Below are 286,494 nucleotides of genomic sequence, written 5' to 3'. Positions count from 1 at the left end.
TGGGCTTGTTCATGATGAGGTGGTCTTGAGTATTACTAAGGAAGGGACAGTGAGGAAGGAATCCCAGTATGGGAAATGTCTCCAGAGAGTTGTGGGAATACACTACTTTTATTTGGACTGAGCAAAGTGTTTGAGTGGGAAGGCAACAAAAACGTGTAGTTTGGTGGAGAAGCTAGAAGAGAAAAGAAGGCAGCTCTTGGTGCTGAGGGACGCTGCCTTGAGTAAACACCTGAGGAAGAGCCAGCAGGGCTCCCCGGTCCCTGTTGCTTCGTCTTCACCACACCAATCTCCTGAGTCCCCAGTCTTGGTCTCCAACCGGAGATGCAGCACTTTATTTTTCTATCTTTTTAGGAATTAAATTCTAAGAAGATGGCATTAAAATTGCATTTTCAAAAAAGCATTTCATAAACAGAACTGTAAGTAAAATGGGAAAATTAAAAGGAACATTTTTTATATTATTCAAAGGGAAGAAAATGTGAGCCCTGCCTGAGGTGCAGAGTGGGGCTGCAAGCAGCTGGTGGGGCAAGCACCTGGTGGAGCTGCAGATTCCCAGGGACCGCGCCCAGGTGAGGGCGTCAGACGTCATGACACCTGCCGGCCCACGTGTTCTGGCCACAGCCGCCCACATACAGCGCCAACCCCAACCCTGTGCGGAGGCCGGCAGGCTGACCACGCTGCCCAGGCCGAGCCTCCGTTTCCTCTTCCGGTTTCCTCTCCACTCCTATTCCGGTTCCGGCTCCTCAGGTCTCGTGTTTTACAAGCTGCAGGGAGAGCTGCCCGCGCAGAGAATCCAAGCAGGCAGTGAGTGTTTGGGAGATGAACACCGTACAGGTATCAGCGAAGTGCTCTCGGTTACAACCAGGCACAGCCTCAGGATGCACGTGGGCCTGAGGGAGCTTCCTCTTCTGCAGTCACATCGCGTCCAACTCCACGTGTTTACTTTATGTTGACTCATAAAGGCGTTTGAGCTAAAGCTCACTGTTTATTTCATGTGTGTTTATTTCTGTGCGTTCTCTGTGATCAGCCGGCTGAGTTTACCAGAACAAAGCACTGATGACAACTCAGCTTTTCCTGTCATCGCCAAGGCGGTCTCCCTGCGGGCGGTGAACTCTGGAGGCCGGGGCAAGTCTCTGGTCCTCAAAGGTCCAGCACTGCCCCCCACACCCTGGATGTTGACTGGTGACTAACTGTGTTGGACCGCTGAACATGTGGTTTAAAACAGTTCTTTATTTTGTTTTACTTTAAACTTGTTCATTTTCTTCTCTTCTCCCTAAAAGAAAATAATAATAATAACGGGAACAAGACATTGAAAAGGCAGCACCTCTTTCAGAGCCTCTGCGTGTGGTGTCTGTCCATGCCACTGGTCAGGGCTGCCTTGTGAAAGAAACACCAGATGGGACCCTTCTCAAAACCGGCAATGGGGCTCAGCAGATACTGTCCCTCCACCCTGGGCCCTCCACATCAGTCCCCCATCCCTGCCCCATGCTCCACCAGGGGGTTCAGGCCCAGCCCCAGCCCCTAGGCCTCTGCATCTCTGTCCTCTGGCTCACTCCATTCTCCCCCCCCCCCGCTTCTCCTCCTCTCTGGACCGGTCACCCCCTCAGTGTCCTCTGGGCACCCCAGCCTGCCTCCCCCACCAGCCAGCTCTGAGGGAAGGACCCTGGTCTTGCAAGAATTGGGTGCATGACAACTGCAAGGCTGGGTCTACTTTGGAGGAGGACCTGAGGGAGCAAGGAGCATCCTACCCCACCTCCCTCCTTCCCCACTGCCCCTCCTCCCCAGGCCCACCGCAGGGCACGCTCTGCCCAGGCTTTTCTCAAAGATGAAGGATCTGAGTTACCAGTTTGTGTTAAACGTGCATGATTTAACACCTGTCACCTGCACCCCAAAGCTGGGGCCTGGTTTAGAAGACCAGCTTGTCCTGCTGAGAGCTGCTGGCTTTCTTTCTGCTGGTTCCGCCTGGCCTGGAGAGGGAGCCCTAGCCCCCGGGCTGCTCTCCCCGGGGCCTCCTCAAGCCCAGCTCCTGGCTCTGTTGGGTGAGAACCCCTGCCTGGCCTGGCACTAAACTCTGCTTAGATGGGTGGAGGGGCTCCATGTTTCCCTCGGCAAGGAAAACAAGATGCTTCCCGAGGTGGGCTGAAGGTGAGAGTGTCCAGCCTGGGCTTGTAGAACCTCAAGCTGTCCAGTTGGGAGCGACAGCAAGTTTTGCTCACTGCAGACTCAGGCAAGTGGTGAGAGAAGGGATAGGAGGGGTCAGATCACCTGTGGCCTCAAGTGTAGGGTGACCATGGAATAGTTCCAAACCAGGACAGTTCTGAGAATGCAAGTGAAAGTGAAAGTTGCTCAGTCGTGTCTGACTCTTTGCCACCCCATGGACTATACAGTCCATGGAATTCTCCAGAATACTGGAGTGGGTATCCTTTCCCTTCTCCAGGAGATCTACCCAACCCAGGGATCAAACTCAGGTCTCCCACATTGCAGGCGGGTTCTTTACCAGCTGAGCCACCAGGAAAGCCCAAGAATACTGGAGTGGGTAGCCCATCCCTTCTCCAGGGAATCTTCCCGACCCAGGAATGGAACTGGGGTCACCTGCATTGCAGGTGGAATGCAAGGGGCATTGGTGATAGCCATGCTGGGGTGGTGGGTGAAGCAGATGGCGGACTCAGTGTGATGCTGAAAGGCGTATAAATGGCAGCTATAGGAGGGCTCTGGGCAGAGAGGTGTCATAGTCACTGCGTTTTAAAAGTGGGTTTGGTGGTTGTTCAGCAGAACCTGTATCTGTGACATCCCCCGACCCTCCACCTCTGTCACTGCAAGGAACTCATCATCAGGGCTGTCCTTGAGCTCTGTGGGGACTTTGGGCTCATCCCACACTCCTGTTCATGCCCCTGACCACTGGTGTACCCTGCATGATGCCTTCATCAGGCCACAGCGTCAGTCCCCTACATCTCACAATGGTGTCCGGGAAAATCCTCATGTGACTAGATCTCACCTTTCTAAGCTGATTGTGAGGTTGCACCTAAGGCTGTGCCTCTCCAGTGGCTTTGTTGAGAGGTCTGGAGGGCAGATCTTTATGGTGAGGAACAGCTGCCTACATCTCGGGATGCTGTGCAGCTGGCCTCACTGATGCTCACAAGCCCCTTCCCCTGCTCCACAAACCCCGGGAGGGCTGGCTCCACCTGAGACAGCTGGTGGTCTGGGGCCTGTTTCACGCCCCCCACACTCAGTCAGTTGGTGATGGAGGCAGCCAGTAGGAAGCAGAGTCTGCCTCCCAGGGTGAACCCTTGAGCTGGAGGTGTCCGGGAAGGGTAGGTGTGCAGGAGAAGCTCCACCTGTAAGGACATCAGCATCCCAAAGGCTGGTCCTGCCCCCTGGACCCAGCATCCTGAGCAGAAGCAGCCCTGAATCCTGGCTGGCTGCTTTTGTACCTGTGTGTGTGTGTGTGTGTGTGTGTGTGTGTGTGTGTGCGCGCGCGCGCGTGCTCAGTCACAGAAACAGAAATACCTGTGACTTGGGCATCAAAAACACTCGGTGTTACTGGTGAGGTTTTTGAAAGAAAAGCTGAGGAGATTCTAGCTCAGTGGGGAAGCAGCTGCGTTGTGTGGCCAGGACCTGGGAGGCAGGAGCAGGAAAGGCCTTCTGAGCTCCCAGGCTCCTGCTCGAGGCTCCCCAGCCTGATGTCAGCTCAGGCCATGCAGGCGTCTGCAGGGGGCAGTCACAGCACCCACCGTGCAGGGATGGTTTCAAAGAGGCAAGTAGAGCATGTCAGATTGCAGAGCACAGGTCGGGGAGCCAACAGAGTTAGGTGTGTTGGAAGGTTTGCTCTGTTCTCCCCCTTCCCCTCTTTTGGGAATGAGGATTCAACCCATTCCATCAAGGTCATTACACTCTCCAGGCTGATAATCTCCAGCTTTTTGCTTCGAGTATATCAACTCTGGAAAGTCAGCCTGCCACGTGAAACATTAAAGCTACAACTACAAGGCTTTCCTGATCTTCAAAAAGTACAGAAAATCCTGTTTTATCACTTATCTGCTGATCGGTTAATCATTTGATCTGTTTTCCCTGGACTTTACCAAACGTTGAGTAAATGTTGGCGTCTATCTGATTTATACTCTGACAAGTCCTTTAAAAAGTAATCCAGTATATTTACAGAAGTATCATGTTATTCTACCCCACCCCTGACTTCCCTTAGGCATCCAGTTACTAATTCAGGACATGGGGAGCTTGGAAGCCATCAGTCTTGTCTTCACAGCAAGAAAAAGCTGAACAACCTGGAGATCAAAAACTCACTTAGACATATCAGAAAATTGAGCTCAGAGGGCAAACCATTGCCCCCAAACTGGAGAGACAGACAATTGTTGCAGAGAACCACAGCTTTCCAGACAAAAGACCAGGAGCCGAGACCATTTTGGGAACCAGGCCTAGGGCTAAAAAACCTAATTTGTAATTATTAATTGATGGAGGGTCATTGTGGACAAATTCAAGAGTTAAAAACTCCAAGGGGGACCCAGAGGTCTTCATATTTTCATGACTTTTACCTCCAGTAGTGACCAGGTTCTCATAGTGAAAATCCCTTTGTACTTCCAGCAGGGGTGGAGAGAAAAAAATCATTTTTAAATACTCCAGAGTGCTCTGTTCCTATTAAGGCCTGCCTCTGGGGGATCTGATTAACAGTCGCCTGACCTACTGGGGGCAGGGAAATACTCAACTCCAGCACCCCCAGCCATCCGTCTGCTTAAGGGGAAGAAGAAACTGGGAAGCACTTGGAAAGTTCAGTCCAAGGACACAGGCCTCAAGGCTGAGGCCTCTTACAGCTTATAAAACCCCCTCCCCTCACCCCCTCTGCCACATCAGTAGGGCTCTTGGACACAACAGGAAAATAAACTGAAAGGCCTGCACACCTCAAAGCTTTAAAGAAGAAAAGAGGTCATCTCTAGAGAAAACCAGAGACAATAGAGGAGGGAAAACCAAGAACATGAGAAATTTTAGCTTCCAATATCCAAGGCTTTCTCAGACAAGTAAAACTGGGGGCATTTGTTGCAAATAGTTCTGCCTTGCCAGAAATGTTAAAATAAATTCTTCAGAAAAGAGAAATATGCATAGGTTAGAAATTTGAATCTCTATAAAGAAAAGTGTTAAAGAAGGTATAACTGAAGGTAAAATAAAGTTTTTTATTTTTATTTCTAACTGATCTAACACATGACACTTTGTTCAAAATAGTAAAAGAAATGGTACATTTTTTATAGCTGATGGATGAATAAATTGAATGGCATAAAGAACATTAGGATTTATTTAGGGTACTCTGTTATAAGGTACTTGTGTTACTAGTCGTTTAGTGTTGGTTTTGTTATTTTTTTTTAACTTTGCAAAATAAAACTTACTCAGAAGGACACTTTTATACTTCAACATATTCCCCTAAAGACTTGTTAAAATTTCAGTGTTAGAAAAAGAGTCAGGCTTGAGAGACTGTCTCAGCCAGCTTTCCCATTTTACAGATTAAGATGCCAAGGCCTGAGCAGAAGGGACCCGAATGCCAGTCTTCCATTTGGATGCAAGCCCAGAGCTCTTGACTTCATTGCTTTCTTTTTCCTTGTGTCCTGCCTGTCTTGTGGTTACATCTATGCAGGGAGGTGTCCTTTGAAAGTGGACATGAATTGGTCTTAAATGTATATTACAAACTCAAGGGCTACCACTAAAAAAAGTCATTTTAAATAAGTACAATTAATATGCTTAGAGATGATAAAATTAATCACATAAAAAGATAAACTAAAACCAGAGAAAAAAGACGAGCTTGGAAGATGAAAAATCAAACAAATAAGAAAAAAATACCCATAAAGGGCAATGAATAGAAAACAGTAACAAAAATTGTAAACTAATCCAATTATATCAGTAACCACTTTAAATATCAATGATCTTAATATACACCAGGTATAAGCCGAAGACTGTCAGAGTTGATCAGGAACGAGGCCTAGCTATATGATGTCTACAAGAAACTCACCTTATAAAGACACGGCTAGATTAAAGGTGAAGGAAAGAAGAAAGATATGTCATGCTAACAGGAATCAAGAGAAATTTTGAGTACTTAGTTTAATTTCAGACAATGCAGACTTTATAACATGGAAAATTATCAAGAATAAAGAGGTGCACTGCATAATCATTAAATGGTACATTCTCAAAACTATATAACAGTCATGACTATGTATGTGCATAGCAGCAATGCCCCAAAATGCATCAGGCAAAAGCTGACAGAACTGCGAGGAGAAATAGCCTGAATCTGCTATTTCTGTTGGACTTCAGCACTCCTCAATGAGCAGTTGGCAGATCTACCAGGCAGGTAATTAGCAGAGACACCTGAGCTGAATAGCACCATCCATCAACTGGATCTAATTGACATTTATAGACTGTGCCATTCAACAACAGCAGAATACACATCCTTCTCAGGTTTACCAGGAACATTCACCAAGACAGATCACATTCTGGGTCATGAAGCACACTCTAACAGATTTAAAATAATGGAAATCATACATAGTGTGCTCTCAACTCACAGGGAGAGCAAACTAGAGATCTGTAACAAGAAGGTAGTTGGAAAACCCCCAAATCCTGGGAGACTAAACAACATGATTCTAAATAACGTGTGGGTCTAACAGAAGTCTTGTGAGAAATGTAAAAATATTTTTACCTAAATCAACATAAAATCCAACTAAACAAATTTTCAAGATACAGGGAAAATGGTACTTAAGTGAAATTTATAGCATTGAATGCATACATTAGAAAAGAAGAAAAATCTGAAACCAGTCATCCAAGCTTCCACTTAGGAAACTGGAAAAAGAAGAGCAGATTAAATCCAAAATAAGACCAAGAAAAAAATATAAAAATTAGAGCAAAAATCTTCTGTGTACAGTTCTTTTGTCTCCTTAGGTAAGTTTATTCCTAGATATTTAATTCTTTTTGTTGCAATGGTGAATGGGATTGATTCCTTAATTTCTCTTTCTGATTTTTCATTGTTAGTATGTAGAAATGCAAGTGATTTCTGTGTATTGATTTTGTATCCTGCAACTTTGCTAAATTCACTGATTAGCTCTAGTAATTTTCTGATACTATCTTTAGGATTTTCTGTGTACAGTATCTTGTCATCTGCAAACAGTGAGAACTTTACTTCTTCTTTTCTGATCTGGATTCCTTTTATTTCTTTTTCTTCTCTGATTGCTGTAGCTAGGACTTCCAGAACTATGTTGACTAATAAGAGTGAAAGTGGACACCCTTGTCTTGTTCCTGATCTTAGGGGGAATGCTTTCAGGTTTTTGCCATTGAGAACAATGTTTGCTGAAGGCTTATCATATAAGGTCTTTACTATGTTGAGGCAGGTTCCTTCTATGCTCATTTTTTTGAAGAGTTTTAATCATAAATGGGTGTTGAATTTTGTCAATGGTTTTTCTGCTTCTATTATTATATGGTTTTTATCTTTCAATGTGTTAATATAGTGTATCATATTGATTGATTTGTGTACATTGAAGAATCCTTGCATCCCTGGAATAAACCCAGTGTGATCATGGTGTGTGAGCTTTTTGATGTGTTGCTGAATTCTGTTTGCTAAAATTTTGTTGAGGATTTTTGCATCTATGTTCATCAGTGATATTGGCCTGTAGCTTTCTTTTTTGTGTGTTTTCTCTGTCTGGTTTTGATATCAGGGTGATGGTGGCCTTGTAGAATGAATTTGGAAGTGTTCCTTCCTCTGCAATTTTTTGGAAGAGTTTTAGAAGGATAGGCATTAGCTCTCCTCTAAATGTTTGATAGAATTCTCCTGTGAAGCCATCTGGTCCTGGGCTTTTGTTTTTGGGGGGAGATTTTTCTTATCACAGCTTCCATTTCAGTGCTTGTAATTGGGTTGTTCATAATTTCTATTTCTTCCTGGTTCAGTCTTGGAAGATTGAGCTTTTCTAAAAATCTGTCCATTTCTTCCAGGTTATCTATTTGATTGCCATATAGCTGTTCATGATAGTCTCTTATAATCCTTTGTATTTCTGCATTGTCTGTGGTAATCTGTCCTTTTTCATTTCTAATTTTGTTGATTTGATTCTTCTCTCTTTTTCTCTTGATGAGTCTGGCTAAAGCTTTGTCAATTTTGTTTATCTTCTCAAAGAACCAACTTTTAGTTTTATTAATCTTTACTATTGTTTCTTTCATTTCTTTTTCATTAATTTCTGCTTGGATCATTATGATTTCTTTCCTTCTACTAATTTGCGGGGGGGGGGGGTTGTTCTTTATCCAGTTGTGTTAGGTGCAAAGTTAGGTTGTCTATTCAATGTTTTTATTGTTTTTTGAGGTAGGATTGTATTGCTATAAACTTCCCTCTTAGAACTGCTTTTGCTGCATCCCATAGGTTTTGAGTTGTCATGTGTTCATTTTCATTTGTTTCTAGAAATTTTTCGATTTTCCTTTTGATTTTTTCAGTAACCTGTTGGTTATTTAGAAACAGCTTGTTTGTTTGGTCTCCATGTGTTTGTGTTTCTTACAGTTTTTTCCTTGTAATTGATACCTAGTCTCATAGCATTGTGATCAGAGAAGATGCTTGATATGATTTCAATTTTCTTAAATTTTCTGAGGTTTGATTTGTGACCCAAGATGTGGTCTATCCTGGAGAATGTTCCTTGTGCATTTGAGAAGAAGGTGTATTCTTCTGCATTTGGATGGAATGTCCTGAAGATATCAATGAGATCCATCTCATCTAAGGTATCATTTAAGACATGTGTTTCCTTACTAAGTTTCCATCTTGATGGTCTGTCCATTGGTGTGAGTGGGGTGTTAAAGTCTCCTACTATTATTGTGTTACTATCAATTTCTCCTTATATGTCTGCTGTGAAAGAAGTCAAAACATAAACAGATGGAGAGATATTCCATATTCCTGGGTAGGAAGAATCAATACTGTGAAAATGACTATACTACCAAGTGCAATCTACAGATTTAATGTGATCCCTATCAAATTACCAATGGCATTTTTCACAAACTAGAACAATAAATTTCACAATTCATATGAAAACACAAAAGACCCCAAATAGTCAAAGCTATGAGAAAAGAAGAATGGAGCTGGAGGAATCAACCTTCCTGACTTTAGGTTATACCACAAAGCTACAGTCACCAAGACAGTATGGTACCGGCACAAAATCAGAAATATAGACCAATGGAACAAGATAGAAAGCCCAGAAATAAACCCATGCACCTATGGCTATCTTATTTTTGACAAAGGAGGCAAAAATATACAATGGGGCAAAGACAGCCTCTTCAATAAATGGTGCTAGGAAAACTGGATAGCTACATGTAAAAGAATGAAATTAGAACACTTTCTAACACCATTCACAAAGATAAATTCAAAGTGGTTTAAAGACCTAAATGTAAGACCAGAAACTATAAAACTCTTAAAGGAAAACATAGGCAGAACACTTGATGACATAAATCAAAGCAAGATCCTCTATAATCCACCTCCTAGAGTAATGAAAATAAGAACAAAAGTAAACAAGTGGGACTTGATTAAACTTAAAAGCTTTTGCACAGCAAAGGAAACTATAAGCAAGGTGTAAAGACAACCCTCAGAATGGGAGAAAATAACAGCAAATGAAACAACTGACAAAGGATTAATTTCCAAAATATACAAGCAACTCATACAACTCAATACCAGAAAAACAAACAACCCAATCAGAAAGTGGGGGAAAGACCTAAACAGACATTTCTCCAAAGAAGACATACATTAAAAAGAATACATTTGAATCAGTTCTAATGAGATGGATAAAACTGGAGCCCATTATACAGAGTGAAGTAAGCCAGAAAGATAAACACCAATACAGTATACTAACACATATATATGAAATTTAGAAAGATGGTAATGATAACCCTATATGCAAGACAGAAAAAGAGACACATAGGTATAGAACAGACTTTTGGACTCTATAGGAGAAGGTGAGGGTGGGATGAGCTGAGAGAATAGCATCAAAAAATGTATATTATAAAGTGTGGAACAGATCACCAGTACAGGTTGGATGCATGAGATAAGTGCCCAGGGCTGGTGCACTAGGATGACCCAGAGGGATGGGATGGGGAGGGAGGTGGGAGGGGGATTCAGGATGGGAGACACATGTAAATCCATGGCTGATTAATGTCAATGTATGGCAAAAACCACTACAATATTATAAAGTAGTTAGCCTCCAACTAATAAAAATAAATTTAAAAAAAAACAAAGAAGACATACAGATGGCTAACAAACACATGAAAAGATGCTCAACATCACTCATTATTAGAGAAATTCAAATCAAAACTATAATGAGATATCACTTCACACCAGTCAGAATGGCCCCCATCAAAAAGTCTACAAATAATAAACGCTGGAGAGGGTATGGAGAAAAGGGAACACTCTTGCGCTGTTGGTGGGAATGTAAATTGATACAGCCACTATGGAAGACAGTATGGAGATTCCTTTAAAAACTAGGAATAAAACCAACATATGACCCAGCAATCCCACTCCTAGACATATACCCTGAGGAAACCAAATTTGAAAGAGACACATGGATCCCATCGTTCATTGCAGCATTATTTACAATGGCTAGAACATGGAAGCAACCTAGATGTCCATCAACAGATGAATGGATAAAGAAGTGGTGGTACATATACACAATGGAATATTACTCAGCCACAAAAAGGAACACATTTGAGTCAGTTCTAATGAGGTGGATGAACCTAGAACCTATTCTGCAGAGTGAAGTGAGTCAGAAAGAGAAAGATAAATCCTGTATTCTAATGCATATATACAGAATCTAGAAAAATGGTACTGAAGAATTTATTTCCAGGGCAACAATGAAGAAACAGACATAGAGAATAGACTTATGGAAATAGGGAGAGGGGAGGAGAGGGTGAGATGTCTGGAAAGAATACCATGGAAACTTACATTACTGTATGTAAAATAGATAGCTAATGGGAATTTGTCATGTGGCTCAGGAAACTAAAACAGGGGCTCTGTATCAGCTGAGGGGGTGGGATGGGAGGGAGACGAAAGGGAGGTTCAGAAGGGAGGGGACGTATGTATACCTAAATGGCTGATTCACGTTGAGGTGTGACAGAAAACAGCAAAATTCTGTAAAGCAATTATCCTTCAATAAAAATTAATTTTTAAAAATCAGAGCAAAAATCAATGAAATGGAAAACAAAAAATTAATAAAAAAAAGAAAAATCAAAGAACCCCCAAAGCTGGTTTTTTTTTTTGCAAAAGTCAATAAAATTGATAAACTTCAGGGCAAGTTAACTCTCAGACTTAACTAAAGAGAAAAAACACAAATTACTAATATCAGAAGTGAAAGAGGGGACATCACTATTAATTTCATGGACATTAAAAGGATAACAAATATGAGGAGTAATTCTGTGCCCACAAGTCTGATAGTTTAGATGAGATGAACCAATTTCTTGAAACACACAATCTATCAAAACTCACATAAAGGGAAACATATAATCTAAATAGGCCTATATCTGTTAAATAAACTGAATCAATAATTAATACTCTTCTAATACAAAAAAGTGCCAGGTCCAAATGGGTTGCCCAGTAAATTCTATCATTTAAGAAAGAAAGTGTACAAATTCTCTACAATCTCTTCCAGAAAATAGAAGTAAATATTCCTAACTCATTTATTTCCTTAATACCAAAACTAGATAAAGACACTGTAAGTAAAGAAAATTAGACTAAGATCACTCATGAACACAGATGTAGAAATATTCAACAAAATATTAGCAAATGAAAGTCAACAGTATATAAAAAGATTATGCACTTCAAAAAAGTGAGATTTATTCCAGGTATACAAAGCTTGTTCAACATTTGAAAATCAGTTAATATAACTTATCACATCAAGGGGCTTCCCCGGTGACTCAGCGGCAAAAGTCCACCTGTTGTGCAGGAGACGTGGGTTCAGCCCCTGGATTGGGAAGATCCCCTGGAGAAGGAAATGGCAACCCACTCTAGTACTCTTGCCTGGGAAACCCTATGGGTGGAGGAGCCTGGCAGCCTACAGCCCACGGAGTCACAAAAGATTTGGACACAACTTAGCAACTAAACAATAACAACAAATCACATCAACAGGCTGAAGAAGAAAAATTACATTCTCACATAGAGTAGATGCAGAAAAAGTATTTAATAAAACCCAACTCCCATTCATGATAAAAACTCTCAACAAAGTAGGAATGCAGGAGACCTTCCTAATTTAATAAAGAAAACCTAGGGGGGAAGAAACCTACAGCCAGTATTACACTTAATGGTCAGAAACTAGATGCTCTCCTGCTAAGATCAGAAACAAGGTAAGGATGCCAGCTCCCACCACTCCTATCTAACATCATACTGGAAGTCCTAGCTAATGCAACAAGATGAGGAACGAAAAGGAACACAGACTCAGAATGAAAAAATGAAGCTTTTTCACAAATGACGTCATTGCCTATGTAGAAAACCCCAAAGAATCAACAACAACGAAAGATCTCTTGAAAGCAATAAGCGATTATAACAAAGTTACAGGAAGCAAGCTTAGTATACAAAACTCAATTGTTTTTTTATACACCAGTAACAAACAATTGAGACTGAAAAATGAAAACACAAAATACCACTAACATTAGCACAAAAAAACCATGAACTACTAGATGTAAATCTATAAATCAAAACAAAATATGTACAAGATCTGTATGAGGAAAGCTACTGAATTCCGATGAATGAAACCAAAGGAGAACTAAATAAATGGAGAGATCTCCTATGTCCATGGATAGGAAAACTTGATAAAGTCAAGATGTCAGTTCTTTCCCAATTAATCTATGGATTCACTGCAATCCCAATTTAAATCCCAGCAAGTTATTATCTGGATGTGGACAAATTGATTCTAAGATCTATATATGGAGAAACAAAAGACTCAGAATAGCCAACACAATATTGAAAGAGAAGAACCAGATTAGAGAACTAATACCACCAGACTTCACAACTTACTAGAGATCTATAGTAATCAAGACCACATAATATTGGCAAAGAAACAGACTAATAGATCAGTGAAACAAAATAGAGAACGCAGAAATAAACTCTTATATAGTCAACTGATCTTTGACAGTTGAGGAGCAAAAGCAAATCATATTAGTCTTTTCAACAAATGTTGCTGAGACAACTGAATATCCACAGGCAAAAAAGTGAGTCTGGACACTAATCTTACACCTTTCACAAAAATTAACTCAAAATGGATCATAGACGTAAATGAAAAATGCAAAACTATAAAACTCCTAAGAAATAAATAGGAGAAAATCTTGGTAACCTTCAGTTTAGACATAACACCAAAAGCATAAGTCAAGAAAGGAAAATTTTGATAAGTGAGTCTTTATTAAAATTAAAAACTTCTGCTCTGAGAAAGACACTGTTAAGAAAATGAGAAGATAGGAAAATGAGAAGACTGGGAGACAATATTTGCAAACCACTTATCTGATAAAAGACTAGAATCTGAAATTTACAAAAGATTCTTAAAGTTCACCATAAGAAAACAAATGAAGCAATTTTTAAAAAGCAATAAAAGGTCAGAATAAGCATGTCAGCAAGTTTAATTAGACAGATAACAAATAAGCATGTGAAAAAATATTTCACCTCTTATGTCATCAGGGAAATGCAAATTAAAAGAACAAGATTATTGCTGTTCAGTCTCTAAGTCATGTCAGACCTTTTGTGACCCCATGGATTGCAGTACACCAGGCTCCCCTGTCCTCCACTATCTCCCAGAGTTTGCTCAGATTCATGTCCATTGAGTTAGTAATGCTATGTCACCATCTCATACTCTCCTACCCCTTTCTCCTCCTGCCCTCAAACTTTCCCAGTATCAAGGTCTTTCCCAATAAGTCATCTCTTCACACCAGGTGGCCAAAGTATTGGAGCTTCAGCTTCAGCATCAGTCCTTCCAATGAATATTCAGGGTTGATTTTCTGTAGGATTGACTGGTTTGATCTCCTTGCAGTCCAAGGGACTCTCAAGAGTCTTATCCAGCACCACAATTTGAAAGTATCAATTATTCGGTACTCAGCTTTCTTTATGGTCCAACTCTCATATCCATAGCTCAAACCACAGCTTTGACGATATGGACCTTTGTCAGCAAAGTGATGTCCCTGCTTTTTAATGCACTGTCTAGGTTTGTCATAGCTTTTCTTCCAGGAGCAAGCGTCTTTTAATTTTGTGGCTGCAGTCACCACCTGCAGTGATTTTGAAGCCCAAGAAGATAAAATCTGCCACTGTTTCCACTTTTTCTCCTTCCTTTTGCCAGGAAGTGATGGGACCAGATGTCATGATCTTAGTTTTTTTTAAAGTTGAGTTTCAAGCCAATTTTTTCATTCTCCTTTTTCACCCTGATTTAACCAAGAGGCTCTTTAGTTCCTCTTCACTTTCTGCCATTAGAGTCATATCATCTGCATATCTGAAGCTGTTGATAGTTCTCCTGGCAATCTTGATTCCTGCTTGTGATTCATCCAGCCCAGCATGTCACATGGTGTACCCTGTATAGAAGTTAAATAAGCAGGGTGACAATATACAGCTTTGTTTTATTTCTTTCCCAATTTTGAACCAGTCAGTTGTTCCATGTTCTAATTGTTGCTTCTTGACCTGCATATAGATTTCTCAGGAGGCAGGTAACGTGGTCTGGTATTTGCATCTCTTTGAGAATTTTCCACAGTTTGTTGTGATCTACACAGTCAAAGGCTTTAGCACAGTCAATGAAGCAGAAGTAGATGTTTCCCTGGAATTACCTTGCTTTCTCTATGATCCACGAATGTTGGCAATTTGATATCTGGTTCTTCTTCTGCCTTTTTAAATCCAATTTGTACATCTGGAAGTTCTCAGTTCACATACTGCTAAAACCTAGCTTGATGGATTTTGAGCATAACCTTATGAGCATGTGAAATGAGTGCAATCATATGGTAGTTTCAACATTCTTTAATATTGCTCTTCTTTGGGACTGGAATGAAAACTGACCTTTTCCTGTCCTGTGGCCACTGCTGAGCTTTCCAAATTTGCTGGCATGTTGAGTGCAGCACTTCAACAGCACCATCTTTTAGGATTTTAAATAGCTCAGCTGAAAATCCATCACCTCCACTAGCTTTGTTCATTTTAAAAAAATGAGATACTACTATATAAACATTGTTATTGTTTAATCACTGTGTCTGACTCTAGTGACCTGATAGACTGTAGCCCACCACACTCCTCTGTCCACAGGGTTTTTTTTTTTTTTTCCATTTATTTTTATTTGTTGGAGGCTAATTACTTTACAATATTGTAGTGGTTTTTGCCATACATTGACATGAATCAGCCATGGATTTACATGTGTTCCCCATCCCGATCCCCGCTCCTGCCTCCCTCCCCATCCCATCCCTCTGGGTCTTCCCAGTGCACCAGCCCTGAGCACCCATCTCATGCATCCAACCTGGGTTGGTGATCTGTTTCACCCTTGATAGTATACTTGTTTCAATGCTGTTCTCTCTGAACATCCCACCCTCGCCTTCTCCCACAGAGTCTAAAAGTCTGTTCTGTACATCTGTGTCTCTTTTTTGTCCACAGGGTTTTCCAGGCAAGAATACTGGAGTGGGTAGCCATTTCCTTCTCCAGGGGATCTTCCCAACCCAGGCATCAAACCTACATCTTCTGCATAAGCAGGCAGATTCTTTACCTCTGAGCCATTTGGGAAGCCCATTCAAATGTTCAAATGTCCAATATCCAGAGCACTGGCCTCACTGAATGTTGGCGAGGACGTGAAGCAGCGGAAACTCTGGTTCACTGATGGCAAGAATGCAGCGTGGTGCAGCCACTTCTTATAGAAGCAAATATAGAGTTACCATACAATTCAGCAGCCACCCCTCTCAGAAGTTATCCAAATCAGGGGAAAACTTATGTCCACATAAAAACATGCTCAGCAACGTTTTTAGCAGTTTTACTCTATTTTTTATTGCAGTATAGTTAATTACATTGTTGTATTAGTTTCTGGTGTTCAGCAAAATGATTCAGTTATACATACATATATATATCCTTCTTCATATCTTTCTCGTTATAATTTATTACAAGATATTGATTATAGTTTCCTGTGCTACACAGTAGGACTGTGTTGTTTTAGCAGCTTTATTCACCATGGGAAGAAACTTGGATGTCCTTCAGTAGGTAAGTGGAGAAATAAACTGTGGTACATACAGATGCTGGGAAATTATTCAGCTCTAAAAATAAATGAGTTGTCAAGCCTCCAAAAGACAGGGAGGAACCTTAGGTGCCTGTTTTTAAGTGAAAGTAGCCAATCTGAAGAGGCTGAAAACTATTTGAGTCAACTTCATGCCATTCTGGGAAAGGCGAAACTATGGTGACAGTGAGGCATGAAGCTCAGCGAGTAATAACATTGGCTCATCGGTGTTAACAATGTGCCCCTGGGGAACAAGATGTTAATACAGGGAAGTGTGTGTGGAGGGGTGATGGATAGGGCAACTCTGTATGTCCCACTCAGCTTTCCTATGAACACGCACTGCTCTGAAAAATAAAGTCTGTTTACAAGACCACAACCTTGCAGGGGGTCCTGCACAGCGCGCCTCCCTTCCTCTCCCCTTGGGAAGCCCTGAGGGCAGGTCTCTCCCCAGACGTTTCTGAAGGCCCCCTGGCGGCAGGACTGAGAGCGATGTCAGACAACGGAGGCAGCTCAGCTCATCGTGTCAGTGTCTGAGCCCAAAGGCCAACACAGCTGTGATCAAGTCCCCTTGTTTAAATTGAGGGGCTGGACCATCCACAGAGTGTGTGACCCCGGGGCCCCTAAGTCCCAGCTCCGGGCCCACCTGCGGGCTGAGCCGCAGTAGGGCCCGAGGGAGGCATTCTCAGGGGCGAGGGGCCCGGGTCTCCGCACTCACTTCTCCAGGACGGAGCGGGGAGCGCTTCCGCACCGCAAACCCAGTGGAGCTCAGCCCGCGTCCTCCGCAGGGGCAGGCCGGCTCTGAGTCTGGCCGCCCGCCCGCCCGCAGAGTCCCGGGAGGACGCTGTCCTGGCAGCCGCTGCTTCCCCGTTTGGCAAAGCGCAGGATGGGCTTGTGTCCTCATTAGCCTGAGGAGGACCATCTGAGAGTCTCCTCCCCGAGAGGACCGTCTGGGGAGGGAGGCTGATCCCATCCAAAGGACCGCCTCTGGGAGCAGCAGGAGTCCTGAGAGGCTCCCTCCGTGCCCGCGCCGAGGGGGGCGCCGGTCAGGAGGGGCTTCAGCTCTGCCAGGAAGTGGGACTGCCTGACCCTCCTCCCGCCCTCTGAGCCTGGGGGACCCCCAAGCCTCGAAAAGGGCAGAGGTGAAGCCGGAAAGGAAAGACGCCCCGGCCCCACCCGCTGCTGCCCAGCGCTCTGTCTGCAGTCGGGCCCTCCTCGGACTCATCCTCCCTGCCGCCCGACCTCAGGCTCAGAGCTGCCGGAGAGACCTTTGAACCTGAGGGAAGTGGGGCGCTTTGCCATCCGAGTGCTGGGCTTCTTCATGGCTGGAAAGGAGAGCATCACCAGCAGAAGGCCCAGGACTGCTGGCCGCGTGCAGGGCTGCAGTTAAGGGAGCTTTGCCCTAATTCATCCCCCTCATGGGGCAGGTCACTTATGGTTGAAAATAGGAGAGGCTGGAAACCACCCGGGGCAAATGAGCAGGTCAAGCAGGTCCCTGACCTGTCCTGAGGCCCAAGCGCAGACTGCCCACGTTGGCCTGGGCGGCACAGAGCCCAGAGTGGGGTCGCAGGGGCACTCCCCCAAGGCAGCACGTCTCGTCTGTATACTTGAAAAATGTCTGTGAAGGCTTTCCAGGGCTGGTATTTGGTTTTATCTTCACCATCATTTTCAGAAGTAGGCTGAGCACATCTTAGGAATTCCACCACAAAGTCTGGGAATCTAACTCAATCTGACGTTAGAAGCACTTGTGGGGCACCCACTCTGTGCCGCAGGGCAGCCAGGGTGCTATGGCACCCAGGGGCCAGGATGCTCTGCGCCTACAGGAACCTGCTTCCAGGAAACCAGGAGGCATGCGCCAGGGTCCAAGCTTCGGAGGGTGCTCCCTGCCACCTCAATCCCCCAGTCACAGAGACTTCCAGTGACAGCATCTTTGACTCCCCCGGCTTTTTTAGCAGGAGGAAGAAGTAAACTTTTTACTGAAGTCTAGTCTCCCAGCTTTCAAAGGACGCAAAAAGAGGGACACAGGTGACCGCTACATTTCTTTGTAGGTTCGAGTTAAACGTGCACCTGGGGGTGGGGGCATGTCCCCTCCCCCCATGCAGATCTAGAGGGAACAGAAGGACCGGGCGGCCTCAGAGTCACGTGGTTGCGAAGCTTCTATCCCCCTTTGAACAAAGTGTAAGGTAACAGCATGGCATGTATTTCTGAAGCAATTTCACTTGCTCCTGATTGCAAAGGCCTGCAGCTTCCCTCACTGAATAAATAGGTTTCCAGGCTTCCGGCATGCGGGGCCAGTACACCAGGAGCCAGCCAGCTTCCACCAACGGACAAAGCTCAGCCTGGACACCCAGGGATGCAGCAGAGTGGGAGTGGTGACAGGCAGGGAGGCAGGAGGGCAGGGAAGGCAACTGAAAAGTGTCTCACCAGCTCGGCTCCTCCTGGGGCCTCGGAACTCAGGTGAGCAGGTGCCAGGGCCCACGTGGTCCCGGTCAGGAGAAGCCCAGGAGCGGGAGGCATGGGTTAGGTCCTGGAGACCAGGGCTGGAGCAGGGACCCAGGCTTCTGCAGGCATCAACACAACTGTGCCAGGGGGCTGCCACGCCTCGGGGCGCCAGTGCCAGGGCTCTAGAGCCGGGACCACCCGCCCCACCGCATCAGACACCCACAGAGGAGCCCCTCTCCCCACCAGCCGCGAGGACACACAGATCCTCCCTGCAAGGGGAAGTGGAAAAATTCCTGAAAGAAGGGACATTCACCCAGAAGAAACAGAGTAACCTTCAACTGACACATATAAGTACCACCCATCCCAACATCAATTTTGAATAACAGCCAGTCAGAATATAAAGAAACTTGTGCTGTGCATTCGCAATGTGTTAACATTTTCAGTCCTGTATGAATCAGGAGTGAAGACTGTTCTTCAGGCCCTCAGGCCTCCCACGGTGACCCTCTTCCTTACACAACCCTGGCCCTCAGGCTTCTGCCCAGGCGCTCCAGTGGAGATGCCTGCCCCACCATCCTGTCTCTCACTCTCTTTCATTTACACATTCACTTCTCTGGGCCCCTCCTCCTCCCATTTGTCTGCATCTTGTGCTTATCACAGCTTTTCTCCACATCACATTCCCCCGTCTCTGGACCACAAACTCCTACAGAGGGAGACACTGTCTTGCCTGCACCTGAGGCAGCTAATGTTTACAGCATGGTATTTACATTCGGATAAATGGTCTACATTCTCGGCAACCCTCCAGGTGAGGGGCTGGTGTCAGCTTTCTCATTTACAAGGGCACTTGGCCCAAAGTTCACGGCTTGTCCAGCTTCAAATAGTGAGTAAAAGAAATGTCTGTCAAATTGGATCCAGAATGGTTAAGTTTCCAGATCCCAAGCTGCATACCCCGAGTCCAGAGCCTGTCTCTACTACTGATCCCCCCAGACAGAAGAACAGATGGTAGGTGATAATGACCAACAGACGACAGACTGAGAGATCCATAGATGATAGGCCGAGGACAGAAATACAGATGAAAATTCCCGACTTCATTTTTCATTTCTAGCGCTTTTCCATTTGCTGAGTAACAACCAGCTCTTAGTCTCGGCTGCTCCTTGCAAAGTTCTGAGGCAGGTGCGGGGTCTCAGGCCCAGGCAGCCCCTGCCCAGCGCCCAGCTCTGCTGCCCGGAGCAGCTGCGCGGTGTGGGGGGAGACAATGACCTGCCCAGCTTGACGCGGGTCTGCCCCCATCGGGATGCCCTCCAAGTGCCTTCGGATTTTTCAGTTGCCCCAACCGACCCACTTGCCCTTTCTGCCAATTTCTCGGGGGTCTTTAGTTTAACACGGAGGACACAGTAGGTGCAAAGGCCGGGAGCCCGGGTCTCCGATAAGGTGGGTCGCTCCAGAGTCGCTCTCCCCTGGCGTTCCCGCTGGCAGCTGGGCCGCGCAGGGAGCCCACTTGTGCGCACCCGTCACCCGCGGCTTGAAGGCGGGGGAGGGAGCGAAGGATGGGGGTCGCCAGGGAGGGACCAGGGGCGCGGGGAAGGGGGTACAAGCGGCTGGAGGCGGACCGCCGAAGGGAGTGATGGTGGCGGGGGGCAGTTGCGGGACGTGGGGCGGAGACCCAGGCGGCGAAGCCAGCGCGAGGGGAGGGAAGAGACGGAGAGGCGGGGGCGGGGGGCGCGGGGTGGGGACGGAGTCGGGGGAGGGCGCGGGGGCGGAGCCGGGGCGCAGTGCTCAACCTCCGCCGACCGCCGACCCGGAGACGGCTGCCGGGCTCCGCGCACCGACCTCGGAGCTGGGAGCCGACCCCGGGGCCGCGTCGCTGCGCACGGGCGGCCCGGCCCATGTCCGCGCAGCGGAGCCGGGATGAGGGCGCCCGCGCTGCTGCCGCCCGCGCTGCTGACCTGCTGCGGCTGGCTGCTCGCCCCGGTGAGTGCGCTCGGACCCGCGCCCTCACGACCTGCGGCGCCGACCCTCCCTGGAGGGAGCGCCCCGGGCTCCCGGCTTGACTGAGCCTCCGGGTCCCGCGCGGGGCTGGGCCGAGGCGCGGGGATCTGGGCTGGTCCCGGGGCGCGGGGATCGGGGCTGGTCCCGGGGCTCCACCCGCCCTCCGAGCTCGCTGGACGGAGCAGGCCTGCCGGGGACTCTGGACTCACCCGCAGAGCGCGAAGAACCGAAGCCCCACCCCGGCCCGGTGTAAGACCCGGCCGGGAAGGTGCGTTCGCTCGGTCTGCCCCGCCGTCCCGGGTTTGCTGGGAACAGAACCCAGTGCCTTGCTCGACGTCCTTCCTGGCGGAGCAGGCACGGGGCCGTGGCGCCCCCTCTGGAGTTGGGGACTGGGCTGCGGTCACCTGCGCAGGCTTCTCCCTTCAGAGGGAAATTGGAGTTTGCCTTATTAAATACTTCCCTTTCCACCTGCTAGTTCCGGTTACGTTTTTTGTTTGTTTTAGTGTGTGTCAGGGAGACGTGATGTGGCTAAACAAAGTTTCCTTTTGGAAATAGCCTGCTTTGATTTTGTTACCATTATTTAAGCGCACCGGAGGAGGTCATATGCTGAGTGGAAGTTTGTTGAATGAATGCATTTATAGATTATTTAACTCTCGACAATTCTTCCTCTTATGTGAAGACCCTTAAACCGTAAGCCCGGTTTCCTGCTTCCCTCCCGCAGCCTGGAGCCAGTTTGGGTGTGCGCCCTTACGCACTTTACACCGCGGCCAGATCACCGTCTCTATTGACTCATAGCCCCTCTTAAGGTTGCGAAGCCAGGGATGGAGCTATTTAGGGAAAGTCGTCCGTGCTGAGGGTGTTTCCCCTATGCACCTAGCCCACACCTCAGCGGCGCCAACCCCTCCTCAGAGTGAAGGCGAACTGTGCTTTCCTCCCTCAGAGGAATGCTGTGGGGGTGAGAGCCTGCCTGCTAATTTCAGTGCGTGAAAGACCTACAGGAATTGTTAAGCTTAATGCTGCTTTAACTTATAGGGTATCCCAAAATAAGGCATCACTGTGCATATTCCAAGAATGTCTGGTATTATGATGTCTTTTAGTACTTTATCAAAAATCCATTTTTTAAGTCAATACAATTTTCCTAATTCTGACATTTAAGTTATTGACTTGTTAATGTATGAAAAATACAACCTGGTTGAAACCAGGAGCTTGTACAGTGGTGGTTGCCCTGTGATGAGCCATGGGAGAAAAAAAAAAAAAGACCAAACTTCACATCTTTTTTTTTTAATGAGGGTAAATGTGGCAAAAGCATTCAGCATTAAGTTTCTGCTCTTAACACTGTTGTGTACATGCTCAGCTGTGTCCCACTCTTTGTGGCTCTGTGGACTGTAGACCACCAGGCTCCTCTGTCCCTGGGGTTTCCCAGGCATTCTTGGAAACCTGGGATGGGAGTGGGTTGCCGCTTCCTCCTTCAGGGGATCTTCCAAACCCAGGGATGGAACCCGAGTCTCCTGCATCTCCTGCCTTGGCAGGCAGATTCTTTGCCACTGAGCCACCTGGGAAGCCCCTTAACTCTGTTGGGAAATGTTATTTCTGGTTAGAATTCTATTGACTTATTTCAGTGGTAGGATAACTAAACATGTGAGCATGTATGCTAAGTCGTTCAGTCATGTCTGACTCTGCAGCCCTATGGACTGCAGCCCGCCAGGCTCCTCTGTCCATGGGGATTCTCCAGGCAAGAATACTGGAGTGGGTTGCCATACCCTCCTCCAGAGGATCTTCCCGACCCAGAGACCAAACCTGTCTCCTGCATTGCAGGCAGAGTCTTTACTCCTCAGCCACCAGGGAAGCCCAATTAAATATAGATGGCCATAATATATGCAAGAGCATGATTCTTTTCAGTAAAAACAAAGTTTTGTTCAGACATGAGAGTGGGGGACACAGCTCCAGCCTACCATGTGAGTACTTATCAGGGGTTGGAGATGGTAATAAAGAAAAGAGAATGCTCGGCCTTTGTGAAAATATAGACCAGAGAATATTACCTTCCAAGACTCAAGCGTATTCAGCTTTGTCTTTTGCACACATTGACAGACAGTGTTAATCATATCTTCGTTTCCATCATCAAGCCTGACACGAAGTCCCCGCTGCCTCGGGGCTGTGACTGCCCCAGGCCTCTCCCTGCTCACCACTCGTCTTTTTGAAAAGTTCGTTCATACCAGATTCCAAAGTTCAGTTTTAAATGTGACCTGCAGCCTCTAAAAATAAAGTTATTTTATTAGGGCTTTCCAGTGAATGCGGAGGCTGGCCTTAGATGAAGCACGCTGGCGTCTGGGGTTGTGTGCAGCCATTAAGAATGGGCTGATGAGTAAACATGTATTTACTTTGATTAAATCAAGGGCTATGAAATGGAGGACTCGAATATTGAAAGATTATTGGATTAAAGAGCTTTATTGCCGCCAAATTAGTACTGACAACATATGATGTATTGTGTTAGTCAGTTTGCTTTCCTGCCCAGAAAAAAAATTATATCAAGTTTCTTATTTGTTTATTAATTCCTTTACAAAGTAAATAGTGAAGCTTTTAAAAAAAAATAACCATGCCAAAATATGAAGGCTATTGCTTTTAAATAAGTGTTAGTTTGGAAGCAGTTTAGAACTGTGAGGTTTAGGGGCTTTTATGTAGAGTTTTTGCTTGCCTTTCCTATTACAGTGGAATTTTCCCTTTCTTTTAACCATGACCAGGTGAGCAGTATTCACCCAGAATGCCGATTTCATCTGGAAATTCAGGAGGAAGAAATGAGATGTGCAGAGCTTGTAAGGACTCAAACAGAAAAACACAAAGGTAAGGCAGATAGATGCTTGGTGACACTCTCCCTGGGATGGACAGGCGGACTTGCAAGCAGCTTGCACCTCGCTCAGAAAACTGCTGTTTACAGTCACTTGTGTCTTTTTTTTTTTTTTTTAAGTCTGCTTCCACTGTTTTTCAGTGAATTGCTGGCAAAACTCCTATAGCATTGTGCATGATGGGCAGTGGGGTATGTGCGTTGGGAAGGGCAGAGGGGAAGGGGTCCTTCACATAAACCTTTTACCATAATAGTTTCCATGATTTGAGACAATAGCAACAGTTATAAAATAGTTTATGACGGTTGTTACGCTTTGCAAAGGCAACTCCTTTTCCTGTGGAATGACTATCTGATTTCTTGCATTTTAAATCCTTAGTTACATCACAGATGATTTAGATCCAGTTAAGAATGGTGGGAATTTATCAGAAATCGAACAGGGAATTGAAACTTTTGCTTTCTTGAAGAACAGACCAGTTATGAGTACAGTGAGCTTACTGACTTTATTTCTCCCAGAAGCAAAGCTGGGATGATGCACTCCGGCCCTGGGTACCGTCTCCTATTTGTAAACTCTGCAGGTTCTGGGATAACACCCAGATCATAAACAGTGGCAAAAACCTCTTGTCCTTCAGCTTTCTTTTTCTTTGATCTGTGTCATCATTTTATTCTCTTCAAGAAAGAAGTTAAAATCAAAGTACAGCCATGTGTTAAGAGTCTGGTGTCTTGCAGAGGACCACCAGTGGGAAGTCCCAGGTGTGGGTGTTATTCTAGACCAGTACTGCCCAGCAGAAGCAGGATGCAAGCCTTATGGGCAGCTTGAGTTTTCTAGTGGCCATGTTAAAATAAGTGACAAGAAACTTAGGACTTTGACAATGGTTTTATTTATCCAAATATATCCAAATCATTATTTTTCCAACTTGTAATCAATATAAAATATTGATGAGAGATTCTGCTCTTTTTGTATATTGTCTTGGAAACCCAATATGCATTTCTCACTTAAGAGTATATCACAATTTGGACCATACATTTCAGGTATTCACAGGTGGTCTGCACCCAGAGGGGTTCTAAACCGGTTCTAAAATAGCTCTCCGGGGCCCCTTCCTGTCTCCCTGGACCCTGCCCTTCCTCAGCTGAAAAAACGAGGACTCTGGCCCAAGGGCTCCTTCCAGCCTTTGAGATCTGTGGCTGTGTAGTGCACACAGCATCCTGAAAGCCATTCTTAGGTCTGGTTGTACTGTCCAGAGGAAGGCAAAACCGGTGGCTCAAACACGGACTCAGGAGCTGTCCTGTAAAAGCCTCGTGTGATCACTAGCCAGCTACCAGAATCCGTGAAGCTGGGTCTTGCCAGTCAGGTCAGCTTCAGGACAAGACAGCTGCCACAGCCACTGGGGTCTGTTCTTTCGGTGAAAATTAAGAGACTCAGGGGAGCTAAACACTGAGAGGAGACATGCCGAAACCCTAGAAGCATCTAGTCAGGGCGGGGAGCAGGTCTGGTCAGCGCAGCACACGGTCCAGGCCTCCCTCGTGGAGAGCGTGGGTGGGTTCCGTCCACCGCATCTGCAGGGGTGACCCTCGGCCTCTGCCCCCTCACGCCGTCATCACTGGACTGTCAGGTTGCTGGACTCCGAGGCTGCTCACATCTGGCGTCCACCCCCTGGCATTGACTGGGGGCAGCTGTGAACAGAACCCCTTCTTCTCATGGGGCATCGGCCAGCATTCAGAGGGCAGGCCGAATGCCTCCAGGTCCCACAGCCCTCACCGTTTCGCTGCCAGGCCCCGACCACAGGCTCTCAATGTGGTCACCAGCAGGTGCTCCCGGCGCGGGAACCGGGGGGGACGCGACCCCTGACTCAGGGGCAGACTGAATTGGAGCCGGTTTATCACCGCAGATAAACCCTCGGCCCCTCCCGCCTCGCAGTCACCAGGGCGGCCCCCCTTCCCGCCCCTCGCCGTCCGCTCTGTTTGGGGGTGGCTCCTGAAACACCGGCTAGTGTTTCCTCCTAAACACTCCTCATCTCCCACACTCACCAAGAGCATGCTGCTAACTAGACGGAGCTGGCCCAGCAGGAGGCAGGGAGCATTCACTCCTGGGAGACGGGCTTTGGCCATGGCTTTCCCTCATGGAGACCCCGCCCAGCTGGCCAGGGTTATTGGGCGTCGGGAGGGATGCCTGCAGGCCTGTGCCCACGACTCACCCTGCCGGACGCGGGCCCAGGAGAGCAGGGTGAGGCAGGAGGCGTGGTCCTCAGCCAGCTCTCTTTCATAAAAAGACTTCACCTCTGGTTGGCCCAGGTGGATGGAGCGTGGCCTTAAGCAGTGCGAAGCCTTGTCCTTTAGCGCTTCTCGTTCCAAAGGCTCGAGCCTGTCCCTGGTCCCTGGCCGACAGCTCACGAGTGTGAGCCGGGGCTGTGCAGCTGAGTGGGGTAACATTTGGCCACGGGGCCTTGGGAATGTCCCTCACCCCCTGCTTGTTGCTGTGAAGAAACACGGGCACCAAACCTCAGAAATGCAAACTTGAGGTCCCTGTCGTTCAGTCACTCAGTGGTGTCCGACTCTTTGAGACCCCATGGACTGCAGCGCACCAGGCCTCCCTGTCCTTCACCATCTCCCGGAATTTGCTCAAACTCACATCCATTGAGTCGGTGAAAATATTCCAATTCTTAAAAGTTTGCAACGAGTGCTTTTTAAAACATTCTGTGGGAGCAGGCGGACCTGCTGTGCGGATGCTGCCTGAGCTGCCAGGCTGCTCTGCAGGGACCACGGGCCAGGCCGGCCCTGCTCGGAGAGCTGCTCATGGTGCGGAGATGGGCCAGGGTGTTTAACGCACTCCTCGGGGCTCAGCCCTCGCAGGCTCTGCTGTCTGGCTCCGCATTCCTCAGAGGGACCTCACAGGGCCCACTGGACGTGCTGCTGGGAACGTGGACGGCTCGGCCTGTGCAGACTTGGTGTCGGCTCGAGCAGAGAGGACGTGGGCGAGTTAGAGGAGGGCCCTCCCGTTTGGCGTCGGGGGAAGGTGTCACTCGGTCTTTCTGCAATGACAAGCGTTAGTCCTTCTGTGTTTTCTTTATCGAAGGCTCTCATTTCACTGTTAGCTCGAGAGCAAAAACACCTGCCAGAGCGCTCTCACCCTGACTCACGGGAAGAGCCTGCGGGCGGCGCTCTGCCCCCAGAGGAGGGAGGCCGGCCAGGTAGCCTGCCTGGCACCCCCGCTTTCTGCAGAGAGAGGCAGCTTGTGTTCTGAATTCCCATCTTTTCCTTGTTGCTCTTTGAAATGTGTGTGGCTCGAATACCAAGGATATAAATAGTAATGAGTTACCAGAATAAAGATACTACAGACGAGGTAAACCGGGAGCTGAGCGAAGGCCTCCTCTCCGAGTGGGATGAGACGGACTCCAGTATCCACAGTGAACGTCATAGCAGACACAGGGTCTGTAGAAGCTGCGAGAAAGTGGAGTGAGACAGCACCCGGAATGGCAAAAAAAAAAAAAAAAACTAGTTTTCAATTCTGGTGAGGTAATTTGTTTAAGTCTAAGAAGGAATCCCTTTTATTACATGTTGGATCTAAAACAAACACAAACAAACCAACACAGAAATGTAGACAAAAACCAATTTCAGTTCTAAACCTCTTTAACGGATTCACTTTGTAAAAAAGAAAAGTTTAGGAGGTATTTAGAGCTTTGTGACTTAATACTGATTCAGCATGAAGACTGACCTAGTCCTGCCCGTGAGGCTCAGGCCACAGACGCCTGGAAAAAGGCTCACAGCCGCTCTGTCCCCGCCCGCACCGCCATCCATGGGGGGCGGCCCTGAGTCAACACTCCTCTCTGCCCGCATCCCCGCCTGTGCCCGCGTCTCCTGGGACCTTCCCTGTGACTTTGCATCATTTTTGCCCTCATTTTGGGAGGGGGGACGGGGCAACTCCACGGTCTGAGCCGTCTCTTGAAGGTTCATGGCTGTGGAGGCTTTGAGGACTGGCAGTAGCTTAAACCAGGGCCCCAGGAGGGGCTGGACTAGCAAACTTCCTGCTTTTGACTTCTCTAAACAAAGGATACTGGGCTGATTTTGATTCACTCGTTGAGAGCCATGGCGGGTTTGGGTTTGCGCCCCTTTGAGCTCACGGGCGGTCCTGGCCCATCCTGGGCACCTGCAGAGGGCGCAGGCCCTGGCAGGTTGGCTGTCGGAGGCGGCTGCTCCAGGCAGAGTGGGCTGTGGGTGACACGCTCTCACTCCCATGGGTGCCCTGTATCCTGAGCCCCACGAGCTGCAGAGGAAGGCCCGGGGCGGTGTGTCCTGCCTGAGGAGCGTGAGCTGGGGGACCCCGGGGTCACAAGAGATGCGGGTGAGCCCGCCCGTCCTCCGCCCCACAGAAGACGCCCTCTGGTTACGGCGATCAGCCCCAGGGCCCCGCACCGTCTGCCAAGCCCGCTGCCCCGCACTCATCCTCAGGGAGGGTCTGGAGCAAGGCTGTCCGCGCCCCTCCCGAGGTGCATCCACGCTGTGTGCCCAGCTCAGGGGCGAGTCCCTGCAGGGTGGCCGTCCGCGGCCTCGGGCAGCGGCTCCCGCGTGTGCTGCTGGCCCCTCTGCCGCGCGGTCCGCTGTCCCTGCGGCCACAGGTCCTGCCCGGCACGTGGTGTTGCCGCCCTCCTGGGGATGGCCAGGCGCGCCCTGTGGTGTTCCAGGCCGGGCCCCCTCTGCGCTCGCCAGCCTCCCAGCACCAAGGCGCCTGCCACGGGGCTGTCCCATCTGCTGACCCAGAAGCAGTTGTGCAGACCCCAGCTGGTGGGCAGACAGAAGGCCCTAAGAGTCCTCTCTCTGGACAAGGGAGGGAGACATCCACCCAGCAGGCACAGGGCGTCCCGGTCTTGATGCTTGCAGGGGCCCTCAGCCACCTCCCTGAAGTGGGGACATAGGAGAGGACCCCCAGTCTCTCGCCCAAGCTGGCAGCAGAGCCCGGCTCCCTGGACCCTGAGCCCAGCGCTATGTAAAAGTGTACTTGGCACCTCAGTGAGAGAGGTGTGCTTCAGACCAGGGTTTTCTTCCCTCCCAAGCCTGCTTCAAAGCTGACGGGCCTTCCCCTGAACCCCCACAGCTGCCTCTGTTCATCTATTATCTGCACCTCTGTTCAGGTGCCCCCTTGGGATGAGGACCCTCCCTGGCCACTCACGGTGACGTCTCCCTGCTGGGGTTTGGGGGCAGCGTGTGGCTTTGGTGAGTCCTTCCTGGCTGGCTGTCCTCACTGCGCGCCCGGTTCTCTGCGTGTCCACAGGGGCCATCGGAGGCCGCTGGGGTTCAGCTGCAGGCAGAGACCCACAGTGCAGCCACTGAACCGGGGCCCAGAGCGCCCCAGACACCTGCCCCTGGACGCCACCCTGGCTGTGAACTGTGAGGGGCTCCCGCAGCCCGAGAACTGACCCTGACAAGTCGCCTCTTCTCCACCCCAGGGAAGGACTGCTCCCACTTCTCAAGTCATCTGTGGCTTCTCAGAGCTCCTTCCTTCCCTTCGAGGAAAGGACTGAGGCTGCTCTGAGCAGACGCAGAGGGTGAGGCCAGGCTGCCCGGGCCTGCTGCCCCGGTGACAAGGACAGCACGCGCCCCCTGCTGTCCCTCTGCTCATGACCCACCCTGCGCAAAGCACCAAAGGTCGCCGGGCAGGTGGCGGGCAGGTGGGGGGGAGGGGTGTCAGGCTTGTTCCCGAGCTTGGAGAGCTGGGCATGCCACAGAAGAGGCCACTTGGCTGGGGACACGGCTGGCCGTGGAGCAAGTGGAGTGAGCGGGTGGAGGGGGGAGGGCAGAGGCGCCCCAAGGCCTGAAGCTGCAGACAGGCGGGGTGAGAGTATCCAGTCCCTCCCTGGGGGGCAGTGGGGACCCCGGAGGCCGGGCAGAGCGAGAGGAAGGGCCGGGAGGAAGGCAGGAGGCCGCCTGCCAGGTGGGGCCGTGCGGGGCCGTGGGCCCCGGAGGCTGGAGGAGTGACCGAGGGCCGGCCCGAAGGGTGTGGCCCAGAGGAGGAGGGCAGGGAGAGGAGGGTCCTGGGCTGCGAGGTCAACAGGATGTGTCCCTGGGCAGCGGCCTGCGGATGTGCGCGAGGCGCCCCCGGCCCCGGCCACGCCCGCAGCCATGCCCGCCTCCCGGGAGGGCGGCCCCCCGGGAGGCTGGTCTGAGCAGCCCGGCGTCCAGCCCCGGGGGCGCGCTCGGCTGAGCGGCTGCCGGCCGTGTGAGGATGTCTTGTCATAACACTGCGAGATGGATGTCCCGGGACCATCCCGGGATGGCGCCCAAGTGCTGCTCGTAAATCCACGGAAGATCGCCCTGGGAGTAACATGGCAGGACTCCCCACGCTCCAGCCGCAGCCCATCAGCTGAGACCGGCCTCCCGTGGGACGCGGCTTGGCTCTGCCCACCCGGGAGCTTGTGCGGCACCAATAACACCCCAAGGGCTCAGACATCGGAGGGAAGGTTGTTGAGGATTTGTACAGAGGACGTCGGGTGAAGGTGCGGCGTCTGCACAAGCTTAGCTCTCTACCAGTTCTCCTGGGCTGACCTGCTGCGGGGCCTCGCCGGTCTCCTGATGGTCCGGTCCTGGTGCTGTGGAAGGAGACGCCGGCTCAGGCGGATTTCCACTCAGCCCTCAGGCAGGCAGACCTGCCGGGACACCCACCACAAGCACCACATTTGCTCAGCTCAGCGTGGGGGACATTCTGATGTTTGGGGTTGATTAGATTCAGCATATTTGTTAAATAGCTTCAAAGTGGACTCCTGTACATTTCTTTTAAAAAAAAATCCTTTTGTTCAGTTAACAGCTTTGGTTAGTTCTGCATTTAGAGTCTTTGTTTAGCATTAGTTCAGGTCCCAGAATATGACTCCCAACTGTGGAATTCACCTGAACTGAAATGAAACTTTGCCACTTCCATATTTGAAATTCCAAAGTGATGCGATCAAGACACCGTCTGGTGGCATTGTCCCCCAAAATGGCATTTCCCAGACCTTGGTTCACAGACCTTGCCTCCAACTTACCAAGGTCATTGTAGCACCCTAATTAGACTGAATATTGGGATATCCAGGAGGTGTCTGAAGAATTAGGTCCCCGTAAAACATTCCTTGTAGCCCTCCAAACGCATTTAGAGCTGGAGCATTGTTGTGGAGCCTGGCTTCGCTCCTGTATAAAGTCCAGGCTTCTGCACAGGTGTCCTAGGAAGCAGTGTGGCTCTGGATCGTGGTCCACACCCACCGGGTTGTCATCTCACCTCGCCCTGAGCCTGTTCTGTGAGTGCCTACCAAGTCCTGATTGGAGCAGCCCGCTCCCAGCACGTGGCTGATTTCACCTGCACTGACATCTCTAGAAGTGCACCTCCCGACATGGGCTGTTATTAGTTCTGGGGGGCTGTCCCCTCAGAAGTCTCCTTTCCTCTCTGCTTCTGCCCTTGGCAAGTGCTATTGTCATCGCCGATCACAGCATTTCTAAAAAGACATTTGGCTCCATGTCCAGCTGAGGGAATGCCTGGAAATAGCGCTCCTTACACCACTGCAAGTATTTGATAACAAAGGGTGTAAATATGTATCCTTAGAACAGCAGAAGGAGGCCTCCACCTGGGAGAGTTAGATCATCATTGTTAGTGTTCAGGTTAACTGGGTTCTCTGCAGGACGTTGGGAAACAGGGCATTTGTAGTTGGACACCTGGACAGGCCACACCGAAGATGCCCAAGGGCGAATCCAAATCTGAAGGAGGGGCTGGCAGGCTGGTGTCTCAGAGTCTCCAGGTCCAGTGCAGGGGTCCCCGGGGATCGCGTCACCATCTGCGGGGCTGGGGGTCTGAACCCACTCAGCATCACATCCACTCCCTTGGTTCACGCTAAGACCGCCAGGCGCAGGGGCTGAAACGTGGGGCATTCTGGGCTGCTTCTCCAGGGGTACCTTCTGCGTCTCAGCCTTGCAAACCCCGGGGTGGGAGGCAGACTCTGGGATCCTTCCTGTGCTGTGTGGCCTGAGAGTCCAGGGTGGGAGCGTTCTGAGAGGTGGTCTCAGCAGCAGTCAAGGTGAGGTGGCAGTGAGGATGTGGGGAAGTTTCCGCTGACCATGAGCACAGCCGCCCGGTGAAGGGGCCGGGCTCGATGGGGCTGAGGATGGAGCCTCCGCGGAGCCCCGCTTTGGCCGCAGGCACACAGCAAGTTTGACCGGAGACAGAGGCCCTGCAGATGGCCACTTCTGGCCGCACTGTTCTCCGCACCATGGGAGAGGTGGGAGGGTCTGGGCCGCCCCAGCTGCCTCTGTGGCCTCTTTTGAATCCCAGGTGCCTGTTGGCCTGGGGAAGCCTTTTGGGCAGAGTTGTCCCAACCCCGGGGGTCTCAAAGGCTGGCCTGGATTTACCTGCAGAAAGTAGCAAATCACGTGCTCACCGTGCACCCGGAGCGGGGCCCTCGGGTGGCAGGCAGGTGGGAAGCGGCCTGTTCGGTGAATCCGGTCAGAACAGGTGAGCAGGTTCACAGAGAAGCACAAACCCTTTTACTTGGGTTGACCAAGAGTTTCGTTCGAGTTAAAGCTGGCGGTGGGGGCAGGGGGCGGGCAGCCGAATGAACTTTTTGGCCAACCCAATTTAAAAAGGCTTTTTCCCAACTTCAGTTGGTGAGACAGTCCATCAACTTTCAGTTATTTACATTGATAGTAGATGGGGGTCACTGGGAGCCCGAAGCAGATCAGTGGCTCTGAGGGCTAAAATGAAGATAACTCCTTTCTTTAAAACTGTTCAATCAGAGTTTCAGAGCATGGAGGACCCCCGGCAAACCTCCTGGGTCGGCACAGCCCCCTGCATGGGGGGCTGCCAAGCTGCGTCTGCACAGGGCGGCTGGGGTCCTCCTGTAATGAGGGTGGTTTCACCGTCGGCCCAGCCGGCGGTGACCGTATCTGTGCTGCCGCCCCAGCAGTGTTCATTTGGCAGTTTCTCTTTTCCTGCGGGAATGCAGAGTCCTCACCTTCAAGGAATAAAAATAAGTAAGCTACACAAGAGCGGGCCGCACTTTCAGGCTCTGAGACGGGTCCCGTGAGAGCAGCCCGAGGCCTCTCCTGGCGTACAGCTTCCTCTGCCCCTGTGCACTCTGCTCGTGGGCTCAGCGGCAGGTGCACGAGGCCTGGGGCATGGCCTCGCCCCCCGGGGACCCTGGCCGCCTCTCCCCAGCTGGGGCCCAGGATCCCACATTGCCCCGGCTACTCCAGAGCCAGAGCGGGCTCTGCAGGCCAAGGGACTGTGACTTTCCCTACTGTCTTCGTGAGCAGTTTTCCAGCAGCGAGGCTGCCCCTTCTGTGTGACTGAACACCCGTGTAGTCGGGTGTTGCAAAGGAGGCGTTAGGTGGCCAGCACGTGTCAGCACTTCTGCACTTGCTGCGCCGGCTTGTAAAGGACACGTTCCGTGGACGTGTCCACAGAGCCACGGGCCCTGACCCTGGGGCCCTTCTGCCTGCGCCCCCAGACATGAAGCAGCAGATCAGTCTGCTCACAGCGTCCCACATTCCGGTGCGTTTCAGTGCTTCCTTCCAACCCCTGTCTCCTTACAGCAGCTTGGACATGAAGGCTTGAGGAGACTCAGATCAGACCCTCTGGGAAGAGCGGATGCATGTGACGTGTGTGCTCGTGGGGTCCCCACACTGGTGACCGATATGTCCCTCAGTATCCCATTACGCTGTCTAGCCACTTGGGTTTAAGTGGCTTCCAGATCTTGAATGCCAAGTTCTTTTTCCCTGCAGTTGGCTGGTGGTCTTTGGAGCTGCTCATCTTTCCCAGCCTTTCCCCCATCCTGTTCCTGATTCACACTTGAACCAGTCTGTCTCAGGGTCCAAAATGTCAGCTTTTAATGTTCTAAACAATCTTTGCACATATCAATTAGCATTCTCTGTAAAGAAGAGCTTCTCCTCATCATTCGGGAAAGAAGTGCAGTTCCTTCTAGAAGAACAGGAAACAAGTCCAATCACCTGGGGGGCACCTACTAAGGACTTAGTAACTAGAGCTAATCAGACAGTTATGTCATCACTCCTTGTTTGTATCACAAGTAAGTGGATGTTGGAATATTAGGTAGCCATTATAAGTGTGGCACACTGCAGAAAATACAGGAAAAATATGAGACGTATATTGTTGAGAAAGCAAAGAACACAGCACACAGGACATCCTGTTCTTCTGAAAGGAAAGCACATCACGTCTCTGTGTCCATGGCCCACAGAGTATAGGACGATGTGTAGGGTGTTGTAGACGGTGTTTTATAGGGTGTTGTATAGAATGCGATATAAGATGTTGTGTAAGATGTATAGGGTGTTGTATAGGATCTATAGGATGTTGTATAGGACGTTGTAGATGTTGTATAGGACGTTGTATAGGATGATGTGTAGGGTGTTGTATACGATGTTTTATAGGATGTTGTATAGGATATTGTGTAGGATATTGTGTAGGACGATGTATAGGATGTTCTCAGGCCCTGAAGAGAGCAGGAACCAGGTGCCCATGAGCAGCCAGGAAGAGGCCACTCAGAGGGGTGTTTCCCCAACACTCACAGCATGGAAGCAAAGGCGCAGCACCGTTTGGGGAGCAGGTGTCTTTGGGGAGAGTCCGTGGAATACCCTGTGATTTCTGCCCCCCTGTGGAGGGAAGGGAGGCCCCCCCTCCCCGTCCCAGGGGATGCAGGGATGAGAGGTGGCTGGCAGGGAGGTCTGCTGGGTCTGTAACTGTCCTTCGTCTGGGAGGATGGCCACCAGAGCAGGGCCCGGGAGGGTCAGGGCCAATGCTTGGGGTGAGGAGCCCCTGGGCCATGGGAAGTGGAGGTGCCAGATTCTGTGAGGAGCCTAGAAGACCACCACCAGCAGAGCAGCCCCAGTCTGCCCTCGGCTCCCCACCAGCCTGAAATAAACCGGGGTCAGGGAGGCGCGTTCACTAGGAACCAGGCTGCACCTTGGAGCAGGGGCCATGGGGGCCCACTGCACCCGCGGCATGATGTGCTGTCAGACAGGACTAAACGGAGCAGGCACGGGCTCCCAGCGCCACGCATATCTCCCCACATCTGGACTAACATCCGTGCAAACACACACCCAGGGTGTGTATAGCGTTCGTAGTTTAAGATCTCACACCTGGAAGGTTTTGTAGGATTGTAAGGGCATCTCCACGAAGGGCTGAGACATTCTGAGTGGACAGAGGCTGGTGTCGCAGGAAGTGGCCTGCATCCCAGGGGCCTTAAGGCTCCTGAGGCTCTCTAGGTGTGGACCCCCGTGTATGAGGCAGAGTGCCTCGAGGGGTCAGCGGGTCCTCCCGGCTCTGACATTCTCCGGTCCTTTTAGTGAGCCCCACCTGGCCCTGCCCCACAGTCCTTGTTCTCCAGCCAGAGCCCTGGCACTTGTTTTCAAAGGCTCACGAGGAGAAGGACAGACACAGCGAGGAAACGTGACCATCATTCTTAACGTGCTCTGTGCCCACTGGGGGGGAGATGTCTAGTAACTAGTGTGGTCTGAATCACCCCAGACCGGAACTCAGGGGACGAGAGTGGCCCCGGCATCAGAGCTGTCCCGCAGTTCCAACCAGCCAGCGGGTATCCCATCCTCGGCCCAGAGGTGGGCTTGCGGCCCTCACAGGGGTGGCCCCGCAGGAATGCCAGGGTCGGGGGCCCTGGGGGCCACTCACCACCCAGGAGGCCCAGGTGGGTCAGCAACACTCCATCTGGCCCAGGCCAAGTCTACCAGCCTCACGCTGCCACTGGTAGCCAGGGCAAAAGCAGCCTTGCCGGGCTGGGCACCCGCTGGGTGTCTACCCTGCCCCGCCCCAGACAGGTCATGCAGAGGCGCTGCAGGCGGGGCCGGGGGGGCTCCAGCAGTGCGGGCCCCGCCATGTCACTCACTCAGTCCAGTCACTCAGTCGTGTCCAAATCTCTGCACCTATGGACCGCAGCACGCCAGGCCTCCCTGTCCATCACCAACTCCCAGATCTTACTCAAACCCATGTCCATTGAGTCGGTGATGCCATCCAACCATCTCATCCTCTGTCGTCCCCTTCTCCTCCTGCCCTCAATCTTTCCCAGCATCAGCGTCTTTTCAGTTGAGTCAGCTCTTCACATCAGGTGGCCAAAGTATTGGAGTTTCAGCTTTAACATCAGTCCTTCCAATGAACACCCAGGACTGATCTCCTTTAGGATGGACTGGTTGGATCTCCTTGCAGTCCAAGGGACTCCCAAGAGTCTTCTCCAACACCACAGTTCAAAAGCATCAATTCTTTGATGCTCAGCTTTTTTTATAGTCCAATTCTCATATCCATACATGATTACTGGGAAAACCAAACTTTTGATTAGACGGACCTTTGTTGGCAAAGTAATGCCTCTGCTTTTTAATATGCTGTCTAGATTGGTCATAACTTTTCTTCCAAGGAGCAAACGTCTTTTAATTTTGTGGCTGCAATCACCATCCACAGTGATTCTGGAGCCCTGCAGGGTAACAATATACAGCCTTGATGTACTCCTTTCCTGATTTGGAACCAGTCTGTTGTTCCATGTTCAGTTCTAACTGTTGCTTCCTGACCTGCATACAAGTTTCTCAGGAGGCAGGTGAGGTATTTCCATCTTTTGAAGAATTTTCCACAATTTGTTGTGATCCACACAGTCAAAGGCTTTGGCATAGTCAGTAAAGTAGAAGTACATGTTTTTCTGGAATTCTCTCACTTTTTCGATGATCCAGCAGATGTTGGCCTCCACATACACATCCATGAGCTGAGACTGGGGAGCCACCCCCACCCAGCTCCCTGGGTCTGCGGATGAGATGAGCTTCTGAGGGCAGAGCCGGCCCCCGGGCATGGCATGCTGCCTCCTGTTGCTCTCAGAACTCCTCCTGGGCAGCCCTTTCCCCAGCGGGCTCTCATGATGGGGTGGTCATCGGGCACAGCCCCCAGGTCTGCGGAGGTGTTGGGAGTCCGTGTGGCTATCACACCAGGAGGTGCCCCATGGCCACTCTGGGCTCCCTGGGCCACGCGGACCCTGGTACCTGCCACATAGGCCTCTGGCGCTCCCCCAACCCCCATTTACAGGGCAAACCAGGCTTGCTGAGCTGCAGGAGTTCCACGCCCACCTCCCTTCCTGTGCTGGGCGGGGGTGGGGCTGCATCAGCCCCTGAACTGCTCAGCACCATCTCGGGGCTGTGGGGCCACCCTGGGTCTCTGGCTTGGTGCCTGGGATGGGACCCAGGAACTTTCTGGCAAGTTCCCAGGGGCAGCAGTCCCGGGACCCTCGTCAGCACCTGCACTCGTGAACTCAAGGTCCCTTCTGGCGCCTGCCCTGCAAGACAGTGGGTCTGAGCCCTGGGTGCACGTGATAACCTCCAGGAACCTTAAAAATTGAGCCGCGCCAGAGGGAGAATCAAAGCAGGACTCTGGGTGTGGGCATTAACAGCGGGTCCCGGGGTGGGGGGTGGGAAGGGCCTGGCACGCTGTCCACTGCCCCTTGGCCGCCCCACCACCAGCCTGGACTGAGGGGAGACCTGCCCTCTGATGGTGTCATCCACGGGCAGACGCAGGGCAGTCCCAGAGCTCCAGCCTCCTCCCTGGTCAGTCAGGCCAGCCTTAGAGGCCTTGTCATTCTGACCACAGTACATTCCACGCAAGGCGTGTGTACATTCCACGCAAGGTCTGCCCAGAGAGCAAGAAGTGCTGTTTCTCTGGCTTCTCCTGAGCAAGACCAGCCCATCGAGGGGAGCCCCGGGCCTCATGGGCCCTGCCATCCGTGGGCTGGGTTCAGTTCAGTTCGTCTCAGAGCCCAGGGGCACTTCTAGCACGTGCTTGCAGCGTCTGATTCCGGCCGCTGGTGACTTCAACTTTAAACTAAACCTACGAATGGAGGGTGGTACTGGTGGCCCTAGCTGCTGCCAGACCTCGCACCTTAGTGCTGGAAGCAGGCGTATTCCGTTTTCCTTTCCCACATCCCTGGTGCTGCAGCCCCTTCCCCACACCCCGTCTGGAGCGAGGTGACCGGGGATGCTGGTCCCTCTGCCCCCTGCGGGTCTGCCAGGCTGTGGAGTGGAGTCCCTCCCTGGCTCTCCTGGTGGGGGTGGGACCCTCCTCCATCACCCCGTGCCCGCTGGGCACCTCCCTGCTGCATAGGTACCTCCAGTCTGCCGGGGTCCCTGGGTACCCGCGGTCCCGCTGCTGTGCTGTCTCTCTCTGCCTTGGTGTTGGCTGGGGACTGGATTCCTCTCCCAGTGACAAGGATGGAGCAGAGCCCGGCCTCTGCTGGGGAGGCCCCAGGAGCCTCACCCACAGAGGGTAGGCAGCCGTGTCCATGCAGTCAGAGCCTGCCTTAGACTTCAGCCCTCAGCCCCCCGGGTCAGTGTCCAGTGCAGTCCTCTGTCCACACACACTCACCCGGGCTCAGACGCGCCTCTGGCTCTGTGTCCAGGGCCCCCACCCCAAACCACCAGTGGGAACGTGGCCTTCAGGGGTCAGGGCGGTGGTGGTCAGACGGGGTTCTGGCCCTGACCTCCCTGTGTGCACCCGGGAGCAGGAAACACAGTGCCTGTGAAAGCTCTGCTGAGAGAAACTGCGAGACCTGAGTAGTGACACTCACATGGTTTTCTGGAAAGTGATGTTTATGTCATTGAAATAATGAGAAGATAAATCCAGGACTCAAAACAACACAGATACCCTCATCTGTGGTAGTGTGACTTGCCCACAGAGAGCCTGGGAGAAAGTTGGTTTTGGGGAACAAGGGGATTAGGGTTCTCTCCATGATGGTGGGTCCCCCTGCTTAAGATTCTTGTCTGGCGGGTGAATTGCCACTGTCCCCTTGGAGCTCCGGCATAATTATAGGCACGTGTTCTGACCGCAGCCATTCCAATGCGATTCATCACTGTCTCACGTATTTTCTGTATGAGATGCTGTGAAGTTTCGGGGATGTCTGGATGCTGCACCCTGCATAAGGTCAGTTTTCCTGAACCGCTTGGTCATAGAAGGTTGTTTTCAGGGCACTAAGCTGCCCTCCCAAGAGGAGCTTAGGAAGCCCCCAGCACCAGGGTCTGCTAGGCTCCTGTGCTTTCTTTTCCAGTGACCCTGGCGGGAGGCTCTTTGTTCACAACTCCCCGCCACCTCCTCCCTGCAACCACTGGGACCACTTTGCCGAGCTTACAATGTATCGTCACCACCCACATCTGCTACTCAACCAAGTGCTTAGTTAAACAGTATGTAAGCTGACAGATACCAAAAGGCACTTGTTTCTGGGAAAACCAATTCATGTGCTTTGGAAAAACTAGGAAAGTGAGTTGCTAAGCAGCCGCAGAGTTAGAGGTGAGAATGACGGCTGGGAATGTCTGGAAATCTGGCTTTGCCAGGCTCCTCTGTCCATGGGGTTCTCCAGGCAAGAATACTGCAGGGGGTTGCCATGGCCTTCTCCAGGGGATCTTCCCAACCCAGGGTGCAAACCCGCATCTCTTACGTCTCCTGTGTCTCCTGCATCGGCAGGCGGGCTCTTTACCACTAGCGCCACCTGGGAAGCCCTATATCTCTCAACAATTAGCATCAGACTTTGCACCAGAACAAGAGAAGCTTCTCTTAGGACAAGCTAACACCGGGTGGTCCCCAACTGCAGTTCTCAGAGCGACTCCACCCGTCTCAGGTGGCCTGGTTGCCTGGGGCCTCCCCTGGGCGCTGCTCCAGCAGGTGGCCTAAGCAGCGCTTCCAGAAACACTTGGCAGGCTGCGGGAGGCTGGGCTCCCAGAGTTCAGAATTCACACTCAATGTGATTCTTCCAAATTTAGTCCGCCGAGCCCCGGGTCCTGGGGCCCAGGGCCCTTCAAGGGCACTGCCCACTTTCCTCCTCCTGCGGGCTCTTCTGCGCCCCCTTGGCTCTGCCTGAGTCTTTAAGACACACGTGCTGTCTGTCTTCAAAGTTTTATGGGCTCTAGGAACTGCCCTTTCTGATCTCTCGACTGTCGTTTTCATGAGGTTTGGAAGGTGGAGAGAGCGGCGCGTATGTTCCCCGTTATCTGTCACCTGTGCTCAGACTCACTGCCAGGTAAACCCCCACCACTGTCCCCTGCTCACCCACACTGCCCCAGGCCCGCAGGCCGCACTGTCCACCCAGCTGGGCGAGGGCTTCTACTGACATCTTTGTCCTTGATGACTTGTTCTAAGTAATTTTTCAGAAAGCAACATTTTCTTTAAACATGTAAGCTACTGTAGTATGAATTTATGTACTCAATCTTTGGTGTGTACTTCAGTTTGTAGGATGAGTGTGTTTTCATTTTGTGGCTTCCCTGGTGGCTCAGATGGTAAAGAATCGTCTGCAATGCAGGAGACCCGGGGTCAATCCCAGGGTCAAGAAGATCCCCTGGGGAAGGAAATGGCGACCCACTCCAGTATTCTTGCCTGGAGAATCTCACAAATAGAGGAGCCTGGTGAGCTACAGTCCATCAGGTTGCAAAGAATCGGACAAGACTGAGTGACTAAGCACACACATTTTCATTTTATTTGTAAAAACCTTTAGAAGGATATTTTCAACTTTTTTGCAAAACTTGGTTTGCAGCCAACTTTTCATTATCTGTTTTCATAGAAGTAAAACATTCTTGTGGTCAAACCAAAACTACATCACAGTTATCGTACAGGTATGGATGGCATGTCAGAGAGCAGAACTGTTATTTCTTTGTTTGAACTGAAGTCGGCACACTGCTCCTTCAATACTGAAGTTTAACTAAAATGTAAAATTTTAGAGGTCACAAAATATAGTAGAAATACCTTCAACTTGTAGTAAAAAATCCCTGGGTTGAGGGATTCATTTTCTGTTTGTTTGACATTGAGAGGTCCTTACAGTGTTTGAACCTCAGTGCTGTTTGTTGGTGAGATGATTAATGCAATGTTTGTATGAATTACCCTCATGGGGTGGTTATTACGCAAAATAAGAGATCTGAAAAATGTTTTAGGCTTTAACATTGTGCTAATTAAGTTATTAGATAACTCCATGAAGGTAGCCTAAAATTTCATCACCAATACATCATCTTGACTGCTGCAATCAACTAAATATTATCAAATATTTACATTTGCAAATTGTCCTTGAAGTCAGAGTCCATAAAAGCACAAGTGTGTGTGCCTCGGGGGACCCTCACCTCCGAGACTTACACAGATGCCGGGTGGTGCCCACTTGTCACAGGAACGAGCACATCATCGGGAAAAAGTGCCGATTCTGCTGAAATTCAAAAGTGCACGGCACACGCCGGGTGCCTCAGATTCTTCCCTTCACACTCACTCACGTCTGCAAAGCTGATCACAGTGAACCCGTGCCAAGCGTGTTCTCAATAACATCGTGGTGCGAGTTTGTTTCACAGGAGAATGACTTGCAGTACAATTATCTAATTGATAGGCTTTCTATTTGCAAAGCTTCAGGGCAGATCTGGCCCCACCGCTCAGGGGCGCATGCGGCCCGAGGGAGCTGCCCGAGGTGGGCAGCGGGCCTCGCTCACCCCTGTCTCCCCTCCAGCCTGCAGCGGCGTCTGGGACAACATTACTTGCTGGCGCCCCGCGGATGTTGGCGAGACCGTCACGGTGCCCTGTCCAAAACTGTTCAGCAATATTTACAGCAAACCAGGTACTGTCCGTGCTGCCATCTTTGAGCTTTTTGGGGGGTTTGATCGCAGGGACCGACTTCTCCATGGAGGCACAAGAAGCAGGGCGTTGGTGTCCATGACCCAGTGGGTCAGGAAGCAGCTGTGCTGACCTTGCCTTATAGCTTGGGAGGACAGAATGCCTGCCACCAGGCCGTCCACCCACAGCACACGCAGAGGGCTCAGACAGGAGACCCCGAGCAGGAGCCCGACACACGGGTGCCCAGGGCAGATGAGGGGCCACGGGCAGCAGGCAGGAGAAAAGGAACACCTGTCTTACCTGGGGACCTGTGGCCCTCAGAGCGTGTCCTCCAGGGTGTCCCTTGCTGGCCTGGAACACACTCTCTCTCTCACAGGAAGCATCTCCCTTCCTGGACCGACTCTGGGTTCTCAGCCCCTGAACACCTGCAGGAGGTGCTCATGGGGCTGGGGGCTGCCTCCTCCCGGGGCTTGCTCTGCACACAGACCCTGAAAACCCAGATGTTTGAGAAATACACCTGTTTTTTATTTTAAAAAACAAGTTGTAGGTGGGAAATTGGGGGGTCTCTCCAGACATTGGTGCACGTTGTCATGGCAAGCAGCACATTGCTGGCTGTCCCCAAGCCAGTGGGCCCTGGGGCCCGTGGGAGGTCCCCCCAAGCAGGGCTAGGATGGGGGTGGGAATGGGCCACGAGAGACTCTGCCTCCAGGCGGGGAGCCGGGCTGTGTGTCGCTCCAAGGCAGGTCTTTGAAAGGGGCGGTGTCAAACCTCCAGGTGCAGGAGGGCCAGGTTCAAGGACTCTGAGATCTGTTCTGATGAATGGACGAAGGCCCTCGGGGGTCTCCCCGTGGGGGGAAGGTGCTTCGCTGTGCGTCCAGCAGCAAGAGGGCCCAGCCCTGCGTTCTGCCTACTTCTCTCTAGAAGCTGCGGGGCTGGTCCTCAGAGGGCTGCAGGGCTCTGACCTGCCCCTGACTCCAAGCCTGAACAGGACCGGGGTTGGGAGCTCTTCCCAGGGGCTGGTGCCTCATGGAGCCCGCCACCGTTCCAGCCTAAGCCCTGAGCCAGGACCCTCCAGAGCAGGGTCTGAGCCCAGCTGTCAGTGCTCAGGACCAGACGCTGTCACCACAGCCCCTACGGGACGGTCATGCTCAACCCTGCACCCAGCGGCAAGGAGAAGTGTGGGGAAAGTGCTAGCCGCTCGGTCATGTCTGACTCCTTGAGACCCTAAGGACTGTACTGACCCCCAGGCTCCCCTGTCCACGGGATTCTCCAGGCAAGAATGCTGGAGCGGGCTGCCATGCCCTCCTCCCGAGGATCATCCTGACCCAGGGACCGAACCCGTGTCTCTTGCACAGCAGGCGGACTCTTTGCCCTCTGAGCCATGAAGGGTGTGCAGTCAGCTTTGCGGGGGCTGAGTGGGGGTACCTGTCACCACTGTGTTGAGACCGCCATGAACCGCAACTCAGCACGACCAGAGTAGGGAGCAGCCTAGAGATATGGGGCCTCGCAGCGGTGGGAGGTCCCACAGCGAATGAGGCCCCCGGAGAGCAAGGTTCTCATAGACCCCCGTGGGGAGACGCTCTAACTGTGCGCCCGCTTCGCTTCACCCAGCCCCGCCCCTCCACTCACGGCCCCGCCCCCACTCACGGCCCCGCCCCCAGTCGTTGCCCCGCCCCCCTCACTGCCCCGCCCTCCCCTCAATGCCCCGCCCTCCCCTCAATGCCCCGCCCTCCCCTCACTGCCCCGCCCCTCCTCACTGCCCCGCCCTCCCCTCACTGCCCCGCCCCTCCTCACTGCCCCGCCCTCCCCTCACTGCCCCGCCCCCCGGCCGTCCAGAGCTCAGGGTACGGTCCCAAGGGCGTGTGGGCCACAAGCGTGCTGTGCACTTGAGGAGGTGACTGCCCAGGCCTGAAAAGGGTCGCTTGCTGTCGGCTGTGGAGCTTTGGGCCAGTGGGCCACCTTCGTTAAGCGTCAGGTTTCTCGTCCACAATGGGGGATCGTCGCAGAGCCTCCTCATGAGACATCAGGGTTGCAGGAGTTACAAAGGGCCCCACGCCCTGCTCTGCCAACGCTCTTCTCTGTTCCCGACTCCAGCCAGCAGGACGGGGTGGTCGAGGTCTGGAGAGCAGGACAGGGTGATCGGGGTCTGGCTGCAGACACTTCTCACTCGACAGGATGCAAGCCATTTACTTCCACTCTGCTCTGTGGCCATCAGAGCACACTGTTAACTTCATCCCACGGGAACGCCATCACGTGCCCGTGCTTTGTCAGAGAGCCTGCTCCCTCCAGCCAGTGAGGCCCCCGAACTGCAGGACCACTGCCCGGGTTCCAGGGCTCAGGAGGCCCTGAGCAGCGGGCGCCCTGGTCCAGGCCCCGACCCTCACCGGCCTGAGGCAGAGAGAGGCCCCGAGGCGCAGGTGCAGGCCCTGGACACGCAAATCAGACCCGTGGCGTTCACTTTCCAGGAAACATAAGCAAGAACTGCACCAGTGACGGGTGGTCAGAGACATTCCCGGATTTCATGGACGCCTGTGGCTACAGCGACCCTGAGGATGAGAGCAAGGTAAGCGCCCGGCCTCCCCTCCTGCTGGCTCCCCGCGGGCAGCTTGTTCACGTCTCCTTCCACTTCCTGTCAAATCCAGCCAGGCCCCTATTTCAGCTCAGCTGCCTGGGCTTAGGAATCGTGATGGTTCTGTAAGGTTGGGGTGGGGAGGCCTCGCCAGCCTGCTGTGTCTGGAAGGTGAACCCAGAGTGGCGGTGCCTGCTGAGCCCAGCTGTAACGCGTGTCCTTTCTGCCGCGAGGGTTTCTTGTTCCCTTGGAGATGTCGCCACAATACAGGCTCTCGAGAAGCTGTGAGGAGGTTTTCTAAGCCTTGAGCCAACAGCAGGGATGAGACCAAGCTTGGAGCATCTCTGCAGACGTAGAGCCGGTGTGCCTGGCTGGGGCTGCCCCGGCTCAGCACCTGCTGTGATGCTCTCAGGCCAGGTCCAGACTTGGCCCGGGGAAGGCGAGGGGCGAGAAGAGCCCCTCCTTCAGGAACGACTGCAGCTCCGCTAAAGCCTGCCCTGGGCCTTCTGTGAACTCCCCAGCGCCGGCAAGCTCACCCGGCTGTGGCCCATGATGGGGGGATATTTTCTTTACCACCAGAAAACCAGCCCACTGTTTCCCCTTGGGCCCCATCACTAGTGCTATGACCTTGTGTGGATAGGGAAGAGCCTTGGGAGCCCCAGGTAGGGGCTGGTTCAGACATGTGCTTCCTGCCAGCTTCGGGTATTCTGTTCAAATCAGTCACTCAGTCGTGTACGACTCTTTGTGACCCCATGGACCGCAGCATGCCAGGCCTCCCTGTCCATCACCAACTCCCAGAGTTTACACAAACTCATGTCCGTCGGATCAGTGATGCCATCCAACCATCTCATCCTCTGTTATCTCCTTCTCCTCTCGCCTTCAATCTTTCCCAGCATCAGGATCTTCTCCAGTGAGGCAGTTCTTTGCATCAGGTGGCCAAAGGATTGGAGTTTCAGCTTCAGCATCAGTCCTTCCAATGAACACCCAGGACTGGTCTCCTTTAGGATGGACTGGTTGGATCTCCTTGCAGTCCAAGGGACTCTCAAGAGTCTTGTCCAACACCACAGTTTAAAAGCATCAATTCTTCAGTGCTCAGCTTTCTTTATAGTCCAACTCTCAGATCCATACATGACTACTGGAAAAACCATACCCTTGACTAGAGGGACCTTTGTTAGTAAAGTAATGTCTCTGCTTTTTAATATGCTGTCTAGGTTGGTCATAGGTTTTCTTCCAAAGAGCAAATGTCTTTTAATTTCATGGCTGCAGTCACCATCTGGAGTGATTTTGGAGCCCCAAAAAATAAAGTCTGACACTGTTTCCACTGTTTCCCCATCTATTTGCCATGAAGTGATGGGACCAGATGCCATGATCTTAGTTTTCTGAATGTTGAGCTTTAAGCCAACTTTTCCACTCTCCTCTTTCACTTTCATCAAGAGGCTCTTTAGTTCCTCTTCACTTTCTGCCATAAGGGTGGTGTCATCTGCATATCTGAGGTTACTGATATTTCTCCCAGTAATCTTGATTCCAGCTTGTGCTTCATCCAGGCCAGCATTTCTCATGATGTTCTCTGCACATAAGTTAAATAAGCAGGGTGACAATATACAGCCTTGACATACTCCTTTCCCAGTTTGGAACCAGTCTGTTGTTCCATGTCCAGTTCTAACTGTTGCTTCTTGACCTGCATACAGAGTTCTCAGGAGGCAGGTCAGGTGGTCTGGTATCCCCATCTCTTGAAGAATTTTCCACAGTTTGTTGTGATCCACACAGTCCATGCGTTGGCTGTGGGGCTCATTTAAAGAGCTTGGGGGCTGTCTGCCGCCCAAGCAGGAGCCCAGAGAACCTTGGCAGAAGCCTGTCTGTGGGGCTGAGGCCCACCTCCCGCCAGCCGCCCCTCAGCCCGCAGCCCCCCATGTCAGTCTCACCCCTGCTGCCCCTCAAGTGAGACCCACAGGGACCTTGCTGCCCGTCACTTTCCTGAATGGCCGAGGGGCTTCCTTTGCGCGCCTCACCAAGATCTGTAATCTGAAGCCGGTTCCTCTCCTGTGGGATCAGGGAACCTGGAAAAGAAGCACCTTGTACTTTCCTGTGTACCCCTCTAACTGGGAGGTCAGCCTGGTGAGCCGTGACTGGCAGCTGGGGAGGGTGACTGGGGTGCGGCTGGGCGCCCATGCCGTGAGCGCCTCGCTGACATATGTGAGGTTCTCCTGTTTGCGCCGGGCGCGGGGGCTCAGCAGCCCCTCACAGGCTCCATCCGCCTTGGGGAGGCCCCGAGCCTACCCCTCTGACCACTGCAGGTTTGTGCTCAGTGACCCCTTGCCCACCCCTCACCTCATTTACCAGGGGATGGCCCACTTTATAGACGGAGAAACTGAGGTTTGGAGGAACGATGTGGTGTGGCCAGGGCCCCCAGCATTCTGACGAGAGTCAGTCCATCTGAGCCCTCCTCAGGGGCAGTTCCCAAGCCCCCCGCTCCCCGCATGGAGGGCAGCCGCCCAGATGCGCTGGGACCCACCTGGGCAGCCAGGCCAGGGCTGCTGACCCGTCCACAGACCCCACCTGGACCTGCGCCCTGGGGCGCTCTGCAGGGACCCCACAGAGAAGGGGCGGCCGGGAGGCCCCCCGCAGCCCCCATGGCTGCAGCACAGAGAAGGTGGGGCCCCGGTGCTGAGCCTGAGGCTTGAGTGGTGTTCACCACCTCCACCGTCGGCCCCATCCCCCAGGACAGGCTGAGTGCCATGGCCCGCGGGCTCGCTGGTGGCCTGGCCCCCCGGCAGGTCAGAGACCGCAGATGGAATCGGAGCCAGCCACATCTCACGGGCCTGTGAACCGTCTCAGGTTCCAAACTGCTGTTCCACGATATAAGGGTGTCCAAACCGGGAATCATCCCGTCGGCGTTCTACGAGTGAGCCTTAAACTGTGTAGCATTAACCCCAGTTTGAGGACTGTCCCTGTAGAGACGAGTGTCCCAGCCCTGTTCTGATGACCCTGTTCTGACCAGGAGCAAGGACAGCCCCATGACAGCCCGGCCCCTGTCACCTCACACGTCCTCCCAGACGGGCCCGGGGCACAGCGAGAGAGCGCCTGGCCTCCTGGGCGTGGAGGGCAGGTGGGGCTCCGACACCCACCTACCATTGCCCACAGCTCCTGCCCGCTGTCGCAGCCAGCCCAGCATGTGGACCTCCCAGGCCTCGACACCCCGTCGGGGGGAGCAGAGTGTCCAAGGGCCCCCATGCTCACGTCACACGTGAACGTCCCGGGAAGCCCGGCGTTCCCCTCTGTCTTCAGTCAACAAAGCACCGACACGGCTGTAAAAGACACCCTGTGGGAACCGTGTCTGCTCAGACCCCTTGAGGATGGAGCGCCTGTGACTTCCCGATGCTTTTCTATCCAGCGAGAAGAGCTATTTTTGTTCTCAGTTAAACATTTCAGAGACTCTGCAAGTATCACGAGTGCATATCTCCTGCTAATGGATTAGAAACTCAAAATATTTTAATATGAGAAAGGGAAGGAAATAATGGCACGAAGCCAAGATGAGTAACTCTGCCTGGTTGCAGCTCCCACGCTCGCATGCTTTGGATGCCTGCTTGTGTAGGGAGTCCGGGTCGATGAGAGCCTCAGGGCGTGGGGCTGCCTGAGCCAGGCCAGGACGTGCCCTCCCGGGTGGAGAGCGAGAGCCTCAGCCCACCGACCCTCCGGGGGCTCCTGCCAATGCATCACTCCGCGTCTCATCAGCCCATCTTTCTCCCCAGTTCTACAATTATAATTGGATTTCCTGCTGTCACGCAGCCAAACTCCACCCCGGGTGCCGTGCGTGCAACCTTTGTTGGTTTCAAAGTTAATTAAATTCAAGGGGAAAAACAGCCTCCACATAAGCCACATATGGTGAGGGAATCAGGAGGTAAAGTAACAGGGAGCGGGAGCCCTGAGAAGGAGACACGGGCTTGAAGACCCCAGAGGACCCCTCGGATGACGGCGGGAGCTGTGACTGTGAAGCTGCGAGGGGCTGGGGGCACTCAGTGGTCTAAGCCTGCATTCCTGGTGCCGTGAAACCCTGACCCAGCCCCGCTCAGCTTGGGATGCCCTATCACTGCACCCCAGCTTCCACAGACAAGGTCTCCTCCGTCTGTGTTCCTCTCCCAGCAAAAGCTGCCTCTGGCCTGCCTATCTTCATCTTAAGCCTCTTCTCTTTTAACCCTTGGATAAAGGGCTTAATACCACTAAGAAGGTTTAAGGAGTTCGGTTCAGTTCAGTCGCTCAGTCGTGTCCAACTCTTTGCGACCCCATGAATCACAGCACGCCAGGCCTCCCTGTCCATCACCAACTTCCGGAGCTTACTCAAACCCATGTCCATCGAGTCGGTGATGCCATCAGCCATCTCATCCTCTGTCGTCCCCTTCTCCTCTGGCCCCTAATCCCTCCCAGCATCAGGGTCTTTTCCAATGAGTCAGCTCTTCACATCAGGTGGCCAAAGTATTGGAGTTTCAGCTTCAGCATCAGTCCTTCCAATGAACACCCAGGACTGATCTCTTTTAGGATGGACTGGTTGGATCTCCTTGCAGTCCAAGGGACTCTCAAGAGTTTGTCCAACACCACAGTTTAAAAAGCATCAATTCTTCGGCGTTCAGCTTTCTTCACAGCAGTCCAACTCTCACATCCATATATGACCACTGGAAAAACCATAGCCTTGACCAGACGGACCCTTTGTGGGCAAAGTAATGTCTCTGCTTTTAATATGCTATCTAGGTTGGTCATAACTTTCCTTCCAAGGAGTAAGCATCTTTTAATTTCATGGCTGCAGTCACCATCTGCAGTGAATTTGGAGCCCCCAAAAATAGTCTGACACTGTTTCCACTGTTTCCCCATCTATTTCCCATGAAGTGATGGGACCAGATGCCATGATCTTAGTTTTCTGAATGTTGAGCTTTAAGCCAACTTTTTCACTCTCCTCTTTCACTTTCATCAAGAGGCTTTTTAGTTCCTCTTCACTTTCTGCCATAAGGGTGGTGTCATCTGCATATCTGAGGTTATTGATATTTCTCCCGGCAATCTTGATTCCAGCTTGTGCTTCTTCCAGCCCAGTGTTTCTCATGATGTACTCTGCATATAAGTTAAATAATCAGGGTGACAATGTACAGCCTTGACGTAGTCCTTTTCCTACTTGGAACCAGTCTGTTGTTCCATGTCCAGTCCTAACTGTTGCTTCCTGACATGCATACAGGTTTCTCAAGAGGCAGGTCAGGTGGTCTCATATTCCCATCTCTTTCAGAATTTTCCACAGTTTATTGTGATCCACACAGTAAAAGGCTTTGGCGTAGTCAATAAAGCAGAAATAGATGTTTTTCTGGAACTCTCTTGCTTTTTCAATGAGCCAGCGGATGTTTAAGGAAGCCCCACCCTTATCATGGGAGCCCAGGGTTTCTCCGCTGAGAGCTGAGGGTCTCCAGAGTCAAGGAGCTCGTCCTGCATGACGGCCTCAGCCTCAGGTGGAATCAGCCAGGAACAGGTGCTCCACCCCATGTCATCTGCCTGCCAACCCACCCCCCAGGCCCCCGACCCGTCCTGTCCCAGGCCCGGGGGTTCTCCTGGCCCAGGGGCTCCCCCACAGCACGTCAGGCAGACCCTGTCCTCCTGACTTCCCTCCTCCGCCGACGGCCATCTGGAGGCTCCTGGTCAGAGTGTCCTGGCCAGCCTCCCTGCCTCCAGTTCTCACCTCCTGCCCAGCGGCCCCAGCCAAGAGCTGGCAAAACATCCAACAGCTCGAAGTCAGCAGCTGTGATGAGTCTCTGTGGGCCCAGGAGGTCTCCTTTCCCCTGTTATCGAGAGCCGCCCAGGTGAAGGACCCCAGGACTGTACCCCGCTTGGCCACCAGGCGTGACTCAGTCACTGCCCATGGCTCCACGCCTGGCCCACAGCCCCTCCCAAGGACAGCGGTCCCAGCGACAGGCTGGCGTCCTGCGCTGGGTGGACACGCCAGGCCAGGCACTCCATACATCTCCCACATTGTATATTTGCTAACATAGGTCTTAAATAAAGAGTACTTCTGCTAAATTTAGCCAAGAGAATTGTTTGGCATTTCAACCTTCCCATGCTTCAAGCAGACACATTTCTTCCATGTTATGCCATATTCCTAAAAATATTTCTGCAGCCTCCTCTCAGCTTTCAGACCACTGCAGGAACTCTCACACTGACCGCTAGTGCCGCCTCCCCCAGGGTCCCCGTCCCTAATGTGTGCGGTCCTTCTGCGTCAGATGCCTTCCACCTCTCACCCCCAGGTCCCGCAGGACCACGATGTCCCCGAGTCGGGTTGGGGCTGGGGGTTCCACAGGGATGGCCCGCGGCCGGCGGAGGCCAGGATTGGAGCCCCAAGGGTGCAGGAGGGCCCACACTCAGCTCTGTTACAGTGGCCGGCCCCATTCTGCCTCCAAACAAGCACCAAGGGCGGTGTCTTTGCCTCACTTTGCATCAAGTGGCGGGAGGAAGCGTCCTGGGGTTTCTTCAGGGCACGCGAGGGCACGCTCAGAGCGTGGACTGCTCATCAGGTGACAGGGCGGCACTGCGTCCGGGAGGTGAGGCAGGCGGGGTAACACCTGGGGGTTCAGGACGGGGAGCCCTGCCAGCAGAGCTGGGTGCCAACCAGCCCCAGCCACACCCCCCAGGCCGTCAGGAAGGGAGGCGCTGCTCCAGGGTAGGATGGGGGCAACCAGGATATTCGCTGGATAATCCTGTCCGTTTCTCCGCGTGACATGCACATTTCAGGACTGAAAGTCTGTAGTCCAAAGAGATAACTGAAGAAAATATGGAAATTAGCAATGTTTGTTTTACTGGGTGTTTGCGATCTGTTACAGACCTAGAAAGAGAGGACAGGCTTTGGGAGAGGCTCCCCTCCCCACTGTTAGGGTGGTACCACCCGTCACGGGGGTGGGAGGTGGGCATTTCGGGGCCGGACAAGGACAGTGAGAGACTGCACGCCTGGAAACATGCAGATGAAGGACAGGAAACAGTGAAGCTTCATGTTCCCTTTAGTGGTTTGGTTATACTTTCTACTTCAAAAGTCAGCAAATACATTATTTCTATATTCAAATAGTTTAAGTCCCCCCAGAACAAATTTCTGCTGTTTGATAAATCATCTCTCAGGGACATTTGCGTCCACCCAGACTCTGTCAGGACAACGGAGAGACTCAACCGTCAAATGTCCTGCTCTCGAGCATTTCCTGAAGCCTGTTTGGAAGCGACTTTCACACATACACACACACACACGCCGCCTCGGGTGTGAGCAGCCCTGGTGTAACCCAGCTCCGGACGTCTTGCGAAGCTGCTCTCTGACTGCTGTCTGGGCCCCTGCCCAGGGCGCGTCCCTCCGAGGAGCCAGGGCGGCTCTGGTGGAGTGGCCCAGCCTCTCCCGCCCCCAGCCTTTCTCTGTCCTTCCCTCGCCCCAAAGCCCGGCTCCCTGTGGGCTTTGCCTGGTGTTTCCAGGATCAGGATGCTCGGTGGCAAAGCACAGGCTCCGACCTCTTTTTCTGTCGCCTTTTCTTTATCATAAACCCTGTGCTCGAAATAGGTCTCAGTGGGAGAAAACATTCCAAAATATCTGCTGCTTTCTTTTTATCTCAGAAATGTCACCTTTGGGTTTTAAAAGAAAATCCATTTTCCTCTAACCCGTCCATACCAACAAATGGCGCAGTCCCTGCGGTGACTGAAAACAGGGGGCCGTGCAGACTGGGGCGGGGCCCCTGGACCCCAGGACCCCCGCCTCTGGAGGGTCGCCCGCGGCTTGCAGCCAGGCTGCCCGCCACTCAGGGGTGCAGTCTCCACGGGGAGTCAGCCTGTGCTGAGGGGGCGTCAGTCGTGGGGACTGTCTGGACCCCCGTCTCCTGTTCCTTCTTGAAGCCTCAGCTCGTCCTCGGGAGGACAGTGACCTCGGGGTCCCGTGAGTGACGTCCCCAGGTGACACCGACTTGCCGCGCGGGGGCCTGGTCACCTCCCCCCGGGACAGTGCTGTCCGGGCGCCCAGCTGGGCTCAGGTTCAGTTCCTCAGAGGCCCCGAAGGCTGCAGCAGAGACCGCAGGGGCCCAGCGCAAAGCCTGCGTTTCCCCTTCGGCTCCGGGGCACCTCTGAGCCCCCCAGTTGGGAGGAGGAGCTGTGGTCAGCAGGAGCGCGCCCGTCACCCCGTCCCCCCAGCACGATGCTGGCGGCCGTGCGGGAGGCGGGACCACGCTGCCCATGGGGAGGCGGCGGCTGAGACTCGAGGCGCTCGGTGAAGCAGAGCGAGCGCAGACGGAGCCTGACCGAGGAGGACTCGGGGCGCAGATTAACAACCTCGAGGACCTCTTTCTTCATAAAAACGATCTTCATTATAAAATCAAACCAAGCGCCATAAATCATGCCTCGGGCATTTACTGAGAGTGTTTACAGCTCTCGCATGGATTGGCTCATTGAATCCCCCGACAAGCCCACGAGGGAGAGCTCTGCCTTTAATCACCGCTTCACAGCGAAGGGATGCTCACCCCCGGGGTCCCCAGTGAGTGCAGGGTCCGCACGCGCTTGCTCGCCGTGGACGCTGCTCTCGGGGCGTCTGTCCGCCCGGACGCCCTGACCTGTGCTTTCTGGGGGCATCTTGTCATTTGCCTGTTTGCCACCTGGATCCCTTCTTTGGAGAGGCACCTGTTAAGGTCTCTGTCCCATTTTTTATTGGGTTGTGTGTTTTCTCACTATTGAGTATTAAGACTTCTTTATATGTCTTGAATAACAATCCTTATCAGATGCTTTTGCAAATATTTTCTCCCTGTCTGTGGCCGGTCTTCTCATTCTCTGAAATTCTTTCACAGGGTAGAATTTTTAAATTTTATTTAAGTCCAGCATATCAATGATTTCTTTCATGAAGGGTGCCTTTGGCATTGTATTTATTTTATTTTTTATTGAAAGATAATTGCTTTACAGAATTTTGTTGTTTTCTGTCAAACCTCAACATGAATCAGCCATAGGTATACATATAGGCATTGTATTTTAAAAAGCATCACAACCCAAGGTGATCTAGGTTTTCTCCTATGTTATTTTCTAACAGTTATAGTTCTGCACTTTACATCTATAGGAGCGTCCCTGATAGCTCAGATAGTAAAGAATCTGTCTGCAATGCAGTAGACCCGGGTTTGATCCCTGGGTCAGGAAGATCCCCTGGAGGAGGAAATGGCAACCCTCTCCAGTATTCTTACCTGGAGAATTCCATGGACAGAGGAGCCAGGTGGACTATGGCCCATGGGGTCACAAAGACTCAGACACGACTGAGCAACTTCCTACTTTCTTTAGAGCTATAGCCCGTTTTGAGTTAATTTTTGTGAAAGTATAAGGGTGTGTCTAGGTTCATTTTTTTGCATGTAGATGTCCAGCTGTCCCAGCAACATTTGTTGGAAAGGCTGTCTTTGCCCCACTGTATTGCCTGTAGTTTTTTGTCAAAGATGAGTTACTATCACGTGGGTCTGTTTCTAGACTGTTTTGTCCTGCTGGCTGACATCCTTTTCTGTCCTTTACGCTGCACCAGTGTCTGATTCCTGCAGCTTAACGGGCAGTCTCGCGGTTCTGTTCGGGGAAGCCCCAGCTCCTGCCGCTGCCTGGTCTCCCCAGTCTTGGGACAGCTGTCTGTCCTATGTCCTCCTTTCTCTTGTGGACCAAGGAGAGCTGTTAACTTCCAATGTACTCTGTTCGGATAGAGTGGTGACGTCCACGTCCTCATTTGCAGAACTGACCAATTCCTCTTAAAGGAAAAAGCTGAAACAGATGGGTAACTTGCCCTCAGGGAGGGGCCTCTGGAAGGAGAAGACACTAGGGTCTGGGTGGAGTCTCAACCCTGCACCTCGGTGGCCCCGCGTTTTAGGACTGTTCCCCGGACTCAGGTCCCATCTGTATAAGAGAAGTGTGGCAAGAATATGTCTGCTCCTTCATAGGCCACTGGAAGAAGAAAATGAATTAACTTTTGTGTTACATTCTGTAAATTGCAAAGCACCATCAAGATTAGGTCATAGTTAGAATCTTCCAATCAGAATGGGTGGGTCTTAAAAAATACTTGCCAACGATCTTCAGGAAGAAAAACTCAACGGTAAGACTGTTACCAGCGTGACAGTGAGCCTCACCGCGAAACTGAGCCTGGCCCAGAGGCCCTGAAGACGGGCGGGGCTGTCGTTTCTGGCGGCCCCTAAAATGAAGAGGCCCCCAACTTCCATCTTTGAGGTGAGAACAGGAGCCTCCTTGCACGGGAGGCAGAGGCTGCCTCCTGGCCCTGCTGCTGGTCCATAGGCTCCAAGATTGTGCCCCATGCCAAAGCTGCCACGAGGAAAGGCCCCGGGCTGGCCAGCCCACTCGGCGTCCTGCCGTGGGCAGCAAACCATGCCCGCTGCACCCTCCGCCTGCCGCCCCACAGGACAGCGTGCGTGGGTCCCTGCGGTGCCTTCTCGGAGTAGCTGGGAGACCCAGCAGGACCGGTGGAGCCGGGACGGCCCCGCCCCCCGCCCAGAGACATCCCGGTGTCCCCAGCGCCCCCACGCGCCCCCCAGTCCCCCACCCATCCTTGCCACCACCAGCCACGGGCTCTGAGTTTGCAGCTAGAAGCGCAGGTCAGCGCTTACTCGTCCATTTTTCAGAGTTTGTGTTAGTCTTGTTCACCCAACAGGACGTTGTATGTGCCCCAGAGACAGGGGCCTGCCTTTTAATCAAGTGGTTCCCATCGGAGAGAGACACTGCGTATCAACGGTGGTTTCCTTTGCATTCCCAGGGCCCCAGGTACTCAGGTTAATCATTACCAAAAGGTCTGGGAGAATGAATTAGCTTTTGTGTTACAAAGCATGGGGCTTCCGCGGGTTCAAAAGAGAATAAGTCAGGGTGTTTGTGCCTCAGCTGCGGGGTGAGGCGATGGGCCGGGCCAGGCTGTAATCAGAGGTTTCCCGGATCAAGTCTCTGGTCCAGCCAAGGGGCTTTCAACTCCTGATTGAAACCCACAGTTAGAAATGCGTTTCACAGTGTGAGCCAACACAAACACTTCATAAAGCCACATTTTCCGTGCTACCTTCTTTTAAGTGTTGGTTGTCACCTTCGGAATTGATTGCATAACCCACTACTGGGTTATAAATAGGGTGGCTGTAAGAAATACCGGCCAAACCTGGCCTCTCCGGAGAGAACGGGAGCTATTAATAGTCCCGGGGAAGGCAGACGCGCAGGAGGCCTGGCAGGCCGCGCCGAGGCTCCGTCGCTTAGTTATGACTCGGCGTTCGCACACACAGGCCAGGCCGCGGGGCGCCTTGGGGAGGCTCTGCCGGCAGCTCCGGGCGGCGGAGGCGCGTGGACGGCTGGGTCTGCGGGGGACGCGCTCGCCGCGGGGCCCCACACACTTGGCGAGCAGGGGCGGGGGGAGGGCAGGCGTCTCCTCCCGGCAGCCTCAGCGGCTCAGTGCACGGGGTCCCATGCCGGCGTCCACCGCCGCGCCCCGCCCCCAGGCTCCGAAGCTTCGAGAAGGGGAAGCTCCGCGGCGTGTTTCCCCGCTGCCTGATCACGCGATGACGGGGACAACCTGTAGAGCGTTTTCCCAAGTAAATCGAAGTCTCAAACCCGTGACGGTGACACGTGACCGTCACATCCTCTCCCCTGGTGGAGTCGTGCAGTGACGTGTGTATTGCTGGGCGGCTCCTGCTGAGGCCCTGGAAACGGGCCCCACCCCCGCCCTTGGGTGTCCCATTGGGGGGCACCTCGGCCACACCTGGACACCCTTCTGTCCCCTGATAGTCACCATTGCAGCGTCAGCCGCTCAAGAGCAGGCGCCCCCAGCAAAGTTCCCCCGCCCCCACCCCCAGGAATCATCCTGTAGGCCTCAAGCTTAGAGAATCTGAGGACTCTCTGGGAGAGCAAGAATACAGCATTGAATATGAATGGGATATGTTGAGGCCTCGCAGACGTCTGTGCACTCGGAGATGGAGACGCAAGGACCGGGACCCTGCCTTGCGAGGGGCCCTGGCTCTGACCCAGCAGGGACCCGCCTGCCCTGCTGGGCTCCCTGGGCTGAGTCACGTCGCTGGCGGAGACGCCGGGGTACCCGGCCCCTGGCGCCCGCTCTGTGCCAGGCGAGGTCGCTTTGTTCCGGGACGGTACTGGCAGCCAGAACTCCGGCCTCCCCTTGTTTCAGAAGAGCACGTGCGCGCCATCCATTCAGCGTCGGGAAAGCAAAGCGGAGCGGCCGCTTGACCCAGGGCTGCGGCTGAATGAGCCGCCTGACTGGGTTTTTAGTTTGCGCCCTTGTTTCGGAAGGAAGGGTTTTTAACAGTTCAGAGTAAAGTGGCCTCTGACCCACATGCTGGCCGACAGCAGTCCCGCCTCGCTCGGGGGCCCCGCGCTGGACACCGTCAGTAGCAGAACCACAGCCAGGCCAGCCCGACCCCTCACCGGCCCCGGAGAGACGCCCAGGGGCAGTGCAGACGTCTACCCACAGGGGGGAACAGAGCGGTCGCTTCAGAGGACGGCTCAGGCCATGGCTCTTATGTGCGAGGCTCCTCTGCTGTTTTTAATCAGTTTTCTCCATTCACCCCAATGTAATCTTCTGACACCCCTCGGTGAAGCCTCAGGGAAAGTCCCAGAGGTCACCTTCCACCCTAAGATGCCCCGGTCAGGATTTGGGGGTGTGATGTCAAGTCTGAAACCCAATTACATAAACCTGAGACCACACCATTGCAGGGCACACGTAAAGGTTTTCTGGTAAATGACAGTGAAAAACTTAACTGGGACTGCCGGGAAAACAGCAAAATCTGCAACAGATATCCTCTGTAACTTTTTTGCCCATGACACCACAGGGGTCCAAACATGTGCAGCACACAAGTTAGGGTGATGGACAATTCCGAACACTTGCAAGGGTCTGCAAAGGCCGTGTGTGCAGACAGAGGCTGGCAGAGACTGTCAGGGTCTGCAAAGGCCGTGTGTGCAGACAGAGGCTGGCAGAGACTGTCAGGCTCATCAACAGTGTAGCCAGACACAGCCTATCTGACTCCAAACTCCATGCAATCAAACATCAGCTAAGTAGTGTATTCTCTGACCTAACTTTTCACAGACCACAGCTTAGTGGGTGCCCAAAGGGCTTACAAAGAAAGGAGTTAAGAACTGCAGAGTATCCTACATGTTCTCTGATCACCTTTCGCTGGCTTCAGGAAAACAAGTCCTTACTGACAATATATTTTAAAATATTAAAAACATCCTTTTCATACGTCACTAGACTAGATGTCTAGTTCTAAGACTTCTATACATTCGTAAGTTCATAAGAATGAGTTTGGGGATGTCATCCTATTATCCTGACTGGGTCACAAATGAATATTAAATTCAGCCAGTCATGTGGAATGAATCTTTTGTGTATCAAGAAATTATTACAAAGGAGCGTTTAGGTAAATCCATCACCCTGAAGGGGAGCAATGCCTTCTAATTTCAGAGGAGTTAGAAGGGGGGTGAGCACTGGACTCGTTGCATTTCCCGGAAGTATTTGCGCCTTCAGCTCTGTTTCGTGAGGTTTGTGGTGCAGATTATGGGTGTTACAGATGACAGAAAATGGGTGTTTTCTCCCTTAGGAACTTAACAGTAGCTTTGCTGGGAACTGACGACTGAAGGGCCATCACCGACGTCTGTGCAGCCTGTTCTTGCGTGGTTTCTGGGTAACCGGTTCCTATTTCTGCTCCTCTGACTACACGTGCAGCAGTGTGATCAGGGTGGGGCCCTCCAGGAGGAAGGCGTGGGCAGTACCCACCTGGTCCCTCCCCTGCGCTCATGTGTTTACTTCAAACCATTGTTCGTAATGTACACCCTGCTTCTTCTGTTTTACAAAGTATCATATATCATGAACATTTTCTGAAGTCAGTCAACATCCTTCAAAAACAGCATTGTTAAGGGAGTGTGATGTTCTGTTCATAAATGTGCTGAGTTCACTCAGCCGTTCATAGCTTAGGTTGTTTCTAATATCTTCTTATTTTAACCAAACAAATCTGTGTGCCAATCTCGGATTCCTGGTTAAAGGACATGAAGCATGAAGAGGGTGTTTTTAGTGTTCTTAATTCTGTTGTCAAGCAGCTTTCCCTGAAATGTGCTGACATGTATTTTCACTAGGAACGGATGTGATTTAGTTAACACCCCAGCAGTTTCGTATTCTTTCAATTATCACCAATTTTGTAAACAAAAAACGTTATGGTATTATTTTCACTGTACTTGGTCGATCCCAGTGGACTCGGGCTACCCATAGGATTCCTTTGCCAGCTTCCCTGCTGGGCTGTCCTCCTTCCCGGCCGCCTCTTCCCCGGGATCTGTCACTCCAGCCGTGTCTTCCTGCGAATCGGTTTCTTGTTATGCTGCTCACTACGGAGACTCTGAGCTGAGACATGCAGGCAGAGCACTCTTGACTGGGCAGCACTGGAGGGGCCTGGCAGATGCAAACACAGGTTCTCCCGGAAGGAAATCCTTGCCCAGGCCTCCCAAATTCCCGTAAACCAACCCCAAAGGTGAGCTCAGGCCTAAATGTACAAACCACGCAAAGAACCCACCTGCCAATGCAGGAGACAAGAGACGCAGGTCCGATCCCTGGATTGGCAAGATCCCCTTGAAGAGAGCATGACAGCCCACCCCCATATTCTCGCCGGGGAAGCCCCATGGACAGAGGAGTTGGCAGCTACAGTCCATAGGGTTGCACAGAGGCGGACACAGCTGGGTGACTTAGCACGCACACAAGAAAGCACTGTGAACCAGTCAGCAGATCACAGACAGTGAAACCATATCCCCACAACTGGAGACAATGGACTCATCAAGCACAGAATACAAATAAGTGCATTTAAAATGTTTTTTTTAAAGGAGGAAATTGAAAATAACCAAAGACAAGATATTCCAAAAAGGACCTGCTCTGAGGGGGAAAAAATAGACCTAAAATAATGAAAAGCAAAATATACAGATCTGTTGCATTTCTTTATGCTAACAATGAAATATTGATATCAGAAAGAGAAATTTTTTAAATGATCTCTTTAAAAATTGAATCAAAAAAACAAAATATTGAGGAATAAGACTGACCAGCAGTATGTAAACTGCTTCCAGATGTACTAACTGGATTTAGAAAAGGCAGAGGAACCAAAGATCAAATTGCGAACATATGCTGGATCATAGAAAAAGCAAGGGAATTCTTTTTAAAAATCTGCTTCATTGACTACACTAAAGCCTTTGACTCTGAGGATCACAGCAAACTGTGGAGTATTCTTAAAGAGATGGGAATACCAGACCACGTTACCTACCTCTTGAGAAACCTGTATGCAGGTCAAGAAGCAACAGTTAGAACTGGACATGGAATGACTGACTGGTTCAAAATTGGGAAAGGAGTATGTCCAAGGTTGTGTATTGTCACCCTGATTATTTAACTTCTCTGCAGAGTACATCATGCAAAATGCTGTGCTGGATAAATCACAAGCTGGAATCAAGATTTCCAGGAGAAATATCAGCAACTCAGGTATGCAGATGACACCACTCTAACATCAGAAAGTGAAGAGGAACTAAAGAGCCTCCTGAGGAGGGTAAAAGAGGAGAGTGAGGAAGCTGGCTTAAAGCTCAGCATTAAAACTCAGACCATGGCGTCCGGTCCCATCGCGTCATCGCAAACAGACGGGAAACAATGGAAACAGTGACAGATTTTCTTTTCTTGGGCTCCAGAATCACTGCAGGAATTGACTGCGGCCATGAAATGAAAAGACGCTTGCTCCTTGGAAGAAAAGCTATGGCAAACCTACACAGTGCATTAAAGGCCCATACGGTCAAAGCCATGGTTTTTCCAGTAGTTGTGTAAGAATGTGAGAGTTGGACTACAAAGAAGGTGGAACACGAAAGAATTGATGCTTTCAAACTGTGGTGTTGGAGAAGACTCTTGAGAATCCCTTGGACTGCAAGGAGTTAAAACCATCAATACTAAAGGAAATCAACCCTGAATATTCACTGGAAGGACTGGTTGTAAAGCTGAAGCTCCAGTACTTTGGCCACCTGATACAAAGAGCTGACTCATTGGAAAAGGCCCTGATGCTGGGAAAGATGGAAGGCAGTAGGAGAAGGGGATGACAGAAGATGAGATGGTTGGATGGCATCACTGACTTAGTGGACATGACTTTGAACAAACTCTGGGAGATGGTGAAGGACAGGGAGGCCTGGCGAGCTGCGGCCCATGGGGTGGCAGAGAGTCATTCATGACTTAAAGCCTGAACAACAACCGCAAAAACTGACCAAGAAGGTGAAAGACTTATATGCCGAAAACTATAAGATACTAATAAAGGAAACTGAAAACTATTTTAAAAATGGAAAGAAACCACATGCTCTTGGACTGGAAAAATTATCATTAAGCGACCATACTGCCCAAAGCAATATACAGATTCAATGCAATCCGTATTAAATTACCCATGACATTTTCCACAGAACTAGAACAAATAACCCTAATAACTATGTAGAACCGTGAGTTGGCCAGAATTGCCAAAGCAATACGGAAGAAAAAGAACAAAGCTTGAGGCATAACAATCCCAGACTTCAGACAATACCACAAAGTTACAGTAATCAAAACAGCATGGTATTGGCACAAAAACAGAACTATGGATCAATGAAACAGAGCAGAGAGTTTAAAAATAAACCCACACATCTATGACCAATTAATCTTCAACAAAGAAGACAAGAATATACAATAGAGAAAAAACAGTCTCTTCAGCAAGTGGTATTGGGAAAATTGGACAGCTGCATATAAATCAATTAAGTTAGAACACTGCCTCACACTATATACAAGAATAAACTCAAAATGACTTAAAGACTTAAATATGAGGCAGGATGCTATGAAACTCCTAGAAGTGAACATAGGCAAAACATTCTGACATAAATCATTGCAGTGTTTTCTTAGATCAGTCTTCCAAGGCAATAGAAGTAAAAGCAAAAATAAACAAGTGGGACTTAAGCTTATAAGCTTTTGCACAGTGAATGAAAGCATAAATAAAATGAAAAGACAACCTACGGACTGGGAGAAAATATTTGCAAATGATGAGAATGACATAGGCTTACTTTTCAAAATATACAAATACTTCATGCAACCCCAAAACAGTAAGACAAACAACCCAATAAAAAAATGAGCAGGAGACCTAGACATTTCTGCAAAGAAGACATACAGATGGTCAACAAGCACGTGAAAACACACTCAACATCACTAATTAGTAAGGAAATGGAAATCAAAAGTACAAAGAGGTATCACTTCACCCTGCTGAGAATGGCCATCATTAAAAAGTCTACAAATAGTAAGTGCTGGAGAGAGTGTGGAGAAAAATGAGCCCTCCCGCCCTGTTGGTGGGAGTGTTAAGTTGGTGCAGCCATGGTGGAGAACAGAATGGAGCTCCCATAGGATCCAGCAACCCCACCCCAGGCATGTATCTGGAGAAAATTCTGATTAGGAAAGAAACATTCATCCCAATGTCCATCACAGCACTGTTTGCAGTAACCAGGGCATGGAAACAGGGTTTGTCCATCACTAGGTGAACGGATAAAGAGGTGGAGCATTCATACAATAGAATGCCACTCAGCCTTAGAAAGAGTGAAATAATGCCATTTGTAGCAACATCGATGCACCTAGAGATTATCATACTAAGTGAACTAAGAAAAGACAAATGTCATATGGTATTAATTGTATGTGAAATGTAAAATATGATATAGATGAAGTTATTTACAAAACAGAAACAGACTTATAGACACAGAAGACAAACTTATGGTTAAAAAAAGCAGATGGGGGAAGGTATAAATTAGGAGTTTGGAACTAAGATCCACACGCTACTATCTGTAAAACAGATAAACAACAAGGGGAAGTATGCCCCATATTTTGTAATAACCTATAAAGGAAACGAATATGTGTGTGTAACTGAATCACTGTGCTGTCCATCTGAAACTAACACAACATAGTGAATCAATTACACTTCGCTTTTAAAATGAAAGTCAAGTAGATTCATCAAAAAGCAAAATCAGATACAGATGAAAAGAAATTTCTGGAAAGGGGAAGATAAGTCCAAAGAAACTGCCGGGACGGCAGAGGGGTGAGGGGGCAGGCCGTGGAGGGTCCCCGGGATGAGGGGGCGGTGTCACTGTGAGCACAGCCCCGGCAGGAGGGTCAGACCCCGGCCGCCCAGACACCGTGAACAGAGGGCCAGCCCCAGCCAGGCAGCTGCGGTGAGCCCAGAAAGCACCCAGCCGCTGAGAGTCTGAGACAGGCTGCCCCCCGCAGACCGCACGGACGCGGGCTCCTCCCCTGCCTGGGACTCTCAGGATCCAGCACAGAGTGCGCTCAGAAACACAGGGGGAAGAGGCGGTCCAGAAAACAAGCCTGATGGGTCCACGGCCGCAGACCCATCAGACGAGCCTGAGGAGTGTGCTTCCGAGGGATGCAGAAAGCAGAGGGGGCCCTGAGAATCAGGAAACGTGAGGAAAAAGGTCAAGAAGGGAAAACGCAGCAGACCGTTTGAACAATAATAAAGGAGGCGGGTAACTACAAACAGGTGACGGGCACCGGAGGGCGAGCAGCACAGCCGGCAGGCAGGCAGTTTCAGGAGAGGAGACCACCCACGGCCCTGCCAAGACCCGGGAGCGGACCCGTGTGTTAAAGGTGCACCGCGGGCATCAGGCCTGGGCAGGGTCCGCAGGCATCAGGCCTGGGCAGGGTCCCCAGGCGCCCCCCGTTTACTCAGCTGTGGCTTCGCTCCTGGGGTCTGTTTGCAGGCGTGTGTGCTCATCACATCGTTTCCTGTGCTTTCCGTGGGTGTGAAATACGTCATTTCCCAACTGTCCAACCTGAACTCTACTGCGGGTGCCACGGTGGCAGCTGCTCCAAACATGCCCGTCCTGCCTGTGACCCCGCATCAGGGCGACAATGCGGGACAGACCCTCCAATCCGGGTTTCCAAGGATGCTGCCGAGCCCCAGTGCGTCCCTGCTTCCTCCCTCGCAGGCTCGAGGCCACAGAAAGCGACACGTCCCACACATGCTGACCTGGTGAGCCTCGGGGTCACCGGAGGCAGGATCTGCTGTTTCTTCAGTCTTAGCTCTGCCGTCTCCATACACTTAAGACCCCGATCACGCCAGGGGTCCGCAGAGGGAGCCGGGAGCCACGTGCCACGGAAGGCAGGATCCTGCCTCAGCCTGGTCTTCCCGGGTCAGATCTGCATGGTTCTGCTTGAAAGTGGCCATTTCCGTGGGCAGGGTGACCTGAGGGAAGACCACGAGCTGGGCCCAGCACCCACCTGGGTGCGCTTCTCCCCCAGAGGCAAGGATGAGCTGCAGAGATGGGTCCCTGCGTCTGGAGGGCTGACTGCATCCGGTCCCCCGGTTCTGGGCAGGCCTGGAGGCCCCTCCAAAGGTGCCACCCACTGTCCTGGCTTCCTGAGGTTCCCCAACTCACACCCTCCAGACAGGTTTGCCTTATGGAGACCAGGCCAAGTCATTCACGGTGCCTTGGAAGGGAGCAGGTGGGCATTGAGGGTTGTTTCTGGCTCAGGGCAGAGATGGAACTCCAGGACCCAGCAACAGCAGCAGCCCCCCAGCCCACCCCGAGGAGGAGGGCCCCGCTGTGGCTCACAGACGTGTCCCCTTCTCTTTCAGATCACGTTCTACATTCGGGTGAAGGCCATTTACACCCTGGGCTACAGCGTCTCTCTGATCTCCCTTACAACAGGAAGCATAATTCTTTGCCTCTTCAGGTAAGTAGCAGAAATGAGTGATTCTGCCAAAAACAGGAGATGGGAAATCACCCATTTAAGCTGTCTCAGCCCATGAGGGGGCAGAGACCACTCCCCGGCCCTCCTCTGTGCCGACCCAGCCAGACTCCCTCAGAAGGTACAGTACAATGCCGACGCTGAAGTTTGCATGTCTCATTTGAGGAGACAATGCTGACGGGGGATAAGAATGCAGTTCAAGTGCTGGAATTTTCCAGGCAAGAAAATCAGAGTGGGTAACCATGCCCTTCTCCAGGGCAATGTTCCTGACCCAGAGGTGGAAGCTGGGTCACCTGCATTGCAGGCAGAATTTTTTACCAGCTGAGCCGCCAGGGAAGCCCCATAGTGATGTCATGCTTTGAAAACACGGACGCAGCCTGGCCCTCCCCTCCCCGCTCAGAAACGCCCCGGTGGAAGCCTCCCAACGGCGCTCTGCTGAGAGACGGTGCCCCATGTTCAGGAGCACGAGAACAGGCTCAAATCCGGGGCTGTCTCGTAGTGGCTGTGTGCCGCGGAGCAGACTGCCTTCTCTCTGTGCGTCTGTGAAGCGCACCGGTGGCCGGGGCCACGTGTAGGAGGCGCTCCATCAACACAGCCTGCTCCTCACCGGCGCCCGGACCCTCGCTGCCTCTGGAGCTAACACCAGACGCTTTACGGCTGGTGGTGGGGTCTGAAGGGGGTATAGATGCTTCCACCTGAGGAAAGCTTTTACTTTTAGGTTAAATCCATGTCTTATGCATCACTAGCCTTAGTAAAATGGGTGATATCCAGCTTATTTTAATGGGTTTTGATCACCTGTCAAAAAATAATCTGTAGACAACAGAGAGCTTTATTTGGGGGTCTTAGGAATTGCAACTTGGGAGACACAGATTCGGGTAAAACTGAGAGGGTTCCAGGGAAGAGAAGCAGTCAGAGGCTAGTAAAGGCACAAGCCACAGGTTGTTAAAGACATCTGGCAGGAATTGGGACTGGCCCTGATGCAGAGGGAAATATTGTCCTCAAGGCGCAGACTATGACGAGTAGTTCAGGGTTGGGGTCCTACATGTACCTGAGTTTCAGGGACACTGTGCAGACCGTCTGGGCACCTTTGTCAGGACAGCAGGTGGTCAGAGCTGATTCCATCGGCTGAGACGCGGGCAGCCCACCTTCTCCAGGCCTCCAGTCCCGCGTGGGGGGCGGGCACTCTCTTGGCAAGAGTCCCTCCATTTCCTTTTCCTCCAGGCACTACATATCCTCTTTCTCTTTGCTAAAATGTAGTTTGCATGTTGGTCAGTGTTCAGATAACATCAGTGACATAGCAAATGGAGTGTTTTAAAACATTAGGAGAGCCATTCTTGGAAGAAAAATGAGTGAGTAAAGGCAATGGAATGTGTAGACGAGATCCTAGCAGCTGTTAGGATGTGCTTCTCTTGGTTCAGGCATGTCAGATGTGACAGGCGGCTGATAATTCTCAGGAAGAATGAGGCAGTGCCTTTAATCTAGAACTGCACTTTGAAAAATGTAGGAGAGACCTGTCATTTTATATGATTAAAAAACTCTTTTAAAAACTGATATAATATTATTACTATTTGCTCTGCATCTTCTATATTTTACTGTACATTTTAAAATCTTGAAATTGTTAATACAGGAAAAAAAACAATTTAAGGAGGTAAGCTGGCACAGGGTAATTTGAATGAGAAAACACTCACCTTGTTTTTGAAGAGCTCCTATCTCAAACAGTCCATATAGTTGACATCAGTGTAGGGCTTCCCCGGTAGCTCAGCTGGTAAAAAATTCTGCCTGCAATGCAGGCGACCCAGGTTCGATCCCTGGGTCAGGAACATTGCCCTGGAGAAGGGCATGGTTACCCACTCTTATTCTCTTGCCTGGAGAATTCCATGGACAGAGGAGCCTGGCAGTCTACAGTCCATGGGGTCGCAAAGAGTCCGACACAACTGAGCAACCAACATTGACAACAATTTCCCTCCGACTTGTACTTCATGGCCTATTTAACTATTGCAAGTACGGTCGTGGCCCACGAGGAGACTCTCAGGGGTTTTATGCGTATCAAACACTGTCACCGTTCGTCCCCTGAAGGTGACACTTCTTGGTCACGGGCAGCACACACCTGCAGTGGCGGTCACTGCACCGCTGGCTCTGCGTGTAACGGCTGCAGGCTGGGCTCCACCTTCCGCCTGCTCACGCCACCCCCGGAGAGCTGTGAGACTGAGCTGATTCTAAAATCCACGTTATAAAAACAACACGCCCCATTGTCTTGGTCATTACACCCAAGAAACAGACTTCTTTGCAGTCACCAAACATTTATTCTCCGAAACAGCCCAGAGGCTAAGAAAGGACCGAGCCACCACGACCTTACTTTACAGACAGAGAGGGAGCATCTCGTTTCGTCCAAGGGTGTGCAGACTTGGGTGCCGGCGCAGGGCCTAGCTCTGCGCCCCGTAGTGGGCGGTCAGTCGCTGTGCTCCGGACCGCGTCCCGGGGTTCAGGCATGTGCTCACAGGCCCAGGAGTAGCTGCAGTGATTGCTTCAGCCTGTGCTGTGCATTTTGTCGGGGTCATTATTAAGAATTTGGTCCTTAGAACACCTCCACCAGGAGAGCACTCTTGGTCCCAGTTGTAGCAACTCAAAAAGGAGGCCCTGCTGCTGAACGAGGGACGGCAAGGTCTGATCCACAAGCACACTCACCCCATTCACCTTCAGGAATCCGTTCACGCAGTCATGGGGCGTGTTAAACACACGGAACAAACTTTGTGACTGAGGCCCTGCGGGCCTGTTACACACGGAACCCACTTCACTACTGAGACCCTGCGGGCGTGTTACACAAACGGAACAGACTTCATTACTGAGGCCCTGCGGGCGTGTTACACACACGGAACACACTTCACTGCTGAGGCCCTGTGGGCGTGTTACACACGGAACAGACTTCACTGCTGAGGCCCTGCGGGTGTGTTACACACGGAACAGACTTCACTGCTGAGGCCCTGCGGGCGTGTTACACACACAGAACACACTTCACTGCTGAGGCCCTGCGGGCGTGTTACACAAACGAAACAGACTTCACTGCTGAGGCCCTGCAGGCGTGTTACACACACGGAACAGACTTCACTACTGAGGCCCTGCTGGTGTGTTACACATGTGGAACAGACTTCACTTCTGAGGCCCCGCGGGCGTGTTACACATGTGGAACAGACTTCACTGCTGAGACCCTGCGGGCGTGTTACACACAGAACAGACTTCACTGCTGAGGCCCTGCGGGCGTGTTACACACAGAACAGACTTCACTGCTGAGGCCCTGCGGGCGTGTTACACACAGAACAGACTTCACTGCTGAGGCCCCGTGGGCGTGTTACACACAGAACAGACTTCACTGCTGAGGCCCCGTGGGCGTGTTACATACAGAACAGACTTCACTGCTGAGGCCCTGCGGGCGTGTTACACACAGAACAGACTTCACTGCTGAGGCCCTGCGGGCGTGTTACACACAGAACAGACTTCACTGCTGAGAACAGACTTCACTGCTGGGCGTGTTACACACAGAACAGACTTCACTGCTGAGGCCCTGCGGGCGTGTTACACACAGAACAGACTTCACTGCTGAGGCCCTGCGGGCGTGTTACACATGTGGAACAGACTTCACTGCTGAGGCCTTGTGGGTGTGTTACACTCATGAAACAGACTTCACGACTGAGGCCCCGTGGGTCTGTTGCACACGCGGAGCGCATCTCACTGCTGAGGCCCTGTGGTCTGTTACAGAGAACGGCCTTCCCTGAGTGAAGCCTCCAGCAGGGGCCTGGGTAGGGCTCCCCGCACTGAGATCCGTCTCCCCGTGAGCACAGCGCCCAGGCCGCGGTCCAGCAGGGGCAGCGCCAGGAGCCGGGCTCGGGACATGCACAGCCATCAGCTCCCACTTCCCAGCAGGTGACTGCTAGTCAGAGCTCTGACTGCACATGCTGATTTTGCCTCTTTTAGCACTTAGGGAAGGAATGCCCAGTCTCTGGGCTCCTCACTCAGCGTTTGCAGGGAGCTTGGCCCACGTCGTTGCTATAGTTGTCCTGTGTGAAGATAACACAGCTGACTTATTCATTCAGTGTCCGTGGAGCCGGGGTAACTGTTTGACACTAGCTGCTGTGAGCATTCGTGTGTCATCTCCCGCACACGTGTACACACTTCTTCAGATGTGTGTGTGTGCACGCCTCCCCTGGTATTCCCATCTCTTTTATAGTTATACATCTTTCCTGATCATAGCCATGCACACACTGTGTCTCTCTGGGTGCTGCACACTCATACCTGCTGCGTGAAGATTCCTTCTACTCCATCTCCCACCACCATTTGTTATCCCAGTTTTAAAAGATGTTGCCATGTAGTTGGGTCTGTATAATATAGAATTGTGTTTTTAATTTGCATTTCCTTGGTGGATCATGATATAATATGTTTGGAAACTTTTCTTTTTTTTTTTTTTTTTTGCAGTACCATTTCAAGTGTCTGCTCATTTTTCTGTTCAGCTGTCTCTCTTTTTTTTAAAGTTAATTTTTAGGGGTTCTGAAGTGCAGCCTTTTGTCAGCTCTGGGGATTACAGATTTTATCTCCAGCACTGTGGTTCAACTTTATACTACCCTGATGAGGTTTTTGATCAGTGAAAGTTCTTCATTTTAATGAAGTCTGTTGACTGTTTGTCTTTACGGTCAGAGCTTCCTGAGCCTGTTACAATGTAGAAATTTTATTATTTTAACTTCTTGTGTTTGGGTTTATGATCCATGGGAGGTTTATTTTTGTGGATGGTGTGAGATAGGGGTTGAGATCCATGTGTTTTCTCCGTGCGTGTATTCAGTTTCTCCAAGACCATTAGCTGGAAAGCCAGCCTGTGCCCGCGCACCGCAGAGGCGTCTTTAGGACTGTGCACTGAGGGGCTGGGTTCTCTCTTGTGTCCCGTCTGCCCCTTCATCTGTCACCTGCCATTTTTGCGTTGTTGTAGCCTCTGTGCCTTTGTAATAAGTCCTGATTTCCAGCAATGTAAGCCTGTCAACTCTTCTTTCTCCTTACGAAGAGATTGGTCATCTGCATGTTCATGTGAATCTTAATCAGTTTGTCAGTAGCCATTAAAAACAAAAGAACTGATGGGATTGCATTTTGGATCATATTGAATGTGTAGATCAGCTTGGATAGACTGGACATCTTCACCATTTGAAATCACCCAACCAGTGATTTTAGTAGCTCCTTCCATTGGTTTGGACTTTCTTTATTTCTTTCAATACTGTTCTGTGGTCTTAAGAGTAAATATCTTGGACATCTTTTGATAGTCATGCCAAAGTCCTTGTTTATGCTATTGTATATATTTGTGTATTAACTTTCTAGAAAATGAATTGATTTCTGTATATTAATCTTGCTTCAGCAGCCTTGCTTAATTTATAAATTTTATAATTATTCTGTAAATTCACCTGGATTCTTCTATGTGCAACTCATGTTTTGGTGAAGTACAGTGACTAGAAGTGATGGTAGCAGACCACCTTTCCTTATTTCTGAGCTCAGAGTGGAGGTTTTAGATATTTCACTGTAAAGCATGAAACTCACTCCAGATATATTTGATGATACTCTTTATCAGATTAAGAACACTCCTTTCAATTTCCAGTTTTCTGAGTTTTTAATCATGAATAGGTCATGAATTTTGTGATAATTTTTCTGCATATAAGGACATAAGTAGGTGATTTTTCTCATAAGTTCATTTAATATGAAAAATTATATAGGGAGATTTTCTGATATTAAATCTCCCTTTCATTCCTAAAATAAACCCTATCTGGTTGTTCTATGTACTATCCTTTTACTATGTAGCTGGGTTTAATTTACTAATATCTTAAGATTTTTATGTCTACATTCATGAATTTATCTATAATTTCCTTTTTTATAAAATCAGGCTTTGCTATGACAGTTATGCTGGTCCACAAGTGAATGAGCAAGTGGCCCTATTTCCTATTCTGTGAAATACTGAAGGTTGAATAAGGCCCTGTTTCCTCTGTAGTGTTTGTGGAATTCACCAGGAAAGCCATCTGGGTGGAGAATTGTCATGTGGGAAGGTTTTATTTTTAGGTTCAAGTTTTTAAAAACAGACACAGGATAATTCAAATTCTGTTTCTCTTTATGTTAATTATAAGCTGTATTTTTCAAGGAATCTGTTCATTTCATCTATATCTTTATATCTCTTATCATATTTTCATGTGTGTAAGAGCTATACTTATATCTCCTTTTTCATTCCTGGTATTGGTCATCTTAGTTTGTAGTAATGCTTCCCAAGGCCCACTCGATTTTATACTCCAGGATGTCTGGCTGTAGGTGAGTAACCGCACCATCATGGTTATCTGGGTCATTAAGACCTTTTTGTATAGTTCTGTGTGTTCTTGCCATCTCTTCTTAATCCCGTCTGCTTCTGTTAGCTCCTTGCCGTTTCTGTCCTATATTGTGCCCATCTTTGCATGAAATGTTCCCTTGGTATCTCCAGTTTTCTTGAAGAGATCTCTAGTCCTTCCAATTCTATTGTTTTCCTCTATTTCTTTGCATTGCTCACTTAAGAAGGCTTTAACTCTGCATTCAGTTGGGTATTTCATTCCCTTTCTCCCTTGCCTTTCACTTCTCTTATTCTTTCAGCTATTTGTAAGGCCTCGTCAGATGACCATTTTGCCTTCTTGCATTTCTGTTTCTTAGGGATGGTTTTGATCACCCCCTCCTGTACAGTGTCACAAACCTCCATCCATAGTTCTTCAGGCACTCTCTCTACCAGATCTAATCCCTTGAATCTATTTGTCACCTCCACTGTATAATCATAAGGGATTTGATTTAGGTCATACCTGAATGGCCTAGTGGTTTTCCCTACTTTCTTCAATTTAAGCATGAATTTTGCAATAAAGAGCTCATGATCTGAGCCAGAGTCAACTCCAGGTCTTGTTTTTGCTGACTGTATAGAGCTTTTCCATCTTCAGCTGCAAAGATTATAATCAATCTGATTTTGGTATTGACAATCTGATGATGTCCATGTGTAGAGTCGTTTCCTGGAATGTGAAGTCGAGTGAGCCATGGGAGGCAATACTACAAACAAAGCTAGTGGAGGTGATGGAATTCCAGTGGAACTATTTAAAATCATAAAAGATGATACTTTTAAAGTGCTGCAATCAACATGCCAGCAAATTTGGAAAATTCAGTAATGGCCATAAGATTGGAAAAGATCAGTTTTCATTCCAATCCCAAAGAATGTTCAAACTACTGCACAATTGTGCTCATTTCACATGCTAGCAAGGTAATGTTCAAAATCCTTCAAATGAGGCTTCAACAGTACATGAACCAAGAACTTTCAGATGTATAAGCTGGATTTAGAAAAGGCAGAGGAACTAGAGATCAAATTGCCAACATCTGTTGGATCATAGAAAAAGCAAGAGAATTCCAGAAAAACATCTGCTTCATTGACTATGATAAAGCTTTTGACTATGTGGACCACAACAAACTGTGCAATATTCTTAAAGAGACAGGAATACCAGACCACCTTACCTGCCTCCTGAGAAACCTGTATGCAGGTCAAGAAGCAACAGTTAAAACTGCACATGGAATGACAGGCTGGTTCAAAATTGGGAAAGGAGTACATCAAGGCTGTATATTGTCACCCTGCTTATTTAACTTATATGCAGAGTACATCATGCAAAATGCTGGGCTGAATGAATCACAAGCTGGAATCAAGATTGCCAGGAGAAGTATCAACAACCTTAGATATGCAGATGAAACCACTCTAATGGCAGAAAGTGAAGAGAAACTAAAGAGCCTCTTGATGAAGGTGAAAGAGGAAAGTGAAAAAGCTGGCTTAAAACTCAACATTCAAAAAACTAAGATCATGGCATCTGGTCCCATCACTTCATGGCAAATAGATGGGGAAATAATGGAAATAGTGACAGGTTCTCTTTTCTTGGACTCCAGAATCACTGTGGTCAGTGACTGCAAATCATGAAATTAAAAGACGTTTGCTGCTTGAAAGAAAAGCTATTACAAACCTAAACAGCACATTAAAAAGCAGAGACGTTATTTTGCTGACAAAGGTCTGTATAGTCAAAGCTAGGGTTTTTCCAGTAGTCATGTATGGATACGAGAGTTGGACTATAGAGAAAGCTGAGCACCAAAGAATTGATGCTTTTGAGCTGTGGTGTTGGACAAGACTCTTGAGAGTCCCTTGGACTGCAAGGAGATCAAACCAGTCAACCCTAAAGGAAATAACACTGAATATTCTTTGGAAGGACTGATGCTGAAGCTGATGCTCCAATACTTTGGCCACTTGATGAGAACAGCTGACTCATTATAAAACACCCTAATGCTCAGAAAGATTGAGGGCAGGAGGAGAAGAGGTGAAGAGGATGAGATGGTTGGATGGCATCATCGACTCAACAGACATGAGTTTGAGCAAACTCCAGGAGATAGTGAAGAACAGGGCAGCATGGTGTTCTGCAGTTCATGGGGTCGCAAAGAGTCAGACATCACTTAGCAACTGAACAACATCGGTCATTTTTATTTTCCTTCTTTGTATCTTGATGAATCATACTGTATAAAGTTTTATCAGTTTTATCAGTATTTTCCAAGAACCAGCTTTTGACTTTTTTCTCTTGTATGCTTATCTATTAAGTTACTGACATGCCTTCTTACCTTTATTATTTCCTTCCTTTTGTGTTCTCTGGTTTCGATTTGGTATTCTTTTTCTAGCTTGTTAAGTTAGATGTTCAGCCTTCCTTTGTTTAAACTGCTTTTATTTATATCTACAAATTTCCCTCTCAGACCTGCTTCATTCCCATCTTTCAAGTTTAAAGATGTGTTTTTCATTATCATTTAGTCCTAGTTTTTCTAAACTCTTCTTTTTTGATTATCTTTTAACTATAAAAGTTTATAGTTTAATTTCCAATCTGTTATTAGTTTTCTATTCAGCTTGCTAATGATTTCTGGCTTAACTCGTAATCAGAGAGCGTACCACATGAATTAAATCCTCTGAAATTAGTCAAAGTTTCATTTTCATTTTAAGACAATGCAAATTCTACAGTTATTGGTTTGTGTGCTACATATATCATTTACATCATTTATCAATCATGTTATTTAAATATTCTAAATTTTACTATTTTGCATAACTACTTCCCCTGTGGCTATGGGTCCATGGAGTCACAAAGTGTCTGACACAACTGAACAACTAACACTTTCACTTGTTCTACCAGTTACTGAGAGACGTGTATTAAAATCTTCAACTATAATTGTGGACTTAACTATATCTCCATCTATTTATTTCACTATTTGCTTTATATATTTCAAGGTTATGTTATTAGGGGCACACCCATTTCATATTTTATCTTCCTATAAGCTGTCTGTGTTTAGTAATGTGCCTTGCCTTAAAAATAAATCTACTTTTATATTAGTGTAGTTATGTCCGCTTTCTTTTATTTGATATCTGCAAGATATATCCCTGTTTTACATTTGAGTGTTCTATAAGCTCCATGTAACTGAGACTTGCTGTTTAATTCCGTCTGTTTTTAGTCGCACACACAGCATCTTACACTCACATTCCAACCACTTGCCGACAAGCTGGAGTTTCCGTCTGCTTCCATCTCTTCGCTGTTGTCTCGGCTGTTTCGTGGCCCCTGTACTCTGTTCGTGTTTGTTTTTAAGTTGTCAGGTATTTTTATTATTCCAGTGTTTCCCTTTTGGATTGTTAGTCGTATATTCAGTGATTCTACCTCTGATTTTCACCTCATGTTAACAAAGTGCATCCGTGTCTCACGGGCACTAGCCTCCAGTTACTATTTCCATCTCTTCCCAGCAGCTCAAGCCTTCCCTTTGCCCTCATGACTTCTGTGCCATTGTTATGTATTCTAATTGGGCACATATTTTAAATGCCACATGCATGATCACTATTTTTGTTATTTTCAAAGGCAGAATTTGTTTAGAATTGCCCATCTGTCTGTCTTTCCTTCCTGCATCTTCATGTTTCCATCTAGGTCATCTTCCTCCTCCCTGAAGATCTCCTTTTAGGAGACCAGGCCTCCCAGCAATGAATTCTCATGGTTGTTGATTGCCTGAAATCATCTTAATTTTGCCTTCACTTTTGAGGATATTTTTGAGAGTACTGAATTCTTTGTTGGCAGTTACTTTCTTTCATCACATTAAAGATGTACATCATTATTTCTTTTGAAAAAGTCAGCTGCCAGTCCCACCATAATGCTGCTGAAGGATGAGTCTTTTTCTCTGGGTCCTTCGAAGATTTTTTTCTTTGTCTTTGGTTTTTAGCAGTTTTGCTGTCATGGGCTTTAGTGTGGTTTTCTTTGTAATCCTCCTTCTTGGGGTTAGTGGAATTCCTTTAATCTGTTATTATACTTTATCAGTTTCAAAAATTCTTGGCCAGCAGCTCTTCAAATATTTCTTCTACCTTGTTCTCTCTCTCTTTTCCTTCTGAAACACCATTTTCACATGATAAATATTTTCAACATTTCCTGTACATTTCCTCTTGTTTCTTTATATTTTCCATTAATTTGTTTCTCTCTACTTTAGACATGGGTTTCCCAGGTGGCTCAGTGGTAAAGAATCCTGTCGGTGCAGGAGACACAAGAAACACAGGTTTGATCCCTGGGTTGGAAAGATCTGTTGGTGGAGGAAATGGCAACCTGCTCAGTATTCCTACCTGGAAAATCCCATCGACAGACGAGCGTGGCAAGCTGCAGTCCATAGGGTTGCAAAGAGTCAGACACGATTGAGCACAAGTGCATACAGGACTTGAGACATAGTCTACCAATCTGTTTTCCAACTTATAATAATATTCTATTATTTTACTGTGTCTAATATAGTATTTAAACCCAGCTATTTAATTCTTAATTTCATGGGTTTTTTAAAATTTTGAATTTTCCATTTGATTTTTACAATTAATTCCATCCTCTAATCAGTATCATTTCAGTCACTTAGTTGTGTCTGACTCTTTGCAGCACACGAGGCTTCCCTGTCCATCACCAACTTCGGGAGCTTGCTCAAACTCATGTCCATCAAGTTGGTGATGCCGTCCAATCTCATCCTCTGTCTTTCCCTTCTCCTGACTTCAATCTTTCCCAGCATCAGGGTCTTTTCCAGTGAGTTAGTTCTTCACATCAGGTAGCCAATGTATTGGAGTTTCAGGTCCAGCATCAGTCCTTCCAATGAATATTCAGGACTGATATTCTTTAGGATTGATTGGTTTGATCTTGCAGCGCAAGGGACTCTCAAGGGTCTTCTCTAACACCACAGTTCAAAAGCATCAGTTCTTCAGCACTAAGTCAGAAGTAAAGGGAAATATTTATTAGGTCACCATCCTCTAATTTTCTTGGATATATTTATCAGAGCCATTTTATAGTCATGTCTTAAAATGCCAGTATCTGGATCTCTTTCTAGTCTCTGGTTTATTTTTGTTTTTCCATTTTTAACTGCATTTGATCATTTGGTACTATTTCTGGCATATTTATTAATTGATTATTGAAGTTACATATAATTAAATCATAGAGGCTTTAGATGGTATCTTACCATAGAGAGGATTTACTATTTCTAGCAAGATGGGCAGACAAGCCTGAGCCAGGCAGGGGTTGAGTCAATCTAAGGCCGCATTTTAGGCTCTCTGAAGGCTGGTTTGTCATTATTCCTAAGTCACAGCCCTTTAGGGGTTTAAGATGAAAACCTAGGAATCCTTCTACCCATCCAACACATGAACACCTTGGGAAATGGAAGAAAGAGAAGGAAAACCTCATACTGCCTGCAGAATCTGAGGCTCCCTGTGGCTTCCTTCTCTCCACTCTGTTGCCTTGAAAGCCCTTAACGTCTTTTGCTGTCTGTTCCATCCAGTGACACTGTCACAAGCTCTGGGCCGCTGCTCGCTAATCAGCGCTGTGCCCTGAAACCTGGATTAACCCTCAGCCAGGAGGTGAGAGGAGGCTACATTGCCCGTGCTCCCTCCTCGCCGGGTCCCCAGTCCTTTAGGTCCCAGCCGCCGCAGCTGCCCTCCAGAGCTCCATAGACAACTTTTTAAATCACAGTTGACATGCGAGGGAGGTCAGATAAGTTTCTCTTTGGAGCCACAGGTGGAAGTCTGCTTAGAATATATTTATTAATATCCTTGAAGTTTGTAAACTCTACTTCAACTTAAGGAGTTAATGGTTTAATGATCTTGGAAGTACGTTTGTGAGGAACAGCTTGTCTCCAAACAATTAAAAGTCAGAGTTAAATCAAATATCTAATTAAGTCTTCTCCAAAGCAGAATTTAAGTGTTGTAAAATGATTATAAACAAAATGTTCTTAACATGTTTTAGAGAAGCAAATATCACATAAAGTTAAGTTCAAAGACAGGTTGTTTGAGGTGGGTCTTGCAGGAAGTTTGCTGCAGAGACGCATGGTGTTCACATCTGTGAAGTGGGGTGTCCTTCTGCAGGCTCAGACACACCATGGCTGTGCTGTATACATTTATCCCAAAATCCTGTTTCTAGGACTTTGCTCTAAGGCACAAAGTCAGAAATAAAGGGCAATATTGATACACAAAAATGTGTACCGTAATGCAAAGCTGGAATACTTAAATATGCAAGGAATACTTAAATTCTTCAGTTCAGTCGCTCAGTCATGTCCGACTCTTTGCAACCCCATGAACTGCAGCACGCCAGGCCTCCCTGCCCATCACCAACTCCCGGAGTCCACCCAAACTCATGTCTATTGAGTCGGTGATACCATCCAACCATCTCATCCTCTGTTGTCCCTTTCTCCTCCTGCCCTCAATCTTTCCCAGCATCAGGGTCTTTTCTAATGAGTCAGCTCTTCGCATGAGGTGGCCAAAGTATTGGAGCTTCAGCTTCAGCATCAGTCCTTCCAGTGAACACCCAGGACTGATTTCCTTTAGGATGGACTGGTTGGATCTCCTTGCAGTCCAAGGGACTCTCAAGAGTCTTCTCCAACATTGTTCACTTCCATTAAAAACAAGCTTTAAGATGAAAGCCACGCGGGCGTCTGTCGCAGTGTTTAACTCTCCACCTCTCCCTCTCCCATGACCCCCCTTCCCCCGTCCCCATCCTCCCTCCCCCTCGCCCTCCCCCCCCCCGCCCCCCCTCGGCAGGAAGCTGCACTGCACCCGGAACTACATCCACCTGAACCTGTTCCTGTCCTTCATCCTGCGGGCCGTCTCGGTGCTGGTCAAGGACGACGTGCTGTACTCCAGCTCCGGGAGGCTGCACTGCCCGGACCTGCCGTTCTCCTGGGTAAGGCTACGGGCCGGGGCCCCTAGGCGGCCTTGTGAGCTCCCGCCCCGCCACCAACCTCCGTCTGGGATGAGGTTCAGAGCCGGCTTCACTGTGGCCCCAGTTGGGGTCGGGGGGCGGGCGGTGTCCAGCCTGCGCTCAGAGCATCTCAGGGCGGCGGGCGCCGCGAGTGGGGGCACAGGCGCTGCCCGCTGGCAGCTCACGGCCCGAGCGCTGACCGGGGCAAAGCCGAACTCGCTGCTGGGGACCAGCAGCAGCTGGGGGCTGGAAGAAGGGGACACAGGTGGGCACGCGCGATGCCGTGTCCAGGGTTCTGAGCGGTGGGTGCTTCCAGCTGGCCGCGCGGGTACCACCTGGGGGAGCGCGGCCCCGGCCCCTGCCTGGGCCGCAGTGCGGTGACCGGGCCGCGAGGGGATCGCCCGGTAGTTTCTGCGGTGGACCTAGCGGGCCTTTAGGACGAAGCTCAGTTTGGTGCGTTCATTGAGCGCGCCTCGGGCCAGTGCTCCTCTCCTCCAGGGTTCCTCAAGGCGCCCGGTCAGATCGGATATCAGCTCTTCCACGCGGAGCCAGACCTGGCTCTCCGCCCACATCCCTCATGGATGGACCCATCTGCTGACTCCGTTCCTCTGGACTGAAGAGGTCTGAGTCAGGGTCTTTCTAAGACTATAAAGCCTTTCACACGCCTTATAGCTTCAGCCGCTTCCCGGCCGCAGGTTAATATACCCCTGGTGACAGTCCCGCTGTGAGGCGTGGGGACTGAATGCAACAGTAAAATCAGCAGCATGGCCCTCCACCCGGACGTCCCATCCAGGTGGAAGGGGAGCCCTGGGCTTTTGTCCCGGGATGGACACAGAGGTGACAAAGCCTCCTTCCCCAGCCTTGCAGCCATCACTTCCACACGTTTAAGTAAGATCTCCTGTTTGCTTGCTCTTAGCACCTGTGGACGCTGTGAGTCTCCCCAGCACCGTAGGGAAATGCCTTCTGTCCCCATAGGGCCCAAGAGGCAGGCGTTTCCAGGTGTGACCCCTGAGAGTGGCTTTGACAGTCATGGACGTGGGTGCAGTTTTCTCGTCCTTTTCGAGGGGGTGGGCCTCAAAGAAGCCAGCTTTACTGGCTCGTAAAGTGGGCCTAGAGACAGAGCGCGGCTCCCATCCCTACCGAGGCCAGCCCACACTCACACGACGCCTCCTTCTCCGCACTTCTTGGTTTGGGTTTCATCTAAACTGTGGAACCTGCGCTGCAGTGAACCAGCGACCCGAGGGCCACCTGAAGCTGACCTTCAGCAGGACCTCCTGCGGACCCTGGGGCTCAGCGCCCTGCACACCTGGCTGCTGTGGGTGGTAGAGGCTCCCAGACGGGACAGGACTGGCCGAGGACCCGCTGGGCACCAGGCAGGGCGCAGTCCTGGCCACTGGCCTCTCAGCCTTCCCACGACTGAAGGTCAGCAGACAGCCCCTCACCCCGGAGCCTCTGCCCTTGGAGTGTGTTGATGGCAGATGAGCCGCGGGGAAGAAGTGCAGACATGGCATTTTAAACATTTTACCAAGAAGAAGGAATTGGAATCATCTTAAACACACTTTGTGCTTTTTCCTCCTTCTACAGTTTATCTTGGAAACTCTGAGTCCTTGGAATCTGGAAGGTGTGATGTAGTCTGTGTGACCGTTCTGCCAGTAACAGACACACCTTGGTTTATGTTTTCTGCCACCACTCGGTCAGGGGAGACTGGAGAGAGTCTGGAGGCAGTGAAGGGCACGTGTATTTAAGTTGTAACAGGCAGAGCTGGTCGCCGTGGGCGCCGCATGTGCAGGACGCTCCTGCTCCAGCCAGCAGGGCTCACTGTGGGCTCCTCCACCCACGGGTGTGGGGTCCTGCTCCCCGACACCCGGACCTGCCTGTGTCACTATTTCAACAAGGGGCGCCAGTCCCAGGGTCTCATCGCTGGGTTTTTACGTGCCTCTTTCCACTTACCGGGCCCAGCCCTGGTGTCCTACACATGCCGGACCCCCTCCCCACACTCGGCATCCGTAAACCTCAACCGCCTTAGAAGGAAACAGCAGGAGAAGCCTGGTGCCAGGAAACGGGAGCCGCTGGGTCAGAGCTCCCCACAGCCCGGCGCCCGCCTGAAAGGCTACCATGCCTTTCTTGCCTGGCCACCAGTGCACGCGTGTGGGTCTATCCACACGGTATTAGTGTATCCACCCTGTCTGTCCACAAATATGCATTTGGGGAGCAGGCTGTAAAGATACAGAATGATAGCAATAAAGTGCTGGGGGGTTGTTTACGGTGCATTTATATAACCTTAGTGATCTGAAGCCTACATTTCCCTTTTCTGAAAGCGGGAGGAAATAATGTGTTTGGTGGGTTTCTCTTCTGTTTTCCTTTACTTCTCCTCTCTTGTTAAGAGTACACAGTGAGGACGGAGAGAGGATGGAGTGGGACTGAGCGGAGGGTTAGTGGAGACGACACGGCAGGAGGAGGGGGGCTGGGCCCCACGCGGCCACTCAGGGCGACTGTCCCCTCGGGCGTGGTGTGTGTCTGCTTGGCCCGTGTCGCCCTCCGCGCACGCTCGCACCGCCCCTCGCCTGGTCCAGGTGGGCTGCAAGCTGAGCCTGGTCTCAGGCGGGACCTCTGCGCTCCTTGCGCGCACGGGCCACCTGGGGACCCGGAGCGGCGGCCTGTGACGGCGCGTGCGCTCACGCGGCCCCTTCCCATGCAGGTGGGCTGCAAGCTGAGCCTGGTCTTCTTCCAGTACTGCATCATGGCCAACTTCTACTGGCTGCTGGTGGAGGGGCTTTACCTCCACACCCTGCTCGTGGTCATCTTCGCCCCTGGCCGGCGCTTCCTGGCCTACCTCCTGATCGGATGGGGTAAGGACTCCCCCTGCCTGCCAGGTGCCTGATTCCCGGCCCCTCGAACCTACCCATGGAGACTCTCTCCGCTCAGAAAAACACTGGGCTGCCCCTGGAGGAAGAGAGTCAACACCTTAATGTTTTGGGAGCCAGAAATTGCAAGTGAAAGTCGCTCAGTCGTGTCCGACTCATTGCAGCCCCATGGACTACACAGTCCTTGGAATTCTAAGTATTCTTACTGAAGTGGGTAGCCTTTCTCTTCTCCAGGGGATCTTCCCGACCCAGGGATTGAACCCAGGTCTCCCACATTGCAGATGTGCAGATTCTTTACCAGCTGAGCCACCAGGGAAGCCCTGAAACCTGGTTAAAACCACTGTGACTCTCGTTCCTGGGGTGAGCCCCAACCGGGACTTGGTGGGGCAGAATCAGAAAGAAGGGGCCTGGGAGAAGGAGCAGGGAGACCGTCCCCAGTGAGGTCCCGCTAACGTGCTCATCAGTGGGGCTCTGCCTAAGCTGGAATCAGAAAAGGGGTGAAGCAGCAGACCCCCCACCTTCTCAGTGAGGGGCACCCCTTCGGGTCTCTGCCAAGTTGGGACACAGCGTCTCCAGCACGTTGGTACCAACAGCCAGAAACACATGCATTTCAGGCCTATGAAGCCTTCAAACACGTATTTAATGATATTCACTGCTTAGTAAGGCGTGAGGGTAAGCCTGTGTGTATTTATGAAGAGTTTCCATTAATCTGTCCATCAGAAAGCCCTCGTCCCCGCTGGCGGGGGCTCACGAAGGCTTCCGTGTGCTTCCCCGTCGGGCTGGTCCAGGTGGCCAGTGCCGGGCTGGTGTGACCGGGCATCTCTCTGCAGGCATCCCCACCGTCAGCACGGGTGCGTGGGTTGTGGCCCGGCTCTTGCTGGAGGACACGGGGTGAGTGCTGTGCCTGTGGCTGAGGGGGAGCGCCGCTGACAGAGGTCCTGGGGAGCTGGAGGGCACCTTTGTTTCTGGGTAGAAGGCAGCCTCTGGACGCTCGGGGGTGGGGGGAGGACTCAGGGTGGGGGAGCTCAGAGAGGGGCCGCGGAGCAGGTGGGGCTGAACCAGGGCTGGCCGCAGAGCGGGGCCTGGGGTCCACCAGGCAGAGATGGAGCTGCATCTTAGGGAGACCGCTGTGGCCCAGAGCCCAGCGGGAAGGCATCCAGGCTCAGCCCTCTGAGGCCCTGCGGCTGGGCCAGGCCCAGAGGCTTCTGCCGCGCCCAGCCTGAGGCAGCCCCAGCTCCCACCGTGGAGCCCAGCCCCTGCTGTGCCTCGTGCAGACCCAGCTCCGCCAGCCACCCTGTAAGCGGTCCTGTCAGTAACAAACGCCCCAAGCTTGGCGCTGAAACAGGTCCAGTCCATCGGTGCGCCTCTGTGCCTGGCTCTGGGCAGCTTTCCCACTCGGTCTCGCTCACTCACTCGCCGTGGGTACCTCCCTGCAGGGGAGGCCGGGGCTGTGGGTCTAGATGGGCCACACTGAGTTCCACGGACTGCACACCCTCCTGTCGGAACCAGCCAGGCTCCAGGACGAGGGTGGGTCCGCTCTGCTGGGAGGGGTGTGGGTCACAGGGAATCGGGGGGCATTGTACCAGCCTGCTGTCCCAGCTTCCTCCTGGAGACAGCACATGGCAGTCAGGAGCAACCACCTAGCAAACCTGTGAGTCGGGGGCTCGTCGTGGGCGGTGGGGGGCGGCTTGTTTGGCAAAAGCCCCTCGTAAGGGGTGAGGCCACAGGCGTGTGCTATCCTCCTGTGCTTGGTTTGTAGATGGAATCCGTGATAATGTGATTTTCCTTCTCTTTCTTCAATAGTTGCTGGGACACCAGTGACCACAGTGTTCCTTGGTGGGTTATACGAACACCGATTTTAATTTCTATTATAGTAAGTGACTTCTGCTTGGAAACCTGAGTTACCACCAGGTTGCCCTTGGGCAGAGAGCCCTGTGGTGAATGCAGATGGCCCCGTTCTACTCGGTCTTCCGAGACAAGAATCCCAGGCCAAGCTCTTCCACGAGGGGCTCGGCCACCGTCAGGAGGAAGGGGAGGGCTAGAGGGAGACGACGGGGGTCACAGTCAGCTCCCCCAAGTGTGCAGCCTTCTATCTGAACTGGATTTCCATCTGTGGACTGCACGCCTTAAAATGAGTGTTCTCAACTTAACTGCCGCAGCCTGGTGTCAACACATCGGTGACGCCACAGAGCAGACCCCAGCTGGGCAGGGCGCCGGTGCTCCTGAGCCGGCAGGGCCCGGAGCCCCGTTTCAGGCGGGGCTGAGCCGCAGACATCCGGGCCTTGCCGCCTCCCTTGCAGGGGGACTTCATACCCTGAAATGTCATCTCCTTTTGTGCAGGTCAATTTCATCTTTTTCGTTAGTATTATACGAATTTTACGGCAGAAGTTGACATCCCCAGATGTCGGCGGCAACGACCAATCACAGTACAAGTGAGTATGTGTTTAGAGCCAGCTCGGAATCACCCTCCCCAGCCTCACGCAGCCTGATAACTTGGAGTACCTGTGTGGAGAGCAGAGAAACTGGGGCTCGGGGACCCGCACATGATACCACATCTTCTCCTTTAGTCACAGGAGCGTGCCCTTGGCCAATTTACAGGGATCCCTGGACATGGAGTGACTGTCCAAGGGCTAGCAACACCATGGCAATTATTCAGGCTGAGTCCTTCCCTTCCCTCCAGTGTGGACCTCCTCTAGAGAGCTGGGAATTGAAGTGTTCTATTCACTCTCCTGTTTTGTATCCTGACCTTTTCTCCTTGGCCATACGTCATTTGCATTTTATATTTGGTTCTGTCTTCCCTATCGGACGACATGGTCCAGGCAACACCTCTTGTGGGCCTTGTACTTAATAATGACTCAGTTGATGTTTGTTGCCTGAATAATAACAGGAAGGTGGTTATCATAGTCTCCCTCATGGGAAAGAGAGTAGGGTTTAAGTAATCATCCACCATCATCCAGCTAATTAACAAGGACTGAGAACTCTGTAAAGGAACTGGAAGATTCTGTAAATCTCTATCAAGAATTCATAAAGAACAAATAGAGCCTGCGACTCGGGTGTAAACTAAAACTAGCCCAGTGTGGAGGCACTGGTCCAGCTGGTCCAGCCTTGGGTTCAGGCAAACGGGAGCTGGAATTGCAGCCCCCGAAGCTGCGTGGCCCCAGGAGGCTACCCACCCACCCCAGGACAGTGGGCCCTTCACTGCCTCCGTCCCGTCCCTCCTTGAGACGCAGGGTGGCCTGGGGGGACATTCAGGTGGCCTCCCCCAAGGCGGGCAGCCCAGTGCATATTCTGCACCAGTTGGAGGCCCGGGGGAGGTGCCTGCCCTGCAGCCCGCCTGCCTCCTCTCCTGTGGAGATGCTGGCAGTAAGAACAGCCACTGAGGCTGTAAGCGCTGATAGAGGGGGTCTTCAGATGATGCTTAGTGCCCGGCCCCAGTAAGTGCCATGATGGGGTGTGTAAGCACACACGTGACCAGCCTGGCCCCAGTAAGTGCCGTGATGGGGTGTGTAAGCACATACACGTGACCAGGCCCCAGTAAGTGCCATGATGGGGTGTGTAAGCACACACACGTGACCAGCCTGGCCCCAGTAAGTGCCATGATGGGGTGTGTAAGCACACACACGTGACCAGCCTGGCCCCAGTAAGTGCCATGATGGGGTGTGTAAGCACACACACGTGACCGGGCCCCAGTAAGTGCCATGATGGGGTGTGTAAGCACACACATGTGACCGGGCCCCAGTAAGTGCTGTGATGGGGTGTGTACGGACACACATGACCCGGCCCCAGGCTGCGGCAGGCTCTGCTCGGCCCTCGGTGGGGGTCAGGCCACAGATAGCAGGCATCCCCCCGCGCTGTCCCTGCCTGGCTGCCCCCAGACCCACCCAAGCTGCAGCTGCAGCTCCAGCCGCCCCTCACCAGCACTCCCAGGTTCTGCAGGTCTCGCTCACTGCCACCTTGACCTTTCCTTTGGACTCTGGGGAGCGATCGTAAGTGGATTATAGAGAGGGATGCTTTTGTTTTGGAAACAAAATTAAGTGGGGATAATAGAATCTACTCTTTTTCCAGAATAACAAAGGCAGAGCACATCTGTGATGCTCGCCTGCCTGTATTTTGGCATGTTTTCTGTCTCCATCTCATAACAGAAGTGACAGATCCCCAGGCACAGGGCCCCAGGGGTCCCACCTCTAAGCCCCCTTTCTAGAGACCAGCAGAGTCTGAACCACAGGACTCCAGGCAGGTCTCTCTGACGTCTGCCTAACGGGCCACTCCCTGCAGAACTCCAGCCTCACTCACTGGGCAGACACCGGCCTCGGTGCTGAAGGCCGTGAGACCGCTGTGCGCTGTGGTCAGACGGTCAGGCCTGCACGTGACGGCGGGGGTCCTGAGGCCTCCCCTGCCCAGCAATGCCCCAGTCACGCACGCAGGTGGGGCAGAGTTCATGCAGATCACCCAATACAGAGGAAGCCCCTTCTTGTGAACTCTGCGGGTGTCTCAAAATATGTAAGCAAAGTGGTGACTTCTAAGTATTCAGTTCAGTCCAGTCGCTCAGTCGTGTCCGATTCTTTGCGACCCCATGGACTGCGGCACGCCAGGCCTCCCTGTCCATCACCAACTCCCGAAGCTTGCTCAAACTCATGTCCATTGAGTCGGGGATGCCATCCAACCATCTCATCCTCCATCCTCCGCTTTCTCCTCCCGCCTTCAGTCTCTCCCAGCATCAGGGTCTTTCCCAAGTGCTGGGTGGCGCCAACCTAGCAGAGCAGGTGGGGAGGATCCGGAGGCGCCCCTCCCTCGGCTCCCTCCACGTTGCCAGGATGAGGCTGCTCATCGGGGCGGTGGCTGGTAGCTGGGGTTGCGGGGGGCCCAGCCCCTGCCTGCCCGCCCGGCCTCCAGGTGACCCCGGGGCTCCTGACCATCAGACATGGTGGGGTCGCTGCATCAGATACAGCCACGGGGACTCCCCCGAGAAGAGGCCAGTCCACCCGCAGAGACCTTATGTAACTGGGGGGGGAGGTGCAGCTTGGATTCCAAGTCTGAAGAGCCCCCCAGTGACACTCGTGTGCAGCTGTGAGAGGCCCTGGCTCATCGCAGGTTCTCCAAGGGGGTTCCGCTCAGCAGCTGCAGGCCTCTGTGCATCTGAAGCAGCTTCTTGGGCTAAGGCCCAGACGCTGAGTCAGAGTGGCCTGCTTCAGCGTGGCCTCGGGTGGTGCCGGGGCCGGTGCTGGGGCCTGGGGAGCGCTGACCTAGCGGAGATGACAGGTACCTGCTTGGGGCGTGGGACGGGCTTGGGGGCAGGTAGGACTGAGTTCAGCTGTCTTGCTTTCAACACCACTGCAGTGAGAAGAAAGTCTGCTCTTTGGTTAGGAGGGTAAGAGCTTCCCGGCAGGGAAATGAGATCCGGTGCAGGCTCTCCCGCTCCTGAGACTTCTGAGCCCCCCAGCAGGGTCGCCTGTAGGACCTGTCCACGACCGTCAGGGGAACACCCTCTCGCTTTTGCCCAGGGGCAGCCCTGCAGCACCTGCTCTTTGCACCTGAAACTAAAACTCACCCCATCCTCCGGATGCTGGGGATGGTCTCCGCTGCTAAAACCAGGGACACACAGGGCTGTCTGACCTGCTCAGACCAGTGCTGCCCTTTCCGACTGGCCACGATTCCCGTGAGGGCTTTGCTGCTCTGCAGGGCAGAGTGGGGCTCGCCCCTGCGTTTACACGCTCTCCCGGGACGGGCGGAGGTGTGGCTGCGTAGGGAGGCCCTCGGCTGGCCAGAGCGTGACCCCTCTCTCCGCTGCAGGAGGCTGGCCAAGTCCACCTTGCTGCTCATCCCGCTGTTTGGCGTCCACTACATGGTGTTCGCAGTGTTTCCCATCGGCATCTCCTCCAAATACCAGATTCTGTTTGAACTGTGCCTCGGATCCTTTCAGGTGCGGTGGGCCGGGCCGCGCGTCCCGGGCGTGGGGGTCGGGGTGCAGGGGGGCCTCTGACCAGCATCGTCTCCCTTTCAGGGCCTGGTGGTGGCGGTTCTCTACTGCTTCCTGAACAGCGAGGTGAGTCCTCTGGCCTCCCGGGGGAGTGCAGGCTCCCGGCTCGTGGGGGCTTCCTTAAAACACCCCTGAAGGACCTGCTTCCCTGGGGACTCAGACAGTAAAGAATCCACCTGCAATGCGGGAGACTTGGGTTCAATCCTTGGGTTAGGAAGATCCCCTGGAGAAGGACATGGCAACCCACTCCAGTATTCTTGCCTGGGAAATCCATGGACGGAGGAGCCTGGTGGGCTACAGTCCATGGGGTCACAAAAGAGTTGGACACAGCTGAGCAACTTCACTTCAAAAGATCTGGAGCAGGTCTACCTTCTGGGGGTCACTCGGCTGGGGTCACCGCCAATGCCAGCTCCCACAGGTCTCAGCTCAGCCCTCCTGTGTGTCTCAGCCGCCTCCTGGCTCCCGGGTGGAGCCCTCTTCCCTTGGCGCCTCCTACGTCCCCGTCCTCTCCTGGTTCCCAAGCCTGCCTGACCACGGATATCATAGCTTCCACACCCAGAAGGGGGCCACGGGGGGAGATTTGCTCTGGGGCCGGGGGCCCCCCAGCTCCCGCCCGCTGAGCCCGTGCGGCCGTGCCCCGCTCCAGGTACAGAGCGAGCTGAGACGCACGTGGCGTGGCCTGTGGCCCAGCCGGCCCTCCGCCCGGGACCGCCGGCTGCACAGCCTGTCCATCTCCAGGACCGGCTCGGACGGTGCCCTGCAGGGCCCCCGCGGCTCCCGCGCCCCATCCCTCCTGCAGACGGAGACCTCAGTCATCTAGGGGCCCCAGTGTGGCCCTGGCCCCCGCAAGGGGGGCCCAAGCGGACTCGGCCCTGGCCACCCAGAGCTGGGCCTGGCTGACCCTCCGGGGGACTGGGTGACCTCGAGACCGCCTGGGACTTAAAGCTCATGATTGTCAAAGTCCAGCAGTCAGGCGCTTTGTTGTTCATATTGTTTGGCCATGCAGACGAACCCATTTTCAAAGAGACTAGGAAAGACCGAGGTGGTAGAACCCAGGACTTGGTGTCAGCGACTGTGGAAGAAAGAAGGGGTTTTCTGATCTCAGCACCAGTTCTCAGGGGGCGCAGGCCTGGGCTGGGGCGCTGGCCTTCAGGGATGTGGTCACCGCTTCTGAATGACCTGCACCACTGCTCTCCCAGCCTCAGTCACGGGGCGGTCCGGCCCGTGGTGCGCAGGACACGTGGACCTCCCCCGAGGGCCTCCACGGAGCCTCCCGTACGCCCAGCAGGGCCCCTCGCCTCCGCACCCCCGGGCGCCCAGGGCCCCGCCTGCTCACACCACATCCGGACTCTCGCCTCTGCTGCTGCGCTCAGTTCTCCTGCCGCTCCGTGACACCGGCCCCCCCTTACCAACAAGGCCACGGAGCCTTCGTCTCGGGGCATCACGGAGCTGAGCGTGGGTGCCTGTCGTCAGGACAGCCGGCGCTGGGCAGCGGGGCCAGGGGGCAGGGCTGGGCTGAGGAGTGGGCCGGACAGCCGGGGCATGACTAGGAGGCTTGTCACCGGCATGGTCCCTCTGGGGGGTGTGCCCGGCCCCCGGTGAGGGGAGCCTGGCCCAAGAGCGTGGGACAGCCACAGGGGCCCGGCAGCGGAGCCCCAGCTCAGTGAGCGAGCGCACGCCCGGCACGCCTGGAGAGCCGGCCCAGTGCTTCGGGCCGCCGTCTGGCGCGGGTGCTGGCTGCGCACCTAGGGATCTGTCAGCTGCCGGCGCCTGGTGGTCCGGCCCTACGGGAGCAGAGGGGAGACTGCCTGTCACTCCCCGACAGCAGGACAGAGGTGACCGAAGCGCCCGACATGTCACTGCAAAGCGCTGTAAACGTGTGCGCGTGGAATGTGCCCCAGCCGCCGCGCGAGACCACTTGAATAAAACCCATTTTGTGTCTGTTTGCTGGCTGACTCTGACAGCATCAGCGTCCTGAGGACGTTCACAGGAAGCTGCCCGCCTGTGAAGAGGAACTCGGGCAGAGGGTGGGCCATTGGGGGCGGGCGGGCGGCAGCTCGGGGCCTCTGGACGCCGTCGCCTCCCGGGCACTGGCACCAGTCGGGACTGCTCCTTAGAGGCCTGGTCAGTGGGGGGTCCATGCAGGGGCTCCCAGCACTCCTGGAGGTCCCAACACACACACCCCACTCCACGGAGCCTGGGGACCTGCTCACCAGGGCAGGGCTAAGCGCACATGGGCTCTCGTGTGTATGTGTGTGCATGCCTTCTGGGGGCAAACTCCTAACCGTGGCATTTGTGCCACCGACAGATAAAATCTATTTCTGGTGAACCCCATGCTCAGTCAGACTGCCCGATTCCAAGGGGCATATCGCACACTGCCAAGGCATTGCACCGTGCGTTCTCCAGAGGCTGAGCTAGAGATGACTTAGAAAAGAGCGGAGACCAGCCTCTGGTGGTTTCTCAGAGCCCCAGGCTCCGGGTGACAGGACTCTGTCAGCTGTCTGCTGGTGGAAAGAGCTTCGTGAGGACTTGGATCAGGTCTGTTCCAGACTTGGGGAAGAGAAGTGAACACATGATGTGGTGATGGGTGTGTGCCCAGGGGCTGCTTTGCAGAAGACGCCACCTCTACAGACGGAAATAGCCAGAGCATTCCTTTCTTACCAAGAACGGCAGTTTTTTCCAGTGGTGCCGTTTTCAGGCTAGAGAAGCTATTCAGAGGAGTTACCAAAGCTCAAACATTAGAGGCAGATATTAGCTAAAAAGTGAAAAAGCTCTGAATTCCATCCGCCACCTGCCTCTCACCCGCTTGGGAAGTCAATATTACCATCATGAGTGCGTGGTATTTCCCTAACATTTTCTTCTGGGTCCATGCAAGCTTCTCTCCTCTCCCAGTCTGCCTTCATGGAGAGTAGGTCATATTGTACAGACATTTCTGCAACTGGCCTTTCCGTTGGGATAGACGTATGTGGGTCTGGCCTGTCTGCACACAGACCTGGTTTACCCCTAACAGCTGCGTGATTCTCCGTGGCACACGTGCTGGGTTTATTCCACCACCCCCATTCACTGACGAGCGTCTGAGCGCTTCTGTGTCTGCGCAAGCAGTCCCGCAGACCCGGCCCAGAAGTGGGGGGCCCTGGGCGTGCGCGCTGGGCTCTGAGCAGGCCTGGCCCGGAAAGAGGCAGCCAGTGCCCCTCTGGCCGAGCTGCGGTTGACACATCACTGGGGCTCCCTTCTCTCTTCACCCCAATCTGCCTGTCTTCAGTCTTGAGGACGGTGAGCGTCTCCTCTTTATGGAAAGCTTTTCCTTTGGTCCTGAGCCTCAGCCCGACCCACTGACACAGGCGTCAGGGAGGCGGCCACTGCTCCAGGCGGCCGTCCTACCTGACGGAGGCCCTGCTGAAAGTTTACAGATTAACGCGTTTATTCTTGGAAACGGGGGAGAGACTCGGCAGAGGCCAAGGACAGTGTGCGTCTCCGTCACTTGTTTGCATCACCGGCCTTCGAGCTCTCGGAGAGGCGCACTCGGCTTGTGGACCTCACAAAGGATTTAGGGCATCTTTTATACAGAAGTGTGCTCTTTGGTAGATGGAAGGAAAAGAGCTTGTCACTTCTTCTCCTCTCTAAAGCTTTACTGAGGACAGGGGAGCAGGCAGAGGTGGCGGGAGGTCCCCTTGTTCCTGACAACAGTCCCACCTCCCAGGGCATCCTGGTGGGAGCAGGCCTCAGCCCCAACACTGACCCAAAGCTGTCGCTGGGATCGATGTTAAAGCTGCTTGTATTCAACCACTGACACTGCACCTCAGGGGACACAAACTATTGAAATACAATCAGAAAAAATGAGGCCGAGTAGCTCCAGTCTCTCCTTTGGAGATTTAGGGTTTTACAAATCCTTGTGTGCTGGATGTTATAGGTGACAAAGTATGAGAAGCAGCGGTAAATTCACGACACCTGAAGGATACAAGCCCGTGGCTTTAATCGTCACAATCATGCCCCCAGAATATGCAAAATTTGTGATTTTCTGATCTTCATACACTCACAACCCTTTCAGGTTTAAATCACACAATATACCGAGACCCCGTGATAAGGTGACTCGTCACCCTGCAGACTTCCCCGTGCTCGGGTCGGTGCGTTTTCCCAAAACTGTCAGCCCTCTCTGAAACCCCGTACTCTGTTCTTAGCACTGTAGGAAGCACATCTCTGGAAGCATAGTTCCAGGTTCTGTGTGTGTGTGCACAAAACACAGTTCTGAATGCTGGACCGGGGGTATTTCCGGCAGGCACCCCCAGCCGCCTCCCCGGGGCCTTGGCTAAGCATCTTCCTCTCCTGTCCCTCTGAGGAGGGTCGCTCCTCATCAGACAGGCTGAGGGCTTTGTGCTGGAGGAGCCGGAGGAAGGCGGGGGCCGCCCCCAGTCCTGCTCTGTGACCTCGTTTTGTGGGTGTCAATCAACCAACAGCTTCTTAGCTGGGCTCTTGTGCTGCTGCTCCCCCAAGTTCTCCCCAAATCATCCACAGGATGACCTTTCTGATGTGCCCTTCAGGTCACACTGCTCTGGGGGACCCTCACTACCGTGACCCCAGGTTCTCAGCCAACTCCACAAAACGGTCACACTCCCTGCCGGCAGGCTGGACTAATCAAAAATGCACAGTTGCGGGTTAAGTTTTACTGGGGCAAAATGAGGACTATAGCCCAGAGACAGCATTTCTGATAGTTCTGAGAAAGTGCTCGTAAGAAGCATGAGGGAAGGTCAGTATACACATGATTTCAGTGAAGGGGGCATACATACAATCAGGCACAGAGTTTTTGCAGAAGGTTTCTGCTAGTCAAGAGGGGCAGTCAGCACCATGAAGGATTTTAGTGTTCTAGATATGGAGGAGGAGATAGAAGAACTGGGCTCGTAAAATCAGCTCCTAAAATACCTACCTGACGACCTGTTCTGCCAGTTTTTCCTGGAGTGCAGAGTGCCTCGTTCCTGTCTCCACCCTGAGCTCAACACCTTTCAGGGGGTGTTGAGGGTCGGTGGCTACAGTGGCGCCTGGTTCAGTCCTCACCGAGGACTCACCAAGGTGGGTGGCAGGTGGCCGTCTGTAACTGAGGTGAGGACTACCCCAGGGGTCTGAGGCACTGCCTTCCCTTGGCACCAGCCTCACTGTGAACACTCTCGTCCCGCTTCTCACCTGGACTCTAAGTCTCCTGGGACAAAGGGTGTCTTGGTCGCCTCTGCCCCCGGGACTGAGGCGTCTTGCAGAAAGCAGGTCCTGTTCACTCGCTCCGCATTAATGGTGGTGGCCGAGGCAGGCATGCTGCCTACAGAAGTGTTCCTTGCAGGGATCTGGCCCAGGGTAGAAGTCGTTCCTCTGGCCCACATCCTTGGGACTTATGAACTCAGGAGGCAGATTTTCTAGACACAAAGAATCAAATGGGCAGAGTGTCTCCTCTGCTTCCAAAGGAGAACAACGTCCAAAGGCTGCTTAGACGTTGCCCTGATGACTTTCCTCCATGCTTGGAAGCAGAAAACCTCAACTGAGAAACGGAATTCCTGGAGAGCTACTGCATTAGGTCTCTCCAGGGAGGAAAGATCCAGGTAACTCTCAAGCCAGCTCCTTACGGATCCGTCAAGCCGAGGCGCACCCGGCACTTCTTGTCTGCACACGGCGGTGAGTAGAGGAGGCAGCTGAAGAAGCGCGCCTGGGGCCGCGGGACATGGTCCCAGCACCTGTAATCAGGCGCTGGGCGGCAGCCCCTGAAACAGAGAACGCCCTCCACTCGGGCCCCGAGGCCCCTGCCCCAGGCCCCGGGGACCCTCGTGAAGCACGGTCCTTCCTCCAGGCAGGCAGCTGGGGAGCTGCAGAAAGAGCGTGGAGCCCTCGGGCACGCCTTAGGCGTGGTGACTACACATGTATCAACCCAAGAAGAAATAGGTCTCTGAGCAATTCAAGTCTTCCTTAAGATTTACCCTGGTGATAGGATAGGTCGCAGGTGGCCCCAGGAGGGCTGGAGGGTGTGCCTGTGGGGCTGAGGCGCCTGGGAGAACACGGCCGTCCCAGCAACCAACCCACCCACGGCCTGGCCTGGTCAGCAGCGGGGAGCCCACACCTGATGGGACCAGGACTGTGTAAGCCTTGGCTTTATTCTCCTGGGACTACATTTGACAGCATTTATTTCTCTGAGGAAAAAAAGAAATTTAAAATAAAGTAACTCATTTTCTCAAGTAGTGGCTTTGGCTCCGGCTATCTGCCTTAGCAAAAGATACTTGTTGTCATAGCAACGAGCGCAGAATGAGAAATAACCAATCCAGAAATTTCAGACTTCTTCCTCAGAAAATTTTTGGTTTTGTTTAGATAGGATCTTTTCATTAAGACGGTTCTGTTCTCAAATAGCAGATGGACCTGGTTTGGCGCCAAGGTCAATGAAGCAAAGGTTTCCCAGCCTCACGGTCGGACCATGTCTCCTTGCAGCAGCCCGGCCGCCCTGTGCTGAGAACATGCTTGCTCTCCCCGGGGTCACAAGCAGGGCCCGGGCTGGAGACCTGGGCTGGCATTGTGCTGGCCGGGGTCTGGGCCAGGCCCACCAACAGCCCTGCCCATCCGCAGTTCTGTGAGGGCAAGTCTGAGTGACCCAGGAGGCCCAGGTGCCCGTGGGTTCCTCGTGAGCCACACACGTCCCACCAAAACCCCAGGAGCTAGAGACGCCTCACCTGACCAGGGGTTCTCAAGGGCCCCTTCAGAAAAAAAAAATCAAAGCTCATTTTAAAACCAGAAAAGACAGACACATGCTAGTACTTCGCATTATGGATGAATATGAACCTTGGATAGATAAAACAGTTAATAATATATTAAAAATCAAAACCAAAAGATAGTACAAGAATATATAGGTTCACAAAAAAAGAATATATGGGTGAATTTTTTTATCACTTTTTGAGAAAACTCTTCCTAAATTCAAAGAAATGTGCTCCATTTTACCACATAAACATTTTAAAGTTCTGCACATCAAAAAAAAAAAGCCAAAAACTAAATTAAAAAACAAATGAAAACATTTATAAGAACTATGAAAAGGAGTTAGCATTCCTAAGGTTCAATCAGTAAGAAACCTGCCAAGACTCCAAGAAATATGTAGGCAGGTTACATAAAAAGCCAAGTATGAATGAAAATGACTAATAAATGTACGGAACTTGTTCAGTCTCACAAGCGAGTGAAGTGATGCATTTTTATTTCCTGACACTTACAATAACTTGTGAAACAAATAAGGTTCAACTCTGACCATGTGAGGCAGGACCTGGAATGTGAGTGATAGGATTAAATTGGCCAAAAAGTGCTAGACAACAATTTGGTACATACAGCAGTAACTTTAAAAATGTTGGCAAACTTTGATAGCTTAACTTCTTAAGAATCTATGCTGGGGGACTTACCTAGTGGTGCTGAGGCTGGGACTCTCCGCTCCAACGCAGGAGGCCCAAGTTCAACCCCTGGTCAGGGAACTAAACCCCGCACCTGCAACAAAGGTCCTGTGTGCCACCACTGAGACCCGGGGCACTCAAATAAAAACGGATGCTTATTCACAAGAATCTACCCTAAGCAACTGTTTATGCAGAAGGATGCACACAGGACAAGAACTGGGAGCAGGAGGCCGTGACTAGATAGCAGCGTGCCCGTTCACTGGGATATAATTTGACCACTGGATACAGCTGATAAAATGATGAAAGACAATGCTTAGGAGGCTAGGAGGAAATGGAAACCTTAAGCTGTGTGTAGAAGCCTCAGTTCATATTGTTATTGTTGTTCAGTCGCTAAGTCATGTCCGACTCTTTGTGACCCCATGAACTGAAGCCCGCCAGGCTCCTCTGTCCTTCACGGGCTCCTGGACTTGACTTAAACTCGCGTCTGTGGAGTCAGCTGTGTCATCCAACCATCTCATCCTCTGTTGCCCCCTTCTCCTGCTGCCCTTAATTCATATGATAGACATTAAAAATACAAAATATTAAAGTGGTGACTCCCAGGGGCACTAGTCACCCATTCTCATCAGCTCATCCTTCCTTCCCATCACCGGCATGTGTGACGTGCCCTGCACCCACCAGGCTGGGCTTTGGAGCTCTGGGAACATGAGTGGATGGACCGGACCCCTGCCTTCCTGGGACTGATGCTCCAATCAGGAAGATGGACGGTCCATCATGCCCCGCACACTCTCTGCACAGTCTCAGGGGTCAGGAGCATCCGGGGGGGGCGGGGGGGGGGGGGGGGGGAAGAGGGAGGTGCCCAGACACTGTTATGATGAGAAGGAAACAGTGGAAGCAGAGATCCCACAAGCCTGGCTTGCAGGCATTTCCTTCTCGCTTAAGCACGCTCCTGCCAGGTGCTGCGGGCCTCTGCCCTTTGAGGTCAGCACGCCATCCTGAGACGCAGCTCCAGCAGTCAGACACAACACACACAGAGGCTTAGGACAGTTTATTCATCAGAACCCTGCGCTCCAGCCCAGGCGCTGGCTTTTTAACACAACCGCACATTCCTCCCCAGGCCGCGTCCCCCACCCTCGCCAGGACCAGCCGCTCTGTCTGAGCCTCAGGGTCCCGGGCACCCTCCTTCTGCCCTGGCTGCAAGGCCTTCTCCTGGCATAAAGGGAGCCCCGCACAGCAGAGGCTCAGTGGGGAAAGAGGGACAAGCTCTTCTCAGACTTTAGAAACAATGATGTCTGTATTTACTTCGCTTTTTATTTGCAATACTTTGTTTATATTAAATTTCATGTAGAATGTGGGCACATGTCTTTAAAAGAGGAAAGCATCTTATTCTGTTACCTAAAGACCTAACTCTTTAGGCTATGGTTTTTCCAGTAGTCATGTATGGATGTGAGAGTTGGACCATACAGAAAGCTGAGCGCAGAAGAATTGATGCTTTTGAACTGGGTGTTAGAGAAGACTCTTGGGAGTCCCTTGGACTGCAAGGAGATCCAACCAGTCCATCCTAAAGGAAATCAGTCCTGGGTGTCCATTGGAAGGACTGATGTTGAAGCTGAAACTCCAATACTTTGGCCACCTGATGCGAACAGCTGACTCATTTGAAAAGACCCTGATGTTGGGAAAGATTGAAGGCAGGAGGAGAAGGGGATGACAGAGGATGAGATGGTTGGATGGCATCACCGACTCAATGGACATGAGTTTGAGTAAACTCCAGGAGTTGATGATGGGCAGGGAGGCCTGGCGTGCTGCAGTCCATGAGGTTGCAAAGAGTTGGACATGACTGAGTGACTGAACTGAACTGAACTGAAAGACCTAAGTGAGTACGTGCTTACATGTGTCCAACTGTTTGTGACCCCATGGACTGTGGCCCACCAGGCTCCTCTGTCCATTGGATTCTTCAGGCAAGAAAGCTGGAGTAGGTTGCTATTTCCTTCTCCAAGGGATCTTCCCAACCCAGGGACTGAACCTGTGTCTCCCGCATCTCTTGCATTGCAGGCAGATTCTTTACCACTGAGGCCCCTGCGAAGCTCATTAACTAAATGTAACATAATGTAACTAAGATTTCCATTAAGTGGATTTTGTGATAATTCAGATTGAAAGTATGTGGGAGGTGTGTGTGGCAGTAGTAATTGAGCTTCAAATTATTCTTCTAAGTTATATTTTGACTTTTTTGTAATTTAAAAAATCTTCTACAAACATTGAAACAAATAAAGGCTGAAAATCAAGCAGCTGTCAAATTTCTGTACAAACCTAGACATCAGATTTATACCCAGCCAGATCTCTTCATGTGTAAAGGCAGGAAAAGATGTAAATGCTCAGAAAACATAGAACTCAGACGCCACCCAGGAACTCCAATTTTTTTTTTTAATGACGTTGCATGTCAACAGTTCAACGAATAGAGAAAATGAAAATTTTCAAGAATGAGAAAATGATGGTATTATAAAACCTGCTAGCCCTGAATCAGTCTAAGTAGAGATGATCTAAATAATTAAACTGCTTTTAAAATGCAATGAAAATGTAAAAAGAAATCTCAATATTGAATTACATGACATAAGATTATATAAAATAACTGCAACAGTCATTTAAAACAGTAGATATTTCCTCCCATCCTGGGCAGTGGACATACGTACGGCATGTGTGTGAAGAGGTGAAGGCTCTACAAACACATCTTCAGCAGAAGGAGACTCAAAACAGGGCACGTCACTAGTCAGCTCCCAGTTGGCACTTACCAAGAGCATTGCCAGCAACTCAACAACAGAGGCGTTTGCCGTCTGCCTCTACGGAGCCTGACCCCCCTGCTGCTATAGCTGGCGGCCCTCGACACCCCCCCAGGGAGTTCAGGCTGGAGCGAGCCCCCTGTGCTCCAGGGAATCTGGTGACAGGTCTACAGATAGTTGGATGTTCTCAGGAACAGATGTTACGACCTCAATCCTTGCATCTCCTTGCATCTGGAGAAGCACTAAATCCCTTCATGGTGACATCAGATCCTCATGACTAACAAAAAACCTTTTATAAATTGAGTGCTTCATGGCATTGAACTCCCCCTTCACCAAAACCTCATATATTGCCTTTCCCCCACTGCCGCTCTGGAGCAGTCTCTCAGAGCTACCTGAGGGGCTGCCTCCCAGGCTGTAGTCCTCATTTTGCCCCAAATAAAACTTAACTCACAGCTCTCAAGTTATGCATCTTTTTTAAGTCAACACCAATGACTCTACTAATTAGGGAAATATGGCTGAAGAATGCCATTAAGAACTAAAAATAATCACTAGTTAGCACTGAATATAGTGCATATTGCTTGTAAAACATAGAGAAAACTGAAGAAAAACAGGTCCAGTAACAAAAGGAAGAAGCTGCATGCAAGCCTGTTAAACTGAGGAAACAGTATTTAAATTAGATATGATTTTAAATCATCCCCAGGCTTTCCTGGTGGCTCAAACGGTACACAACCTGCCAGCGATGCAGGAGACCCAGGTTCGATCCCTGGATTGGGAAGACGCCCTGGAGAAGGAAGAGGTAACCCACTCCAGTATTGTTGCCTGGAGAATCCCATGGACAGAGGATACTAGTGGGCTACAGTCCGTGGGGTCACAAAGAGTCGGACACCACTGAGTGACTAACCTGGTATCATTCATAGGTTACTTCTCTGTAGAAGAATAAACCTAGCAACAGGCAGCTGAAAGCTGAGCCTGCCCCCCTGGGAGCCATCAGGGGGCCTGGCCCCTCTGCCAGTGAGAGCCACAGCAGCAAGGCTGCAACGCTGGGGGTCAGCAGACCTGGGTGTCCTGGCCTGGCTGGCTGTCCACAGCCCTGGGCCCCAGGAGCTGGCGTCCAAGGCATCATGGCTGATTCGCTGGGTCAGCCCACTGCAGGTGCCTTGCTGGCCTGCTTGCCAGTTCCTGCAGGGCAGGAATTTGGGATGAATGGTCCTCCTAATCTTCTAGACAGAGGATGAGAGGTTGGATGGCATCACACACTCAATGAACATGAGTTTGAGCAAGCTCTAGCAGTTGGTGATGGACAGGGAAGCCTGGCGTGCTGCAGTCCATGGGGTCGCAAAGAGTCAGACACTAGGCAACTAAACAGAACTGAACTGAATTTTCCAAGACGCACACCTCCTGTAATTAAATCAAAAGGCAGTTCTTCACTTAGCACAAGTAAGTACCACACATTTTGGGCCAGCAAGCTGTGACTACAGCGTTGTTTCAAATGAAACCAAAATTGGCCCCCAAAATACTTCAGCTGCTGCAAGAGGCTCTTCCGGTAGAGTGAGACTTCATGCAGACAGCTTTGGCAGTTCACTGTCGTAGCTAATTTGTTTTTAATCTTACGGGATGTTATGGCATTTTCTACAGGAAGAGGGCCTTCGGGGGAACGGAATGCGGGAAGGCCCAACTAAATGAAAGGACCGTATCCTTGCAGGCAGCTTGCCCAGCCAAGCTCTGGGTGTGGATTACAGGGGCCGAGGAGGGGTGGGTGGGGGGCGGCGGGGAGAGGGGAAGTGGGACGCAGAACTGCAGGGAAGGGGGAAAGCAAGGACGGCAAACTGGAGCTCCCACCTCGAAAACGCCCAGAAAAAGGTGCAGACGTGAACATCACCCCTCAGTAGCTGAATGGCTGGACTAACCTCACGTGTACATGGCTGGCTCCCCCTGTGAAAGGGGGCAGGGAGGGGAAGAGGCTGGTACCATGAGCGCCCCCAGAGGAGGGAGGGGCTGGCCTCCCAAAGAGCCTTCGCTGGTGGCAGGTTGGACAGACCCACTGGTGGAGACGTCCCAGCCACCTGGACACTCGACAGCCTCCCTCTTCAGGAACAGCGACCACCGATAAGACCTCACTCCGTGGACGCCTCAGCAGGACAGAGAAAATCCTGGGCTAAAGCCAAACACCTCCGGTGTCTTCATAAAGCAGCTCGTGAAAGCCATGACCATGTGAGATTGTCTACAAACACAGTGAACTTTTTTCAATAAACAAAGAGCACAAAAATACTTTTCCTTCAGAACCTGAGGCCCTGTTGCTTGGTTGGGAAGTTTGGCCCCTAAAGTCAGAGCTGTGGCCCTGACCCTGAGCAAATCATCAAATCGGACTCAGTTTACCAACCTGTGAAATGGGATTGTTTTACCTTCCCACCTACTTAGTCAACCTGGAATATATGAGAGTATCTGAAATACAGAGTCATTGTTAAACTTCAAGTCCTATCTGCACTGCACAGACAGGGCAAAGAGAGCGCAATGAAGGGAGTTGCCTAACTTTACCAGGCGGCGGTGTGTCAAGAGCCAAACGTCTGAGCCACCGTGGACCAGGAGCCAGACACACAGGAGCAAACCCGGGGGAGGGAGGAGGACAGCAGGCTGGCTCTGGGGCCTGGTCTGCACGGGGCCCAGATCGTCCTCCTATGACAGGGTCCCTCATGCACAGGCAGGGGCCTGTTAAGGATCACCTGAGCCCCGAGGGACGTCAGACAGGGCATGTGTCCCCTGGCTCTGCAGGACACCAGGAGCCGGGGGCCAGCTCTCCTCTTCCTCAGGGCCCAGTCCCCAGGCAGAGAGGGTGTGATGTCAGCTTCCTTAACACCTTCTCTGGGTGAAGAAATTTGAAGTGGAGCTGTCTCAAGAAATACTCTAGAAAATAAAACCTAAGGTCCCGAGATAGCTTGGCCAGCCAGCACAGACACTCACTCTTAAGAGAGTCTGCTGGCCAGGCAGGAATCTGGCCTTAGAGCCTAAGGACCAGTGGAACTCCAGAGGGCCTCCCCCTCTCCAGGGGACCCCCACCCCCACACACCACCATCCAGCCCCCCAAAAGCTGCAAACTCTGGGGGACTTGGCATTGCTATCCCTTACTGCACAGCCCCATCTGCTCCGCTTTCACCGGCTGCCGACTGAAAAAATCATGGACATGCTGCTGTCAACCTGACCTGCTGAGTTTTTAGTCCAAGTTTGGGGTAAAGACTTAAACAGACCAACAGCATTGTTTAAACGTGTTTCAGTCACCTCCTGTTGGCAGCTCCTACAACAAAAAGTCTAAGACTCGTCTCTGCTTTGAAACAAAGCAAAGCGACATCTCAGATCGTGTATATTACACGTCTGCACGTGGGCTGTTAGCTGAGCACAAAACATTCAAGAGGGCCCCCACGCACAGACACCACCAGCCACGTGTTAGCTTGCGGAACACCACCTGGAGACTACTCCAGGAAGTCTACTTGGGGGGCGTGGCTCCCCACTCCAGATGTCTGGACCACGAAGAGTAGTAATGGCTAGATGACATCAGAGGCTTGCCTGCTTTAAGTTTTGGCCAGTAAGGACTCAAAACAGAAATGACCATCTTTTGTCATTAACATGACAAAAAACATAAAATTTTAAAGATAAAGGACACTCCGTTGAAGACACTTCTGCTCATCAGGACTGGAGAATTCTGCTGTAAGACTGTCTCTGTCCCAGAGAGGCAGCAACAACTCCTGGGCACAAACGTCGGAAAAATGCCCACATCAGATGGGACGTGGACAGGTCACCCCATCATGGACATGAGATGAGACAGGAGCTCGGGGGAGACTGTGGCCAGCCACACTCTTCTCAGCTGCTGGAAACCACCCAAGCATGTTTGGAGTGAAAAAGGCCATCAAATGTGGACCAAAGAGACCAACTCACACCTCCTGCGGCCACACACAGGGACACAGTCCTCGGTCGAGAGCCCAGAAATCAAAGACAGACTGAAGAAGTAGAAGCTCTGGCCCAAAGCTGGGAGGACTTTACTTAGCGTAATCAAGCAGCAGAGAGAGGCCCTGTGTTGGCCCTGTATCTCATGGACCGCTTTCTGAGCTGCCAGGTGGGCAGAGTGTTCCAAGCAGCACAGTCTCCATTGCTAAGAGTTGCTTCCCCAGCGTGCAGGCAAAGGTCACTGGCCTCCCGGACTTCCCTTCCTTAAGTGAGAACATCCCTGGACACGGACCTGACCACCTGCTGCTGATCCAGGAGTCCACATGCCCCTCTCCACCCAGTGGTCCCAGGGATTCCCTTTTCCAGAGCACGCAGGCCTACAGTAGATGATGACACAGGGACATGGGGTGGATTCTGACCCCACGCCCCGGTGACACGAGCCTGGAGAAGCCCAGAGCCAAGCGCGGGAGCACCACGCCGTCTGGGAGCGGGAGCCGGAGAGGCGCCATGCAGACTGCAGGGCAGACTCGCAGCCACGTCAGCCTCTCCTAAGGACGAGTTAGGGGCTCGCCCAGCACCTAACTGCGGCTGGGCCAGAGACCCAAGTGCCCTCCACTCTTTCCCTGAAGTGCTGGCTGGGCTACAAAGGAGGCCAGGCTGTGCTCCATCCCTCAAGCCTTGCAGAGGCTGTAACCACAGCAAACACGTAAACTCTCAGAAATCCACAAGATGAGCAGGTCCTGAGCCAAGCGTTAGGAAGATGTGGGGCATAGAGAACATAGGATGGCTGTCACTCAGGCGATGTACACTTGAGGACAGTGGATTTCCTTCCACGAAGGGCCACCGTCCACACAGGTCATGAGCTCCTTCGATTAAACTCCTGTGTCTTAGTACACCTTTGTGATACATTCTGATATCAGGAGTGTAATGCCTCCAGCTTTGTTCTTTATCAAGATTGCTTTGGCTCTTCTTTCTGGGTACTCATTAACCTTAACTTTTAGCTAGTCTCTATTTCTGTAAAGACTGCCGTTGGGATTTTGATGGGAATAAACACCGGCTCTGGATGTCGTAACACTGTCTTCCAATCCACAAACGTGTGGTGTCTTTCCATGCATTTTTGCCTCCTCTAATTTCTTTTTTTAATGTTTTGTAGTTTTCAGAAATAAGACTTTCATCTCCTTAGTTAACTCCTAAATATTTTATTATTTCTGATGCTGTGTAAATGAGATAACTTGATCAATTTCTTTTTCAAATGATTCACGTTAGTGTATAGAAATACAACTGATTTTTGTATCCTGCAGCTTTACTGAATTCATTTATTAAATCTAACAGTTTTTTTAACGGAACTTTGGGGTCTTCTACATATAAACCATGTCATCTGCAAACAGATCATTTTACTTTTTCCTTTCCAATCTGGATGCTTTTCATTTCTTTTTCTTGCCTGATTGCCCAGCAAGTGGACAGTCTTGTTTTGCTCTTGTTCTTAGAGACAGCGCTTTCGGTTGTCATCACTGAATATGATGTTAGCTGTTGGCGTGTCATACATAGCCTTTATTATGTTGAGGTAAATTCCTGCTAATTCCTTTAAATTCCTATGGCACATAACCCTTGTGATTTTGGATTCTGTACTAACGTGGAAATGATGAACACAGAAACAGGTCAAGGCAGAAGTTTGTCTTTGAAATAAAGGAAAGTGTGTTAAAAAAAAAAAAAAGCAACTCCAACACGTTCCGGAGTAAATCTCTTTGTGACATCAGCGTTGGGAGTTGAGCTCCTTTGACGTCTGGGGTCTACGAGCAGTAACTCTGGTCAAGAGGTCAAGCTTGACCGTGGTCAGTCCCAGAGTAACGGGTCCTGGTGGCAGTAGTCAGAGCACAAACTGGGTTAATTGCAAACCTTCTACGTCTATTACCGTGTGTGCCCCTAGAATCAGGCTGATGGCGCCATCTGATTTTCTACCCGAAACCAAAAGTAACAGAAGTGTGCTACTTCACAAATTGCAGCAACAGATTTTTCTCTATTTCATCTAGACTCTCATAAGTGGTGGCAACAGTGACGCTTTGCTATGTGAGAAACACTCCACGTCCTACAGGTGGAAGGACACCCAGCGCCCCATGAGGGCTGTTTCCAGGCAACAGCCTCGGTTTTCACTGGAACCGTCCGGCAGTAAAGGTGTCCGCTGTTGAAACTGTGACTGGGTAGTGGCTGAAGTGCCTTTAAAGGTGCGGATTATTTCACTGGGCAGAACAAGTGCCCACAGCCCCCTCGTCTCTCCGCTTTCCAGTCCAAAAGCTCACGGCCCGGGGCAGCTGCTCCTGGTCCGGCACCGACTCCAAACACTCCTTCCTTCGGGCGCCAGGTTCTGCTCTGTCGATTTCTCTCTGTGCACGTCACTCTGCGTCCGAAGACACCTGGGCTCCTCTCCGACCAGTCCAGCCCCACCAGAGTCCAACTCCTTATCAAGTGGTCAGACGTCCATCAGAAGCGGGAGTGCTGAGCGTTTGGAGAGACCTCACCACCTGCGGCAAGATCACCATCTTAGAGGGAAGGCAAAGAAGATGAGGAAACTGTAAGCAAGCGTCCATGCAAATCACGGAGACTAAGGCTCTTATTCATTTGATATGTACTGAGATCCTGCATGTTGGGCACAGTTTTTAAGAACCAACAGTGTTAAAGGGCTAACCTTGAATTCGTTTTGTGAAAACTTTGACCTGAATCAAAGAGAAAAGTAATTTCTCTTCTGGAAAATGGATTTTTAAAGAAAAGTTCTTTAAGGAAAACTGTGATTGTCTGCCCCAGTTAGTGAGTTATTAATGAATATAACAATCAGAAGACTGATGATCATACAGAACTTTCTTGCAGCCATTCTCTAAGAGTGAGGATGTTGGCTTTCTCTGTAATTAAGTGGGATGATGTCCACATGAGACCAAAGCCAAACCATACAGTCAGTGGAATAAAAGCTGCCCTTCATCTCTCCCCAGGAAGGCTTCCAGGGGTCACCTTCTTGGCTAGGAAATATTTGGTCCTGGCTCTGTCACGAGTTATTTCTGCAGTATTGGCTTGATATTTTTAAGTAGTAACTGGCACTTTCTGAAAAGCATTTTTGGCTTTGGGGGACTTCTTTATTGTTTTCCTATGAAGCCTAACCTTTCAAATAAAGTAGCAAATATCCTGACATATCACACTTATGACACTTTACCCACCGACATTTAGAGACTTGACATTTTCTGAGTTTTCCTGGTTTGCAAAGACCAAGCAGATAACAGGCTCTACCCATCAAAGAGTCTCGTCACATACGAGCAAAGCAGAAAGCCCTGGAGTGTCATTACAGCGGTTTCAGATGGGACCTGAAACTAGATTCTCTCCACCCTTTCGAGCTTGAGCGCTGCCCGGCAGCTCTTAGCGTCAGCAGAGACAGCAGCAAAGGGCCGCTGGGGGCGGACTAACGGCATCTGGGAAGGGGCGTCGGGAGCAGAAGCAGAGACCCCCCTCCCCCACCGGCTGTGGGGCTGCTGTTGGGGAGCGCGAGGCTCAGGCAGCCCTTGGGCCCGGGTCAGGGCGCTGCTGTCCTTGACCCTCATGCACTCACCTCCTCCTTGGGGCCTGGTGCGGACCGGGGCCCTAAAACCATCTGATTTCAGGATTCCTCTTCCGAATCTGCAGGGTCTTCCACCACATGAAAATACAAATATTTTTCACTTTTGAAGACACTAAATAAAAAGTGGTTTGCCAATTAAACCTACTTGTGAGGGACAATTTATGGGGAAGAAACTGTGCCCAGTAGATTGTAACATTGTGTGGGAACTTCATGCTGAAGACCTGGATATTTTCGTTTTTCCTAGATGACACAGATCTTGCCTAAACTGGATTCCTACTCTTACGATATATGAAACAAATGTCTAGTTTTCCACACTTGAAGACTTGCCTAGTTAAAAAAATAAATCAAGAAATTCTCCAACAGCCACCTTTATTTTTACAGCCACATGCGTCTCCTTGGCTCCCTGACTCTGAAATGCCAGCCCACCCACCTCCCATCCACCAGCCTGGCTGATAACCACCCCCACCCCCATTCCCTAGAAAACTCCATGTGGGCCCGAGCTGCTCTTTCTGCAGCCATCATCCCACACCTGTGTTTGCATCACAGTTTGCCCACCCATGTCCAAAGCTTTGGGCTGCCCGTGAGTGCCCACCATGAGCGCCCACCCACAAGTACCCACCCACGAGTGTCCACCCGTGAGTGTCCCCCCGCAAGTACCCACCCATGAGTGTCCCCCGTGAGTGTCCCCCCGTAAGTGTCCCCCGCAAGTACCCACCCATGAATGCCCCCTGTGAGCGCCCAGCTGTGAGCACCCACCCGTGAGCGCCCACCCACGACTGTCCACCCGTGAGTGCCCACCCACAAGTGCCCCCCCGCTAGTGTCCCCCCGTGAGTGTCCCCCCGCAAGTACCCACCCATGAGTGCCCCCCGTGAGCGCCCAGCCGCTCTGGCCCGTGCACTGGGGTTGCTGCTCCGCAGAAACCTGGGCCGCCCACTTCTATCGCACACATGTGCGCCATGAGCCACAGAGGTCAGCCGTGCAAGTGCAGAGCAGCCCCTGGGGAAGGAGACAGTGCGGGGCAGGAGCCCTTCAGACAAACTGCCCTCTGCACGGGAGCCGGGTGGGGCCCCTGAGGGAGGGGCCGCAGGGACGTCACACTGCAGGTGTCTGTCCACGTCCCAAAGCCGTCACTGTGGCCTACGGTTTCATCCTCTTCCTTCTTTCCGTGGTCTGACTGTGGTCATCGGAGCACTGCTTGAGCTATCCTTCCTGACACTGGCCCTACCTGCCTGTCCTCTTAGGAAACCCATAAAAGGCTAAAAAAAAAAAAAAAAAAAAGGTCCAGAAGCTGAGCAGCCAAAACTGGGAAGAAGAAACACCAGTAACAGGAAGGAGAGTGAGTTTTAAATCAGAGGCAGAGCTGCATGGTCCTTAATGACCTCCTTAATGGTTTTCAAGCTGGCAGAACATTTTGTTCAAATAAGATGGAATGAAGGATCCAATTTATTAATGGATTTGTTGATTCTGGTTGATGGAGGGGTAGCGAGTCCATCGGCCAACAAACCACAGGCTTGGCCTGTTCCCAGCCCCTGCCAATAGAGAAGCTCAGAAAGCGGTTTGAAACCAGCACATCTGTTCTGCTTCTCTTTTTACAGCATAGAAACTGACCAGGAAGGTTAACCAACTGCCAAAAGTGACATCCCGTGTTTGGGCAGAACGTATTAGTTGCTCAGTCATGTCTGACTCTTTGCGACTCCATGGACTGTAGCCAGGCTCCTCTGTCCATGGGATTCTCCAGGAAAGAATACTGGAGTGGGTTGCCATTCCCTTCTCCAGGGGATCTTCCCAACCCAGTGATCGAACTTAGGTCTCCCACATTGGAGGCAGATTCTTCACTGTCTGAGCCTCCAGGGAAGCCCTGGATCAAAGTTCAAGGCAACTGATCTTCACCCCAGCACTCCCTTGTAATGCCAAGAGAGCCACTAACAAGAAGAATCACAGTGAAGTGTGGATCCAAAGGATAGGAGGGCCATGATGCTCAGAAGTGGCAACTTCCACATTCTAACTTCCCTTTTCATAGAAACACAGCAAGTTCACAGCTGTTAGATTTCCTCTGCACTAAGTGTAGTCCATCAACCAAAAAATAATGTATGAACCTGCAAATAAGAACAGAGTTTATTTGGAGTCTTATGAATTGCACTTCAAGAGACACAGATGCAGGTGAACCCAAGTGAGAGTTCTGGGGAAGAGAAAGTCAGGAGCTTATAAAAGCAAAAAGCCAGAAAGTTATTAAAATTTGCCTGCCAATAATTGTGATTGATGTGAGTCAGGAAACACTTGTCCTTAAGGAGGCGTGAGTTATTCTAAGTTTGTTGTTATTGTTCGGCCACTCAGTCATGTTGAAATCTTTGTGACCCCATGGACTATGGCATGCCAGGCTTCCCTTTCCTTCACTATCTCCCAGAGTTTGCTCAAACTCATGTCCATCGAGTCAGTGATACCATCCAACCATCACATCATCTGTCACCCCATTCTCCTCCTGCCTTCAATCTTTCCCAGCATCAAGGTTTTTCCCAATGAGTCAGTTCTTCACATGGCCAAAGTATTGGAGTTTCAGCTTCAGCATCAGTCCTCCCAATGAATATTCAGGGATGATTTCCTGTAGGATTGACTGGTTTGATTTCCTTGCAGTCCAAGGGACTCTCAAAAGTGTTCTCCAGCCCCACAGTTTAAAAGCATCAATTTTTTGGCACTCAGCTTTCTTTATGGTCCAACTCGCACATCGAAACACAACTACTGGGAAAACCAAAGCTTTGACTATATTAACCTTTGTTGGCAAAGTGATGTCACTGCTTTTTAACATGCTGTCTAGGTTTGACATAGTCTTAGTGAGGGAGCAAAAATAGCTGACACTTTTGCAGCTATGATCACAATGATCACACCATGGAAGACTGCCCTAATCCATTTTGCTTTCAACATTCGGTAATTCGCAGTGGCCATGTTGAGAGTTGTGTGAATATGCCCTTGAATTTGGAGGAATCCTAAGGAATAACATCCTGTCTACTCAGGAGGGGGGAGTCAAGCCAGAAGTTAGTTCTACAAAGCCGTTGGGTTCCATTTGGGGTTGCCCAATAAACACCAGGTCATCTGTCCCAATCAGTTCCAAACCAGCCTTTAAAGAGACAGTTGCAGCTCAGGAATCACATGGTGCCTATCCAAGATGTCGGGCTGACATCTGTTGGTGACTTCTTTTCCATATGGTTACGCTGCCCCCAGCAGACAGGGGTCTTGGTGTTTAGATATCCATACTCTGGTGGATTGGAGTTTCAGCTTCAACCAGAAGCTGATAATCGGGGTATGGTATCCCCTAAAAGATGGGAGGTGAAATTTTTAAGTTCTGGTCTAGCTCTTTCCTGAGATTGGACCTTGGTAGCACTAAGAAGAAGAGAGAAAAAAAAAAGTTTGTGGTGTCATTTAAGGTTTGGTTGATGGGCTATTCATGTGGGTTCCAATTAGTGAAATCTGCTGTCGCTAGAGGAGCTTCCCTGGTAGCTCATGTGGCAAAGAATCTGCCTGCAATGCAGGAGACACGGGTTTGATCCCTGGGATGGGAAGATCCCCTGGGGAGGGAGTGGTTACCCACTCCATATTTTTGCCTGGAGAACTCCACGGACAAAGGAAATATAGAGTACTACTGTGATTCCCCTCAAAAATAAAAGCTCCTAAGCTATAATGGGGGTATACATCAAGGTGACCCAGAAGCACTGGAGCAGGGCAGTTGTCTACAAATTCAGCAATTTGATTTACTTTTTAAAAGGAGCATGTGATTGTCGTCATAGAAGAAAAAGCATTGAAAGGTGGAAAAAAGCAAATAAAAAGTAAGATTATATAGGCCTGGCCCTGAATCTTGGGACAGTTGTCCACAACGGATGTTGTCTGTTTCATTTTCCTACCTTTTGTCTGGTTAATTTTAGTTTCAAGTCTCCAGATGGTTGTGAAGTCCAAGTAGGAGGTGGTATCTTCTTTAAATGAGAAAAATGAAACCACGTGATGATGTCTTTAAGTTTAGCAGCACAGAGGTTAGTTAGAAATACGTAGAGGAAATCAACCCTGAATATTCATTGGAAGGACTGATGCTGAAGCTGAAGTTACAATACTCTGGCCACCTGATGCAAAGAGCTGACTCACTGGAAAAGACCCTGATGCCCGGAAAGATTGAGGGCCGGAGGAGAAGGGGACGACAGAGGATGTGATGACTCAACGGACGACTCAACGGACATGAATTTGAGCAAACTCCAGGAGATGGTGAAGGACACGGCAGCCTGGCGTGCTGCAGTCTATGAGGTCTCAGAGAGTCGGACACGACTTAGCAACTGAACAACAATGGCCCCAGCAAGGCTGGAGGGCGCCTTTGTGACGGTGTCGTTTCCAGTGGACACAGTCTCCGGGTTGGAGAGCATCACCATGCTGCGTGCTTTCATCTCCCAGGACTGCACTGTGGGAAGGCTGCTCCTGAGTTTGCCTTCAAGGTCCTGGTAAGCTCCTTATAGCAGGTCTAGATGCTTCTTTAATAGAGCGGGTTCACAGACGCGTTCATCTGATCTGACGGGTCTGCCAGTCAGGATTTTGAATGGTGACAGCCTGTTTTCCCAAAGGGAGTAGATCTCAAGTTAAAGGCAGTGCTCTAGGCCAAGGCCACCTAAAAGATGCGGCAAATTTAGTTACTATATCTTTATAGCTCCATTAGCACATTCCACCAATCCTGACGCCTGGGGATGAAGGCACAACGGAAGTGCTGTAAAACTGGCCAAATTTTACAAACGGATTGGGTTACTCGCCAGTAAAATGGGAACGTCTGTCACTGTGCCCATTCCCAACTTCTGTCACCCTCACTAGGAGTCAAAGGGTTTTCCCCAAGTGGGAATAATTTTTTCAAGTTTACCTACTGCCATGGTCAAGGTTCTGTGACAAGCAAGTCTTCCCTAATGAGAGTCACCACATATTTATATCCCTGAGAAGGCAGCAACCACCCCAGGGCGAGGGAGAGTGACTCACGGGAGTGTGGACAGGTTGTCTTTCCTGGGCTATGTTTAGGACAAACTGGACAACTTAGGGATACGTTGAGCCATTTTAGGAGATGGTTTTTTACAATATGGTTTTCCCCATTGAAATAACTTGTCCCATGAGTCAGGTCAAGTGTACCCCCAAGGATGAAAGTGGGAGTGAAAGTGCTAGTCACTCAGTCGTGTCCCACTCTGCAACCCCGTGGACTGTGGCCCACCAGGTTCCTCTGTCCATGGGATTCCCCAGGCAAGAATACTGGAGTGGGTTCCATTCCCTTCTCCAGGCGATCTTCCCGACCCAGAGATCGAACCCAGGTCTCCTGCATTGCAGGCAGATTCATACTCAAGGATAAGTTGGATATGAACTCATGTTCAGTTCAGGGAGGTCAAGCCTACCCTTTGGTCCTGACCACAGGTTTACACAACCTTGTTTGACACAGCTTTTTAGATCTCCCCGAACAGAGAGCTGCTGTGCCTCTAAAGTAATTAGCTCAGAATCTGACTTCACGGGCAGGCAGGGCCCTTCTAGTATCACTTTGGGCTTCTGGAGGGCTGCTGCCTGAGCTGCCGCATCAGCCAAATGGTTCCTTCCACTTTCCTCCTTGTCTGCTGCTGAATGTCCAGAACTTTTCATTGTTGCCAAGGATCTATGCAGTTGCGTGGTATCTAAGGGTCCCAGCACTTAACAACTGTTTGATTTTCTGTCCTGAAAATGCTAAAAACCCTTCCAAAGCATGACAAAATCATGAGCAACACCAACAATTTTATCTTCTGCAGGTGTTTATATTAATGGCTTTCTCCTTTGCCATTAAGCAGGCTCCAGATAACGTGAGAAGTTCTACCTGCTGAGCAAAAGCGGCTTCTGGGATGACAGTGGCCCCCTGCCTTCAGTTAAAGCCCAGACTCATCCTCAGCTGGGATCCATCCGACACTCCCTGGTGGTCTAGGGCTCCCGACTCGTGCTCTCAAATAGGATCCATCAGCAAACCAGCCCAGGCCAGGGTTTCGGGAGGGGAATCCCGCAGATCATTCCAAGGGTTAAGAGTTGGTCAGTCAGCGTCAGACGGTCCAGAGTCCAGAGGACATCATCAGCCGGTGAGGGCAGGAGGGTAGCAGCGCTCTGTTAGAGCAGGAAGGAGCCCTGTTAGAAGGCCCAGTGGGAGGTCAGGGTGCTGGAGAGGTGCTCGGTGTGCTGAGGATGAAGCCCCGGAACAGGGCGCGCAGGTGGTCAGAGGTCGGAAGACAGCCCTCCTGTGTCCTAATCACCGGGCAGCGGCCACAGTGCCTCGCCGAGGAGGAGGGGTCTGTTCCCGATCTAGTCATCGGCTGTAAGGTCCTGTGTGTTCTGGCTGGTTTGTCCCCACGGCACTGAGTCAGTACCACAGGCAGGGCCTTCTTTTTCAGAAGGAAAACGGTAGTTTAGAACCAGGGTGACTGAAGGCAGGGGGATGAGGAAGACAGCCTTCAATTAGGGCTGAAGCTTCTTGAGTTTCTTTTGTCCAAATACTAGGTTTGGTCTGATCAGCCTTCAGGAGGGAGTACAGAGCTGGGCCATGGCAGAAAAATCTGGGTCCAGATTCCGCAGAACCCTGGCCATCCTGAGAAACTCTCAGTTGGCTGTTTGGTTTGGGGTGAGGAAATGTTAAGAGACCCTCAGTTTTATATGGATCCAACAGCGTCCATGTTCAGTAACTAAGTGGCCTGAACATCTGACTTTAGGTTTACAAAACTGGAGTTTTTCTCTTTGACACCTCATGTCCCCGTTCTGCAAGTTCTCAGAGAAAATGGAGGGTACCCTCCAAGACCGCTTCTGCCAAAGGAGGGCGGTGAATATCATCCACAGGCTGTGGAAGGGAAGAATCTGGAGAGCAGGGGACTCCAATCTTTAAATTCTGCAAAGAAAAAAAAAAAAAAAGCCACGCTGGGCTTTCAGTGTAGCCCCGAGGCATACCAGTCCCAGTGAACTGCTGATTTCCCAGATGGAGGCAAAGGCACTTTGACTCTCAGGTCAGGAGGGGTGCCGAAGAAGACACCGCAGAGTCGACCACAGTGAAGGGTGGGCCCTCAGGGGTGTGGCTCAGACAGGCGTAGGGGCATGGATGTCATGTAGGGGCATGGATGGGCATTCGGCCCAGCTGGGTGTCAGGGTGCAGTGATGTTGCTGATGGCTCTCAAGTCTTGGACAAAGCTCCAACCTCTTCCAAGTGGTTTCCAAAGAGGGTGCGTGGAGTACTGCAGGGGATTTTACACGGAACAATCAACCTTGTTTAACAATTCTCCAATTACAGACTAGATTCCTTGAACAGCCTCTGATTTCAGTGGATACTAGTGAACACTTGGCGAAGGTTTTCTTTTACCCAGCTGAATCTTCATGCCTGGTGCAGAGTAGATGCAACTCATAGACCAAGGTTTATCAGGGATGGCATCTAAAAGAGGGCTAGGCTCAACCATGGAGGGTTAGGATCAAAAAAGTGGAATGGCAATAGATGAGTCTCCTGGAGAATCTGGAGGTTTAGGGTCTCCTTGGATATGTAAAAATATTTCCACCTTTGGAGAGATGGAAAGGTGAACTTTATAAGCTTCTAGGAAATCTTTCCAGGAAATCTCTCCCTAATAGGTGGATAGGGCAGGAGGTATTGGACGAGTCCCTTGAATCAGTCATAATAAAAAGGGACTGGATGGTGGATGGATGGATGGAAGGAAAGATAGGTGGATTGTGGATGAGTGGATGATGGATGGATGGTGGATAAAATAATCCTCCTGTTCCTTTCCTCTATGGAAGTCAACTAATCATATTTCTAAGCTGCCTTTTACACCGAAGGCAGCTTTCCCCAATCATGATCCAAATAATTTTTCAAAATATACTAGCAGTCAAACAATTTTGACCTGCCTTCTTCTATGTTTATACTTAGTTAAACCACTTAACAAAGATCATCGCTCAAGTACAATTATATTTCTTCTTGAGAAATGATGTCACTAAACTCAATAAATATTTGTTGAACAAATATCAAGTTGTACTTTCTGAAACAGCTGGAGCCATTGACTGGCAAATAAAAAAATGTTAAATGTGGCCCTAAACTCTGAATAACCTGTTTTACAATCTCTCGGAGGGAAAGCTGGTTGTACCAGAGCGTGAAATTTTGAGCAGTGGGTCCCCAAATGCTTTAAGAACTTTTCTAATTGCGCGTTCATTATGAACACAGTTAAAGTCACAGCACTCACATTTAACTAGGGAGCACGTGGAGGTTGCAGCCGCCTGGGTGTCCGTGTGGACTTACGCCCTGAGTCGTTCAAGCCCAGAGTCCACTTCAGAGGATGCACAGTCCGAGTGCTGCCATGATGGACAGGGGGGGCAGGACATCCCGGGAGAGGGGCTGCCAACAGGGAAGCGAGGAGAACCGCCTCCTGCCTGGGACCCGGAGCCACTCCGGGTGAGGCCAGCCCTCCCCAGTTTCCTGCACAAGCCTGTCTTCTGTTTGGGGCCGAACACTGTGCTCACAGTTTTTAGCTCCAGGGTCAGCATCTTGATGAGACAGAGTTAACAGTGCTGCAAGAGCTGCCCCACAGAGGAAAATACATCAAAGCAGATGCTGGGCAGTGAGCCTCTTCCTGGGGTCGGGGGGCTCTGGGGTGCGGAGACCATGTTGGCAAATCCGGACACTGTTCATTTTTCCTCCTCCTGGATCCGTGGGAAGACCTGGCCATCTGAGGCCTACAGCTGAACCGGCTTGGGTCAGTCACGTGTCCCAGGGCACAGAAGCTGGTGGGACAAGCTTGAGAGAGGAAGCCAGCTCCCTCCGGGGGTGCCAGCCTCCTAGTGCCCCTCCCCGGCCCCCAATTCCAGGAGAGTGATGTGACAATTTAGGGACTGAGGCCGAGGACCTGCAACAGGAGGGGCAGTACCCACCCTCCCATGTCGGTCCCTTTTATTTTTGCAACTTCAGGTTTGGGTACTCAACAAGATTCTCCGTGCAGAGACATCACCATCATCTGCGGTACATACTGAGCATCTCTCAGGATGTTTCACTAAACAGACAAACAAAAGGACCTTCATCCTTGAAGAGTCTACAGGGTCGGTCGCAGTGCCTGCCTCGTGCCCCGGGAGGATCCCAGGAGAATTTATTTTACTCAGCCCTTAGTATGCAGACTCTCAGATTCTTCACAGCTTTCCATTAGTGTAAACAAGAAAGCCATCAGTATCCTGGCGTGGAACTTTGGGAGCAGGAATTAGCCTAATCTGGGGCAGCTGCATAGCTGTTGGCTCTCCCCTTGGGCTCATCAGCTTCCCACTTGGTGCCCTTTCTCTTAGAAGCTCGATAAGGATTCTGGAAGGAAGGTCCTGGCAAAATACTCCCCCTCACGGTTTCCATCTGCACTTGCAAACACTTCTGTGGCGTCATCCCTGGACGATGTCCAAATGAGCATGTAAGAGGTAATTGGAAGTAAACACAATTGTTCTTTCTGGTGTTTGGCACCCAGCAGCCCTTTCAGAAGAGTTCTGCAGTGTGATCTGAGACCCCTGAGTTGGCCCTGGGGGCTGAGGTGGGGGGCGGGGGGGCGGCGCAGAGAAGGCCCCCGCAGGGCCCTGGGAAGGACACGTCCTTCATTCCCCGCGCTGTGGGAACCCCCGCGGAGGGGGCCAGGCCTCAGTGTGCTGGAACTGGGTCTTCCCGTGCACCTGGGGTGGCCTGCCCTTCTTGCCCTCCTGCCTCATCAGCCCTTTGTCCTGAGAGCAGCCACATGCTGACCCTTTGGGGCCTAATCCTTCAGTGAACAGCCGCCACTCCGATGAAAATCATTTGTCTTTATCACTGTGGGGTTCTCCTGGCTTCTACAAATATCCACCGGATTATCAACTAGACCACACCGTGTTGCCATCCACGGCACTATCCTGCCATCGCCTGGGGCCGCCCTTCACAAGGCGCTTTAGTATGTCCAAGGGTCCCCACCGTGCGAGAACATGTTTCTCCATGTGGTACTTGGCCCCAGAAACACTGAAGCCAGTTTTACAATCTTCTGTTATAAATGTTCTGTCATTATAAAAGATGAATTCAAGTTAGTGAACCTCAAGGTGTTGGTTAAGCCATCAGGTGGGGACACGCGTTACCCTTGCTGCGACCACAGCAGAAACAGCAGCGCCTGGTTATTTAGTGCCCAGCACCAGAGAGACACACTGGGCCATAAGCATAAGCCTTCAGGCACATGTAAGGCACTCCTGCAACTCAACAACCAAAATAAAAAATGTGCACTGTGCACTCAGTCACTCAGTTGTGTCTGACTCTTTGTGACCCCACGGACTGGGGCCTGCCAGGCTCCTTGGTCCATGGGATTCTCCAGGCAAGAACACTGGAGTGGGTTGCCATGCCCTTCTCCAGGGGATCTTCCCAACCCAGGAATTGAACCAGGGTCTCCTGTACTGCAGGTGGATTCTTTACCAGCTGAGCTACCAGGGAAGCCCTAAATTCAAAAATGGTACAATTCAAAAACAGCAAAGGCCTTAAGTAGACATTTCTCCAAATAAGGTAAATAGACAGCCAATGGGCACATGGAAAGAGTCTCAACGTCAGTCACTAGAGAAACACAAATCTAAACCACAACGAGACACCACCTCACACCCATCAGGGTGACCCTTGTCCAGGAAAAAACAGAAAACAACAAGTGTTGGGAAGGATGCGGAAAGACTACAACCCTGGTGCACTGCTGTTGGGAGAGTAAAACGGTGCAGCCCTCCTACGGGACACGCTGTGCTGGCTTCTCTAAAAGTAAATGCAAAACTACCCAGGATAATTAAAAGCAGGGTCTCGTAGAAACATTTATACACTCATGCTTACAGCAGCATCACGCATCACTCATCGTAACTAAAACATAAGGAGCAACGCAAGCGTACAGCACAGATGGTGGGTCATCAAAACACGATCCCGACACACGATGGAATCTCATCTGGCCTGTGAGGGGGAGCAGATCCTGACACCCGCTACAGCACAAATGAAGCTTGCAGACGTTACGCTCAGTGAGATAAGCCAGACACAAAAAGACAAACACTGTGTGCTTCTGTCCATGGGAGGGCCCCTAGAGGAGTCAGACTCACAGAGACAGGAGGAGGCTGGGGGAGGGGAGAGGGGAGCTAGTTTGGTGGGGACAAGGTTTCTGTTTGGGCCGATGAGAGAGTTCTGGGGAGGATGGTGTAAGGGTTGCCCACCAATGTGCTGAATGCCACTGGGCTGTGCCTTTGACACTGGTTAAGGTGGTGATTCTATGTTGTGTGTACGACGGGCTCAGGACCACGATGTCACCCGGTTTGGGGCAGGCAGGAGGGAAGCGGGTCAGGGAGGTGGGTCCAGCCCGGGGACCGGACGGCAGCAGCAGGTGTGGCCTGCAGTCCACGTGTCAGGGAGCGAGCCACGCCCTGAGACCCCGGTCCCTCCTGCTCTTTCTCGGTCTCCATCTCTCACTCCAAAGTCACGGGGCTTGAAGGAGCCAGGATGGGGGCGTCAGGAGGCCCTGGCCCGGGAGGAGTGAGGGGTTGGCCTGGCGCTTCCGTGTCCATGCGGTTCTGGGGCATCTTCTCAGTTCGCCTACAGGAGCCCCCATCTGCCTTGGGCCCTCTGGCCTTGAAGCAGTTAATAAAAAAGACGTAATTTAACTGAGCAACATAAGAAAAGACGGAGAACACTCCCAGCTGAGTAGACTCTACAATTTAAAGATGTCAACTGGAACCTAACAAATCCAAGAGCGTGATTCCAAACAAAAGGCCGAACGGGTGCCACCCTTCCTGGGGCTGGACGAAACAAATCTGAGCCTCACCTGCCGGAACAATGGTATGAAAGAAACAGATGCTGCTCCAGTTTGAAGACAAAGGAGGTGGAAAATCAAAGAGAGGCACTTAAGTTCACAGCGGTACTGCTCCAATGAAAGAAAACAAGTCAGCTCCGTAGAGAAGCCTGGTTACATAATAAATGGTGCTTTTCTTGCTGAGAGAGTCCGGTGTTGACGCTGAGTCCCCACGTTCCCCTCCAGCCCCGAAGTCAGGCCAGGGTGCTGTAGCCTGAAAGTGGCTTGGTGGGGACACCACGCACCAGACCTCAGTCAACCTCCCCTGAAGGCAGAGCCCCAGCAGCCCCTCTCAGACCAGGTCAGCCCCAGAGCCGCAGGCTCCAGCCCCCCAGGCCTGCACCTCAAGCCCCCAGGCTCTGACCCCACTTCCATGCCAGGCCCTTCCACGTTCCTTCCACCAGCACCTGTCAAGAGCCCACAGCATCCACGATATTTGCAAATATATCATTCTATAGAAAACAAAGAACTCTCTCACCCAAAGAAAAGAATGGACATTAAAGTTGACTACTCCCAGCTCCCAGCCGGTCCCAGCCTCCGGCGATCTCCGGAATTCCTTGCCCCAGTCATTTAAAAGATAACTACTCCAAACAACCTTGGAGAAGAACAGTCCCTCTTAAGACAGTAGCTTTCCGCATATATGCCTCTATATCCTCACTAATCTGACTGCTGCCCCTTCTCGCCTCATTAAAAGGGATCTGTTCCTGTAAACTCTGGTCTTGTTCTTTCTCCAAACCTCGCTTTCTCTAATTCCCTTACCCTACCACCTCTACAATACTTTACAAGGAACTTCTTTAAACTTTCAGGGACTTGCAGACGGCCTGGAAAGCACACGGGTGCCAACCACACCCCCCTCCAGCTCCCCAGGGGCAGCCCAGGGCTTGGCCAGGTCAGGGGAGTGTGTGTTTGGGGGACCCTCTGCCCCCACCTCCAGCCGTCCCGCCGGGAGCCGAGCCACTGAGTAAAGTGACCTGTTCGCATTTAAGCAAAGTGCCAGTGCCACGCTGCACGTGGGAGCTGCTGTTTCAGGCGAGAGCCTTAAGAAAAAGCCGTTTCCAATAAGCCTGTCCTGCCACCATCCACCTTCACCTCAACTGACTCAGCCCTGTGACTCTGAAGGGGACCTGGGGACACAGCGTGCCGCACGCGATACAAGCTGCTTCAGTGATGAGACCGCAGTTCAGAACTCATGGCAGAACAGCCACCATCACCCTTAAATGTGAACAGGATGATGTCTTGTGGCTGAGGAAGTGACCACCTGCAGGGGGACTTCCAAGCCACCACGGGACCCACCTGCGTCTGCTCGGGACGCCGGTGAGAGATCCCCGCGAGGCTGGAGGCTGGAAGGCCCGGCAGGCTCCGTGTCCGGGGGGAGTTCCTTCTGGTTCACAGACGTGACCTCGTGGAGGAGTTGGGGGGCCAGGGGCAGGCTGTCTGAACCTTTACAGAGGAGCACTGGCCTCAGTGTGGGGGCTCCACCCTCCCGACCCCGTCACCTCCCAGAGGCCCGCCTCCAGACGCCATCCCTTGAGGTTTGGTTTCAGCAGGTGAATCTGGGGGGACACAGGCCTTCAGCCCGCGGCGTGCAGAGCTGTGTGCAGAGCCGCTGATGTCCAGAGCTGCCCTGTAGGGAGCGGGAGACGGAGCTCTGCTGTCGTACGCGGGAGCATAAAAGGTTGCAGCTGCCAGCCGTGAACTACGCTGGGATTCAAGGCCTCCAGGGGAGAGAAATTCAATCCAGGGCCAGAGAGGAGGCTTGATGACTAGGAGGTTTGCATAGCAGAGTTTTATTAAACTGCAAAAGAGATAGAGAAAGCTTCTGACAGAGGCATCAGAAGGGGACAGAAAGAGTGCCCCCTTGCTAGTTTTTAGCAAGGCGTTTCATACCTGTTAGCAAGCTGCCAGTCGGATAAAAGAAACACCTCAAGACTGAGGGAGTGGCGCCAGGCCCCTCTCCCACAGCAGGCGTTTAGAGATGGAAGGGCAGAAGGGGAGTCACCTGCAGCCAGAAAACAATTGACATGAGTATTGAAGAAAGGCAGTTTTCCAAGCAAATACATAGTTTCATTGACATAGCTTAAGAAAATATTTCCATAAGAAAAGTGCATTGGTTAGCTCAAGGTTTGAGATAAAGTTAGTTCAGTTGGAACCAGGTGTCGTCATGACAACACAGGATTAAAACTGACTCCTTTAATTTTGTGCAGGGAAGAAAAAAAAGTCTGCCACTTGGAATTTATTTCCTCCTGCCTCTTGGGGACCTCTGGCCTCCCTTCCGAGCCTGTTAACCTTCTCGGCTGCACAGGGCAGCTGACCTGAGACAACGGCGAGGGTGGCTGTGCTGGACACGGCCAGACACCCCGCCCGGCTGCAAACCCAACGCGCCTGCAGGCCCCGTCTCCCGAGGCCTCTTCTCTTCGCTCTGCCACCCTAAACCTGCCGTTTTTATGAGCATGAATTACTTTTATAACAGAAAACGGTAAACCATTTTTAAAATAAGTTACAATCATCAAGAAAAAATCAGCTTCATAAAGAAGTCTGGTTATATAATCAAATGGTAGGTTTCTCGCCAAAAAAGTCAGTTGGGGCTTTTGTGCAAGAGAGTCCCCTTCCAATCTTAATATTCTGAAATCCAAAAATACTTGATTTCCCATAATCAGAAGACTCCACGATCCTTATAAAACACTACTGTGCAAATTAGGATTATCATTTCTGGGCGATGGAAAAATTAACTGGGGACATCAGTTTTTAACATTTGTTGTTAATCTAGGATAGAAATGCCTTTGATTTGGGGTTTCTCTTCCAGCAGCTAATTTTAGATTAGCTGTTAGAGTGAACACTTCCCCATGGAGACAGTTCATGTTTATACCAGCTGACAGGAAGCTTCACCTCAGAGCCAGGAGGGACCAGAGCTGGTGTAAACATTTGGAGCCATTTTTAATACGGAGGTTTCTATTATTCTTAACAGAAAAGAGCATACTTCAAATAGCAACAACAAAATCACCAACATGAACATTTTCTCTTCGAGATTTGTGGCAGTTGTCTTGGCCCCTAAAGAAGGCCCTGACTTCCTCTTTCAAATCCCATTTCATTTCCCCCCTTTTCCCCTCCACACTATTATGTTTTCAGAGTAAACTCTCTGACGTTTCTGGCCATGCAAGTGAAAAAACCAGTGTAATTGACTGGTCATCCTTGAGAAATGTGTAGACCCCAGCTTCCTGAACTGAGTCCCCAAATGCTGCATCTCTGAGATGTCAGAGGTGACATGAGGCGGCAGTGACGGGGAGGGGTGCGGGAGGGCGGGGGCGGGGTCCTTTGGTTCAAGGAATTTTCCCTTGTTTCTTATTAATGGACCCTTCACACTTGTGTCCTATATGCAGGTGTACATACAGCTACGTGTTGCTTCCTTGTTTATTCCTTGACTGCCTGCTAGAGACTCACCTTCCACAGTCACTCTCGGGAAGTCCAAAGTCAACAAGCTCTTTGTTTTTAGCCCAGTTTTTCCAAATGCACTGTATTCCATTGACTCTAAGTAGCCATTGACTGAAAACGTAAGACCAGTTTGTGTACTAAGGAAGTAAAAGAGAAGAAATAAGCACCGTTAAGTAAAGTACGCCATCATGGCTGTGCGTTACAAGACGTTGTTGTTGTGATGTTCAGTCGCCAAGTTGTGTCCGGTTCTTTACGACCCGACAGACTTCAGCAGCTCAGGCCTCCCTGTCCTTCACCATCTCCCAGAGTTTGCTCAGAGCCCTTGTGGCTCAGTTGGTAAAGAATCCACCTGCAATGCAGGAGACCTGGGTTCGATCCCTGGGTTGGGAAGATCCCCTGGAGAAGGGAAAGGCTACCCACTCCAGTATTCTGGCCTGGAGAATCCTATGGACTGTATAGTCCACGATCACAAAGAGTCAGACACGACTGAGTGACTTTCACTGTCACATGTCCAGGAAACATTGCGACTCTAAAAATGTTATGATGCTCTAATGAGCATATTAGGGCCTGTTGACCTCTGATCCCTCTCCAGGCACATCGGCTACCTGCAGCCACCAGGCACACCCCCCAAAAGTCAGTGGTGTGAACAATTCAGATTATTTCCTCAGACTCCACAATCTACACTGTGGGCTCAGTGGGGGATTCCCTTGCCCGCTCCAGGGCCCTTCTCTCAGCCACCAACAGGGGCAGCCCACAGAGATGGCTGGTCACAGACCATGCTCTCTCGTGCGTCTGCCGGGCCGCCTGGAGGAGGTACGCTCAGGGCCCTTCGCTGTGGTCTCAGGGCTCCGAGCCGTCAGACGATGGAGGCCTGGGCATGCCGTGAGAGCCAGAATGAAAGGCACCACATCTGAAGGACGTCCAGGGCCGCTGGAGGTCAAGGGGCCTGGAGGCAGAACAGCTTGAGGAGACCCCAGACCTGAGTCTAGCTCCTCAGCCCCTTGGTGATCCCTGAACTGCCCTGAACTCCCCTGGGGGAGTCCAGGGGCAGGGGAGGAGGGATCCTGGAGACTGAAGAGCTGAGCGGACGGCCTCCGCCCTGGACCCCGGAGTGTGGTGTCTGAATCTCTCCAGGCTCAAGGCTGGGGGCTGACTCTCCACTGAGATCCTGGCAGAAACATGATTCACAGCCAAGAGCCAAGGGGAAACTGAAATAGATCCGTCCTAACCGGCAGTGAAGCCAGCCTCCATAAGCTCAAGGCCCTCCAGCATACAGCCCAGAACTTCCGAGGGCGTTGGGGGAAGCCAGCTCCAGGAGGTGTTCCTCACAAGGCCAGAGACGCAGCAGAAACAGGAACACTGACTCTCAGCTAAAGGCCAGTCAATAGGAGGAGACCCACCAATGAGTCAGCGCCTAACCAGTAAAGGGGCATTAAAATAGCTATAAAACACGTGCTAAAGAGTCTGTAGGTAAAGGATATACACAAGGAGCAGGAACTTTCAGAAGAGCTTTAGAAACTTTTCTAGAAAGATATTCTAGACATGAAAAATATAGTATTTAAAGTAAAAAAAGTCATTGATTGGGATCAACATTAGATTAAACACATCAAAATAAAATATTTGTGAATTTGAAAACAGGTCAATTAAAAAAAAAAAGTTTATTAAAAAGTGAAGAAAACCCAAATGACCTATGGACAATATCACATGGTTTACAGACATGCAGTTGGAGTCCCAGAGCAACAGAAGGGTGGCCCATAAAAATTACTTAAAACAAGTGGTGAAAAAAGGATATTTAATGAAACTTGCTAAAGATGGTAAGGATCTGCCCAGAGGAGCGAACAAGGACCCTCTCCAATGGATGGCTCCCCCTGCCCAGGAGGCCAGCAGAGGTCCCTTTAAAGGGCATCTTTGTCTTAGAGTTTCCCCCATTTCTGGGTCACTGTTTGCTATTCTGCTGCTGTGACAACACCCAAACTCTGGATTCCTTTTGTCTAATAAGCAGATCTCTCATGCACGACCCCAAGTCAGGACACACCAGAGGATCCCCTCTTCTATTTTCCCACAGTAAGTCACTGTACTCAGCCATCACTTACCTGAGTTACTTACCTGTCACTCACCCATGCACCCAGCTGTCCTTCAGAACTAACTCAGAACAAGGCTCACATGTATTACACTCTTACCCTGTGCCAGGAACTGTGCTAAACGCCCCACGTGGAAGGTAAATAAATGCATTAAACCTGCCGGCCCTCTATGCAGGGACATCATCACAGCCTCTGTGCCAAGTGGGAGGAGCCCAACCAGGCCAGGAGGGGCCCCTGGTCTAAACACCGTCTAAATCCGTCCTTCCTGCAAAATCCGAATGCTGGAGCAAGACAGAAAACAGGCCGAAGCAGCCATGCACCTGACTCCCCAGGCCTGCTTCCCTTTAGGAAGGCGACAGGGGCAGTTTGTGTGTCCAGTGGTGTCAGAGAGAAAGAAACACGGGTTGGGGTCAGGGGCCGCTGTGCGATGTGTTCTGTGGGGAGTCACGTGAGTTGCCCCATCACAGACACACAACTCCGGGCCCCGACCAACATCTGACCTCGGAGAAGACATCTAAGGAGCCCCCGGGGCCTTCTGGGAACCTACTCCCTCGGCTTCCTGTCTCTTTTCCATTCCTTCTGTGTTTCAGGCTGTTTCTAAAACTCGAACAAATAAGCAAAACTTCTAGGGTTTGAGAGTGTGAGGAAAGGCTGTGCCCACCCCGCCTGTGGTGAGTGGACCTGGGAGATGCCTTCCCTGGGGGACAAAGAGGGCCCCATGGAAAGGGTCAGTGGCTGAAATCAGGAGGAAAGGTGGCTTCGGGGATCAACAGGCCTGAGAGGCCATGGAGGGACGAGCTCGGGGCAAGTCGGCTCCAAGAAACCTTCCACTTCCCCCCCCCCCCACCGCCAAGGCCTTCCTCCCACATCCTGGTTTCTGCAGGTGACTGCTCCACCCACACCCAGCTGGAGCCCCACGGGAACCTCTCTGTGAGATGGTTGCTTCTCCATCCTTTACATAATAGGAGGGGCTGGATTGAAAGTAAAATAATCGCCCCTTACAGTGCCGAAGAAATGGATTTGACCTCCCAAACAACAAGTATAAAGGAGGTTTAGAATAATATCCGTTCATAAATCCCAGATTATTTGCATATAAATAAATGCACATTTAATTCAGAAGAAAAGAGGTTCTAATATTGATAGATTAAGAAAACTTCAATCACCCAATTACCTAGAATAGGGCAGACAATGTAGAAGACGCTTTCAGAAGACGCGGAAGCCGAGTCTGTGGTGAGCCTGTGATGAGAAGAGGTTGTCCTGTAACACCAAGAAGGAAAGTGAGGAAGACCAGCTTCTGAGAAACAGTCGTTAATAGAGCCGAGTGACCTCAGAGATCACTCTTCCCGAGAAACTGTCACCCAGACTTTTGGGAATTCCCAGGGCGGCCCCCTCTGAGCCCACGGATCAGAGACCAGCGCCTCTATAAACCCTGCTGGGGAGAGAGTATGCACTCCCACACACGTTGCTGCAAAACAGCGGGAGAGGCGTGCCGCCTAACCGGAAAGACAGCAGCAGAGACGCCCTTGACCCCTACTCCCACCTTCGGCGGGAAGGGCGGGCGTTTTCCCTCCCTGCTCCCCCTTCCCACTCTCAAGAGCGCTGGGTGGGAGGGTGAGGTCGTCACAGATTCCACGCTTGGGACCCTGTAGTCAGCTCAGTGCTGCTTTGCACACAAAGTGAGGCAATCTAAGCACAGAGGTTTCCCCCTGCGGGGCTGGTGAACAGAGTTTGGGGAAAGAGCCTGCTGGTCAGGTTCCACCCTTTCCTGGAGGCAACCTCCTCTAACTTTTGCTTTTCCTCTGATGCCCTCTTCAGGGTGTTTGTGAAAAGTGCTCTGAATCTAAGGCCTCTTGGTGAGTCATGCTTCATCTCTGGGCTATTGATATGGAGCTGGGGCAGCTGCCTGACCTGGGGTGACGGGGGGGACGTGCACTGGCCACCTTGGCCGGTCTCTGGACCAGCTGGGTCTGGGGGAACCGCGGCCACCCCAGGGGACAGACAGTTCCCAGTCGGAGCCTGAGTCACCTGTGCGTGAATTCTCCCGTTTGCCTCCGTGGGGCAAAGCTGTGGTGAGCTTGCCGGAGCCCCTCCTTTAGGTTACGGGAAGGAAAGAGGCACCATGCGCGTGCAGGTCCAGTGAGAGGCCCCTTGTGAGGCCCAGGGCGCCGTGATCATACCAGGAGAGGCCTGGCTCCCCTCCTGGCGGGACTGGTCCCTCCCTGGGGGGCCCCCAGCCTCTGCCCAGGGCGGCCTGTGGTCCTGCGTGGAGGAGCCTGGTTGGACTTCCCTCAGGGAAAGGGTTGAGCTCACCTTATAGCAAGCCTCCCTCAAATCTCCGAGTGTCACACAGCACTCAGCTTGTCCTGGACCCATAGGACGCTGGTCTCGTGAGTCGTAACACAGGCTTTCAGAGTCAGAAGGAAGCTCCACTCCTCTGCACTGCGTTCAGTGTCTCAGATTTCATACGGGGACAGTCGCTGAAGGCCAGGCCCACAGGAGTCAGCGGGAAAGTCTCCGGTGACCAGGACCAGCTCAGAGGAAGTGTAAGCGGTCCTCAGTGTGGAAAGAGATGCCACACTTTACACACTTCATGTGTAAACGTTTGTATGCTTACACATTTTATGGGTAAATGTTTGTATGTTTACACATTTTATGGGTAAATGTTTGTATGTTTACACATTTTATGGGTAAATGTTTTCACAAGAGGTGAGGGGAGCTATGGGGCTGGAAGTGGTTACTGAACAGGTTTTGGGGGCTGGGATTTGGATACGTACGTGTCACCCACCCGATTATCCCACACTTTCTGAGCGGGTTAGGCCAAGGAGCTGATGGGAGCAGACAAGCCATGCGGCTGCGTCTGAGCAACACGGTGCCCTGGATGCCAACAGCCACTGGAGGCAGGAGCAGGACTCTGACCAGGGGTCCTGGAGCCCCAGTGAGCAGGGAAGAATGCCTATGTCTGGGCCTCTCGTTGGCAAGAGGTGAGGTGATGCCACTGGGTTCTCAGAGGACAGGCACAGATGTGCCCCTGAGCCACAGCACTTGCTGTGTGGTGATGTTTCTGCAATCAAGGTGCATCTCGGAACCAACACCAGAGGAAATCAAGCAGGCACGCGCTCACACTCCCAGCCCGGCCCTGTGGCCTAGCGGGCTACAGTTCCCTGCTTCTGTCATACCACACACAGCGAGACCATAATTTCAGTTTCAGTCCCTAATTATGACTTCAAATAGTTTCAAAACTTCTTCAGTCTGAAGCATTAAAATAAAAAGTTAGTGGGCATACCACTGACTGTGCGCTGATGGCCGAACGGCAGGGAAAGCCGGCACCCAGCTCTTCCCAGCCCCACCATTCCCCTTCCCAGCCCCTCGTCTGCACTGTGCACAGAGGCTGAGGCAGCAGATGGGACGTGCGCGTCTCCTGATGCCGAGAGTCGTCCGCTGGCGGGGCTGAAGGTCCCAGCAGGGCCGTGCCTCCCTGCACAGGGACAGGCCGTCCCTGACCCGCAGCAGGCATGCTTCTGGCTTCCCCAAGGGCACAGCACACTCCTGAGCATGCCCTATCAGTACGGACGGCGGGGGCGCTCCTGTGGGAACTATGGGAACGCTGCCCTGCATCTGGACGGATTAGCCAGTTGTTAGTGGCTCTGTTTCTTGGCTGCAGACTGAAATCTTAGCAAAGGGCCAGCTGGCCTGCAAAGCACAGGCTGGATCAGGGCAAACAGATTTGTGCAACCCACCAGAGCTTCTGGAAAACAGCTCAAAGGGCAGATAGTGCATAGAATGGGCCAGGACTTTCTTTTATAAATGATAGGGTTGAGCATTATGGGACGGGTCATATTCTTGATTTTATTTAAGAATAATTATGCTTCACTAAGCCTTAACGCTGCCCCTAGATTATCTGATGCTCTATTTCTTATGAAAATAAGAGAAGTGCGATTTCAATATACCCCTTTGTGACTCGTTAAAAAACCCAGACCTTTGGAAACCTCTTCAAATCTTACTTTGCATCCTCACAGCTACCTTCTAAAATCACCCCAAAGCACCCACCAAGAAGAACTCAGTGTCCACTAGAATGCAGCCCTTGGTGCAGCACAGAGCTAGTAACCTAGTTCTTAGTTCTTGCAGAGAGCAGGGTGAGGCCCAAAAATATGGGAGGAAGGCAGGCGCTCTCTCTGGGCCTTGCAGGAAAGGGTGGCCAGGCTCGGCGCTACTGAGGAGGCTGACCTTCTCCATGGATGGACCAAACATGTCTTAAACGACAACAAGGAAGAGGAGCAAGGGGCGGGATTTTCATCCTGACTGCATATAAATATCTCATTAAAAAGACAATGGTATAGTCACATGCAAAGAATGATATTGGGCCCCTATCTACTTCACACTATGTACAAAAATTAACCCAGAAAGGATCAAAGAACTAAATTTAAGAGCTAAAACTAGAATATACCTAAAAAGCATACAGTAAGTCTGCAATTTCTTGTTAGGCAAAGCCTCTTACACATAACACCAAAAGCACAAGCAACAAAAGGAAAAACAACTGGATATCATCAAGATCGGAAAATTGTGTTACAAAGTAAACCATCAAGAAAGTGAAAAGACAACCAACAAAATTAGAGGAAATATTTGTAAATCATATATTTGATAAGGGACATATCTAAAAACAAATGAAAAACACTAGTCAACAATTTCAAAGATATATTGCCCAATTTAAAAATGGTAAAACAATCTGAATACACTTGTCTGTAAAGGGCCGATATGTATGAATGGCCGATAAGCACATGAGAAAATGCTCAACATCACTGATCTTTAGGGAAACGCAAATCAAAACCACAGTGAGACACCAATGCACACACAGGTTATAATCAGAATGTCAGATGGTGCGTGTTGGCAAGGATTCCACTCTGAGGTGGGTACCCAAGTAAAATGAAGACACACAAAAACTAGTACACAAATGCTCCCAGTAGCACAGTAGCCCCAAACTGGAAACAATTCAAGTGTCCAGATGATGAATAAACAAAATGTGGTACAGCCATACAATTGAATAAAAAGAAATGGAGTACTGATACATAGAAGAATCTTGTGAACATCATTATGTAAGTGAAAGAATCCAGTCATAAAAGGCCACATATTATATGTGATTCCATTTGTATGAAATATCCAGAATGGACAAATCTACAGACATGAAGTAGATCAGTGTCCATCCTGGGTTGGTGGGACTGGGGACCACGGGGCGAGACTGCTATTGACACGAGATTTCTTTCTGCAGATACAGAAATGTTCTAAAGCTGGGTTTACTCGGCTGTGTTGGGTCTGCGGCACACGGGATCTTCTTGCGGTGCACGGACTCTCTACTTGTGGAGGGTGGCCTCAGTAGCTCTGTGGCATGTGGGGCCTCAGTTCTCAGATGGGGGATGGCACCCTCCTCCCCTGCACTGGAAGGTGGAGTTTTAACACTGGACCACCAGGCAAGTCCCAACCCTGTGGTTTTAACACCAAAGCCGTTGAACTGCTCACTGTAAATGGGTAAACTGTATTATATGTGAATTGTATCTCAATAAAGTTGCTTAAACAGTGAGAAAAAAAGACACAGGAAAGAAATCCAGTAAAACTAAAGATATTTGCCTCTGGATGGTCCAAATACAATTATCTTTTTCTTATTTACTTATTTAGTTTATTTGTAAATCTTTATTATTTTTTTAACCACAGAATACAGTGTGAGATTATCTGTTGAAAAACTGGATATGTATCTCCAGCTCTTGGTGAGTCTTTGGTGTGTGATAGGTTATATCTTTATCCAAGTAAAACTGTGAGCAAGAACCAGTAACACTGTACCATTGTGTTGAGTCCAAGCCCTCTCTGCTCACTGCATGCCAGGCCATGAACCTGAGAGACGAGGTGTTGAGACAAGGGAGAGACTTTAGTCGGGGAGCTGGCAGACCAAGAGGATGGCAGGCTAGTGTCTGAAAATAACCATCTTACTGGGGTCTGGACGCCAGGTTCTTTTATAGATCAGAGAGAAAGGAGCAACGAAGAACTAAAGTCAAAAGGCAGAACAGAGAGGGAGGTGCAGTGGGGAAGTAAAGTAAAAGGGTCTTTCAGTTCAGTTCAGTCGCTCAGTCATGTCCGACTCGTTGTGACCACGGACTGCAGGACAGCAGGCTTCCCTGTCGATCAGCAACTCCCGGAATTTACTCAAACTCATGTCCATTGACTCAATGATACCATCCAAACATCTCATCTTCTGTCACCCCCTTCTCTTCCCACCTTCAATCTTTCCCAGCATCAGGGTTTTTTCAAATGAGTCAGTTCTTCGCATCAGGTGGCCAAAGGGTCTTTAGTCTTGCAAAACATCTCCAAGGGACTGTCCAGCCTTCGGAAGGGATCTGTTAACCTCTTCTATTCACAGGTGGGCGGGGACGAACTGTCTCTCCTTGAGCTGAACAACGCCCTTTAGTTTACAGTGAGCAGAGGGGCAGGGTCCTGCAGGCAAGCCACTGAGTATGATTGTAATAATAAAAACAAGCCAAAGAAACAGGTTCTAATGTGGAGTCGGAACTGGCTTCCTCCCTGCAACAACTAGAAGATGATACCACCGTATTTAAGAGAAGTCTTCTCTTCTAACCGTACACAAATTAAAGCATCCTGACAGATTTAGAGCTTCAGCTCGGCTCTGCTCACAAAGCCCTGAGGACCTGGCTGTGCTGGGAGGCGGCTGCTGACCCAGCAGGCGGAGCCACTCCAGGGTTCAGGGCGGCGCAAGGGGCGGTTCCGCGAACGTCTGCAAACGCTGGGCGTAGGGTGAGGGGCAGGCGCGGGGCTCCCCGCAGGGAGGGGCGGGACCGGGTCGGAGGAGGGTGCGGGGCAGACGCGGGGCAGACGCGGGGCTCTGAGCAGCTCTGCCCTCTGCTTTGCTCTGTCTGTTGTTTCAGACCAGTCGGTTCCCAGGTATCGACACCACACCACACCACACAACACGCTGTTTCCCTGGACCCATCACACGGAAGGAGCAAAACCCTCAGCAGAGGCAGGCGAGTGTCCAGAGGACGGAGCTCAAACCCACAGACCAGACCCTGGACCAGTCTTGTTTACGGTTTCCTGTCTTGATTGCTTATCCTCAAATCTCTGTTAAATGTAAAAAAGCAACACAAGATTACAAATAGCTAGATACAGAAGCCAAATTACCTTCAGGTACTTTAGTCCATTCATGAAAAAAAGATGAATGGAGAGCTGAACACTTTCAAAGTGAAGTCTTCACACTGAGACAGTGATGCTGATAGTTCTCCCTGTAAGAGATTCCTCAGCCCCTCCTCCGGGAAACCCTCGTGGAGCCGGAGCCGGGCTGAGGCAGACTCTGAGGCTCTGACCACCAATGGGACAAGCGCACTCGCACTCCCTGGAGCTCATCCACAAGTGGGCAGAGTCCCCGAGGCTGGCACTTACGGAGCAGCCAGAGGGCAACTGAGGCCGAACTTCCAACACTGTGGCCACCTGATGTGAAGAGCCAACTCACGGGAAAAGACCCTGATGCTGGGAAAGACTGAAGGCGGGAGGAGAAGGGGACAACAGAGGATGACATGGCTGGATGGCATCACCGACTCGATGGACCTGAGTTTGAGCACGCTCCAGGAGGTGGTGAAGGACAGGGAGGCCTGGCATGCTGCGGTCCACAGGGTCACAGAGGATCAGAGACGACTGAGGGACAGAACAGCAGCAGGAGACTTCCAGAGACTGGACCGGGGAGGCCTCGGAGAGGGAGTGGCTCTGAGCCAGCCACAGCAAAGGCCGTGCCAGCAGGTGCAGCAGGGCACAGGGCTCTAAGAGGACCATGGGCAGCTGAGGGACTTACGAGAAACGCGGGGCCCTGGGAGCCTGTGTTCTCTGCCGGCTCCCAGTTCTGGGTTTAACCCCCCTGTCGCTGGCACGAAGCAGCAGCTGCTTGTGGCCCAGAAAGAACAAACCCCTCCCCCCGCTGACCACTCACCTGTCACCGTGTCAGTGATACTGGGTGTGGGCAGAGGCATCAGCCCAGGGTTCTCCTGCCCCTAAACTGCTATGATAACTGTACAGTTAAGAGAACTTATGTACTCACATCATCCTTACACAAAGCTAACTGTTAACACTAAAGCATAAAGCAAACGTGCCTCAGTAGACATTCCATTTACAGTAGAAGAAGCGCAAGAAAGTCCTAAGAAAACACAGTGGGAGGTCATTTCACTGGAGTCAGGTCTTTAATTTAAACCAGTGAATATGTCATTTTATATAAGACTAAGAAAACTTCATTAAAATATATTTTCATTTGGAGTGTTTAAAAATCTCATAATAAATTTTACAAAGCTGTTTTGAAAACGAGTAGAAATATCCTTGGAAAAGTGTCCCATATGGCTCTCTGTTGCCTTTGGAGTTTAGTATACACTAAGAGGTTTGCTGTTTCCATTCAAAAATAGTGATTTATTTATGGCGTACTGAAGTGATAGTTTTGAAAAATGAATTCTGTACAGACACACGCCTTCTATCTATACAAATGTACATGCATCCGATGTAAGCTTGGAGCCACCGCACGACTTCATCTCAGGGTCCCGCCACCTACGGGGCTTCCCGCAGCAGCAGCCGCAGCCTCTGCAGTTCATCACTGGCCGGGGTTGCCCACTCCCGCCGCAGGTACTGGATGTCCACACTCCCAGAAGCTCTGGCCAGCACCAGGGCCAGGAAGCCACCGCGGGTTTTCTCTGCTTCCCCCACAACGGTCATGGCCACCAGCCTGAAATCAAGAAGCACATGCGGTGTGACCCTGAGCCACCTGATTATCTGCCTCCCCCGGGGGCAGCAGGAGGGAGAGGAATGCTGAAAACACAGTGGGCAGCTCTCTGACAGCAGTCTGGGGATGGTTTTCTGGATCTGACTCCAAAAGCAAACAGGTGGGATGACTAAGAAGGTAGAAGAAGCCAGAAACAAACAAGAAGGGCCACCTAGAGGTGGAGAAGACATTTGCTAATCCTATGTCTGTTAAAGAGTTAATATCTAAAATATATAAAGACTCATACAACTAAATAGCAAAAAAACACAAGTAATCCAATTACAAAATGGGCAGAAGACCTGAACAGACATTTTTCTGAAAAAGATACACAGATGGCAAACAGACATGTGAAAAGATGCTGAACATCACTAATCAACAGGGAAATGCAAATAAAAACTACACTGAGATATCAACTCACAACACTGAGATATCAACATCAGAATGGCCATCATCAAAAAGACATGAAATAACAAACATTGGTGAGGACACAGAGAGAGGGGAGCCCTCGGGCACTGTAGATGGGAATGTCAACTGGTGAAGACACCATGAAAAACAGTATGGAGGCTTCTCAAGATTTAAAAATAGAACTAACACAGATCCAGCAATTCCACTCCTGGGTATTTATCCAAAGAAAATGAAGTTAGTATCTCAAAGAGATAGCTGCATCCCCACGTCCACTGCAGCACTGCTCACAACAGCAGGACATGGAAACCACCTAAGTGTTGGGTGTGGGACATCCCCATGTCCACTGCAGCACTGCTCACAACAGCAGGACATGGAAACTACCTAAGTGTCAGGTGTGGGACATCCCCATGTCCACTACAGCACTGCTCACAACAGCCAGGATGTGGAAACTACCTAAGTGTCGGGTGTGGGACATCCCCATGTCCACTGCAGCACTGCTCACAACAGCCAGGATGTGGAAACTACCTTAGTGTCTGGTGTGGGACATCCCCATGTCCACTGCAGCACTGCTCACAACAGCAGAACACAGAAACAACCTGAGTGTTGGGGCAACCCCACGGGCACAGGACGATTCATACTGGGAAAAGTCTCCCTCACACAGGCCACAGCATCCTCAGTACCAACTCTGGGCCCAAAACCAAGTCTCAGTTGTGAGTCAGTGTGCGGCCACAGGAGGGGGTCTGGCTCCTACAGCTTCTCTGTCAGCCACTGGTGACAACATGGATGGACCCTGAGGGCATCACTCAAAGTGAAGTCAGTCAGAGGACAGATACTGTGTGATCTCACTCACACGTGAGCCTCCCCCATCTAAAACAAGCTCAGCTCACACACAGAGAACTGACTGGTGGCCAAATGAAGGGGTGGGGGTGGGTCAAATGGGTGAAGGCACACAAGCTTCTAGTCATAAAACAGCAAGTCATGGGAAGTACTGTACATGACAAATGTACTTAATAACACTATTGAAAATCTGAAAGTTGCTAAAAGAGTAAACATTAAAAGTTCTCATCACAAGAAAAAAATTCTGAAACTATGTGAGGTAACAGATGTAATCCTCTGATAATATATGCAAATATCAAATTATTATATTGTACACTTGAAACTAGCATATTTTACATCAATTATACCTCAATATAAACAAAAAACAATAGATAATACTTCTTTAATCCTGAGACTATTTGGGGCTATTATGAAATAAACCCATTTTAAAGTGGCTTTTTCAGAACTTAAATATAAAAATAACATTTAAATTTAAATATATAAATATAAGTGAATATAAACTTGGAGAAGGAAACAGCAACCTACTCCAGGATTCTTGCCTGGAGAATCCCATGGACAGAGGAGCCTGGCGGGCTACAGTCCATGGGGCTGCAGAGTCAGACAGGACTGAGAGATTAACACAACAATAAAGTATGGTGGCCTTATACATAAACCAAGACAGAAGACCATCAGTGATGGGTCTGCAGAAAGTCACCTGTGGCGTCTCACCCTGGGCTTTCCCAGACTCACCTGTCTGGACAGATGGGCTGCCGGGACACAGGCCCCAGATCGCTCTCCAGGAGGTCCCACAGGTACACACAGGACGTGTCGTCCTGCACCAGAAACACGGCCGGCCTCGTCAGGGACCACTGCAGGCCGGTGACGGCGCGGCCGCAGGTGCTGTGGTCCCACTGCAGGAGCGGGCGCTCTGCGGTCAGGCGGTGCAGCCGGATGCTGCCATCAGAACAGCCGGCCTGGGGGAGGCGGGGAAAGGGCATCACAGTTCTTCCCTCTCTTTCACTCAAACTCAGCAGCCAAGGGAAGTTCTCACAACATTAGCTTTCACATTTACACAGCAAAAACATTTGGTTTATTCTTTTGCTTCCCAAACATCAAATCATAACATTCCATCTTGTTCTCACAAATTACAAAGGTGGGCATTTGGAGATCCTGACACACTCCATACCTCCTCCCCTCCAAAGAGGGCTGATAATCAGTGACTATATAAATAGGTGTTTATTTTTTAACAAAGCTGAGTATCATTGATTCAAACATAGGACATCAAGACTGGAAAGACTGACTTAAAAAGAAAAACCCACATACATTTGTACCAATAATACGGTTTTATATTTCTTTTCAATTGAATTTCCCATAAAACAAAACTTAGCTGGTCTAGTAAAAGAATAAATTTTTAGCCTACTAAAATTAATTCCTTTTTACTCAACATATTTAATTCTTCACATACTTAATCTTTCCAAAAAACCAGAGGCAAGAGACAGCAATCACAAAAGGGTCTGTGAATCCCAAAATAGAGGAAACAGACTTATTACAGGTAACAGGAACTGGGTTCAAACTGCTGGGGGGGCAGGGGAGGAGCCCATCCTGGGACTGGGGCGTGGCATAAGAGGACACCTTGACAATGTCCTGGACAACGCGCACTCTGACTGCCCAGGCCTGGTATCTAGGTGTCTTTCTCCTAACAGGAGCCAAGACTCCTTGGAGGGATGGCTGATCCCAAGGGTTCCTGTACCAGAAAGTGAGAGGCGCTCACGGATCCAGTGCCCCTGCCCTGGGGGGACCATCTGAGAGCAGAGTATACAGAGGCAGTGACTCTGAACCCACTGAGGGCACCGAAGAGCCGTGTCCACATTAGGAAGGAAAGACACACAGGGGGAGAGGAGGGGTCTTCCCATCAGGGTGCCTCCAGGAGTAAGCAACAGGGTGACAGAACCACCCTGGGACAGATCCGCCCTGCAGAACAGGGGCCCTGGGACAGACCCGCCCTGGGACAGACCCGCCCTGGGACAGAACCTCCCTTAGGACAGAACCTCCCTGGGACAGAACCTCCCTGGGACAGAACCTCCCTTAGGACAGAACCTCCCTTAGGACAGAACCTCCCTGGGACAGATCCGCCCTGGGACAGAACCTCCCTTAGGACAGAACCTCCCTGGGACAGAACCTCCCTGGGACAGACCCGCCCTGGGACAGAACCGCCCTGGGACAGAACTTCCCTTAGGACAGAACTTCCCTTAGGACAGAACCTCCCTGGGACAGAACCTCCCTTAGGACAGAACCGCCCTGGGACAGAACCGCCCTGGGACAGAACTCCCTGGGACAGATCCGCCCTGGGACAGAACCTCCCTTAGGACAGAACCTCCCTTAGGACAGAACCTCCCTGGGACAGATCCGCCCTGGGACAGAATCGCCCTGGGACAGAACCTCCCTTAGGACAGAACCTCCCTGGGACAGATCCGCCCTGGGACAGAACCTCCCTTAGGACAGAACCGCCCTGGGACAGAACCTCCCTTAGGACAGAACCTCCCTGGGACAGAACCTCCCTGGGACAGAACCGCCCTGGGACAGAACCTCCCTTAGGACAGAACCTCCCTTAGGACAGAACCTCCCTTAGGACAGAACCTCCCTGGGACAGATCCACCCTGGGACAGAACCTCCCTGGGGACAGAACCTCTCTTAGGACAGTACCTCCCTTAGGACAGAACCTCCCTGCAGAACCTCCCTGGGGACAGATCCCCCTGGGAGCAGGAGCTCAGCCCACACATTCCCTGCCCGGCCCTGACTGACCAGACTGGGAAAGAGGAGCCCACAGTCAGGACAAGGCCTGTCTCTAACCATGAGGAGACACTCCCTGACTCAACTTGGGGCATCAGGTGCCCAGGCCCTCTGTGAGGTGCTAAGTCTGTTTCCAGGTGAGGGCAGCAAGGATGGGACACAGTAAGTGGACAGGACTCCTGACCTGGGCCACGATCCCGCTCACAACGGACACTGGTGGGACAGCCACGGGGCCACAGTCAGGCCTGCAGACAGCAGGACTGACGGACCGACCCGCGGCCACAGGAGGTGAATGCACATCAGCCCCTGGGGTGGAGCACCCTGGCCACACGCGGGCCACTGCACACTCAGGGCGGGCGGGGAGTGCTCTGCGCCATCCTTAAAACCTCTCTACAAACTTACATTAGGTCAGAATAAAAAGTGTAAAGAAAAAAAGAAAAAAAAAAAAAGAAAAAAAAAAAAGTGTAAAGAAGATCCACACGACAGCACAGTGGAACCAACTGTGCTGACCACGCAGATGGGACCTCAGGAAGCCAGGAGCCGACGCATACAGAACCAAGTGCTGGAGATTACAGCAGACGCTGCCAAGGCGTCAGTGCTTACAAACAGGCGTCCTCACCAGGAATACGGGCTCCTCAAATGGTGAGAAGTCAATCACGGTCACTTTCACAGGCCTCGGGCCCTGCTGCTGGGGCCGGAACAGCCTGGGAGACACTCTGACGTCCCGTCTGCTGCCGTGGCTGACGAGGCCCTGTGGGGGGAGTGAGGGGGTGGGAACCAGGTGGGGTGAGGCTATTTAAACAACATTCTGATTAGAGCAAACACGAAGCTAAGCTCCAATGAAGATACTTATTAAGCCACTGTAGTTATAGAAAGAGGTCTAGACGGTTACTCACCACGTCTGTGCCGACAACAAAGTGATTAGGGTCTGAAGGCAGAAATTTAACGTTCAGTGTCTGCACGGACCCCCAGGATTCATAACCCTTATGAGAAAGGCTGGAAACAAACAACAAAGATGAATAGATGGGCAGTCTTGAAACTGTCAGGGCAAAGGTGACACCAGCACTTGTCATCGGCCACTGGACACGTCTCCAGTTCCATTTTCTGGGCTCCGGACAGTCCCTTCACCCATCCCGTCACTCACTCACTCACTCACTCGCCCACACTCCACGTGCCCCCTCCATGTGTCCCGTGCCACAGCGACAAGGGGACAGGCCACCAGGACCCCCTCAGCGGAGGCCTCGCGGCCCCAGGGTTCCCCCCACCCCAGGGACACCCACGTTCGGGGACCGAGGGAGGGGGCTGAGGCTGGCGAGGTGGCTCTGAGCTCCGGGGCCGGGCAGCTCCGTCACCCTCCTGCCAGAGGCCAACCCTGTGGGCCGCAGTAGCCACGGGCTGCTGGTCCGCACTTGGGGGCCCCTAAGGGAAAGGCCCCACAAAGCAGCTGACAGAGCACACTCCGTGTGGCCAGCGTGTGGGTGAGGTCTGAGTGGATGTCTGCTGCACCCCGACAGGGGCTGGGCACTGCTAGGCGTTCTGTGGGGGAGATCCAACATCAGCTCCAGGTGACACTTCCTTTAAAGCAGGTGAAGACCAACGCAATGCGAGGCATGAAGTGACAAGGCCGTAATGGAGATGAGAAGAGTCTCACAGAAATTCCACGAGGGGCTGGGATTGCCCAGGGTGGAGTCTGCAGTTTATTAGGTGGGTTTTTGCAAACATTAACAGATTCCTTGTTGTGCTTATACTGAAAGGAACGGCAGGTAATGTCTAACCGCAAAGCATGCATGGACTCATTAACACAACCCTGGGGTGCTCCAACTGACGAACACCAGGGAGGCTAATATCAGGACTCTCCAGGTCAGTCGCAGGCTGGGAGCCAGCCCAGCTGCAGTGAGTGACAGCAAGAGACAGCTTTGGGAAATAAGTTAACATGAGACACATAAATATACACAATATTCATATAGCTAGTAAGGTTTTTACATCACAGTAAGTTATTTAAGCAAAAACAGAAAACTAATTTCTGAATAAAACTTTCATGTCAATGTTTTCAGTTTCTGAACCTCATCTATTTAATTTCAGGGTTGTATTAAAACTGGATGAAAAACAGTCAAATAGTACCAATTCATATGATAGAAAATATTTTAATCCAAGAAAAAATGTTAGCTGTAACACCTGGCAATTGCATTGCTACACTGACTCATTAACAGCAAACCAGTTAGCAAATAAACTACTTAGCAAAAAAACAATGTCAGAAGCCAGGATTCTCCAGCACCAGTCTGACCATAACTTATTACCTAAGGCTGTTTCCTCCTGTGGGAAACAGGGCTTAATGGGCATAGACTCACCTGTCACTCAGCTGGATCGCAGCGCTGTGTACCAGTTTTATCCGTCCTCCAGGTATTAAACCTACAGAGTAACCAGGAATAAAGGCACCTCTTGGTACAAGTTATACCAAAACCCAAGCATCTGGAATTCCTTTTCACTGTTTAAGGCCTGGGCTGGGAGGAACATCAAAAGTAGGGCGGTGAGGGCTGCCCCGCCCTTGTGCAGGGGAGGGCCCTGCAGGTGCCTCGGATGAATTAGGAGCTGGCAGCTGAGGGCCTGGAGGGAAGAGGGCTGCTAGAATCAAAAGCCTTTCCATTTTTAGATTTCATTTTAAAATGGAAATATACTTCTAAAAGCAAAAAGTGAATATTCAACAGTCCTCCAGTTCCCCACAGAAACCCTCCTCTGGAAATCTCCTCCCACTGGTCTGGGTTACCTGTGCTGGCGGGGACGTCCCTCCAGCCCCATCCCGCCCCGACACCCCCCACGCAGCCCTGCTCGCAGCCCAGGGAACAGAGCCGACTGCAAGAGAGGCGGAAAAAACGGCCCCTTGGGAGTGAAAGGCTGTTGCTGAGCCATGAAAGATGCCGGGATTCTTGGCCTCTGGAGGAGAGGAATTCAATCCAGGGTCAGAGAGGAGGCTTGATTGCTCAGAGCTTTTGTGTGATAAACATTTATTAAAGTATAAAAGAGACAGACAGCTTCTGACGTAGACATCAGAAGGGGGCAGGAGAGTGCCCCCTGCTGGCCTTCAGCAGTAGGTTATATTCCTATCAGCAGGCTGCTAAGTAAAGGAGATGTCTCAAAACTCAGAGGGCACCAGGCCTCTCACCCACGACAGGCGTTTTGAGATAATGCTGGCACCAGGTGAGTCGTCCCCGCCATAAAACCAGTGACATGAATCTTGAAGAAAGGCAGGTTTCCAAGCAAAGACATAGTCTCCTTAAAACACAGCTTAGGAGAACATTTGCTGAGTAAAACATACTGGTTTGTCAAGTCGATTCTGAGTCTTAGGAGGAACCGACTTGAAGAAAGACAAAGGGTCTAGGGTAAATACACAGTACATTAACATAGCTTAAGACAAACATTTCCATAAGAAAAATGCACTGGTTAGCTCAAAGTTTGAGACAAGTTAAGTTCAGGTGGAAACAGGTGTCATTATGGCAACACAGAATTTTAACAGAAGCCTCTTTTTAAATCTGTATAGAGAAGGGGAAAAAAATATAACACTAGCTTCCTCCTGCCGCTCAAGAGAGAGAGAAAAAAACGTCTGCCACTTGCAGCCTATTTCCTCCGTTTGGAGACCCCTGGCCTCCCTGGCTTGTTACCCTCTCAGGAGGGACCCCCGCAAGGCCCCGCAGCAGCACCAGGCTCCCAGCACGGGCCCTGCTTACAGGAGATGCCCCTCCTTCATTTCAAGAAGTCAGGGACAGTCAGAGTGGCTCTGGTCCTATTTTTTGGCCAGATCTATGGCAGCGCCTCCAGCCTGGTCACTAAACAACCAACTGGGGCTCTGAGAAGTGCAGGCTGGGGCTCCTTGGTGCCCGAGCCCTGGGCATCAGGACAGCAAACTGCCAGCCAAGCCCCTCTCCCCCACCCAGGGGTAGGGCTATGGTCAGAGACCTCAGGGGTCACACCAAGGGCTCCTCAGACATGAGTCACAGGGACGCCCCAGGGGATGAGAAGCAGACGCCACACAGGCACAAAGAGGACACATGTCCTCCTGCGACAAGGGCGTCAGGCCTGTGCAACAGTCGGCGGGCGGGTTATAAAATACACGACTTTAGTCTCCATTTTCCATGCAACTAGTAGCTGATTCTTCAAAGTGATTCTGGGTATCTCTAATCTTTAATGATTCTAGCAAACGTTGCCTAAAATTAGTTTTTTATTTTTAGTTACCTAAGTCACTTATTGAACCTGCAGCATCTGCCTTCTGTAATTCAACCACCACCTGAAACAGACCATCAGAGACGAGGGTCAGCACACAGAATAAGCGGGAAGCAGTCTAAGCAAAGCACAGCTCTGATCAAGACAGCACGTCACGCAACATGCTAAGGACACAGCTGCTCCAGAAGGAAGACTAATGTTTAAATGCTATAAATCCCCGACTTTGACCTTCTTCTTCCCTCCCGTGACAGGCCCTGAAGCTGCCCCCTTCCGTCCCTTGTTCCCCCGGGAGTTCCCTGCAAGCTGCCTCGTCCTGGTTCCTGGCTGAGAGCTCTGCCGCCTCTCACATACATGTCGCCCCCTGCCCTTCCCCCACGCCCACACACATCACCGCCTGTCCCCCACCACTGACCATGTGCCCGACTCACCCACACATTGAGAAGCCCGCTTTCGTCCAAGGAAGCAACGTGGAAGGACAGGCCTGCCGTCTCTGGTGAGGGCACAAGTGGGGAAGGACTGGCTCGTAACCAGAAACCACGTCCCACACTGGAGCTCAGATTTACAGAAGTGAAGGTCACATACCGTCTTGAGTAGAGAAGGGTGAAAGCACACAGGTCTGCCTCTTGCAGACAGACCCCGTGATGGGCTCTATTGCCTGGAGGGGGCTGCGGTGGTTCACGGACATCAGGACGCCGTCTGGGGGCAGAGCACAGGCAGTGTGCGCATGTGGTGGGTCACGGAGCACAGCCGCCTGTGGGGGGCACACACGTGTCCCCAGGCGCCCAGCCACGCGCATCACTGTGGAAGTGCACGCGCCATGGCTCTCGGCACGGCCGAGGAGCAGAGGCCACAGACCACGTCCGCCTGGGAGGAGAAGGCGAGCGGAGTCCCCCAAGCGCCGTGTCTGCACAGCTGCAGGTGCGAGGACAGGCTGGGGGGCGCGGGCACTCTCCACAGCAAGAGGAGGTCCCAGAGACAGAGGAAACTGCTTCTGGCTTCGGGAGGAGACAGAGGCTCGCGGCCAGAGCAGAAGCACCTTCACAGCCCAACAGAACAGAGCTCCTCTGACCTGGCAAACCCACCTGCAACATGCCCCCTAGCAGAGGAAGACAAACGCCACACAACACTACCACAGAAACTAGATAGAAAACGCAAATGAAAGCATTTCAACCCATGAAAATTCTCCTTCCAGAAACGAGCATGAAACAGCAGACCAAAACCCAGCTCCCAAACGACATCACAGGTTTTCAAAAAGCACCTGGAAATACATCTAACAAATAAAGAAAAATACTTGGAATCAGAAACCTAGAACAAAAATGGATTTAAAAACATCAGAAAGAAAATAAGAGTTAGGGTTGAAATTGAAGAAAAGGACAAAATGCTCTCTGGAATGGAGAATGACAGACTTCAGACTCAATGAACCGGAGGCCCACTGAGGAGGGGTGTTCTCCGACTCAAAGTTACTGGAACTTTGAAGGTTTTAGTGACAATGTTTACATAGCAAAAAAAAAATGAAGGAAGCATTTTAATAGAATATTAAGTTTCAAATCCTGAGCATTTCAGTGTTTGGTGAATTCAAGCACTAATTAGTAATAGCAGCAGTTAGAAAATACACGTTCTTAAAAGATACCTTTTCCAGTAGCAACAGATCCACAAGGTACCTTAAACTGTCACATTCTCAACAGTGGCAATTTCAGCCCCAAAGGGGGAAAAACTGGTTGTTGGGAGGCAAAAGAAACGTTGTCCTTTTATGTATAAAACACAGACAAACTCACAGTACGTAAACAGGCATGCGGGATATGCGTGGAGTTCCCCAGAGGGGGCCAGGAACAGAACGTTGAGGGCTGGCCTGGTTAAGGGCTGGAGACAACCCAGACAAGTCTACCCAGGACGGTACTGAGAACACACGACCCTTAAAGCACAACAGTCAGAAGCAGCACGTTGATATACTCGCATGCAGAAGGCCTGCACAGACGCCCTGCTGAAGACAGACACCCAGCACCCTGCGTTCTCAGGGACGCCAGCTGGAGCAGAAAGGCTGCCAGCCCGCAGCGAGGACCTGCGGCCGCCACGCCTGCGGTGCAGATGCCCGTCCTGACCATCGACAGAGGGAACTGACCAGAAGCAGCTGACCGCTGGGCAGGTAAAGCCACGTGGCGCCCAAGGGGGCCTGCCCGGCAGAGGAGTGACGTCGTGACCCCGCACACCATGACCTGTGGGCACTTCTCGCTAAGAGGAGGAAAGCTGACTCCAAGGTCGGGATGCTACAGGATCTCAGCCCTCACCGTGAGACAAAACAGAGGTAAAACCTCGTGGGGATGGTGAGGGCAGGGGGACCCAAAGTCAGCTGGGGGCGGGGGGAGGGAAGAGTGACATTCCTGGGCAGGAACGTGAGAGGACTGGAGACCACCTGGGTGCTGGCCCCTACGTGGCCAATGTGACCACAGATAAGCCTCCCATCTCCCTGAGCACCGGGAGGGGCCCGGACGGCCTGCGTGGGACACGCCCACACAGCATGGGGAAAAACCCCAGAACACAGTCCTTGTTTGAGGTTGTGGTTGTGATTGTTTGTTGAGGTTGTTGAGGTTGTTTGAGGTTTCGGTTGTGATTGCAACCGTGGTTGGGCTTAGGTTGCAATCGGCTGTGGCTGTAAGTGTGGGTGTGGTTGTGACCAGCTATTGTTGTAACTGTGGTCGCGGTCGTGGTTGTCGTTGTGGTTGGTTGTGGCAGCAGCTGCCTGGCATGAAGTATGCACACGAGTCTAACTCGGGGTCCTGACAGGTCCAGTGGCTCTGGGTCCTTCCCACCGCGAGGAGTCACTACCTCTCCTCTCCTCCAGCCTGGGCCATGGGTGCACACAAACCAATGATCTCAGGCTGAGGCAATCCTGGCGCCCCTTCGCTGAGGACCTGGAGCCCCAGAGCTGACAGGACAAGCAGCCCATCACTGCTGTCACCCCCCCAACCACCCCAGAAAGATGCTGCTCCCCCAGTTGGTGCAGGCCTCCTGCACCTCGAGGTCAGGGCATCCTCTGGGGCAACCTGTGTGGAGGACGCAAAGGGGCCTCGCAGCTGCTCCCAGGGACCCGAGCCGGTGGGCAGTGTCACTGACCAGTGGAGAAGGTGGGGGTCCTGAACGTCCAGGAGCACCCGCTCAGCGTCACGCGGAGATGGATCCTGGGGTCCTCCCTCAGGTCCCACACGACCACCGAGCCGTGCACGGTCCCCGCAAACAGCAGGAAGGCTTTCACAGGGCTGAAGCAGCAGCATGTGACCTAGAGAGCCACAGAGAGCAGGGCTGAGGAGGGGGGACCGGAGGCTGGGGCGGGTGGGGGCGGGGCCAGGGAGCCAGGGCCAGGTCGGGGTGCAGGGATGGGGAGGCGGGGCCGGGGACAGGGATCGCTGGCCCTCAGGGACTCTCCATCTGGACACAGGGAACTGCGGCAAGCAGCTGGCCCCTCTGAGGGTGCCCTCTGCAGGACATGGGGTGGCAGCCGCAGGGTGTCCGGCACAGCTGAGCCGCCCATCATTTTATCCATACCCTGCATCATAGTAAGCTATGTTCAAGCCCCCAGCACCGACGAGCAGTGGAATGGAAACCAGGTGTTTCTGAAGGTCAGAGCCACAGGACTAGAAACAGAACTCCGCCCTGCACCCGTGCAGTCGCCACTCCAGAGCCCCATCACCACGGGCTGGGAAACACACGCACTAAGGACTCAAGAGAATTCTAGGCATGGGAAGAAACCTCTAAAGCACCTGTGACCCAGACAGAGCAAGCCGGGAAGCCCGCTTCCACGACCCCAAGGACGCCAGGCTGGTGCTTCCTCTAACCCAGAGCCGGGCGGACGCCCACCCTCAGGGCCCTGGGGACTGTGGCCACGTGGCCCCTTAATCGACCCGGTGCTTCGTATTAAGAGCTCCTGCGCCCTCACCCCGCACACGGTGGCGGGACGGAAAGTCGTGACCCTGGATGCCCCTCCCTGGGGCCCACGTCCTCAAGTCACACCCTCGGCCCCCCCAAGCTGTACCTTCGACTCGCACACCAGGACCTTCTGGGGCCCTGACGGCTGCCGGACGTCCCACACACAGAGCACGTGTCTGTGGTCCAGCAGGGGCGCCAAGGCCTTCCCCGGCAGCCCGTGCACAGACACCAGCGTGCGCCGCTGAGCCTGACACGCGTGCAGGCAGGACACGCTCCGGTCTGAGGACAAGACAAGGAAAAGGCTCCAGAACCCACATTGCATGAACACACAAGGTTACTCCAGTACGTTTCAGCTTAGTGAAGAAGACATGGTCTTTCAAAGATGCCCTCGCCCGAAACCAGGGTTTTGATGAGTGGCCAAGCTCAACTCGAAAACGTCCGGGTGGCCTCATTTGAAAGAAGCCAGCCTCCTCCACATGCAGCTCAGCACGGCCCAGGACCCCACCATCCACCATCTACTCCCACGGGCCAGGGGTGTGGAGGGGACCTGGGGAGCAGGGGGTGGGGGGGCATCGTGTCTGCCCAGTCAGTGCTTGTCCGCCTGCAGCGGGGCCCTGGACGGCCTCCTCCTGACACTTGCCCTGAGACACTGTCCAGCACCCTTGTTCCTCCGGGGATGTGGGGTTTCTGTCTGTCCACTGGGGCTCCAAGGCCCAGGACCTGCCCGCACGCCCGCATGCCTGGGTATCTGCGGGGCCCTCAGAAGGAAGGCTGGGCGGCCAACACTGGACGGCCGCTGACGCTGAGAAGAGCCCACCACTCCCTCCAAGCTCAGGTGGCTCAGGTCACGGGCATCTGCGTCCCAACTTCCCTCTGTCACCTTAAAGCTCACTTTACTAAAACAGACACAAGAAAAACCTCCGCTCTGCCCACCGGTGGAACTAAGGGGCAAGTCCCGGACAACACACCTGCATCGTCCTTCTCTGAGGAAGGGTTCTGTGGGAGTGTGGCCTCCCCACCCCCCCACCACTCCCCTTCCCCCACCTCCCACCCCCCACACTGTGCAGCAACCCCCCAATCCCTGCCCCAGTCCAGGGATCAGAGGAAAGCACTTCTTAAACTCCTGTTTCCTGGGGTGGAGAGGGAGGTGGATTTGTGGGCTTCTGTGTTTTCAATGCTACAATTTATTGTTTTTCTAATAGGATAACTCAACTTTTAAAAACAAAAACGTGCTTAAATAACATGTGCTTGTTAACTTCACGCCACTGGTGCTAACTAACGGTCAGTGCAGAGGGCTGGATGTGACTCTGAATCTCCACAGAAACTTCTAGAACAAGTGGCAGCCACGCACCAGGTCCTGCCGGCCCAGAGGCACCCTGGAAAGCCGACCGCAGGGCCAAGCACTGCCCACCCTCCTGTCCTCAGACCACGACCCCGGCCCCACCCAAGCCCTCACCAGCTGGCAAGGCAGAGACTCACTGAAGAACTGAACACACGAAGTTTGTTCAGCTTCTGATCACAGGCAGCTACATGCCACATGTGAAGACACAGGCTTCACTGGGGCAGCGTTTGTGCTGTGGCCATGGATCAGCTCAAATCTCACCACACGACTCCCACCTGGACTGCCCACGGCTCCCCCCACTCCTCCACCCAAGAAACCAGAAGAAATTAAGAGACGCAGGACTGAAAACAAACTTTCCCTTACATCACTGCGTATCCCTCTGGTGAGGACTGTGACACACACACTCGAGGCTGCAGAAGCCGAACCTCTGCTCTGGTCAACAAAGCCCTTCCAGGAGGCCCAGTGAGGATCACCGCCTTGGGGTCCAAGTCCACCCTGAGGGCTGCTTACCCTGCAGGAAGGGCAAGCTGGTGTCTAGCCGCGCACAGCTGTCGCTGAAAGGCAGGGTGCAGTCCTGCGCCTGGGACATCCAGCCCGGCTCGGCCGCTGCCCGGTCCTCTTCAAGCAGAACTGCCATCACCTGCAACAGATGCGTGAGCAGGCCTTCATTAGCACTCTCAGATGGACTCGTTTGCGAAGAAAAGCAAAAACCGCAGAGTACTACCTGAACCTACCCATCCCTTAAGTTAACTGAGCCCCAGACTCATAGAAACGACCAGAAGTTAGACTGCCCCTTCCGCAGAGCAGTACAGACTACCAAGTAAAGCTTCCCTCTGCAAACTCCAGAGCCATGATGCAACACCAATGCCGATTTCCACGGCAGAGACCCAGGAGGGGGGTGGGGCCCTCCAGCTCCTCAAGAGGAAACAGGGCACAAACACATTACCCACAGCAACACGGCCTGCCCGCCTGGGCTGCAGTGCAGGTCAGCGTGACACCAAGCCCTGCCACTGCCCTTGTGGGTGCAGAGTCACACTCAGGACGACCACGGGGAGGGGAAGGTAGTGGACACTGGGACCCTGAAGGACACGGGACACTCTGACCTTTGTATGGGCTTTGAAAATTCCCATAACCACTCTTCAAAGTCATGAGTTTACGAGTTTTAAAAACCCTAGACGTGTGCTCGCCTTGCCAATTCAGTTGTCTGTTCTCCTGTCTGTATTTACTCTAAAATGCAGGCTATCAGTACTGCTGCTCAGAATCCAGGCAGCATGGGCAGCACTGGGTCCCTGCCCTCAGCAGAGCATACCTGGCAGGCTGCCCGCAGGAAGCTGGACAGACGGGGCGTGTCGACCTTCGGGACGATGGCAGTATCTCCAGGGCCACTCTGCTCACTCCCTGAAAAACAGCTCACATAAACCCCTGCTGAGGGGAGACCCACCAGGTGGGCTCCCAGTCAAGACCGCACACCTGGAAGGGCATGTCAGCGAACCAAGACCCCAGAAGGAGAAGCCAGGAGGTCATGACCCATCCTCCAGAGCTCAGCTCCTCCTCATTCCTCACAGGAAACTGTTCACAGAAAGTCTGTAAGCAGAGTCCTATGCAGAGCATCATTTTACTGTGCATGGGTTACACTTAGGATCTTGGTTCATTCCCAAGGCAAACCATTCAACATCACAGTAATCCAAGTCAATGCCCCAACCACCAATGCCACGTTGACCAGTTCTATGACACCTGCAACACCTTCTAGAACTAACACCAAAAAAAAGATGTCCTTTTCATGATAGGGGACTGAAATGAAAAATGAGGAAGTCAAGAGATACCTGGAGTAACAGGCAAATTTGGCCTTGGAGTACAGAATGAAGCAGAGCAAAGGCTAATAGAGTTTTGCCAAGAGAATGCACTGGTCATAGCAAACACCCTCTTCCAACAACACAAGAGAAGATTCTACACATGGACATCACCAGATGGTCAATACCGAAATCAGACCAATTATACTCTTTGCAGCCAAAGATGGAGAAGACCTATACAGTCAGCAAAAACAAGACTGGAACTAACTGTGGCTCAGATCATGAACTCCTTATTACAAAATTCAGACTTACATTGAAGAAAAGTAGGGAAAACCACTAGGCCATTCAGGTATGACCTAAATCAAATCCCTTACGATTATACAGTGGAGGTGACCAACAGATACAAGGGACTAGATCTGGTAGACAGAGTGCCTAAAGAACTATGGACAGAGGTTTTTAACACTGCGCAGGAGGCGGTAACCAAAACCATCCCAAAGAAAGAGAAATGCGAGAAGGCAAAATGGCTGCCTGAGGAGGCCTTACAAATAGCTGAGAAAAGAAGAGAAGCAAAAGGCAAAGGAGAAAAGGAAAGATACACCCGTTTGAATGCAGAGTTCCAGAGAATAGCAAAAATAGGTAAGAAGGCCTTCTTAAGCGAACAATGCAAAGAAACAGAGGAAAACAGTTCAGCACCACCAAACCAGCTCTTCAACAAATGCTAAAGGATCTTCTCTAGACAGGAAACACAGAAAAGGTTTATAAACTTGAACCCAAAACAACAAAGTAAATGGCAACAGGATCATACCTATCAATAATTACCTTAAATGTAAATAGGTTGAATGCCCCAACCAAAAGACAAAGAGTGGCTGGATGGATACAAAAACAAGACCCCTATATATGCTGTCTACAAGAGACCCACCTCAAAACAAGGGACACATACAGACTGAAAGTGAAGGGCTGGAAAAAGATATTTCATGCAAATAGAGACCAAAAGAAAGCAGGAGTACCAATAGTCATATCAGATAAAATAGACTTTGAAATAAAGGCCATGAAAAGAGATAAAGAAGGGCACTACATAATGATCAAAGGATCAATCCAAGAAGAAGATATAACAATTATAAATATATATGCACCCAACATAGGAGCACCGCAATATGTAAGGCAAAAGCTAACGAGTATGAAAGGGGAAATCAACAATAACACAATAATAGTGGGAGACTTTAATACCCCACTCACAACTATGGACAGATCAGCTAAACAGAAAATTAGCAAGGAAGCACAGCTCTAAATGACAGAATGCACCAGTTAGACCTAAATGACATCTATAGGACATTTCACCCCAAAACAATGAATTTCACCTTCTTCTCAAGTGCACACGGAACCTTCTCCAGGACACATCACATTCTGGGCCATAAATCTAGCCTTGGTAAATTAAAAAAAAAAAAATGAAATCATTTCAAGCATCTTTTCTGACCACAATGTGGTAAGATTGGATGTCAACTACGGGAAAAAAAACTATTAAAAATACAAACATATAGAGGTTAAACAATACGCTTCTGAATAACCAACAAATCGCAGAAGAAATCAAAATATGCATAGAAATGATTGAAAATGAAAACAAAACAACCCAAAACCTATGGGATTCAGTAAAAGCAGTGCTAAGCAGAAGGTTCATATCAATACAAGCTTACCTCAAGAAACAAGAGAAAAATCAAGCAAATAATCTAACTTTATAGCGAAAGCAACTAGAAAAAGAAAAAATGAAGAATCCCAAGGTTAGTAGAAGGAAAGAAATCATAAAAATTAGGGCAGAAATAAATGAAAAAGAAACAACGGAGACTATAGCAAAAATCAACAAAACTAAAAGCTGGTTCTTTCAGAAGATACATAAAAGAGACAAACCATTAGCCAGACTCATCAAGAAAAAAAGGGAGAAGAATCAAATCAACAAAATTAGAAATGAAAATGGAGAAATCACAACAGACAACACAGAAATACAAAGGATCTTAAGAGACTGTCAGCAACTATATGCCAATAAAATGGACAACTTGGAAGAAATGGACAAATTCTTAGAAAAGTATAACCTTCCAAAACTGAACCAGTAAGAAATAGAAAATCTTAACAGACCATCACAAGCAAGGAAATCAAAACCATAATCAAAAATCTTCCAAAAAACAAAAGCCCAGGACCAGATGGCTTCACAGGTGAATTCTACCAAAAATTTAGAGAAGAGCTAACACCTATCCTACTCAAACTGTTTCAGAAAATTGCAGAGTAAGGTAACTTCCACACTCATTCTATGAGGCCACCATCACCCTAATTCCAAAACCAGACAAAGATGCCACAAAAAAAGAAAACTACAGGCCAATATCACTGATGAACATAGATTCAAAAAACCTTAACAAAATTCTAGCAAACAGAATCCAACAACATATTAAAAAGATCATACACCACGACCAAGTGGGCTTTATCCCAGGAATGCAAGGATTCTTCAATATCCGCAAATCAATCAACGTAATACACCACATTAACAAATTGAAAGATAAAAACCATATGATTATCTCAATAGATGCAGAGAAAGCCTTTGACAAAATTCAATATCCATTTATGATAAAAAGTCTCCAGAACGCAGGCATAGAAGGAACATACCTCAACATAAGAAAAGCCATATATGATAAAGCCACAGCAAACATTAACCTCAAATGGTGAAAATTTGAAAGCATTTCCCCTAAAGTCAGGAACAGGACAAGGGTGCCCACTCTCACCACTACTATTCAACATAGTTTTGGAAGTTTTAGCCACAGCAATCAGAGAAGAAAAAGAAATAAAAGGAATCCAGACTGGAAAAGAAGAAGTAAAACTCTCACTGTTTCCAGATGACATGATTCTCTACATAGAAAACCCTAAAGACACCACCAGAAAATCACTAGAGCTAATCAATGAATATAGTAAAGTGGCAGGATATAAAATTAACACACAGAAATCCCTTGCATTCCCATAACTAACAATGAGAAAACAGAAAGAGAAATTAAGGAAACAATTCCATTCACCATTGCAACAAAAAGAATAAAATACATAGGAATAAATCTACCTAAAGAAACAAAAGACCTGTATATAGAAAACTATAAAACACTGATGAAAGAAATCAAAGATGACACAAATAGATGGAGAAATATACCATGTTCATGGATTGGAAGAATCAATATAGCAAAAATGAGTATATTACCCAAAGGAATCTATAGATTCAATGTAATCCCTATCAGGCTACCAATGGTATTTTTCAGAGAACTACAACAAATAATTTTACAATTTGTATGGAAATACAAAAAAACCTCGAGTAGCCAAAGCAATCTTGAGAAAGAAGAATGGAACTGGAGAAATCAGCCTGCCTGACTTCAGACTCTACTACAAAGCTACAGTCATCAAGACAGTATGGTACTGGCACAAAGACAGAAATATAGACCAATGGAACAGAATAGAAAGCCCAGAGATAAATCGATGTACCTATGGACACATTATCTTTGACAAAAGAGGCAAGAATATACAATGGAGTAAAGACAATCTCTTTAACAAGTGGTGCTGGGAAAACTGGTCAACCACTTGTAAAAGAATGAAACTAGAACACTTTCTAACACCATACACAAAAATAAACTCAAAATGGATTAAAGATCTAAAGGTAAAACCAGAAACTATAAAACTCCTAGAGGAAAACACAGGCAAAACACTCTTTAACATATATCACAGCAGGATCCTCTATGATCCACTTCCCAGAGTAATGGAAAGAAATACAAAAATAAACAAATGGGACCTAACTAAACTTAAAAGCTTTTGCACAAGGAAGAAAACTATAAGCAAGGTGAAACAACAGCCTTCAGAATGGGAGAAAATAATAGCAAACGAAGCAACTGACAAAGAATTAATCTCAAAAATATACAAGCAGCTCCTGGAGCTCAATTCCAGAAAAATAAACGACCCAATCAAAAAATGAGCCAAAGAACTAAACAGACATTTCTCCAAAGAAGACATACAGATAGCTCACGAACACATGAAAAGATGCTCAACATCACTCATTATCAGAGAAATGCAAATCAAAACCACAATGAGGTACCATCTCATGCCAGTCAGAATGGCTGCTATCAAAAAGTCTACAAACAATAAATGCTGGAGAGGGTGTGGAGAAAAGGGAACCCTCTTACACTGTTGGTGGGAATGCAAACTAGTACAGCCACTATGGAGAACAGTGTGGAGATTCCTTAAAAAACTGGAAATAGAACTGCCATATGACCCAGCAATCCCACTCCTGGGCATACACACCGAGGAAACCAGAACTGAAAGAGACATGTGTACCCCAATGTTCATCACAGCACTGTTTACAATAGCTTGGACGTGGAAGCAACCTAGATGTCCATCAGCAGACAAATGGATAAGGAAGCTGTGGTACATATACACAACAGAATATTACTCAGCCATTAAAAAGAATGCATTTGAATCAGTTCTAATGAGGTGGATAAAACTGGAGCCTATTATACAGAATGAAGTAAGTCAGAAAGAAAAACACCAATATAGTATACTAACGCATATATATGGAATTTAGAAAGATGGTAATGATGATCCTATATGCGAGACAGCAAAAGAGACACAGAGATAAAGAACAGACTTTTGGATTCTGTGGGAAAAGGCAAGGGTGGGATGACTTGAGAGAATAGCACTGAAACATGTGTATTACCATATGTGAAACAGATTGCCAGTCCAGGTTCGATGAATGAGACAGGGTGCTCAGGGCTGGTGCACTGGGATGACCCTGAGGGATGGGAAGGGGAGGGAGGTGGGAGGGGGGGTTCAGGATGGGGGACACATGGGCACCCATGGCTGATTCATGTCAATGTATGGCAAAAATCACTACAATATTGTAAAGTAATTAGCTTCCAATTAAAATAAATTTTTTTAAATAAAAAATAAAATAATGATAAAACTTTTAAAATACTCTAAAAAAAGTCTTGGCAACATCTCAAATAAAAACAATAAATCTTATGGTGTAAGAATATTAAAAAAAAAGATTCTTCTCAGCCTTCCACCTGTTAACATATGTAAACTTTCCTTATTATTTAGCCTGTTTTTAAACTACTAGCATATTTTCCCTATGCAATAATTTTATCATTTCCACTTTTTTGACCAATAACAGTTTTAAACCAAAAAAAAAAAAAAAGAAATACAGGAAAACAATAGAATGGGAAAGACTAGAGATTGCTTCAAGAAAATTGGAGATACTCAAGGGAATATTTCATGCCAGGATAGGCATGATAAAAAACAGAAATGGTAAGGACCTAACAGAAGCAGAAGAGATTAAGAGGTGGAAAGAATACACAGAAGATCTATACAAAAAAGCTCTTAATGACCAGAATAATCATGATGGTGTTATCACTCCCCTAGAGCCAGACATCTGGGAATGCAAAGTCAAGTGGGTCTTGGGAAGTATCACTATGAACAAAGCTAGCGGAGGTGATGGAATTGCAGTTGAACTACCTAAAATCGTAAAAGATGCTGCTGCTGAAGTGCTACATTCAATATGCCAGCAAATTTGGAAAACTAAGCAGTGGCCACAGGACTGGAAAAGGTCAGTTTTGACTCCAATCCCTAAGAAAGGCAATGCCAAGGAATGTTCAAACTGCTAGCAAGATTATGCTCAGAATCCTTCAAGCTAGGCTTCAGCAGTACGTGAACCAAGAACTTCCAGATGTATAAACTGGATTTAGAAAAGGCAGAAGAACCAGTAATCATATTACAAACACTCACTGGATCAGAGAGAAAGCAAGGAAATTCCAGAAAAACATGTTTCACTGACTACACGAAAGCCTTTGACTGTGCGGATCACAGCAAGCTGTGGAAAATTCTTAAAGAGATGAGAATACCAGACCACTTTACCCGTCTCCTGAGAAACCTGTATGCAGGACAAAAAGCAACAGTTAGAACTGGACATGGAACAACAGACTGGTTCCAAATTTGAAAAGGAGTACGTCAAGGCTGTATATTGTCACACTGCTTATTTAACTTACACGCAGAGTACATCACGTGAAATGCCAGGCTGGATGAAGCACAAGCTGGAATCAAGATTGCTGTAAGAAATATCAACAATCTCAGATATGAAGATGATACCAGTCTAATGGTAGAAAGTGAAGATGAACAAAAGAGCCTCTTGATATGTGTGAAAGAGGACAGTGAAAAAGCTGGCTTAAAACTCAATATTCAAAAAACTAAGATCATGACATCCAGGCAAATCACTTCATGACAAATAGAAGGGGAAACAGTGACAGACTTTTTTAAAGGGGCTCCAAAATCACTGTGGATGGTGGCTCCAGTCATGAAAATAAAAGACACTTGCTCTTTGGGAGGAAAGCTATGACAAACCTAGACAGTGTATAAAAAAGCAGAGGCATTACTTTGCTGACAAAGATTTGTATAGTCAAAGCCATGGTTTTTCCAGCAGTCATATATGGATGTGAGAGTTGGACCATAAAGAAGGCTAAGCACCGAAGAATTGATGCTTTTGAACTGTGGTGTTGGAGAAGACTCTTGAGAGTCCCTTGAACTGCAAGGAGATCAAACCAGTCAACCTAAAGGAAATCAACCCTGAATATTAATTGGAAGGACTGATGCTGAAGCTGAAACTCCAATATTTTGGCCACCTGATGTGAAGAACTGACTCATTTGAAAAGACCCTGATGCTGAGAAAGATTGAAGGCGGGAGGAGAAGGGGATGACAGAGGATGAGATGGTTGGATGGCATCACCAACTCAGTGGACTTGAGTTTGGGCATACTCCAGGAGATAATGAAGGACAGGGAGGCCTCGCGTGCTGCAGTCCATGGGGTCACAAAGAGCCAGACATGATTAAGCAACTGAACAACAATGTTTAGGTTTGTTACTTTTTAGGATAAAGCTTCCCTGAGGAACGGGAGTGACACAGGTAATTCCTCAGAGTAAACAATCATCCAGTGAAGTAATAGTTAGCACGCAAGTAACTGAGAAGAACCAGCGGGCGCAGAACTCCGCACCGTCCAGGGCCTTCCACCTGTCTCGATGTGACACAGCTGGGGAATGTACTTAGGGAAGAAAATGCTCTAAGCATGTGAGCCACTGGAGAGCATGGGGTCTCTGAGCAGCACCTCTGTGGGTGCTGGTTTGGAGTCGGGCTCTCTCCTCTGTTCAAGAACGAGTGTCACAAGCCTCAGCCAGGGCCCAGGCCAGGCCTCCAGGCTGCGGTGGTGTCTGCAAACTCACTGCTATTTCCACAGTCAGCACACATGCAAGCACATACGAGGCTGAGGAAAGAACAAGAAAGGGGATGAACACAACCGCCAAGGCCTAGGGCAGAGGCCGTTACCCCCAGACACAGCGGCGCCTTCCCCCGGGTGCTGGGTCCACACTTCCCGAGTCTCCACTTCCTCGGTCTGGATGTCCCGGTCCACACTGTCTTCATTACACTGAATGTAGGCCTGAGAAGGAAGGCAGGCCGGGTTAGCTCTGGGTCTCCACCTCTGATCCATTTCTCATTGCTGAAAAGAAAACAACTAAGTTTTTTAAGTTAAGGATGACACTGTTCTTGCTTCTGACAAAATTAAGCATCATGGCATGAATAACAATCATGCAAAGACTGCTTTTGTCTTAAACATTTGAAAAACATGGGCCTAAATTTCAAAAGTGTTCTCAAAAGTCATATCAAACAGTCTGGCTCCAGTTTGAGAATACTATGACCTAGAGACTTCCCTCATGGTCCAGAGGTTGGGAATTTACCTTTCAGTGCAAGGGACGTGGGTTCTATCCCTGGTCAAGGAACTATGATCCCACCTGCCTCAGGACAACCAAGTCTGCACACTGCATCTGCTAGGCCCAACTACTGAGCCCAGGCACTCTGGAGCCCGCGCACCCCAACTAGAGAGGAGTCACACACCATAGCTAGGACCCGGTGCAGTCAGATAAATAAGTAAACAAAATCTTTAAAAAAATCTCATGATCTAGTCCGCCAATACCCTAGTCTCTTACAACATACCAGCTTTGCTAAACCAGACACAAATTTATTTCAAAAAGGTACATGCTTCAGTTTTGACATTAACTAAAAGCTTTGAAAAATTATTGCTTTCAAACTGTGGTGTTAAAGACGACTCTTGAGAGCCCCTTGGACTGCAAGGAGATCAAACCAGTCCATCCTAAAGGAAATCAATCCTGAATATTAATTGGAAGGACTGATGCTGAAGCTGAATCTCCAATACTTTGGCCACCTGATGTGAAGAGCCAACTCACTGGAAAAGACCCTGATGCTGGGAAAGATTGAAGGTGGGAGGAGAAGGGGATGGACTGCAGCAACACGGGGGTCAGAGGGCACGCAGGGATGGATCACCTAGTTCACCTGGAGGACAGGCCGTGGACACAGAGAGACAGGAAGACAAATAAGGGACGAGGTAGGGACAGCATAGGCCAGGTAACAGAGAAGGACAGGCAGATGACCAAGGGGCCTGCAAGGGGGTTGCAGGGGCAGGTGAGGGGGGCCCAGGGGCAGGTGGGGGGGACCCAAGGGCATATACCAGAGGGCCTGGCCAGGGCCGCATTTCCCAAGTAAGGGTGAGTGGAATGGAACAGGCAGGAGGGACCCCGAGGCAAGTCCAGAACCTTGGGAGCTCGGGGGGAGTTGGGTAGGGGGGCACTCCAGCCCAAATCTTGGAGCCTCTGCACCTAGGGTCACACACGCAAGACGCTGCAGGCCCACAGGGATGGGAGCAGGTGACCCCAGCTGACACCAGGTGACTCAATAAAGCCTCCCGTCCCGGGCTGTCCTCAGAGCCTGCGAGTGAGCCACGCCCGCGCCCCGGCGCCCCCAGACCCAGGCTCCAGGTGGTGAGTGTCCTGCCACCCCCGCTGATGTCGGGACGGCACGCGTCACACCTCAGGCCCTGCCACCGCACAAGCTAACCTGCTTGGTGTTCTTCCTCCCGAAGTTCCGGATGTACATGTCGTACTCGTTCACGGGCGGGAGGTCGAGGAGGGAGAATGTGAAGGAGAAGTCCATGTCGATGAGCCGCAGCAGCTTTGCGCTGCGCGTCCTGGAGGGAAGAGCAGGACGGAGGCCGGGCCCGGGAGCAGCGGGTCGTCCATGCTCCCAGTCACCACGCTGGGCCCCCGTGGACAGCGAGGCTGCAGGGCCGAACCCCCGGCTCCCACTGCTGTCGATGCCCCCCCACTTTGGGGGTGCGTCCAGCCGGGCGAGCCCCTGCCAACCTCACCCTGGCTCCCTCTGCTGCAGGGGGCGGGCGCTCTCGGGGGAGGTGGGGTGAAGGCTGCTTCCTGCCAGCATGGCTCCCTGGCTGACTGGATACTCTCCCTAAGTCCACTGTGTCCAGCCCAACCCGGTGGACTCCGACATCTACCCCAGACTGCACTGGGCTCGGTACCGCAGACGTGGGCTGAGAGTCTGTCCTTCACTTTCCTGAGCTTCTGGGTTCACAGCAGTCTGGATTCTGACCCCACTGGCCCTGGCTCTTCACCCTCATCTCCACCCTCGCTGGGCTGACCCGGGCCTGCACAGGCAGCCTGCAGCCCACGGGGGCTCAGTGCCCGGGACACGGGATGGCTGGCCGACGTGAGGCTCTCCGCTGTGACTCTCCGGCTCCCCAGCCTGAGACAAGGGGCGCCGGCTGCGAGGGCGCAACCCACACGGCGGCGGGAGGCACGGGGCACGGGCGGACCGCCCCGCCCTCTGCTCTCGGTCCTGCCGCCCGCCTCCAGAGCACCTGTGCCGCGGCCTGGCCCTGACGCGGGGCTCCCGGGGCCCCCCCAGAACTGTCACAGATGCCGGGCCGAGCTCGCCTACAGCACTGCCCAGGAACACAACCCAGGACACGGGAACACAGCACAAATGAAACCACGGGCGTGAACACCAGCAGTGACAACAAAACAAACGCTAATATTTAAACGTCTGTTGCAGGGAAGTACAGAAACTCCTAATTCCATCTGCAATTTTCCCAGTACACCTACTTTTGCTTAAGGGCCTGAGTCCGATTCTTTTGACGGTGTGAGGCTGTGGCAAAATCCATGAAAATTCCACACAGGGGGGTTTTGGAAGGGGAGCTGTTTGCATCTGCACATTAAAAAAAAGGTATTTTTGTGAAACTGAAATATTTCTTTCAAGCAAAAGAAATCAAGAGTAAACCAATTAGACACGTAAACCAATTATGTTCACTCAACTAATGACAAATGTCTTCTATGTGCACTTAGGAACCACTTCTGCTCATTTCATCTAAAACCTGCAACAAAGCAAAATTTCCTACATCTGTGCCAATCCCACTACTTCCAGAAATATTTAAGAACACATACAAGAGTAGTCAGTCCTCCACTCCCACCCCACTTTCCCCTGCCCGCTCCAAACCCCTCTTCCTGGGTGAGGGAGCTGAGGTGTGAACACGCAGAGCAGCCGGGAAACACACAGAGGCTGGTGCAGGCTGGACAAGCCGCTCACTGCGGCAGGGAGCAGGAGATGGGCAGACACGGGCGGCGGTCCGTCAGGTCACAGCGGGCAGGCTGGTTGGCCTGGTGACAGGCCACGGACCACCAGAAGCCCCCACGGGACAGACCACTCCACCCCCTCCCTCCACGGGGTCCACCTACCAGGCCTCAGCCCCCAGGGACCCCTGCACTTAGCGTGCAGACAGACCCGCATATTTCTCTATGCACTTATTCTCACCCTATCTTCTCATTCCCTTTGGATGTGTGTTTGGACTCAGGCAAAGAGCGTGCCCTGTCCTGCCGTCTTGCAGCCTGAGAGGCCGCGAGAAGGTGCTGACCGAGCACCTCCTGTTTCTCCTGCCTCAAAGCACCGTCACTCCGGGCTGTCAGGAGCGTTCATGGAGAGCGCTCCCCTGCCCTGACAAGTAATCTTCACATACCCAGGTGCCAAGAGCTTCGGAGCAAAACACATTCCCAGTTTCATAGAGAAAGTTGCCACGGCTGCCCCACCACGGCCAGCCTCCTGCCGACGCTGTCACTTCCTTCCTCAAAGCAAACGCAGCAGGGGCCTCGGACGCCAACTGAGCACACGGCATGGCCCCGCCGCAGCGCCCTCCCCAAGCAGGGACTCAACATGTGCCCCGGGGGCGGGGCGCTGTCCACTCACTTACCCAGGCCCGGCCCCCCAGCTCGCTCCGGGCAGCCATGCTTCTCGGGCAGCTTCGAGGACAGCTCGCCGACCCGCTGGTTCTCTGCGAGGATGGCCTTCTGGATCTCTTGGATCTCCCTCCTCCGGGCAGGAGGCAGCTCCTCCGCTGCCTCGCCCTCTCTGGGCTCGTCCGCCCCGCAGTCGTCAGCCCCGTCACAGACCTCGAAGTCGTCCTCATAGTCCTGCACGCAGAGCAGACAGGCTTGCGGGTGGAGCAGGCAGCCGGCAGGACACACAGACAGGCCCCCGTGTGCCTGGGCGCCCTGCAGCTCACAGGTTTGTGTGCAAACTGCTGCGCCTGCTCCTCCGCGTCCGCATACCCCCGACAGAACTGTGCACTCTGAGAGCTCTGGGTGAACAATACAGTGCAAACGCACCTGTGCCGACAGTGGGAGCGTGAGCACACGGAGACATGTATATCCATGTGTACTTCATGTAGACACACACACATGCGCACACATAATGCACACACGTGTGCACACACACACGTTTGACGGTAGTGCACTATCGCCAGGCTAAATTGAAAAATCATTTAATTACACCATACTGGTCAGCAATGGTAGATGTACAGCAAACTTTTTATGGGTACCAGATCTAAATCAAATAGATCCGGAGTACTGAGAGTAATAAGAGGAGATGAAAAAACAATTAAGTTTCTGATTTTAGAACAAACTATCCTTAAGATGAGAAAATTTTAAATACCTACCTCAAAATCATCTTCAAAAATGGCTGTATACTCATCCGTTCCAACATTTTCTAAATCAACGTCTTCCTTTTCGATTTCCTACAGGCAGAAATCAAACATATAATTAAAATATTCAATCTCAGGTTTGATTCTTGCAAATAGGCTGTAAAATACATGTTTTCTGAGATTCACTTCAGGTTGTTAATTTAGAAATTCAAATATTTATAAAATTAACATAACCTAATCGCAACTCTTAAATACCCTGACTTATAAGTATGACCAGAAAGAGAAAACAGTTATCAATCATATTCTTTTTGAGAAAACTCTAAATTCTGATGGCCAAAGAAAAAAGTGGGTCTCTGGTTACTGAACAAATAAACCAGAGACCCAGCATCACAGGCTCTCCACGTCCCAACAACTCATTGCTCGGCAAATGGGCCACGGGCCCCCCAGCCACCCGGGGTGCCTGCCAGGGACACACGGGAGGACAGGGACAGGAGAGCGTCCCTGGCCTGCCTGCCGGGGCCCCGCTCCGCCCCGGTTCGGAATGAACGCCCCAGGCCACCAGCGGCTCCTGCAGGAGCGGGCTGCTCCTCCACCGCTGGCTCGGCGTTTATGTCTGCAAACTTCCTGCTCCCTGGACCGTTCCTCACTGACAACACCCGGATCGTGTCTTTGTGAGGTCTCTGTTCACTTCCTTGCATTCTCCCCAAACCTACTGACTTTCAAGGCAGAGAAACAGCGCGAAGGCTGGGGGCGCGTCCAGCCCGAGCTCCTGGGAGTGCACACGGGGGGCGCAGGGCCAAGGCACAGCAGCCCCTCCGGCCCAGCGTGCTGACAGACGGCGCAGACGGACGCCTCCTCCCCTCACCGTGGCCTCTTCGCTCCCCTGCCTCTGCTCCAGCTTCCACACCGAGGGGCCCTCCTCGCGGCCGTGCTGGGGGACAGAGCACAACGGGTCAGCCGGAGGGCGGAGGGGAGGCCCGGGACCCAGCCTCCTCCCGCAGGGGCCAGGGACTGCGCAAGGGGCACCGCTGAGCAGCGCCTCACAGGGAGCTTGACCTCTGCGGGCCTCAGCGTCCTCCTCTGAGAAACGGGGAGACTGAACCTTCCTCTAGGTGCTGGTGAGGCGGGGGCCCGTGGCTGTCCCACCGGGGCCATGGCCCCAGGAAGGCACGGCTCTCAGACGTCACCGCCAGCAACCATTCGATGCAAAGGTGTGGGGATAGCATGACACCCCCAGCAGGAAGGGGAACAGCTTTCCACCCAGAAGCTTAATCTGGCATAGTGTGGGGTCTCCATGTAAATGCTGAGCAACTACACCAAGGTAACTCAGGGCTGATGCTATAAAACACATGGCCAGTCATAAGCCAAACTGGCTGCCAGCTATCTTCATGATCACTTCTGGGCTCTCCCAGGGGAAAAACACCTCTCATATTTTGCTACTTTGGTGAAAAAAAGAATGTACAATGTCTAATTTTGTACATTGGCTACATGCTGAAAGACTATTTCAGAAACGTTGGATTATATGTTATTAAAATTAATTTTATGTTTCTTTTTTAAGGTGACTACCAAAAAAATTAAAATTACAAACGTGGCTCACATTATAATTCTAGTGAACAATGCTAACCCTTGCTAAAAAATTTGAGAGAAAGAAAATATTAAAAACTGGATATTTTCATTCAATAATTCCAGTTCAAGAAACTTACTCATGAGAAGTAGGAGGGAGATCTGAATCATTATAGCTAGAGGGGTTTCCACAGAATCAGGACAAACTGCACATGCTGCAGGTGTGAGCAAGACAGAAAAAAGGCATCGACCCCCCCCCCCCCCAACGCAGACATCAAAACAGCACAGTCAAAGATTATACAGAAAAAAGACTACGTGGGAAGAATTACCTATAAGGCTCACTTTTTACTAAGGTGTGGCTATACCTGGACAGGGAGGAATCCAACCACTGCCCAGACTGAACAAAACATCCTCACATCAACCAACATAGCTGCACGACCTGACTTATCAGAAAAGACTGTGCTTCTGTGTGTGTTCATGGAATAAAGACCCATAAAAACACGGCACCAGATGCTCAAGACAGCTCTCTCACAGTCCAGTGTTTCAGATAACTATCAGAGAAAGAAAAAGATTATTCTTCCCAGGAAACAGAAGGAAGTAGGTTAAACCATTAGGCCATTGAGCTATGACCTAAATCAAATCCTTTATAATTATACAGAGGAGGTGACAAATAGATTCAAGGGACTAGATCTGGTAAACAGAGAGCCTGAAGAACTATGGACAAAGGCTCATAAAACTGTACAGGATAGGATAACCAAAACCATCCCAAAGAAAAAGAAATGCAAGAAAGCAAAGTGGTTGTCTGAGGAGGCCTTACAAATAGCTGAGAAAAGAAGAGAAGCAAAAGGCAAAGGAGAAAGGGGAAGATATTCCGAACTGAATGCATAGCTCCAGAGAACAGCTAGGAGAGATAAGAAAGCCTTCTTAAGTGAGCAATGCAAAGAAACAGAGGAAAACAAAAGAACGGGAAAGACTAGAGATTTCTTTAAGAAAATGGGAGATACCAAGGGAACATTTCATGCAAAGATGGGCACAACAATGGACAAAAATGGTATGGACCTAACAGAAGCAAAAGATATTAAGAAGATGTGGCAAGAATACACAGAAGATCTATACAAAAAAGCTCTTCATGACCCAGATAACCGTGATGGTGTGATCACTCACCTAGAGCCAGACATCCTGGAATGCGAAGTCAAGTGGGCCTTAGGAAGCATCACTACGAACAAAGCTAGTGGAGGTGGTGGAATTCCAGCTGAGCTATATCAAATCCTAAAAGATGATGCTGTGAAAGTGCTGCACTCAATATGCCAGCAAATTTGGAAAACTCAGCAGTGACCATAGGACTGGAAAAAGTCAGTTTTCATTCCAATCCCAAAGAAAGGCAATGCCAAAGAATGTTCAAATTACTGTACAATTGCACTCATCTCACACGCTAGTAAAGTAATGCTCAAAATTTTCCAAGCCAGGCTTCAGCAATATGTGAACCAAGAACTTCCAGATGTACAAGCCAAATTTAGAAAAAGCAGAACTAGAGATCAAATTGCCAACATATGCTGGATCACAGAAAAAGTAAGGGAATTCCAAAAAATATCTACTTTTGCTTCATTGACTACACTAAAACCTTTCTGTGGATCACAACAAACTGGAAAATTCTTAATGAGATGGCAATACCAGATCACATTACCTGCCTCCTGAGAAACCTGTATGCAGGACAAAAAGCAACAGTTAGAACTGGACATGGAACTGGTTCCAAATTGAGAAAGGAGTACGTCAAGGTTGTATGTTGTCACCCAACTCATTTAACTTACATGCAGAGTACATCAGGTGAAATGCCAGGCTGCATGAAGCACAAGCTGGAATCAAGATTGCTAGGAGAAATATCAGTAACCTCAGATATATAGATGATACCACTTTAATGGCAGAAAGTGAAGAGGAACTAAAGAGCCTCTTGGTAAGTGTGAAAGAGGAGAGTGAAAAAGCTGGCTTAAAACTCAACATTCAAAAAATGAAGATCATGGCATCCAGTTCCATCACTTCATGGCAAATGGAAGGGGGAAAAGAGGAAACAGTGTGAGATTTCATTTTCTTGGGCTCCAAAATCACTGCAGGCAATGACAGCAGCCACGAAATTAAAAGATGCTTGCTCCTTAGAAGAACAGCTGTGACAAACCTAGACAGTGTATTAAAAAGCAGAGAAATCACTTTGCTGACAAAGGTCCATCTAGTCAAAGCTGTGGTTTTTCCAGTAGTCATGTATGGATGTGAGAGTTGGACTGTAAAGAAAGCTGAGCACCGAAGAATTGATGCTTTTGAACTGTGGTGTTGGAGAAGACTCTTGAGAGTCCCTTGGACTGCAAGGAGATCAAACCAGTCCATCCCAAAGGAAATCAACCCTGATTATTCACTGGAAGGACTGGTGCTGAAACTGAAGCTCCAATACTTTGGCCACCTGATGCAAAGACCCAACTCACTGGAAAAGACCATGATGCTGGGAAAAATTGAAGGGAGGAGGAGAAGGGGATGACAGAGGATGAGATGGTTGGATGGCATCACTGACTCAACTGACATGAGTTTAAGCAAACTCTGGGAGATAATGAAGGACAGGGAAGCCTGGCGTGCTGCAGTTCATGGGGTCACAAAGAGTCAGACATGACTTAGCGACTGAACAACAACAACAAAAGCTAAAATCTGCTTGCCGCATTACCTACAACAGAACAAAAACCTAGGAAATGGTACGGTAATAATTTTAACTCCACTGTATACGATTCTAGAGATATTAAATAATCATTATGAAGATCCTTCTGATGATAATTATGAAGATGGCATAAAAAATGAAGACCAAGATTGTGCTGTCTGAATGATAGCATATCACTGACATGTGCGTCTCACGTGTACACATGCATGGATAATCCAGAACGTGAAAGAACTACTACACCTTATAACTTGCATATGCTTCGCATGTACACATATACACATGTGCACACACTTAATCCTGGATATGAAGTAACTGTGAAAGGAGTGGGGCCATGAGGGTGTCAGTGTTAACAACAAATGCCTGATAGAAGTTGCCAGTCAGGTCACCCGAGCCTCCGCTGCTTTGTGGAAAGATTTTTAACACTAACACAACTTTTTTCTAACTTGGTCACTCAGTTGGTAAAGAATCTGCCTGCAATGCAGGAGATCTGAGTTCGATACCTGGGTTGGGAAGATCTCCTGGAGGAGGAAATGACTACCCACTCCAGGATTCTTGCCTGGAGAATTCTATGAACAGGGGAGCCTCATGGGCTATAGTCCATGGGGTTGCAAGGAGTAGGACATGACTGAGTGACAGTATATATATATATATATATACACACTCAGAGTTTCTATTTCTTCTCGAGGCAATGTCACTAACGTCGATCTTCCAGTAATTTCCCTTTCATCTAAATCGTCTAATCTATTAGCAGGAAATGCTGGCATTCTATTCGTGAAAGTGGGAGCTAAAGTCCCATTCTCTACTGAATTTTCTGCTTCTCCCTCTGATTCAGTCTGCCTCTACTTCTGGCATTCCGGGGCTCTCTTCTGAGCAGCGTGTTCCTTTACACTTGTCATGTCTTCCTTGCAAGTGACCTGTCTTATTCCTATGATGTGTTCTCGGGCATCTGGTCCAGCCACCCAAGCTCTGGTACAACTGTTGTTTGGTGGCCACCTTGTCCATCTTTTCACTTTAATCCATTTGAGTCCTTTAATCTAAAATGTATCTCTTACGTGCCTCCTGGAATCACCACTCAAGGAAACCACGTGAAAAAAAAGCCTGCCAGGCTCTGCCCTCAGAGTCACTGGACCTACCACAGAACCCCCGGGAAGGGTCTCACCTTCCTTCTTGAGTCTCTGTCCTTCCCGTCACTCCTCACTGAGTTCTCCACATGCCTAGAAAGCAAGTGTGATCAAAGTCAAATTAATTTTAAACAAAGACTTGAAAATTAAAGCATTTTCATCTCAGTGAAGGCTATTGTCAGTATTTGATATGATTAAGAATGCCTGTAGGTTGGCATATTTGCAAAGCACAGTTTATTAGAACTATTATTAGAACTTTATTAGAATTAAGGCCTTTTTAAAACTATTTTTTAAACTATAGCTTAAACTTTTTTAAACTATTTTTACCATGTTAGCCGTAGTACAAGATAGGAAATATCTTCAGTAGAGAGAAGAAATTATGCGTTTTAACAAACTTGTGTTTATGTATAAATCTATGTCCTTTAAGAGTTCTAGAAAGAATCAATCCCAAATGTTTTAGGTTTAATATAATATTTCCAAAAGACTTATCTTGAATTATGTTCTATTTTTATAGAACATAATTTGTATGTTTACTTTGGATATAAAATTAAGGTTTTCAAAATTACAACCTGATTCTCAATATTTGGAACTTAACATTCATACCAATTCAACACACACTATGTTTAAAATCATACAGAATCAAGCAAAAGCTTCACTGCATTTCTAGCAGACATGCAATACAAAATCTAGGAATCTGCACCCCAGGCTTAAGCATAACTTTGTGCAAACTTGTAAGATTTAGGGCAAGGCATTTAACCTGAATCTCCCTAATCTGTGGAAAAGAATCACCAAATATTGTTGCTGCAAAGAACAAATTATAATCTGGAGCTCACATACAAAATGAGGATTTACATGCACACTCTAACCTTAATCTGCATAAAACCCACAAAATTGGCCTCGTCCGAGCTTCACAGTAAAGACAGGCTCTGAAGGGCCAGCCACCCCCAGGAAGGGTGGACGCAGTGGTGGGCAGTGCCCACGCCTTGCCTGACCTGCAAACACGGGGCAGCGGGTCTGCTGGGCACGTCTGTGCTCAGCATCCCGGGGTCGGGAACCGGACGCCCAGAGCCACCCACAGGTGCCCTCCCCCACAGAGTGGAGACTCCCGGAGACTGGTGCTCGGGGAGGGCTGATGTCCTGAGGCCGCACCAGCAAGTGTGCAAAAGGCCAAGCAGGACTCATAACCCATAACAAGCTCCCAGCTCCTGCAGGACCCCGAAGACACAGCTTGGAGGGTTCCTATCGGGAGAACCTGAAGTCTATCTGCAGTGTACTCTCCTCTCCTGGCCATAATCAGGCCCAAGAGGAAAAGTCCGTTTCAACGCATTCTGGGAGAACTGAGCTACAGACACAGCAATCAGCCGAAGGGCACTTTTCACTCACTGGCTGCCCGTGCCGTCTCTCCTCAGACTCGTACCACGATGTCTGTGCTCCCCATCCTGGCAGAAAATCCGACAACCGTTAATGAGTACAGCATAACCAATTCACCACAGTTAGTAGGCTCTGAAAAGGAAGTCACGGGCTCAAAATCTAACAACTGCATCTGTGTTACAGGCACCTCTTAAAATGACTGCTTTTACCACCTGTCTTAGTAAAAGGTGCTTGACGTAAGGGAGATGAACACGGGACACTATAAGGTGGTTATCCATCATCTCCGTAATGTTACCTAAGAAAAGAAACTTATACTTACCAATTCCACCTAATTTTCAGAAAACCTGACTAGATCCTCATACCGTTTAAAACGATAAAACTTTCAAACATATGCAATGTGGCTGTTTCATAAATCCATACACCTATGGAAAAAATTTAAACGGTCTTCTCTTAAATTAAGCGAATTTTTAAAAACAAAATATAAATCAACACATGAAGGTAGGCTATCTAAAAGGAGAGCCATCTGTTGAGTGGGCACTGCCCGGAAGCACGCAGGAAAGGAGGGGCATCAGGCTGTTCCCTGAGGAGGGCCTGGAGCAGAGGGGCAACGCCTCCCAGACAGAGGGGCTCCAGACCTGGGGGGCCAAGGGTGGGGGCGGGAGGTGAGATCCAGAAAAAGCACCGAGCAGAAGGAAGCTTGGCATGCAGGGCAATGCACAGCAAGTAGCAAACGCCTAGGAAAAGTTCACATTATTCATACACTGTCTCTGACCAATAAATTCTACTGACCTCCATGTTCAATATTAGGTTACTTGTAAATAAATGAGGTTATGACCATGACAGAATACCAAACAGCTATTTAATGTCACAGTGTTAAAAAAGCAATTCTCAGAATTAAAAATATAAAAAACAGCACAATTCCAATTTTGCAGTTTTAGAAAGCTCATTTAAGCTCATGTGCCGGGACCCAGCGCACAAGATCCCACCCATGACAAGGTCGTGAGGAGAAGACCTGACAACCAGGGCAAATCAGGACTTCAGGGATTTTGAAAAGCTGCCCCAGCACTCACCTTAAAGATGATATCTGTCTTTCTGATGCTTGCTATATTAGACTACTCCCTAATTTCTGTGACACAGGCAGAAGGCCTTCCCCACTCTCTCTCCAAACAGAATCAACTTAGAACTTTAATCAATATGTCCCCTGGACAGCGGTATCCTGTAAGATTATTCAGGATGAAAGGAGTGTTTCAATTTAGACCCCTTTGCTGGCATTCTAGCCTGCTTGGCAAATGCGTACTAATGCACATGACTGCTCACGACACCTTAATCATAAACAGCATAAAGAACCTGATCACACAAAAGGCCCTAATAGGCACAGAGCCCTTCAGGGGGTGAGGAAGCCCTATTAGAGAACACAAAAATATTATTCTAAAAGCGGTTATAGTTAAAGATTTAGGAAAATAAGAGTTTAGAATTGTTCATTTAAACCAGGAATGCTAAACAGGGGCTGCCTCACCAGAGCTGCAGAGTCTTTGTGTGGTAAATCTTTTAGATAAATTTAACTGATAACTTCTGCAAAAGGACTGACCTTTGTGTTCATTAAAGAATAGATTACAGAAAACAGCTTTGCACCTAGGTCATAAAATGTTAATAGGCCCCAAGGCCAGAAGATAATGTACAAGACTCTCACTATGAAGTATGCAGAAAACACCCTGGTTTCGTGAAGGATAAACTGATGTAATATTAAACTATCTTCCCCTTAAAAATGTACTAACTTAGAATATAAAAGCTACGGTAAAAAATAAAGATTTGCCAGGCTCTGCTGCACACCCCCAGTCTGGTCTCTCTCTCTCTCTCTCTCTCTCTCTCTCGCCCCTTTTCTCACCAACACAGTTCATCCTGAGGGTACCCCTGGCTGGATCCTGCTGAGGCTGGACCCCGGCACTCATTATGTAGAAACAGGAGTGCAAGTAAATACATGTTGTTGCTGCTGTTTAGTCGCTCAGTTGTGTCTGACTCTTTGCGACCCCATGAACCGTAGCCCACCCTGCTCCTCAAGCCATGGGATTTTCCAGGCAAGAATGCTGGAGTGGGTTGCCATTTCCTTCTCCAAATATATATCACAAAATGGATTAGCTCCAAGTCTTGGATCACAGATAACTGTTGTTTTATTCTTCCTAATTTAAAAATCTTTCCAAAATCAATTAGAAAAGGCATAATTAACATGTTTAACAGGAAGAACAGTCTGGCATCAGTCTATAAAATAGATTGGAACAGAAGAAACAGAATGAAATCAGTAGTGCTAGGTAGGAAAACATTATGATTTAATGGCTATCTAGGTATAAAGAATTCTCAAGGAAATAAGTCCTGAATATTCATTGGAAGAACTGATGCTGATGCTGAAGCTGAATCTCCAATACTTTGGCCATCTGATGCAAAGAACTGACTCATTTGAAAAGACCCTGATGCTGGGAAAGACTGAAGGCAGGAGGAGAAGGGGATGACAGAGGATGAGATGGTTGGATGGCATCACTGACTTGATGGACATGAGTCTGAGCAAACTCTGGGAGTTGGTGATGAACAGGGAGGCCTGGCATGCTGCAGTCCATGGGGTTGCAAAGAGTCAGACACAACTGAGTGACTGAACTGAACTGATGGAAACACAAAAAACCTTCAACAGCCAAAGCAATCTTGGGAAAGAATGCAGCTGGAGGAATCAACCTGTCTGACTTCAGACTATACTACAATGCTACAGTCATCAAGACAGTATGGTACTGGCACAAAGACAGAAATATAGATCAATGGAACAAAATAGAAAGCCCAGCGATAAATCCATGCACCTATGGAAACCTTATCTTTGACAAAGGAGACAAGATTATACAATGGAGAAAAGACAATCTCTTTAACAAGTGGTGCTGGGAAAACTGGTCAACCACTTGTAAAAGAAAGAAACTACAACACTTTTTAACACCATATACAAAAATAAACTCAAAATGGATTAAAGATCTAAACATAAGATCAGAAACTATAAAACTCTTACAGGTAAACATAGGTAGAACACTCTCGACATAAATCAGAGCAGGATCCTCTATGACCCTCCCAGAGAAATGGATATAAAAACAAAAATAAACAAATGGGACCTAATTAAACTTAAAAGCTGTTGCACAAAGAAGGAAATTCTAAGCAAGGTGAAAAGGCAGCCTTCAGTATGGGAGAAAATAATAGCAAAGGAAGCAACTGACAAAGAATTAATCTCAAAAATATACAAGCAGCTCCTGGAGCTCAATACCAGAAAAATAAACGACCCAATCAAAAAATGGGCCAAAGAACTAAACAGACATTTCTCCAAAGAAGACATACAGATAGCTCACGAACACATGAAAAGATGCTCAACATCACTCATTATCAGAGAAATGCAAATCAAAACCGCAATGAGGTACCATTACATGCCAGTCAGGATAGCTGCTATCCAAAAGTCTACAAGCAATAAATGCTGGAGAGGGTGTGGAGAAAAGGGAACCCTCTTATACTGTTGGTGGGAATGCAAACTAGTACAGCCACTATGGAGAACAGTGTGGAGATTCCTTAAAAAACTGGAAATAGAACTCCCATATGACCCAGCAATCCCACTGCTGGGCATACACCCTGAAGAAATCACAACTGAAAGAGACACGTGCACCCCAATGTTCACTGTAGCACTGTTTACAAGAGCTAGGACATGGATGGAACATAAATGTCCATTGGCAGATGAATCAATAAGGAAGCTGTGGTACATACACACAATGAAATATTATTCAGCTATTAAAAATAATGCATTTCAATCAGTTCTAATGAGGTAGATGAAACTGCAGCCTATTATACAGACTGAAGTAAGTCAGAAAGAAAAACACCAATGCAGAATATTAATGCATATACATGGAATTTAGAAAGACAGTAACAATGACCCTATATGTGAGACAGCAAAAGAGACACAGATGTAAAGAATAGACTTTTGGACTCTGTGGGAGAAGGCCAGGGTGGGATGATTTGAGAGAATAGCATTGAAACAAGTATATTACCATATGTGAGACAGAGGACCAGTGAAAGTTCGAAGCAGGAAGCAGGGCACCCAAAGCTGGTGCGCTGGGATGACCCTGAGGGATGGGGTGGGGAGGGAGGTGGGAGGGGGTCAGGATGGGGGACACATGGGCACCCGTGGCTGATTCATGTCAATGCATGGCAAAAACCACCACAATATTGTAAAGCAATTAGCCTCCAATTTAAATAAATAAATTAATTTAAAATACATATTTTAAAAAAATCAGCTTCCTTTTTAATGTTAAATTTCAAAATGTTATGAAAAATTTATGAATATATGGTAAAAGTCGATTGCACTTCACGTCTGCTGGGAGATCAGCCATGTGCATACGTGGTCACGTGATACTGACTGACTCCCGTCTACACCGAGGTCACCTTTTGGGAAGCAGCCTCTCCCTGTGAGAGCTGGCCCCAGCAGCGGCGGGTCAGGGCGCGGGCGGGCCAGGGGGCGGGCCGGGGGTGGGGGGCGCGGCGCGGGGCGCGGGATGGGGCGTGGGGCGGTACCTTCGCCTCCCTCCTCCTGTGCTCCTCCCTGCGAGACCGCTCCTTCCTCTCCGCGTGGCCTCGCGGCCTCTCCTCGCCCGCAGGGACGCCCTCTTTATGGCGCCTCTCTCTATGCCTCTCCTCCCCTTCCTTGTCGGAGAACGAACTGCCTTTCTCCTTGGAACTCTTCTCTCTCCGCTCCCGCGTGCCGCTCTTTTCCCGGTGCTTCTTCTCCCGCTCTGGCTCCTTCTGCTTCCTGTGCCGCCTCTCGCCCTCCTCTCTGTACAGCCAGTACTTGAGGGGGTTGTCCTTGCTGTCGCCATACTGCAGCTGTGGATGCGACGGGGACAGACACGTAAGCGTCGCCAGCGGCACGCGCCGTCGCGCGTTCACACCCCGCAGAGGTGGAGAGGCACAGGCTCCTGCGCGGCCACCCTCCCAGACGCACGTGACAGCCGGGACAGGAGACGGCAGGGACGGCCCGCCAGCACGCACACTCCCCGCAGCCTCGCCCTCGGGGCGCCGTCGCCCCCGTTCCTCCGCGGGGCGAACCCTCCTGACCTAGCTGCTGTCCCCGCCCCGACTCCCCGCGTCCGCACCCAGCCTGCCAGGCCCCCGAGGGCGCCGTATGCGGCGTTCAGGGGGACACCCGCGTCCGGGGGCAGCACAGGGCGCCCCTCCTCCCAGCATGCGTCCGCCCCCACCCGCAGGGAGAGGCTCCTCACCCTTGGGTCCCTCAAGGCCCCAGGGGTGCCCGGTGACCCGGGGGGCGGGCACCACAAGGCAGTGAGCGGCTGCAAACTCATATAGCAGGTCGTGAGCATCACCAGGACATCGCAACAGAACCCAAAGTGCATCCTTTCCCTTCAATCAGGGCCTCCTCCCTCTCTACGCCACCCCTCTGGGGACGATCCCACTGCCCCCACTCACTCTGCTCACAGCACTGACAACATAACCATCAGACAGTTCATCTTCAAAGCACCCTTATTCCCCGCGCCAGACCAGGAGGCAGACGTGCACAGGCAGTAACAAGTAAAAGGGCCATAGACCCTTTCACAGAATGCCTTTTGCGTGTGAATCAAATGAGCAAACATTCGCTGCTTAGGTTGGGGGGAATCATACTCGAATAAAGGGAACAACTACCCTCGGTGTGAAGTGAATTTGTGAGATGACACAATGTGATCCAGCTGGTCCACTTCCAGAAATTAATCATTAGGAAATAATTATGAATAAACGCAAAAAGTCTACACCTCGGGTGTCCTAATAAAAAAATTTTAGAATCAAAGTAAATATCCAAGGAAGCAGATGTGTCAAGAAAACTATGGTGTGTTGATATCACTGAATAATGTATTATGTAGCCATTAAAATACTACAGACATGTGATAGCTTAGAAAAAATGCTCAAAATGTGTTCAGTTTAAGCAGCTATAAAACAGTAAAAATCCAACTTAAAATGAAGTTTCCATGTATATATCCAAACATATACATATATATGAATATATAAACCTACAGGACATATACCTAAACATTATCAATGATTATCTCTAGGTGAGCACCTACCTTTTATTTTCTTCTTATTTATTTGCATTTTGTAAACTTTCCAGAATAGCCAATGTTGACTCTTGGAGAAACACACTTGCCTAAAGGATCTCAATGCCTGAGCAGAGTCTTGGGTCTTGGACTCCGTTTTACGCGCTTCACCAGAAAAGCTCCCAGAGTGCCCGCCTGGGTGTCCTGGGCCCTGCAGCTGGGGCCCGGGGCCGCTCCCTTCATACCTTTCTCTCTCGGTACCTTCTCTCCCGATCCTCATCTCCTCGCTCAGAGTCTTCATCTCTCTGCTCCCTCTCTTCAATTCTTGCTTTACTTCCTACAAAAATAAAACAGGTTTTTAACATTCCCAAACTTTAATGTCCTGCAGCAGTGTCTACAGGACACATCACACAGTATCACATGTGTAAACATGTTCTTTAAGACACATTCTCCAGTCTCAAGTGTGGAAAGTTCTAGAGTCTGAACTTAAAATGGAATAAAGGAGAAGGAAACCTGGAAAGCATGTCAGAGGAGCCCCAGACGGCACCAGCCCAAACACAGGGCTTCAGAGCTCTGGTTGCTGCCAGAGACTCAGGGAAGCAAAGTCCAGTCCAGCTGGGCAGGCATTCCCTCCCCCATGGTCAGCCAAGAGAAAAGCCGCCTCGGACAAACTGGGAGACTGCCCCTCCTGCCCCCAGGTCCCCTAGACCCCACCACCCAGGGCACACTGGTGCAGGAGATCGGGTGATGCAGAGGGCAAGGACGGCCCACTCCCCAGGCCTCAGGTGAAAGCTGGAATGCCCCCACCCCACCCCGTGATCTCTCCCTGCCACGGGGACCCAATACAACCACCTCAATCACTGGTGACGCCCGCAGCCCCGTCCAGGAGCGAAAAACCAGACTTCCACTTTTGAATCTGCACAATACTTATTAGGCTTAAAACTACAAAACCCACATTTGTAAAGGTGAGGACAAAACTCAACATACAGAGATCATTGAAACAAATTTCATTCACCACAGAAGTATTCACCAAACCTGACCACTTTCTAAAAGCCTTGGGCATATGAGATCAAGGGCCTCTTTGGTGGCTCAGATGGTAAAGAATGTGCCTGCAACGTGGGAGACCTGGGTTCGATCCCTGGGTTGGGAAGGTACCCTAGAGTAGGGCACGGCAACCCACTCCAGTATTCGTGCCTGGAGAATTCCATGGACAGAGGGAGCCTGGCGGGCTACAGTCCACGGGGTCGCAAAGAGTCAGACACGACTGAGTGACTAAGCACACACGTAAGAGATCAAAACACACACTGGGGTCCCCTGGTGGGGGTGACAGGAGTGCAGAGAAGGGCCAGGCTCTGAGAGAGAGAGTGGGGTCAGGGGGATTCCCAAGGTTTGCGACATAAGGAAGGAAGAGAGGGTCTGGGGACCTGGGGAGACACGAAGGAGACAAGGGAAGGGGCAAGCAAATGACCATGGGAGGAGGAAGGGCCGTCAGAGTCAGGCTGCACAGACTCTGCACAGACTCCTGAAAGACCAGAGCAACGCTGCACTGAGAAGACAAGAGCAGGGAAACCAGAATGACCGGAAAACAAAAAGGATGTCACTATTAAAAAAATACCAAGAACATCAAAATGGTAATCCTGAAAACAGGCAATGGGTGGTATGGGAGTCACTGCTGAACTTGAGTAGAGACAGCCCACTTAACCTCACCCTGCCCAAAGCTCAGGTCCCCGGGCCCGAGCCCCTGAGCAGGACAACACAGGTCTCCAGACCGTGAACTGAGGTCCTGCTTCCATGACGATCACAGCCTGAGGATGCTGGAGCCACGATATGCTCTTCTAACTATTCCTTTTTAGTGTATGTTGGCTAGTTTGACTTTTTATAGGAAGAAGATACCATTTGTATAATAAAAAATAATGAAGATACTTTATTCCATTTGGGAAGAAAAAAGTACGTACTTCTACCTTAGAATTTCTAGGAATTTGAACAGATATTTAAATATGGCTAAAATAAATCTGATACTTTGGAGAAATTCTTTTATCAAAGAGCATTATTTTTTAATTTAAAACAGGGGCTGTGAATTATGGAGGGAATAAATCTAAAGTATATTTCAGTAGTAGAACTCCAGCCAATAATTAAGCTGCTGCTCTTCCTGTTCACTAAAGACAACCAAAGAAAGCAGTGCAAAGTGCACACAGGTGCACCGCGGGGGCTCCGATCTCACAGCCAAAGCCTCTACAAAACCCACAGGAGAAGACCCGGGGGCGGGGTCGCCTCCAGGGAGACACAGACCTGCCCGCCGGCGCTCCGGCCTGTCCTGGTCCCGGTCCCGGTCGCGGTCCCGGGCCAGCAGGTTGTGGTGCGCGGCCGCCTGCCTCAGCTCCTCGCGGCGCGCCCGGTGCTCCTGGTCCCTCTCGCGCTCCTTCCCCCGGCCGTGCGGCTTCTCTGCGTCCAGCTCCCGGTGCCTCTCCTTCAGCCGGTCCCTGTCCTTCCGCCGCTCCCGATGCCTGTCCCCGCGCGGGTGCTCCCGGGCGGCGTGGCCGTCCCGCTCGGCGGCCCGCTCTCGCTCTGGGTGCTTGGCCTCGCGGTCAGGGTCCCTGGGTCGGTGCTCTTTGCCGTCTACCAGGTCCACTTCCGACTCCCTCAGCGGTTTCCGGTCTCTGTGCTTCTCCTCCTTGGGACCAGAGGACTGAGCCGCCTACACGAGGGAAGGAGAGCGGAGGTCTGCACCCTGGGGCCACATCCACCGAAGGGCCCTAGGAAGCACTGGCTTAAACCGTTGTCGGTCCCTGCAGGCCGGGCAGGCAGTCAGCTAGGCAGCCCCGTGACCAACCAGGTGCTCACCTCCAGGGACATCCGAGGGTGCCAGCAACTCAAACCTGAAAGGCCACGTGAATCCGAAAGAAAGGAAGGGAGCTTGAGGCTGTGCCCGAAAGTCTCAGGACACTGGCTGCTGGGGTCCCCCTCAGAGAACAAGGACCATCACCATAAACTCTCAGGAGGTGTTTCCTGTGTGTGTGACCTCGCAGCATGGCATGCGGGATCTTAGTTCCCCGACCAGGGATGGAACACATGCCCCCTGCAGTGGAAGTGTAGAGTCTTAACAGCTGGACCACCAGGTAAGTCCCTTCTCAGAAGGTCTTGATTGCAACCCTTCAGCTCCCCACATATATGCACACAGACCACCCCCCCCCCCACCACACACACACACACAGGCCCGAGTTATAAACCCCAACAGGAACCCCACTGGTGGGATGCTGAGCTGAAATGGGCCAGAAAACCCCAGACAGGACAGTTCCTGAGCAACTAACCACGTGGCTTTATCTCTGTGTCAAAATGCCTCTGAAATGAGCCATATGTAAGCAAAGCCGTGCAGAGCTGAGAACCAGGTAACACTATCCAAGATTACCATCCAGGGTCCACACAGACCCAAACTCAAAATTTCTTTCCCCAAATCTTTAAAATACACTACCCAAAGGTGTTTTCGGAGGTCATCTGCTTTCCAAGTATCATCTTTGGTTCTTCTCTAAAAAGAAAAGTATAGAGTTAGAATTTAATTTTAGAGTTTAAAACATCTAATTTTTTATGCTCCAGTGAGCTGCTTTTTCATTAGACCATTTTAGTCAATGGCAATACTTGATATGCCAGAAATTATTGTCTGTCTATAAGAATAAAAGGTATCATAAACAGATTTTTTTTAAGTTACCCATAAACGATCACAGGCTACCCTGTATTCCTGCTGCTCCAAGGTTCGCGCCCAGTGCAGACACCCAGCCCCATGTCCCCAGGCAGACCCACAGTGGACCCCTCAGTGGGAGGTTTGCCCGGCAGATGCCTCTTCAGGTGCTGACAGCAACAAGTCCAGAACACAGGGCACCAGCTGTGTGCCCTGGGTGATGGCAGAAACCAGTCAAGGATGGTTTCCTATAGAGAACAAGACAAACCTATCCCAACTACGTCATTTGCCTTTGAGAAACTCTGCTTTAAGAGCATAAATACAGGAGGACCTGGTGTGTTTCAAATTTAAAGCAAATGAAGTGCAAATAAAAAACAAAAACACATTCATGGATCAGCCACCAAAAATCATCCTGGTGATGTGTAAATGAAGAAAGCAGGGGAAAAATTCACAACAGTTCATAACACTCTAAGGAGAAATAAAAAGCAACAAGGTCAAGAATCTGTCAAGGCACAAGCAGAAAGGGCATCATTCTCTGCTCTCAGTGGAACACGTACTCTTTTCTGATAAATCGGTGGATTTAACAAAAGGAGTGCACAATAAGACATGGTGAGGATGGTGAGCAACAGTTAGCATCACTACAACCTGCAGCTGCTGAACTTAAAAACATTTTCTCTCGAGTTAACTGCTCTTTAGAGAGGTTTAATACATGATCTTTTCCAAACAAATGGCCGAAAGCCGACAAAGTGTGCACTGCTGCTGGAGCAGGCAGTGGGATCCAAGACCTCTACCCACGGGAGGCACCTGCAGGAATGTGATCCAATGTGGAAAACCCACTGGTTCAGGGCTCTTAATGGTTGTAATTATATTACTTACGCCAATAAAGTTAAAAAAAAAAAAAAAAAGAACAAGGCAACAGATCAACAGAGACCCCAGGATTTTCCAGCTGCCTCTTACATTTTCACCAACAAAAACCTGGCTTCGGGCCTTACTTCATCCTGATGCTTTTCTTCCTTTCCTTTTTAAATTTCTCGTTTAAATGCTTTAAACTGTAAAATGACACAGAGCTCCTCATGCCCATCACAACCCCAGGTGTCACCCTGCATATGCTTGGCCACTGGCTTCAGACCAGGAGCCCCTGCCTCCTGCCCTCTGCTCAGCCCATCCCGTGAGGCAGATAAAGGCAAATAAAGTAGAGAGGCAGTGTTTTTCCCCCTCGAGAGGAATAAACCGCACCCTGAAGACAAAGGAAAAACCCCATAAGAGATGCCTGAACAGCAGAACTTCCAACCTCCTTATCCAAGTGTAACTTATATACAAAAGAACCTGTCCTGCTTACGTATATATAGGTATATACATGCCCACATCGCTCTCTGAGCAGCAAGAGTGCACTTCTTCCCTTGGCCCAATCACACAACCTAGCTCCGCAGTGGGCTCTGTGTGAACTCTGCTTATATAATCACGATATGACAACCAATGACAAACAGACATTTTAATGGAGTGACCCCAGTTCAGGCAAACAAAAGGGGTGACCATTGAGGATCCGGCCTCAGACCCTACCCCGCAGCATTGAGAAATTGAACTTTCTCTGAACAGCACCACACCCGAGATCACCAACAGCGATCAGAACAGCACTTACCAGCTGCAAGGACCCCAAGCAAGCCCTCATCTCCTCCCAGCTCCAGTGATAATTCCTGACAAGCAACTCAAGCAGCTAAATGTAACACTGTAAATTCTTGCCTTTATAAGCCTCTCCCACTTTGCAATCAGGGAACACAGTTCAAGAGCTTGAATCTGTATCTCCCAAGCTGCGGTAGTAACATAGGCCAAATAGACACGTTTTAACCTCAATCAAGTCTCCTTTTCTACGGTTTGGTTAACACAACTTTTAAAACTTCCTATATACAAATCAGAGAAAACAGGTTACAGAATAACTTATGAAAATGTAAAGAACCGGTGCAGAAGATGACAGAAGTCAGGAAGTTGATGCGCTAACTCCTAATCGATATTACTAACACGATAAAAGTGAATGACAGAAGACAAAAAAAAAAAAAGGAGGGAAATGCATGCAAACTAACTCATCTTTTACGGGAATCCACAAGCAGAACGAGATAGCTCATTTACTGAGTTAGTAACACCGTCCTGGGCACTTTAACGTCTAGAACCTCATCCAGCCCTACTCGTACAGCCCCGATGTATCCGTTGGGAAATAAGACACGTCCTAAGTTTCCTACAGTCCCACAGCGCAGCTCCGGGGCGCCTCCCGCCCCCGAGGAGGGGGCGGCCCCGGCGGGCACGGGCTTTCCGGCGTGGCGTCCGCACCCACCTTCCCGGACTCCATCGCCGCGCGCAGGCCCCGGAGGCCGCGCTGCCCTCCTGCCGGCCAGGCCGGGGAAGAGACGCTCGGGATCCCACACCCCGAGCCGGCGTCCCGCCTCCTAGCAACCTGCAGGCGGGGCAGCTGAGCACCGAGCGACCGCCGGCCCAGCATGCCCCGCGGCCGCCCCCAGCGCGCCTGCGCTTCCCCCCTCCTCCTAGCAACTGGTAGACGGCGCAGCTGCGCGGCCTCCCCTAACGCGCTTGCGCCGCCCTACCTCCTAGCAACCGACAGACTGGGCAGTAGAGTACCGAGAGACCGCCGGCCGGGCGTGCCCCGCGGCCGCCCCAGCGCGCCTGCGCCCTCCTGTCTCCTAGCAACTGACCTGCGGGCCCGGAAAGCCCTAAGCGACAGCCGGGCCGTTATTCCCGTGGGGCCCGAGGAGGGGAAAAGGGTGCGGAGCAGGGCTGAGCGCGGCCGGAGCTCGGCCCAGCGGCTCTCTGGCGGGGACGCAGCCGAGCAGAACGGGAGCTGTTGCAGGGAAACGGGCAAACCCGCCTTTTGAAGTGGAGCGGAAGCCAGCCTCTGTCCGGCCGGGCGGCGGAGGGCGCTCTCCTTCCGCGGAGGCTCGCACTGCTCGCGTTCCTCTGCCCGTGATCGCCCTTTGCTACTGGGCGGGATTGGTAGGAATCATATGTGTCTGAAAAAGTATTTGTTGAAAGACTCAACTTTTACACAAAACGGGCGACAAGGGGAATGAGATATTAAGGCACTAGTCTGCACCTCACGTTTATAATATTTTATCACAACTATTTTAAGGTTAACATAAAAGCCAATCTTAAGCATGCAAGACTAGAGAGGGATGGGTCCTACTCCCATGATGCACGTTGTAACTGACATTTAGCTCTGATTCTGCGAAGTGTTTCGCGTCAGTTTAGCCTGCAAGTGTTACTTAGAAAGGATTTCACTTACCGATAGAGAGAGAGGACTCAAATCTTGTGCCAAGGAGCGCATCCGTGAGCGTGTTATTAGGGGGCCTGTACTTTTGATGTTTTTTTCCCTTTTCATACTGTTCATGAGGTTCTCAGGACAAGAATACTGGAGTGGTTTGCCATTCCCTCCTCTGGTGGACCATGTTTTGTGTTGTCAGAACTTTTTACTATGACCCATCCATCTTGGGTGGCCATGCACAGCATGGCTTATAAGTTTGTTGAATTGCCTAAGCCCCTTCCCCAGGACAAGGCTGTGATCCATGAAGGGACCATAAAGAGGGCTGAAGACCAAATAATTGATGTTTTGAACTGTGGTGTTGGAGAAGACTCTTGAGAGTCCCTTGGACTGCAAGGAGATCAAACCAGTCCATCCTAAAGGAGATCAGTCCTGGGTGTTCATTGGAAGGACTGATGCTGAAGCTCCAGTACTTTGACCACCTGATGGGAGGAGCCAACTCATTGGAAAAGACCCTGATGCTGGGAAAGACTGAAGGCAAAAGAAGAGTGTGGCAGAGGATGAGATGGTTGGATGGTATCACCAACTCCGTGGACTTGAATTTGAGCAAACTCTGATAGCGAGTGAAGAACAGGGAAGCCCGGTGTGCTGCAGTCATGGGATCACAAAGAGCTGGACGTGACTTAGCAACTGAACAATCTTGATGCCATGGTCTTGCTGCAGATGTGCAGTTTTGCAGACGTTGTGTTTTTGAGTCACATACTGTTATGGTTTATGGACCTACTTCCCTTCAGATATAAAAGCCGTTTTCTTGGCTGCTTGCCAAAGGAATTAGTATCAGATCCAATCGGCCTTCTATATTTAATTGTTCTCTGGTTTTGAACTTTCCAGTACTACCTTTTTCATTTTCACTACAGCATTTAGGAAGACCCAAACAGGAAACAAGAATAGGAAAGGTAATTTCAGTGATAGCTATGATTTACTTAGGGACTGCTCCAAAGGAGGCACCAAAGTGAAAATTTCCCCCTTGATAATTCATTTAATTCTCCTAGTGTTCCTGTGAGACAGGCATGTTACTGTTTTTCAGAGGATGAGCCTGAGGGCCAGAAAGATTAATTTAGTTGCCTGAGCTCGAAGCTAGGCTGGGGGATGATCTGACAGCAAAGTTAATTCTCTTAACCACTGGGTCTGTCTTTGTCAGCTGAGAAAACAGCTGATACTGGAAAGGCTTCAGCCTTGAGGATAAGGCGGTCAGCTACAGCGTTAGATGAAGTCATGAACATGCCCACTGCATGAATGACTTGGGCCTGGCCCTGGCACACCTCTCTCCCCTCCTGAGAGTAGTCATACACTCCTGTCACAATCATTGTGTCTTAACTCTCTTCCTCATCCTTTCCCTCTCCAGCCCTGACTGATCCATCGTCCATTGCAGCCAGCAACCCAAAAGGTGACGCACTTCAGCTCCCTGCTGCTGACTCCATCTGGCTCTCACCCAGTTGCACTCTTTGTCACCAAGCAGACTGACTTAGGGTTCCCCAGATGCACCATATTCACAGGTCTTTGCAAATGCGATCTCCCCTCTCTCACCGTCCCCACCAAATAAATGTCCATAGAGGAAGTTAACAGTTTTTATCTCCTTGGACCTCTTAGAAGAATTCTTTCCTAAACAATTCATTTACCAATCACACTTTATCTTGTGATAGTTCTTCTATCACTTTATTCACTAGATGACACTCTAGTTCATTTGATGACATGGGAACTCAGACTGCTGAAGACAGATAAATAAAACACTGCCTGGGAGACGTCCCTGGTGGTTCAGAGGCTAAGACTCTGCACTCCCAATGGAGGGGCCTGGGTTTCATCAGGGACCTGGATCCCACATGTAACAACAAGATCAAAGATCTGCACACCACAATTAGGACCTGGCAATCCAAATAAATAAGTGTTTCTTAAAAAACGCTGCCTGGACCTCCAGTTGCTCATAACTGCAAACAACAATTAAACAACATGAAAGTGTAACACCTACTCATAAAAATGCAGTGACTGAAGAGGTGACAAAGTCTGCCTGGAGGAAAGGAATGAGTTTGGGAAGGACCTCCTTTAGGTGGACCCTGAAGCACAAACAACCTACAGGCAGAGACCCACAGAGAACATCTTAGGCAAAAACAAACGTGGGTGCAAGTGCAGAGGAAGGGAGGGAAGGGTTTGGAGGGTTTAGGAAATGTAATAACTTATCTATAGCAGAGCTAGCCAATAGAAATATAATATGAGCCACAGAGTCATTATAAATTATCTAGTAGCCACATTTTACAAAGTGAAAAACAAATGAAATCAAATATAATTAAATCTAGTATTTAACCAAGTATATACCAAATGTTACCATTTTGTCATAGAATATATATTTAAAATATTGAGTTGTTTTATACTTTTTTTTACTGTCCTTGAAATGCAGTGTGTTTTTTATACTGACACAACGCCTTGGTTCAGACTGGCCGCATTTCCTGGGCTCACAGCCCTGGGTGGCCAGTGGCTTCCACTCCAGGCAGTGCAGGTCTGGAGCACAGGGGGTGTGAGTAGGGGCCGGGGACATGCCATGGGTGGATGGCAGATGAGCCTGGGGTGCAGGGGGCGGGGGTGGAATTTGTCCAGGGCCTTGGAAGGTTTGATACAAAGATGGAAAGCATTAGATTAGGCAGTGATCAGTGCTTAACACGGGAAGAGAAAGCTGCAGCTGAAGACTGGGCCAGTGGAGAACGAGACCAGGTCGGGGCTTGGCAGCCTTCGTACAGGCCGCTTCTCTGCCTGGATCTGCAGCTTCACCGCTGCTTCCCCCAGTGCCTCCTCTGCTCCATCTCTGTCTGCTTCTTCTGCCACAGTCCCCCATATCCTCGTCCCTGTAATTTAAAAATGTATGTTCTGGACTCCCCTGGCAGTCCAGTGGTTAAGGCTCAGACCTTCAACTGTAGGGGGGTGTGGGAACTAAGATCCTTCATGCCACTCAGTGCAGCCAAAAAATAAATAAAAATAGGAATGTATGTTCAACTCTGGCAGGTTGTGGTAAAAACAAAACTTTTTTCCCCACAGTAATAACTTTGTTACAGAATTCACATCACGATAGTGTCACTGAGGTGTGTGAATGTGAAACTTGCCTGCGGTGTTAACTAAGGGCAGGTGAGAAGTCTGAGCTCAGGTCACTAGCAGGGTGTTTTACCACCTGCATAGAAGCAGGATCACAGGGCACATACTCTGCAGGGGTTATGAGGGCTGAACGAGTAATTCTATATAGTACTGAGCATCTGTACCTGCAAGCTGAGCAGTCAATAAATGTCAGTTATTGACATTTTTATTATTGTCACTCTTTTTTGGTTTTGTTGTTGTTGTTAAATCTAGTTTATTTGACTGGAAATTTTGATTTAATTTTTTTCCAACCTGGAAATTAATGAGAGAGGCAGGCTCACTGCAGGAAGCAGAGTTGTTGTTCAGTCGCCAAGTCAAGTCCAACCCTTCGCAACCCCGTGGGCTGCAGCATGCCAGGAAGCAGAGTTCAGTTCAATTCAGTTGCTCAGTCATGTCTGACTCTTTGTAAACCCATGAACCGCAGCACGCCAGGCCTCTCTGTCCATCACCAACTCCTGGAGTTCACCCAATCCATGTCCATCAAGTCGGTGATGCCATCCAACCATCTCATCCTCTGTCATCCCCTTCTCCTCCTACCTTCAGTCGTTCCCAGCATCAGGGTCTTTTCAAATGAGTCAGCTCTTCGCGTGAGGTGGCCAAAGTATTGAAGTTTCAGCTTCAACATCAGTCCTTCTAATGAACACAGGACTGATCTCCTTTAGGATGGACTGGATCTCCTTGCAGTCCAAGGGACTCTCAAGCATCTTCTCCAACACCACAGTTCAAAAGCATCAATTCTTCGGTGCTCAGCTTTCTTTGTAGTCCAACTCTCACATCCATACATGACCACCGGAAAAACCATAGCCTTGACTAGACGGACCTTTGTTGGCAAAGTAATGTCCTGCTTTTTAATATGCTGTCTAGGTTGGTCATACCTTTCCTTCCAAGGAGTAAGCATCTTTTAATTTCATGGCTGCAATCACCATCTTCAGTGATTTTGGAGCCCAGAACAATAAAGTCAGCCACTGTTTCCACTGTTTCCTCAATCTATTTGCCATAAAGTGATGGGACCAGATGCCATGATCTTAGTTTTCTGAATGTTGAGCTTTAAGCCAACTTTTTCACTCTCCTCTTTCACTTTCATCAAAAGGCTCTCTAATTCTTCTGCACTTTCTGCCATAAGGGTGATGTCATCTGGAGTGGCCAGCAGCAAAAGTCAAACCCCACAGGCTGAGGATTAGGGCTGAGGCTATGCAAGGATTATCAGAGCAGTTTGGACATCCCTGTCTGTTGTCTCCCAATTCAAGTTTTGCACTCTGGGCTCTGTAAGCTGCATCCTTCCACCTACTAATTCTTTCTTACCTCCCTGAGCTCCAGAGACTTAGTGATGCCAGCAGTTGTGTCTTGGACAAGAAAGAAGCCTTGTAACCTTTCCATTCATCTTTGTCACTGTGATGGGCTTTTGTAATTGCAAGGCCAGACACCCTGGAAAATGAGCACCACGAGGCTCTGTTGTCATCACTGACTCGATGGACATGAGTTTGGGTATGCTATGGGAGTTGGTGATGGACAGGGAAGCCTGGTGTGCTGCAGTCCATGGGGTCACAAAGAGCCGGACACGACTGAGCTACTGAACTGAACTGAGGCTCTGTTGTTGTTTAGTTGCTAAGTCCTGTGACTCTTTTGCGACCCCATGGACTGTAGCCCACCAGGCTCCTCTGTCCATAGGATTTTCCAGGCAAAAATGTTGGCGTGGGTTGCCATTTCCTTTTCCAAGGTATTATTGCTCTTATAGACTAGTGCCTAAACTATAAGCATTTAGAAATAAAAATGGGTGCAGTACCAAAATTATAGCCTTCCTTTGTAAATTCATAAATCATCTGCTACCGTGGGAAACCAGGCTTCCCTGCTGGTTCAGTGGTAAAGGATATGCCTGCCAATCCAGGAGACTCAGGTTTGATCCATGGTCTGGGAAGATCCCTGGAGAAGGAAATGGCAACCCACTTCAGTATTCTTGCCTGGAGAAGCCCATGGACAGAGGAGCCTGGCGGGCTGCAGTCCATGGGGTCGCAGAGAGTTGGACACGACTGAACAGCAGCAAGCAACGAAACCATACTTGGAGCCCCTTTTGCAATTTCAGATGGCCCATCAGCACCCCTTTCTTCTCTCAGTCCACAAAGAGACCATAGAGGCAGAAACCCAAATGTCCCTCGACTCCACGGTCCCCTCTCCTTGAGAATGTGAAGGGATTTCACACCCAAGGCTAACTTACTAATCAGCTAAGTCAAAAAGGAGACTGCCCTGAGTGGGCCTAACAGCAAAGGAGGTGACACTTCAGAGAGACACTCCTGCTGTCCTGAGAAGATAAAGCGAGCTGCCACATGGGGAGGGCCAACATGGAGGGAGCCCAGGGAGAGCCCTGCCTGTCAGCCCCACAAATCAGGACCTGCGTCCTAGAGCTGCAATGAACTTGGAGAGGATCTCAGGTAAGGCCCTCCAAGAGGACTCAGCTAACACTTCACTTGCCTTCCTACACCTGAGCAGAGGGCCCAGAGAGGTCATGCAAACCCATCTTCATTACTGGTAAACACTGAAAGAGGGCTTGTGACTCAATACATGGTTCAGTTGGGGGCTCTAAAGTGTACTGCCTAATTCATACTTCCCCATGAACACCAGGGCTCCCCTCATAGGCACAGAGCTGCCTCAGGGCTCCTGAGGGCTGAGCTGTATTCAGTAGATAAGTTTCATCATGGAGACAAGCATAAAGTATAAACAAGATTAACTCACTACAACAAAAGGCTTCTCAGAGGTGGGGACACACAAATCAGGTTTTGAAAGATGCATGGGAGTTTTGCATAAAGACAGAAGGAAAAAGTCCAGACACAGAGGACAGCGGTGCAGGTGCAAAGGCGTGGAGAGACAGAGAGACAACAGTGAGGTTTGGCGAGAGCAAGTGGGGAGCAATGTGAGCATGCAGGGTGCAGACCCTGGGTAAGGGGGTAAGGCAAGACGCAGGTCAGACTCTGAAGAGCTCTGAAGAGCTCTGCTTGCTCTGCAGAAAGTCTTTAACTTCACAGGGGAAGAAAAGGAAACAGTTTATAAGCAGGGGCGATATTCAATCAAACTTGCACTTAAAATTGGCCATTTGATAGAAACAGGGAGTTTCAAAAATAATTTTTGAAATAATTTCAAATTTGGAGAAAATATTTGAGCACAAAAGTCTCCACCACCAGATCCCTACTGTGAACCTCAACAGCATGTGCTCTCCTCGTCTGACCCCATCTCTCATTTAGCATCTCTCTACACACACACACACACACACACACACACACACACACACACACACACACTTGTGCTTAGTCACTCAGTTGTGTCTGACTCTTTGCGACCCCATGGACTGTAGCCCACACACACACACACACACACACACACACACACACACACACACACACACTTGTGCTTAGTCACTCAGTTGTGTCTGACTCTTTGCGACCCCATGGACTGTAGCCCACCAGGATCCTTTGTGCAGGGGGATTCTCCAGGCAAGAATACTGGAGTGGGTTGCCATGCCCTCCTCCAGGGGATCCTCCAAACCCAGGGATCAAACCCAGGTCTCCCACATTGCAGACGTATTCTTTATCGTCTAAGCCACAAGGGAAGCCCAAGAGTACTGGGAGTGGACAGCCTATCCTCTCTCCAGGGGAACTTCCAGACCCAGGAATCGAACCAAGGTCTCCTGCATTGCAGGCGGATTCTTTACCAGCTGAGCTACCCTATTATCATTAGTCTTTTTCTGAGTCATCTGACAAAGGGTTTCAGATATGACTGTTGATCACCCTGAAATACTCCATTGCCTATTTCCCCAAAATAAGGACAGCCTCTGCTCCGCAGCCCTCTCACTCAAGAAGTAAAGACTGATACAACTCTACTATCTAATCCACAGGCTATCCCTGGAGTATTCCCTTTGTGGCCCAGATCCCACTCTGGAGCATACACTGCATGCAGTTGTGCCTTTTCAGTCTCCTGGGATCTGAGATATTTAGTTTCTCAGTATGAAAAAGGGCACCTGAACATCCCATCTGTCTGGTGAGCTCCCAGGCCACACTTGGACTAAGCTTTCTGGCAGAAATGCCCCAGGCGTGCTGCTCTGCTCCTCTCTTGTGGAGTCAGGACGCAAAATTCCACCCTGTCCCCATCCGCACTGGGTCACATCTGCCAAAAAGTTTTCCCTTTGAGATTGAAGAGTACCTTGTGACAGGTATTAAAGCCTCCACCTACCATCCTTGGCCTCCACCGATCACTTACTCTAGCCCCACTATGACTGCTAAATGGTGATTTTTCAGTTTTCATCACTCCCAATTATTTATTTCTACACATTCAACACTCACTTGTCTACCTACCTCGGCATGGACTCATGGGTTTTACTCACTGGGCGGTGATCTGTCAACATCATTCTTGACTTTGCTGCTCAAATTCAGTTCAGTTCAGTCGCTCAGTTGTGTCTCTTTGCGACCCCATGGGCTGCAGCACGCCAGGCCTCCCTGTCCATCACCAACTCCTGGAGCTTACTCAAACTTAAGTCCATTGAGTCGGTGATGCCATCCAACCCATCTCATCCTCTGTCGTCCCCTTCTCCTCCTACCTTCAATCTTTCCCAGCATCAGGATCTTTTCAAATGAGTCAGTTCTTCGCATCTGGTGGCCAAAGTATTGCAGTTTCGGCTTCCACATCCAATGAACATTCAGGACTGATTTTCTTTAGGATGGACTGGTTGGATCTCCTTGCAGTCCAAGGGACTCTCAAGAGTCTTCTCCAACACCACAGTTCAAAAGCATCAATTCTTCAGTGCTCAGCTATCTTTTCAGTCCAACTGTCACATCCATACATGACTACTGGAAAAATTATAGCTTTGACTAGAGGGTCTTTGTTGGCAAAGTAATGTCTCTGCTTTTTAATAGGCTGTCTAGGTTGGTCATAACTTTTCTTCCAAGGAGCAAGCATCTTTTAATATTTCATGGCTGCAGTCACAAAATCACCCACAGTGATTTTGGAGCCCCCCAAAATAAAGTCAGCCACTGTTTCCACTGTTTCCCCATCTATTTGCCAAATTACCCAGATTTAATCAGGGGTTGTTGTTCCTGTTGCCTTATGTTGTCATATATTGCCATATGTTGTCATATGTTTCCATGTGTTGTCATGTGTTGTCATGTGTCCTTTGACACCACTCAATTTGATAATTTTCTTACTTTTTGGCACAATGAAGTATTTCAGGCTCATGTTGTATTTTCACTTCTCCAGCCCTGAAGTCAACTATTTCTCAAAGATCCCTAGTTCCTTTAACTGGAGAATGGTATTTAGGAGCAAGATCTGGGAACTATGCATATGATCTGTACACATCATACTCCCTCCAATGCCAATCCAACACCTCAGGGCTCTTTCCAGTGTCCCCTTTTTCCATGCTTATATGATCTCCAACAGCAAGAAACCTGGCATGTACTATCCAGTGTATGTGTCTCTTCGCCAGTATATCCAGGCTGACTAGTCACTAGTGCTAGGCCTACCACTGTCCCTTTTGTGTTGGGGAGCAGAGGCCTCTAGAGAGCTTTTAAAGAGAGAAAGATTAAAGGGATGTCAACCAGTTAAGACACTGTTGTAATAATCTAGGTAAGCCAGCGAGGACCAAGCTTTTTCTGATTCCTCTAGTTGCACAGCAAAGAGATCAACTTGGTGACTCAGGTAAAGAAATGCATGATTGTGTCACCAGAGAAGCATCTCAGAGAAACAGGAATAGCAGTCTTGAATAGTTTGGGTAAAACGAGTCTGGTTGGTAGACTCAGCTAAAACGTTGTCCGCTATCTGCCTCTACAAGGATGAGGTCACCAGCCACTGCAGTCGCTGCCCTTCCACACCCCTGAAAGGAGTTCAGGGCAGAGATCAGGAATGAGGAAGGCCCTCTGTGCTCTGGAAAAACTGGCAGAACAGGCTTTCAGGCAGTTTGATATGTTCAGGAGAAGATTTTATGAGCTCAATTTCTTGCATCCTTTCATAGCTTAGAAAAGCACTACGATCATTAACAAAGATGTCTGCTCCTTGTGACCAGTAGCAACCTTCTGCCAAAACATGTCCCTGATTTCATGCACCTCCTTCACCAGAATCACACATATACTACACCCCCACCCTGACCCCAACAAGCTCTTTGGAACAATTCCTCAGAACTATCTGACAGGCTGTCTTCTGAAATATGGTCCTCATTTTGCCCCAACTAAAACTTCACTCACAAGTCTCACTGTGTGTATTTATTCAGTTGACAGCCTGAAAGGGAGGCCAACCGTGTCCCTCCCCCTGCAGTGAAGCTGGTGTAGAGACGCAGGGAATGAGCTAGGACACAAAACAGGGAAAGGTTCAGTAAGGCCCAGTCCTCCACCAGAGGGGGCCTAAAACAAAGCAGAATGGATTGAACTTATAGAGAAGGCAGCACTTTGCTCTGAAACTAGACAGGATGAATGCAGAGGCTGAACTTCTACATTTCTGCACTGGAACACTCACGATCAGACTCGTCTTTCCTCTGAAAACTGTCTGCCCCGAAGGTAAGGAAAGAGGCACCATGAAGAGATTACAGGAGACTGGGGTGTAGAGTAACATGCTATCAAAGACCTAAGAACTGGGCTAGATTTGCTGACAGGCTCAGTGCAGAAGGAGATGGTTCCACCTTGCTGGGAAGGGGCCAGAAGTTCAGTGGGGTCACAAAGACAGCAGAGAGGCTGGAGACTGATTGGTGCACAGAGTATTTTATTAGGTTGGTGCAAACATAATTTCAGTTTCAGGTCATGAGTTTTAAATCATAACTAGGCTCAAACACATCTTTATTAAGCAAAATAGGAACCATTACAATCAACACATCTTTCCCAATGAGAAATAAGTTTGCTTATTCCTCTCGCATAAAAATCTATGCTTTGGGATTTGACGAACTCTTGGAAAGCATTTCCTGCCTCCTGCTGGTTGTGGAAGCATTTTCCCTGCAATAAGTTTTCAAGATGCTTCAAGAACTGGTAGTTGGTTGGCGAGAGTCAGGTGAATATGGCAGATGAGGCAGAACTTCATAGCCCAATTCATTCAACTTTGCTTAGTTGTACAACAGGTAGTTGGGCATCGTCGCAGAGAATTGAGCCCTGTCTATTGACCAATGCCAGTGCTGCAGTTTTCAGTGTATCTCATTGATTTGTTGAGCATTCTTCTCAGATGTAATGGTTTCACTGGAATTCACAAAGCTGTAGTGGATCAGATGGGCAGCAGAGCACCAAACAGTGACCATGACCTTTTATTGGTGCAAGTTTGACTTTGGAAAGTACCTTGGAGCCTCCTCTCAGTCCAACCACTGAGCTGGTCATTGTCAGTTGTTGTATAAAATCTACTTTTCGTCACATGTCACAGTCCAATTGAGAAATGGTTCATTGTGGTTGCATAGAATAAGAGAAGATGACAGTGCAAAACAACAATTTTTTTTAAATTTTCGGTCAGCTCATGAGGCACCCACTTACAGAGCCTTTTCACCTTTCCAATTTAATTCAAATGTCCAACAATTGTAGAATGGTCAATGCTGAGTTCTTCAGCAACTTCTTGTGTAGTTGTAAGAGGATCAGCATTGATGATCCTCTCAACTGGTCACTGTCAACTTCTGATGGCAGGCCACTACACTCCTCATCAAGGCTCTTATCTCCTTTGCAAAACTTCTTGAACCACCACTGCACTGAACATTCATTAGCAATTCCTGAGCCAAATGCATTGATGTTGCAAGTTGTCTCTGCTGCTTCACAACCCATTTTGAATTTGAATAATAAAATTGCTCAAATTTGCTTTTTATTTAATATCATTTTGCAAGTTTTAAATAAATATAAAATATACAGTAAGTAGTAAGTCTTTAGTGAAAAATATAAAAGCAAGAAATTCACATTAAAATGATGTATAACATAACCACATTTAAGAATGTACTCCAGTATCAAACAGCAAAGTTCAACAATACAAAACTGCAATTACTTTTGCACCAACTTAATACATCCCTAGGCCCCCAGGAAGCTTCCACAAGCCTCTTATCCTTATCTATCAGAGGGCAGAAAGAATGAAAATCACAATCACAGAAAACTAACCAAACTGATCACATGGATCACAGCCTTGTCTAACTCAATGAAACTATGAGTCATGTCATGTAAGGCCACCCAAAATGGACAGGTCATGGTGTAGAGTTTTGACAAAATGTAGTCCTCTGGAGAAAGGAATGGAAATCCACTTCAGCATTCTTGCCTTGAGAACTCCATGAATAGTATGAAAAGGCAAAAAGACAGGACACTGAAAGATGAACTCTGCAGGTCGGTAGGTGCCCCATATGCTACTGGAGAAGAGCAGAGAAATAGCTCCTGAAGGAATGATGAAGCGGAGCCAAATCAGAAACAACGCCCAGTTGTGGACGTGACTGGTGATGGAAGTAAAGTCTGATGCTGTAAAGAAGAATATTGCATAGGAACCTGGAATGTTAGGTCCATGAATCAAGGTAAATTGGAAGTGGTCAAACAGGAGATGGCAAGAGTGAACATTGAAATTTTAGAAATTAGTAATTTAAAATGGACTGGAATGGGCAAATTTATTCAGATGATCATTATATCTACTACTGTGGGCAAGAATCCCTTAGAAGAAATGGAGTATCTCTCAGTCAACAAAACAGTCTGAAATGCAGTAGTTGGGTACAATCTCAAAAACGACAGAATGATCTCTGTTCATTTCCAAGGTGAATCATTCGGTATCACAGTAATCCAAGACTATGCCCCAATCACTGATGCTAAAGAAGCTGAAGTTGAAAAGTTCTATGAAGACCTACAAGACCTTCTAAAACTAACACCCAAAAAGATGTTCTTTTCATCATATGGGACTGGAATGCAAAAGTGGAAGTCAAGAGATACCTGGAGTAGCAGGCAAGTTTGGCCTTGGAGTACAAAATGAAGTAGGGTAAAGGCCAAGAGAACACACTGGTCATAGTGAGAGAGTCATTTCCTAGGCAGGTTGATAAGAAGTCTAGGGGTCCCCAAGGAGAGAGAGGTCTGGAATATTCAAGGAGGAAGAAAGGACAAACTTTTTACTTTTTTCCTCTACATTCCTTAGGATTATATAACAATAATGTATCCTGCCTGAGGACAGTCTTTGGATTAAACCTTCTGGCCAACTCTGTTATCTTAAAATGTAACTTATGGGAGTAGGTTTGGTGAGGTCTTTACAACCTCCAGACATTCTTTGGATTCATTGGAGAGTATATAACTCCATTGCTAACACTAGCAAGGGGGTACTCTTTCTACCCTCTTCTGATGTCTATGTCAGAAGCGTCCTCTATCTCCTTTATACTTTAATAAAACTTTATTGCACAAAAGCTCTGAGCGATCCAGCCTCGTCTCTGGCCCCGGATTGAATTCTTCTCCTCCGGAGGCCAAGAACCCCAGCGTCTTTGTGTGATTCAGAAACAACCTTTCAATAGCAAACACCCTCTTCCAACAACACAAGAGACGACTCTACACATGGACATCACCAGATGGAAAGTACCAAAATCAGACTGATTATATTCTTTGCAGCTGAAGATGGAGAAGCTCTATACAGACGGCAAAAACAAGACCGGGAGCTGACTGTGGCTCAGATCATGAACTCCTTATTGCCAAATTCAGGCTTAAATTGAGGAAAGCAGGGAAAAGCACCAGCAGCCATAACCATTCAGGTATGACCTAAATCAAATCCCTTACAATTATACAGTGGAAGTGACAGATTCAAGGGACTAGATCTGATAGTCAGAGTTCCTGAAGAACTGTGGGCGGAGGTTTGCAACAGGAGGCAGTGATCAAGACCATAATCAAGAAAAAGAAATGCAAAAAGGCAAAATGGTTGTCTGAGGAGGCCTAACATATAGCTGAGAAGAGAGGCAAAGGGCAAAGGAAAAAACGAAAAATATCCCCATCTGAACGCAGAGTTCCAAAGAATAGCAAGGAGAGATGAGAAACCCTTCCTAAGTGATCAATGCAAATAGAGGAAAACAATAGAATGGGAAAGACTAGAGATCTCTTCAAGAAATACACAACCTTGACGAACTCCTTTCCCAATTTGGAACTAGTCCATTGTCCTGTGTCCAGTTCTAACTGTTGCTTCTTGACCTGTATACAGATTTCTCAGGAGGCAGGTAAGGTGGTCTGGTATTCCCATGTCTTTAGAGATTTGAAGGAAACATTTCATGCAAAAACGGGCATAATAAATGACAGAAATAGTATGGACCTAGGTCTGCATAGTCAAAGCTATGGTTTTTCCAGTAGTTATGTATGGATGTGAAAGTTGAACCATAAAGAAGGCTGAGCACCAAGGAATCGATGCTTTTGAACTGTGGTGTTGGAGAAGACTCTTGAGAGTCCCTTGGAGAGCAAGAAGATCAAACCAGACAACCCTAAAGGAAATCAGTCCTGAATACTTATTGGAAGGACTGATGCTGAAGTCCAATATTTTGGTCACCTGTTTCGAAGAGTCGACTCATCAGAAAAGACTGATGCTGGGAAAGACTGAAGGCAGGAGGAGAAGGGGATGACAGAGGATGAGATGGTTGGATGGCATCATTGACTCAACAGACATGAGTTTGAGCAAGCTCCAGGAGATGGTGAAGGACAGGGAAGCCTGGCATGCTGCAGTTCATGGGGTCACAAAGAGTCAGACACAACTGAGAGACTCAACAACAACAAGGCCTCCAGGTCAAAGGCTTTATCACAGACATGCAGGATTTCTCATGTAGATCATGTTCATCCAAATTTTTATCTATAGGATATGATTCTACAGCTTTTTAGAGGAAATACCGCAAGACAGAAAGGCTCATGCTTCTTCCTAGGTTAACAAGGCAATCACTTGTTTTGAGGTTGTAACTTTGCTTTGAGTGACAGGTGGCCTTCCAGCTTTAAGCTGCTGCCTAGAAAAAGGGACGAGACTCACCCTTTCACGTATCTACTCACATGTATCTACTCACATCTACTCACATGATGTAATCTGGGGAAGAGAAAGAAAAAACCACTCCTTCCCTCACTTGTGGTTTAGTGCCCTTGCTTAATGTTGTGTGTTCAAGACCCTAGAGCAATGTTATGAGATTATATATTTACATACATCTCCATAGCCACAGACACACACACAGACACACAGACACACTTATGTATACCTATTACATACAGACTCACAGATGAGGGTAGGGGGTATCCTTTATTCACTCAGGACCTGCTGTGCCAAGTACTGTACTAGCCTGAAGATACGATCATCAACATAATAAATATGGTTCCTGCCCTTACCGTCTTAAAGTTCTGTTACCGTCTCAGTTCAGTTCAGTTCACTCAGTCGTGTCCGACTCTTTGCGGCCCCATGGACTGCAGCGCACCAGGCTTCCCTGTCCATCACCAACTCCTGGAGTTTACTCAAACTCATGTCCATTGAGTCAGTGATGCCATCCAACCATCTCATCCTCTGTCAGCCCCTTCTGCTCCCATCTTCAATCTTTCCCAGCATCAGGGTCTTTTCAAATGAGTCAGTTCTTCACATCAGGTGGCCAAAGTATTGGAGTTTCAGCTTCAGCATCAGTCCTTCCAATGAATATTCCTTTAGGATGTGGACTGGTTGGATCTCCTTGCAGTCCAAGGGACTCTCAACACACACAGTTCAAAAACATCAATACTTCAGCACTCAGCTTTCTTTACAGTCCAACTCTCACATCCAAGCATGACTACTGGAAAAACCATAGCTTTGACTAGATGGACCTTTGTTGGCAAAGTAATGTCTCTGCTTTTTAATATGCTATCTAGGTTGGTCAGAGCTTTTCTTCCAAGGAGCAAGCATCTTTTAATTTCATGGCTGCATTCACCACCTGCAGTGATTTTGGAGCCCCCCAAAATGAAGTCTGTCACTGTTTCCATTGTCTCCCCATCTATTACACATGAAGTGAGAGGACCAGATGCCATGATCTTAGTTTTCTGAATGTTGAGTTTTAAGCCAACTTTTTCACTTTCCTCTTTCACTTTCATCAAGAGACTCTTCAGTTCTTCACTTTCTGCCATAACGGTGGTGTCTTCTGCATATCTGAGGCTATTGATATTTCTCCCGGCAGCCTTGGCTCCAGCTTGTGCTTCATCCAGCCCAGCGTTTCTCATGATGTACTCTGCATATAAGTTAAATAAGCAGGGTGACAATATACAGCCCTGACATACTCCTTTCCTGATTTGGAACCAGTCTGTTGTTCCATGTCTGGTTCTAACTGTGGCTTCTTGACCTGCATACAGATTTCTCAGGAGGCAGGTAAGGTAGTCTGGTACTCCCATGTCTTTAAGAATTTTCCACAGTTTATTGGGGTCCACACAAAGGCTTTGGCATAGTCAATAAAGCAGAAGTACATGTTTGCCTAGAACTCTCTCGCTTTTTCAATGATCCAATGGATGTTGGCAATTTGATCTCTGATTCCTCTGCCTTTTCTAAATCCAGCTTGAACATCTGGAAGCTCACAGTTCACATACTATTGAACGCTGGCTTGGAGAAGTTTGAGCATTACTTTGCTAGTGTGTGAGATGAATGCAATTGTGCCGTAGTGTGAGCATTCTTTGGCATTGCCTTTCTCTGGGAATAGAATGAAAACTGATCTTTTTCCAGTCCTGTGGCCACTGCTGACTTTTCCAAATTTGCTGGCAAATTGAGTGCACCACTTTCACTGCATCATCTTTTAGGATTTGAAATAGCTCAACTGGAATTTAAAGCCTAGTTGAATCATTGATGAGACTTTGTCAAAGCTACCATATCGCGCAAGTGCTTCCTATCCCATCCCCCTAAAAAGTTCATGTGAGCAGCAAATCTTTCACTGGTTTCATTTTATAGGGCTGCAGCTGCACGTGTCTTCAGCTGGTGGCCTTCATTTTACAGGCTTTTACTTACCTGCGTGCGCATCAAAGTGGCCTATGGAGCATCATTGTTTTGTCCTGAAAATGGGCTTCTGCCCCCCCCCCTCCCAATTACTGCATAGTTTTCAATACTCCAGAATCGCTAAAATATGGTAGGGTAGGGCCATGTAACATGAACACACCCACCAAGAACTTCAAAACATGTAAGCATGATCTATTTCTCTCCAACAGGCCCTGTCCCTCCTAAAGGTGATCATTCAAGGTTGCCAGTAATTGAATTAAAATATCCTTCGAACCCACTGGATATGCTTTAAAAATTTACTTAGGCTGTCCTCTGCAACTTTTCGGCTTTAAGGAGACTATAGTGCAAATATAATTACCCTGGTTGAGTTTAAGGGGAAACAGCAATCAAGAGCGGTTTGTCCTTCTAGAGAAGGGATTCAGGAACCGCGGGCGCCCGTCGGACATCCTGCTGAGGGCGGGTGCCAAGTCCCCGCGGCCTCGCGGGCGAGGATAAGTCCCGCCCTCGCGCACACAGCGGCCTATCTGAGCTCCCGCGCCTCCAGGGCCGCGGAGAGAATTCCGTTAGGAAATCGTCCGTCGGCTGAGGACCGTCAGTACCCGCAAACTCAGGAGCGTGTGCTTCTCCTCCCGCAGTATCCCAGCACGAAGCGCGGCCCAGGTGACTGGGCGAGCGGCGCCCCCTCGGCGAACACGAAAGCCCGCTAGCAGACCATTCCGCGTACCAACTTTCACTCAAAACCCGCCCGCCTCGCTTCAGGGTCGCCTCGCCCGTCCGTGATGGCGTCACAAGCACCGCCCACTCGGCCTCAGTCGCACTCTCTCAAGCCTGTGAGGCGACACCCACGCCCGGCCCAGCCACTCCGCGTCAGAGGCGCCCCGCCAGTCCGCGATGACGTCAGGAAGCACCGCCCACTCCGCCTCAGGGGCGCTCTCTCAAGCCTGTGAGGCGACATCCACGCCGGGCCCGGCCACACCGTGTCAGAGACGCCCCGCCCGCCCGTGCGATGAAGCCACACACCAGCCAGCCCCGCCCACCCCCGCCACCGAGGAGCTGGCGGGCCCTGTGGGATGACGTCCCACGCGAGCCGGGCCCACCCCGCGTTGGGGCGCACCCAGGCCCGGGGACCACGCCCGGCTGCCGCAGCGGAACACCTCGGCTCCTCGCCGCCTCCGCCACCACCCCGCCCTGCGTGCTGACGTCACACGGCGTCGCGAGCGGAAGCGCGGGCGGGCCGGGCGGCTGCGCCGGCCCCTCAGAGGGGCGCTGCTGCGCGGGCTGAGGCGCCTCGGCCGGGAGCCGAGGGGAACGCTACGCGGCGGGGCCATGAGCGGCTCCAGGGCTCCGGGCCCCGAGGCGGGCGCCTCCGGGGCAGAGCCCCCCGGCGCGGCGCTGAGCGTGGACGTGGCAGGGCTGCTGGCACAGCTGGCGCGCAGCTTCGCGCTGTTGCTGCCGGTGTACGCGCTGGGCTACCTGGGCCTGAGCTTCAGCTGGGTGCTGCTGGCTCTCGGGCTGCTAGTGTGGTGCCGCAGGAGCCGCGGCCTTAAGGCCACCCGCCTGTGCCGCGCGCTGGCGCTACTGGAGGACGAGGAGCGCGCCGTGCGCCTCGGGGTGCGCGCCTGCGACCTGCCGGCCTGGGTGAGTGGGCGCCGCAGACCCCTGCCCGCCCCCGGCCCAGACCCGCCCTCCCGCCTGTGCCGGTCAGGGTCAGGGGCCCCGGGCCCGCTCTGACCCCGCCTTCCCACTCGGTCTGGGAGGTCCTCGCTTACCTCAACTCTGGCCCAGGTCAGACCAGGGATGCCCGCCCGCCACAGTCCTGGCCCTACCCCGCCTGCCCGCTCGGGAGTGCCGACCCGCCCCTACCTGGCCCGGGTCGGGTCCCCATCCGCCCTGACCCCGCCTGCCCGCTGGGTCAGGGATCCCCGCCCGTTACTACCCCGCCCTGGTCGGGGTTCCCACCCTCCCGGTCAGGGGTTCCTGCCTGTCCTCGCCCCACCCGACTGGACCCCGCCCGAATCGTGGTCCCTGCCCGCCGCGACCCCGGCCCTGACCCCGCCCGCCCGCCGGGTCAGGGGTTCCTACCTGTCCTGACCCCGCCGGAGTCGGGGTACCTGCTCACCGCGACCCTCGCCCTGATCCCGGTCACCTGTTGGGTCAGAAGTCCGGGCTCGTCCCCGCCCCTCCAGGGTCTGGGGTCCCCTCACTCCCCGACCCCGCCCACGTGGGGCGTTCTGAGCCCCGGGCGCGGGTGTCTGTCCGAGCCGTGTAAATCGGGGGTCTCCAACGCTGTCGCCGGGCCTCCACCCCGCCGGCCCACTGTCGGCCCGCAGACCCCGCGGGTGGGCGCCTTCACCTCTCCGCGCAGGCGGGTCCCGAGCACAGGTGAGGCGAGCCCCGCGCGCTCCTCCGGCGGCCACGTCTCCAGGCCTCCCCGCGCGGTGCCGCGACTCCCGCCGCTGGAATGTGAGCTCCGGGCGCCTGGTGCGCTCCGCGGGCCTGGACACCGCTCCCTTCTCCGCTGCGGAGAAGGCGGCCAGCGGTGAGCAGGGAAGGGCGGTTTCCTCCTCCCCTGAGACGCCTCAGCCATTTCTTTTTTGTTTCTGACACAGTTGAGCAGTGGGGGTCCTCCAAAAGATCCTCTGATGTTAGGATAATTGAAGGTTTGTTTCACTTCTTTGGAATTAACGTTATAAGCTGAGTAACTTTTATGTAGGGTAGACTTGAATCCGAGGTGAATTTTAGGTGGGTGGGGGCAGGAAGTTTTGGAAGAGTTGCACTAATGGAGAGTCCTGGTACTGATTATTTTTACATCCAGCAATTCTCCTCATAATTTATTTATGCAATGTGAAAACTAATGGAGTTGGCTCCCTCCTGCTTTCTTAACCATAAGTTGGTGTCACAGTTTCAGGCAACAGGAAATAGTGCTTATTTTAAGATAAATGATGCTCATGTTAGGCTTGATGTAAAACTTCATGGGGAAATGGCCAGCCAGTGACTTTGAAAAGGGTCGTTTTCTCTTAGCGGAGAAAAGGACTTGGAGTATGATCCCTGTTTCCAGTCATAAGACGTTTGTCATGGAGTGCATGACACAGGCAGACAGGTTGGAGAGCTGGAATGCCCAGGGTCGGGAGAAACCTAACCTAATGGCGACTACCTGTAATGACAAAGAGCAATTGTAATAAGAATCTCACAGTCAGGGGCTTTGGGAATTTAAAATTCTATCAATACATGGTGGATGTGTGCACAGTAGTTTTGGAAGAATTTGCCAGAAGCAGAAAAGAGGAGTGAAGTGTAGAAACCAGGTGTGAAAAGCCAAGAACAGAGGTACACTTGTTGGCAAGGCAGAAGGACTTTCAAGTGGCATCTTGTGTCTTATGTTACACTGAATTAAATGATTACAGAAAGTAACCAAAAACGGTGAGTAGGGACATTACCCAAACAGCAGACATAATCAGGGTCGAGAGTCACAGGAATTGGGGATGTTGACATTCATAGATACTTGGTTATGGAGCAGTTGGCTAACATAAAATTTGCTTATGAAAGTTGTGAAATGCATACTATTTTAACAATTAATTAACAGGTATGTTTGTTACCATATTGAAGGACATGACAATTTTTTTTTTTTCTACCAGAAGAAAAGGGTAATTAGCCAAAGATTCCTTTCTTGGATTTTCCACTGTGTGACTTAAACTGATGAACCTTGGTGTTCATCTCATACAGTATGGAATTTCTGTTTTTCACACAGCTTTTCACTTGTTCATCAAATTTGTATTTGTGCTCACATTACACATATATGCACTTAAACACACCTGTATTGCTTAGAAAACTGCTGTGAGAATTCACACAAAACTTGATTGTGATCATATCCAAGAAAAGCCTAGGAGTCTGAGGTTTGAGGAAGATGTTTTAATGCCTTTTTTATTGTAATACCTGTGTGTTATTTTCCTAATAAAGCCAGTGAATTACACTGCCTAGAAGTGGTTATAGCTAGAGAACAAATCAGCAATAGAAATCGTTCATATATAAGAAGAGTTAAGGTTTCTGTATTAGTAGTTCTTTGATTTTTACTGTACAAACTTAGGTTCTTCGGGTTGGTATTTTGCTTTGAACAAGATGTGTTTGTGCAGATTTCATAGTGTGTCATTGACAGCTGTGATTCACAGCAGGGTAGAAGCAGAGGAAAACATGAAGTAATGTGGTACTCACTTCCTAGCTTTACTCTTGAATATGTTTACTCACAATTTTTCTTCTTTTTATTTAGTAAAGTAAAAATTTATGCTGACTGTAAAATGAGATGATAAATATTAATACTTTGAGAAAAATACATATACTATTTCAAATCAAGGGTATTAGGAGGATATGAAAAATGGCTCTCATTTAACATGTGGCAATTCTGTAAGACTTTGATCTTAGAGCTTTAATGTGAACCACAGTACTATTCATTTCTTTACTCTTTTTTTCTTCCATCAACAGGGAAATCACCTGATAAGTCTGAGTTGACAGATTGAAGACTGGCCTTTTTGTTGTCCCTGTGGTCGTCCCTTGTTAATGAGCCCTGTAAAATTAGACTATGGGTGAAGAAAATTCTTGAGGAGTTTTTTTTTTTTTTCCATTTATTTTTATTAGTTGGAGGCTAATTACTTTACAATATTGTAGTGGTTTTTGCCATACATTGACATGAATCAGCCATGGATTTACATGTGTTCCCCATCCCGATCCCACCTCCCACCTCCCTCTCCATCCCATCCCTCTGGGTCTTCCCAGTGCACCAGCCCTGAGCACTTGTCTCATGCATCCAACTTGGGCTGGTGATCTGTTTCACCCTTGATAATATACTTGTTTCAATGCTGTTCTTTCTGAACATCCCACCCTCGCCTTCTCCCACAGAGTCTAAAAGTCTGTTTTGTACATCTGTGTCTCTTTTTCTGTTTCGCATATAGGGTTATCGTTACCATCTTTTTAAATTCCATATATATGCGTTAGTATACGGTATTGGTCTTTATCTTTCTGGCTTACTTCACTCTGTATAATGGGCTCCAGTTTCATCCATCTCATTAGAACTGATTCAAATGAATCCTTTTTAATGGCTGAGTAATATTCCATGGTGTATATGTACCACAGCTTCCTATCCAATCATCTGCTGATGGGCATCTAGGTTGCTTCCATGTCCTGGCTATTATAAACAGTGCTGCGATGAACATTGGGGTACACGTGTCTCTTTCAGATCTGGTTTCCTTGGTGTGTATGCCCAGGAGTGGGATTGCTGGGTCATATGGCAGTTCTATCTTGAGGAGTTTTTAATAGAGATGCATAAAGATGGTTTTCCACTACGACTTTTCTTTGAAAAATTAGAACTTGGTGTGAAGTCTGCCCTTTTTCTGTTTTCACTGCTGCCAATTAATGTTGATTTTATGGCTGCAAATAAGTAGAAACCCAAACCTGCCATAAATGACAATTGGTCTTCTATTCCTCTTAAACCTTGATGATTGAGATTTAAAGCATAGTCAACTTATGTGTTCTACTGTTTTTACTATATGCACTAGCTTTTCTTTAGGGAGAGCTTTCTTCCCGTGGTTCTTCTGGGAAGTTCAGGAGAATTTTAAGTCTAGCCAAAATTTATTATGTAGACTAAAAACCAGATAAGCAAAAGAAAAGAATACACTTTGGTCTTATGTAAAGGAAGGGCAAATACTTTTATTCTCAGTGTTAATCGTTGACTTATACTATTAAAAAATTTTGTGAAGACTCGTAACAGACTTGTAACTACATCAGGACCCAGAGTTGAGCTATTTTAAACTGCAGTTGCAACTTTAGATCCTAGACCAATTAAATGCTTGAAGAAAATGTTAGAACCTCCTCAAAGCTGTGAAAGAGATATGGTTACTCTTTGGGTTTCTTTTATGTGCCTGCTACTGCTATAGTCACCCTCACCTGGCTGTTATGCTATCTAAGTGCTTCATGAAGTTAGAGCAGAAGGCCCCACGGTTGCTGGACATAAGGTAGTAAATACCTGTTTTTTAGTTCAAGGTGACAAATGGATTTAAATTCAGGACCTATGCATACATCAGGCTGTGTGCTCTGGTTTTTCTGCTTCAGGTGACTATTAGCCTCACTTTATGTTTCAAGATTGGAGAATGTAGAGCTAGGACTAAACTATAAATAATTTAAACAGATACAGGAATTGAAAATATATGTAATATATTTATATTAAATTATATTTAGTTAATATATGTTATGTTAAATATGTGTGTAAAATATAGATCTTGGTCCTGTGAAGAAACAATTATGAACAACTGATTAGTGACTTAGTGTTCTCCTTAGGCCTGGTGAACCTCTTAGTATATTCTTTGAGTTTTCATGATTTCTACATTGGTTGCAGCATTTAACTTTGAATGATATCACATGTTGAAAATAGATTAAAAACAACTGAACTGTAGACGTTAAATGAGTGAATTTTATGGTATGTGAATTACTTGTCAATGGTGCTATTGAAAATATTATAGACTTTAAATTTCTTAAAAATAAGTGAAACAGGTGTTTAGTTATAGAACAGAGTAAGCCACGCAAACCACCTTGCTTATGGAATTCCAGCTAAAGCTGTTACAACTTTTAAAAATTATTGTTTCAATGTAAATTTGGAGTAATTTATAAAGAATATTTAATGAAAGAGGAGGGCTTGTGAATGAAAAAAGTAACTCCATAAATATTTTTACCTTAAACCTAATGTTACTTTCGACTCCTTATGGCTCAGTGGTAAAGAATCCTCCTGCCAGTACAGGGATATGGGTTTGAGCCCTGGTTCTTAAAGATCCTCTGGAGAAGGAAATGGCAACCCACTCCAGTATTCTTGCCCATGGACAGAGACTCTGACACAACTAAACAACAACAGATGTTACTTTAAGCGTTGATGCTACATTGGCTAAACGATCAAATAGAGATTTTGCTTCAAAGATATAAATAGCCTAAATGTGTTTGTGTGTGTAGGGGGTTGTGTGTGAGTTATTTTAAACTCTTAACTTTAATTCAAGGTAATGATACGTAATTACAGTGTGTGTTTGAGAAATTTAGCTGATAAATTGGTTTGTTTTTTATAAGATATATTCTATCATAGGGCTTCCCTGGTGGCTCAGACTGTAAAGAATTTGTCTGCAGTGCAGGAGACCCAGGTTCAATCCCTGGGTTGGGAAGATTCCCTGGGGAAGGAAATAGCAACCCACTCCAGTATTCTTGCCTGGGAAATCCCATGGACGGAGGAGCCTTGAGGGGTACAGCCCATGGGATGGCAAAGAGTCAGACATATCTGAGCAACTAACACTTATTCTATCATAGCATGATTTTATTTTTTTAAGGCCCACTATTTTTTAAAAGTTTAATTAATTTATTTATTTGGGCCACCACCATGTGGCATGCAGTATCTTAGTTTCTCTATCAGTGGAAGTGAGAAGTTTTTGTATACATATAATTTTTTATATTTATTTAATTTATTGTTTGGCTGTGTTGGGTCTTCATTGTTGCATGGGCTTTTCTCCTATTGCAGCAAGCGAGGACTGCTCTCTAGTTGCAGTGCTCTCCCTTATCGTGGTGGCTTCTCTTGCTGATCATGTGTTCTAGGGCACTTGGGGTTTAGTAGTTGGCAGCATGAGGGCTCAGTAGTTGCAGTTCGCGGGCTCTAGAGCACAGGCTCAATAGTTGGGGTACAGGGGCTTAGTTGCTCCACAGCATGTGGGATCTTCCTGGACCAGGGATCTAACCCCTGTGTCCTGCATTGGCAGGTGGATTCTTTACTACTGAGCCACCAGGGAAGTCCTGGAAATGTGAAGTCTTAACCACTGGCCCACTAGGGAATTCCTCATAGCATGATTTTAGAGTGAATGTACTATTTGTAGACTCTTGCATTTTGTTATGTTTTATTAATTTATTACCTTTTTTGGTTTCCATGACAACACTGTGTCAGATGAATTTTCCTTCTTCATTTAAAGATCTAAGCACCAACTATCTACAATCGTGTTAGAGGTCACCTTCCCTTCCTGTGTGTACTTACTTCCAGGTAGCTACGAGGTGGGGTGTGATGGCTGAAGAGTGCCCTAGTGGGTCACAAAGTGGTTAGAGGCGGGGGATGTGCGTATAGACACCCTAAAGGACGCTAAAGAATAAGTGGGAACAGCAAAATCGGGTGTGTCTCAGGGTGGAGGTGGCAAGTGTCAGAGCCCAGTAGGACAGCACAGTGGATACCTGGGTTCTTCCTTGGTGGAGGCTGGGGGGAGTTGTAAGTAAGATGGGAATTGTCAGCTGGGCCCAGGGGTGAGGAGCGGAGGTGCTCAAACTGGGGCCTGGGCCACCTGTCAGGGCAGCACTCCTGTGTCTCAGGGAGACTGGGCGATGTGTTCAGAGGCAGGCTTGTGAGGTCAGAACAGGGAACCCTGCGCAGTGCCGGAGACCGCCTGCCCTGGCTGCAGAATGCTTAGCGCTGCACTGCTGCTGGGTGCTCAGCACTTGGAGGGCTCTGGAGATGCCCGTCCACCTTCCCTCAAACACTGTTCTCTGTTACTCTTAAGGATCTTATTGTGCTGTAAACACTGAGTCACCTTGTGTTCTTCTGGAACTGGGTGCGGCATAGTTCTTGTATAAATAGTGTCCGTAGTTGTCTTGCATGGAATCGTTTTTCCATTTAACATGTTTAATTCACAAGTTTTCTCATGGTCTTTCTCCCTGTCAGTGGTTTTGCTTCATTTTTTTCCCTGCTTAACTGTTTTTAAAAAAAAAGTCAAACTTTTTAAAAGGAAACCATCTATTTTGGTGAATATTTCCTAGAGTAGATGATGTTTTAAGTAACAAGCCTAGCTTAAGTACAGAAATCAAAAATGAGCTTTTATTGATTCACCTGTTCACTGAGCCAGTATTTATTAAACCTTTGCTATGTTCCATGTACTCTGCTAGGTGATAAGTAAGACAAGGCCTTAAACTCAGAAATTTATAGCTAGTAATGACACAAATCTAGAAATAATCCTAATTTTAGTTATAGTATGCACTGGCAGTTTTTTTTTTAATAAAATTAATACATATTTATTTTTCTTGTATCAAAAAAAGTATATTAAAACATTATTCATATGGAAAAAGAAAGGCAAACCTGTATTAGGTCTTTCAGTTGTTGAAATGATATGTTCATTTTTTAAAATGCTCTGCCTCTTAGAGCATTTTGTCCTTTTGTTTAAGTAATAACCCATTTCTTTAAATCAGTGTATTGTAAAAGATTTTATTGATAAGGATTAAACCCTTTTTTCTAGGGTTTGTAGAAGTAGCTAGCTGTGCATATAACTTCAATTTTATGTTGTCCTGTCTTTGCCTATTTTGGGAAAGGCAGTCTTGTGATTACTCATAGTGGACACCTCTGAGACCCGTAGTTCAATATCTGTGTGTATTAAATGGATTACAGCAGGATGTGCAGAGGAAAACATCAGAGTGGCGGCACTGTCAGCAGCAGTGACTTCATTTTTTAAAAGAACGTCGTTGTACCCAGTGACTATACTTGAGAATCGGTGATAACCGCACAAATGGCAGATGTGGAAATACTAATATGAAAGTGTTTATTATGCTTTCTTTTTTATTATTTACAAAAATGTCATTGAAGTTGAGCTTGAAGTTCGTTTCTTTGTTCAGTCACTTAGTGAACTTTATTTTTCTACTTTTAATGAATATGCAGTTATGTATTTCTTATATTATGGCTGGGTGCTCAGTGACTCAGTCGTGTGTGACTCTTTGTGACCCCATGGACTGTAGCCTGCCAGGCTTCTCTGTCCATGGGATTTCCCAGGCAAGAGTACTGAAGTGGGCTGCCCTTTCCTCCTCCAGGGGATCTTCCTGACCCAAGGATCAAACCTGTGTCTCTTGTGTCTCTTGCATTGGCAGGCAGATTCTTTACCACTAAGCCATCAGGGAAGCTCTTTATATTATGGCTACTGCTGCTGCTGCTAAGTCGCTTCAGTCGTGTTCAACTCTATGCAACCCCATAGACTGCAGCCCACCAGGCTCCCCTGTCCCTGGGATTCTCCAGGCAAGAACACGAGTGGGTTGCCATTTCCTTCTCCAGTGCATGAAAGTGAAAAGTGAAAGTGAAGTCACTCAGTTGTGTCCAACTCTTGGCGACCCCATGGACTGCAGCCCACCAGGCTCCTCCGTCTATGGGATTTTCCAGGCAAGAGTACTGGAGAGGGGTGCCATTGCTAGACAAGTTTTAAAAACATGTTTTTCTGTATGAGAACACATACTCATTGTAGAACATTTCAAACTTTGGAGAAGAATAAAAGGAAAAGAGTTACCTACCATCCTACTTACCAGTGATAGCCATTATTAATGTTTTGGTGATTTTCTGAATCTTTAGTATTGACATGATTGGAGGTACATGGATGTATGTGTGTGTTGTATTTGCCTTCATTAAGCATTGTGCTGTGAACATGTCATTATTCTTCAGAAACATGACTGGTTTTTGCAGTAGTGTCTTGTTTATGGGAGTGCCATGCTTTATTTAAATTATGTCTCATGTACAGATTCCAAAAATGAGATTGTTACTGAAGGTTAAGAAAAGGTAAAACTAGAGTTTGAGATATTTAATTTTCTACCTTTTCAAGTTACGAAAGATGGTTTGCGTGAACCATTCATCTAATCTGTCCAGGATATATGAACTATTTTTGAACTCCTAAGAGTAGCATAGTAATTTTATAAGCAGAAGTCTAGCTTTAGAGGGCAGTGTTTGTTTTTGAATGGTGTGATGTTAAAATAAGCACAGTAGATTTATCCAGATCCCCTCTTATGTAAATAACCTTTAGAAGAAGAGAGTGCTCCCACGCAGTCACTCTTCGAAGGGCTTTTCTTCCTCTGTGCTGTGTTGGCAAGTGAGAGTTGAGTAAGCCAAGTCATTGCTTTTTGTAGCACCGTGTAGGGATGGTTGTTTGGAAATGGCTGAGAGGGCTCACTGCATTGTCCTTGATCTTGTCTGAAAATAACCAGCTGTGTGACTGGGGTCGTCAGTGTTACCTGGCAGCCCTTGGGCACTGAGTGTTGTGGGTCACCCTCAGGGATCTGTATCACACGCGATGGCGTTGCTGCTCAGGCACACACTCGAGAAGCAGGCTTGGTCTGACCCGTGTGGGTTCCTGTCTGAGACCCACCCACTCCCGGCTCTGTGCTCTCTGACAAGTCAGCACACCTTTCAGAACCTTAGTTTCCTCATCGTTAGGTGGGCACTGACACGAGCCCCGGCTTGTGCGTTTGATCATGAGGCTGGAATAAGGAAAGCCCAGGGCTGGCAGGGTGGCTGGAGGTCCCCTGGGGTTAGGGATCCCGTGCTGATGCCTCCTTTGAACTGTCAGCTGTTAACCACCAGCTTTGTGCTGCCTGAGGCGCTTCTCTCACCTTGCTGGAGTAGGCAAATGACAGAGTTCCTCTATGTTTCTGTTTCACTGTGGTTGTTTGTGTTGTTGCTAAGGGTTTATCTACCATAATGCTTTGTTGTGAGTCGCACTTGAAAATATTCCTTGTGTTTTCTTTCTCTTTTTTCTCTGAAGGTCCTAAAGTAATATCCAAGGAGCCTGTTTTATTACCCCTCATCCTCACTGCCTCTTCCTTAAAACAAATTCTGTCCTACTGCTGTTCAGTCCCTCAGTCGTGTCCAGCTCTTTTCGACCCCATGAACGCTGCAGAATGCCAGGCTTCCCTGTCCTTCACCATCTCCTGGAGTTTTCTCAGACTCATTCCATTGAGTTGGTGATGCCTCCAGCCATCTTGTCCTCTCTTGTCCCCGTCTCCTCCTGCCTGAGGTTGTGGTTACTTTCGCTTTGCTTGCAGCAGCTGCCCTGACATAGTAGATAACCTTAGCTAGTTCCATTAGGAGACTATCATGTAAAATTTTTAAGTTCATGTACTCATTTCCTTCCTCTTGTGAATAAGTGTTGGTTGGGGACTAAAGTGGGGGCTTGAAACTGCATATCAATAACCTCAGATACGCAGATGACACCACCCTGATGGCAGAAAGTGAAGAGGAACTTGGTGAAGATGAAAGAGGAGAGTGATAAAACTGGCTTAAAACTCAACATTCAAAAAACTAAGATCATGACATCTGGTCCTGTCAGTTCGTGGCAAATAGATGGGGGAAAAATGAAAACAGTGACAGACTTTATTTTCTTGTGTTCCAAAATCACTATGGACAGTGACTGCAGCCATGAAATTAAAAGATGCTTGCTATTTGGAAGAAAAGCTATGACAAACCTAGACAGTGTATTAAAAAGCAAAGAGATGTCTGAGACCTTTGCTGACAAAGGTCCATCCAGTCAAAGCTATGGTTTTTCCAGTAGTCGTGTGTGGAGGTAAGAGTTTGACCATAAAGAAGGCTGAGTGCTGAAGAATTGATGCTTTTGAACTGTGGTGTTGGAGAAGACTCTTGAGAGTCCCTTGGACTGCAAGGAGATCCAACCAATCCATCCTAAAGGAGATCAGTCCTGGGTGTTCATTGGAAGGACTGATGCTGAAGCTGAAACTCCAGTACTTAGACTACCTGATGCAAAGAGCCAACTCATTGGAAAAGACCCTGCTGCTGGGAAAGATTGAAGGCAGAAGGAGAAGGGGATGACAGAGGATGAGATGGTTGAATGGCATCACTGAGTCAATGAATGTGTTTGAGCAAGCTCCAGGAGATGGTAAAAGACAAGGAAGCCTGGCGTGTTGCAGTCCATGGGGTCACAAAGAGTTGGACACAACTGAGCTGAACAACAACAACAAAGTTTTGGGTCAGCTGTAGTAGTTTAATTTAACCTGTGTTGGGTATAGAGTTGCTTCCTTCTGCTTCCATCCGGTGGGTTATGTTTTGGGCTGCTTAGAGTACAGCGGATCTGCAGAAGATAAATCCAGTGATGTGGAAAGACAACATCTTCCAGCTTGCTTTGTGGCATAAATTCTACCCTGGAGCGCGTGTGAGATACTGGGTTTATGAGTCTGCCACTCATATTCTGAGATACCAGCATCAGATCAAAGTTACTCATCTGGGCGATGCTCTTACTTCCTGTTTTATCACAGAACTGCTTCATATTTGTTAAACCATTCAGTTAAGTGTGCTTAGTCTTGTAATTGTGTGTAGGATCAGGAGTTTGAAGACAGGGACTTTTTGTCTGCTGTAGCAGCCAACAGTTTGCAAGGAGTTTGTACAGAAAACCTAGTGAGTGGTTGAAACAGTGAACTATTGCTTGTTTTACGAGGACTCTCTACACTCAATTATAAATTGTTGTGTAATGCCTATGTTGCCAATATACGTATTTGCGGTGAGCTGCCCACTGAGATCATTAATTTATTTCATTTGTGCTATGAACATTTGAATGCACAGCAAGTGAACACATAAGATCTATTAATGCTAAATTAATGTGAGTACCAGATTTTTAAAACCAAAAAGTCAAATATAATATGTAACAAAAATGAAAATAATTTTTAATTTTTTTTTTTATATACATAGATTTTGAAATCTATTCGGAGCTGTTAGTGTTGATTTTACTTAATAGCTTGAATCTGATTGTGGTTTTACACTGGGGAAATGAAAGTGTGACCACTGCTGTGTGTGTATGAGGGATGGTCTTAGCAGGACTTACCTGGGGGCTGTTTCATCATGGATGGGCACAAGGGGAAGGGAGCAGTCCCATTGGCTTGCTGCCGGGACTGGGGCCACCGGAGGAAAGCTCTGCAAACTGGTGGCTTAAAACGGCACAGATTTATCATTTACAGTTCTGGGGGCCAAAAGTCTGGAAGCAGTTCCCAACAGCTGAAACCAGGGGATCAACAGGGCCATGCTCCCTCTGCAGGCCCTTCTCAGCTTCTGGAGCTGGCGTTCCTGGGTGTGTGGCTCCTCACCCTCACCGCCGGCAGCTGCTCCAATCATCACATACTTTCTGTTTTCTGTCTGTGTCTGTTCCGCCTCTGCTCCCACCTGAGAGGACGAGTGTGATTGCATCATGGCCCACACAGGATGCAGGACAGCTCCTCAACTCAAGAGCCTTAACTTATTACATCTGCTAAATCTTTTTTTTTTGTCTCATAAGGAAACACGAGTTGTAAGGAGTGAAATGTGGCCATCTCCTGCAGGGCCACCAGCACCCCTGTGTCTTGGATACTCAGGAGGAGGGTAGCTGAGCGCAGTGGCGATGGCTCAGCATTGTCTCATCTGTTCTGAAAGGCCTTTCCCTCCACTGGACCTCTCGGTCCAGATTCATGTCATGTCTTGGGTTCAGTGCTGTGGACTATTCCCTTTGCTGCCATTCCCCTGGTGCCTGAGAATTACATGTGCCCTCTTGGGGGCAGGCAGGGGAGAGGAGCTAAGTGCTTGGATGCAGCGCGGCCCAGGTGGGCCACGGTGTTTGCATCGGGAGCTGAGGAACAGAGCAGGGCCTCCCGCTGCTGGCGTTTGGGCCAGATCTGAATGATGCCAGGAAAACACTGAAACATTTAAAGCAGTGGCATGTCCCAATTTGAAAACTGGATGTGTAGCAAGATAAACCTGGCAGTAATGTCCAAGGAGACTGAGGGGACAGAGTGGGGACCAGCTCCAAGCCTGAGGAAGGAAGGAGCACCTGGCCCTGACGGCTCACTGGAGGGAGGATACAGGGCTGGGCTGGCGGAGGGAAGGCTGCTCCAGCTGAGCCCGTGGGGGAGGGCGCATGATGGCCCTCGCCAGTAACCATTCAGTAGGAACAGGAGTTTGGAAGCCTAGGGATAAGGCTTGGGGATGGTTAATCTTGTCTTATAAACGTTGAGTTTAAGAACCCTAAAGGAGTTCTTAGAGGAGCTGTCCAACAGCAGCCAGTGGCTGGTAAGGGAGACCTGGGAGCATAGCTGGATACCTCAGTTCGCAGGCGCTGGGTGCCTGAGATCATGCTTGAAGTGGAGAAATGGAGGAAGTGAGTGTAGACAGTGTAAAAAGACCAGAGGGCCCAGGACAGGCCTTTGCGCCCCAGAGGAAATCGGGAGGTGGAAAGTGAGGAAAGGGAATTCCCTGGCCGTCCGGTCGTTAGGAGTCCGTGCTTTCACTGCCATGGCCCAGGCTCAGTCCCGGCTCAGGGAACTGAGACAGCACAAGCCACACCGCGTGGCCAAAACAAGGAGGGACGTGGTTCATCCATCAGTGCTCACTGTGTGCAGCTTCTCTTCCAAGCACTCTGTGTGGAGGAAGTCAGTTAAGGCCCACAGTGCACCTGTTTCCCCATCTTAGGGATGAGGGGACAGACCACACTGGCGCTTACATTGGGTCTGCGACAGACTTTGAACTGGGAAGTCTGTGAGTTCTCTGCCCTCTCTTGATGGTGGTGAGGAAGAAATGGGATTAGACATCACATCATCTAGTCATTTACTAATGTGGAAGAAATGGAGTAGCCTTCATAGTCAACAAAAGAGTCCAAAGTGCAGTACTTGGGTGCAGTCTCAAAAACAACAGAACGATCATGGTTCATTTCCAAGGCAAACCACTCAGCATCACAGTGATCCAAGTCTGTGCCCCAACCACCGATGCCAAAGCTGATGTTGATCAGTTCTAAGACCTAGAACTGACAACAAAGAAAGAGGTCCTTTTCATCATAGGGGACTGGAATGCAAAGTAGGAAGTCAAGAGATACCTGGAGTAACAGGCTAAATTTGGCCTTGGAGCACAGAATGAAGCAGAGCAAAGGCTAACAGAGTTTTGCCAAGAGAACACACTGGTCATAGCAAACACTATTTTCCAACAACACCAGAGATGACTCTACACATGGACATCACCAGATGGTCAGTACCGAAATCAGACTGTATTTTTTGCAGCCAAAGATGAAGAAGCTCTATATAGTCAGCAAAAGCAAGAGCTGGAACTGACTATGGTTCAGATCATGAGCTCTTTATTGCAAAATTCAGGCTAAGATTGAAGACAGTAGGGAAAACCACTAGACCGAAATCAAATCCCTTGGAGTTGGTGGTGACAGTGGAGGTGACAAATAGATTCAAGGGATTAGATCTAGTAGACAGAGTGCCTGAAGAACCATGGACAGAGGTTCATAACGTTGTATAGGAGTCAGTGACCAAAACAATCCTGTTACTGAGTCCAGGCTCACTCTGCTCACTGCACGACAGGCCAATGAATCTAAGAGACGAGGGATTGAGGCAAGGAAGAGACTTTATTCAGAGAGCCTGCTGACCGAGAAGATGACAGGCTAGCGCCTCAAAATAACCATCTTATCGGGTCTGGATGCCAGGTTCTATTATAGATTAGAGATGGGGGAAGGTAAGGAAGCAAAATAAAAAGGCCATTAGTCTTGCAGACATCTTCTAGAATGGCACACCTCAGGCAGAGAACGTGTTGATCTCTTCCTTTGTGCCATCTGCAGGTGGACAGGGTTCTGAACAGAGGCGCTTCAGTTTAGTAGGCAGAGGGGCGAGATTCTCTGCGGCAGGTCATTCTGTATGATGATAGTAACAGAAGCTACTAAAGGCAAGTCACAGAAACAGTTCCAACATGGAGGCAGAATTGGCTCTTCTCTGCAACTGTCCCGAAGAAAAAGAAATGCAAGAAGGCAAAGTGGTTGTCCGAGGAAGCTTTAAAAATAGCTGAGGAAGGAAGAGAAGCAAAAAGCAAGGGAGAAAGGGAAAGAACACCTAACTGAATGCAGACTTCCAAAGAATAGCAAGAGAGAAGAAATCCTTTTTAAGTAAGTAATGCAAAGAAATAGGATGGGAAAGACTAGAGATCTCTTCAAGAATATTGGAAATATCAAGGGAACATTTCATACAAGGGTGGGCATGATCTGTAAGGACCTAATAGAAACAAAAGAGGTTAAAAAAGAGGCAGCAAGAATACACAGAACTATAAAAAAGAGGTCTTAATGACCTGGATAGCCACAATGGTGTGGTCACTCACCTAGAGCCAGACATCCTTGAGTCTGAAGTCAAGTGTGCCTTAGGAAACATTACTACAAACAAGGCTAGTGGAGGTCATGGAATTTTAGCTGAGCTATTTCAAATCCTAAAAGATGATGCTGTTAAAGTTCTGTATTCAATATGTCAGCACATTTGAAAGACTCGCCAGTCGCCACAGGACTGGAAAAGGTCAGTTTTCATTCTAATCTCAAAGAAGGGCAGTGCCCTACCATACAGCTGTGCTCATTTCACATGCTGGTGAAGTTATGCTCAAAATCCTTCAAGCTAGACTTCAGCAGTGTGTGAACCAAGAACCCCCACAGGTACAAGCTGGATTTAGAAAAGGCAAAGGAACCAGAGATCAAATTGCCAACATTCTTTGGATCATAGAGTCCAAGAATACTGGAGTGGGTAGCCTTTCCCTTCTCCAGTGGATCTTCCCAACCCAGGAATCGAGCCAGGGTCTCCTGAATTGCAGGCAGATTCTTTACCAATTGAGCCATGAGGGAAGCCCAGGTCATAGAGAAAGCATGGGAATTCCAGAAAAAAAAACATCTGATTCATTGACTAAGCCGAAGCCTTTGACTACGTGGATCATGATAAACTGGTAAATTCTTCAAGAGATGGGAATACCAGACCACGTTACCTGTCTCCTGAGAAACCTGTAGCAACAGGTCAAGAAGCAACAGTTAGAATTGGACATGGAACAACAGACTGGTTCCAAATTGGGAAATGAGTACATCAAGGCTGTATATTGTCACCTTGCTAATTTAATGTCTATGCAAAGTACATCATGGGAAATGAAAGCCTGGCTGAATCACAAGCTGGAGTCAAGATTGCCAGGAGAAATATCAAGTCTCAGGTATGCAGATGTTACCACTCTAAATGACAGAAAGGAAGAGGAACTGAAGAGCGTCTTGAGGGTGAAAAAGGAGAGTGAAAAAGTTGGCTTAAAATTCAACGTTCAGAAAGGTAAGATCATGGCATCTGGTCCCATCACTTCATGGCAAATAGATGGGGAAAACATGGAAGCAGTGACAGACTTCTATTTTCTTGGGCTCCAAAATCACTGCGAATGGTTACTGCACCCATGAAATTAAAAGAAACTTGCTTCTTGGAAGAAAAGCTGTGACAAACCTAGACAGCATATTGAAAAGCAGAGACATCACTTTGCCAACAAAGGTCCATGTAATCAAATTTTGCAATGGTTTTTCCAGTAGTCATGTATGGATGTGAGAGTTGGACAATAAGGAAGGTAGAGCACTGAAGAACTGATGCTTTCAAATTGTGATACTGGAGAAGACTCTTGAGAGTCCCTTGGGCTGCATTGATACCAAACCAGTCAATACTAAAGGAAATCAGTCCTGAATATTCATTGGAAAGATTGATGCTGAAGCTCTGATACTTTGGCCACATAACGTGAAGAGCCAACTCATTGGAAAAGACCCTGGTGCTGAGAAAGATTGAAGGCAAAAAGAGAAGAGGGCGACAGAGGATGAGATGGTTAGATAGCAACACTCACTCAATGGACATGAATCTGAGCAAACTCTAGGAGTTAGTGAAAGACAGGGAAGCCTGATGTAATGCAGTCCATGGAGTCGGAAAAGTCGGACATGAGTTAGCAACTGAACAACAACAGTCTAGTCATTTTGATGTTAAAAATGTCTACTTTTCAAAGAGGAGGAGACTCAGGCCTGGGGGTTCAGCTGTCACCACAGTCTCACAAGAATGAGAGGCTATGTTCCTGCAACCACGCCCTCTGCACTCCCCCTTGGCCCAGAGAGCACCCTCATTGCACTGGGGCCCGGCTCACTGTTTATGCAGCATTAGTCTCCTGAGGGTTGTCTTAAGTAGCAGGATAGACTTGGAGCATTTTTAGTCTCTATAATTGTGACTTCTTCTATAAATGGAAGAAGATACCTTCTTCCATTTCCACATTTTTGTGTGGGATCATTTTCTTTCTACCTGAAAAATTCACATTAATACTTCTTTTAATGCAAGTTGGACAGCAACAGGTTTTCTCAACTTACTTGAGAAAAATCAAGCGATACAGTTCCCATGTCCCCCCTGCAGGCAGTTTCTTGAGTTAGCATCTTGTGTAAGTGTGCTACATTTGTTGCAATTATTGAAACAGTGTGATACATTATTAAGTAAAGTCCCTAGTTTATATTAGGAGGCTCTACTCTAGTCTTCCTTCCTCCCCATGCCTGAACTTCTTGGTGGCCACTTATCTTTTTACCCTTTCCATACATCAGGGAGTTGGAATCACACGCTGTGTAGTGTGTTCACTTTGGTGTCTCTCTCTTAGCGACATGTGTTTAAGATTTCTTCTTATTTTTTCCTTGATAGTTCATTTCTTTTATTCTTACTGCAGTAGGTTTCAAGTAACAAAGTTATTCAGGGTCATTTAATACCTTCACAGTGTTGTGCAACCATCACCTCTATCTGGTCCCCCAAGTTTTCATCACCCCAAAAGAAAGCCTATACCTCTTAGCAATCATGCTGCATTTCACCCTCCCCGTGGCTGTGCCATCACATATATTTGTCTTTATAATTTTACCTTTTCTTAATGTTTCATATAAGTGGAATCATACAATATGTGAACTTTTGTATCTTTCACTTAGCATAACATTTTTAAGATCTTACCCTATAGCATACTTCTTATTTTATGGCTGAATAATGTTCCACTGTACAGGTATGCTCCACTTTGTTTATCCTTTCATCCTTTGAAGAACTTTTGGGGTTGTTTCTGTCTTTTGGCTATTATGAGTTGTGTTCTGAACATTGATGTTCACATTTTTGTTTGAATACTTGTGTTCAGTTTTAGAGGGTATATATCTAGAAGTGAAATTGATGGGTTTAACTTTTGGAGGAACTGCTAAACTGCTTTCCATAATGGTGGGAATATTTTATAGTCTCATCAGCAATGCAATAAGGTTCTAATTCCTGTGCCTGCCTGCAAACACATATTATTTTCTGTTTTTGATTGCAAGTCATCATAGTGTGTGAACTGGGGTGTCACTGTGGATAAATCCTCATTCTCTGGTGACTGATGTCACCTTCCCATGCGCACTTCCTCCCAGCTGTACGTGGTGAGATTGTCTCCTAATGTGAAACGGCCGTGGTGGGACAGTGTGCCCTGGCAGTCGGCAGTCCCAGGAACTGGCTGTGAACCCGTGCCGGCTCTGCCACTGCTCCGAGCAGTCTCCGTTCCCCTCCTCTGGAGATCTGCACCCTAACCGCTAAAGGCCAAGGGGACAGACCGCCTTAGCCCAGCAGGTCTGAGTTGGCCTGAGGGCGGGTGGCAGGGAAGAGTGTTCTCTGATCTGAACCCACCTGCACTCCGGGTTCCGTACAGTGGAGGTTGTTCCGGGGCCTGTAACAGAAGACCTGCCCTGCTGACCGGGTCCCTTCCAGTCCCTCTCGAGGGTCCAGGCTGTGCTTTCTCAGTGCAGGACACTGGCCAGAAGCTCTCGTTTGCTTTTTACAGGCTGGCTTCTTGCCCTCAGCAGCTCAGGAATTTGGCAGATGCCTGAAGGGAGACTTAGTTGGCCTCTCCTCCACGCCCCCCCCCCCCAACCTCCCCACCGGGTCTGGGCCCTCAGAGTGTCGCTCAGCCGACCTGGACTCCAGTTCCTGTCTCCCTGGTCCCGTGAGGTTTCTGTCAGCTCCTCTGGCTTCTCAGCTGCCTTCCTCTGGGTTTGTCAACCTCTGGTACCACAGCGGCGGGGGACAGCCACCGCAGAGTGCCGCCTCACCGCCCTGCGGGCCTTCTGCCGTGTTCTCAGCCTGCACGCCTCGAGGGCCCTGTGTCCTCAGGTAGACGTGAGTCGGCTCTCTTCTGGGTTTTCTCATGTTCTCAGCAGATGGGTTGCTGCAAGGTGCTCTGATCATCACATCTGGAAGCCAGTGTTATTTTTAGGGAAGAAATAGATATGAACTCTAGTATATTTCCACGTGAAAGTTGGGAGAACAGACACTTTCTGTTGGGAGATAGGTTTAGAAGAAAGAGGGCAGAGGTTGAGTTTTAAGTGTGTAATTTGTTTCAAAATATTTCTCTGGGTAATGTTTTAAATTCAGGTGGGTTTCATGGTTTTGGGGGTTTGTTGTAATTGTTATTTTCAGGAAAATACTGCACAAGGTGTGAGGTAAATTTTAAGCAGTGAGGCTTGACATAAACAGCTGTAGAAAAATTCCATTCAGAGCTTCACTTGTTTTACTTGTGAAATGCCACCTAGCAGGTCTGGGAAACTCTTGGAAATACCTGTTTAGCTTGACCATTTAGTGAACTTGTATCTTTATGAGTGGTGAGTCCTGTCTCATACATTTTATACTTTGTAGCTTCAGGACAAAGACAGCCTGAAAACACTGGGAGTATTCTAAATAGAGGAGAAAAGAGTTTTGAAAAATGGATTTTAGAACTTTTCACTACAGCCCCTCCTGTGTTAAGGAGGGGCCGGGAACCTGGCCCCCCAGAACAGTTTGGCCCAGCACTGCCTCGGGGACCCCAGGACCCGGCCTGGCGCTGGAGCTGCGTCAGAGGCCAGCCTTGGCATGCCCACCTGTGCTCCGTGGCCTCTGGCTAGTGCCCACTTCTGGGACTCGGAGTCTTCGCCTGTGGGGAGGAAGCACAGTGATTCATCTGTCAGGTTCCTTCACAGCCTTAGAGATACAACAGCAGAGGAGCCAGGAGTCGGGCCTGCAGGGAGGGGCAGCGGCGAGCAGGGTAGTGCAGACGAGGGGAGAGGCTGCTCTCCGGGGGTCAGCGGGCGTTACCTGCTGAGGAGGCGGCGGGAGAAGTGCTGAGGGAAGGAGCAGCTGGCCATGAGGAAGTGCGAGAGTTGGTTGTCATATACACAGTGAATCCTATGACAGGGCAGGTTATTCTCATAGTTTTATGGCCTCAGGAAGTATTTTGCTTCTGGTGTATAAACAGGTTTTTAACTTCAGGAATCATCTGGGGGCCCAGTGGCAGGACTCTGCTCTTCCTTCACCAGTGAGTGGACCAGGTGTCCTTTAAGGCCAAAACATCACCAGTGTGTCCTCATTTGTTGGCTAATCCACTGACAGCTCTGAGTCAAGCTACTGGTTTGCCTTGGGACTCTGCAGTCACTTATTTGGTTTTGTTATTATTTGGGGAAATATTTGATCCACATGAGTACACAATACTACATGATCCACAGTCAGTTGGAACTGAGGATACTGTAAATTACTGACTGACTGTAAATTATATGCAGATTTTTGGCTGGGCAAAGGGTCAGCTCCTCTAACCCCTAAGTTGTTCAGGAGTCAGCTGTATGTGGTCCAGTTTTTTTGGTTATATTCACAAGATTGTGTAACCCTCATCAAAATCTAATTTTAGAATGTTTTTGTCCACAAGCACTGGCACTCACTCTCCATTCCCTCTGCATTCCTTATGCCAGCCTCAGGCAACCGCTAGTCTCCCTTCTGTCTCAAGGCTTCCCTTTTCTGGAGGTCCCATGCATGTGGAATCAGACAGTGTGCGGTCTTTGTGGCTTTGACAACCCATGTGATAGATGATAGAGATTGGTAGATAGGTGATAGAAAATGAGAGAGGTGACGTGATTGATAGATACGATGCTGATGGGTTGATAGATAAATGGAGATAAACAGAGATACCCATCCATTCCCTCTTGTGGTGATATACTCTAGTTGTATAATATGTAACCGCTGAGGAAGTCTGGGTGAAGTGCACACAGGGGCTTTCTTTTGTAATGTTGCTCTTTTGCAATATCTGTAATTATTTCAAAAGAAAAAACTTTTGAGAGTGATCTTATGATCTAGTTATTGGTTTCTATATAATTATGCATTTATAGTGAACTAGTGGGTTTTTCTAGGAAAAATTGGAGAGTTTGGGATTTGATCAAGAGATATATAAAAATGTTTGTAGTTGTTTTTCCCTGAGATTTCTTGTTAGTGTTATTTTTTTCCCTGAGATTCTTGTATGGAAAACAAAGAATGATAAGGTAAGCTATAGTATTTCTCTCTGGGTTATCACTGTAACACCAAAACTGAAGGGTTTCTTTTTTATTTTTGTTTTTAGGTATTTCTGTATTGCATGATCACAGTTAATTACAGACAAGCACTGAGAGACGTACTGGAACTTTGGTCTCAAACATCCAATAACGATAAATGATTATATTCAGGAAAAAGTCTCTGAGTGTTTTCAGGTGCCTGATTCTCTATTGTTTCTCCGTTGCATACAAATAAAGGAATAAAAGGAGAAAACAATAAGATTTTAGGTTCATAAATTTCTCTGACTTTATTATCATAACTTTTGAGATATTTGTGTCAGTGTGAGAGAATAAAATTAAGCTTTCAGAAATATCATATATTTCTTTACTGTAAATCAAAAGACTTATTCATGGCTTTTCTGAATTTGCTTTTGAAAAAGCAAAACCAAAACAAACATCTCTCCCCCCAAAAACTCCCACATGTTTTTCCAGTATAATCTCTCACAGCTCTAAGATTTTGCTACACTTATTACAATGGTAGTTTTCCCCCAGGATAATTGTGTAGATATCTACAGAATTGAAATACTGCTGAAAGTCACTCTATGTTAATGTTTAATTACAGGGTTGCTTTTTCTCCTTAGAAGAGTATTTAAAAATTTAATAAATATTACATAGTACTAAGCCTATTTCTTGAAAATGAAAAATTTATAGTAAAATTTCAAACATAAGGTGACTTATCTGATTCCATGTAGATGTTTGGTATACCTGTCCATTCTGTAATCTGTAAATTTAACCCCAGCGTCACAACATCATATTCTCATAGGTTCTTCCCTTCCTCCTTCCCTCCCTTCTTTCCCTTTTCCTTTCCTTTTCATTTTTATAACAGAACAAAGCTGGGTTGATTCCACTTAGTACAAAGAATGTGTCCAGTTAATTCAGCACAGTAATTACCTCTCTATCTTCTTGTCCATTCCAGTCAAGACGTAAGCTTGTAAATTTGAATGGTAGCTTTCGATTTGAATTTAAAATAAAAAGCAACCATATTGTCTTATGTGTTTAACAAAGGAGATGAGAAGACATGTTTCCTGCTGTTGGACTCATGCTAATTTGTGAGATATATCTCACGCCAAAACCTCAACTTTAAACCAAGGTTGTCAAGTCATTTCCTTGTGTAAGGTTTCTTTTTCTTTTTAGTTACAGAAAGAATATGTAAGTGACTTTAGAATTTTATTAAAATATGCTTCAAGTCTTTGAAAAATATCACAAACATGCATCTATATGTAAGGCATTAAACCTCTTGGCATTAGTATTTTGATGAAGGGGGATGTCTGATTGTTCTCCTGGGTGGAAGTTACGATGCATCCCTGTTTTGTTTTGTTTTGTTTTGCTTTTGCTTGTTTTCTTGTATCCCTGTTTTGACTCAGCCATTGATTCTGAGTCCTGGTTTAAATCCTCTTAATCACTCTATGCATGCACTGAAATTTAAGTCCCCTTCAAAAATAAATGGATGGATAAATAGTGTATCTAACATAGCAGATACATGAAATTATAGGAAGCCTCATAGTAACATTCTCTTTAGTGAATTAGAAGTAAGAATTGGTTTTCACATAATTTGGACAGCTTTCTTAATTATAGAAACCATGCTGGGATAAACCTAGCTTTCTTTTTCTTTTGGCCATGCCATGTGGCACATGGGATTTTAGTTCCCTGACCAGGGATTGAACCCGTGGCCCCTGCAGTGGAAGCATGGAGTCCTAACCACTGGACCACTGGGAAATTCCCCAGGCCAAGCTTTTTAATTTTTATTTTACTGTTTACTGATCTGCAAAAATAGGTAGTGGTCAGTAATCAAAGTTTTCATAAGGCTGATCAAACCACCAAGAAAATTGTAATTGTGGATGTCAAAAAATATTAAGTGCTATATTTACTGTGTGACTGTGTGATTGATTGCCTACTTTTCTGTGCACTAGACATAGATGAACCAAATTATTTTTTTACCCTCCAAAGGAGTAATTTGGCCTTGCTGCTACCATTTGACAGAGGTTCTGAGAGACATTCCTCCCCCACATTTTTAGCCTTGAATACTTTATTCTTTATGGAAGTAGCTGTTAGGAGAAAGTGTCCCGGTATTTTAGAAAAAAATATCATTAAGATTTCTTGACCCTATTTTTTCAATTTCCATGCACACTGAATCTCTGGAGAAGATGGGAGGCAGCAGATTGGAACTGGGAGTTGTGAGGCTTTAAAGACAGAGATGGTTTAATAACCCATGTGCGAAATGGATAAAGAAGTTTTAATATAAAGAAATTAGAGGCCACACATTTAGCTGATGCCAGTTTGTGTTTGAGTCATTTTCTCCTGGCGTGCTCACCAGCCAGTCTTGAGGATGCTCAGAGTCCCCCTCTGCAGTCCTGGGGAGAGCTGGCATGGGCCTGCAAGATGCTGGTGCCGTTTAAACTTTGTTCAGACCCTCTTATTTGGAAGTTCTCTCCAGTGTCAGTATTTGTTAGCGTCTTTGATGCTTTTTTCGCATCGTAATTACATAGCATAAAGAGATTTTGAGGGACTTTTCTCCAGGCTGCATACAGATGCTCCCAGGGCATCATCGCAGCAGGCCAGTCACATGTGGTTTTCTGAGTCTGTCCTGATGGGAAAGCACTGGTGTAGAGACCTGTAGGTGTCTGACTGATCCAGGGTCCAGAGAGGGAGAACGGTTTCTGACCTTCTCTTGGACTGGTGTTCATCTTTCCCCATCATTGATAGCATCTCCCAGATCCTGGCTTCTCCAGGCAGTCCTGGCTTGATCAACCAGTTTACTGTTTGAAGTTTAATGACATTTCATTTCTAAATTGATCATTTTATCCATTATCTTTTGTATTTTATTTAAAGATGTTAAATCAGTAATGCTTTGGTGTAGTAGATAGGCCGTCTTTACTTGGATTTCCCAGACATTGACTGCCTTCTTCTAGGTGTTTAAAATAAAGGCATGAGTTACTTCCCACCACGGTTTCAGTGCTAATGGTGCTAGCGGGGTTTCAGCAGGGCTCCCGGCAGCCCCAGGAGGCGCCTGCTGCACTGTGTGTAGCTGTCTTGGGCTGAACAGAGATGTCTCCACGAGTGCCGACCATCAGCAGGGTCTCCCAGAAGAGAGTTCTCTGTTTAGCTTCAGTTCCAAACATTATCTCATGTTCCGAAATGGGGGAAATAGGATTTAAGTAGAAGATAGTAGCTGTGTGTAAATTGGTTCCATCCTTCGTGCTTCAGGGAGGACTTTACAGTCATCGAGGTCTGGGCCTCTTCCCTCTAACTCACTTGTTCCCCTGGGACTTTGAACAGATTATCCTTGGAGAGACTGTGTTTCCTCATCTGTTAGGTGGTGCATGGACTGCTGACAAAATTGTGAGGATTAAAAAAAGGCATTGTTTGTAGGGTTCTGGCATACAGTCAGTGCTGTGTCTTTGTGTATTGGATTTATTTTTCCTAAGCAAGCAGCTTTGATACTATCAACTTCATATTAGAATTGAAAATATGCCTTTGTTCTTTTTGAAGAAAAGACTAAAGAGATTTCTTAGTGTCAACTCCTAAGTAAAGTCAAAATTTCAGTGCTCCTACAATGATTATTTCTAGTTTGTAAAGATACTATGAATAATAAATATGAAAACATGTTTCATAATTAGATGTATTGAGATTTGAGTGGATTTTCTTCTTGTTCTTTGGGTTTTCTTAAATGGTTTAGAACCAAATGACATGTGTTTCATTATTCCTCTAGGCTTTGTGGACACATTTTCTATTTTCCCTGTACATCTTTACTTATCTCTGTGAGGTTTTTGCTACTTTAAATTGTTCTGTGGAACATAAACAAATGTCTGTGAGTATGTATTAGTGAGAAGCAGAAGTGACTTAGTAAACAGAATTAAAATGTGGTAACATTTATTTTCTTCAATTTTGAAATATTCTTTTTCTTTGGCACTTTGAAACAATCTCTTATAAATTAAAAACCACAGAATTGTTGAGTGTCTTGGGATTCTCTACCAAGAGATGGCTTGATTTTCAAATTCTTCTTATATAAACTTTGGTGATGTAAGTCAGTTCTCTTGCCTTGAAAGCTTACTTGTGCAGATGGTTTCTCTGCCCTCTCCTCTGGTAGCGCCAGAATAGAGTTCCTCAAATATTAATCTTATGTAATTTTTCTCCTGAAAACTCCCAGGTTGACCCATTGCCAGTAGAACAAAATCCACACTCCTTTGTGGGGCACAGAAGGCACACTGGGCTGGTCCTGCCCTGATTTTCCAGCCTCAGCACCCACCGTTCTTTCCTTCTCTCGGTCCTGCCAGAGTAAATTATATGCTCCATTATTTTTGCTTAGAATGTTCTCTTTCTTTTGCATGGCAGACCCCAGCTAATCCCATCAAACCCATGTCACACACTATCTTCCTAAATCTCTCATGGACTCTTAGAGGCAGCATCAAACTCTCCCCAGCCCCGCACTGTCCTTCCCTCCTAGGCTGGCGGTCACACCTGTCCTCACCAATGTGAGCCTCCCAAGGACATGACCACACCCAATTCTGCATTATGTCCCTAGCCCTGGGCACAGCGCCAGATCCAAATAACTGAAAAGTGGCTTCTTCAGCCTGTTTTTCTAAAAGAACAGCCTGTATATTTGTGGTAGATTAAGGACTAGCACAGTGATGAGATGCAGTAACAGAATCAGAATTTACACCAGGCGAACTGTACTCCTTCCTGTGCATGGTGGTGAGTAGAGAATTCTCTTATTAGATGACTCAGGGGATTGGCGTGTTTTGCCTGAGGTGTGTGATAAGATACATAGGAGTTGCTGGTTTGTTAGCAGGAAGGCTTGAGGCATATCAGTGAACTTGAAGAAATCACATTATGTTAGAGAAGGCAGATGTTTTATTTTTGAATAGTTTTGCAGGAGTTATCATATTTGATCATTAAGGTTTTTGTTTCAACAGAATTATATGTTAGCTTTAAAACTTGAGGATTCAGAAAATTTTTTTTTTCAAATCAGATTTAGAGTAGGTTACTTGTGTTATAAGAAAGTCTTGTTTCTAAGTGTTCTCGCTGATATAATCAATAAGTTCAAAATCAATTTACAAAAACACTTTCACACGGTTTGAGTGTGTGACACAGTTACTTATTATAGAAAGTACTACTTTCTGTGTTAGAAAATTCTTGGTTTTAATCTTAAGTTAAGCTAATAACTAGAAAAGTAGTTTATGCTTCTTACAAGCAGTTCAAATGTATAGAAATAGAGGAAAATGTAAAAGCCTCATTCTGGTCCTTGTTATACTAGTTTTGATGTGTATTTTTGCAAAATTTTTCTGTACACTTACAAACATGTGCAACATATATAAAAGTACATGTTTATATGTACACAGACAAACATACCAGTGTTTTTAAGAATATATGGCCTCTAGTTACTACATTGTCATTAATTGGAAAGTTTGGCAATACTTTATTACCAAACAGAGTAAGTTCTTGTAATGCTTTCATTGAAAGTACAAGTTCACTGAATGATATGTGCACAGGTGAATTTGGTCCACTGTACTGACTTGCTCCTTGGAAGAAAAACTGACCAACCTAGACAGTGTATTAAAAAGCAGAGACATGACTTTGCCAACAAATGTCCATCTAGTCAAAGCTATGGTTTTTCCAGTAGTCATGTATGAATGTGAGAGTTGGACTATAAAAGAAAGCTGAACGCCGAAGAATTGATGCTTTTGAACTGTGGTGTTGGAGAAGACTCTTGAGAATCCCCTGGACAGCAAGGAGATCCAACCAGTCCATCCTAAAGGAGATCAGTCCTGAATACTCATTGGAAGGACTGATGCTGAAGCTGAAACTCCAATACTTTGGCCACCTGATTCGAAGAACTGACTCATTGGAAAAGACCCTGATGCTGGGAAAGATTGAAGGTGGAGGAGAAGGGGACGACAGAGGATGAGATGGTTGGATGGCATCACCGACTCAATGTACATGGAGTTGAGCAAGTTCCAGGAGTTGGTGATGAATAACAGGGAGGCCTGGCGTGCTGCAGTCCACGGAGTTGCAAAGAGTCGGACACGACTGAGTGACTGAACTGAACTGACTGGAAGACAGAGGGGCTGACAAGGGCCCAGTTGGTGAATGAAGTCCCTCATTTGGTCTGTGAAGGAGTTCTCTGATGCTGGGAAAGTAGAAAGGAGCCATGTGAGTGTCTTGAGGATTTGAAGAGTTGGACGGGGAGGCAGGAGCTGTGGCTCAGCCCCGCCCCTGCTGCTGAACCCCAAGGCCTGTGGTGCGGTGACTGTGGCGGCTGTGGGGCAGCTGGCCGGGCCCCAGACGGGAGCAGGGCCGGGTGGGCGCAGACGGGGGAGCTCACTCCCACCTTGGGCTCTTCTCCTGCGCTTTTCTCTCCTCTCTTGTCCCCTTCCTTGGGAACAGTGTTTTTGTTTTTGTTGATTTTTATTTTAAACTTTATACATTAAAACTTTATTATACACACCTCCTCCCTCCACCCCACCCCCCTGGATGAATGGTAGCCAGTTGTACCTGCTTTTCTGTGTATTTTCACTGAAAACAAATGTTGGGAGTTACCCCACAGAATCACTCCAGGGCTCTGGCAGCCCCCACCTGCACCGCTTCTCGCTCCCGTAGCCCTGCAGCCCCCGTGTGTGGGCCCGTCTGTCCCACCCAGCCGCTCGGGGCGGTGGTGGCTGCTCCCGGCATGCCACACACGCATTGTTTTCCTAGGCCAGATCCTGAGAAATGGGATTGCCGGTTCACAGGGTGGATGGATGCACATGGAATTTTGTCATTACTACTTCCTTATTATTTTGTGTTCATGGACACTAGTTCTTTCCTATGGCAAGCTTGAATGTTAAGTAAAACCAGTCTCAAATTGCTCTGTCTGAGTCTTGGGTGGAACACTAGGTCTGGTAATAGTGTTTTATTGTGAACTGCTGTCTGGTTTTCTGAACTTTGCCATCAGCTGTTTCAAGATTTGTACAACCTCTGGTGTGTAGATTCTTGTTGTTCGGTCACTCAGTCATGTCTGACTCTTTGCCACTCCATGGACTGCAGCACGCCAGGCTTTCCTGTCCTTTACCATCTCCCAGAGTTTGCTCAAACTCAAGTCCATGGAGTCAGTGATGCCATCCAACCATCTCATCCTTTGCCAACCTCTTCTCCTCCAGCCTTCAGTCTTTCCCAGTGTCAAGGTCTTTTCCAATGAGTCACCTCTTTGCATCAGGTGGGCAAAATATTGGAGCTTCAGCTTCAGCATCAGTCCTTCCAATGAATATTCAGGATTGACCTCCTTTAGGATGGACTGGTTGGATCTCCTTGCAGTCCAAGGGACTCTCAAGAGTCTTCTCCAACACCACAGTTTGAAAGCATCAGTTCTTCGGCATTCAGCCTTTATGGTCCAACTCTCGATAAATCACCATTACACACACATTTTCTACTTCTGGCTACCACTCAGGATCTCGTACATTTTAAGACATGAAATCAGACTTTCAGGTTCTGCTCTTTGATGGGGGTGTGTTCTCCTGAGGGTTCGGTGGGCTCTATAAATGGTGATCTCTATGCACTTGCCACTTCCCTTGGTAGCAGAGTGGCCAAGAGCACAAGCAGACAATCTGGTTTTTCATCCCCATTCTTTTTTTTTTTTTTTTTCAGTAATAAAAATTTATTGAGAATTCCTGGGGTGGTGGTTATCGCCTCCGGATCACGAGGGAGGAATCAACACCGTAGCAAATCACTGAGAAATCACACTGTCCCAACACCCCTGGCCAACACAGGGAGGAAAGTCATTGCCCCAGAAGTGGTCAGTCTTTGTTCATCAGAAGGGTTGAGAGGAGCGATGCAGAGGGACCATCTCATGATAGCGGGGTGGGGGTGGGGTGGGCCCCAAGGTGACTCCTCAAACACCAGGGCAGAAACAGATCCACTTCCTCCCTGGAGGCAGAGTTCTTGGTCACCAGGCTCATTTCTTACCCTTGATGAGACTGTCACTTCCCCGGGTGAAACTTTCATCCTGTAGGTTGAGCACGAGGTTGTCAGCAGTGAGATAGATACGATTCTGTGAGGTGGCGATCGTCTTGGAGATGTTCTGGGCTGCCCGGATCTTGTGCAGCTTGATATAACCTGGGTTCTTGCTCAGGGCCTCTCCCAGCATCTGTGCTGCCTCGGCCTCACCCTCCGCCTGCACGATCTTCTGCCGCTGTTCCTGCTTCGCTTTCTCCACCAGGAACTGGGCGCGCTGGGCCTCCTGCTGGGCCACTTGTTTGGCTTCCACAGCAGCCGTGTACTCGCGGCTGAAGCTCAGCTCGGTAATGGCTACGTCATCCAGAGTGAGGCTGAAGTCCTTGGCCCTCTCTGTCAGCTCCCGTCGGATCAGCAAGGACACCTGGGCCCGCTGGGTGATCAGCTGGGAGGCGTTGAACTTGGCCACCACGCTCTTGAGCAGCTCGTTGACAATGGACGGCAACACTCGCTCCTCGTAGTCCAGCCCCAGGCGCTGGTACATGCTGGGCAGCTCCATGGCATTGGGTCGGGACAGCACTCGCAGGGAGATGTTCACCATCTGCAGGTCTTTGGAGCCTGTGGGGGAGGAAATTTTTCGGGGTCTGGCCCGAATGTCATAGATGATGGGGTACTGGAACTAGGGGATCCTGAAGTGAAGGCCCTCGGCCAGAATGGTGACCTGCTGCACGCCTCCGATCCGATTAAAGAAAATGGCTCTGTGCCCTCCTTCCACGGTGAACACCGATTCGCGGATGCCGTAGGCCACGGCGCCGGCCCCCAGCAGTAGTTTCAGCGCCGTGCCCATACCCCGGGGCCCGGAGGGCAGCCGTCCCGCCAAGTCCTTCAAGTTCTGGGCCATGTTCGGTCCTGAGGCCCGCGGCACCAGTGGTAAGAAGCGGGTGCCGGCCCGCCTCTACCGCGCTCCCCGCTTAGGGATGGCCACCCTTCACACGAGGGTCCGGGCCCCAGGAGCTCGCGGGAGAAAGGGCACCGGAAGTGTGCTCCTTTCTCTTTCATCCCCATTCTGTCACTGGTAGCTGTCCTGTAAATTTGGGATAGTAATAGTCCCAGTTTGTAGATGTGTTGTGAGAATTAACTCAGGGAATATGTCTGACTAACTTAGCGCAGCGCCTGCTGCATAGATGGCAGTTTATAGTCAGTAAATGGTAGTTCAGTCAGGTGCTCAGTAGCTCAGTCGTGTCCAACTCTTTGTGACCCATAGACGGTAGCCCGCCAGGCTTCTCTGTCCATGGAATTCTCCAGGCAAGAATACTGGACTGGGTTGCCATGCCCGCCTCCAGGGGATCTTCCCGACCCAGGGATCGAACCCCCAACTCTTCCATCACCTGCACTGGCAGGCAGATTCTTTACCACTAGCACCACCTGGGGAGCCCAAATGGTAGTTACTCGTATCATTTTATACAAAAATGGTTGGATCCCATCACTGACTCAGTGGACATGAGTTTGAGCAAACTCCGGGAGATGGTAAACGACAGGGAAGCCTGGATCTCTGTTGCAGCCCGTGAGGTCACAGAGTTGGACCTGACTGAGCGACTGAACAGCAACAACACACAAGAATAGTTTATGGTTGAGTCGTGTTGTCCTCCTCGGGCCTCCAGGACCTCGTTCAGGGGAGGTTTATGACATGTGCATCGCCAGCCCTCAGCTTCTGCCTTTCCTCACTTTCTGCTCCTCCGAATCTTTCACCTGAGAGACCTTGAAGAGACCTTGCCCTCATTGCCCCCCAAGCCCCCTCCCCTCATGCCAGATCTAAATCTCTTGCAACCTAGTCTGGCTGGTCTGGCGAGCCCTCAGCTCTCCCCAGCCCCCATGCCTCCTGCCTCTGGGGGAAGTGCCGTCCTTCTGGTGCTCCGGTTCCCCTCAGGTAGAAATGGCTCCCCTGCAGCAACATGACTTCCAGATATGAGCAGCGTTGCCAGCATCCTTTCCTAAATCTCTGCTTCTGAAGCATCATCTTTCTCAACTCTTGAGCCTCTTCCTTAATTCTGAAAGGTTGCCATCTATTTGGTTTTGTTCCAGAATGGGTTCAAGCTAAAACTTAATTTAGAAAAACTTGTTGCAGGCACACCAGCCCACCCTTGGGATTCATGCAGATTAAAGGCTTCCCATCCTGCGGCGTGAAGGGGCAAGTCTTCTTGGGCGTGTGGGCGCGGGGAAGGTGGAGCTGTGTGGCTGTGTCAGATGTGGAGACGGTGGTCTCACCAGCCAGAATCTGGCTGCTCACGGCCCCGTGCCCTGGTTTGTGCTCGGGGACCAAGCGTGAGAGGTGGAATTGGTCCTCAGGGAGGCATCTTCTTGGGCACACACCCCAGAGTCATGTTTCCTGAGCAGCTGCTCTCAGCCGGAGGAGGGATGGGGCTTGGCTCTTAGTGTGTTGCTGAGAGAAGTTGGGGTGGCCGTGTCGGGCCCTCCCCCACCCCCGCCTCCGTCCCCAGGACAAAACTGCCGTACTCCAGTCTGTATTCCAGTCTGTCTTTGGGCCCCAGAGCAGTTTTCAGAGTGTTCATGTGGCCAGTGTGTTCTTTCTTGGAGGGGCGTGGAAGCATTTCTCAGAGAACTCCCTGCTCAAAACTGCTTTAGCTTTTTCTCTGCAGGGGTTGTTTTAATGACAAAGAAAGCTCTTTCTCAGATATTTCTAAGTAGGGTTTTTTTTTTCCTACCTCTCCACTTATTTTCTCCAGTATACAGGCCCCATCATGGAGAACTGTAATTATAATCCTCCTTTGGGAGACTCTGTGGAGAGGGGCCAATTAAGGAACATTGTGTGCTGGCTCCTTTGGGCCGAAAGGGGAAGAGAAAGGTGGGCTTCTGAAGCTCTGAGCCTGGAGGCCTACGGAGGGTGAGGGCGCTAAGGGATGAGCTTGAGGTTTCGGGCTCTGTGGGCGCTCCTGAGGCCAGCAGGGAGGTGGGCAGGGGTTTCAGAGTGTCCTCAGAATGTGAGGGCTTGGGCCACATGCTTCCGTGGAAGGTTCCCCAGCACGGGGTAAGAGATCGCAGACAGAGCAGATATACAGTTAAGAATACTAACTGGCTTTTGTGACATTTTACTTAGAGTTGTCAGGAGTCACTAAGTCGTGTGTGTGTTTTTCTCTTAGGTTCATTTTCCAGACACTGAGAGAGCAGAATGGCTAAATAAGGTAGGAGAAGAGTACACGAAACACCAGATATCAGTGGGAATTGGTGGGTGAGATGCCGCCTCTCCATAGTTGGGGATTTGGGTGTGAGCGATATGTGAGCGTGTTGAGGCCGCGAGGGTGGCTTCTGCTCTCTAATCAGCTGGGACATTGCAGTGCAAACTGTGCCTTTGTCACAGGAAGCTGGTGATGGTCTCATAGCTGGATGTTCGGCCCTGTGTCTCCTCACTTTGATGATAGTCGTAAGTGAAAATTATAGAGCATTCTTATGAAGAGGGGAATAACTCCCAAGAAATCTAGCCTTTTTTAAAAAGTTATGTTTTTAAATCATACTTAGAAGTAGATCTCTTTTATCTCTGTATTTTATGTATCCTTAGAATTGTATAGTAAAAACTAATGTAGATAATGATTGCCCGTAATATAATCACTGGAAATTAGTCCATCCTTAAAGACACTCATTAATGTTTGTTAAGAACAACACAGTTTTAGAAAGTTTTTAGCACTGAGTTGAAACTACAGGATTATCTGACTGTTTGTACATACCAAGTTGCTTCAGTATGTCCAACTCTTTGACCCTATGGACTGTAACCCGCCAGGCTCCTCTGTCCATGGGATTCTCCAGGCAAGAACATTTGAGTGGGTCGCCATGCCCCACTAAAGGGGATCTTCCCGACTGGAGGATCGAACCCTTGTCTCCTGTGGCTCCTGCATTGCAGGCAGATTGTCTACTGATGAGCCACTGGGGAAGCCCCTTTCTGACTTTTTAGTAATGATTAAATGTGATGATGTGCATAAACAAAATATTTAACTAGAATAACTAATTCCTGCAACATACTGGTTGCTTAATCAATAGTTTATTGTTATAATACATTTTTAAATTTTAGATGCTGTTTTTGCATAACAAAAAAGGACGCCCCCCCACTTTTGCCTTTCAAAAATTCTGTATAAGCATGATTTTTCATGATGATTTAGGTACTGTACTATTTGTTTGAGTGAGTGAAAGTCGCTCAGTCATGTCCGAGTATTTGTGACCCCCCAGACTACACAGTCCATGGCATTCTCCAGGCCAGAATACTGGAGTGGGTAGCCTTTCCCTTCTGCAGGGGATCTTCCCAACCCAGGGATCGAACCCAGGTCTCCCGCGTTGCAGGCAGATTCTTTACCAGCTGAGCCATGTTTAACCTGAGCTTCTTCTCTTTTCCAGACTGTAAAACACATGTGGCCTTTTATTTGCCAGTTTATAGAGAAGTTGTTTCGAGAAACCATAGAGCCGGCCGTGCGGGGCGCACACACCCACCTCAGCACCTTCAGCTTCACGAGGGTGGACATGGGGCAGCAGGTTTGTTTCTCCTCAAGCTTTCTTACCTGTGCACCGCTGGAGAGAACGTTAAGCTGCGTCACATTGTTTTCTAGCCAAGCTGTGTTCTGGAAGGCTGGCTGTGTGCTCAGGCCCTCCCCGGGTCTCCTGTCTCGGGGTCTCTCCGCCTCTGTCCACTGTGGTGTCTCTGCCAGTCCAGGTCCATCTGTGGGCCCCTCAGCCACACGTTCTCCCACCACCGTTACCTTTGTACAGTTCCCACCGTCTGTCGTGCTGGAGCGGGGGTTTGCTCTGGAAACTCACTAACGATTGACACAAGCTGGAAGGCGCCCCCACCCCACCCCCGTGTTTAAAAGCAGCACCTCAGGGCCCCAGTGCTGGGCTGGCAGCACCGCGTTAATGACACAGGTGGTGGGGAAGGTGGGCTCTGTTCTTGGCGTCGAGTTATATACAGAGGACCGTCACTAACTCCAGCACTGCTGGAAGCCTCGGGGCCACCCTAACAGCAACTTTCCCTTTTTATTTTTTTAAGTCAGTGTTTACAATAACTAGCAACAGTTGAAGGTAGCATTTTTTCTATTGAGGCATAATTGACACATGAGGTTATATTAATTTCAAGGTAACATTGTTTTTAAGCCTAATAAGACTTCAGAGTTCAACAGTACTTTTTTTTAGTTTATTTTTTGGCCGCACTGTGACCCTGCAGGATCCTAGCTCGCCAGCCAGGGGTCAGCGGCTGCAGAGCCGGACGACCACCTTCCCCACTCGCACGCTGAGTCCTGATGCCAGTGATGCTTCAGGGGGTGGGGCTGAGGACCTCATGCCGGCTGTGCCCCTGCCCCAGGCTCTGACACTCCCAGGTGTCGATGCTGTTCCTCGTCGACGTCCATCTTTGTGCAGAGACGCAGGTGTGTGTGTCCTGCCCAGCTGTGTCATGCAGGCCGTTTGCTTTCTTGGCTGTGAGTCTGCAGCACGCTACCATTTTGGGTGTGGTCCCTGTTCAGCTCATGGGGCCAGCGCAGGACTCCGTGGGACATTGCCTCTCATTTCCACTTTACCTCAGTCCCCTAAAAGGAACACGACAAGTGGGAATGCACACTTAGAAGCCAGAATGCCACGTGAATATGAAGTGGGGGTTCCAAGGTTTTCTGTGAAGGGCGGATGGTGAATAGCATCGTATTGATGCCTACATACGGTTTCAGAGGCATGTCCTCCTCCTGCCCTGCCCCCTTCTTTTCCAGCCCTTTAAAATAACAGTCTCTCTTAGCCCGCAGGCTGTGTCCTACAGTCAGGTAAGCTCACGTTCGTTCGTGCAAATTTGGAATTCTTGCTCCAGCCGAGTTTGTCTCGGGAAGAATTACTTTCATGTTTGTGTGTGCTTTGAACTTGTAATGCTGACGATGGGTAGGAATGTTGAGAGCAGTGCAGGTTTGGTCAGAGGGCTCAGTGTCACAGGGCGCTTGGACTTCTCGCGGGAATAGGGGACCCAGGCGTCTGATGCAGGGACCGGAGGGGGCGTGGGAGCCTGAGCAGAGACCCTGCGACCTGGGATGGTGGCAGCATGGGCCCGGAGTCTGCTCCTGCGGCCAGCTGGGGGGTCAGACTTCAGGACAGCTGCAGCGTCAGAGTGAGCGTGGGGGCCCGGTGGTGCTTCAGCCTGAGTGTTTCATGTCCAGCTGTCATGCTGAGAACTTTCTTAGAAGGGGTCTCAAATCAGTAAATTGGGAAAAGATTCTGAAATGATGTTGAAATATAATATTTATTATTGTCTGCCTTTTCTTTTTATAGTCATTTGATTCTCACCGTGTTGCCTGTATTATCTGTTGAAAATATAGTTAATATTTTTGATTCACTCAAAAAGTCCCATTTTTATGAGAATATTAAAAAATAGAAAGTTGTGACATAAAGATAAAATGAGAAGAACTTCTGTTTTAGACAGGGCATTAAGGGTGGACTAGAGGGAATTGGCCAGAGTCTCCTGGAGGAGGCAAGGATTGGGGGTCCTTGGGCGGGAGTGAAGCCGGGTCCCGGCCCCGAGCCCCTGCTGAGCTAGGCAGTGCTCCGTGACCTGCTAGTCCCGCGTCCTGTGGACCCCTCTCAGCCTGTGGGGCCCTCCTGAGTGTCTTACAGATGAGGGTGCTCAGGGCCAGAGGCCCACGGCACTCTGGGGGTAAGGCGACAACGTCATGAAGCAGAGCGTCCCCGCCCGGGCCTGGGACCCAGGCTCGTTTTCTCAGCTGCTGGGTCACAGGGTTGGTGTTCTTTACCCTTCCTATGTTTTAAAGAAGCCAATTCTTGTTTCAGCCCCTCAGGATCAATGGTGTTAAGGTGTATACTGAAAATGTCGACAAAAGGCAGATTATTTTGGACCTTCAGATTAGGTAAGTTTATGTGTTTGTCATAGTTAATGATATGTGATGTCACTTAGCTATGCCCATAAAGTAGAGAATATAATGAGCACATATCTTACTGCTATTTGATGGAATTGGACTAGCTTCTTGTTGAGGACCTAAACTTAGCTACTTCTGGTTTTAGTTCCTGATAGCTTAGATAACTGCCATTCGTAGAACATGTTAAAAGAAATTTAAGGCACTACAAGATAACTGCAGGCCCATATCACTTGTGAACATTGATGCCATAATCCTCAAGAAAATGCTCACAAACTGAATTCAGCAACATAGTGAAAGGATTATACACCATGACCAAGTAAGATTTATTTCCAGAATATAAGGATGGTTAATTGTAAGTGATCAATGTAATACTCCATATTAACACGAGTGAAGGGGAAAATCACCTAATCATCTCAGTTGATGCCAAAAAAGCATTTGTTGAAATTCAACACTTTCATGATAAAAACACTTAAGGCACAGACAGAAACAATGTCAGCATGATGGACTTGTTTATTGGACTTGGAATACTTGGCATGTATTCCCAGCAAGCAGCATGCTCAGTGGTGAAAAACTGAAACATTTCCTCTGAGATCAGGAACCTGACAAGGACACAACTTTCACCCCTGTTGTTCAGCACGGTCCTGGAAGTTCTTTCAGAGCAATTAGGTATGAAAAAAACAAAATGCATACATTGTTGGAAAGGAAGTAGTAGTAAAGTAGAAGGATACAAAATCAATGCAAAAAAAAATGTATAGTTGCATTCTATACATTAACAATAAGCAAGTCCAAAAAGGAAATTAAGAAAATTTCATTTAAAACAAGAAGAATAAAATACTTAGAAATTAACTGAAGCAGTGAAAGACTTGTACAATGAACACTACATAACATTGATGTAAAAAATTAAAGAAGACGTAAATACTTAGAGATGCAGCCCATGTTTGTGGTTTAGAAGACTTAGTATCATTAAAAGCTAACACTAAAGGTAATCTACAGAATCAGTGCAATCAGATATATGCATATAATCAAATATATGATAAAGGATTGAGATCCAGAATATATAAAGAACTGCTACAACTCAAAAACAACAACAAAAAACAAATAACCTGATCAGAAATGAGCGAGGGACTTGAGTGGACGTTTCTCCAGAGAAGACAGACTAGTGGACAAAGGCACATGAAAGGGTGCTCAGTGTCTCTGCTAAAACCACCCTGAGATATCGCCTCACACCCGTCAGGGTAGCAGCCATCAGCACCAGAACGGATTAGTGAGAATGTGCAGAGATCGGAACCCCTGTACACTGATGGTGGGAATACAAAAGGTACGGTTGCTATAGAAACAGAGCAGTACCTCCTTAAAAAAAAGAAATAATAACTGAATGACCCAGCACTTCCACTTCTGGGTACATGCCCAGAAGAATTGAAAACAACATCCCAAAGGGATAATTGTATACTCCAGTTCATAGCAGCTTTCTTCACGATAGCTAAAACATGGAAGCAACCCAGGTGTTCACTGACTGTTGGACGGGTAAGAAGGCGTATTATGTGCGTACAGGGGAGCGTCGTTCAGGCTGTACAGAGAAGGAATCCTGCAGTGGGCAGTGCCCAGCCAGCTACGGTGGGATGGATGGACCGTGGGGACATCACGCTAAATGAAGTAGGACAGTCGCAAAGAGACAGACTGTGTGTGACTCCCCCCATGTGAGACCTCAAGAAGTAGATCCACAGAGACGCAGAGCAGGATGCAGGCTGCTGGGGAGGAGGGGAGGAGGATGGACGTCCCTGGGTGATGGGCGTAGAGTTTCAGTTTTGCAGGATGAAGAGAGTCTGGCAATGATGGTGGTGATGGTTGCACAGCAGCCTGAATGTGCTTAAGGCCACCGCCATGCACTTCAGAAAGAGTGAGATGGTTGCTATGTATGTTTTACCACGATAAAAAATAATTGGGAAGAAATTGATTAGGGGTCTGCCAAGTGCCTTCCCTGGTGTAAAGGGCTTCTCTGGCTCTTGTCTTTGTCCTTCAAGAACCTGCTCATGGCTTCGTGAGGCCCCTTCCCAGCTGTGTGCCAGCTACTGACTGACACACCCAGCAGGGTTGGTTTTGTTTTGATTAAGGGTCATTTTTTTTTATCGTGTCATCTTTGCGTTTGTAAAGTGTATTAATGTAGTAAATGAACAGAGTCCGTACCAATTGCCGTTATTTTAGAAAGCAGCATAGAGTGTTATGATGACATAATATGGGAAAACTCTGGCACCACTGCAGATTCCGCTGTCATGAGTGGAGTGAGAGAGGTGGCCCCGTGTCTGTCTTGGGGTCACTGTGCCTGGCAAGGCTGTCCACAGGCCGAGGGTGAGCTTCCGTGGGTGGGAACCTTGTTCTCTTATTCCAGCACCGACAGAGCCCTTCATACACGTTTGTTAAACAGACACTGAAATGAGTCTGTTACCTGATGCCATTTTGAAGACTGCAGTCTGGCTTTTGTGGTTTCAGCAGACATAGCAGCATATGCAAGTTATGCAGCTCAGATATTTATGTCTCTGAAACAGTCTGCATTCTACTTTTTCCTATGTTCCAGACAAGAACTGTAACTAGATTACTGCCTGTAGAGTTGGGGAAGGAGTAATTGAGAGATAATAGAACATAAAATGATCGCATCTTAGGGTATGTGGAGAAAACTTGTCATTCGCCATCTGCCTCTACAAGGATGAGGTCACCAGCCATTGTGGTCGCTGCCCTTCCACACCCTTGAAAGGAGTTCAGGGCAGAGACCAGGAATGAGGCCCTCTGTGCTCTGGGAAAACTGGCAGAACTGTCTTTCAGGCAGTTTGATATTTTCAAGAGATGATTTTATGAGCCCAGTTGCTTTCATCTTCTCATAGCTAGAAAAGCTCTACAATCATTAACGAAGATGTCTGCTCCTTGTGACTACTAGCAACCTTCTGCCAAAATGTGTCCTTGATTGCATGCACCTCCTTCACCAAAATGTAGGTAGTGACTTTTATGGCAGGAGTGTGACTGTTGGCAGACTTTCATCCCAGATGCCTTCTGTTGATATTTTGCTCATGTGCTTGGACACTCTCTGTTGTGGTTATCAGATTCCTCCCGATGCTCCAGGGCAGAAGCAAGATGACCCGCTTCCAGAATCAAGGGTGGGCATCAAACCATTCAGGTTCCACAAAAACATCGTGGGCCTGCCACGTTTTTATAAAGATAGGTGAAGCCTTACATGCAACATCACACGGTGTTCATGGGTGTTCACATTAACGATTGAAGTGACAGTCACTGAGTAAAATTGATGCCTCAAACAGGTGTAACATCTCTGAGGGCCTGAGCACTGCTAGTTTCTCACAGTGGGGGAGCATGGGCACATTTATTTGTGGTGAAATATGATCTAAGCATTGTATATGTTTTAAACAAACAGTTATTTATGAGACAAGTGAAAACTATATTCCATCAAGAGACTGCTCCAGAAGCTGCCCTTTGAGAAGTGACATTTGCACCAAGACCACTGGCCAGGCCGCCGGCCTCACCCGCCATGTGGCGGTGCTGACTCTGGTGGCCGTGGCTGCCGTGGCCGAGGTCCTGGGGCTCTGGCCCCGCCGGCCTGCAGTCCCGTTTTGGTGACTTTGCCAGCACTGTCTTCAGATTCTGTAGCTGGGCTCTGTGGTGATGAAGAGAATGTAATCAGAACTTTTTCTTTGCTAGTTTTGTAGGGAATTGTGAGATCGATCTGGAGATCAAGCGATATTTTTGTAGAGCTGGTGTGCAGAGTATACAGGTAAGGTTTTTTTAAGTTTCATTTTCTTTTCAGATTCTCTGCGCTCTATTCAGAAAGAAAATTGTGAAGTTTTCATTAACTCAGAATTTCTTTGAAGTTAAAGAGAGAAGCCTGAAGTCATATGCTCAGGAATCACTGTCAGGATCTTGCATCCTCCTTTTGAGTCAGTAAGAGCCTGTGAAATTATTTCCATTAATGTTTTGTTTTCCCATTTGAATTTAGATTCATGGTACAATGCGAGTGATCCTGGAACCATTGATTGGAGACATGCCCTTAGTAGGAGCTTTGTCTATCTTCTTCCTTAGGAAGCCAGTAAGTCAAGGTTTATTTCATTCTCTTCTTCCCATTCACTGACAAGAATGCGTACATACCAAAGAACAGAGTGAAGAAAAAGAGCTTATCTCACTTTATTCCCTTTGAGGCATGAACCCTGTATGTTTTCATCTCTTATGCTTTAACATCTCTTGATAGACCACTTTTTCCTCATTATAAAACTAATATGTTTGGGAATTCCCTGGTGGTCCAGTGGTTAAGACTCAATACTTCCACTGCAGGGGATGAGGGTTTTATCCCTGTTCAGGGAGCTAGATCCTGCATGCCACAGTCAAAAAATAAAAATAGTGTTATAATATTAATTTCCAAATGAGACTATAGTACTCAGAAAAGCAGGATGTGGCTGTGAGAGGTTGAGAATCACTGATACCTTTATATGGTGAATTACAGCCCCTAAGCACACTGTTCAGAGAAAAGGGACTTTTTCAGTCACTTTCATCTGGAAAATATGAGAGCACAGTTCCCTGCCATCTGCCAAGTCCTTCCCCACCCCAGTGAAAAACAAAGATTTTGGGATTTTGACTGGATGTTTTAGACGCATGGAAATCTTGAGAATGTGAAACTTTTGTACATTGTTTTGCTTGTTGGTTTGTTTAGATTAGTTTTGATAATGTGCCACTTGCTTTAAAAAAAACAAAACTGCAAGTTTCTGAAGTGCTGCCCTCGTGGAGCACATGGAGGCAGGACGGATGTACTGTCCCATTTCAGGTTCAGTGATGGACGCAGGCCTCCCAGCCTCACTGCCCACTCTCGGTTCCTCCTGTTCTCTGGACTGTGTTCTCTGATCAAACTGCCATCTCCCACCACCGGTCTCCACAGGGGGTGGTCCCAGGACTCCCACAACCGAGGAACAGGTGCTCAGGTTCCTTAGTAGACGGCGCAGTGTTTGCTCACAACCTCTGCACAGCCTCTAGCGTCCTTTACATCATCTCCACATCAGTAGTAATACCTAATACAGTGTAACTTCTGTGTAAATAGTTGCAATGTAAATGATATATAAATGGTTGCCTTAGTGCAGCAGATTCAAGTTTTGCTTTTTGGAACTTTCTGGACTATTTTTTCTTTCTGAATACTTTTGATCCATGATTGGTTAAATCTGAGGAGATGGAGCTGGAACCTTTGCACACTGAGGCCCAACTGTTTTTGATTTCTGTAAGCCTCAGTTTCCCCATCAGTAACATGTAGAGTATGGTAATACCTCCCTTAAAAGATTAAATGCGACAACTAAATGTCAGTGGGTAAAAACACTCAGTATATTACCTGGCATACAGAAGTCTTCAAGTGTTTAAGAAATAAAATACTTTCCTATATGTAGGTTTAGCATTCTGGTGGGGTCCTGACAGCAGAGCTCAAGGCTTGGTAAGTTTGGATGAGGTTCTGGGAAGAGCCAGGGAGACCCACTCTCTGCCCTTGGACGTGTCCCAGATATTGGTGGCCGCCCACGCGTGCTGACTTGGTATTGTTGGCATTGCCTCTGGGGTGTACTCTTGAGGGTGTTTCAAAATCCTTAGGTCACATTTAGGTTCGTCTCAGGAGTGTGGATTAGACTAGACTGAAGCAGGAGGCCTTTTCTAGAACTTCTCCAGGAGGTGGTCTGGGCTCACTCTGCATGTGTTTATCTGAGGGGTCCTCCCCGGTAGTAAAGCACATGTCTTCTGAGTCTGTGATCCACAGACTGTTTCTTCATCTATAAAATGGAATTAATATCTTCCTTTAAGAGTGATTGTGAAAAGAAATTGAATCCATCTAGCTAGGGCTCCAGCAGTTGAGGTTGTTACTGTTCAGTTGCTTAGTCGGGTCCGGCTCTTTGCGACCCCATGGACTGCAGCACGCCAGGCCTCCCTGTCCATCACCAACTCCCAGAGCTTACTCAAACTCATGGCCATCGAGCCGGTGATGCCATCCAACCATCTCATCCTTTGTTGGCCCCTTCTCCTCCCGCCTTCAATCTTTCCCAGCATCAGGGTCTTTTCAAATGAGTCAGCTCTTCGCATCAGGGGCTAGAGTATTGGAGCTTCAACTTCAGCATCAGTCCTTGCAATGAATATTCAGGACTAATTTCCTTTAGGATGGACTGGTTGGATCTCCTTGCAGTCCAAGGGACTCTCAAGAGTCTTCTCCAACACCACAGTTCAAAAACTTCGGCGCTCTGCCTTCTTTATGGTCCAACTCACATCAATACATGACCATTGGAAAAACCATAGCTTTGACTAGATGGACCTTTGTCAGCAAAGTGATGTCTCTGCTTTTTAGTACGCTGTCTACGTTTGTCATAGCTTTTCTTCCAAGGAGCAAGCAGTTGAGGTACATTAAGCAAAGAAGGAGGAGGAAGGGGGGACTTTAAAAACAGAGTGAGCATGTCCTGCTGTCTCGTGGAACCCATGCCGGGGCTGCATCCGAGGACCAGGAACAGGATGACTGTGGCACGTGACCACTGTGGCTGCTGTCCTCTCTCGGGCCTGTTCTGCCTCCTTCATTCTCTCTTCCCGAGACCGTGACCTCTGGTCCTTCAGGCCACAGGCCAGAGTCCCAGCTGCCATGGCCCCGAGGAGGAGCAAGCCTCCCCCTCTCCCTTTGTCCTGGCCTGCCCCCTTCTAGCTGCGTCAGGCACAGGTCCTTGGCCCTGAGACCAGGAGTGGGGAGGACACAGCGTTTGAAGGAGGGTCCTGTGGGCTGATCCTGCCGCCCTCTGCGGGAGGCAGCAGTGAGGTGATGAGGCAGAAACTGGCAGGTAGGTCCTCGTAGCCTATTGCACTGAGGAGGGCCCAGAATGGGGCCCCTGGGGAGTTTGGGGTTGTTCATCCTGCCAGATGTTCTGTGAGTGTCTTGGAGGGGGTTGATATCCTGCATTATTTTGGAGCTACTTCCGCACCGCCAGGGTGCCCTGGGAGGGTCTGAAGTGCTCTCGGCGCCCTGCATCTGTGTGGTGCAGAGGGAGTTCTGTCCTGGCCTCTGCTGCGGGGGCTGCCTTTCCTGTCCTTTTCTGTCTCCGGCTCTCACAGGTCTTGCTCTGGCTCTCCTGCCCAGGGTGGCCCTTGTCCCCTCAGCTGTCTGTGCATTCAGGAGTGACACTCTTCCCAGTGTGCTTCATCCCAAGTGGAAGCTGGAAGTCTCAGGGCTCTTAAAGCATGAGAAAAACATTCGTGACCTTTATCACCAGCCCAGATCAGCAAATTCAAAAGCTCTGGGGAAGGGCGGAGCCACCAGTCTGTCTGTAACAAACTTCCTGTGTAGGAGGCTGGCATGCAGTCAGCGCTGAAATGAGCAGTGTCTGTGGGTTCGGATTCTGCTGGACCCACCGGCCCTCAGAGGGCGTTCAGGGGAGGCCCGGCTGAGGCTGCCCTGCTCCTGTACCTGCTCAGGCTGCTGGGTCTCCAGGTGCAGGGGGTTCTCCCTCCGAGCCCCGTCCCGCCCCCTCCCTCACTTCTACTCCTCAGCCCTCAGAAAGAGGTAGTTTCCTGTCCTTTGGAAACACTTCCCACTGGCTCTTCAGTTTCCCAAAAGGAGATCCATCCAGACTGGGGGCTGATGCGGAGGGCACTAATTTTCGTTGCTTTCCTCGATCTGCCCCTACGGCCGGCTGGACTTTTCTCTCTCACATACCTGGACACCTGTTCACTCACACACTCTCAGTCTCGTCCTCAAGCACAGAGTCACTCACACTCCTCTCCTGCCACAGCCCTCCAGCTTGGCTCTCGTGTCCTCTGGCCTCCCTTGTGCTCAGGGACAGGCCGCTCCCCCTTCAGGGCCTTGAACAAGCGTGCCTGAAGCCTTCCTTCTTGCATTCATCTCTTCAAACTCAGCTGAGTCTGTCCTTCTGTGAATTCTGTCCCCGTCCCCCTAGTATTATTCTGTTTCTGTGAACTTGGGTAGCATTCAGGTACATCACATCATTTTGACAAGTGTCCTGCGAGTAGGTGCTGTTACCCCTGAGTTTACAATCTAGTTTTAGTCCCTAAAGGTGATTGCCCTTTGGGAGGACCATTGAGAGTTTCTTTGACCTTCTGATTCAGCAAGATGCCCCACGTTCATGTTAACAGTTTTTGCCCCAGACCCAAAATCAGCCATTTCTTCAAAGTCTCCTGTTCCCTTTAGTGGAAGAAGCATCTAGAGATCACAGTCGTGGTCTAGGGCATCCATGGGGCTTCCCTCTTAGCTCAGTCAGTAAAGAATCTGCTTGCAAGACAGGAGACCTGGGTTTGATTCCTGGGTTGGGAAGATCCCCTGGAGGAGGGCATGGCTACCCACTCCAGTATTCTTGCCTGGAGAATCCCAAGGACAGAGGAGACTGGCGGGCTACAGTCTGTGGTGTCGCAAGAGTTGGGCATGACTGAGCAACTAAACCACCAGGGAGTCCGATGGAGGTTAGTTTCTCAGGACTTTATTAAAGTTGTTGCTTTTGAGTTTGGGTTTGTCCAAAGGAATCTTGACCTTTCAGTTCATACTTAAAACTGCTCACTCCCGAGCTCTGTCACTCCAGTGTATGTAAGTAATAGAGGTCATACAGTTTCACTTAACATCTTCTACAGTATAAAGCACAAGTAATTGCATTATGTGCGGTATCCATCTTGACAGGAGAAGCAGTGTTTTATTTTTTTTTTTTTTTGTTAGAAGCAGTGTTTTAATCAGTACTTTTTACCTGTCCACATCTGTTTAATGGAATCTCAGCCAACTTTATAGAAATTATTCTAAGATAAATACCCACTAGAAAAATGAGCAAAAAAATACAAAAGTCAACAAAATGGATGGAACATGTCCCACTAATATCAGGAAAAAAGTGAAAGTCGCTCAGTCATGTCCAACTCTTTGCGACCCCATGGACTGTCCAGTCCAGGGAATGCTCCAGGCCAGAATACTGGCGTGGGTAGCCATTCCCTTCTCCAAAATCAGGAAAATGTTGTTTGAAATAGTGATAGAGTAACCATTCTTTAACTGCCAAATAGACTGATTTTTAACATCTGTGTTTGGTGTGGCTGTAAAGAAAGTACATTTTATACAATTTTGATGGAAATGTAAATTGGTACAATATTAGAGCAATTAGGTTGTGACGTGACTTAGCAACTGAACAACAAGGTAGTGTATATCAGCATAAAGAAGTGAACATATATTTTTTTTTTTTGAACATATATTTTTGACAAGAGCTTCCCCTTTTTGAATGCTAGTCTCTGTAATAACATGTGTGTAAAAAGATATTCACTGAATCATTTTGTTGTTGTTGTTCTTCAGTTGTGGTCACGTCTGACTCTGCAGTCCTATGAACTGCAGCACAGCAGGCTTCCCTGTCCCTCACTGTCTCCCTGAGCTGGCTCAAACTCATGTCCATTGAGTTGATGATGCCATCCAACATTTCATCCTCTGTCACCCCCTTCTCCTTCTGCCCTCTCAAACTTTTCCAGCATCAGGGTCTTTTTCAGTGAATCAGCTCTTCACATCACGTGGCCAAAATATCAGAGCTTCAGCTTCAGCATCAGTCCTTCCAATGAATATTGAGAGTTGATTTCCTTTAGGATGGACTGGTTGGATCTCCTTGCAGTCCAAGGGACTCTCAAGAGTCTTCTCCAACACCGTAGTTCAAAAGCATCAATTCTTTGATCTTCAGCCTTCTTTATGGTCCAACTCTCACATCCATACATGACTACTGAAAAAACCATAGCTTTGTGTATACAGACCTTTGTTGGCAAAGTGATGTCTCTGCTTTTTAATATGTTGTCTAGGTTTGTCATAGCTATTCTTCCAAGGAGCAAGTGTCTTTTAATTTCATGGCTGCAGTCACCGTCCGCATTGATTTTGGAACCCAAGAAAATGAAATCTGACACTGTTTCCACTTTTTCCCCATCTATTTGCCATGAAGTATGGGACTGGATGCCATGATCTTAGTTTTCTGAATGTTGAGTTTTAAGTCAGCTTTTTCACTCTCCTCTTTCACCTTCATCAAGAAGCTCTCTAGTCCCCCTTCATGTTCTGCCATTAAGGTGGTGTCATCTGCATATCTGAGATTGTTGATATTTCTCCTTGCAATCTTGATTCCAGCTTGTGATTCATCCAGCCTGGCATTTCCCATGATGTACTCTGTGTATAAGTTAAATAAGCAGGGTGACAATATACAGCTTTGACGTACTCTTATACAGGCTTCTCATGAGACAGGTGAGGTGGTCTGGTATTCCCATCTCTTTAAGAATATTCCACAGTTTGTTGTGATCCACACAGCCAAAGGCTTTAGTGTACTCAATGAAGCAGAAGTAAATGTTTTTTTAGAATTCCTTTGCTTTTTCTATGATCCAGCATTGATTGGTGATTTGATCTCTGGTTCCTCTTCCTTTTCTAAATCCAGCTTGTACATATGGAAGTTCTTGGTTCATGTACTGCCGAAGCCTAGCTTGAAGGATTTTGTACATAATCATGCTAGCGTGCGAAATGAATGCAATTGTACAGTAATTTGAACATTCTTTGGCATTGCCTTTCTTTGGGATTGGAGTGAAAACTGACCTTTTCGAGTCCTGTGGCCACTGCTGAGTTTTCCAAATTTGCTGGTATAATGAGTGCAGCATTTTAACAGCATCATCTTTTAGGATTTGAAATAGCTCAGCTGGAATTCCATCACCTCCACTAGCTTTTTTCATAGTAGTGCTTCCTAAGGCCCACTCAGGATGTCTGGCTCTAGGTGAGTGATCACACCATCATGGTTTTCCAAGCCATTAAGAGCTTTTTTGTATAGTTCTCCTGTGTATTCTTGCCACCTCTTCTTAATCTCTTCTGCTTCTGTTAGATCCTTGCCATTTTTGTCCTTTATTGTGCCCGTCTTTGCCCTTTATTGTGCCCATCTTTGCATAAAATGTTCCCTTGGTATCCCCAATTTTATAGAGATCTCTAGCCTTTTCCATTCTATTGTTTTCCTCTATTTCTTTGCATTGATCACTTAAGAAGGCTTTCTTATCTCTCCTAGCTGTTCTCTGGAGCTATGCATTCAGTTGGGTATATCTTTCTCTTTCTCCTTTGCCTTTTGCTTCTCTTCTTTTCTCAGCTATTTGTAAGGCCTGCTCAGACAACCACTTTGCCTTCTTGCCTTTCTTTTTCTTAGGGGTGGTTTTGGTTATAACCTCCTATACAGTGTTATGAACCTCCGTCTATAGTTCTTCAGGCACTCTCTCTACCAGGTCTAGTCCCTTGAATCTATTTGTCACTTCCACTGTATAATCATAAAGGATTTGATTTAGGTCATACCTGAATGGCCTAGTGGTTTTCCCTACTTTCTTCAGTTTGAGCCTGAATTTTGCAGTAAGGAGCTCATGATCTGAGCCACAGTTAGCTACCAACCTTGTTTTTGCTGACTGTTTAGAGCTGCTCCATCTTTGGCTGCAAAGAATATAATCAATCTGATTTTCGTATTGACCATCTGGTTAGGTATATGTGTAGAGTCATATCTTGTGTTGTTGGAAGAGGGTGTTTGCTATGACCATTACTTACAATAAAAGAGAAACTGCAAATATTCTAAGTGCTCATCAATAGGATGGTGGGTATATAAATAATTATGATTTTACTGGAGAAAATTATGACATCAAAAAACATAAGAACAGGCAAGGTATTGGTACCAATAAGGGACAACAGCTTTGATATTTTATACAGTGAAAATCAAGGTATAGGACAGTATTATGTACTGAGTAACCCGTTTCATTTATAAAGAAACAGACTTGTATAATTTGATAATGATAATTAGAAGTAGTTTGCATACTTACTATCTTTGCCCTTTTTTTAAAAACAGCTTTTAGAAATTAACTGGACAGGACTGACTAATCTTCTCGACATTCCTGGATTGAAGTAAGTACTCTGTTGTGCCCTGTGGCTAGCTAGCTGATAGCATGTGAGATGAGACAGCCCAGCGGCTGAGTGCCGACTCCCAGGCAGCGTCCATGCCTTCCAGGCAGGGCGCTCGGGCTCCAGCTCCAGCCCGAGCTGCGTCTCAGGCTCTGGGCTGCAGCTGCACGCGAGCCCTGTCGGGACCAGAAGGAGCTGTTTCATTTGTAAGGAGGTGTCTTTCCAGTTTTGGTGTTTTAATATCCCAGAAAAATAAAGAAAACTTTAAAAAGTTTTCAAACTGATATGTTTCAAGACAAGCCCTTTCTGGCTGCGTTCAAGCTGTGCTGCGCTGTCCCTTCCTGCCTTCCCTGCCTTGACGCACTCCTCCTGGGGGCGCGGAGTCAGCCCGGACCTGCGGCTGCGGGTGCCACTGGGAGTCTTCGCTGTTCTGTGTGCTCCAGTGTCTGAACCCTGAGGACTCCTTCCAGATGAGCTGTGGAGCCTCTGGTGCACATCCCTCCTGTGAGGGCGGTAAGGCTTCCTAGTCAGGCTGCAGGTCGTCTGTCCTCCAAGATGGAAGGCGACAGCGGCAGACCGTTAGTCACCACCAAACAGGAAAGCTGCTGCTCCTGGTTTCACCACTGCATTTGAAGGTTAAAGTGCCTTAAACGTTGGTTACAGTTACATGTGTTCCTAGTGGACACTTCGTTAATCTGTGGGGTTCTTTTCCCTAAAATAGCTTAGAAAATTGAATTATGAAAGCCTTGGTTCAGTCTGCTTTTTTTTTCTATTCCTTTGTATTTATTATGTCCTTGAAGTGGCCATTAGAAAGAATTTTATTTTGTTTCATTATCGGTAAAAAATGAAGATTTTAATAAGCTGAGGCATAGTTGTAATAATAAGTCTCTTTTAGGCACTGTGGTTTATTGAATATAGAAAAGTACCATTACCTTTAAAAGATTCTTGGAAAGGACAGCTTTAAAAGAATTTGTGTAAAAGGCTTGGTTAGTATTCTTGCTTTCAAGAACAAACCCAGCTCACTTGGTCTTCATTAAGCGAGTAAAGGTTTTGAGAGACAGTGCCTTCATGCAACAAGCGGTGGGGGGCGCCTGCTCGGGGTGCTGGGTGTGGCCTGTGGCCCTGTCAGGCGGCGAGACGGGGCCAGGTGCTGACGTCCAAAGGACGGCTCCTGACCCGGCTTTGCTGTGTGTGGCTTTGTTGCCAGGCAGGCTCTTGCCGTGAAGTAGCAGCTTCTAGCTTCTATTCTGCATGCATGCTTAGCAGCCTCAGTAGAAGATTCCAGCAAATGTCCCTCTAGTTCCAGCAAAAGTTCCAGAGTTGACCTCTGTTTGTCCACCTTTCCTTGTACAAATTCTTCTGGTTCTGATCAGGTCTGGGTCTCATGCCCACCCTGAGAGGAGGCAGAGAATTGCTTGAAAAAGTTGCAGTGAAGGACAGGAAGTCCCCCAAAGGAGGGACTCCAGGAGTTGGAGGAAAGGGTGCTGGTCAGTGGCGAAAACAGCAGGTCCCTGCTGTCCTTCAGTGCAGAAAAGAATGTGCGTTCTGCTTCCCTCCCCTCAGCTCCGTGACCCGTGCTTGTCAGGCATCTCCTCTGCAGGTAGCGCTGTGGCAGAGAGCCGGTGGGCGGCTGCTGCCTGTGAGCCTGCAGCTCTGGAGTCATCCCAAACCAATGGGAAGGGAGAAACACACATACACAAGGGCACACAGATACACACATGCAGATACAGCTTCGTTTCATTTCGTGGTTTTATATGAAGACAGACCCTGTGTGGTATACCTTCTAGCTATTGTTTTATATATAGATTTTTATACACATATAAAACATAGTCATATATAGGTATATATAGGATTGCATATATTGTTAAGAATATATATGCATATATATTAGAAATGCAGGTGGAAATAGACACCATGCAAAAATGAGGCCATGGTATAAAAGAAATATAGTAAAATACTCCTTTAAAATTACATATATTTATATATGACATATAATTTATATATAATTATGTAAATTTCATGTGATAAAATATATGCCTGTGTACTTAACATAAAACTTGGGCCACTGTTTTGTGAAGATTTTATCAAGTAACAGCTGTGGCAGACCTTATTTTGTAAAAGTAAATATTTAATAACTTTGAACCTAGCATAATGAAATCTTGCCCCAAGCTTTACTAAATGAACATCTGCCTGCTCCCTGCATTGACTGCGGAACAGAAGCCAAGGTGTGAGAAGGTAGCAGGACGCCTGAGCCATTTCACCTTACCTCGTGTGTTCACACTCCCTGCCACTGTTCAGTGACGAGCCCTAACCCAAGTGTGAGGGGTGAAGACTGTAGGTGATGCGCAGGGCTGGGTCAGGAAGACCGGGAGGGCGGAAGGCGTGAGGAAGCCGTGCTGTGTGCTGAGCCCTGCCGCCGTCAGGACGGGGGGAGCAGCAGCTCGGGGATGTGCGGCCCCGCTCGGGAGCCGTCGGTGGAGGTGCCAGCTGGGCCTTCTGCTGGCGGCACAGGCGTCAGCAGGAGGTGAGGCGCCGCCCACCACCGGGGTGGCTAACAGGTTCCTGAAGCACTTACGTCAGCAGTGAGGGGCCTTCTGTCTCAGGAGATTTTTCGATATAAACAAAACTCGTGCTTCTGCAGGGAGATTGCCTGAAGCAAGGGTGTGCTGGGTGCTAAAGCTTTGAGGGGCCACTTTGTCATCAGCTTGGTGAGCACAGATCCAGTGTCTGCCAGCTTACGTCCTCTGAGTCCCTCTGGAGTGTAGACACTGGTTAACTGGCCTCTTCAGAAGAGCAGAGCTATCTGGGGAATGTGGTTCCCATGTTGAACTGAGAGGGCTGGCGCTGAGCCTCCACATCTTGGTTGGCATTTGGACCCCAGCCTGCAGCGAGGCTCAGTCATCTCTCAGGGTGTGGTAGGACTGTCCCTGTGTCCCAGGGGATGTTCCGGCTGTGGTTCGTTTACGTCTGTCATGTGCGTAATGCTGACATCTAAAAAGTACTGGCAGGAAGTAAGGTTCTTCTAGGACTCTGCAGCTCTGGCTAAAGGTGCTCGTGCAGAGCCGTGCAGCTCAGGTTCTGTGCCCTCAGAAGTGGTGTTGCAGAGACTCTTGACTCTCCATTTACACACATTTACAAAGAACAGACAAAAAGTATATTGAAAGTACATTAATCACCAGCCCAGGTGGGATGCATGAGACAAGTGCTCAGGGCTGGTGCACTGGGAAGACCCAGAGGGATCGGGTGGAGAGGGAGGTGGGAGAGGGGATCGGGATGGGGAATACATGTAGATCCATGGCTGATTCATGTCAATGTATGGCAAAGACCACTACAATATTCTAAAGCAATTAGCCTCCAACTAATAAAAATAAATGGAAAAAAAAAAAAGAAAGTACATTAGTTTCTTTAGCCCCCACAACTTTATTCCTGCTACTGAATTCTCTGTGCAGTGGCATATACTATTTCAAATTGATTACAGTATTCAGTACCTAATAAAGTGTAAAGAAGAATGAACTGTAAATTCTGTTACTTCATTGGGAGCTCTGCATATATAACAAGAAAGATGAATTTAATGTAATAAGTGTGAAATGAGTAAATGCTTGTTTTCATATTCTCTGCACTTTTATGTGTGTTTGAAATATTTTATGTTAAAATAAGAAATTTAATTAAATGTATATTCAGTGTTAAATCAATGATAAAGTTATGTGGAAATGTATGAGGGTGATTTAGGATGTTGAGAAATGTAGCCAGAATATTACCTTGTGTTCTCAGAATAAATCCCACATAATTGTCACCATAGCAGCATAAATACTGTGTAGGGGAACTAGCTCTGACCTGTTGGTAGGATATTGTATCGTGTTTGTGCCAAGTTCACTGTTCAGGTGGTAACTAACATGAAGTGTCTGATCATTGTTTTTTTTTTTTAACCTCCCACCTAACAGTGGTTTATCAGATACTATCATTTTGGATATAATATCAAACTATCTGGTGCTTCCCAATCGAATCACAGTCCCTCTTGTCAGCGAAGTTCAAATAGCTCAGCTGCGGTTTCCTGTACCAAAGGTAAGCATGTGTTCATCAACACTTAAAACAGACTGAAGTAACTTTTCACACACCTGGGTGCTGTGACTTCCTGTATTTCTCCTAACAACGACCTTGCCATGTGGATCTTGATGCTGTAAAAGTGGTCTGTCCTGCCTGTCCTTAGGAGGCTGGGTAAGGGCCATCTGGCCTAAAGCTTTCAGAGACTTAGGGCAGTTCTTACACCTCAGAGGTACTCACAGGGATTTAATTCTGCAGATGTCACTGCAAGTTGTAAAGGACAGTGGTGACAACTTGTTCACTGCCTCAGAAAGCATTTTCTGCTTGTGTATACGATGTACATTTTAGCCTGAGCAGACACCTTGTGCCAGGTTCCCATCAGGTGTGAGGAGCGGTCGTCTGTGGAGTCCTCCAGGGGCGGACGCGGCAGGCGCACCATGGGTGTTAAGCACCCCCAGACGGAGTGAGCGGGCAGGGCTGGGCTGAGTCACGGCCTGGGGGTTGGCGGCAGCTTCACTCTGGGAGCGCGTTCCTCAGTGTCTTCATCTGTAGGTTGGGGTGGCGCCTCACACACAGAGGTGGCCACACATCTTGGAGGCACCTTCATCTGAGTAAACTAAACAGCTTCAGCCCGAGACCACAAGAGCCTGCCAGCCACGGGTGTGGAATCCTGTCCCAGGCCCAGAGCACGTTCTCGGAGGGCAGCTCCTACTGGTTTGCATCCCGCCTGTGTGGTCTTACAGACCGTGGGCTCCAGAGGTGGGGTGGGCAGCCTGTCACGTGGTGTCTGGTCTCAGTTCAGAGTTTGTTTCATGAAGTAGAAGTAGCCAGCCTTTCCCCCTGCCTGTTACCCTTCTGGGAAGCTCGATCTTAGTAAGAGTGCACAGACCAGCAAACATTCATGAGCAGTCCTACTGTTGTCAAAGTAACAGCAGCCCCGTCCTCACATCCCAGTTAGTCATATTGCTGGCATTCAGCAGGTGTGATGGGACACAGCTGAGGTGGGGATGGCTTTCTTCCTTCACTTAGCATCCTCAGCTCGGGGAACACGGGCTGCCTTTGCACATAGGAGTCCTTGTGCTCCTGGGCCCTGGGCTCTGTTCTCTGAGCACTGGGAACCGTCTGAGCCTGCCCGGGTCCACCCTCCATGCTGCTCAAATATGTGGCCACAGTGTCTAAGCATTAAATCTGTGAAAACGTAAACGGGAGGTTGGTTACGTGTTTTGTTTTGTTTTGTTTTTTTTGTAACGATTTTTAAAAGTATATTTATCTGTAAAAGTATGTCTTCCTATGCTAATTGGTTGAGGAACAGTACCTGGTAACTTTTTATAAAGTGTTTATGGTATAGAATGCTGCCTTCTCAAAAGGTAACTTTACCACTTGTGTTTACCTTGAAAGAAATATGGGTGGATATTTTTTATCAATTAAGCAACATTTTAGGGAAAGAGAACTGTGTTGTCTGTAAGTGTATGTATCTCAGAGTTTCAGTCTTCTATCCATAAAATAGGTTTATTGACAGTATTTCATAGGATTATTCTAAAAATGCAGCGCAGTCCCTGGTACGTGTGAAGGACTCGGGAAGAGTCTCCTGCATCCCAGGGTGCTGGTTTCCAGTGTAGGTACTGCCCTGGTCCTACCAGGACTCAGCACTGTTCTGGCCACGAGGCCCTGTGTCGTCTGCCTGCCTCCTGCCCTCTGCCCTGCCCAAGCCGGGGCCCTGGGGCACAGAGTGGCTCTGGGACCCCTCCCTCCCAGGAGGGTCAGCAGCTCACGCCAGCTCCTCCGTCTCTGGCCTCTGGTCAGGCCCTTGGGGCCTGTGGTGTTGCCCCTGAGGCACTCGTGTTTACCTTCTTTGCTCAGGGGAGAGGATCTGTCTTGTCCCCAAGCCAGCCTTTGCTCCAGGTCTGCAGGTGAACTGGTGAATAGTCTGCTCTGTCTTCCTTCTTTCTAGGGTGTCCTGAGAATACACTTTATTGAAGCTCAGGATCTTCAGGGAAAAGACACTTACCTTAAGGGACTTGTCAAGGGGAAGTCAGACCCCTACGGAGTGATTCGAGTTGGCAACCAGATCTTCCAAAGCAAGGTCATCAAGGAGAACCTCAGTCCGAAGTGGAACGAGGTGTATGAGGTGAGGGGGTGGGTGCGGTGCATCTTTCCCCAGGCTCTGCTCCCGCTCCTGGTGAGTGCTTAGTGTGAGGTGAGGGGGTGGGTGCCGTCCTTCCCCAGGCTCTGCTCCTGCCCCCGCCCTGTGGCAAGTGCTTAGTTCAGTGCAAAGCTCTTCACTTTGATTTTCCGTCTTTAAAAATACTTCACCTTGTATCCCTTCCTCACACACAATTTTAAACCTTAATCACTTTAAGCTATCTCAGTAAATAAGCGGCCACTAACACACAAACATACTCCACGATGAGGTTAGTTGTATACTGTATTTTAGTTTTCATTTAGTGCATCTGGACACTTCTTCATGTCCCAAGCACAGCCACTCAGGCGAGACGATGCCCTCATGTCTACACGAGGGACCTGGCCTTTGGGCTCAGCACTGTAATCAGTGCCTTTTGAGTATCATGGGGCCACATTTAGTGAACTTGGCCAAGGTGCCCCCAGAGAATGCCCCTCAGAGTGAACGACTGCATCACAGGGCATGCGGCTTGGAAAGAACTGGAAGGGGGTACGGCCTTTACCCCACCAGCTTCTGGGCCTCCCTGCCCTGTCTGTTGCCGGATCCCAACTTCTGAGTGGTGGTGAGGGGCCAGCCCTGACTGGGGCTGCTGCAGGAGTGGAGAGACGTCCACGCCGGTAGCCCCGATAATGGGGAGCGAGCGCAGTGCCACGTGCGAGGGGGTTCCCAGGGGCTCCCGCCATCAGCCGTGTATCGGGTCTGATGGTGGGGTCTGGATGTGGAGCAGCTGCTGGAGCCGGTGTCAGCTGCGATTACGACTCAGAACAGATGCTCGTAAGGGTGAGACAGCCGTGCACTGGTACCTTCCAGGCTCTGGTCTATGAACATCCCGGACAGGAATTGGAGATCGAGCTCTTTGACGAAGACCCAGACAAGGATGACTTCCTCGGAAGGTAAGTCCTCCGTGACCAGGAGTGTGGACTCTTCCTCTTTGATCATCACTCTTAAATGTGTAACATCAGAGCAGGTTTATTACACATTATATGTGTATTAAAATGGCTTTTCGATGTTAGGTTTGTTTCACCTTAGACCTCTTAAAACACGTTTTGTTCCTAAAACAAGTTTTACATTTAAGTAAGAAAAGGAAAGCTAAGTTAAACAGAACTTGAAATTCACGTTCTTGGCTGCGCTGCCGCATTTAAGGGCTGCGCTGCCGCATTTAAGCATTCAGCCACCAGCTGCAGCCTCCACGCAGCCCAGCTCCCCAGCCTTGCGCCTGGCAGGCTGCTGGGCTCCGGGATCTAGAAATGGGTTTGTGAACTTCCTATTTGTTATTGGCCTGTGGGGGTGGGGATAGATTGTAATTTACATTGTGCCTATGTATTGGAAAAATACTGATTTGTTTACTTAAATTGAACAACGTGTACAGCTGAAAAACTATGAACTATCAAAGAAACACACTTTAGCCTAATCTTACTATATAACTGAATTTCTTGTTGCAAAAGAGATACAAGGGTAAATGACACTGAACAGGTCTGGTTTCATCAAGGATGGCCTGTGTGTTAGGCTGTGACCTCAGAATTCATTTGTGAGACCGTTTATCGAAGAGCAACCAAAAGGTTGTAAGCAAGGCAACGAACAGATGAGATTTGCACTAAAGCCTCTGTTAGATTTGGGCGTCAGCAGCCGAGACTGGGGGCTGGCTGGGCCCCGGGCGTCTGTAATGGAGCAGGGAACGCGGGCCGTGCGGGGGCCGCGCGCAGGGACAGAGAGGAGGGGCTGCGGAGGACAGGCGTGTGAGCCTCCCTCCCCGCGCCACTCGGCTCTGGCTCTGGGCTGCCTCACGCTTCCCAACAGAGCAGGACTATTGAGGGAAAAGGGACGGGCTGTCGGGATCATGCTAGGCACGAGGCAGAGGCCTTGGAGGTGCCGGTCAGAGCTGAGGAAGCAGGGCTAGAAAGGCGGTCAGCGCCTGATTTAGCTCACAGCGAAGGAGCCCAAGCCGGAGTGGCGTGTCGTCGCTCAGAGAGAGCACGTCCCACCCACCCTGGTCGAATGCGCCCGCCCACGTGCCCCAGGCTCCCCTGTAGACACGCCCTGCCACCCGGGTTTCCCAGCAGACATGCCCGCATGCCCGGGGCGCCTCCAGACCCACTGCCTGTGGGGAGATCCAGCGTCCCAGCCCTAACCTCAGCCGAGCCGCGCTGCGTGTTCCCTGCTCACTTTACACCCGGGTGGAAGCTTGAGGAAGCTTGGAGGACGAAGCTTGTTTCTTGATAAACTATAGCATTCTGTTGCTTTTCTGGAGTACTTTTTCATAGAGTAATACTTAAGTTTATTTCAGTTTTCAGAAGTGGTTTTCTGTGTTCTAAAGTTGTTGTATTGTTATTTCTATAGTCTTATGATTGATCTTATTGAAGTTGAAAAGGAGCGCCTTTTAGATGAAGTAAGTTTCCTTTGAGTACTGTTCTATTTCGTGAGTGTTGATGCAGAGTGCCCGCTGCCGCCATCCCGGATGGTCTGAGAACTTAACAGCCGCTCACAGACGTTGAGAACTTAGGCCTTCCAGTACCAGCAAAGTGAAAATAAATCAGCACCTACCAGAAACACAAAATTCCCAAGTATCCAAACACACACCCACTTTGTTTCAGGCAGGCATGGTCTGCTTCGGAGTCAGGGCAGAGTCTGGTAGAAGCTCCCGAGAATCGGGCATTAAAAGGTAGTTGGGAGTCATAGCAGAGCGACGCAGTGCAGTTGATGAGACATTGTCCCAGGAAAGACACCCACAAACGCATCATGAACTGACAGACACAGACGCTGCTTCAAGCAAGATGCTGCTCTCAGAATAAAGAGGAAGTTTGTGATGGCTGCTGAAAGATGGGTAAGATTTGGACGAGTGAGGCGCAGTTAGCCGAAGCTCTGCTGAGAGCCGTGTCAGCCGCACGCGCACGCACTGGACAGGCGTCTGCAGTCGGCCCTGCTGTCCTGTGTGCTGTGCGGCCCGGCCCAGCAGACACGCCCTGCGCTCGGACGTCCCTTCTAACGCCGAGTGTTGGTGACCGTCCTCAGTTAACAGCCTGATGGCTTTTAAGCTGAAACAAGTGTAAGCTAATTATTGTGATATGGTCATGAGGAAAAGCACACTTGTTAGCATGTCTGATAATGAAATTCAGTACTTGGGATCAATGTTATATTTTTTCTTGGCCCCTAAATTGTATGGATGTCCATACGTAGACTCCTGGTAGTGCTGGGTGGTACGAGAGGACACTGGAGTCCTTGCCTGTCAGACAGGGATGGCCTTGGGAGTCAGTGAGGAACACACAGAGCGGCCCCCGCTGTCGGCCTCTGGGCCCAGCCCCTCGTTCTCAGGCCTGGAGCTAAAAGTGGCAGGACTCGGGCCTTTCAGGGTTGTAGAGACTGCTCAGCTCGTGCGTCCGACCCAGGGGCTTTGGCCGACCGGTTTGACTTTCTCCACAGTGGTTCGCCCTGGATGAGGTGCCCAGAGGGAAGCTGCACTTGAAGCTGGAGTGGCTCACGCTCATGCCTGACGCGTCGAACCTCGAGCAGGTGCTGGAGGGGCCCCCAGCAGCCCGCAGCCCTGGGCACTGAGATGAGTGCCCGGGACTGTGCTGCCGCTCACCTTGCAGGCTCACGGCAGCAGCTGACCCTGTGTTGAGTCACTGTGGTGGCGTGGCGCAGATGCGAGCCCGCATGAGCTTGCAGGCGTCCGCAGGCTCGCGGAGGCCTCAGGCCTTGTGCTCGGCTGCCCTTCAGGGGCTTGGGGGCCTCGGGTCACCTGAGCACTTTGTCTGAACGGCATCTTATGTTCATTCTCTATACTGTGTATATGGGGTGCTTGTTTCTCCATCTTCTTTGTTTTCTTCAGCAGGATAGACATAACTAGACAGAAACAGGAAGCTTGGAAACCCACCTGCTGAGGCTTTTCCCTTTCGCTGTAGGTGCTGACAGACATCAGAGCAGACAAAGACCAAGCCAATGACGGGCTGTCCTCCTCGCTGCTCATCTTGTACTTGGACTCGGCCCGGAACCTTCCGGTAGGTGCTGGTTTCCTGGCAGCAGCTCCTGCTGGGTTTAGCCCTGTGCTCTGTGCTCGTTGCTGTGCTCTCCCTTCCCCGCGGCCCAGGAGAGCAGCGGTGGAGAGGGGTGCGGGTGCATGCCCTTCATGAACGGAGTGTTACGTCTCCATCTTACTGGCTTACCCAGGGTGGTCAGAATTAGCTGACGTGTTTCAGTACACAGGAAAAGAATGCACTTAGTAGTTAGGAAAGAAAACACCCTGTGGAGAAGCGCTAATTACTGAAATTCGTGCCTGCAGATGAAAATCAAATCCCTTTGGCATCGCCCCGGCCGTGGCACGGCGGGGTGAGGGGCCGCAGGGCAGCAGGGATGCCCTGCACACAGCTTCTAGCCCCGGGCACGCACTGCTCATTGCGGCTGGCAGTATTCAGCCCTTAGAAACACTGTGGAGAACAGTTTCATAGATGGTGACCAGTGCAAGGAGAGGAGGCGGCGTGCCAGCCCTGCGGTGGTGCGGCCTCCACGCTGAGGGCACTGCCTTGTCATCGGAGTTCACCGTGTCGACAGCATGTTTTAGAGCCCGTCTACCTGTTCAACAGATGGCCTGTCTGCTCCATTTCATCATGTTGGAGGCAGTTTTGTTGAAAGAAAGACTGCTGTCTCCGGAGACAGGGTGTTTCCTCCTGAGATGTGATAATCAGTGCCCAGTCACCTGAGAGCCCCATGCGTGCCCCCAGGTGCATCCTTGGTGTGGGTGGGTGCCTAGGTATCCCAGCTGACCATGCTCACACCACCCTGCACCTTTACCTTGTGAAATGCACACTCTAATTCTGTTCAGCACCTCTCCAGGGTTCAAATGGTGCATTACTTGGGCTTTGCTCAAAAGCAAACTCTATGTATTTTGTGCATCTCTGTTTTATTTAAAATTTTTAACAACTAAAATCTGATTGATCATCTTGTTTTTTTCATTTTGCAAACATGTTAACTGAACTGTGTTTATGAATGTATATAATTGTACCCTTTCTTTCAGTGAAGATTTAACCTTTCTGCAGAATTACTTGTACGGTAGAACTTTTTATTTTTAACCACAATTTAAGTTTTAAAGTCTTTTATAATGCCTGATGGGAGTGAATTTGTTGTATATTTTAGAATAGAGGAAAGTAGTGCTGAATTGGCTTCTCTTTAGAACTGTGTGTTTTGTCACATTAAATTAAAATGGAATAATGTCACATAAGCAAGAGACAGAAAAGTGAATGTATTAACCTGCTATTAAAAGGGCACTTTGTGCATGAAGTGTGCTCTGGCCATCAGAGGCAGAGGATCTTGAGCAGACCGCCGCCCTGTGGGCCTGTTTGTACGGGAGTGTGCGGCGTCCCCGCGTCTCCACGCGGTTCTCTGACTCTGCCTGTTGCATCCTGGGTTTAGTGCTTCTGTGCCTCCATTGACCACAATCCACCATTCTTTGCTTTCTCCTCCCATTTCCACTTTCCCAAGAGTATCTACGAGGGAAACTTTGGGTGTGGCTACTTAAAAGAGAGGCGAGCGTCGGGACTAGTGTTTTGTGAAAATACTGCCTCAGTCTATAGAGCACTATTTGTGAGTTCTCAGTGTTCTTCCTTCTTGTGTTTGGTGGAGACTGCTAGAATGTGGACTGGAGATTAATGCCGTCTGCTCAGTGCCGGAATGACGTGCATGCCTTTCAGTTTTGCATGATTTCAGTTCCTGTGAGTGTTGCTTTCGTGCCTGTTTTGTGAAACGTAACTCTGCTGTAACTAACATTGGTGACTGCATCTGATACCGAGGTAGACCAACCCGATGAGCCATGGAGGAGCCTTGGGCTCTGACGCTGCTCCTGGCCCTGGAAATTTTTTAAAAAAAAATCATCTGAGGAAACAGTGAAGCCATAATGATTAAAATGGATTTTCTTACGGTTCGTCTCAATGTGAGATATGAATATTTCTTTGCAAGCTTTCAGAAATCTTCCTTAAATCTGCTTTCTCCTCCTGACCAGACACAAGGGGTATCAGAGCTTGGCTTTCCGTAAAGTCCCCGTGGCCCTGGGAACAGTGGGTGAGACAGAAACTCACTGCTGCCTGAAGACGTGCCTTCTCCCCCGTGTACCCGGAGCTCCTGGGGGGAAGAAGTGTATATTGACTTTGCGATTCGCTGCTTTTAAGGAGCTTCAAGAATTCCTGGGGTGGGTAGTTGAGCATTCTGACCTTTATCTGGGAAGTGGTTTTCATCCCCTGTGTTTCCTGAGTCCGTGCTCTGGAGCCTAGATTCCTGGCACTGTTCTGGTCCTTTTAGCAGAGTTATTTTCACTTGCTTCAGGCTCAGAGAAAGCCGATGGCTTAGTCCTTAGTCTAGAAACTAATTATTGATTTAATTCAATAACTAGTAAGATTCTTAAAGCTCATTTGTTTCATTTTCATTTGTTTTCATTTTTATTTCAGCATGCATACTCAGTTTATTCTTATTTTTAAAAAGAAGGGGCGGGGAGCAAAACTGAAAGAAGTGGCATTTTGTCCCATTTGATGGATGAAGACAGTCAAGCCAAACCCCTGAAGGGTGGGTGAGCTGCTGTCTCCTCGCAGCCCCCGGCCCCTGACCAGCTGCTGGGGGGTCAGGAGGAGGCGGTTGTGCCTCTGGCTGCTGCTTCCGGTCACTGCCAGGAGTGTCCTGGTGGGGGCCTGTGCTGGAAGCTGCTGCCCGTGCCGGCCGAGCTGGCTGCACAGTTGTTGTTTTGTGTAACTGCTCCTTTTATAGGAAATGCTTCTGACCTCGTGTCGGGATTTTTTTAATTGCTTTGTTATATTTAGCTAAGGTGTTGATTTACCCAAACTAACTTTCCTCCTGAGTTATCAAAACCACATACTCTGCTTGATGATTCAAATATAGGTGTCACCAAAAAGTTCTGCAAAACAAATCTGGATAGATTGATCACTTCCCCCCTGTGGTTTTCAGTATGTTGTAGATCTGTCCCTTTGTCAGCTGTCCCCAAAGGCTGAGCCTGTTGCTATTTCCAGTGGAGGTTTTGGGTGGCTGCCAGCCCCACACTCTGGTACCTTCTGCTGCTCGAAATGCTCCTCCTGTTCAGCCCCGTGAGTGTGCTGCCACCCCTGGTCCCGTCGGGAAACCTCAGCACACGGGCCTTGCTTCCGAGCTGGGAAGGGCCTTTTTATCCTGTGGCCTCAGCACTTGGACCTCCTCCTCTGGCCAGAGGAACAAGAGGGTGTTTTCTGACCCCCAGAGGCCTCCGTGACCACATGCATCTCCTGAGCACTTCCCAAGGGCTCTGCGAGCGGAGCTCATTGCGGCTCAGGCCAGCGGGGTCCCTTCTCAGATGAGGTGCTGAAAGTAGAGACCAGGGTTGCCTCTAGGAAGCCACAGAGCCAGGATGATCTGAACTCAGCCGTGTGACCCAGAGCCCGCATTCTCCACCTCCAGTCTAGTCCATCCTCGAATAAAGTGAACTTGTTACCACTTCATTAAGTCTGAGTTCATAGTGCTGTACATGGAGTTTATCTGAGAGGGCGGTGTTTGCACTGATGTCCACTTTATCCATAGAGATGCTGACTGTGGTGCTCCTTGGCACTCTGTTAAAAGTGATTTCAGCTCTCACTTGAAAGCAGCGCAGGTGACTATTTGTGGTGAGTCGCCCCAGTGCCGGCAGTGCAGTGATGTCCAGGGGCTTCACGCTGGGCCCCCACCGAGCTCTGTCCACCTGCTCTATCACACTCCAGGCCTGGGCAGCCTCCCACGCCCTCACGTGGCTCCTCTTGCTCGCTTAACCCACACCACAGCCTCTCTCCTTGCATCACGTCAGCTGATGCACGCTGCAGTAACACGCACGCAGTAAGGTCACGTTTGTATAGAGGGAGCTAGCTGCAGGGCGGGCTCGTGATGTCTGCAGTCAGCTCTCCTCAGCCTCAGGGCTGCAGTTCCCAGCCGGGCCCAGCCCCACCCCGAGGGGATCTGCTGGACCCGCTGTTCCAGGGTGCTTCATAAAGAATAACACTGAATTTGAAGTTAATTCCAACTCAGGTGATAAAATCTTTCATCTTAAATGTTAATCCTCAAAGGATCTTGCAAAACAACTCTATCTTGCCTTTTTGAGGGCAATAAAGTAATGAGTTTTTAAAATCAATAAAAATAGGACATAAAACCCATAATAATAATAGAATAGTAGAACTTTAAAGCGAGGGGGAGCTTTTGAGATGATCTGATCAGCTTCTGCATTGTATGCTTATAGAAGAGTGGGGAACGAGGTAGATCAGGTCCCATCTTTGCTGTGATTTTTTTCCACGAGAAGATAAAGTTCAGAAGGAAGAAAGGTAGCATTTGCTGTTCCAGGATATGACTGGTTTGAGAGCAGTTGGGGCGTCTCTGGCCCATTGATTTGTACTTTAGATGAAACCTTAAGTTTAATTATGGTTGAAATTTTATGATTTTTTTTCGAGGGACAAATCCTAGGGTTTGTTCAAGCTAAGGATAGTAAACAGAACCCTTTCCTCAGGTGTCATTTTTGGATTTTTCAAATCCCAAACACAAGAGGGATGGGAGTAAAAGAACAGTGATATAGAGGCTGATCTGTTTTGATATTTACGGATTAAAGGTTTAGTCTAAGAAAATCTTGGGCATAAAGAATACTTTTACAGCTAATATTTACTGTTTCTTTATGTAATTCTTGGTGGGTTTTGTTTAAAAACATTTTTGTTCTCATAAGTTTTCATGTCATTAACCTTAACATAAACTCCTCATTGCATGTTTATTAACCCTTGGTATATTCATTTTCTTCTGACTTGAAAGAGTAACCCATTAGAATTTAACCCTGATGTCTTGAAGAAGGCTGCAATTCAGAAAGCTTTAAAGGTAAACTAATAGTTTTCCCTTCAAAAGTTGATGAAAACGTATTGAAAGAGATGATGCTTTAACCCGTATAGGTTTATTGACAGATTCTTCACAAAGTAATAGAGTCATAATTACTTGTTTAGTTGAAAAGAGGCTACTTTCATTGTTAAAGAATTTAGTAGTTAGAAGAATTTAAATCAACTTTGATGATAAATTTGTAAGGTATCAATGTGGTAAATTAGACTTCTGTACTGTTGGCCTTAGACAGCAGTATCTAAGGTGCTTTTAAATCATCTGTACTTTAATTTGATTTCAGTTTGTGAAATGGTGAAATAGAAGTTCTGTTTAAAATCATAACCAATTTCTAGATTATGATTAAAATGTGTGCCCAGTGCACTGTGACTTTCCATTAAAAAATCACCTCTTCCAATATGCTGCATCAGGGCCATCTCTGAGTCGGTGACCTCGGGCTTTTGGTGCTGCTCGTTTGAGTGACAGATCTTTCGAGAAGCTTTAAATTTCATTAAATGAGGTATATTGAAAACTAAGCTCCACTTCTTAAAACAACATGAGCATGTATTTTCTGGCTAAATTAAAAATGTTTTATTTTTTTTTTTCTGATTTCTTTGAGGCCTTATTTTAAGCTTAACTATTTAGGGGGATGCATGAGGAGTTCGGTGTAGTTGTTTTAATTCTATGCAAAGGAATCGACAGTGGGCTTTGATCAGTTTCACAGAAGAATAAGTTAAACTTCAAAAGAGGAAGACTAGCATTCTGCTTTGATACAGGATTTAGAAAGCCCTTAGCACACCCCACTCTGAGGAGGGGAGGTGGATCTCCTTTGGAGTACTAGTTGGTTAGCGGGGTAGTTCCTCACCAGAACACTGGGAGGGAACATCTCCACAGCCTTGGCCCACCACTTCTTTGGTAAGGGAAGATTATTGACCCGCAGAGGGTGATGGCTAGAATGAAGGCTCTCCAGTTAGACTAGACTATCTGGGCTGCCCAGCCAGCCGCGCGTCAGTGGGCCCTGCAGTAGGCAGCAGAGTCCTCCCTGCTTTGTTCCTCAGAGCGGAGGTGACGTTCTCGTCCCTGTGGGAGTGCTGAGTTTGTTAACTGAGATCGTGCATTTAAAGTGCCCAGTGTAGCTAGCAGAATAAGTATATTTTTAATTGCTATTGTGTTTTATCTTATTTAAGCCTAACAACTCAGTTCTGGAAGTGGTTTTATGCCCATGAAAACTGAGGTTCAAATAAATGAAATACACATAGATCTTAGTAATCAACCAGAGAAAAGCTAAGATTTAAATTCAAGACAGTCTGACCTTAAAAGCTCCTATTTTCATTATACCCCGTGTGTCTGTCTTGTGCTGAAGCATTTTGAGTGTTGTGTCCTGATAGAAGACTTAGTCACTGATTTAACCTTGTTTCATAGCATCCAGAATATCATCCATTTCAGGACAGTCAGCCCTCGGTGTCCGCGGATTTTGTATCCATGAGTTCAACCAATCTAGGATCGAAAATACCCTGGAAAAATCTACAGACAGCTCCAAATAGCAGAATTTACATTGTGTTTACAGCTATTTACATAGCATTTACACACTTTATTAGGTATTGTATATAATCTGGAGATGACGTAAATTATACAGAGGATAATACTAGGTCATTTTACAAGTGAAATTTGAGCATCTTTGAATTTGGCATCCTGACGGGGTCTTGGAACCAACCCCCCAGCAGATACTGAAGGATGACTCTATACCATTATTTTATGTACGACTGAGAAAGAAAACATGGGCTTTTCTGCTGGCCCAGTGGTAAAAACCCACTTGCCAATACAGGAGACTGTAGTTTCATTCCCTGGGTCAGGAAGATCCCCTGGAGAAGGAAATGGCAACCCATTCCTGTATTCCTGCCTGGAAAATCCCGTGGACAGAGGAGACTGGCAGGCTACAGTCCATGGAGTTGCAAATGAGTCGGACACGACTTGGTAACTAGATAACAGCAACAACAAAGAAAGAAAATAAGGTGCCAGTTAAGGTTTGATAGCATTTATTTTACACTTACTGAAAGAATTTTTAGACTTAGGATAAACATTTTTTAGGATGCCATTCACACACACCCAAAAGGAAAATAAAAGCAAAATAAATTGGGGAAGGCAGTGATAGCTACCATTCTGCTATAGTCTGCCCCAAAGCAGGCACTTAAATTCATCCATTGTAAATTTCATTTTGTTTTCAGAGGTGTTAGAAAGTTTAGACAAGGGGCTGGGGGTATGTATTTAAATTGATAAGCTACAGTAAATAGGAATGAATGGCTACTTTTTCAGAGATTAAGTGTATAAAGTTAGCTTCTGTATCAAAGATGCAAAAGTAGCAGTAGCTTAAGTAAGACAGAAGTGTATTTCCCTTGGATGTCACAGAATGCTGACTTGTGGCTTTGTGGTGCTCCATACCTCCAGCCAAAAGGGGCACACAGCAAAAGCAAGACCCCTAGACCATTACGGGGCCACACCTACCCGAAAGGAGATTCAGAAACAGAATCCATGTCACACGGGATGTGTGCTCAGCTGCAGCCCCAGGGCGCTCATGTTAAGGGAAGAAGAAGTGGATTCAGGGGGAAATTCGTACTCTCCCGCAGTAGTCTGTCACCTTGGTTTTTTTTTAACAGTGTTTATTTCGTTTTGCAGAATTAATTCACATCAAAAAGATGAACCAGAAACTAGATTACCACAGTAGGTTTGGGCTAGTGATATTTTATTCCAGTAATCATAAATTTGACACCTCTGTCATTGCTGCGGTGTTGAGGATTGACTCTAAAATTATTTAACTTGAAAACATTTTGTGGCTTTATTCTAATTAATTTTCACTAACACAAATATTTAACTGCATCTTCTTGTGGGGCTAAGTTATAAATAAACCTCATATATGTTGCTTTTTACCGTGTATTCTTCTATCAGCTGTCTGTACTAAAGTATGCTTCTTACCATTTTAACTTACTCCTGAATTTTTCTCATTGCATTTGTATCTGCTTAAATGCAATTTAGATTGATAACTATTCTTCCAGTCAAAATTATTTAGCAGCTGGTAAGCAAGATTTGATGATTGCTACATGTTCAAACAGAAGATACTAAATTAAAAATGTAAAAACATGCCTCTGACACATTAGTATTTTTAGGATTCCAACCAAAAAACTGTCCTGAATCACATGCTCTTACATTTGTCCTTCCTGTGCTGTTCTCTTTCCATTTGTTTCACTTTATTCAGTTTGTTACCTGAGTTTTCAGAGCTGCAATTAACATGAAAGATTTTCAGAAGATTCCATTTTTCCAGGGTTGCTTGCTTTAAACGTAAAAGACCTTAACATTTTAAAATTGTTTGCAAATACAAGTTTCATTGATTTATGTAGATACAATTATGGCTTTGGGGTGTGCTTAGCAATTAATTGTTTTCCACTTAAATCGTGTCTAGATACTCCCTGTAGCTGAAGTATCAGAAGTAAATAGAAATGACTGTTAATAGAAGCAGTAATTCCATTTTTAGTAATCCCTATTTCAAGACATGTTTATTGATTTTATCTATTTTTTCTTTTTGGATAGTCTGGGAAGAAAATAAACAGCAACCCAAATCCTCTTGTCCAAATGTCAGTTGGTCACAAGGCCCAGGAGAGCAAGGTAAGGTGGCGACTCTGACTGGGCCCTGTGACCTTGTGGCCACAGGCACCCGTTGAGGAGGGGGAGGGTGCAGGTATGGAGACTCTTGACTTCCATGTCTTTGTTTTGTATTCTCAAACCAGTCATTCGATAATGAGCTACTTAATTTGGAATAAAATATATTCACTTAAAAATAACATGAAAAAGACATGAATATGTTAATTATGCTTTTGCTTGATTTCATGGGTAGATGACATAGGACAAATTTCTAAGTTTCTTTTGAATGCACTATTAATATTTTGTTTAAAAGGCAACAGTGTACTTAAAATTCTAGAAATGTGAATTGAATAGAAGACATGCTGTTGCTGTAACATGTGCTGCTTTCAGGAAACATTTTGGGAATTCCTCCCTTTTTTTGACTGCTAACCATTAATTTACGAAGCTTCCTGACGAGCGGCACCCCACAGCCAGGGGAGTGGGGGCTGTCCGTGCAGGTGACACGCTGTGGCGGGGCCAGGGCCTGGGCTGGGGGCTGCTGGCAGTCCTCTCCCGACACACAGGGGCTGGCATAGTTGACGTCTAGTAGCACAGCCCAGCTGGAGCAGGCTAGGCTGCCCACTCCAGTGTTCTTGCCTGAAGAATCCCAGGACAGGGGAGCCTGGCGGGCTGCAGTCCATGGGGTCGCAAAGAGTCGGAGACGACTGAGCACAGCACAGCCCAGAAAACAGGTGTCGTCTCCGCTTCCACACGCCGGGCTGGCAGCACTCGTCCACAGAAACATGTCAGAACTGATTCAGGATATTGCTTTCAGATTCGGTACAAAACCAACGAGCCTGTATGGGAGGAAAATTTCACCTTCTTCATTCACAATCCCAAGCGCCAGGAGCTCGAAGTAGAGGTAATTTATTTGCATGTTTACATAGATGTCTTTATATCTCCACATCACACAGCACGCAGAGAACTGCCACCATGGACCCACCAACCAGACATGTTGCTGTTGCAAGTGTTAGCAGCAGGGCAGGAGGAGTTAGTTTTTAATTTTCAGCTTTTGGCTGATTGTTCCTGGTGTCTAGAACTGCAGTTGGCATTGGTATGTTGGCGTCACTGCCAGCCTTGCTGTGTGTGCTTGCTCTGTAGCTTCTCTGTGGACGTCCAGGGCACTGCTGCGTGCTGGCTGCTCCCAGCCAGGGCACCTCCCTCCTCCCTTGCCTCACTGCCCGCCCGGCCTCGGCCTCAGTGGGCACTTTTGCCTCCTTCAGGTCCTGACGCACAGCCTTCATGTTTCCCTGCTGCTAAGTCTGATGCTGGAGGAAGTTTCTTTCTACTTCTGGTTTGCTATAGGTTTTTGTCATGAGTGGATGTTGAATATTGTCAAAGACTTTTCTATGATGTTTGAGATGATCTTGTGGTTTTTCCTTTTGAAGTTTGTAAATATGGTGAAATGCAGTACTGATTTTCAAATATTAAATTTCGTAAACCTATATTGATTTTCAAGATTTAACATTAGAAAGCCTTGCAATCAAACTTTTTTGGGGGAATAACCCTGCTTACTTATGATGTAGTATCCTTTTTACATACTCAATTTAACTTGCTAAAATTGTACTAAGAATTTTTGCATCATAAATAAGAATAAAGGTGTGTTGTGCAACACAGACAAATAGAGCCTTATTTTGTAATAACTTTAAATGGAGTCTAGTCTATAAAATTATTGAATCACTTTTGTACACCTGAAAATAATGTATAAACTATACTTCAATTTTAAGAAAAGAATAAGATGGGATAATAATTTTAAAATATAATTTTTTGCACTACAACCCAGGGATTGAACCCGTGTCTCTTGCATTCCAGAAAGATTCTTTACCCACTGAGCCACATGGGAAGCCCACTCATAATCTATAGTAACTGGACCTTGAATTTACAACAGTAACTTTTAAAGTTCTGTAAACTTAGTTATTTCATTTAAAAATGCTTTTGTGTTTACCGTTTAAAAAATAAGCAATCAGGCTTTTAGGTTTTCATGTGTAGTTAACTTATTTGATCATTTTTGTATAGTCTATGAAACCATCAAAGTTGTCACTCTTTTTGTTTAAACAATCTGTAGCATGACAATCTAACAGGAATAATTCCTGTTGTAGAGGTAGAGCTGAAAGTTATTATTCAGCAGCCAGATATTGCCATGCCTTTAGAGCAGGTATTGTAGATTTTGAATAGAAAGCTTAAAAGAAACTTAGAAATGTGTCTTCTCCATAAGCAAGTGTTTATGTTTATCCAGTAGAACCTTGGTACAACACCAGGAATATGTGCTGCCACCATTTTCACAGGATTTAAGACATTTCTTTCTAATGTTCAGATTTGTGTGGACTGCTGTCTCTAGCTCAGGGTTCTTGTAGTGGATTCTTTGGACAAGACTTTCGTCTTTTATTCTCATTATGACTGTGATGAGGAGATGACCGGCCCTGTGACACAGATACTCTGTGACACCACTTGTTACAGTGTTGTGTCTCCCTGAGGAGCTCTCCTCCTGCCTCATTTATGGACGCATGACTGAGAAGGGGGAGGCTGAGATGTGTTCTTGACACCCGGGTTTTGGGCCTCCTGCATTTTCTGTCTCTGTCCCGCGCTGAGCGGTCTGTGTGTTTGGCAGGTGAGAGATGAGCAGCACCAGTGTTCCCTGGGGAACCTCAGGATCCCTCTCAGCCAGCTGCTCGCCCGTGAGGACATGACCCTGAACCAGCGGTTCCAGCTCAGCAACTCAGGTCCCAACAGCTCGCTGAAGATGAAGCTCGCCCTCAGGGTACTGAGTCTCCAGAGTGGTTGGGGGAGGGTCCCGGGTGGCTGTGTAGCTCAGGGGAGCGATGAGCAAGGCTTGTGCTCAGACGCCGATGGCAGCAGTGTTTCCAGGCTGTTGAGCAGGCCGGAACTGTTCCTCACACTTTCAGATGAATCCAACCAGTCTTTTTTTTGTTGTTTTTTTGATCCTTTAGCCCAGAAAGTATTGCTATCTGGATCAATAAAGTTTTCTGCTACTGTTAAATTTTCAAAAGTCATTCAGAAGGGAGAATTTAATAAAACTCTGCAAGATGGTAGAAATTACAGGAAAAATAAATTTTGTCCAAAATAGACAATGATTCATTTGTAAGTACCTAAGGAAATGCTGAAAATAAAACTGACAAACATATGGGAAAGTGCTAAAACTCTCTAATTTTTAAAATGCAAATTAAAATGAAGAACCAGCTTCTTAAAAAATTCAGTAGTCTGTGGAGGGTGTGGTAGCAACTGTCTCCTCGGGCCTGGTCACAGCCTTTCCAGGTGGGACCACAGTGTCTCCAGTGGTAAATCATAGAGCTCTTCCTCTGGAAGCCCGACTCCTGCAGCAGCACAGCACTGGGGGTGTTGGCTGCAGCTTCACTTGGCAACGGTGGGGACCGGCTGTCGGTGTGACCCTCGATGCCGGGCGTTCACATGTAGGCTGTGTAGGACGTGTGCACACGCAGAGCAGGTGTGGAAGGAGCACGCGGGGCGGGGCTGCTTGCACGTTGACTCTCGGAGTCCGGCAGCCTCTCCTTCCGTGATTGCTGGTGAGATGGCAGGATGGGGGTTGGTGGAGGAGGAGTTTATGACCTGGCTCTTCCTCCACGAAGCTCCCACACTGCCAAGAGTGGCCGCCAGCAGAGGCCAGAGCGTGTTGCACTGCTGGGTGACCTGCACACTCTTGTTTTACACTTTCTGTGATGTGGTAGGATACCTAAATAGGTAGACTGCTTTGAATGTTTTGTGCCAGGGTTTAAAGAAACTTTGCAAATGAGGATCCCTAAAGCTGTTCACACGTGAGCCTGTGACCAGCGTCAGCAGTTTTCATCCCAGGTCTGTTTTCACCCCAAGGTGCTCCACCTTGAGAAGCAGGAGAGGCCTCCAGACCACCAGCACTCGGCTCAAGTAAAACGGCCCTCTGTGTCCAAGGAAGGGAGGAAAGTCTCCGTCAGGCCTCAGATGTCTGCGTCGCCGGGCTCGGGTGACAGCGGCACGGCCCCGTCCACGCCGGTCGCTGGGAGCGGCGAGAGGCCTGGCGTGGAGGAGCGAGGCCCGCCCGCGGAGGCCGGCCTGCAGGGCCCGAGGGACCTCGGCCGGAGCTCCTCCAGCCTCCAGGCGGGCCCCGCCGGCTCCCCCAGCCACGTCTCTGTCAAGGAGCCCACCCCAAGCATCGCCTCGGACATCTCGCTGCCCATTGCCACGCAGGAGCTGCGGCAGAGGCTGCGACAGCTTGAGAAGTAACTAGACATGCCCGCACTCTTGTGACACCGGCGCGGGGCCCACAGGCTGTGGGTGGGGAATGCAGTCTTAAGCAGACGGTTTCAGGCAGTGTGCCCCTTTCGCTCCCTGAGCCTCTGGCTTTCAGAGTAAACCTGCTATTTTCTGGTGCCTAGTGTTTGGCTCACTTAAAGCTTAAGAACAGTGGGGTGATCCTCAGGTCAGGAAGGAAGCGTCTAGAGTGGACCTGTTGGACCTTAGCCCGGGTCATGGAAAGGCCTGGTGGCAGTGGGGCGTGTTTGTTGTTTGAGGACAGCCCTGCTCTTTCATTCTGGGTCCACACCCGCCACACCGCCCAGCGCTTTGTCTGGGGATGTTTGTGTGGATTCCTCACTCACACCAGTGCATCACAGGTGTGTCCATGGCTCCCTTAGATAAGGACAGGGTCTGCGGTTACCCTGAGCCTCAGATGTGAGCCTTTTCCTCTCGGCGGGAGGAGAGACTTGCCCTTTGAAGCAAATTCCTCTGCTGCCCTGCCGTGCTCGGTGTGAGGTGGGGCAGGCAGCGCAGAGAGCTCTCTGCTTCAGCCTAAGACGGGCCGGGGCTGTGACCTCATCAGACGACCTGCGAGGCTGGGGCTGGGGGCTCCGAGAAAGGAGCGCAGATTCGGGCAGTGCCCAGGTAGACGGAGCCTCAGAAGGACCGAGAGTTGATGTCTATAAGGAGAGCCCCTGTCTTGATTTTACTTTGAGCCCCAGTTTTTAGGAGTTGGGCTATATTGAACCCTTGAGTGGAATGTGAATCCTGCTGGTCTGTTTGTGCCCAGAAGTTCAGACAGGGTTCCCATTCGTGGGTTTTTTGCCGCCACCTCATGCGAGGGAAAGGACGTGCTCACAGGCTCTGAGCTGTCTGCAGAGCTCACTCTCCACTGTGTTTCCCCAGTGGAACCACCCTGGGACAGTCACCCCTGGGGCAGATCCAGCTGACCATCCGGCACAGCTCGCAGAGGAACAAGCTGGTGGTGGTCGTGCACTCCTGCAGGTGAGTGTCCTCACGGAGCAGAGCAGGCAGGCGGGGCTCTGAGTAGGGACCGTGATCCTGATTTTCACAACATTTTCTGTTCACAACCGTTTTGTTTGCTCTAATACTCCCTTAAACTGCCATGTTGTAGTTTGTAAAATGTTCCGTGTTACTGAGCCTTTATAACACAATAACGGGCGTATTTTTCTGTTTTTGAAGTGTCTTTGGGGATTCAGTTTCCAGAGTAGGTGACAGTCCAGAAGATCCAGGCAGGTCTGTGGGATCATGGCAGGAGCAGCTGCAGTCTTTCAGGAAGAGCAGACCAGAGCAGGGCGGCGAGTCCTCACTCAGTAAGCACGGCAGGAGACGGCAGGGTTGCCGCAGCTTGTGTTTGGTCATTAGTGAGGATGGTGTAGAGCTGACTGATATATGTGACTTGTCGGTCTCACTAGTAGCTCTGATGTAAATAGGTGATATAAAAATTTAGATGTTCTAAAAAAGTGTTGGAAACAGGGAAGAAAGATTAGTAATGTTTAGAAACATGATTATGTGAATGTGTAGGTCAGTTCAACACGTGTTTATTTACTGAGCACCTCCTATGTTCCTGCTGCTGAGGCGCTTCCTGGGAGAGCTTCCAGAGCAGCAGGCTGGCCAGAGGGCCCTCCTCTGGGCTTCCGGGCTCCTCGAGATGAGTGAGCAGTTGGAAGTGGCTGCACGGACAGTTGAGCCTGGGACACTGTAGGTTTGAGCAGTGTAGCTACACCGACATGGAAGATTTTTTTTCAGTACTAAATATCACCACCCTACACCACTTGCTGTTGGCTGACTCCGCGGATACAGAACCACATAGGTCCTTAACCTCCGTGTAGTTCAAGATCAGCTGTAATTAAATACTAGGTGTGTTTGGCCCAGTTGTTGGGACAAGAGCAGCGAGGAGGAGGTGGGCATGTGTCTGTGATGGAAGGGTTCAGTGGAACGGAGGGCAGAGGAGGGCGTACTCGGCCTGAGCAGAGGCCAGGGAGCAGTCCTGAGGACTGCAGCTGCACAGCCTCCTGGGAGGCTGACTGTCCCTCCCTCTCCGAGGCCTCCCGGGAGGCCGGCTGCATCCCTCCCTGGGAGGGCCAGTGAAGCGGTGTGGAGGGCGACGCCGTGGTTTCCCTGTTGGCAGCAGAGCAGGGAGTCAGAGCGTCCCCTGGACTCTGGGCTGAGGAGGTGGGGTCGAGGCCACCTTCTTGGCCACTGGAAGCCGTGAGCACAGGAGAAGACGGTTGCCTCCCTGAGCTCTTAGCACCAGGATAAATGCAAAAGTGGGGGAAGGTTCTCGTGTGGTGCTCACAGGCATAGTTCTAGACCCTAACCCAGTGTTCTCTGGTCTGTGTTACAAGAAATCTCATCGCCTTCTCTGAGGATGGCTCCGATCCCTATGTCCGCCTGTATTTGTTACCAGACAAGAGGAGGTCGGGAAGGAGGAAAACACACGTGTCAAAGAAAACGCTGAATCCCGTGTTTGATCAGAGGTACGGTCCACACCGCCCTTTGAGGAAGGCCTGGTGGTGCCTGTGGGGAGACTGTGAGCAAAAAACACCTTCCTGTGAGCAGTCGGGGGCTTGCTGATAGATTTGAGTATCACATGGATCCCCAGGCCACACCCCAACAGCCTTGGCCTCCACGTGTGTGGCTGGACCCCAGTCCTCATGGCTCAGACACCACCGACATCTGGGGAAACGACAAGCTGAATGGTGTTGATGTCCACTGATTCAGTTTACATTCCATCGTTGAAGGTACTAGTTGCTTACTGTGCTTTCCGACCAGTGACTTCATTTAAACTGAGGCCAGAAACCAATGAAGTGAGCACCAGTCTTGGTCAGCCACAGCCTCTCCAAGTTTGGGGACCCACCTGCAAACCTGAGGTTCGGGCTGCTCGCTCTGGGGAGACCGGCCTCTCCACGTGTCCCAGCGAGGCCTGCGACCTTGTCCTCTGCCAGCCTGCGTGCCTCCAGGAGCCTCTGGCGTCAGCCGCCAGGAGCTGCCTGCAGATGCCTCCTCCACGAGGCTGCCTTGAGGACGCTGGTCTTCCTTCACTCAGGGCTGTGAGCTCTTACTCCTTGGTCTGCAGGTGACAGACTGGCCTGGACTGCCCAGGTGTCTCACACCACAGCCCAGGTTTTTCTCCAGGAATCAGGCGTTGTGTACACACCGGGGAGCCACAGAGTCAGCTTCGCATGTTTAGGGTTCCAGTCTCCTGTTGTGTTCGGGAAATAATGGGGTGGGGTGGGGGGAACTGAGTCTTCCTGAAGGGCCAGGTCTAAACATCTAGCCAAAGAGATCACTTCTACAACAAAGAAACAAAGATCATGTTTGGAGTGGACTCATAAACAGAAATGTCATTTTTTAGTTACAATAAAACAGCAAAATTATGGAGAAGTGTAGGATGATTCTCTTTTTCCACTTCAGCTTTGATTTCAGTGTCTCACTGCCAGACGTGCAGAGAAGAACCTTGGATGTGGCCGTGAAGAACAGCGGCGGCTTCCTGTCCAAAGACAAAGGGCTTCTTGGCAAAGTAGGTTAAAAAAGTTCTGCGTTTTGTAAAAATTAAACACTTGACCCAGAGTGCACATTTTAGACTGGATTTATGTACATGGATCATCCACGTCAGCGAAGCTGCCGTGAGTGGTTTGTGAGTCAGTATCGATGTGAATTATCTCCACTGACACTGCATGATAAGCTGCCATCAAGGCTGTTGGCTACAGGAAGGGCCTCTTGGGTATAATCGACTATAGGTCATGGGTGGATCTTAAGGGTAGAAAAATTGAAAAGCCAGACACCCAAAATGCAAGTTGCCAGAACCTACTTCTATAGGTGTTTTCTAACCCACAGGTACTAGTTGGCCTGGCATCTGAAGAGCTCGCCAAAGGCTGGACCCAGTGGTGAGTGTCCCCCACAGACAGACACAGAGCCCGTGGGTCCGCTCAGGAGCACGGCCCCCGTGACCGCTTGTCTGCTGTCTTCCTGTGTCTCAGGTACGACCTCACCGAAGATGGGACGAGGCCCCACGTGGTGACGTAGGCCACACCATCAGGAAGCCCTCGATGCACCTGCCTGCCCTGCCCCGACACTCTACACACACACACCCCGGCAGACACACCCACGCTGCCCCGCACCGACACACCCCCTCCCCCCACCCCTCGCAGGCACACCCATGCTCTTTTTATAATTTCACGTACTTGGTTACTGGCCCCCTGACGGTTTTATAAAATGTTGATATTTTAGGCGTATTTCGCCAGTATTAGTATTAAGTTTTGTATGTTTAAATTTCCTCTAGTATTTCACCAGTTGTTACGGCGTGTAGCATAGCGGCCAGCTGTTGTGTGTGTAAAGCTGTATGTCGGCCGTCTCTCCTAGGAAGCCGGTGTATGGACCTGCTTATTATTGCCTTGTTTTGTATAACACTGAGGTGTACTATGCTATATAAAGAGACTATTTTTTATGATCTCTACATGCTGGTTTGAAATTCAGAGAAAATGGATCAAGGAAATATATATATTTTTTTCTTCTAAAACTTATTAAATTCTTATTACAAATAATCATTTTTGTCTTTGCAGGAAAAAGTTCTCAGTGACCTATTTTGTGGTGTTTCTTTTTAAAAAGAAAAGCTGAAAGATTAGTAAATGCTAGTATATTTCTGCTCATTATGAATGGTAAAAGAATGTATGCAAAATATTTACACTTTCATAAATATAAAGATGTATTATAAGGAGTCAGTTGTAGTGCTTATAAGGAAAAATGTTGTATAACTGAGCAATATAAAATATCACAAGAATTGTCACGGTTCATAGTGCACTAATCTGAAATTTCTCACATAAAGTAGAATGTCTTAAGTTTATTTTTAGTTGCTTGTTATAACTTATTCATGAAACAGTACAGATACAGAATCCTTTTCCTGAAATATAATACTTCAATGTTAGCAGTTAGTCTGTTGTGGAATTTTCAGTGTTTTCTCAGCTGCAAAAGAAAGACTTAACTCAGGTTGTCTCTGCAGAGGCTGTGAGACAGGTCGGGGTGAGCAGATAGGACATGACGTGGGAAGCCGCCGCTGGCACACACGTGTCGGTGTGACGCGCACGGGGTGGGGCTGACGCACGAGCATCGGTGTGACGCACACGGGGCGGGGCTGGCGCATGCATGTTGCTGTGACGCGCATGGGGGGGAGCCGGCGCCTCCACCGCGGGGACCCAGGGGTCTGGGCACGGTGGCAGCAGGCTGTCAGTAACCTCCTACTGGGTTTCTTCACCTCATGCCGTGACTGACCTCAGTATTGGGATGTTGTTACACAACTTTTATTTGGGAGTATTTTTTTCTTCTTAGATTAGGAAAAGCATGTTTTATATCCATGTATATAAAGGTCCCAAGCCTCTTGGGAGGTGAGATTCCATAGCCGTGCAGCAGCTGTGCATGCCCTGAACACGGTGCACGTGTGCAGAAAGCTTTAAATATTCTAAGCTGCGGGATGCAGATGACTTCCTTAGCCATGAGGACATCCTCCAGCCCTGTGTAAATACCGGGGTAAATGCGGCTCTGAGCTTAGAGACCTCACCGTGTGTCCCACGTGATTGCTGGACGCTCGCGCGGCCTGACTGCCCAAGTGCCTGTGGACGCTGCCTCTGCTCTGCCTCTCCTGCCCTCGGGGCTCAGCTCTGGCGGGTCATACTCTGACCCCGGGGGGCGGGGGGGGGGCGGTGGGTGGAGCCCGGAGCCTCGCAGCACGTTTCTCGCAGCCGTGCAGACCCGGTGCCCTCGCAGCTTCCTGGGCCGTAAAGCTGTGAAGCCCCAGCAGAGACCATCTCCTCCATCAGCGCGGGAGGCGTTGCAAACCTGGTGGCACGTACAGGAAACTGACTGGTGTTTCAGCAGCAGGAGAAGAACAGGTCATCACTAAATCCACGGCCTGCCCATGGTTTTAGGTTTATTGGAGACTTTTTAAAAGTTGGGTTTGTTGTGGGAGTTCCCTGTCGGTCCAGTGGTAAGAACCCGATGCTTTCACTGCCAGGGACCTGGGTTTAACCTCTGGTCAGGAACTGAGATCCCACACGCCATGAGGTACCCGCTGCTCCTCGCCAAAATCAAGTTTTTTGAAGGGCTTCTGGCATAATTTGTAAAAGAAGGGAAACACTCACTGAAATTTAGTACACTCGTGATTTCTGCCAACATCCCCAGTATTTGGGTTTTGTAGCCATATACTTCACCTGTTCAACATGTTTTACTTGATGGAATGCTTTATGTAAGCAATTAGGCAAAATAAATGACACGAAAGGTGCAAAACCCAAAAAAAGCCAGTTAGCAGCATGATGCCCACCTTTGTGTGGACAGTGGGGCCTGGACAGACCCAGCAGCCAGCACCGTTCTCTGCAAAGGGAAGGGATGGCTCTGAGGCCGGGACTCTGCCTTTATGGCCGACGGGTGTTCAGAGGAAAGCTCTTGTGTCCGGTGGGGCAGCTGAGAGTCGGCTTTAGGCCAGACCCCGGGCTCCATGGTCCTAGCGATGGACAGTCCAGTTCTCAGAACCTTCATCGCCAGTTTTGAATAACTGCTTCATCTGGGAAAAGGGAACTTCAACTTTTCTACCTTGACCCAAGCCAACGGAGGGAAAATTAACATTGCTTAATTTGAATTGTTACTTTATTGCTTATCCTGTGCCTTAAAGTGTGAAGTGTGAGGCGTTGCTTCAGGTTAAAACAGAAGACGCCTTGCAGCCGAGTTCACCACAGTTTATTCCTCATCAAGGGTCAGCCCTCCTTTGTCAGGAACTGAAGCCAAATGCAAATAGTGGTTGTTGCTTTAACGCCATTCTAGCTGGACCACCCCCTGCAGATGGAACACAGCAGAGGGTTTTTTGGTTTTGTTTTTTATTGTAAAATGCCCTTTTTCCTCAGCTAATTTTACATGGCAGTGCGTGTGTTTATTCAATAAAACTGTGTTATCTCGCTTATGATTTATCCTTTCTCTGTCTTTTAAAGTCAGATTCTCAGTGTGGAGCCAGGCGATCTGAAAAGTGTGTGCAGCATAGTACTTGCATTTGTTACTTGTGAATTCTTTTGTTTTCAAAACTATATCAGATCACTGATATTACTCCTTAGTTTCCATCTTAATTTGACTTTTCTCTGCCTCTCTGACTCTGAGTTTTGAATACAGCTCTTCTGAAAGATAATCATGAATAGAAAAAAACAAGTCTTTAAAACCAGAGCGCTGAGGAGTTGTGAAGAGGGTCTGATTTGAACAAAAGGGAAACCACTAGAGGCAGTGTGACTGAGTCCAGGCTCACTCTGCTCACCACTGGATAGGCCAGTAAATCCGGGAGATGATGCGTTGAGGCCAGGAATACGACTTCATCAACTTTATTCAGAGAGCTGGCTGACCTAGAAGATGGCAGGCTAACGTCTCAAAATAATCATCTGGACCAGGCTTGGATGCCAGGTTCTGTTATGTATCAGACATGGTGAGGTGAGAAACAAAGTAAAAAGACCATTTAATTTTTGTGAATAGCTCCTAGAATGGCAAGCCTCAGACAGGGGGGAAGGGTTAGTTTCATTTCCTTACAGCCATTTCACAGGTGGTGTGAAAAGGAATATTTCCTGCCCTATCAATAAACAAGGATGAGCTAACAAGGGTTAGCAATCTGTCATTTCAGACCCCAAATGTGAATTTTGAGCAGGTACCACTCCCTAGAATGTCACAGTCATTCACAGGTTGAGGGGGGCGGGGGGCAGGTTATCTCCCAGTGAGCTAAACAAAGTCACTTTAGCCCTGTTCCTGGCACACAGTTGATGAAAAGTATCTGTTGAATAAAGGATGTATAAACTTGGCAGACCTTAAATAACAATAACATGAACTTATCCTAACAAGTTTCCATTTAAAAAAAGATAGCAATTGACAGTTCTCAATTATGGCTAAAGAGAAAGATACGGATGGACACAGTAAAGAATACTGTTGCGACAAAAGCCAATAGTATAATTGTCTGAGAAGTAATTGAACCAGGAAGTCTGTCTGTTTTTCTGTTAATCTGGAAATCCTGGGCAATACAACAAGGACAGAAATAGGTTATAAATTTTGTCTTGGGAAAGAAGGTCGTTTTCAAATAGGAGATTGTCAACGTGAAAAACCTAAGCAAGTCATATGAAAACTCTTGAACAAGTATTTCATAAAGGACCAGTTATAAAAACATAGAAATGTCTGTGTCTTATACAAAAATAGGTACTAGAAAACAGAATGGAAAACCTACAGCAGGCCTGGTGCCACACGAGAGGTGAGACCTGCTCCCGGTCAGGAGCGGGCGCAGCTGGGCTCCACTCCCCGGAACCCATCCCGAGCACTGCCGCGCCGGGGCCCTGGGGGACCGTGGGGAACAGTGGCGGTTCTCTGACGCTGCAGCTCCCTGGGGTGGTGAGGCCAGTTGAGACCAACAGGAGACTGACCGAAAAATCTTAAAGCCTGGGAGATAGATGTAAAAGAGGGCTTCGGAAACCTCTCGCATCCCTGGGCGTCTAGGAAGGCGTGCTCGTGCGCAGGCGCATGAGTGAGGCTAGGCCGGTCACCTCCAGCTGTGCTGAGGCTCCGTCGGCGGGGGTGAGGGCCGAGCAGGACCACGTGATGGGGCACACACCAGCTCTTACCAAGCACCCGGAAAGTGAACGTCGCTCAGTCGTGCCTCTGCGACCCCACGGACTACATAGTCCATGGGATTCTCCAGGCCAGAACACTGGAGCGGGTAGCCGTTCCCGTCTCCAGGGAATCCTCCCCACCCAGGGATCGAACCCAAGTCTCCCGCATTGCGGGCGGATTCTTTACCAGCTGAGCTATCAGGGAAGCCCAAGAATACTGGGACAGGAGTCCGAAGTATTAAAGAAACCTGACCAAATTGGCTAACTGAGTGCAGACTTAAGAGGCAGCATGTGACAAAGAATATGGCTTCTAGAGAATTTATCCAAGAAAGCTACTAAGTGAAAAATATCTGAGTCTAGGGGAGGTCTCTTTCTTACCTACTTACAACGTGGCCACACTGTATTATTTCAAATTTTCAACAACAGCAGCAGACATACCGAGATACAGGATACTATAAGCCACACACAGAGGAAAAAACAGTCATCAAATGTGCCCCCCAGGAAGCCCAGGTGTAAGCAGACACAGACCTTAAATCAGATATTAGGTAAGTATGTTCAAGGAAAACTATCCAAAGAATTCACAGCAAGTGAAGTGTGGTTTTCAGCAAAATAGAGAATAGCAGGAAAGAGAAATTATCAAAAGAAGGAAATAAGAGTTCTGGAGTATAAAATACAGTACTTGAAATGTAAATGTCACTGAAGTTCAGCGACAGACTTGCGTTCACAGAAGAGTCAGGAACTTGAGGCTGAGTCGCAGACCATCTCCTCTCCTCTGAGCACAAAGCAGGATGGAGCACGAACAGGCCACTCAGTGAAGCCCCAGAGGGGAGGGAGGAAGGGGACCGGGAAGAACACTGAAGGAGATGATGGGAAACACGCCCGGGTTTGCTGGAAACGTCGCACATTAAAGAAGCTGAGCAAACCTCCCGCAGGAGAAAGTCAGAGGCCCCAGCAGGCAGGCGCGGCTCAGTCGAGCCGTGAGGAGGGAAGGAAGGGAGCGGGGCGTGTCCCCAGAGTCTCTTCTCACCGTTACACCTGCGCTGCAAGGGCCAGCCGAGCACGGACGTCTGCTTCCGCCATCCCCTCGAGTCAGTCCCCTGTTTCTACCGGGAGTGGCCGGGCCGAGAGCGGAGCCCCAGTTAGACGGCCCCGCGTGGCCCCGCACGCGTCCCGCCGTCGGCTGAGCGGACCCAGGGGGCAGGAGCGGCTGCAGCCGTGCCTGGCGAGCGAGCAGGACGCAGGCCGTGTCGCGGGGTCCGTGGGAAGGCGCCTGGCGTGCGCGGGCGGGGGGGCAGCCGCCGCGTCCCCAGCTCTGCGCCGGCTGCAGGCCCCCGCGCAGCGGCCCCACGGGCGCCATCTGCTGCCCGCGGCCTGCCTAGGCCCGTGGGCCGGGGCCTCCGCGGCCCCGCCCGGCCTGGCTGAGAGGCGGAGGACTGCTCCCCGCGGCACAGACAGGCCATGGTTTGTAACTGCTGCTTTCGTTCATCGCGGTGTGAGGTAGAGAAATGTGCAGAAGCCCTAATGGCTGTGCCCTGACTTTTCACAGACTGGCTGCCGTGGGCCCACATGTGGTGACCATGTGCCCCAGCACCCAGGTGCCCCCCCAGGTGCCCTTCAGCGCCCCCCACCCTCCCGCAGCTCCTCCCTACACTCGCCCTGCGGAGGGGCCTCGTCAGACCCTGCGCTCCACGACTGTCTGGCTTCTTCCGGGCGACGTGTCGCTTGCAGCAGACCACGTGACGTCTCTCGAGTCAGTTGGGGGGAGAGTAGGCGGTGACAGCAGCAGCTGCTGCTGGGACTGCTGCTCGGTCGTCGCGGACTTTGTCACGGCCGCGCCAAGGAGCAGGGTCACAGCCCCGCCACCGAGGCGCCCGAGGGCCAGGCCGGCAGCGGGGTGGGGGCACTCCGGGTCCCTTGCCCCCGGGAACCTTTGGTGACTTGGGATGCCCGGCCTGGCCCGCGGGCCCTCCATGAGCTCCCTGGCAGTGCCTGTCTTCTGAGGCCTGGTGGATTCTACTTGAAGTAACTGCAGACGAGGACCCGCGGGCCAGGCCGGGCAGCACCAGGCAACCCCAGGAGGGTTTCCTGCGCCAGCCAGGAGGACGCGGTTGCAGGCCACACATCTCCGCGCTCAGGCTCCAGGCTGGTCCCGGTCCCCAGTCCAACTCAGGACAGTCGCACACGAGACATATGCTTTTCTAGAAGCTTCTCTACAATACAACAGTGTGGGGGAGGCTGGTTCTCACAGGTTCTGGGTCATTTCACTGCTGCCAACTGCAGGACTGGGTTTGTCCCCAAGGTAAAAAGCAAGCTGTTCACAGCAGATTTCTAACTAAGCAGAAAAGTAAAGGTGCAGCCCTCTGTTCTGTGTGCAAGCCCGCCTCCATGTGATGGAGACGGGTTTTCTTTTGTTAGACTCTTCTTTTTCTTTTCACGCTAATATTTCATATCAAATAACCCAAGATTTCCTTTCACTTGTCTGCAACTTTGCAAGCTGCTTCAATTCAGCTTGAGAGGCTGAGCTCTTTATTGATGAACACTTTAGCATAACTTAAATGAAACATAACACCAAGAGCTTCTTAGATCATTTTTTATGCAACAGTTTTTCCAAAATCTTGCCCAGATTGTCCCTCACGCCCTTCCAAGTGTGTGAATGCCCCCAACACGAGGAGCCAGATCTATCTGTTCTTTAAAAAGTGCAGAAAATGGCTTTGGGGAAATTTGGTTGTATACCCATATTACCCTTCTTTGAAAGTGTAAACTTCTGAAGTATCTCATTGACTTTTTCCAAATGTAGAAGGCCAACTGCTTATAGTGCTACCCACCGCTTGATAATGTTTAATCAGTCCACTACACACAAGGCAGCATGCGGGGCCGTGAGGGAGCAGATGTGCATGTCTGCCTGTGTCTGCACGCACGAGCATGTGGGAATTGCAAATGCACGCACGAGTGGACATGTGTGTGTTGTGTGTGCATGTTGACTGTGCACACACCTGCCTCGTATGTTTACACGTGTGTGCACGCAACTATATGGATATGTGCTTGTGTTGCATGTGTGTATGGTGTGTGCATATGTATGCACTTTGTGTGTGTGTGTATAAGTATGCATGAGCATGTTTGGCTCTTCCAAGACATTCTCCTCAAACCCAGGGTTTCAGTCTGGATCCTCTTGAGAGCGGAGCCTAAGGCAAGACCCCTGTGCGTGAGGTTGTTTGGTAATGTGGAGCTGAGAGCGAGACTTCCCTTTTCTGGTCTCTGAAAAGATAAGTTTGCATGAGAGAGTGATCACCTGTTTCTTAAAACTTTGGTGAAATTTGCCTATAAAAATTTCTGAGCCTGATGCCTTTCAGGAAGAATTGGATTACCATTCATTTTAACGTTTGGTATTAGTTTATTTTCAGTTTCTCATCAAATCAGTTTTGCAGACTACCTCATGCTTTCCAATTTATTGGAAAACAATTTCTTTTGAATCTCTGTTATGTTTGTAGTTGCAGCTCCTTTTAATTTCCTAACATTGTTTCTGTGTACCTTCTACTTTTTTCTTGATTAGAATTGCTAGAAATCCATTTATCTTATTAGTTTTGTGAAGAAGAAAATAAGAAAGTAAAAGTGTTAATCGCTCAGTTGTGTCTGACTCTTTGCAACCCCATGGACTGTAGCCCACCCAGGCTCCTCGGTTCATGGGATTCTCCAGGCAAGGATACTGGAGTGGGTAGCATTCCTTTCTCCAGGGGGTCTTACTGACCCAGGGATCAAGCCTGGGTCTCCTGCATTACAGATGGATTCTTCACCATCTGAGCCACCAAGGAAGCAGATTAGCTTTGTAAAGATATTATTTTATTATGTCAATTGTTTTCTTTATATTAAATTCTGCTCTTGCCTCCCTTCTGTCTACCTTGGTTTACAGAGTTGAACATCAAACTTATTTTCCATCCTTCTTTTAAGACAATTAAATTCATCTAACGCTAGAAGTTTTACCCTACATACTGCTCTGCTTCCCCCCACCCCCAGTTTGGCTAAACACATGCTTTCATCTAGATCTAGATGTTTTCTAACTTCCATTGAGATTTACTCTTTATTCCTTGAGTTACACAGAACATTTTTTAAGTTTCCAAACATGCTTCCCCCACCTTCTGGTTTTGGTTATGAATTTAATTGCACTGATGTCAGAGAAGATCCTCTTCATGAATCACTGCCTTGTCATGGTAAACAGGCTTGGGTAACTCAATGAAGCTATCAGCCATGCCGTGCAGGGCTACCCAAGATGGACGGGTCATAGTGAAGAGTTCTGAAAAAACGTGCTCCACTGGAGGAGGTAATGGCAAACCACTCCAGTATTCTTGCCTCAAGAACCCCATGAACAGTATAAAAAGATGTAACACTGGAATATAAGCCCCTCAGGTTGGAAGCTGTCCATATGCTACTGGGGAAGAGTGGAAGGTGGTTGCTAATAGCTCCAGAAAGAATGAAGAGCCTGGGCCAAAGTGGAAATGACGCCCAGTCATGGATGTGTCTGGTGGTGAAAGTACAGTCTGAAACTGTAAAGAACAATATTGCATAGGAACCTGGAATGTTAGACCCATGAATCAAGGTAAATAGGACATGGTCAAGCAGAAGATGGCAAGAGTGAATGAACATCGACATCTTAGGAATCAATGACCTACAATAGACAGGAATGGGCAATTTTAATTAGGATGACCATTATAACTACTACTATGGGCAATAAACCTTAGAAGAAATGAAGTAACCTGCATAGTCAACCAAAGAGTCTGAAATCTAATACTTAGCCGCAAAAATGACAGAATGATCTTGATTGATTTCAAACGCAAACCATTCAGCATCACAGAAATTCAAGTCTATGCCCCAACCACTAATACTGAAGAAGCTGAAATTGACCAGTTCTATAAAGACCTATAAGACCTTCTAGAATTGACACCAAAAAAAGATGTCCTTTTCATCACAGGGGACTGGAATGCAAAAGAAGAAAGTCAAGAGATACCTGGAATAACAGACAAGTTTGGCCTTGGAATACAAAATACAGCAGGGCAGAGGCTAACAGTTTTGTCAAGAGAACACACCAGTCATGGCAAACACCCTCTTCTGACGACACTAGAGATGACTCTACACATGGACATCACCAGATGGTCAATACCAAAATCAGATTGATTATATTCTTTGCAGTCAATGATGGAGAAACTCTATATAGTCAGCAGAAATAAGACCTGGAGCTGACTCTGACTCAGATTACCAGTTCCTTATTGCAAAATTCAGGCTTAAATTGAAGAAAGTAGGGAAAATCCCTAGACCATTCACATATGACCTAAATCAAGTCGCTTATGATTATACAGTGGAGGTAACAAATAGATTTAAGGAATTAGATCTGGTAGACAGAGTGCCTGAAGAACTATGGACAGAGGTCTGTACCATTGTAGAGGAGGTGGTGACCAAAGCCATCCCAAAGAAAAACAAATGCAAGAAGGCAAAGTGGTTGTCTGAGGAGGCCTTACAAATAGCTGAGAAAAGAAGAGAAGCAAAAGGCAAAGGAGAAAGGGAAAGATATACCCATCTAAATGCAGAGGTCCAAAGAATAGCAAGGAGAGATAAGAAGGCCTTCTTAAATGAATGATGCAAAGAAATAGAGGAAAACATAGAATGGGAAGGACTAGAGATCTCTTCAAGAAAATTGGAGATATCAAGGGAAACTTTCATGCAAGGATGGGCACAACAAATAAAGAAAAAGCATGGACATAACAGAAGTAGAAGAGATTAAGCAAAGATGGCAAGAATACACAGAAGAACTGTACGAAAAAGGTCTTAATGATCCAGAGAACCACAATGGTGTGATCACTCACCTAGAGCCGGACAGCCTGGAGTGTGAAGTTAAGTGGCCCTTAGGAAGCATCACTACGAACAAAGCTAGTGGAGGTGATGGAATTCCAGTTGAGCTGTTTCAAATCCTAAAAGATGATACTATGAAAGTGCTGCACTCAATATGCCAGCAAATTTGGAAAAGTCAGCAGTGGCCACAGGAGTGGAAAACGTCAGTTTTCATTCCAATCCCAAAGAAAGGCAATGCCAAAGAATGTTCAGACTACTTGACAATTGCGCTCATTTTACATGCTAACAAGGTAATGCTCAAAATCCTTCAAGTCAGGTTTCAACAGTAGGTGAGCCAAGAACTTTCAGATGTACTAGCTAGATTTAGAAAAGACAGGGGAACCAAGGATCAGATTGCCAACATTTGTTGGATTTAGAGAAAGCAAAGGAATTTCAGAAATATATCTATTTCTGCTTCATTGACTACACTAAAGCCTTTAACTGTGTGGATCACAACAAACTGTGGAAAATTCTTGAAGAGATGGGAATACCAGACCACCTTACCTGCCTCCTGAGAAACCTGTATGTGGGTCAAGAAGCAATAGTTAGAATCTTACATGAAACAACTGATTGGTTCAAAGTTTGGAAAGAAGTACAACAAGGCTGTATATTTTCACCCTTTTTACTTAACTTCTATGCAGAGAACATCATGGGAAATGCTAGACTGGATGAATCACAAGGTGGAATCAAGACTGCAGGGAGAAATATCAACAACCTCAGATATGCAGATGATAACACTCTAATGGTGGAAAGTGAAGAGAAACTAAAGAGCCTCTTGAGGGGGAAAAAGGAGAGTGAAAAAGCTGGCTTGAAACTCAACATTCAAAAAACTAAGATCATGGTATCTGGTCCCATCACTTCAAAGCAAATAGGAGGGGGAAAAAATGGATTTTATTTCTTGGGCTCCAGAATTACTGCAGATGGTGACTGCAGCCATGAAATTAAAAGATTCTTGCTCCTTAGAAGAAAAGCTATGACAAACCTGGACAGTGTATTAAAAAGCAGAAACATAACTTTGCCAACAGAGATCTATATAGTCAAAGCTATGGTTTTTCCAGTAATCATGTGTGGATGTGAGTGTTGGACCATAAAGAAGGCTGAGCGCTGAAGAACTGATGCTTTTGAACTGTGGTGTTGGAGAAGATGCCTGAGAGTCCCTTGGACAACAAGGGGATCCAACCAGTCAATCCTAAAGGAAATCAGTCCTGAATATTCATTGGAAAGACTGATGCTGAAGCTGAAACTCCAATACTTTGGCCACCTGATGTGAACAGCTGAGACACTGGAAAAGACCCTGATGCTGAGAAAGACTGAGAGGAAGAGGAGAAGGGGATGACAGAGGATGGGGTGGTTAGAAAACATTACTGACTCAATGGACATGAATTTGAGGAGACTCCAGGAAGGACAGAGGAGTCAAGACTGTTTAGAGAAATATCAACAACCTTAGATATACTGAAGCTGAAGCTCCAATATTTTGACCACCTGATGGGAAGACACGACTCACTGGAAAAGACCCTGATGCTGGGAAAGACTGAGGGAAAAGGAGAAGGGGGAGGCAGAGGATGAGATGGTTGGATGGCATCACCAACTCAATGGACATGAATCTGAGCAAACTTCAGGAGATAGTGGAGGACGTGCTGTGCTGCAGTCCATGGGTCACAAGCGGACAGGGCTTGGTGACTGAACAACAACAGCATAGATGTCTCCACAATGTTGATTCTTTGGGGGGAGTTGAGCTCATCTCCCCATCCTCATCTTTGCCTCCTGGCCCCTGGTCCAGGGCAGAACTTAAAGGAGATTCTGAGACCCACTCCTTGAGGAGAGCTAGGATCTTGAGAGAGCAGCTCCTGCGACCAAGTGAGAGGGGCCTTGAGGCGGCTGCTGGTCAGGGTCTGGGTCCGGGGCTGCTGCACCAGAAGCACCAGCTTTTGAACCTTTTGGCTTCTTTTCCTGGGCAGGTGGGTCTGCCTGGCACTTGGCTGCAAGCAGAGGGCCCAGACCTGGTATCAGTCCTCCGTGGGGCACGCCCAGCCCACTTGATGGCAAATAGAAGGGGAAGAAAGTGGGAAGAGTGACAGTTTATTTTCTTGGACTCCAAAATGACTGCGGACAGGGACTGCAGCCATGAAATTAAAAGACACTTGCTCCTTGGAAGGAAAGCTATGGCCAACTCAGACAGCGTATGAAAAAGGAGGGCCTGCACTCCGGCTGTAGCTGCCTGCCCGTGGCCTGCACACCCGTGGCCCCGGGACCTCATTCTGCATTCCTGTTCCAATCTTGCTCCACGGGTGCAGGATGCATTTTTGGTCTCCTCCTTTTATGTCCTGTCTCCGGCAGCGGCTTGGACAGGAGTAGTGAGCAGAGCACGCATCCACGTCACCCTGGCCCAGAGTCCTCACGTCTGTGTCGTCCTGAGACAGTCGGGGCTGGTGACACCTCCTCACCGTCAGGAGCCGTGGTCCCACCAGGTGGCGCTGTGGTCAGGGCGATACCTTGCGGCTTTCGAAGGTTCAGGAAGGAGCTGTTTCATTCATTTCTACATGTGTTTTAGAGACAGAAGGAGCCGGTAATTGTGACAGCTCTGCCTTCCATTTTCCAAGTGAAGAGACAGGCTCTCAAAGAAAATGATTTGCCCGAGATCTTGTTAATTACAAGAACCGAGTACGTCCAGCCAGCATGTTTTACAGGTGTCTCAGGATGGCAAACTTGCCTAACAAGGACTCTCCTTCTAGAAATACTGCCAAATCTGAATACAACAAAATACTTACAATGAAGTCATTCTTATGAGATCAGATGAGTTGATGGTCAGTTATTATTTTACTCAACTATCTCAATATCACAAAAACCTTTGAATTTAATTATTCAGTAATTTAATTATTGAATTAAATTTAATTCATCTCTTGAATTTAATTATTCAGTAACAGCCAATAATTATAGTTTCCTTACTCTTTCATGAATGGACTTACAGGAAAATATCCACTACATGTAAGATAAAGTTTATGGTGTAAAGTGACTTAACATGATAGACAGTTGATGTTAATTTGGACAAGACAAGACTAACCTCTGAGCTGTGTACTGTAGGTACTCAGCATGTATGTTCCTGAAAAAGGCTGTGAAAGGCAAGCCTCACTTTCCTGCACACAGAAAAGTGTTGAGGGTCCTGCTCCTGACTAGGAGGTCCAGACCGCATATTTCATAGATACTGCTGGCCATGTGTGAGTGATGTCAGGAAGAAGTCCCTGCAGGGACCGTTGTGCACAGGGGCCCCTTTCTTACATCCTGGGAACCGCCACTTGCTCTGTCTGCTGCCCTATGCGAGGAGCAGACACTAAAGGCTGCGTCGCATGGGATTCCTAGGAAAGGTCCAGAACCGACAGATCCACAGTGGTGCTGTGCCAGCTCCCGTTCCTGTCTTCCCAACAAGCTCCCCTGGGGCCATGTGCACACAGGGCCCCCAAGAGACCTGTTCCCACCTCCAGAGAGCCTGACCGGGTCCGTCTGAGGAGGCCCAGGCTGGGCAGTAAGGACTCCTGGGTGATCCTGGTGTGTCTCTAGGTGAGAGCTCCTGTTGCTGAGTGCAGCCACTTTCCGGAAGCTTCCTGCACATCCCACTGCCTGTGAGCACTGCCCAGGAGTGTGGGCCCAATAGATGCTTCCACACCAGCCCTGAGCTCCTACCCCACTTAACTCGGATATGAATGCCCAGCTAGGTACGTCTGTGTTGGTACTCAGCCTGCTGAGATTTGCTTATAACAGCTTTATTAACATATAATTCATAACTGTAAAATTTACCCTTTTAAAGTATACAATTCAGTGGTCTTTAGTATGTTCACAAGGCTGTGAATACATTACAGCCCATTCCAGGTGGTTTTCATCACATGAAAGGCACCCTGCAGTCACTGTCAGCCTCTGCCATCCCCTAAGCTACCTTTGCCTGTGGATCTGCCTGTTGTGGACATTTCCTATCAGTGGAATCACACAGGGTGTGTCTCTTGTGTCTGCTTCTCTCACTGGGCATCGTGTCTTCAAGCTCGTGCACATTACAGCCTGAGTGAGAGCCCCGCTCCCTCTAGGGCTGAGGAGTGTGCCGCCGCACGGACGGGCCTCCGTGTTCGCCTGTTTGTCGCTGGAGGACGTCGGCTTGTGTCCGGTTTCGTCCTGCTGGTGCTCTCTGACAGGGCCGTGATCACGACAGGGATCGGAAGTCTGGTTTGGGAGGATTCGGACAGGGGGCAGCACCCCCCGGGCGATGCTCGCTCACGGTGGGCTCAGCACTATAGGTTCTACGCTTGTGCCACTCAAATTGCCTCTTTCCCCATCTTTTCTGCCAGCAACTTCTACCCATTAGGATCACCTGGGGATTCTGACACTAGTTAAACACACGAGTGCTCACTGGGCCTCCCTCCCATTGTCTGAGTTCATTGGTCTGCACAGGTATAGGTTCATGTTCCCATCAGCGGTTCAGGAAATTCTAACCTGCAGCGTGGCTAAGGGTAATTTGCTCTGGGCATATATCTCACACTCCTCGGAGCTCAGTGGGGCTCTCCTGGGAGGAGCTGCCCCGGCCCCAGGAGCCCTAAGGAAGATGAAGGCAGATCACTCCCCTTTCCCATCTTGTTCCAAGGTCATCATAGAAGGTTCAGTTCAGTTCAGTTCAGTCGCTCAGTTGTGTCTGACTCTTTTTGACCCCATGGACTGCAGCACGCCAGGCCTCCCTGTCCATCACCACCTTCTGGACTTTGCTCAAACTCAAGTCCATTGAGTCGGTGATGCCATCCAACCATCTCATCCTCTGTCATCCCCTTCTCCTCTGCCTTCAGTCTTTCCCAGAATCAGTGTGTTTTCTAATGTGTCAGTTCTTCCCATCAAGTGGCCAAAGTATTGGACCTTCAGCTTCAGCATCATTTCTTCCAATAAATATTCAGCACTGATTTTCTTTAATAAGAAAAGATCTCTTTGCAGTCCAAGGGACTCTCAAGAGTTTTCTTCGAAACCACAGCTGAAAAGCATCAACTCTTCAGTGTTCCGCTTTCTTTACGGTCCAACTCTCAACATCCATACATGACTACTGGAAAAACCATAGCTTTGACTACACAGACATTTGTTGGCAATTAATGTTTCTGCTTTTCAATATGCTGTCTAGGTTGGTCATGGTTTTTCTCCCAAGGAGCAAGTGTCTTTTAATTTCCTGGCTGCAGTCACCATCTGCAGTGATTTTGGAGCCCAAGAAAATAAAATCTGTCACTGTTTCCATTGTTTCCCCATCTATTTGCCATGAAGTGATGGGACCAGATGCCATGATCTTAGTTTTCTGAATGTTGAGTTTTAAGTCAACTTTTTCACTCTCCTCTACCACTTTGATCAAGAGGCTCTTCAGTTCCTCTTCACTTTTTGCCACATGGGTGGTGTCATCTGCCTCTCTGAAGTTACTGATATTTATCTGAGGTTTCTTTCTAAACATGATTTTGCCCCTCTTACTATCTTATTGGGGCTTCTCCTTTGCCCTTGACAGGGGTAATTTTTTTTTTTTTTTTGGTGGGATCCAACATTCTCCTGTCGATGGTTGTTCAGTGATTAGTTTCAAGTTTGGAGTTCTCATAGGAGAAGATGAGCCCACATCCTTCTACTCTGCCATCTTGAGAGGCAGATGCGTGTGCAGATACCTTTGGGGACCATCTGGAAGAGTCTTATGTCTAGGAGTGGTGGCACCTGCAGAGGTGCCCCTGTCTTCACACTGCCCGCCCCCCCGCCCCCGGTGTTGCCCTGAGGTCCTCCAGTCTTGGGTGCAGTCCCCAGGCAGAGCAAGGATGGTCCTTGAGCTTCCAGTTACTTCTGCTTTACCTTTCTTTGTTGTTGAATCCACCCCCATGCACGTTTCCCAAGTTCAGACTTTTACTGCCCAGAAAGTAGAGTGTCAGACCACAAAAAGGAGGACAGGTTTCTGCAGGGCCTCCTCCCCAGGCGGTGGGCGTGGCTCCAGAACCACCTCCTTTGATCACTTTCTGCCCTAGGGACTGAGCACCCCCTACCCAGAGAGTGGACTGGGATGGAAAGAGGGAGGAAGCGGAGCAGGGTTCCACGTGGGGCAGAGAGGAGGGGGCGGTATGAGGTGTGTGGGACTTGTGGGTGTGTGTGGGTATGTGTGTGGGGGTGGGTGTGTGGGTGTGGGGGTGTGTGTGCCGTGTGTGGGTGTGGGGTGTGTGTGGGATGTGTGGGTGTGGGGTGTGTGGGGGTGTGTGTGTGTGGGGGTGCATGAGGTGTGTGGGGGTGTAGGGGTTGTGTGGGGGTGTGTGTGGGGATGAGGGATGTGTAGGGTATGTGTGGGTGTGTGTGTGTGGGGTGTGTGTGTGACGTGTGAAGTGTGTGGGTGTGTGGGGTGTGTGGGTGTGTGTGAGGAGTGTGGGTGTGTGGAGGGTGTGGGAGATGTGTGGGGTGTGTGGGTGTATGTGAGGGGTGTGGGTGTGTGGAGGGTGTGGGAGATATATGTGGGGTGGGGGTGTATGGGGGGGTGTGAGGTGTGTGGGTGTGGAGTGTGTGGGTGTGTGTAGGGTGTGTAGGGTGTGAGGTGTGTGGGTGTGGGGTGTGTGAGGTGTGTGGGGTTTGAGGTGTGTGGGTGTGGGGTGTGTGGGGTGTGAGGTATGTGGGTGTGTGGGAGTGTGGCTGTGGGGTGTGTGGGGGTGAGGTGTGAGGTGTGTGGGGGAGTGTGAAGTGTTTGGGTGTGGGGTGTGAGATGTGTGGGGATTGTGTGTGTGCGGGTGTGGGCGTGGGTGGGGTGTGGGGTGAGGGGTGTGAGGTGTGCATGCGTGTGGTGTATGTGGGGTGTGTGGGTGTGGGGGAGTGTGGGGGTGTGAGGCGTGTGGGTGTCGGGTGTGTGTGGGTTGTGTGTGCGGGTGTTGTGTGGGGGTGTGGGGTGTGTGGGTGTGTGGAGCAGGGCGGCCCAAAGGGCCCACAGCCCCGAGGCTGCTGC

General features: G+C 49.0%; 4 protein-coding genes and 1 long non-coding RNA gene across 9 annotated transcripts; 2 read left to right on the top strand and 3 right to left on the bottom strand.

Annotated features, from left to right (window-relative positions):
* The first annotated feature begins 20,386 nt into the window (after positions 1 to 20,386).
* On the top strand, positions 20,387 to 87,418 carry VIPR2 (vasoactive intestinal peptide receptor 2). The gene is made up of 13 exons (XM_043464013.1): positions 20,387 to 20,603; positions 23,360 to 23,459; positions 40,926 to 41,033; positions 43,495 to 43,592; positions 63,245 to 63,342; positions 76,475 to 76,616; positions 79,333 to 79,483; positions 80,329 to 80,389; positions 81,302 to 81,371; positions 81,839 to 81,930; positions 85,289 to 85,418; positions 85,500 to 85,541; positions 86,122 to 87,418. Exons 1-13 carry the CDS (start codon positions 20,541 to 20,543, stop codon positions 86,293 to 86,295), a joined length of 1,329 nt encoding a protein of 442 aa, XP_043319948.1. The 5' UTR covers positions 20,387 to 20,540; the 3' UTR covers positions 86,296 to 87,418.
* A 41,525-nt stretch (positions 87,419 to 128,943) lies between these two features.
* On the bottom strand, positions 128,944 to 175,458 carry DYNC2I1 (dynein 2 intermediate chain 1). Of its 4 annotated transcripts, none has more exons than XM_043464006.1 (25): positions 175,321 to 175,458; positions 172,791 to 172,844; positions 171,611 to 172,016; positions 169,567 to 169,658; positions 167,814 to 168,122; positions 163,245 to 163,300; positions 161,900 to 161,954; positions 157,348 to 157,413; positions 156,498 to 156,575; positions 155,754 to 155,973; positions 154,615 to 154,717; positions 153,554 to 153,683; positions 151,970 to 152,081; positions 144,109 to 144,197; positions 143,310 to 143,439; positions 141,564 to 141,736; positions 140,648 to 140,810; positions 138,119 to 138,232; positions 137,965 to 138,026; positions 137,549 to 137,600; positions 135,670 to 135,730; positions 134,218 to 134,317; positions 133,941 to 134,072; positions 131,282 to 131,505; positions 128,944 to 129,274 (listed from the first exon to the last, which is right to left on the bottom strand). In XM_043464006.1, the coding sequence occupies exons 1-25, from the start codon at positions 175,333 to 175,335 to the stop codon at positions 129,100 to 129,102; spliced, it is 3,171 nt and encodes a 1,056-aa protein (XP_043319941.1). In that variant the 5' UTR covers positions 175,336 to 175,458; the 3' UTR covers positions 128,944 to 129,099. The 4 variants fall into 4 exon arrangements, with proteins under 4 accessions (XP_043319941.1, XP_043319940.1, XP_043319942.1 ...); XM_043464005.1 differs by lacking the exon at positions 175,321 to 175,458 and adding an exon at positions 174,634 to 175,231; XM_043464007.1 differs by lacking the exons at positions 157,348 to 157,413; positions 175,321 to 175,458 and adding an exon at positions 174,634 to 175,231.
* An 18,087-nt stretch (positions 175,459 to 193,545) lies between these two features.
* Positions 193,546 to 271,981, top strand: ESYT2 (extended synaptotagmin 2). 2 transcript variants are annotated; one of them, XM_043464009.1, is made up of 23 exons: positions 193,546 to 193,971; positions 226,364 to 226,405; positions 227,607 to 227,741; positions 230,025 to 230,101; positions 233,813 to 233,885; positions 234,108 to 234,197; positions 241,978 to 242,033; positions 245,972 to 246,092; positions 248,023 to 248,199; positions 249,061 to 249,143; positions 250,588 to 250,636; positions 251,668 to 251,757; positions 252,150 to 252,245; positions 257,038 to 257,100; positions 260,674 to 260,748; positions 261,539 to 261,625; positions 263,372 to 263,521; positions 264,610 to 264,995; positions 265,918 to 266,016; positions 267,381 to 267,512; positions 268,450 to 268,555; positions 268,873 to 268,922; positions 269,016 to 271,981. In XM_043464009.1, the coding sequence occupies exons 1-23, from the start codon at positions 193,660 to 193,662 to the stop codon at positions 269,059 to 269,061; spliced, it is 2,595 nt and encodes an 864-aa protein (XP_043319944.1). In that variant the 5' UTR covers positions 193,546 to 193,659; the 3' UTR covers positions 269,062 to 271,981. The 2 variants fall into 2 exon arrangements, with proteins under 2 accessions (XP_043319944.1, XP_043319945.1); XM_043464010.1 differs by lacking the exon at positions 257,038 to 257,100 and having other exon boundaries at positions 193,547 to 193,971.
* On the bottom strand, positions 223,037 to 224,251 carry LOC122438821 (prohibitin-2-like). The gene is given in 1 exon segment (XM_043464011.1): positions 223,037 to 224,251. A coding segment is annotated over 1 exon segment (900 nt). The 5' UTR covers positions 224,107 to 224,251; the 3' UTR covers positions 223,037 to 223,206.
* Positions 268,326 to 275,339, bottom strand: LOC122438822. The gene is made up of 2 exons (XR_006268655.1): positions 274,678 to 275,339; positions 268,326 to 268,525 (listed from the first exon to the last, which is right to left on the bottom strand). It is a non-coding gene; the product is annotated as an uncharacterized LOC122438822 (long non-coding RNA).
* Positions 275,340 to 286,494: the final 11,155 nt, after the last annotated feature.

This window comes from Cervus canadensis, chromosome 3, assembly GCF_019320065.1.
Source record: "Cervus canadensis isolate Bull #8, Minnesota chromosome 3, ASM1932006v1, whole genome shotgun sequence".
In the NCBI taxonomy this organism is placed as follows: domain Eukaryota; kingdom Metazoa; phylum Chordata; class Mammalia; order Artiodactyla; family Cervidae; genus Cervus; species Cervus canadensis.
Note: the sequence above shows the minus strand (reverse complement) of the source record. Positions and strands in the feature narration are given on the sequence as shown.

Coding starts and splice junctions, on each gene's coding strand:
- VIPR2 (XM_043464013.1), top strand. CDS start 20,541: ATGAGGGCGCCCGCGCTGCTGCCGCCCGCGCTGCTGACCTGCTGCGGC. Junction 81,931..85,288: donor AACGACCAATCACAGTACAA/GTGAGTATGTGT, acceptor TCTCCGCTGCAG/GAGGCTGGCCAAGTCCACCT. Junction 85,419..85,499: donor TGTGCCTCGGATCCTTTCAG/GTGCGGTGGGCC, acceptor TCTCCCTTTCAG/GGCCTGGTGGTGGCGGTTCT.
- DYNC2I1 (XM_043464005.1), bottom strand. CDS start 174,663: ATGAGGGCTTGCTTGGGGTCCTTGCAGCTG. Junction 169,659..171,610: donor GCCGGAGCGCCGGCGGGCAG/GTCTGTGTCTCC, acceptor TTATTTTTGTAG/GAAGTAAAGCAAGAATTGAA. Junction 135,731..137,548: donor AGGTTCAATAAGTGACTTAG/GTAACTAAAAAT, acceptor GTTACTCTGTAG/GTTTAATACCTGGAGGACGG.
- ESYT2 (XM_043464009.1), top strand. CDS start 193,660: ATGAGCGGCTCCAGGGCTCCGGGCCCCGAGGCGGGCGCCTCCGGGGCA. Junction 227,742..230,024: donor GGGTGGACATGGGGCAGCAG/GTTTGTTTCTCC, acceptor TTCTTGTTTCAG/CCCCTCAGGATCAATGGTGT. Junction 260,749..261,538: donor ACAAGGCCCAGGAGAGCAAG/GTAAGGTGGCGA, acceptor TATTGCTTTCAG/ATTCGGTACAAAACCAACGA.